The sequence below is a fragment of the Nyctereutes procyonoides genome, unplaced genomic scaffold (assembly GCF_905146905.1).
Source record: "Nyctereutes procyonoides isolate TBG_1078 unplaced genomic scaffold, NYPRO_anot_genome, whole genome shotgun sequence".
Taxonomy (NCBI): Eukaryota; Metazoa; Chordata; class Mammalia; order Carnivora; family Canidae; genus Nyctereutes; species Nyctereutes procyonoides.
In genome coordinates, this window is record NW_026575043.1 from 62,372,089 (window position 1) to 62,640,347 (window position 268,259).

Below are 268,259 nucleotides of genomic sequence, written 5' to 3' on the forward strand. Positions count from 1 at the left end.
ACAGAATGCCTGTGCAGGAGTCTGGCCTGTTGTGGCATCTGCTGTGGCACTTTCAAGCAACAGAAATGGACTGAAATCTGGGCTGCTTCCTTAAAGTGAGAAATTCACATGAATTCTACCCTGGAAAGCTCTTCCTTCCCAGCCCTCGCCTGACCCATCAGTCTCAGGAATCCCTGAGGTAACCCTGTGCTTGGGTGGGGGCTCTGCAGAGAAATGCATACAGGGATGAGGCTACTTGTGGGGGCAGACACAGGCTCTCCCCTCACCCCTCAGGTAGTGTTCAGTTTTGTAGATTCGGTGTGGCATTTCCTGGAGCACATCCTTGCTCCGAGCATGCTCCTGGAATTCTTGCTCACTGTCTCTGTGTCAGATATTCCATTTCCCAGCAGCAAAGGCAGTCTAATGCTGTGGTGGAAATCTTCAGGTTATTTTTGTATAGTTTAAGGTTTGATTCAAGTTCATGTAATTGGTGGTGTCATTAGACACAAGATTTCAAGGGCTAGGTGTAGATCTGGCTGTATATTATTCCAACCCAGTTTCTGAAAAAGGGATCATGTCCATGGAGAGCCCTCATGGCTTTGTGTTGAGAATACCCCTCCTGACCTGCCTTGGTTACCCAGAGGCGCCCCCCGCCCCCCGATCCCTGGACACACCCTGAACCACTGGCACACAGCTGAGTGCTCCCATCATCCTTCTTTTTCAGAATCTGAGAGGACCTCCTGAGATTGCTTTTTCTGACCCCATCCTCTGCTCTTCTGGAACTTCTCATGGAGCCTTTTGGAATTCACCGTCATGTCTTCACAGCCCCCTTGTTTGAGGAGTTCCCATCCCTTCTGAACACCTAACTTTCTTCCAGGACACTTAGCTTTCTTCCAGGACACTTCCTGCCTTCGGGTGGTGCTGTTGTGTCTGCCACACCTCCAGTCTGCTGGGCCTAGAGCAGCCAGGTGCCCCACACTTCATCCACATGCCCTCCTCTTGTTGTTCTGTACCCCCTGGGCTCAGACCCGGTGGTGACTTCAGTCCCTGGCTTGCTTTCACTATGTGGTCGTGTTCGTTCTCACACATGGCAAAACCACCAGTTCAGTACAGCATTTTCCTACTGTTGTGTCCCATGTGCCCCACAGCCCTGCTTCACTGTGGCTACAACAGAGGCCTCGAATGCTGCTCAGCTTGAGGCCTATCCCAATTTTGTGCTCTGCTGTCCTAGAGGTCACCCACACATGCTCCCCTCCTGACACCTGCCGTGCCATAGCCATGCTCCCTGTCCACTCTGGACCCTGCTCTCGGCTGTTTTCAAGCACCGCTGAGAACTTCCACGTAGCAGCCGAAAGACCGCCAGATGGAGTCTTCTGTGGGTTTGTGGTTACAGAGCTCTGCGCTTCTAAATCTACCCTCAGCCACTTGTGCACAAGACACCTGGCTCTTCAGGGAGGTTGCTCCTTATAATCATGTCTCTCCTGTCCCTGCATCAGCGTTTTCTTTTCTTATTCCCGGCAGCCTACAAACCTAGCAATGTTTTTTCCATCCTAAAAAAAAAAAAAAGGTCTTTGGGGCACCCTGTTGTGCCTCAGAGCTGCTTCCTCTCTTTCCCCAGTTTGAAGGTAGAGGAGGATCAGTAAGGTCTCCTCCGGCCTGAGACGTACTTCAGAACCAAAAGAGCAAGCCACGCCAAATGATGACACAGTTACGCAGGGTGACTCGTGGACAAGGGCAATGCGGGGCATTCACACAGCGTTTATCCACCCAGCCTGGACTACCACCCACAGTTGTTACAGAGTGACCAGCGTGGTGGGAGATCCCAGGCCAGAGGGGAGAATGCAGCGGAGGCCCGAAGATGGGAGTGAGAGTTGTCACTCCTGCCCAGCTCCCCGCACCTCCTCGTATCATTCTGGCCCATACCACCTGCACACTGCCAGGCCCCTACAGCTAGGTTCCGGGAACAGACCGGCAGCCCTAAGCCACAGCAGCAGCACAAACAGCAGCTCCGGGTTCCCCAGCAATCTCAGCAAGAGTTCCTTTCCTCTGAGCTGGCAGAGGCCTGTGAGCTTCAGTGGAAGTGGGGGCTCACACTGCAATGGGGGCGGGTCAGGGCGGTGTCAGCCGCTCTAGGCTTCTCCAGCAGCAGAGTAGTAGTTTGGTTCTTAGGAGCCAGCACCACCCCAGCGTTGTTCCATTCCTCATGGTTGAAGGAGTGGGGACAGTGAGGGCTGTAGTTCCTTCCTGCTGGAAAGGCAGGGTTTAGGACCTGGGAAGCAAGAAGCTACCAGCATCTGCTGTAGACATTACCCTATACTGAGCTGAGCCACCATCGTTAGAGCTGTTATTTTGGCACTTGCAGGCACAGGCTGAGCATTGTCCTTCCACATTTCCTAAAGAGGTCAGTCCAGTTGGACAGTGGTCTCTTTTGAGGAGGTGGTCCTACAGGTCAGACCTACAGTGTGCAAGTAGTGAGGTAGAAAATCTGCCAGATATGCAAGGAAGGCAGAATTAAGGATCCAGCCTAGTTTTACTGATACAGGATAACCCACTCAAGGACAGTGAAAATGGGCATCAACACCCATGACAGTGTGTTAGTGAAACAGGTTCGCCACCCCCTGCTCTAAAATCAGTTTTGTTTAGAGCAGAGGCAAAATAAGTCCATTTTTATCAAACCTGCGTAATTCTTTTTTTTTACCTGCATAATTCTTTATGTAAGTGCAGCAAGAATAGTCTCTGGTCATTTAGGTTCTTTTGAGTCTGCTTTGCTAGAACTTCTGAGGACTATCAGAGCTTTTAATAGCCTTTAAAGGCTAAGAGCCCAGCCAAGTATTTGCCGTCACACGCACAATACCTACAGATAGGATTACTTCGTTTCTTGAGGTCCCCCAAATGTCCTGAGGTTCCTGCACCTGCCAGGCAGTGACCTTCCTTACTCACCTGGTCGGCGTCCCTTCCTCCTCCTCCTGGAACCCTGGAAGCCAGGTACCAGGCCAGTTTCTCCCAAGGGGCTTGCTGCATTGGGTCCATAAAGTCAGCCTCTGTTCTTAAAGCTGTCTGGTCCCCTCCGCCTACCCATGGCTCTCTCAGATACGACCTTCCACTCAAAGCCTCAGCAGTATAACCAGCGCTCCCAGAACAGATTCTTACTGAACCAATGCAAGTAACTGGAACGGATTTCTCACTCTGTCATTGCCCCGAGCCCTAGCCAAACCCTCCTGGACATGAGTGCACATGGAGCTCACCACTCAGGTTTGGCACGAGCACTCCAGGGCTTGGACTTGTCTTACCACCATGCTCACCTGTAAGAAAGCCTCTTGTGGATTAGCACCCCGAGCCCATTGACTCCTTTCTCAACCAAATAATATAAAAGCCTTAATATATGTGCTAGAGGGGGAATAAAAGGTCACCAGTCAACCAGCAAAAGCCTGTAACACCACCATTTTAGGGTTTGGGGAGGTTCATACTGTATTCAGTGTCACTTCTGTCTCATCCAGTGAGCTGACACACAGAATGGCCCTTGCTCTAGGCTCTTGCCGGTATTGCCCCCCCCCCCAGCCTCCTGACTTTACGCCTATAATGATGTGGCTGCTTGAGCTGAGGGATAACTCAAGTTATGCCACCCAAATTCACCTGCCCTGGTTCGATCCAGACCCTGTGGAAGATTCACACCCACAACATATTCAGGACTGGGGTTAATATGCACAGGACAAAGCCTGCCCATCTGTTGATAGAGGCTTTTTGTCTAACCTTGGTCATTTGTCCCCTATAGCCATCGGTGGCCTATTTTTCCCCCAGATTCTTAGGGGCCTTCCATAGATGAGTGTGCATTCAGCTCTAGCATCAATCCGAGCCAGTCCAGCCTGTCTGTCGGTGGAAGACCAACAAATGCTTCATTCCACGTGGGGCCTCCGGTCACCCCACCCCACCCCATGCATGCACTGGAGGACCATGTCATCCTCGGGAGCAAGGGTCCCCCCCCTGCGAGTCCCCCATTAGTGGAGGGCACTCAGCGATGCATCTGGCTTTGTTGGAGCTTCCTTCACGGGGATAAACTGCTCTGCTTACGCAAGGGCCCCACGGACTTAGCAAGACTACACTGGGTTGGTCGGATTTTCTCTCGGGGTCCCAGACACTCGGTCTAGTGACAGCTGTGTGCCAGTGACCTCCATCGGCCCCTCCCACCATTTCATGTTTCTCCCTATTTTTCAAGCCATCAATTTCCCTCCTGGCCAAGGCTTTCCGTTTCAGTTAGGCCAGCCTCCACAGGTTCCCACAAGCCCTCGGGGCAAGGACAGCCACTGTGGTCCCACGACACCTCTGGCCCACACGGGTGAAAAGGGTCTCTCCTGCCACAGGGCACCAGTGCTCGTCCAGCCTCTCCAGCACCTGGCAGGAGTGTCGCCCTGCCAATGGCCCGGGGCAATGAGGGCCGTTATTACCATCTCAGACACTTGGCACATGATACGGGCGCGCCCGGTTCCCCGCGTCCGGAGGCCCAAGCTGCCGCATGCCCCGGCCCTCGTGAGAGTGGCTCCGCAGCATTCCCTGTTCCACGGACGGCAGCCACCCGGCTTGGACCTCGGCTCCCCCACGGTAGCTCCGTCACTTCCATGCACCGTGCGGCCGCCCATAGATGCCACCAAAGCACACACGACAGGCTCCCCCAAAACATTGGGCTCCACCAATGCCACAGACGGGGCTCGTCCCCACAGACAGGGGAATCCTCCCCAGACACCGTGGGCTCCTCCCCAATATAGCAGGTTCCACCAGTTCCATGGAGAACAGGCTCCCCCAGGGACAGGGGCTCCCCCACGGACAGCGGGCTCCCCCAAGGACATGGCTCCTCCCACAGACGGGGGCCTCCTCCACAAACAGGGGGCTTCTCCAGAAACAGGGGGCTCCTCCCACAGAGAGGGGGCTCCTGACCAGACAGGGGCTTCTCCCACAGACAGGGGCTCCCGCCACAGACAGGGGGCTCCTCCCACAGAGAGGGGGCTCCCCCAAAGACGTCTCCTCCCACAGAGAGGGGCACCTCCACAGACAGGGAATCCTCCACCGACGGGGCTCCTCCCACAGAGAGGGTGCTCCTCCACAGACGGGGGCTCCCCCACAGACAGGGGCTCCCCCACAGACAGCAGACAGCAGGCCCCTCCAGGTCCCGTGACAGTGGGCCTCTCTACGGTTAGCAGGCTCCTCCCCACAGGCAGTGCCCCCCTGGCAGCAGGCTCTGCCCCCGCCACCCCCTACGCATCCAGTCTTGTATGTCTTCAGCCTCCTGCTGACTATGCCTTAGTGTTCCCCAAGTCACCTCTGTGTACCCCTTCTTCCTCTTGAGCATGTCCTCCAGGGGGGCTGGGCCTCGGTCCTCCTCCCTGCTGTCTCCGGGGCTTAAAGCAGTGCCCGGACGCAGCGCGCTCTCAGCTGTCTACTGAGTGCGTAAATCATTACTCCCCCCCAGTCAAGTGGCACTCCTGTTTCTTACGTGCCGTCAAGTTCGGGCACCCTCTCAACCCCACTACCTGCTTTCCATTCTGCTCACCTGGGTGGGGGCTTTAGAAACTACTGGCAGGGCCCCGGCATCTTCTCCTAGTGAGCATCTCGCTTGAGACCTGGACGTGGGTGCCATGGGGGCGGCCTGAACCACTCATGTGGGCAACAGCCAGTCAGGCCTCCAAGAAGTCAGACCAGCTCTTCTGTTGCCATCGCGTTGCTTCCTTCCTGGGGGACCTGGACAAGTAGGCCCAGCCCAGTCCATCCTTGTCCACGCTCTCCAGTTTCCTGTCCCGTGCCAGGGTGTGATTGGTAGGGCCGGGATCGGGGCAGGAAGGAGCCCCTTGGAGGGGGACTTTATGGTCTCAGCTATTGCGTGGCCAGTGCTGCCTTAGCACAGATGGGCACCGTGCTCCTGGTCCTGGGGCCTATGGAGGCCACCAAGCTTCATTCCTCGGCCCTGAAGCACCTGCCGTAATAGGCACGCCTTTGCCATTCCCTGCCTGGCCCCAGGCTAGTGAGTTTGGACTTGTTGATTTATATGTAAACACACATGCTACGTGATCTTTCTGGACAGCACTTGCATTCCCTCTCACTCAACTTTTACTGATTTTTTATTAGATTCTATTTACTTGAGAGAGTGCGAGCGAGTGAGCAGGATTGGGAGGAGGAGCAGAGGCAGAGGGAGAAGTAGACTCCCAGCTGAGCCCGGAGCCCAATGCAAGGCTCAATCCCAGGACGGTGAGATCATCCCCTGAGCCAAAATCAAGAGTCAGATGCCTAACCAACTGAGTCACCCAGGTGCTCTAACTTTTGTTTTAAATCAATTTCATTGAGTTATAATTTACATATCAGCAAATGCAATTGCATGAGTTTTGACAAATGCATACACTCCTGTATCTGTGCCACAGTCAGATTCAGAAAAATGTCTATTCCCTCCCACAAAAAGTTCCTTCTTGCTCCTTTGCAAACAGTCCTCACCTGTCCCCAAGTAGCCAATGATCTGCTTATACCTACTCTGGAAGTGTATGAAAATGAGATCCTACAGCATGCGCTCCTTTGTGTCTGGTTTCTTTTGCTCAAGACATACTGTGTCCAGGTCACAGATTCATCCAGGTCACTGTGTAAGGGGTATATTTGCTCAGCTATGCTCCTCTGTCTCATTCCATTTTATGTTTAACCAACAATAGATGGATACTTGGAGTGTTTCACATTTGGGGCTATTGTAATAAACTATTAAAAATTCTGTTCAAGCCTTGATGTGCACACATACTTTCATTTCTGTTGGGTACGTACATAGACACAGAGCTGCTAGATCTGTACACTGAGGGTCTCTATGTAATAAGTGCTGCACTCCTGGCTCTGTCCTGCAAGGCGTGCGAATTCCAGGTGCTCTGCATCTTCACCAATGTTTGATGATGTCACTCTTTTCCATTTTAATGGAATTTTAAAATTCTAACTAAAATTAAATAACCCAAATAAGATAAAATTGCATGTAATGGGGATCCCTGGGTGGCGCAGCAGTTTGGCGCCTGCCTTTGGCCCAGGGCGCGATCCTGGAGACCCGGGATCGAATCCCACGTCGGGCTCCCGGTGCGTGGAGCCTGCTTCTCCCTCTGCCTGTGTCTCTGCCTCTCTCTCTCTCTCTCTCTCTCTCTCTCTCTCTCTGTGACTATCATAAATAAAAAAAATTAAAAAAAATTTTTAAAAAATTGCATGTAATGTAACATTATATTATTTGGGTTATTATTTGCATGTCCCTGCTGACGAATACTGAGCTTCTTTCTGTGTGCATTCTGGCCATTTTTACATTTCCTATAAAAGACCTGTTCAAATCTTTTGTACGTTTTTAAAAAAATTGGTCTTATTGAATTGTAAAATGTCTTTATATATTCTAGATAAAAATATTTTGTCAGATATACGCGCACTATGAAAGTCTCCTCCCAGTTTCTAGATTGCTGTTTTGTTCTCTTAAATATCAAAGAGAAGATGTTTTTAAATTTGATGAAGTCCAATTATCAGGGTTTTTTTTCCGTACAGTTTGTGCTTATTGTGTCCTACATAAGACCTTTTTCTGGCCAAATTTCTCCATTTTCTTCTAGAAGCTTTATGGTTTCAACTTTTTCATTTAGGACTGTGATCTGTTTGGGGTTAATTTTTGTACACCATGGAGGATAACAGTTTTCCCCCTCATAAATAACTAGGTCTTTCTGCAACATTTCTAGAAAACACCGTATTTCTTTCCTCTACTGAACTGCCTTGGCACCTTTGCTACAAATGAACGTGCCACCTACATATGCATTTACTCCAAGACTCTCTAGTTTGTGCCCATGACTTCAATGTCCACATTTTACAAAAAACAACACTGTCTTGATTACTATAGCCTTACAAGTCTCAAAATCAGGTGACCAGAGTCTTTCAACTTTGTTCATCTTTTTCAAAACTGTCTTGGTGATCGTAGATCATTTCCATTTCTGCATTATTTTTTTAATGCAGTCAAAGCAAAGGCCTGCTGGGATTTTGACTCCATTCACTGAATCAATAGATCCACTTGAGAGAAATCAGAAATTTAACAATATTACATCTTCTAAACCACGAACATATTCTGTATCGCTTTAAGAGCCCTTTTGTATCTAAACAATGTTTTATAATTTTCAGCACACAGGTTTTGCTCATGTTTTGTTAAACGTGTTCCTAAGTATATCATGGTTTTGGTGAGAACATCACTAATTACATATATTTTTATTATTATACCACTTCTATTTGTACCTTAATTTCTGTTTTAATTGTTCCCTGCTAGTTTGTAGAAATACCAATGATGTGTGTATGTTGACCTCATTGCTCCCCCCGGGGGGACAGAAGTTGTCAAATGCACTTCTTCTTCCCAACACATTCTGTAGCTCTCTTAGCATTTTCTTCATACAGTTTCGTCATCTGCAAACAAAGACTATTTTACTTCTTCCTTTCCGAAGTATATGACTTTTCTTTCCTTATTATGCTGATGTCTTAATTGTGGCATGTGTAATGTTGAACATAAGTGGTCAGATGGATGTCCTTGCATTGGTTTTGATGGAAAAAACACAGCCCGTCTTTTACTATTAAGTATGGTGTTGGCTGCTAATTTTTTCAAGTTGAGATAAATCCCTTCCTTCTCCTAGTTTCCTGAACAGGTGTTAAATTTTGTCCAATGCTTCCCTTGCATCTCCTGAAATGATCAGATAGCTTTTGTCTTCTGCTCTACTAGTACGATAAAGTATGTTGGATTTTTTTTCCAGAAAGTTAAGGCAGCCTTCATTCCTGGGATGAGCTACAACTGGGCATAGAGTATCAATCATCCTTTTAATATATTGCTGGATTTAATCTGCAAGTATTTCATTAAGGAATTTTTAAAAAATTCATGTGCACCTTGGTCTGTGGATTTCTTGTAATGTCTCCGTCAAGTTTTGCTATCAGGAAACTGCTGGCCTCCGGAGTTTGGGCATTTTCCTTCACTCTGGAAGTTATATACAATTTGCATCATGTACTCTGTAAGTTTTCAGTAGTATTCATCAAAGCTAAGTCTGCTCATTATTGCTTCAGTTTTGCCTACATTTGAGTATGCCTCCATACTTGGGGATATTTGTAAATATTTTCAAAAGATTTAGAGGAACATTAGTCCCGGCTACCTTTGCTAATTTTTTTTTCTTTTGAGAAATTGTCACCAATTGTTTTTTACCACGGTAAATAAAGTATACATAGGAAAATTTACCATTTTCACCACCTTTAGACATGTAGCAGCAAAAAAATGCATCCATGCGGTTGTTTAGACCCTAATTTCTTACCTCAGTATTTCTTGAACTGGAATTAATTTTTTTAATTTAAAACATTCCATTTGATCTAGGATTTTTTTATTTTAGTTCTTCCAAGTTTATTCATCTCACATAACTAAAACTCTATGGCCTCTGGCCTTCGGCAGATGCTCGGCAATAAGATTGTGCAGTGTCCTCTACTCACATCGTCTGAATTGTAAAGTTGCCAAAGGGAACTTTTTTAAGATTTTATTTATTTATTCATGAGAGACACAGAGAGAGAGGCAGAGACATGGGCAGAGGGAGAAGCAGGCTCCATGCTGGGAGCCCAGTGTGCGACTCGATCCCAGGACTCTGGGATCATGCCTGAGCCGGAGGCAGATGCTCAACTGCTGAGCCACCCAGGCATCCCAGGAAATATTACAAACAGGGTTTGAATTCAGCCGCAAAGCCTCAGCTGTATGTGAGTGTTCCTCTTGCACAAAGAATATCACCTCAGTGCGAATCACTTCTGTTGGCCCCAGCAGGCTGTTGCCAATGGTGCAAGAGTGACGGCATTTTGTAAATGACTCCCTGAGTGTTGGTCACAACTATTTTAGAAAAAAGGGAGTGCCAGAAAAGGCAAGCCTATCGAGTTTTTCTTGTTTGCACGGGAGAACGGAATCCCATGAGGCTGCTCTGATAAGAAGTGTTTTTTATTTTTTTAATAATAAATTAATTTTTTATTGGTGTTCAATTTGCCAACATACAGAATAACACCCAGTGCTCATCCCGTCAAGTGCCCTCCTCAGTGCCCGTCACCCATTCACCCCCACCCCCCGCCCTCCTCCCCTTCCACCACCCCTAGTTCGTTTCCCAGAGTCAGGAGTCTTTATGTTCTGTCTCCCTTTCTGATATTTCCCACTTATTTTTTCTCCTTTCCCCTTTATTCCCTTTCACTATTTTTTATATTCCCCAAATGAATGAGAACATATAGTGTTTGTCCTTCTCCGACTGACTTATTTCACTGAGCATAAGAAGTGTTTAAAACAAAGATACAGAAGAAACGGCATTGTATAAAATAACAAATTTTATTTCTATAAAATATCTTACACTAGCTGTACACATGCACACACGCTCACAGTACTGAACCACACACAGACTAATTTCCTTTTAATAAATGTACCACATACTAATATATTACAATTTACAATATAATTTTTGAAGACACAATGGGAAAAGCTTAGTCATTCATTTATAAACCTTCCATAAATTACAAAAGAAAGGCAGTCTGAAAAGTATGTATAAAGAGTAAAAACAATTTACAAGTGGACAAGAAATACAAAAGAGTAACCAATCAAATACATCTGCCAGCAACTTTGTAAGTCTCTTGTTCAAGTGCCAATGATGAAGACTGGTGTGGAGCCATTTCAAACAGACTTAAGCTTAGGATGTTGTGGGTGTGGCGTGTGCATCATGGGGACTGCTCTGCTGTGTGCTGTTTGCTGGGGGGGCGGGGGAGGGGGGGTCTGTGTATGGCATGTGACAGATCATGGAAGTGACATCAGTCCATGTGCCACAACATGTAACACTGAAAGCAGTGAGCATATCTCAGCTTTTGGGCAGGTTGAAGGAGTGGTGCTTCTCCAAACAAAGTGACTTTCTCTCTGTCTCTCTCTCTCTTTCTCTCTTTTCTGAATGATCTAAGTAAGTAAACATTTTCTGTGTGTCGCCCGGCTCACTCTGGGAAGGCAAAAAGCTCGGGGTTCAAAATGCGCAGCCTGTACAACTGGATTTCCAAGCACTGTGTCTGTGAGAATGAAGAGCACTGAATGCACGACACATACAAAGTGTACACCGTAGCTTTTATTAGACAGTACAAATCATTGTGCATCAATAAGGCAAAACATCAAGGCGGTTAAACTAGGAATTTCAAGACCAGAGTTAAAGTGAGTTATGCGTCATGAGGCAAGCGTTTTGCAAAGGGAAGAAGGTGGAAACCATTCCTTTAAGGGCGGATGACAAATGCACAGAGACCGGAAGCACAGGTGGGGAGTGAGCCACAAAAAGCTACTGGCCCCTGTGTGTCGGGGAGACCCCGCCTCCCGGCAGGCCGCAGGCAAGAGCGGTCGGAGAGGCTGGGAGGGAGCACCAGCGGCTCTTTGTCCTTGCAGTTGGCTTAAAGTGGATGGTAGTGCAAAGAGCATTTCTCTACTGGTGTCAGGGGAGGAGAGTGTTTTTTTAGGAAGTACTTGAGTCATGAAAGCCCTAGTTTGGAATTAAAGAGAATTACATGGATTGGGGAGTTGTCCAAAAGCACATGGATCATTTCACTGCACCCAGCTTTTTCAGCAGTTTCTTGCCTCTGGAAAGCAGCCCCTTTTTCTTTTTCGAGGACATTTCCCTGCCTCTCCCAGGACTACCAGTACCCATAGATGACGGAGGTGACCCCGAATGGAGATGGGCTGTGGGGGATGGCGCTCTCCTTGCTGTACCTGAACCCTCAGGAGGAACCTAGTAGGTACAGTGTGACAGTTTATTGAGTGCGTGAGCGCCAACAACATCCATCCGCTGGTAACATTGCACTGCCCCGTTCCCCACCAGGAAAGGTAAGGGATGGCTCGTGTCTTCCTTTGGGGTTAAAGGATGCCACGAGCCTCGCGCACCCTCCCCACGGCAGGCCTAAGAGGGAGGGTCTAGCCATCCGCGTTTGGTCTGTGGTTTCTTTGTCTTTGGGGAAGGGGGATGCCATTGCTTTGGCAAAACAGAGCTAGGTAATAATTTACTTTGTGAATTAAGACCAAAAGCGGAGGTGGGGGGGGGGATTAGGTTATAGTGAAATTGGCCTAGTACCCATCAGTAATCTTAAAAGCAAAAGTTCTTAAAGGGAACTTGTTGGATCTGAAAGCAACGGGGTGTGGGGCCAGGGTGGGGGTGGGGGGAAAGGACAGAGAATGCTGATCTTATAGAGTGCATTCCTGGGGGAGTCAGTACACTGTAGCAGATGGCACACCGGTTGAAAGAAAAAAAAAAAAACAACTAAAATGAACCTCAATCATAATCAAAGGAAGCTTAAAGGCCCTTATCGCATGCTTTTGTTATTTCCAAGTGATTGGAGATGAATTTTTGCCAATAGAGAGCGCACAGCAGTGCCTCTGTGTGCTTTGTGGGCTTACTCAGCAGCGGGGGCTCTGGTGCCCGCCTCCCATCTGGGCGCACCCCGGTGCGCACCTGAGAGCACAGAGTCTCCTGTCCTGCACTCCCTCACCTCTCCACACAAAGCTCTGCCTAACATGAGTGTTCAGTAGCCAGCGGGCACGTGATGGGAGCCAAGGGCTTCAAGCTTGCTTGGATTTAAAATCAAGGTCTAGTTCCAATGGAAAACACCTAGTAAAGCATCCCAAAGTACACCTGAAGATACCATCTGTTCCATCTAATGTAATCACTGCAGCTGCATGTCTCGTAAAACCTAGTATTGCATTGGTGCCCAGGCAGATTGGCCTCGCGGCAAACGCCCGTGTGCTCAGAACACGTGTTTGTGCTTTAGGGAGGAGCATATGCTCTCTCGAGAGATAGAGGTATGGCCACCTGACAGCACCTCGTGGGGAGTCAAGCCGGCAGGTGGCGTGTTCAGAGCCAAGTCTGGATCGCTCAGTGCTCACTACTCATCTGCTTGATCTCGAGTTATGTGTTTTTAAAGGAAAATTTTCCTATAGTAAACACCATTGTTTAGGTTGTGCTTTTTTCCAAGAGCGGCCAACAATGCAATATGCAGCTTGAGTTACGAGGAGACGTCGGAACACTCTCTACGTAAACAAACAATTAGCCTCTTAAGAAATATGTTCCCAATGTTGGCCTTTGAAATATTCTTAATGTAAATGGTAGGAAATGAGTAGCAAAGATGATTATTTGACTGCAAATCTAGTTGCTTTACAACTGAGATCGAGTAAGAGCCTACTATTTTAGGTCCAATGTTTTTTTTGAGACATATTTCTTTTTTGTTGTTGTTTGAACCCCACAGTGAAGCCCTGCATCTCCCGCCCTAGTCCGCTAAGGCCGCTGGCACCGCTACCTGCACGGGTATCTTCAGCTGCTCACTTACGTGGAGGCTAGAGTGCCTGATTAAGGTGTGAAATGAACACTCTTCTTCTGTTTCCAAGCAGATGAGCAAAGAAATAAAAATATATATATATAAAAATATAATATATAAAAACTGGCAGTGATGAAATAAAATAAAAATGAGACACTACACATGAATGTTCTCTAATAGTTAATTATGCTGGACAAGGTCTCTGGTGTTTGGTAAGAGAACTAAAACCCTAGCAGGACAAATGGCCAGCCTGGCCACCGAACGGAAGGGCTAGTCATCCCCTTCACTCTCAACCCAACCGGAATATGCATCTACAGTGTAGGATGAGGGCTCCCTTGGTGAGGAAAGGCAGACTGGTTAGAATCAAGAGGGGCAGTTTTTGTGAAATAAGCATAAATTAGAATTTTTAGGCACAACCCCCATGAAAGGGCAGAGAAAAAAGGATTCAGGGCATAGGCTTTTCAGCCTAAGATGCACAAACACCCACGCGAGGACTCTGTTAAACCGTATGTGGCAGAGTGGGACAGGAGTCAAAAGTGTTGGGAGTGTCTGCTTACCCGTTTTGCCTTGGAGCGCACCAGCGTGTCTCGGGGGTAGTGGCACGGCACGTCAGACAGGTAGACTTCCACGTCGTCAGGCACTTCTTCCAGGAAGTTCGAAGGGACAAGGCCTTTTTGCCCATTAAGCTCCCCCTAGAAACACAGAAGAATGAATTACTCTACTTTCCCAAAACCTACCTCTTGCTTTGGTCGCAGGGGCAGAGCTCCAGGTAGAGTTGCCTGGTAGGTTCGTTCTGGCTCAGGAGTCAAAGGGAGTCCGGTGGTTCCAGACCACCCTGATCAGAAGAACAACCCTGGCACATGCTTATGGGGCAGGGTCCTGTCCCCTCCCCGAGGGCCTGTCTGGGGTGGAGCTGAGGAAGCTGTGGTTTGGTCACAGGGCTCAGGCAACTGCCAGGACCAGTCCTCAGGACCTCCCAGTGGAGTGGCCCTTCACCCTGGCTGACCTCAGCACCCATAGGGATCTTTAAAAACACCATTTGCACAGGCGCACCGATCCAGACAGACTGATCCCCTCCCAAAGCAGAGGTGGAGGTGGGCAGCCAACAGGTGGTCCAGTGTGCAGGCCAGACAGAGAGCTACCGATCTGTCCCACGGACGACCACATTCTCACTCTAAAAATGTAAACAATCTGGAGGACATGAAAGTGTCTGTTGATACCTCCTCAAAGGTAATACTCTTCAGGCTCATCTACTCCCTTCCAGAACTTTCTCTCACATATCTATGCAGGTACATAGTTGAGGTCACCATCCACAGGACATCTGTACCAAGTGGGTAATAGCCACTGTGTCACTTCCTCCCCACCATCCCCAATGCCCACCAGTGCCCAAAACCAAGTCCCAGGCTGGCTGGCCCCAGACTACATGGGAGCTTGTTGCTCTGTTTGCAAGTCTAGGAAATGACAGCATGAGATGGGCAGCCCACTCCCTCAGGATTAGAAACTGCATCCAAGGACACAACCAACGGAGCAAAGAGGGAACCCACGGGATGGATGAGAGAATATCTGCAAGCTATTTACGGAGGGCTTCATGTCCAGAGCACACAAAGAACTCAACACGAGAGCCCCATTAAACAGCAGACAACGGACTGACTTTGATATTTCCCCACAAAAGACACACAAATGGCCAACGCACGTGAAAAGATATTCAACATTAATTAACATTAACATCCTAGGGAAGTGCAGGACAAAATGACAAGCTACCACCTCACATCCATGAGGACGGCTACTACAAAACAAAAACGAACAAAACACCAATTAAAAAAAAAAAAATGTCGCCAAATACATGGAGAAATCGGAACCCTTACGCACTGCTGAGGGCAAAATAGTCCAGCGGCTCCTCACAAAGTAAAACACAGATTTAGCATATGACCCAGCAATTCCACTCCTGGGTCGGGACCCAGGGGATGTGGAAGCAGGGCCCGAGGGCCATGTTCGCACACCATGTTCATCGCAGTGGCCAAGTGTCCACTGATAGACAAACAGGGAGCCAAGCCATATACACCCAGTGTGCAGTAGCATCCAGCTTTGAAAAGGAAGGAGATGCGGGCTTGCACGATGTTCCACTCAGTGAGGTGAGGCAGGCGTGAAAAAACTCACTGCGTGTGGCTGCATTTCCGTGAGGCCCTGGGAGCAGGGAGATTCGTGGGGACGGCAAGGAGATGGGGTGCCGGTGCTGGAGGATGGCAGGGATGCAGGGTAACTAGTGTTTCATGAGGATGGAGTTTCAGAATTTCAAGAGGGAAAGAGTCCCGGAGGTGCATGGTGACGATGCCTGCCCGACAGCCTGAGTGTGTGCATCGCCACGCACCGTGCACTTAGAAGCCAGCAAGACGGCAAATTGTATGTGTTTTACCACAATTGAAGATAAAAATTAAGAGAGGTACCCCTGGGTATCTCCCACATCTTCCCAGCAAGAATCCCTCCTGAGCCCAGTACACACGTGCCCGGTCTGGCCACCTGCCCTCGCTGCGACCCCGGAGGCCTCTGTCCCCTTTCTGGCGACCACTCTAATCCGCCTTCGTCAGCCTCCCCTAGGAGCTCATTTTTCTCTCTTGGTGTCCCTTAGGGACTTTCTCTAGGACGTCTTCGTTGCTTACATTACTATACAAGTGCCCCCGAGGATTTCTCCCACATCAAGGGTCACAAATCACATCTACACGCAGACACTCCAATGTCTACACAGCCCAGGCCTCAGCCAGAGTCCCCTCCAGCATCAGCCACGTCTGCTCCTTCAGGCGGGCACCACGTGGAATAGATGGCTTGCATCTGGGGACCATGTTCTGTGAAAACGCACAGCCTCATCCTCAAATTCCCGGTGGCACCACGTTCAGATCATGAGGCCCGTGAGGACCCAGACCTAGGACAGTCCTGCACTTCCAGGCATATCCAGATGGACCCTGGCTCTGGGCTCACTGAGCAGAAGGGGGCATGGACATGCCCACGGTGTTTACTGTGTCCCATCCATCCTTCTGGGCCTCCTACACGCCATCCTATTAACACCCACGGCAGAATCTGGGCATCTTCTTGGACAATACACTCACCCCAACTAACCACCCGAGCTCTGGCACCCATGCCGCCTCCAACTGCTCTCCTGCATCACCTGGACCGGCCCATAGCCTGTGCCTCAGCCTTGGGGGCTCCCACCTCTCTCGCCCACCCACTCTCGAGTCCGTGACAGGACAGAAAGCCTGCCATCTGCCCACTGGCAGACCCTTCACAGTCTCACCTAGAAAGAAATGGGGCACAGAGCATGAGCAGCCGCACTGAACACTGACCTGCAAGAATCAGGAACTTGGATTCCATGCACATCTGAGGCTGTGAACTCACTGGAGTCAAAGGGAAACCTACCTTGCCGGGACTTGACACTTTCCCAGCTGTTGCGATTTTTTAAAATGGCAGGGGGATGGGGAAGATGGGGATCCTGGTGCAGGATGGCAGCCCTGTCTCAAGCCACACCTGCAGTGGGCACCCCATCGGCCCACTAGTCAGCTCCCTCCTGGCCCTGCAGGCTCGGGCCTGGGATGGAGGCACTCAGGGGCCCCAGGTGCAGAAGCACCAAGAGAAGCACATCCACATTCTTTCTCTCTTTTCCTCAGGAAACGTTGGGAAAGGAAGGAGGTCGCTGGACCCTGGGCTCTGAGCCAGGACCCTTGCTCCTCACCTGGCCCGGCTGCCACCAGCTCAGAGGAAGGTCAGCACGGAGTCCTACACTCTGTTGGTGTGGACTAGGTGTTAACTTTGCTTATTTGCACTCCTTCCTTCTTCTGTATGAAAAGGTACACCTTATAAATAACCAGAAAGTTAAATTGTTTGGTACATGTGTGGATGGAAGACAATTCTAAGTAGGAGAATATGAATATGTATCCTTGGTTTAAGCTTATGGACACGGGCAGTGCCCTTGTCAGAGAAGAAGGGACAGAGCTGCTCACAGCCCCACCTTCCTGAATCATAACCTCTGGGACAGGGACCTTTCTGAAAGCCAGAGGAAGCATTTAGGTACTTTTAGGGGCAAGAACACACAAGCAAAAATATACATACAAAATGAAGCAAACGGTGTTTTTTGATGTTTCAAAAACTTACATAATAAAATCCATCTTCATCAATCTCACCAAAAACAGTAATGATGTCCCCCGTGCAAAACGTGAGCTCGGCCTGTGGAGAGAGCAGGTCAAGTTAACAACACCTTCCCATACAGAGTTGTTGGTTTCCTTCAACACGTTCTTCACGAATGCTCTACTGATTTTTTTTTTCTTATTATGGTGGTACCGACCTGCTCTTTCAATCAAACAGGGAGGAAGGGCAGGAAGCCGACGAGCACCTCTGTGCACAGCATCTTGGGGACGAAGATGCACTCAGAGTACAGCCCGCCTCCAGGCAAAGCGCCACCTCCCCATCCTCACCAGAACGTGGCACTGCTGCTGTGTTCCCCTCACCCCTGTGGTTCCCTTCTAAAACTAGTCAAAGGGTTAACATGAAAAACCCAAGATTTCAGGGAAACATCCTCTGCAGTGCAAGGACCTTTCACTGAGTGCAAAAACCTTTACTCAATTATGAATTGTCTACGAAGTGTCTGCGACATGCCAGGCACCAGCATAGAGACAGGCACATGGACTCTAATGCAGGATGCAGACACAGACAAAGGATATGTGGGTTTATCTCTGACCATGTAGACGAGGGAAGGAAGCTGACATCTCAACGCCACCAGGTGTCCCCGAGGAATCAGGTCTGCACAGAAATGCTTGGAGAGTGAGCTCTGAATCTGAACCATGAGTTGGCAGCGTGTCGGGCCTAATGAAAACTGTGGGTCATGGACTCAGACACAGCTTTTCATCTGAGGAAGCAGGTGCACGGGCTAAAAACCTAGCCCCTTAGCCCTGGAGGCCAGTCCCTCCCATCTTGCCAGGGTGTCAAGGGCCACACCAGCCCAGACCATGTGAGCAGAGGAGCCCAGGCCTCCCTCTCAGCTTCCACGTGCGTGTGTGAGGCCCTACTGCTTTCGCTCGGGGCCAGACAAGGTGGGCTGTTAATTCTCCCTTCAAGACAACCCTACAGAGCCATCCCCCGAGGACGAGGATGAGGACGAGGATCACAGACTCCTCCTCCCATAGCATCCTGTACGAGGACCCCGGGCCACAGCGATGAGGTTTGTCCATAGCTGCTGTGCCCCTTATCTATCTCCTCCTACCATTTACTGGTCTGGTCGCCCTCCCTATGGACAACGTTCAGAGAAGTTGGAGGTGGGAGAGCAAATCACATGGCTCCCGGCAGCTCTGCAGGGAAAGGCCCAGGGACCAGCCATGTACCTCCACGTCGATGTTGGGTGAGCTTTCTCTCGGGTCGTAATCGTACAGGGCCACCACCCTTCGTGTCACCCTTGGCTGCCGGCTGCTTCTTCTGCTTCTCTCTGTTTACATCACAAGAAGAAAGCCATCATGTGGTTATTTCAAAAGGAGTGGCATCCCCTGTCCCTTGTCCCCAAGGTAGTAGGGCAGGGCATACTTGGCCCGCAGGACCAGATGACCACCCTCTCAGGTGTCTTGTGCTCAGGGGCACGCGCACCAGCAAAGCCTCCAGCTCTGGGGCCGGTTGCCTTCTGCTGTTTGTCCTCACATATTTTCTCTGGCCCATTGTCCCCCTCTTACAATAGCAAGGACGTTTCCCTTCCCCAATGTGTCCATCCAACAGGGAGACTAAGATGAAGTAGGCGATCCTCCGGAATAACAGATCCAAAGTCTCTGGGCAGCACAGGACAGCAGTCTCCCCCAGAGAAAGCTGCTGCTGGAGCATGTCTTCCAAACACAGCCACTTTGTGCCTGGAACTGGTTTTTGGAATTCATACAAATGAAGACCATTAAAGACAAGTATTCTGAAAGCAACAGGCAAACTTTCAGGGGCTCTTAGCAGGTGCAGTGTCTGGCTGCGTGTGCGTGAAGGTCCAGGGATCCACACCTTGGCTCCTGCTCAAGAACCGCTGTTTTAATTTAGAAACAGGAGGATGCCTCTGTAGGGCCTGTGAACATGTGTTTCCTTGAAATAATTCCAAGTTCTTCTTGGGGTCCCTTACTGTACTTCGGAGTTTTGTTAATTCTCCAGGGAGTGCTGTGAGCATGAACAGTCATTGAAATACATTCTGTCTAGAGTCTGCTTCTGTAAATGACAGGGAGCCCATCTGGTCATCAAGATATAGGACAGTTCCGTCACACCCAGAAATTCCCGTACGATTCTTGTCATCACCTCCAGCCCAGATAACCACTGGCTTATGTTCGTCCCAATACTTTCACCTTTTCTAGAATATCCTGTAGATGGAATCATACAGTTTTTAGAAACTCGCTTCATTTATCAGGCAACGCACCTGAGATCCATTGGTGTGATTTCATGTCAGCAGTCCTACTTTTACTGGTGAGGAGCACCCTGTGTGGATGCACCAGTTACGGATCCACTTATCAGGGGCAAGACGCCTGTTGTCCCCGCATCCATGATCCTCAGTCCAGCCAGTGGAAGGCTCACATAGCTGCTGGAGTGTACGGAAGCCCCCCTCCTCCAGGGCAAGGACGCAGGAGGGGTGGATGGACTGTCTGCATGTGTGTCCGGCTATAGAAGGACATGTCCACCTGTCGGGCAGAGTGGCTGTGCCGCGCAGGTTTCCCTCCAGCGGCTGGAGCTCCAGTTCCGCGTCCCTGTGCACACTGGGTGTGGCTATCCTAGTTGGGGCATCCTGGCTCCTTGTCGTGGCTTTACCTGTGTTTCCCCGATCACGCTTGGCCTCTCTCCACCTGCTTGTTCACCATCCCTGTACCTTCCGTGGCAAAGGGTCTCCTTGATCTCTGGCCCACTTTGCGTGAATGGTTTGCTTTCTTGCTGAGCCGTTGTGGTTCCTCTTGCCTTTCTCTTTGTGCTGTTTCTCAGCCTAGAGTGGCTCAATTTTACTGAAGCCTGACACCAGTCTTTTCTCTTGCGTCATGGTTTGAGTGTCATGTCAGAAATCATTGCTTAATCACCACAAAGTTTTTTCCTAGGCGTTCCATGGTCTTAGTTTTTACACTTAAGACTGTGTTCAATTTTGAGTTCTTTTTTTTTTTTTTTATTTTGGCAGGAGTGTGGCCTGAGCTTCATTTTCTTGGCTCAATTCCAGCACCCGTTATGGAAAAGGCTGTCCTTTCCCCAACCTTGGTCAAAACCGAGTGGACGGTGCACGTACCAGTCTGTGTCCGGACTTGCCCTGTTCCACAGACCTGTGTGCCTCTGGGGTCACTGACACCACCTCACCCGCATTAGCTCACCTACATGCTCAGTCTTCAAAACCACTCACATGAGTTCTTCCACTGTTCTTTTAAAACCTCGTTGGGGGCAACCCCGGTGGCGCAGCGGTTTGGTGCCGCCTGCAGCCCGGGGTGTGATCCTGGAGGCCCGGGATCAAGTCCTGCGTCGGGCTCCCTGCATGGTGCCTGCTTCTCCCTCTGCCTGTGTCTCTGCCTCTCTCTCTCTGTGTGTGTCTATGAATAAATAAATAAAATCTTGGAAAAAAAATAAAACCTCGTTGGGCAACTGTAGTCCCTTTGCTGTTGCACACACGTCTGGTTCAGCATATCAGTTCTTCACAGATCCCGGCACAGACATTGACTGGGGTGGTCACAGCTGCAGGTCCGTGTGGGGATGTTGGATGTCTTCACCCGCCTGAACTCTGGTGACATCGTGTCTATTTACTTAGGGATCCTGATGACCTTCCTCAACCCTCCTGGTCTAGCCCACACAGAGCCTGGTGCATCTGCCCTTCCCTTGGCAACAGTATTACTTGTTAAATGTCAATATCAAACTTTTCATGCTGAACATCTAGAAAAACAATTGCTTTTGTATCTGTTGACCTTGCTAAGGCCACTTGTTAGTTCTAGAAACTTCCGTTCTAGATTCTTGGAGATTTTCTAAGTAGATTTTCATGTCATCTGTGACTAGAAAAAGTTAAATGTCTTCTTTTCCAGTCCATACCCACTTTCTACCTGTCTCACCACACGTGATGTCGGGAAAGGGCCATGAGGCAGACACAGGGTCCTGCTCCAGCAGCCCCAACCACCCGTCCACCCCACCCCACCTGTCCCAGCTGCCGAGGGAGGAGCACATTCAGTCTGCAGTGACAATGATACTTCCTAGTGCTAGAAGGGCCTGTGGAGTCTCCGTCAGGTTCTCTCAAAAGTCACATTCAGAAAAAAAGAATAAAGCAGACATTTAATCTAACTGGTAACACGAATCAAGCTACTGTTTTCTAGTGGAGTGCTTGTCGGCTTTCGGGGTCTGCGGTGTTCAGAGTCCGTTCCTGCTCTGAACCCATCACAGTGGCGTCAGGAAGGGAATCGGGGGGGGACAGGCCTCACAGAGCTTCAGTCTCGTGGACTGGATCTGGGCAGTGTACTCACAGGAAGCCACAACTAGCAGAAGTGGGTTTTACTCACCTTCAGATTGTGAGTTCATTCATACCAAAGAGGTTGAACCGTTTTATTTGATTTTGTGATTATCCTTAAAATGACACATATTCTTTGAGCCATTGAATTTTGTCTCTGAAATCCAATTCAGAACTAAGTTAACCTAACGTTTTGAAGCATAAAACCTAAAACATAAATGACACAAAATGTTTCTTTCTGCCTCCAGCTATTTAGAGAAAGCAAACGCTTTTGTGATGAGTAGATTTTCCCTGCCTGTGGGCAAAATTTAGAGATCACAAATATAATGTTTAAATTCACCAAAACCAGTTTTGCTGTGTACTCACTCGTGCTTGCAAATTGGGTCAAGATAAACGAAGGAGTTTGTCATCTCCCCACGCTAAAGGGTGAAAATATTTTCTGCCTTTTGGACCAGCAACGTCCACCTGAAGAATGGAAAGCACAACGCTCCCTCACCCCCCTCTGAACCCAACTGCGGATGGGCCAACGCTCTCAGCCCGGCCCCGGCATCCAGTCTTCGCGCTGCCAGAACGCGGCGGGCGCTCGCTGCTCATGGCTCCGAGGGCTGGAATCCGAGCCCGAGGCTCCGCGTCCTCGCAGGGTAGAGGAGGAGAGGGACGCCCCTGGGGCCTCTTTTATAAGGACATTAATGCCACTCTGAGGGCTGCACAGTCATGACCTCAGCTTTCCCGGTGGCCTCGCTTCCTGACCATCACCGCGGGGGTCACATTATAAACTCATAAATTTCAGAACATTCAAAAACACCACAAAGTATTTTCTAGATTGGAGAGACTTTCGGTAAGCAAGGCTGCACTCCATCTTCCATTGGAAAGCCATAAATATGTAGTGCCTAGATGTCCATAAAGCATGCAGGACTATTACAAGCTGGTTTGCAGAGTGGGTTAATTTTCAGATTCCCTTGATATGTTTGAAAGGCACAGACTGGACCCTGTCCACACTACCTCCTGCTCCCAGCTGGTGGTGTGGCCTCAGGGTGCTGGGGAGGCAGGAGCAGCCCCACCAGCAAGTGCAGGCGTGAGCAGGGGGCTGTCTCTTACCTATTTTCTCCACAGGCGTGTTCAGAGGAAGGAAGCCTTGTCTCAGAAGCTGGTCCATCATCTCCTCATCGTCGGCTTGGATTTCTGAGACCATGTTACAAGGAATAAGGCCGAGTCGGGCACAGGTCTCCCCACGGTAGAAGCCATCCGCATCTTTGTCACCATAGACCTGGAGCCCATGCGAAAGGCCAAGGCAGCATGAGTGCTGGTCACAAGCACATCAGCTGTGCTGGCGTGGAGCGGAATGTTGTCAGAATATGCTGGAAGAACACCGTCATCACCTACACCTGCCCTGCGGATGTGCACACCTACCCTCCACCCGTGAGACTACACCTCTGAAAGCCAGCTTCTGCCCCAGGCTTTGGACAACCCACTGGTCTCCCATCAGTCAGTGGGGAGCACAAGTCAAGGCCTTGGCTTCACTCTGCCAGATGTGTGTGTTGAACTCACACAGTGAAAGGCGTGAGCGATGAGACCCCACCCCACAGACAGGACTTTGAGACTCTGCCTATCGATGTTTCCATCCATAGTAAATGGCTTTCTCCGTGAGACTGAGCACCAGGCTCTCTCTCCTGTTCCTAATTCAGACTCACAGGGTCCCTCCTCCCTGCTGGTCAGAAGGCTGAATATTTAATGCAACAGAAAAAGCCTGACATTGGGACGAACTAAGGAACTACAGTATGGTGACAGCACCCGCCCCCTCCTTTGGTGGCCCCCAGCCGGGCCCCCACCTTGATGATCTGTCCTTCCTTAAAAGGAAGCTCTTCTTCTGCAGCATCTGGATTTGGGGACATGGTGAGAGGGTCATAGTCAAAAAGCGCCACGAAGATCCGGGCTGGGAGCTCTTCGGCACCAGGGTCTGTTTCTGACTCTTCGTAGAAGTCTGGAGAAAGGTGGTCCCGCTCGCTGTATTCATCTGGGAGCATGTGGAGACAAAGGCAGAGTGTTGGTGATTCCTGCCGGCCATGCCTTCCACTGGACTTAGAGACCTGTGCTGTTGCATGAAATATGGTTTACAAGACGGGGATGGTGGGGGCACTGTAGCTTCTGTCTTTTAAAATAAGTTTGTGGTCAATATGCAGATCATCACAGACGGGCTTGAAAAGCAGGTAGCTGTTGTGGCACTGAGCGCAGGACAGGCTGTCGCTGCTGAGCACAGCAGGTGGGACAGCCCCTCTGGTGACCAAAAGGCATTCGCGCATCAGTCCAAGTCTGGGGCACTTCTCTGAGTTACTCACTGGTCCCTAAATGCATAAGAAGCGACAAATGCATTCTTCCTAAAACTCCACCTTAGATTAGATATCATAATATATGTCACTGCAGCAAGCAGGGGAGGGAATCCGCTGGCAGACAGTGCTGTCCTGTCCCCCTGGGACCGGTTCAGCACAGTCAGGCTTGCGGTGACCAGAACCCAGACGGGAGGACATCACAGGGAAAAAAAATTCGTCAAAAAAATAAAAAGCACTTTAACTATAGGAAAGGTTGATTTTTAAAATGCAGTGGACTGTTGGCATTATTTAAATTCGGGGTCTTTTTCAGGATGCCCAGACAATCTAGAAATTCAGTACTTTGTCTTCTGCCAGGAACAAGCTTCGTTCCTTCACTGGCTCGTGAAGTTCTGATCTTGTTTAGGCTCAATGGAAAGATCTCACACTCTTCCTCTGGTTTTCATTGTTACCACAATTAAATGGTGTGAAAATACGCCAAGCACCTGGTTACCTCCGTACGCCCATGTGCAGCACTGAGGCAGAGAAAAGCATCCACACATGAGAGCGGGGCCATCTCTCCTGAGTTCGCGCCCTTGGCAGCGCGGACCAGCAGTGCCATGGAGACGGGCCAGGAAGGGGAGAGGCTCCCGCCCAGTGGGTTCTTGACCCATCTCCGAGGGCAGACAGCATGAGGGGCCGGGAGCTGGGTCAGCTCCAAAAGGTTGGCCCACAATGACAGCCGTGGTCCTCGAAGCTGTCTGCACGGGAGTGCACACCCTTGGCAGCTGGCCTGAGCTCGGGGACCCTGATACAGAAAAGCCTGTCTTCACCCAAGCAGCATCTGTGCTGCAAGAGGCACGCAGACCAGGGACGGTCTCCGAGGCTGGGTCCCAGCAAAGGCTCCGGCCAGAGTCTCTGTGCAATGGTATCGGGAGTGGTGGTGGGACCCACCCTGCCCCATGAACCCCTTCTGGTTTGGGGGGGGAGTGTGGATGTGTGTAAATTGGTGTGAGTAGGAGGTGGCTCTGCTACCTCTTCTTCCAGAGAGGGTGCACCCGGACCTCCACAGGAAGAGAAGAGTGGCCTCCATGGACTGTGTCTGTGGGGCCCGGCTTCTCCAGGCACTAGGGGGGAGCTGGGAAGCCAGAATGAGGAGGGACTTACCTCCAGCTCTGGTCTGACCTGGCGTGGACACTCATCCCCTCTGCCCTGAGGTGGAAGTGGCCTGGCACTGGGGTCACTACGGCTGGGTCGGGGGGGTCTGTTGGGCAGGAGGGAGGGCCTGCATGCCACAGGCACAATCAGTGCTCCCAAGTCCACTGGTACTGCGAGAATAAGCATCAGGTGTACAGGAGGGACAGGCCCCTCACCACCTGACCCAGACTGACCCCTTCACTTAATGTCCACTGTCATCTCTACGAGAAAAAGGGAATCTGGCATTTCATTTCCTCCTCACAGGGAAACCCATGTGGGTCTGCATTCTAAAGTGCCAAGCTTCATGTATTTATTCCTTTTTAATCTGTGCTCCCTGGGCACCCAGAACGTGCCATGCATCCTCGTTCTGCGAGCTCAGTCACCAGAACAGCAGAGGGAACAGGAGACCCTGGACAGGTCACAGTCCCCTGGTCAGAATGGGGTCCTCTCAAGTGGGGCACCTTGCAGACTGGTGCCCTAAGGGCACACAGATAAATGCAAAGACCAACCATGATGAAGCAAGAAACCACACCCGATTAAATCCTCCTGCGAGTCACAGATCAGGGTCCTGAGATCCTCCTCACACTGATTGTAGGATCAAGAATTTACGACATCGGAGCTATATACTCTCTGTGTGTGTATGAATCAAAGCATTTGATATTAATCATGCTTTTATGTGGTTTATTGTGATGCTACATGATAAGGACATACAATTAAACCAAACCATCATGGATTTCTTGAGTTGCATTAAAAGGCACTTTTTTTTTTTTTTTGGTTAAAACGTTAGCATTTCTCTCTGCTAATTTAACTAGTGATTTATTAAGATGAAAACATGTGTGCAGCCTTTTTGAAATCTCTACTGTAAGACACCCCCAGTCAGAAGGCTGTCAGAGACTCCTGGGGCTGAGGGTCAGGGGGCTGGACCTCTCCTCGCCCACCTGGCTGTCTGCAGCAGTCATTAGTCCCTTCTGCAGAGGGTCCCTCCCTGTCCCCAGAGATTGGGGATGGGAGGCCCTGCAGACCCCCACAGAGGACACCATGCCCCAGTGCCCTCGACATTAATGCTTCAACCATGTGAACAGCAGCCATTCATGCAATGGGCCCTGTTGCATCTTCACACCTGACGGTGACGATGCAGTGAAGACTCTGAAATCCAGTTCAGGGGCCCCAGCCTTGCCTCACCTCGGCTCTACAGATGGCCAGTCCCCGCAGGCTATGCACCCTGGATGCCAGGACACCCTTTGCAGGCTCGGTGACTGTTACAGGGGGTGACACACAGATGACATGCACATGAGAGAGCTGTGGCATGGGTTAGGGCACCGAAGCCAGCTGTCACCCTGCCAGGTGATCTAGAACCAGAGAGACCAGCACTTGCCAGGCTGGACTGCGCATGTTTGGTTGGTTTTCAGTTAACTAAAAAGGCTCTTTTTTTTTTAAGGATCTTTAACATTCAATGACATTTTTACTGATAGATAAAAACATTCTAAAACCATAAAGTTGGAAAAGGAAACTTTTTTGTCCCTGTTGTCTGGACACTACAAGGAAGAAAAATCTGGAAAAAGGACATTTTAGAGGCTCTGTTTTACATCATCACATCTGTCTTTCTTTTTAGCTGGTGTGAAAGGAGGCAGACTGGCCCCTGAACGTCAGCCGTGCGTCTCCAACTAGAGCCCTGTGTGCAGGCTCTGGGAGCCCCTCTGCTGCCCCCGCCCCCAGAGCCCTGGATCACGGGGCCTGGTGCGCCTATTCCCTGCACTGCTCTCCCTGGTTTGTCATCTAGTGTGTGCGCGTTTCCACAAAAGGCCAGTTTGGGCTGATTACCAAGTTCCATCACCTTTTGCAAATACTTTTTGGAATTTTTTTTTTTTTTTTTTTTTGCCACAATTTGTTCTGGTGGATCCAACAGTAGAAGTCTTCCCCTCCAAGCTTCCCCACTGGGTCGGTTATGGTGACTAAAATGACAGCTTTCAGCAAGACTGGCTCAATTCCAAAAAGGAAGGGAAGGAGTGGGCAGGGTGCCAGAGGAGGGCACACGGGCAAGGAGGCAACCACGTGGAGGAGGGCGGCCTGTGCTCCCGAGGACACATCAGGCCTCGTGGTGTCTCCTGTCACTTTGAGCCCTGGCTGCCAAAGCATTTTATGCACGTAGAGAACTCTCCGTTACTCGGGCTTATATAAATGTTTGGAGTTTAGCTGCCGCTCCTGCTTCTTTGACCACGAGCATCTCGTGAGAGGACAAGCTGGGACGTGGAGAGGCAGCACACTGCAATTCTCCTAGGTCTCCTGTCACTTGGCCTCATGTCACTTGAGAAGACTGACATAAAAAGCCAACATGATATTAGAGAACATTTTATTTTGTCTTAAGCTCTTTCTGCTTTCTTTTTGCCATAAATAACGGAGAATTTTCTGTACATGGTGGAAATGCTACTCCTAATGAGTTTCTAAACATGTTCAGATCAAAGACTGAGCAGCCATGTGCTCTGTGGTTGGAAGAAAGAGAAAGGTGTCAGTGAGGAGGCCCACTAACCGATGGATGGGACCGTCATTGGCCGGGACCTCTGAGGACCAGCACTGCCATGGGAGAACCTCCGGCCCACGTGATCCGCCCTGTCGGCCCGTCCTGCGGACACTGGGTTTCCTAAAATCTAAAGACAAAACAACAACAGAGGGGTAAGTCTCACCAGCCTTGGGGAACAAGAGAATTAAGTTAGCCAAATCAATTCAACTTAGAAGCAGAAGCTCTAAAGGCAACTAAACTTAGCTTTTAACTGAAAGGTTAGCTGAATAACCTGGAAGAGAAGAAAGCTGCTCGCCCCAGGCACCCTGTCCTCTACGCCAGAGTCGCTTTTTGACACACGGATAGGAGTGAGGGCAAGAAGGGACTCTTGGGAGGCAGTGTTCTCTGCGGCCCCTGCTGCCAAAGCCAAACACTTGGAACCAAAGCGGGAGCGGGTCAAACTCAGCTGTCACAGCTGCGGCACCTCTGACCACACACGGCCCTTAGCTAGCCTCGGGCCAGCCTGCCCCCTGCCGCGCCCACCGGAGGGGCGACTGCACTTCCAAACACCCCGCTTAGACGAAGCTGGGTGTGAGGTCAGTAAAACCCAAAGGCAGAGGGTTCTGTGGGTTATCGGCGTGGAAACTCACGGCAACATCGTGGCCCTAATCTGAAGACGCCAATCGGTTTTCAGGGCTGACTCGGATGGTTTGCTTCTAACTTGCACTAAAGGTCAGAATCATAGGAGATGATCACAGCGAAACGTCCAGCTCACTGGTAAGTAGTTGGGTCAGAAAGTTCTCAGGGACACAGGGAATGAGAGGTGGTCAGGGAGTCCCAGTAATTAGGTGGTGGGGCGGGCTGTGGGCTGCAGGTGGCAGGTGACTCAGTGGATTCCAGATCGGCGCCCTGGTGTGGACAGACCACGACCGCAGGGCTCAGACCCAAGGCCTGGTGCCTGGTGGCGGCTCACCTGTGTTTTCATGGAAAAGTTCAGCATGACAAGGGCAAATGTTCTGGAAAGGGGACACAGTATAAAGATGAATGAAGCCTTGAATGAACCCCTACTCCTGACAACCTGCTAATAAGCCTGGAACACACAAGGCAGGAGGATGTGTCTAGAGCTGATGATGAAAAATTCATTCTGAAAACTGTCCCCTGGAAGGAGGAAGAGCTTTAAAAAAAAAAAACACTTTGAAAACAATACGTAAAAATGGATCTCTTCAATAATTGCTCCTTTGTTTTTTCCAGTTACAGATGAAGACCAAAACACATCACCAGCCAAAAACTATAACCACAATAAGACAAAGTATCCTCAGTGGTGTCAGTGGTGACAGTGGTGACAAGTCCCCTGGGGTTCGTTTGGAAAACACATGCTGCCAAACTTTCGGATCATCATAGTTCAGCTAACCCTTAATTAAAATTTAGATTCAGTTGTCCTTTAATTGAAGCAGCCATAATTGTCGCTGATTCTGGGGGTGAGGAGGGGGTCAGTATTCTAAAGCAAAGTAAAGGGGTCGTCAGCATGGGCGAAGATTGGGAAGCAATGGGACTTAAATCAAAATGCATGGAAATGACAGACAAGCCCGCAGAGCGGCTCCCCAGGGATGGACACCAACAGAAATAAATCAGGTAAAAGAATGAACATGGATTGGTTTGGCAAGCAGATGTGAGAAGGAAGTTTACTTCACACACCACAGGGCCTTCTGCAACCCAGGGAGGTGCCTCTGGGGCAGTGGCCCTACTGTCGGGCATTTTTATGCTTTTCTTCCAGATATCCCGCGAGCCGTGGTGACCCAGGGGTTCCTCCCAGCCATACTTCCTGGGGGTGGATCTCTCTGGGCTCAGGTGGGTGTCATCGCTCCTGATGACGTCGTTGGGGTCCACTTGCTCCCCAAAGTCCTCCTCGATGCTGCTTTGCCGGGTCAGCGTCCGCCGCCGGGCCAGCAGAGGCCTCAGGCTTCTACAGGGACAGTGCCCAGGGCCTGGGCTGCACTTGGCCGTGCTTCTGAAGCTAAAACGCAGCTCCTCCTCCTCACTGCCACAGTCCAGGCCACTGTCGGGGCTCCTGCTGGCCACGCGGCCCAACCGACAGCCTCTGTCTTCCAGGACGACGTCCTTGGCAGGGGGGCCGCCCCCAGGGCCCCTGGCTTTGGCTGGGAGCCAAGAGGCCTGCGGGGCCTCATCCCCACTGCAGGCCCGGGCCCTGGCCCTGGCCGAGTACCCTAAGCCCTGTCTGTGCAAGAGCTCCAGGTGCTCTCCCTCCTCGGCTACTTCGGGGATACTGAACAGCCTCTTACTGTGGTGGGTCAGCTGGGGGTGCTCGGGCCGCTCCAGGAAGGCTCCTTCAGTGGGGCTACTCTGAAAGCACTCCTTAAGGGGGTGGTGTGTTAACATGGGTGTGACCAAAGTGACACGGGGGTAAGGAAAGAAAATAGACACAATTAGTCTCAGAGGCGATGAGGGGCAGCAAGCATGTGTGTACTCGTGGGGCAAAAGGCATGCTCTGACCCGGCTCTGAAATGAGAACACAAGGTTAAAGAGATGGTGCCTGGGCGGGGGAGGGGGTGGTGTCGGGGGGCACACCGCGGTCATGGTCACCTGGAGCAGGTGGTGCTCTGAGCAGAGGAGAGGCAGGGGCAGGGGGCAGCAGGGGGCACAGCCCTCGGAGGCCTGCACCCTGAGGAGGCCGCACCCACTGGCTGCCTCGAGGGGGTCCTGGTGGCAGAGGTGGGGCCCACGGGGCTGTGCCCATGACTGCCCGGGCCTCCCTCCCTGCCTCCCTCGCTTTGCTGGTGGATGAATGCGGAGCCGCCCCACACCAGGAAGTGCCTGGTCACTCTGTGCCCACCGGCCCTGCAGAGGTCCTCTCCACTGGGGCATCCCCGAGCCCATCCTCCACGCCCACTGAGCAGGGTGCACACCTGGGCTGCCTCACCAGACAAGGTCCTTCCTCCTGGGGTCCCGCTTGGGGCTCTGCAAGCTGGCGACCCTGGTGCATTCACCTGAGCGGGCGGGCGCAGGGGCTGGAGCTCAGTGCTGGTGGTAAGGCCCGGCAGGGCTCCCTGGCTGCTGACCCAAACCCTCCCCTTTGCTAACCTGACACCCACCGTGTGCTTGTTAGCATGAGGAAGGGGTCTAATCTGGGGGCTCCCAGGGTAGGTGGAAGCTGGCTCAGCTGCAGGGAATTGTCATGGGCAGGAAGCTGAGCCCAGCAATGTCAGATCCCCAAACTGTCGGACTTTCTAAAGAACTCAGAAGTCCAGATCAGCCTGTAAAATCTCAGAATTTAGAAAAAAAGAAATAGCGTACAGGCAAGGCCAGGTGAACCTGCAGCCATCAGCAGCCACTCTGCCCGCTGTCAGCTCCCAGGCGGCCTCCCCCAGGAGGCCACCCCAGCTGGCACAGCAGCACTGGGCCAGGGGGTTTTACACAAAACTCATTGCTCTCTGGGCCTCTCCCTGGGACAGAAGGCAAACTTTTGCTTCTTTGCTAAACTATTTGCAGGAAGTGCCCTCCCTGGCGCTTTCTCCATCAAAAGGAGAAGTATCATGGGGAAACAGATATAGGCTTCGCCCAGCCTATCTGTGAACACATGCAGGCAGCTGGGTTCTGGGGCAAAGCATGGGAGAGTCGGGGGAGGCCTGGGCTTGCCTCCCTCAAGGATGAGTTCTGCTGGCCAGGGATGCCTTGGGAGCTGATGGGAAGCCACGGGGGAGCCACCAGGAGTGGCAGGAGCTGCCACCACATGGGATTTGCACAGGACTCCAGCATGTTCTTTGGCGACAGAATAACTCTAAGGCCCTGCCAGGGGCCTTTGCTGGGCGAGCATCTAAGTCTTATCTACGCAAGTAGGCAGTGCGTTGGGAGCCAGAGCTGCTACCTTCTATCCACTATTCAAAACACATGCCCCTTTGTTCTAGAGAAAGTCCACGGTCGGGTGCTTAATCCCTCACTGGGATTTTGCTCTCCATGGCTTTTCTACTTGCAAAGCCCACAAGGGTCCTAGCAGCTGTCTCTCTCCCCCCAGGGTGGGGACAGCTGGAGGACCGCGGCCACACTGCTCGCCCAGTGCCTGGGCATGCACACGAGGGCAAGCCTCCTCCTTGGCTCCTTGGAGGCTTCATGCCCAGGTTCCGTGAAGGTGACCCCCATCACGCCCACTAGTGGCGGCCACACTGGGGGTGGAAGTGGAGGATGGTAGGCCCTGGGGGGCGGTGTCTGGGAAGGGGCCTGTGTGGGTTGGCCCTGGCGCCCTGCAGTCCTCTGGCTTCCGTGCCCCCTGAAGCACCTACCACCACAACTTCTTCCTTGCATGGGATGTGCAAACCCCCTGGCTGGGCAGCTGGTCCCCAGGCCTCCCCCCCCCCCCCCCCCCGTCTGCTCCAAGGCCTACTCTCCAGCTGCTGGCTCTGCAATTAGCACTTGAGGCTGGGGCAGGGCAGGGGCTTCCCTGATTTGTTCCTTCCCCCTAGATTCCTGGTACTGAGCTGGGCACCCTGAGGGTTCAGACAGACTCTCCCAAACCCCTCCTCCCAGACTTTTGGGCCAAGTGCAGGTCAGGAGGTTGGAGAAATTCCTGAACACAAACTCAACCATGAGGAAGAAGCCGATTGCAACCCATGGGCTTCCCCCAGTAGAACAAGGCCTGTTGGAGCCACTGCAGCCCCAGCAAAGAGGCAGGGGACGGCAGCTCCAGGCCGCGCAGAGGAAGCCGGTGACCAAGGGCCACTGACCTTGAGGGCGTTGTGGGATGTGCCACTGGGCCTCCTCCTGCCCCCGTCCTCCAGCTGCATCTCAGAGTAGAGCTCTTCCTCGTCCTCCTCCATGATGTCAGAAAGGTCAGAGCCCCGGCTGCTCTCCGTGTGGTATTCGTCTCCATGGCAGCAGTGAGGCTGGTGGCCAAGATAAGGGGACACTATGGAGCCCCACAGAGTCAGGGCCACCCAGGCTCTCCTTGCAACCTTCCCCTGCTCTGTTTGCTTGCGAGCCCCACACTCATGTGTGCGCGCATGTGTGTATGCATGTGTGTGTGCATCCGCATGTGTGTGAGTGCATGTGTGCATATGTGTGTGTGCATATGTGTGCATGTGTGTGAGTGCATGTGTGCATGCATATGTGTGTGCTTATGTGTGTGGGTGTGCATTTGTGCATATGTATGTGTGTGCATTCATATGCATGTGTGTATGCATGTGCGTGCGTGTGTGCATATGTGTGCGTGCATATGCATGTGCATGCATGTGTGCGTGCGGGTGTATGTGTGTGCGAGTGCATGCATATGCCTGTTCATGTGTGTGTGTGTGCATGTGTGAGTTGCTCCTGTCATGGAGAGGAAGGCCTGGACGTCCCCATCTCTCAGGCTCAGGGAACCAGGAGGGCAGAGATGGCCTGCCCAGGTCTGCTAGCTCCGAGTCAGCAGGAACAGGGAGAGACCCTTGTAGGCTCTGGTGGCAGCAGTACTCGGGCACATGATACGTGTGCAATGGAGAGCAGCGGCTGGTGGGAAAGTGCATGTATGTGCACCATATACAGACATGTAAGATTTTTTAAAGTACCATATAGTCTAACACACATGCACCCTGGGCTGTCTGGAGAACAGCCCCATCCGGGCAGGAGGTGGGCATCCCGCACTGCCCAGGCTCACCCTGGGCCCATCTTGGTCAGGGACGCCTGATGGAGCCTGTGCGTGCAGGAGGCAGTAACAACGTAATGGAAAAGCCTCCTTGAGGATGAAGGGCACACATGGTAATGTGCATGGGAACACAGATACCGACAGCCCTGGCCAGGACCGTGACGTCGGGGTGGCTTGAGGCTTGGCGTCCCGCTCACTCAGAGTGTCCCACATTCAGTATCTCGAGTATTTAAAGCCAAATAAGTAACATTGCAACAACTGCACACCCTGACAAGCTCAGATTTATGAACAGGTTCTATTTCTGCTAGATGGTGTTAACGTTTCTTTACATTCCTGGTGGACAAATGCATTTCATAGCAGCCCATGACACATTTATTAAGAATACTCTGGTTTTTGGGATGCCTGGGTGGCTCAGCCATTGAGATCCGCCTTCGGCTCAGGGCGTGATCCCAGGGTCCTGGGATCGAGTCCCACATTGGGTTCCCTGCAAGGAGCCTGCTTCTCCCTCTGCCTGTGTCTCTGCTTCTGTCTGTGTGTGCGAGTGCGAGTCTCTCAAGAATTAATAAATTTTTTTAAAAAAGAATACACTGGTTTTCATTTACAACCATAGATAAAGACACGTATGCACTTCTGGCCATGTTAAGTTCGTGGCTTGCGAAGGAGGCAGGAGGCTCTGCAAGCCTCGGCGGGGAGAAGTGGCCCAGAAGGTTCTCAGCCTGAGCCTCTGTGGCCTCCGGGTAGAAGCTACTCCAGCTGTAATTCTCTCACTTGGTGCCAAGTAGAAGACATACGACAAATGTCTTTAAATACACAGAGACCAGGCTGGTTTTCACTCAGCCTTCCCCGGGTGTACAGGAAACTCCCCTCCACAAGGATAGAGTCTCATCTGGTTCCAACCCAATGATGTCAGAATAAACTCATGGGATGGAAGGAGGGGTCTGTTGCTGGCCAGATACATCACTCATAAGCTATTGGTAGGAATCCTGTTCCTCTCTTGGTGCTGGGCACATGATCCCAGTCTGCCCAGTGAGAAGTAGCAGAACATCTGATGGAGCTTCTGGAAAAGACTTTTCTTCCAGTTAAGAGCAAAGTACCTGAAAAGAAAGCCTCCTCTTTTTTTTATCTGTCCCTTCCTTCCTTCTTGGGGTGCTGTCACATAAGGAAGTGATTACTGAAGCTTCAGCAGCCACTTTGTAGCAAAGAGGGGACTATCAAAAGTGCGGAAAATTCAGAAGTGAGAACCCAGACACAACTGGCTAGCTGAATCAGCCTGACAACTTCCTACCTGAGGCTTCTTGTATCTCGGGGTGGGGAAATGTCTTCATCACCTTCGTCATTATAGTTGGGCATTCTGTGTCTTTTGTTAAAATTAAGGCAAGTAGAATTATTTAATCTTGCAGACAAAGAACCTGCTGGTTGAGAGCCTGGGTGACCTGCCTGCAGAGCTATAGCTAGCAGCAGCAGGGCCAGGATGTGACCCCTCGTGTGTGAGTCCAACATCCCTGAGGCCATGACACTGCCCTGCCTCATGTGTGCTGCTGGTTTCAGGTGACCTGGTCCCTGCAGTGTCTTCATTCCCTGACACCCCTGAATCTCCAGCCCTTTCCATCTCTTGTCCAATCAAGGATGCTTCTATTAGAGCACATGATCAAAATTTGGAGACAAAACACAAGGCGGGACACATCTGCTTGGAAGAGTCTGGTCTGGAAGGAGAAGCACTGACAGTTCATGCTCTGGGTGTAGGATGTGGACCCTCTCATTTCAGGTTCTCCCATGGTGCCTCACACATGGCAGATGCTCAGCAAACATCTGTCTGATTCATAAAAGTAGATGAACAAATGGTGGGTTCTAAGCTGACCAGATGATTATCTGTAGGTTTACCTGGCCCACAGAACACCCTAATGGCCAGGTGTCAGCACAGGGCAGCCGGGGGGTGAAAGGTTCCCATTTGGACTTCTAGAACTGTCCCAAGTGAGGTGACACATGCACAGGCGTTGTTAAAAGCAAACTTCCCCAAGGGCCTCAGTGGTTCTGGCTCCAGACCCTGCACAGGGCACTGTGGCTGGGGAGGCCCACAGGGACCCCGCTCCCACACTCACCTGCTTGCCAAGTTCTGAGCCTTTCAGAAAGTCGTCCACCGAGGCACCTCTCCTCTTGATGTCCGGGGAGTCATAGCTGTCCTCCTCATCTGAGTTCATGTACTGCCCACTGCCCCTCTCCAGGAAGATGCTCCTTTTCTCTAGCTTGGAAGGAGAAGGAAAGAAGCTGTCAGGAGGGGCTGGGAGGGGGAGGGGGCCTCCAGGTCCCCGTATCCTCTGGGTTCAGCCTCTCCTTCGCCCAGCCCCCCACCCTCCTGGGAGCTACTGCAGGCAGGGACCCGTGTTGGGTAGCCCAGCCCTGGCCTCTGATGCACTGCCCCCTGCCCCTGACCAGAACCACTTCCTGCCTCTGCTGGAGGTGACCTAGGGATACCAGCAGAGAGTTCTCTCTCCATCTGTCTCCTTTGCCCAGCTCTTGACCTGATCGACTAATTTTCTTGAAAAACGAGACTCAGAGGTTCGCTTTCTCTCCATGCTTTTGAAAGGTGACCTGGCAGGGTAGTTGGCAGCCCCAGAGACTGGCTCCAGCCTGTCCTTGGGGACATGCCTGGGGGTCTCAGGGCTGCAGGATATGTGGCTGCCATCCCAAAGACTGGAGGGCCACGGTCCACTGCCAGGCCCCGCCTGCCCACAGAGCTTCCCTACACCCAACATGCAGAGTCAGGCTTCTGCTTTGTGACGATGACACAAAGGTGGTCAGCCCACGATAAGTGTGCATACTTGGAAGCACTTCCCTCATCGGAAGTCACAAATTAGTGTTTAGTTGTTTTTTAAGTGTTTGAAGCCAATACTGAACCAAATGGGAGAATTCACAGAAAAACCTGGATTCCCAGTGTTTCAGGAGGCCCTGAAAGCTATCACTGCACCTCACATCCCTCCTGGCTGTCCTGTATATGGCCTGTATCACCTAGCTCTGACCTTTAGGGTCTGTGCCCTTCCTGAGGTTCCCTGGCCCGGTCCCCACCCCAGAGGCAGGCCAACCCGGCCCATGGGACCTCCAGGAAGTGGGGGTCCTCCAGCATCAGCATGGATGTCAGAGAGGGCGCTGCCAGGGGTCACCAACCTGGAGAGACCAGCAGACATGGTACACCTGAGGAAAAGATGGGAACTCTGTCCCAGGTGGTGGTGGTAGGGCACATGGTCTAGTCCAGTTCCAGATTCTACTCTCCAAGGCCTGGATGGGGGACACACTTCATAGGTGTTTCTTAACTGTCACGTCTCATTGCATATCTTGTCTGGAATAGGGCCCCACCATAATCCAAATGCTCCCCGTCCCCACGGCCTGGACAGTTTCCAGTAACAGACATGTGAGTATATGTATATACATGCATGTCTGCCGGTAGGGATATATGTAGATGCACGTGTATATACACATCTGTCTATATGTGCACATAAGTAGGTCTCTGTGTCTGCAAACATGTCCACGAGCGTGTGTACACACACACATGCATGCGTGCACACACACACACACACACACACACACACAGCTATAGCTCTGAAGCATGCAGAACTAAGATGTGAGCCTCGTTCAGGGAGAGGGTCTCTGAGCTGACTTCCAGAAGGCACCTCTCAGACCCTCAACACAGACCAGAGCCTAGGTAGCAGGCTGCTCACTGCCTGTTTTCTGATCTAAGCCAGACTGGTAGAGAAGCATTTTCTCCAAGTACACGTGTCCAGAGTCACATACTGAAAACATTTTGATTCCATCAGGATCTGGCCAAGAAAGCAATCTGCGGGGAAACGGAGGCTGCATGGCATGGGCATCCCTCCCTCCCAGGCCAGGCAGCCCCTGGGCACCAGCATTGCGCAGCCCCCTCTGCAGCCTCACGGGTGCCGATGGATGAGGGACAGGTTGCCTTCCAGGTGCCATGGAAGCAGCGACAAGCCCAGCCTTACCCTGCTGCTCTCGGCCACTCTCTGCGCAGCTTCCCGGGCCATAGCCTTGGCAACCGAGGTGGAAACCGGGGTGCCCTGCGGCTGCGGGAGGATCCGACTGGGCGAGGGGGAGCGCCTCCCCGGGCCTGAGCCCTGCAGGCTGGGCGGCTCCAGCATGTGCCCGTGGACCGGGGCTGGAGCCCGACCCTGCTCCCAGGCCTCGTCCACTGTGATATGGGGACCCAGGTGTTCATCTTTGGTATCGAGGGCTCCGACACTTGTTAAGGGCTTCGGTGTGGGAGCAGTTCTTGGGTGGGGGGTTGGAGGCACCAGGAGGTCAGGGGGAATGGCAGCGGTGGTGGAGTCCGTGGACTCGCCCTGTGCAGAGAGGGTCCGCACGGTCACGCCCTTGGCTTCCAGGCTTCGCAGCCGCACGAGCTCCACAGCTATGCTGTCTGCCATGGGGGAGATGACCTCGGCCACCTGCACACAGAGAATGCCCGTCACAGGAAGCCCGCGTCCCCGCAGCTTCTCCCCCTGTACTTGACAGCCCGTCGTGCCTGGACACTGGGGCCCTATCCATGCCCAGCCCAACCACACGCCCGGCCTGAAGATGGAAGGAGCCTCGGAGGGAGGAGCAGGCTAGGGGCTTCCGAAGACCCAACATGTGCAGTTGTTGGAGGTTCCCAGGCACCAACAAGGGCCATGCCTTCCCTTCCCAGTCCAGACCAATTCAGATACAGACATGAGGCCTCAGAGGATCAGAAACCAGGTGTAAACTGCCAAAGCTGGGTGGGGAACCAAATGGACTTCCTGCTGCCATAGAGCGAGGACAGCACCTCATCTGTACAGGCATAGCCTGCCTGTGGGCTTCCCCACAGAGGGGGAGCAGTGGGGAGGAGGGGGGGCTGAAGGGAGTCCTGGAAGAGGAGGGGAAACAGAGGGGAGTCCTGGAGAAGAGGGAGCAGAGGGAGGTTCTGGGGGGGAGGGGAGCAGAAGGAGCACACCCCTGCAGGTGGCAGCTCCCAAGGACCAGGTAGGAATAGCTCAGATAGGCACTTGCACCTGACGTGTCACCCCTGGCTCCTTGGTGGGAACAGGAGGGGAATAGAGAATGCACAGAAGCTCACTCCAGCCTCCCCCAGGCAGCCTTGTCTGGGTCCATGTCCCTGTCATGCACTGGGACGAGGTTGGGCTGATATGGGGTCCCTACAGCGGAATTAAGGACACACTGCTTCTGGGAGCGGGGCCAGCTGTGTGTTGATGCGCATGTGTCCCCCTCCACTTTGGCTGGAGGTGCCACCTTTTCAACAACAGTTGGTGGAGTTTATGAGCCCATCATCCATTGAGGGGGCCCTGATTTTGTGGGGTCAAGAGGTGAGTTTTCAGTACCAAGGGGAGAAGAACAGGAACCGCCCAGGGCGTGGGAGGTTGGCAGAGAGAATTCTGGAAAGAAGGAGCCACAGGGGAGAAGGGGGCTGTCAGTGTTCTGGGAGGGAGGAGGGCCTGGGAGAAGCTGCGGGTGCTCTTCAGGAAGGGCTGGTTGATCTTGGGGGCATGCCCCTCCCCTGTGTTCACCGCTCCAGGTTCCGGCGGTCCCCGTGCAACCCCCCAACCAGAACTCACCCTCTGCCCTTTTGCATACACGCCATAGCCAGACACATTGGCCCCGTTGGACAGCCCGGATGTCGTCAGGGCCGGCGGCTTCCAGGAGACCTGGATGGTGGCTGGGGTGGCCCCAGGGTGGACGGTGACATCCTGTGGGGGCGCCGGAGGGCCTGGGGGCACAGAAGGCAGAGCTTTCAGGGCCCAGCCCTCTGGCCAGTGAGCAGTTGGTGGTGCGATGCTCAGGGCTCTCACCTGGAAGGAGCACTCTGAGTCCTGTGGCCAGGGCAGGAGGGGAGAGCACGGGGTGGGTGGGCGGAGTGGCAGCAGGGCAACAGCCCCTGGCATGTCCCAAGGCACTGCTGCTCACCCGGGCCTCCGTCTGCCCTCTGCGACCACCTGTGCCCTGTTTCTGGCATGGACATAGTTAGCCAGGCCACGGGACTGGCTCAGCTGCACCAAGAGAGCCCAGCATTTGGCAGAGGACAGAGATCCCTCCCTCCCTTCTCCCCTCCTTGCTGCCTCCTCTCTTCCTTCCTCTCTCTGTTCGTGGACTTGAGAGAAGGTAGGCGTGGGCCACATATCACCCATCTTCCCACTCTGTGGGAGGGGACAGAGCTGAGGAGCAAGAGATGGGTGTGAGAACAGCATCTGAGCCTGAGAATCCAGCTCCACACAGACTTTCCAGTCACCCCAGCTAATGCTTCCTGCTGTGCAGTGGCCACACCCAATGTGCTGACTAGGTGCTGAGCAGCCTGTTCAAGCAGCAGGGAGCCAGTGGCCAAGGCCCCGGTCATGCTGCCTGTCGCCCTGTGTGGCTTCCTTCCCTCAAAGTCTGGTGCAAACCTCCCACATCTTCCTGTTCAAACGTACATGGCATTTCATTTGGAAGGGAATGGATGCATAACACCCAGGAGGAAAGCTCTGGGTCCTGCGTACTCCAAGACCTTGCTACAGTTCCCCCAAGGTGTGCACTTCTGGGTAGGAGGATGCCAGCTGTGTACTGAAGACTCGCTCCATGCCACACATTCCCCTCTTCCTGTGTCCTTCACACCGCATGATGCTCACCACACCCTGTGATTCCAGTGCACCCCCACTTTGCACGTGAGGAAATTCAGGTTCAAGGGAAGTCACTCAGCTATTCAGTGTTGGAAGCAGGATTCACACCCACGCATCCCTGCAGCCCATTTGCAAAGGCAGATATGACTCTACTCTTAATAACACGCTGTAATAAAGTTCTTCAAAATTCATTCACAACCTGGTTCAGAAGTGAAATTCGACCTGGAGGGTTAATTTAAACGTGACACATTGCCAAAGAAAGGCATGTTTAGAATCTTGACTCAAAGAGCAGATGTCCTTTCATTCACAATTCCCTCATCCACTCACCCACTCAGCACAGACTTGGCTACTACTAGATACAAGGCCTTTGCCTTAGAACCAAGATAGCCAGTTGTGTCATCCAAGAAATGTGAAAAAGTCGGAGGCAGGATGGAACATAGATAGGAAAGTAGACACTGGAGCCTGCCTGCCCAGGTTCAGGTCTCAGATCTGCCAGTTACTGACGTAGGACCTTGGATGACTGTCTTTTACTTAGTTACCTTATCTATGAAATAGATAATATAGCGCCTGGTGGCAACAACTGATATTTACTCACACATCGTCATCGTATTATTATTTTACTCCTGCTCAGACAGCTGTGCTCAGTTTCCAAACTTCCCTTTTGGTAAGACATGGCCCTGTGGCTGACTTCTGAAGGAACGTGGGCAGAAGTGGTGGGTGCCATGTCCAGGCTAGCCCACCAAAGTCTCCCCAGGTGAACTTATATGGTCCTTCCCCCTCTGGTTGTCTGGGAAGGAGATGCCCCTGAGGATAGCCTCATGAGTCACATACTGGAAATGGTGAAAACATGATACGGACATGCCTGGGTCCCCAAATCACCATCAGAAGAGGGCTGCCCATCAGCAATATCTGCATCAGATTGAATCATGAACAAGCTCCTGAGAAATCATGGTCTTGAACATACATCCAATCATCCATACAGCCAATGCCAACAAGCTGTGAGATAAATGAATTGATGTGTAGGTGAAGTGCTTATAGCAGTGCACAGGCTCAGAGTAAGTGGCCTTTCTATGCTAACTATTGTTATTATTTGTTTCAACTTGACTCCAAAGGCACCGGACACCCTCCCATACAAGATCTTGACATCGCCAGCCTCTATACCGGAAGTGGAAGACTTTTCTAAAGGGAACAGTCCTTTTGGGGGGGATCACTTGTTTTGGAGGCTGTTGATAGTTGGATATGTCTGACCAGACTCAGGATTTAGTGATGATGAGTCTGTTTTCTGTCTCTGAGGGTGACTGTTCCTTCCTAAGCACTGCTGATTTCATCAACCTTGAGGGCTGTCTGTCTCCTTCCCTGTGACTGGTCATTGTGATGGATTCAGTCTGCCAAATATGGGATTGATCACGGAGGCACTCATCCACTCAAAGCTGAATTCCTGCCAGGGCTCTTGGAGACACTGTGGGGTACCACTTCCCCTAATTGCCTCACCACCGTCCTCATGACCTGGTAGCATTCAGAAGATGAAAGTGATCAGTGGTTCTTGTCAGAGCCAGGTCTTTCTCCTTGGCTTAGGAAGAATACCCAGCAATGAGAAAAGCAGCCACACCTTGTGGTGGAAAGAAGCACCTAGAACCATTTCAAAAAGCCTCCCATGAACATGTCCAGTGTGATTCATCCTACAGTAGTGGGTAGAGAGGATGTGGACACCATGTGATCAGTGCCTAGAAAGAAGGGAAACACATAGCAAAACCCACACTTAACCAGATTCCTTTTTATTCTCTCTACAACACTGCCCAGCTCACTTCTATGAGAGATAGAGTCCAAGCAGAAAGTGGTGGTCTTGCTGGATTGTGGAATTAAAAGTCAGCATTCAGTGATGGCAGAGATGATAGAAATTGAGAGAAATCCCAAAGAGTGAAGATCCAAGGCAAGTCCCTAACCTCTGTGTGCCCATTCCCCTCAAACTATTCAGTGACTCCTAAATCATTCCTGGGCAGGGCAGGCAAGAATGCCAACAACATAAAGGAAAGAAAATGGCTAGACTATAGAGTTCAGCAATGATTCTGACAGCTGCCCTAGGCTAAGAGGAAGAATTTGGAGTTAAGTCCTGCTAAGTTAGAGAAACTTGAGCTTTCCATTACAGAGAAAGAGGGTCCATATCATAGAAGTTGGGATCATACATCAGGACTACAGGCCACATTCTAAAGGCAAAAATGAAATATATTCACCCAAATAAAGCTAAAACAAGCATCTACACAATCTAGATATGTCAAAGTAATGTAACAGTCTGCAAGAATAAACCTCAACACTGCAGAGGTATGGTTACAGCTGTTACTGAGGAAGATAACAGAATCCAGAGTCTCCCCAGGGCATAATCTATAATGTCTGATACACAGTGAAAGTCAGTAGATATAGAAAGAAATGAGAAAAGGTGATATATAATCAAGAGAGAAAATAGTCAGTAGAAGAAGGCCCATAGATGACCCAGATGTTGGAATTAACGAAGACTTTAAAATAATTGTTACAGGGATCCCTGGGTGGCGCAGCAGTGTAGCGCCTGCCTTTGGCCCAGGGCGCGATCCTGGAGACCCGGGATCGAATCCCACATCGGGCTCCCAGTGCATGGATCCTGCTTCTCCCTCTGCCTATGTCTCTGCCTCTCTCTCTCTCTCTCTCTCTCTCTCTTTCTCTCTCTCTGTGACTATCATAAATAAATTGAAAACATTAAAAAATATTAAAATAATTGTTACAAATCAGTTAAAGAATGTACAGGTAAAGATATATGTGGTAGGTGAAGAAATGGAAATTCCAGGAGTGATAAGAAAATGTTTAAAAGAACCAAAGGAAAATCCTAGAATTGAAAACTACAATGGCTAAAATAAAAATTTTATTTAATAGTCTTTAAAACAGATTGGACATTGCAAAAGAAGACTTAAAGACAGAGTAATAGACTTAAAGACAGAGTAATAGAAATTATCATAACTGAAACACAATGAATAAAATAAAGGGGAGTTCATAAATCTGTATGCCAACAGCAAGCAATCTCACTTATGTATAACTAAGTTCTCAGAACATAAAGGTAGAATAAAGTAGAAAAAAGTCTGTGGAGTTATAAAGTTTGAAACTTGAAGAAAAACTACCTCTACTACCACTCTTAGCTCCAGGAGTATCGGTGAATTAAAAAAAAATTGTAAGTAAAATAAGCATAGGCACATTAGAGTCAAATTACTAACCATCAAAAACAAAGAGAAAAATTTTGAAAGGAGTCAGAGAATGACAATAGGAAAGAGAGCTGACTCCTTATACAAATAGAGAAGGCCAAGAGAAAAGCAACAATATTTGCAAAGTCCTGTAATTAAAAAAAATAGTCTAGAATTCTATATCTAAAAAAAAATTAAGTTTTATCTATTTAAGTAATCCCTACACTCAACATGGGACTCAAATTCATGACCTCAAGATCAAGAGTTGCACACTCCTCCAACTGAGCCAGCCAAGCGCCCCCAGAGAAAAAATACTTTTAAATAAAAGTGAAATAATGAGAGTTTTTTTGTTTTCATTTTTGTTTTTTAGAAAACTAAAAGAATGCTGAAAGAGATGCTAAAGGAATTCTTCAGAGCTAAAAGGAAATCATACCAAGTAGAAATAGGGATACAAACTGGTGGAAATTGTCGGTATATCAGGAAATAGACTGTTTTTGTCAGATTCTTCAAAAGCAATTGATTAATTTTTTTTTAATTTTTATTTATTTATGATAGTCACACATAGAGAGAGAGAGAGAGAGAGAGAGAGAGAGAGAGAGAGGCAGAGACACAGGCAGAAGGAGAAGCAGGCTCCATGCACTGGGAGCCCGACAGGGGATTCGATCCAGGGTCTCCAAGATGGAGCCCTGGGCCAAAGGCAGGCGCTAAACGGCTGCGCCACCCAGGGATCCCAAAAGCAATTGATTAAAGCAAAAATAATAACAATAATGGATTGAGGGGTTTACAATATATATAGAAATAAAATATATAAAAACAAGAGTGAAAATAAAGGAGCATAAGAGGAATTATACCCTGGTACTATTCTTCCCTTATAAATGAGTTATGTTATTAATGTAAGCTCATTTTTAATGAGCTTAATATGCATGTGTCACTCCCTGCAGCAATCTCTAAAACAAGAATACAAAGAGTTATGGTAAAGAAAAAAAAAAGAAAAAAAAAACAGTTCAGAGAGGAAGAAATGGAATAGAAAAATACCATTAGTTGACCCCTCTCTCCCCTTTCCCCTCAAAAAGGCAGGGAAAGATAAACAAACAAAAAAACAGGACAAATGAAAAACAAAGAGCTTCTGGCAGACTTAAACAAAGTCATATCAGTAATTGTACTAAAAGTAAAGGAACTAAAGATTCCAGTTAAAAGGAAGAGTGTCAGATTGTTATAACACCAAGACCCAACTATAGACTATTCACAAGAGACATACTGAAAATAGAGACACAAGGGATTTCAAAGGTTAGAAAAAGATATAACATATAAGCTCTCAGCATGAAAAAGCTGGTGGTCATATGAGTATCAGACAAAACAGACTTCAAGATAAGAAGTAATACCAGAGACTAAGAGGGGCATTTCATTAATGAGAAAGGAGTCAAGTCAATTCTCAAAAAAATGAGAAAACTGAAGAAGAAAATAGACACACAGATAATAATCTCAATAATTAGAGAGACTGAGCAGGCAAAAGCCAGGAAGGATATGCAGATTTGAAGAGTTCTATGAATAGGTCTCCTGTGTCCCATCCGGGAAGCAGCTTGCCCTTCCTGCAGCCACTGGGCACTCTGCACACAGGCTTCTGGGCATGATCTGCCTTGAATCTTGGGGGCTGCAAATACTAAGCCAGCCACAGAAGGCAGGGCGACACCTAAGCTCAGGAGGAATTCCAGCCCCTCTCTCTTCACTCAAGTACCCAGTTCACCTGGCACTGGGAGGCTGAGGGATGCACAGGGCAATGCCTGGCCCAGGCTGGAGGGAGGAAGGCTGGCCACCTCTGGGGGGGCAGGCGTGGCCTCTGCAGGGACCACAGGACCCTGGTGCTGCCAGCTGGGAATGATGTGCCTTGCTTGTCTAGGCCCTTTTGAGAAGTCCTTTTCAGAAGATGCTGTATGTAGTGTTGCAAACCCTAAAAATTATCTTAAATTCTGATCTGAAATCTACTCTGAACCCCAGCCAGAAATTCCACACCTAGAATTTAGGTACCACAATGGCTACCAATGAAAATACTACACTTCCTGCTCCAAACGATTCATACAGCTGGTGTCATCCTAAAGCACACATTGCCCATCCTTGTGCTGATAGCTGTTCCTGGGACATGCAGCTCTGCAAACCTGTGAGCCCACCTGTGATGTCCTGTTTCTAGTATCGGCTTGCTGAAAATATGCCAGATCTGTCTCCTTGGCGGTGAGTGGCTTCTCATAAAGGAGGGGGGACTCTGGAGTTCAGGATGTGCCAGCTTTCTGCTGAGTGGGTCACTCTATCCACACCAGAGTTTTCTGAGGGCTTGCATTGCATCCTGGAGCTAATCTAAGTGTTTGGAAACCTGAATTCTCTCAGGGTCACCAGTGTTCCCTTGATTACCCAGCTCTGGCACTTTTATCAGCTCTGGACCAAATGCAGTGTCCCCAGAATTCATGCTGAAATCCTAACCCCCAGCGAGAAGATGCCACCTGTGAACCAGGATGTGGGTCCTCACCAGACCCCAAATCAGTCTCAGACTCCCAGCCCCCAGAGCTGTGAGGAGTGACTGCTGCTATGCTCTGGCAGTATGCACAGACTGGACATCAGTGATGGGGCGCTAACCTTTAGGACGTGTCCTGAGCTCACTCCTGGATCCCAGGCTCTCCATTTCGCCAGGAGCTTGTCTAGAAGCCCGTCCTGATGGTCCCAACGTGTGTGCTCCTCATCTCTCCCAAGCACCCCCCACCCCGCCCTGTGCCTGCTGTTTCTCATTTCTTGATGGACCCCCAGCATTACCACATGACTTTGTACTAGGCATTGGGGAACAGAGGGGTCCTCGTTATCCCAGTATTTGATCAGGAAACCAAGTCATCAATGGAACACAAATGTGATGGCCTCTTAGAAATCAGTTCCTACTAAGGCATCCCTCCCTCCTTAAGGTAGCATCTGCTCCACCCACCCATGACATTGCTGCTTTGTAGGTCAGACGCTAGTTCATTGTGGGTTTTGCAAATGCTGGGAAAATACAATGAAACAGAAGTGAATCCATCACAAATTGAAAAGTCAATCTTGCATTAGATGGAAGACTTGAGGCAGCTGGTAAAAATGATCCTGGAGAAGAAATGAATTTTTTGTAAAAGCTTCTGATGAATGAGGTTGAGCAGGCCTGGATTAATTAATCACAGAGAGAAGTCCAATAAAGAGACTGCTGAGCTGGGTGTTTCCGAGGAATCTCATGTGTAACACAGGCCTGAGAGAGGCTCTAGGGGAAACAGATTCTGCCCTCAAATATTCTTGCAAAAATGACCTTCTTTCCTCTTTCCTCCAAGAAGGTTGCCCTCCCACCAGGGTCTCAGGCTCCCCGCACTGGGCACAGCTGGCTGGCTTGGAAGGTGCAGCATGGATGGCGAAGACCAGCATAGGAATGCGTGCAGGTGTGCCAGTAGCTCCGGGGCCCAGTGGATCGGAGACGGGCAGCCCCGCAGGCTCATGCACCCAATCCCTCTCTTACGACTTCTCAGGGTGTGTGTGGGGAGGAAGGGGAGCGCGTCACTTCTAGCGCAGCAGAGGCCGCACGGGAGACCTGCTGTCATGACACATCAGATGCGCCCGGGACCCCGAAGAGCGTCTACAACAGAACCTCACGCCTTCTATACAAATTCATCCACACGTGTGATTTAAAATGAGAGGGAAAGAACAGTTTTGAAGGAGCATAGGCACTTTGTTCACCATTCCAGTCAACGAGCGTGCAGATGGGAGGGACGCCATGGGGGAGATGTCCTTTCCTGTCCCCAGATGTGGCCTTACTTCCTCCTCTCTTTTCTGGGGGGCGGGGTGCTTCTTGCAGATGCCAGTATGAGAAGAAATATCTTCAAAATCATGGTGCCTAAACAAAATCCGCACATCCTCCCCCGCCCCTCTGGTGCCAATGCACACACTCTGCACATCCTGCCAAATGTGGTAGCTACGTGTGCTCTTCACGCCCGCCCCCTCCTGCCAGCCCTCCCCCCTCCCTCGGGGGCCCCACGGAAGGACAGGGCTCACCTGCAGGCAACGTGGAGAACTCCACGAAGGCCTCCTTCTTCTCCCGCTGCTCCAGGGGCAGCTGCCACGGCATCTGGTGGGGCTTGGCCAGGACCTTCACCTTGTAGGCCATGTTGGGTCTGAGGTTGAAGAACTGGTACTTGTACCTCGCAGCCTTGACCACATCAAGCTCCTCCTCATTGAGGAAGATGACATGGCTATAGTTGCTGTTGGTGGGCAGCCAGGACAGCTGGGCAGAGATCTGTGTAATGTTGTCCACACGCAGGTGGGAAGGGGCCACCACCACATCCTTGCCCACCAGCAGCGTGCACTGCAGCTCGTCCGAGCTGCCCCTGCTGGTAATGCATTGCACAGAGATGCGGTATGTGCAGGCTGCTGTGTTGAGCTTCTCGATGAGGGCCTTGGTTCTGCTCCCCAGCGTGAGGCTCACACGCGTCTCCTGGTCCACCAGCACATTGTAGCAGCTCACTGTCCCCCAGCCCGGCGGCACAGCCGGGGGATCCCAGGCCACAATGACACTTCTGGCGAGTTGTTTGATGAGGGTGATTTTTCTAGGGTAAGGCACGATGTCTTCTCCGATTTCATCGACGTTCACACCCAGCGTCCCTGCACCATCGTCCGTGAGGCCAGTGTCTATGTGCGTGGAGGCATGGAGGTCCAGAATGTTCTCCCCCTCCAAGCCAATGCTGGAATGATTGATGAGATTCTGGTCCTGTTCACTCCCCAGTGTACTTGCCAGTCGTGACTCATTGTCCTGGACAAAATCCACAAAGTTGGAGGGTACCAAACCCCTCTGCCCATCCAGGAGCTCACCTGTTGGCACAAGGGCAGCAAGATCACCTGACCTGATGGTGGGGCCCCTGAGGTCCCGCCATATCCTCTGTGTGGCTCCCCAGGAGGGCCGTACAGCCGAGCAACAGGACCACAGCAGATTCTACAGGTGTTTACAGGAGTCTGATCAAATGTCCCCTCCACAGGACTCACTCCCACCACTTGCCATCTGCTACCCCCGAATCCAACCTGCAGGGTAGCCTCCTCCCTAATGTGACCTGACATCACCTCATTCAGCCTCCTGCATATGGACAGACATAACCAAGCCTCCCAACTGGGTTAACACCCCAGAGAGCAGGAACCTCTCTCTGTTCATCACACTGAGCTGTCCTCGGATACCTGGCACACAGTAGGTGCCCAGTAAGTGTCTGTTAGACCCACAAATCTGCATGATGTGAGGGGGTCGGAGGTAAAAGAAAAGAGGAAAGAAAGAAAGAAAGAAAGAAAGAAAGAAAGAAAGAAAGAAAGAAAGAAAGAAAGAAAGAAAAAGAAAGAGAAAGAAAGAAAGAAAGAAAGAAAGAAAGAAAAAGAAAGAAAGAAAGAAAAAGAAAGAGAAAGAAAGAAAGAAAGAAAGAAAGAAAAAGAAAGAAAGAAAGAAAAGGAAAGAGAAAGAAAGAAAGAAAGAAAGAAAGAAAGAAAGAAAGAAAAGAAAGAAAGAAAGAAAGAAAGAAAGAAAGAACCATCTTACTATTATCTTTGCTGGAGTGCTCATATGAATAGGAATTAAAAGGCGACCTTTCCCCCCTTACAAAAAGCACTGCGTGTGTCATAATAAGTCCCCATGTACCATTTGCTGTGCCACAGAAACTATCCATGTGGTGCCAGCCCACCTGCAGGCTGAGTGGCAAAATATGTCATCAAACTAGCTCTCATGGCTCCGGACGGCCACAGAGGGGACCCCTTCTCAGACTGCAAAATGTTTCTCAGTTGGGCTCAAAGCCTGTGAGCAGCAGAGGTCTGAAAAGATGAGGAGTGTTTTGAGGAGCCTCAAGGATGCCAGAGTCAGGACAATCTTCCAGCACCAGGGGGACGGGGCCATTCCCACCCCCAGCACCTGGGAGGTGTTGTTGGGGATCCTGCACCCGGGAGGCTGGGGTGCTGATGCTGGGGGCCCCCACCTCAGGGGACTTGTAATGGACCCTGAGAAGGGCATGTGACATTTAATGAGCCCTGGATTCTCCCAGGACAAATGGCGATCTGCCTCTGTTCCTGGTCCTATGTAGGGTATGGGTCTTGAGATAGACCACCCTGGCCTCCAGGGCGCTCTCACAAGAGGAGGGGTGGGGATGATGCTGATGGTGATGACCAAGGCTTACCATGCACTGGGCCTCATTCCAACCAACAACCCCATGCCTCGTGTATCCTAGGCGGCCCAGAGCTGGGGACTCGCTCTCTCCATTCTACTCAAAGGGAAGGTTCCCACCGCCACATGGACAGTGGACCCTGAACTCTGCAGCCAGTCTGAGTCAGGCCTCTGGAAAGCTTATATGGGCATGATGCCTGGTGTAAATATCCTGGAGCTTTCCAACAAGGGCCTTCTGGTGCCTGCCTTCGGCACATGTTCTTACACTGGTGTGAAAACCAGTGACTGTGGTGTGAATCTATGTTAATTAAGTTCAAGTCATGTCATCACCAGTAATGGAGGATTTCTTGAGTGGGCTGCCCACGATTTCACTACCAACTGGCAACTACTGGTGAGTGACCCAGCCCATGGGTGGGGCTGCCGTTCATCAAGGTCAGCAGAAGCAACCCGACCTCATGTCCAGCAAACACCAGCATGAAAGCCGACAGCTCCTGTCAGCCCTGGGAAAGCTCCATGATCCAAGAAAGAGAAGCCTGTTGATTTCACAAGAACTCATCCTTCTGCTCAAGGGTGACAACACAGGAAGAGGCCAAGACCCTTCCATTCATATGGGGCACCTGACAAGATGGGGACTAAGCTTGTGAGGCTGCTAGTGCTGCCCCCTTGCTTGTCCTCAGGCTAACAAGGGGACAGAGGTGAGGCATCCCGGAGGGAGGAGCTCACATTTTCAGACTTCAAACTGGGGAAGGTGACCAGGGAGGGACCCAGTGGGATGTGGACCAGACAACAACAGAGCCCAGAGGTCAGTGGGATCTCCCTGAGCCAGGCAAGGCTGCCTGTTCTGCAGGAGAGGAAGTCAACTGGGGGAACCCGGGGGTGCTGGGGCAGTGAGACGGAAGAGGCAGGAGATGTGCTCAGGGAGCATGAAGGTCCTCAGCCCGATGTGTGTGCAAGAGCTGCCCTGCAGACCCTGCAGACCCTCCATGAGTGTCCGAGGTCCGCTGGGGACAGGAAATGCCTCGGTCCCCCGAGGGGAGGGCCTGACAACTGGAGAACTTGGGGTCAGGGTAGAGGCCTGGGTGGTCAGGAGTATCTGGGAGCCTGCCCAACCATCAGGGTCCTGGGAAAGCTAGTCAGGCAGGCAGACGGGCCCTGTCCGCACACACCCAGACAGACCTTCATAGAAGCCATCCTCATCCATGTCCCCGTAGACGTAGAGGTACTTCCCCGCCGTGAGGGGCAGCTCGGCTTCGGGATTCTCATTTGGCCCATCAAACGGGTTGTAACTGGAAGAAGGAAGGACATTCCTGAGTGGATGCTCTACATGGAGGCAGACACGGTGCCCTCTCCTGCAGCCGGGCACCTGCACACCCGCTTCAGTGCCGGTCAGCTGTGTGCATGCCCACCTCACTCGCCCGCTCATAGGGATGTGAAACAAGAAGATATGGAACGTGTTTGGGGTCTCTGTGTGGGATGACATGTGGAAGCTTCTGGTATTTCTGTTCCCACCTGTCACTTCTCCCATAACTATAGGTTTTCAAGTTAGTAAGCAATGAAGAAGATAATTCACCCTGTAATCTTTCCGTATATATATTATTTAGCAGAGGTAGAATCATATTACATATACCTTTTAGTAATCTGCTTATTTTTTTTACAATTTCCAATAGAGCATGATCCTCCCTCCATCTCATGAAATATTCTATCGCACCCTCATTAATGGATGTGGAATAAATCACTGAATAGATTGACACACTCCACATAACCAATGTCCTAATGTTGAACATTGATGTTGCTTCTAATCTTTGGTTAATATGATGAGCGTTGCATCAAATATCCCTATAAACATAACTTTGCACACTTCCACACTTTCTTCCTAAAGATAAATCCCTAGGAAGTGTATTTGTTTGCTCAAAGGCATGGATATTTTTAACATCCGGGGTCTGTACTGCTAAAATGTCCTATAAATTTTGTCTCCCCCCTGCCCCTCAAGGTATGAAAAGTGCCCACACCCACAAGACCTCAGAATATCAGGATTAATATTTTTTACAGTCATGCTCAATTTTCAAATAAAACATATGGATGAATTCATCAATTTTCAATTCAATCCAATTTTCTAATTTGGATTTTGTAATTAATTTGAAATAATAGAAAAGGCCCCACTGAGAAAATTAAAACAGCATTCCTGGTGGTCAAAGATGACAGCCACACACTGTAAACATACAATAATGACGCTGTGATGGTTCACAGGCCAACAGGACTGGGAAGCTCAGGAACACATTCAGGGATATGTTTTATGTGCTCTCCATCCCACATCAGTGAGGAGAGCAGAGAATGTACCACTTGTCCCAATTTTAATCACAAGATGAGGTAAGAGGCGCCCACCCAAAGTCATAAGCTCACTAAGTAATGGGGATGGAGCCAGAATCAGGGCCTCCTGATCCCCGTCCAATGCAGATTTCATAGCACCATGTTGCTCTGCTGCTCTCTCCAAATCCCAGGGCCTAGGAATGTTACCCAACAGACTGATGGTTTTCTGAAGTCAGTAATGGTCAGCGGCCACCTGCACCAGGAGCAGACACAGACGCATGTTTACTGAGAAAGCCCAGTGAGTGGAGGAAGTGGGGGAACAGTTCTGGCAGAAGGGAAGGTGTGTGTAAAGGCCCAGGGGCAGGGGGCGGGATCCCTCTGGGGAGCTGAGATCCAGCCTAGCTGGAGGTGAATGCAGGATGAGGGATGAGAATTGCCAGGGTCCCTGACCCTCTGGATTTGCTCTCCAGAGCTGAGAGGTTACCAGGAGTTTTAAGGTAGGGAGTGACTTAATCACACCTGCATTTTGTAGAGACCCGTGGGGCACCCTGTGGATGGAGGCTGGCAGAGGCAGTGAAGAAACTGGGCTCTGCCTGGGCATAACGAATGAGGAGCCAAGGGGCTGAACACTTTGTGGGTCAAGAGGAGTGGACTTGGACACGTGTATTGAATTGGGTCCATGGGCTGGCATGGGGTGGGGGGTAAGAGTTAGTTTGAGGTGTCTTATGTTGTCACACATCGAATTCACGGGCCTGGGGGGTGGTTAGTTGGGGTGGTGGCAGTCATGTGCAGATGGAGGGCCCACCCCAGTAGGAGAAGGGACCCAGGTTAGGGGCTCAGGAAGAGGAGCCTCAGCGGTACGAAGGGGAAGGGGGTGCAGAGGCCACACAGATAAACCACACCAAGCACCCTGGTTTGCAGACAGGAGGGAAGGCCCAGGGCTGCCACAGTGTGCACGTGCAGGTGGCATTGTGCTGAGGGCAGGGACCCCCAGGGATGCCCATCCGCAGCAGGAAACCTGTAGACACAGAGAGCACAGCAGCCTTCAGGGCACGGAGGGGGGGGCATGGGGTCAGTGTGAGGCGCCTGTGATGGTGGCAAGTATCTGGAACACGGCACACTTTAAACAGTGACTTGTGTCCCACATGAGCAAGTTACATCTCCACAAAGCTATCTGCACAGAGGGATGGGGGTCCTGGGGGAAGGCTGAGTAGTGGGCGGCCAACCACGGGAGGGGAGCAATGCAACCACCAAGGGAAGAGCAGGGCTGTTCCTGTTTTATGTCTGGGGAAACGTCCCAGCAGCAGGTTGAATAATCCATGTTTGGCCCCTGTGGAAACCCCCAGTCTCCTGGCTTTACCCTCAGAACCATACCATCCGGGGATCCCGAGGACCTCTAGAGGACTCAGATCTGCAACATCCTCTCAGGGTCTGGTATTCTGTGCTATTCCATAATTGATGTGGTTTGGGCTTTCTGGGCAGGGTGGTTATAAAACAGACCTAGAAGCATCACCAGGGTAACGTCAATAGCATCAGCATGAATGGAACAAGGGGGGTGTCATGTGCTCTGGCTATTGTTGGGGCCTAGCCTGGCTCTGCACTCAGAAGGAACTTCTCCTGACGTGGATCAGGCTGGGCACCACCCCCTAGGTCCCCTGACCTGACCTGCGGCCCCGTGGCTCCTCCCAGCACTGGGGCAGCATCCCTCACGGACAGTGTGCTGGATGGTCAGAGCAGGGGCACCCACCCCCGGACTCGGCTAGCCTCCTAATTGAGAAGCCTGAGGCTGGGGGGCAGCTACTCCAAACGCTTCTGTTATCTGAGCTGAGCAGTGGAGGTAGGTTTTCATTGGCAAAATGAATGGATTGCTAATCAGAAAATAATCTGCTCATCGGTATAACAGCTATTACAAATGCCTCTCCCTGGCGGGAACACAGGTGTGGAGGGTAAGCAGCTTGGCTAAGACTCAGGCTGCTCCCTCCTGCAGGAAGTTTGAGGGTCCACCACACGCAGACTCGGAGTATCCAGGACGAGAGGCTGGGTCCTTGCTGAGTATGAACAACAGGTGATGAACTGTTTCGTGGCTGCTGGTGTGGAACACTCTAATTTATATCTGCTCCTACATCAGAAGCTGGTGTCAGGCGTGCGTTCGTTTGAAGCAAGTAGCAATGTGGCAGGGAGGCAGCTACTGTGCACCCATCTGTGAGCCATGCGGACCCAATGGCTTGTTCGTCGTCACCAAGCGTGGACACTGCAGGCCCCAGTGGAGATGAGCAAAGATCCGGAACCAGGGCGCCCTGGAGCCCAGGCACCACGCAGACGTGAGCACCTCAGGGGGGCAGTAACCAGGAGCTCTGCACAACAGCGTCCCCTCCCAGTTTCAGCTTGCCACCGACTCTGGGCTAAACTGTCATCCCAAAAGCTATGTTCAAGTCCCAGCCCCCGGTACCGGGAACATGACCTTATCTGGAAACAACATCTGTACAGATGTGATCATGTTAAGATGGGATTGCACTGGGGCCAGGTGGGCGCCCTCCAGTGACTGGTGTCCTTGTGGAGGCAGAGTCAGCAGGCCACGTGAAGACAGGTAGAGACCGCAGGGATCCACCAGCAAGCATGGCCTCACTTATGCCCTGATTTCCCACTTTCTGCCTCCAGAGCCGGAAGAGGACATGCGTGTGCTGTTTGAAGCCACCCACTTTGTGATAACCCGTCGTGGCCATCCTGGGAAACATCCACTATCCACACTCTCTCCATCAGGATGGACAATAGACCCTCCTCATCCTCCCAACTCTGGCTGAGCTGATTCCCTCTGGGGACGGCCCGTGAGGAAGCACTCCCAGACCCATGACCTCATCGGCCCCCAGGCACCCGCGCCCGCGGACGCTCAGGGGTGCAGAGAGGAGCTTCACGCTTACCTGTAGCGGGCGACGCACAAGTGGACCTTCCCCGAGTATCTCTGCTTGGAGGTACTGGAATTCCGTTCATTATCCATCTATTAAAGACACAGACGATGTTTAGGTTACACTTTCTGCCGGGAGCACATGGGAAACCCCTTCAGTCCCTCCTTTCTGTCCCAGATGGTGGAGCTCCCGTGAGACACTGCTAGATGGAAACCTCTACCTCGGGCACCAGTCCAGAGACCAAGCGGCTCCCTGGGTGTGGGTCCCCTGGTCACACAGAAGCACATTCATAAAGAACCACTCCCCACACCAGGAGTAGATGGACATAGGGCGTGGGACTTGCTGGGAGAACCCATGAGTGTGCCAGGCCCTGCCGTGCATCGGTGAAGGCACAAAGATGGACAGTGACCCGTGTCCTCTGTTCACAGGGGCTCAGCTCCAGGAAGGAGACAGACACGGCCCCCTGCGCTTGCGTATCGGAGGGTGGCTGGGGCTCTCACCTGAGACATTCCGGGAAGGCCGCATGGAGACAGTGACATGGGGGTCAGTGAAGGCTGGATATGGGAATTGGGAATTTGTGGGAGGGAGGGAAGAAGCCAGTAGGGAGGAGGAGGAGGAGGGGTGAGGAAGAAAGGCAGGGAGGACCTTCGTGTTCCCACCAACCGCACGCACGCATGCACGTGGGCCAGCACTCACGTCTGATTCAAATCTGCATCTTGGGCTGGAGGGTCTCAACAGAAATGCAGGCTTGTTGGACAGAGGCTCGGGCTTGTCACTGGGGAGTGGAAGGGGACGGAGGTAGTCCCCGATCACGGTGTGGCTGCCCACGGTGCTCTCCTGACCTGGCAACGACAAGGAGATGGTTTGAACAAGGGCACGAACGAACTAGCAAGCTTGGATTCCTTTGACCCCCCAGCCTTCCTGTCCCCCTCATTGCCATCAGCCTCAGGCTCTCGTTTTGGGGTCTGCCCTCAATCCCCACCAGCCAGCCTGACCTGACCCCCGCTGGACATCCTCAGTGGAGTCTACTCCTGGCTGTAAGGATGGTGTCAAATGCAGGGGGAAGGTCCCATCACAGGGAATTGAAGGAAGTCATGGAGAAAGAACCTCTCCCTTTCCCTGGCTACCACGGGGGAGGGAGGCTGTGAGGCTTGGTGACACTGCAGCCGCATGGCCACCGGGAGGAGGAAAGTTGCTCCCAGTGTGGCGCTCACAGAAAAGGAACCGCCAGGTGGGAAGGAACCACCTCTGGGATATGCGGTTGGAGCGCCCAAGCCCAGCTGCACCTACAGTGGGACCTACTGGCTTGTCATCTGCTCCCCAGTCTAGGTTGACTTTGCTGCCACTTGTGACTGAAAGGGTCATATCAAACACACAAAGTGGCCCAAGGGCCAGGCAGTTTTGGGGTTTCTGCAGGAGACACAGGAGTGGCGATCCCCCCCCCAACCTCTCCATCCAGCCTCTGTAGTGGTCACTCCACTCCACGGCATCACCTCCCTGAAGATGTGACTACTGAGTCGCCGCCGGAAAATCCCATGTGACTCAGCGTAGGGTGGGAAGAGTCCCAACAGGGGCTGCCGCCACTCTCCCCACCAGGGGCCCTGGGGTTTGGCCTGATCACAGGAATGGCGCAAGAGCGCCCCAAAACAGACCCAGTGCCAGAACAGACACGGGCCAGCTGGGGCGTCAGATCCCAGAGAGCAGGGCATTGCTGGGCTGTCCCCATCTGTCCCCACTGCACAGGGCCATGCTAGGCATGCAGCAGGCAACAAAGCAATGTGTGGGAGCCCCGAGGCCTCAGCGCACCAGCTGTGAAGGGCTGGCACTGGCACTCAGTGCCCCTCCTCACCCTGGGGAGTGAGGGGGTGCGATCCCCGAGGCATGCTGGCCTGGCCGGTGCCCTGTGGGTGGAGGTGACCAGTCCCCCTTTCAGGCAGGAGCTTCCTGAGCAGGTGTGTGATTCACTGTTTCTGTTCCCTTTGATGGAACATTCCAGAGACAGAGGCTGTGCCTTCCAGCATTCCTGAGTGAGGATAGCACAGCCAGTCCCCTACGCTGGGGTCATAGCACCCAGGCACCCTGCCTGTCCTCACCCATGCACCGCTGCGGTCAGCAGCATGGCACCCTGCCAGCATGTGCAAAATGAACTCGTGGAGTCTCCTGGTGCTCACATTTGGCCTCCGCCACCCGGTCCTGGAGAGGCGGGTGTCACCTGCCGTCGGGCTCTGAGCGAGGCGGCACCACCGTGCTCTCCACCGCGCTGGCTCCCACGCGTCCCTCGCGCTGTGCGGGTGCTACAGTCTTGCGAAATTCAAATGCCTCAAGATATGTGTCTTCTGGGAAGGATGGCCCCTCCACCGACAGCGGCTCACAGCCGGACGGGGGCTGGCGGCGTGGGGCAGCATGGGTTGGTGGCATGCTGCCTCCCTGCACATCTGGAGACCTTTGTCCACGTGCCATTACTCCCTGGAACTGACTGGAAGGCTGCCCTCCTGTCAGATGTGACCCACTGTGCAGACCGCAGGTCCCTCAGCGGCTCCCGGTCAACCTGTTATGTCTCCCCCACCTCCGGGGCCAGGCCAGCCTCAGGCAGGAGGATGCAGAAGACGATGGGCACACATCTGCCCACGGCCCTTCTCTGCCTCGTTTCGGCGCTCCCAGCTCCTGTCAGACCCGGAGAAGAGATCAGGGCCCAGCAGCTGAGTCCCCCTGGGCATCCCCGTACCCCCCAGCGAGGGCCTCTGCCCTCTGCAGGCAGAGAATGTCCTTGTGAGGATGGCCCCTCAGGGGGTCGCGGGGCTTCAGCTTTCCTCCCACGGCTGGATGAGCGATGCCCACAAGACGAGGGTGAAGCCAATTGCGCGTGGGCCCTCCAACGGGGGCCCCTCGTGGGGCCAGGTCACCGATCGTGACGTGGGCTGTGTTCATCAGGACGGTGGCTCTTCAGATGGCTACTCATCCACCAGGGTCCCAGCAATCAGCTTGATACTGCCGTGCACCTGTTAGCTTTGCTTCCACTGAGTGCCGGCGCCCACCATCACGAACCAGATCCCGTCTTCCGGAGCCGTCTCCGTGCCGAGCCACTCCCCCTGGACTCACATTCACACGATGCACAGAGGAGCTCACACAGCAGCACCAAGATGCCACGGTGAGAAGGGCGTGCTTGCCACGTGTGGTTTGGCCGAGGGCAAGCAGGCGGCGGCACGGGTAGGGCGCTTCACCGTGACCGGACCACAGGTCCATGAGGTCTGTGCCCAGCACCTGCCTTCCCCGGCAGTCTGTGGCTCTGATGTGTGCCAGACAGGGATGCCACATGACCAGCCCCCTTACACCCTGGGCACCACATCTCTCATGGCTTCCCTGGACAGAAACTGTACACCTGGGGCTGCAGTTTTCACTGCATGCAGGCACCCTGCTCTGCCCATAGCCTCTGTCTGTGTCCCCACCCCAGGTCACCACAGCAGCTCTAAGCACGAATGACTCTAAGTCCTGGGAGTCACCAAATATGCTGGGGTCTTGCAGAGCATGCATCAGCCAGCCAACCCAAGAATGTTTGGTAAGACCTGAAGCTGCCCTGCCCTTCTTATCCTGTGGACAACACAACCCAAACCGCACGTCCTGGAGGCGGGCTCCTTCGGCTGCCTGATCTAACCTAGGGTCACTCCTACCTTGTCCCCACGTCCTCGCACATCTGCCTGACTCCCTTGCTTCCTGTGTGTGTCCAGCCACCGAGAGGATGCTCCATATGGGGCCTGGGTGCACCATGCCCCCGGGACGCCATGGGGGGCCGTGCGACCCGCCTCCCCTCCGCCCTGCTGTGGCATGCCAGCTAACAGCTAGCAGGACAGTAGACACACAAGGAGGCGTTCTTTATCGAGACACAGGCAGCTTCACTTTGTTGTAGTATTATAAAGCATCAAAAAAAACCCTCATCGTATATTTTGACAACTGGGAGAAATCTGGAAATTCTCTCTTTTATGGAATTCCAAAAGGGGATTCTGACATTCATCTCCCTAAATTAAAAGCACCTTTTAAACAAGTGGGCATTCTCATAACCGGGGTGCCCCTGTGGGCTGCCCTCCAGCGAGGAATGCTCCCTGATGCACCACGGCAGCCCTGTGCGCCTCGGTGGAGCCCTGCATGAGGCTCTCCTAGAGACCTCTGTGGTCTTTCTGCCGAAATAAAGACACACAAGTTTAAATGGCTCCCCACCCTGTGTCCTGAGTACAAGTGTGACATCACTCCTGTGACCATCGCGGCCTTTGTGGGATCAGGAATTCACACACACCCCCCCACCGCATGTAGGCATGAAGGCCGGGAGGCAGCCACAGCCTCGCCGTGCACCTGTTGGACCTGGTGCCGGAGCGCCCCAGCTCGCTGCCAGTGGCTGTGTGACCCACACAAGGGCCTCGGTCTTCCCCTCTGTAGAGCGGGACAAGGGCAGCACCTGCCACACGCGGCCGTGCCAACAGCATGTGTTGATACCCATCGAGGGCTTAGAACAGGGGCTGGCACCCCATGTGTGCTCAGAGGCTGCTGCTGGCCTGCCGTCACCTGGAGCCCCACGATGCTGGGTGTCCCACACGGGCGGGTCAGGTAGATGCACTGTGTGTGCTCATGTGCGGGGTCGCCGGCCACCACTTCTCCACCACGAGACACAGGGCAGGAGCAGGCACTCACCTTTGCCAATGGAGGGGGCAAGTCCATTCATGAACTGGGAGAAAGGCTTGCCGGACGCCAGCACGTCCAAGGAGGCCCCGGCGCTGCCACCCAACAGATCGATCTTGCCGGCGTGCTGCCGGAGCTTCTCCAGGTCCTGGGACAGCAAGCTGAACTGCTCACTCTGCGTCCGGCATTTCTCTTCCAGCTCCCGTACCTTGCTCTGCATGGCAGAGGCACGGACACGTGGTCAGGGGTGTGCAGTGAGGGGATGAGCCTGCATGTGTGTGCACATGGCTATGTGCTGCACGTGCACATGCATGCATGGTGGGAAGCGGCCTGCTACCGGCACAGGGCAGACGTGGGAAACCACACGTGCCGAGAAACCCTACGGACACTCGAATCCCAGCCAACCATGGATCATCCCGGGCTGTGTGTGCAGCCTGGGCACTTGTGCCTGGCTCACCTCACCACAGCCATTGGAAATGTGGACCGTGAGGCAGTGACACAGCCCAGACTTGGGGGCAGCTTGGTTGCCAATCTGCTGATGCATTTTTCTCATGGGGGTGCATGCCCCTAGACTGCAGAACCCCAAGGAACTCTGCTTTCAGTATCAAAGGAATTTCTTTCTGCTGGTTGTGGTTAGCAACACAGCTGCCATCTGCAGGCCTCCAGAGATGCCCTGGGAGCCCTGGGGAGGGGGGTTCTCCCTCGGACACATGTCAGGGGAGGGGCAGCCCGGGGCAGCTCCTTCCTGCCTCTGTTGGCCCCTGCCCTGCCGGCTCTCAGGTTGGGCGGCTTGACACCCACTCCCACTCCCCGGACGCCTGTGGACCACACTTCCTATCCTGGCGTCTGAGCAACCAGAGTATCCTACACCGTACGCAGCTGGGTGCACAGGCCAACGAGGGATGTGCGGGGGGCACTGTCTGGTGCTACCGCTGCCCATGGTACATGAGCTCCCTGGTCCCGTCTCCTCTGTCTCCACGACTGGGGGTGGGGGGGAGCTCTGAGCCTTTGCTCTTTCTGCTTCTCTCCCCAATACATCCTCCGTGTTTTTCGCAGAATCAGGCCCAGAGCAGGTGCTCAGTAAAAATTTGCTGAATCAGTGAGAAGAGGGAACTGCAGATCTGAGCACTGGCTTGTCCCGCCGGCGTGGGGTCCTGTCTCACTTCCATTCCTTATTCTGTGATAAACGGAAAATCCCATCTACTGTATTATTAATTCCACGTGTTGCCTGGTTCCCCCACTAAAATGTCAGCTCCACAAGGGCAGCAATTTTTGTCTGCTTCTTTCCTGCTACATCCCCAGCACTGGGAATGAGCTTGGCACCAGGTCAGCGTGCAACAGATGTTGGGTTGCGTGCGGGAATGCAGGGATGGCCGGGACCAGCCTCACCCTGCATGCGGAGCGCCAGCAGGAGACACGCTTCTCCTTTCCTTCTCCTTATCCTCCTCCCCTTCTCTTCCTCCTCCTCCCCTCCTTCCTCTCCTCCTCCCTCTCACCTTCCTCCTCCTCCTTCTTCCCTCTTCCCCCTCCTCCCCATCCCCATCCTCCCTGTCCTTCTCCCCATACTCCTCCTCCTCCTCTTTCTCTCCCTCCTCCTCCTCTTCATCCTCCTCTTTCTTCCCATCCTCCTCTCCCTCCTCCTTCCTCCCCTTCTTCATCCTCCTCTTCCTCCTCCCCCCACTCTTCCTCCCCATCCCCCTTCTCTTCCTCTACTTCCTCCTCCTTTTCTTCAGCTTCCTCTCTTCCTTCCCCTCCCCCCCAGCATTAAGTTTTCCAGCTCCTTGGTATAGAATGAAGTGCTATTTATGTCTGAGATCAGGGATTTCTAAAAATAAACCTAACAAATCCCAAGCCTATAGTTAATTTCTTCAATTCATTAAAAAAAAAATCAGCAGGATTCTTCTTTTAAAAAGCTGAATGAGCTTGTCTGTGACAGCTGCCTCCACGAGGCGGAGGAGTGAAGTCTGCACTCCTAGGCATGGGCAGGGACGCGGGACCGCATCAGGACGCCCCACCGGGGAGATGCTGCCCCGGCAGCCGAGTGAAGAGAACATGGGAAGAACTGCAGCTCCTTATGGAACTCCCTGTGAGTCTTAAAGTACTTCAAGATGAAAAGTCTTGGTTTTTTTTTAAGATGAAAAGTCTTAAAAAGTGAACAGATTAACAAAAATATGAGCTTATGCTATAGGTAGCCTGCCTGTGCGGGGAAAGTCTCTGTGGTGTTACAGGCGGAGCGCAGCCAAGGGCCTCACGGACCTCCGCTGGAAGCTGGCATCCTAGGCACAACTGGCACAGGTGGCCAGCCACTGGGGCCTCAGTCGTGGTGCTCTGGGAGAAGCTGGAGGGGACGATGTGCGCTCCTGGCCAGGCCCCACAGGACTCAGGCATGCCTGGGGTGGTGGGGCCCGGTCACATGCAGGCACTTGCCTGCAGCGCCTATCATATGAGCCTACAGACGCAGTGGCCTTGGCACCATGCTGGCCAGCCTGGTGCCCGAGCTCCCTGAGAACTGTCCTCGGCGACCCTCTCCAACCAGGCATGTTTCTTTGTTCAGTGGTCCCCTTCACCAACGGGGACTGGGACATGCCTTTCCCCTGCACCTGGCATAGGACGTGGACCTCTCAGGAGTGGCTGGTGATGTGCTGGTGAGGGAGTCCAGGAAGTAGGTAGATGTGGAGGAGGCTTCAGGCCATCAGTGTCTCTGGACATCCATGGAGGTCGGTGGAGACAGGGAGCACAGACAAGTCAGAGGATGTAGGGGGAATAGAGTGAATGGGACATGTATGCTCGGTCCAGGGGGCATCTTCTCAGCATTTGTCCAGAGCCACTGTGGACAAGACTTCTACTCTTCCAAAAGGAGCTGAGTCTTTATTTTAATGTAAAAATCCCTCAAACTTTAAATGCTGAAGTGTATCAGAGGCCCATACACAACAGCCCGGGCTGTCAAGGTCTGTCTGGAGGCAGTGCAACCACTTGGTGGCTCTCTGCCCAGCTGGCACCGGGTCGGGCTGGTCTGGATGGCTTCCAGCTGTGCCCATTGAGCCCTGGACATATAGGATGATCCCCCACAGGGTCTGGGGCTCAGGGACCTCAGGTGGATCATTTCTAGTCTTTCTGGGTGAAGAGCTCATATCCCTGGAGCTGGACTTACACTCCAGGGCAATCGCTGGCACCGCCAAGAATCCCATCCCAGGGGTGGGCAATGCAGACGTTAGGAACGCAGGTGCCCCCAAGACCTCTGCCGCCTGTGTCTATTTGGTGCCTCAACCTCACTCGTTAGTGGAAAAACCCCACTCTGATGAAATTATCAGCTTTTACCTAAACACAAAGAGTGGGAGAACTGGGCATTTGTTGGTGACATGAAAGGTATTCAGGATGTCAGGTGGCTCAAACATCGTAGTGCCATCCCACCCATGAGTAGACAAGGTGCAGGACAAGAAGAGGTGCAGGACAAGGTGCATCCCCAAGTGCTCCTGTGTCCGGACACCGATCTGGGTGATTTCTGAACAGAGGATTTCTGGTGGCCGAGGCCGCCCGGGCCAGGCTCCGTTGGGCTGACGTGCTTCCCTCCAGTGCGCCTTCCACGGGAACTGGTGACAGGATGTGGCCGAGCTACAGAATAAACACAGATGTCCTGTTTTCTGCTCACCTGTCAGAGCATTTGCTTACTCCGCATCCATACACATGGGGTGGTTTGGTTGAGCCTCGCTCTCACCGTAACCTGGAGCAGAGTTGGAGGCGGGTGGCCAGGCCTCTCCCACTCCAGCTGCTAACCAGAGAGAAGGAGGGGTCGTGCGGCCTACACCTAACTGACCTCTCCTCCCCCACTGCTTGGCTGTGCGGCAGCAGGAGGCCCAGCCTTGGAGTCTGCAGGCTTCAGGGGCCTGGTCTCAGTGGCCTGGGGAGCAAACGGTGGGGGAGCAAGAAGTTGATGAGAGCCAGGGACAAAAGGAAACCTCACAGGCTTTCTGCCTTGTGAAAGAGAGGCAGGCTCTCCTCCAGCAGTATGGCCTCCTGGTCTGGCTGCAGGGGTTGAGGCCGGGGTGGCTGATGTGGGCCCGGTAGCCGGGTGCTGGCCCTGGTGGCCCCCAAGTCACCAGCAGGGGGAATGGTGTCCAGCAACCCGCCGATCTTCCTGGCTGGCTTATTTGAACATCAGCATTTATTTCAGGATCTGGAGCACTGTCACCTCCCAGCTAGGTGGCCCCCCAGGGAGCTAGCCACCTGCAGTCATCGGTAGTGGGGGGCGTGCAGAGCAGCTGTGCTCTGACCGTGGCAGGAACAGATGGCACAGTCATCTGGCAAGTAAACCATCCCTGGAAGAAACACGGAGACTTGCAAATTTGGCCATGGGTGTTTATAGAGACGAAGGAAAACACATCCTAGGAGTGACTGCCAGCAGTTCAGGCTCCGCCACCCAGGATTCCACATCTGACTTTCGGCTTCGTAAAGGAGAGCCGCCGTGGTATGGAGTGCTATGCCCTGTTATCAGTGTCCAGCAGGGCAGGCTGAGGCCGTGGAGCCGCTGTGAGTAATGAGTGCAGCAGGAAAAACCAGGGCCCAGGTAGGCTGGGCCACCCACATAGGAGCACCTGGGAGTAACATTCCATGCTGCGTCCTGATGTACAAGCAAGGACTGGGATTCTGCGTACCCTGGGCTGTCCACCTGCTGTGTGCTGGGCACTGCTGGGGCAGGGGGGGATCTCTATGCACCATCTATGATGCTCAGGGAGCCCACAGGGTAAGGTGAGATGAACTCATGACAGAGTGCAGCCAAGATGCATGGAAGCCAGGCTCACATACCCAGGTAGGGGCCAGACAAACCCAGGCCTCTCTGACTCCAGGCTCTGAGCTGGCTCTAGATCCCGGGTCCCCTACTCACTAACTGGGGACCTGGAGGCAAGTCCTGCTGCCTCAGTGGGCCTCACTGTCTTCACCAAAGCACAAGGTGAAACATGTCTTCTAGAACCCAATGGGGAATTGCAAAGTCAGACCCTGGGGTGAGGTGGGGGACAGCATATGCAAGGGGCTCCACTAGCAGGAGTGACAGTCTTCCACCCTCTGTGGGCAAAGCTGCAGCACAGACACTGCTGGGGAGGGCGAGGGGTGCCATCCTAGTGACTCAGACACCCAAGTTCCTGCATGCCCCCCCTCCGATGACCGGACATCTGTTTTCAGCAAACTGTGAAAGCACCTTTGAGCTCATGCAAGTGCATCAGGACTCCCTACATTTCGTCATTAACAGGGACACTCAGTGTCCTTTTCATGGTGACCCCCAGCTAAGGAATGCCCTCCACTGCCAGCTTAATACTCCTATCGGTGCTGGATCCTACCGGCAACTAGACAGCACCCAAGAAAATCCATGCGAATTCATCCCAACAGGCTGAGCTCCAGGATCTTTATACATAAATGCTCTGAACTCCAGAATCTTTGCAGGACAATGTGGCCTTGAGAATGAAATGGAACAATATTGTAGCCAAGGGGAGAATCTGCAAAGTGTAGACTTCTCTTTAGTTGACATTTTCATTCAATCACATGTATGGATCCAGCACCATTAAAGCATGAGTGTTTTAAATGTTTGCTTTGTTCATACGATTCAATGTTTATCCAACTGCCCAACTTAAACAACCATGAATTCTAAGCTTGTGAGTCTGGGTCGTCAGAGTTTCCCTGCTTCTGGACAGATGTGCCCTTGTCACATCAGGATGACGTGTGCAGATAAGCACCTGCCATGGGTGGGACCTCAGAAATCCTGTATCGCCTTTGGGGCGCCAACAGCCAGGGGGCAGACAGCCTCTGGAACACAGAGCTGGAGTGGGGGTGAGTCCTAGGGCAGCCTAATGTTTGGAAGCCCCAACATCGAGGCATGCATGGCTTCCCTGTCCCCAATCACCTCATCTCCCAGCAAAGCCTCAGGGGGATGGGGAAGCTAGGGCTATTCCCGGGGAGGAGGGGCAGAGACCCCCACGGCCCCCACAATTCCCCAAGGGGGGAAAGAGGCTTCCTAAGACACGTGGGATGTAAAACATTAATTATACATCTTTATGGGTCTACTTCTCAGGCTCTCAACTTGGCTGCTACTCAGCCACACTTTAGTATCAAAATCATGTTGTCCTGTGAGGATTCTAGAATTCAGATGGGTGGGGATGATGCCTTGGGCCAACCACATTGGGTTTCATCCCCTGGGCCCAGGGAGACCACACTTTCCAGCTCTTCCTGCAGTGAAGCGCCCAGCTCTGGCCAGGGCACAGGTGACACAGCAGAGCAGGATGGAGCTGCCCCTGCTGCAGTCACTGGGAAGCCCCGTGCACCAGACACCACGGTCACCAGACGCAGGGAGCCTGGATCCCATGTCATCCTGGAGGGCATTCTCGGAGGATGTCCCAGATCTGCAGCAGACATCACTAACGAGAAACGACCTTTCTATGTTCGGGGTGAGGTTGTGATCTGAGCCTCACCTTACGAACGGACCTGAGAAACAGGTTCATCTTCCTGATGGGACCAAGCACGTGTCCTCCTCCTCCATGCGCTCACTCACACCCATGCACACTTGTTTGCCACGTGGTGTCCTGTACCCTAACTCCAGCCCAGCAGGGCAACTCCCCTCTTAGGCCCAGCAACACGCGGCTGGTACGTCTAGGGACCCGTGCAAATGCTTCCATTTTAGTTTCCTCTAAAATCAGAAACGAAAAAGATATAATAATAAAAAACCCAGCGTGAACTATATTCCTCTTTACATCCAGGCGGGTATATGTAAAATATAATTTTTAGTACTTTTGTGGAGGAAGGGATGGGACTCAGCACAGGTCAGTCACAATGCAGTGTGGACACCAGGCCCACCTCAAGACGACCCTGTACCTGTCTAGGTCAGGGCTATGCCGTCTGCTCTTGCAAGTCTCGCCAAATGAGACCCAGGGATGAAAGGAGCCCGCGAGGGTTCCTTCCTGGCTGTGACGAGCGTCCTGGAGTGGACGGCCAGCAAGCTGGGGGCAATGGGACAAGGTGCTGGGAATGTGCCTGAAGAACAAGCCACAAAGCAGCCAAAACACACGCAAAGCACACGGCACTGACAGTGGGTAGAGCAAGCATGTCGCGGGGCTCTCCCCCGCAACCAACCCCAGAGCCGGCCACCTCCTGACCCCACATGCAGGCATCGCTGCCCTGCATCTTTCCTCAGCGGCCTCAGACAGCACCACCCCGTGGCCCTCCTGCCCTCGGGGCCTGGCTCTACTCTAGCGAGCTGTGTATCCCCGGGCAAGTGACTCAAGCCTCTGTGCTTGACTTCCAATCCATGAAGAGGATGATGATGGTAGCAACCTCCTGGGATGGTTCTATGGATTAAATCCGACACACGTGTCCAGTGCCTGGTGGACAGCGACCACGAGGTGCAAGCCTTCGAGTGGGAGTGCTGCACTTCTGAGTCTTGCCACCATGTGGACTCATTCACAATTCAACTCTTGCTGTGGTTTTGTCAGCAGGAGAGCTGACCCCACCTCCTGGGGGGACAGAATGCTGAAGTCGAGGAAAGCTGGCAAAAAGCAGCAGCTGAAGGTTTGGCCTCTGGCACCAAACTCCTGGGGTTTGAGTACAGACTTTGACTTTTACCAGCTTGCTTTGGGCGAGTCAGTTAACCCGTGCTTCAGTTTCCTCTGGGCCATTGTGAAGATAAATGACATATGCGCACTGTGTCCTAAACATCCCTAGATGCACCCTTAGGACAGCGCCTGGCACAAAGTGGGTGTTCAAGGAACCCTACTGATACTGTCATTGGATCGTCATTACTATTATTAATTTAAAAATGTTCTCTTGCTTCTTGGGCTTGAAACTGCTCCCTTGTAAAGTGCCAGGGAAGTTTACCTGAAAGTACCTGCTCTTCGGTTTACTGACCAGAGAGTGCTCTGTCTTGATTCTGGAAAAGCTCTGTTCATCTCCAGCTCATTCCTGATGCCCCAAAGCTAGCCCAGATTATTCCATGGGTGCTGAGACTCTGCATGTGTCCTGACCTGGAATGGAGACCACTCCCCTCCTCTTATCCCTCAAACATCCTGGCCATTCACTCCCCAGAAATCAGGGCCTAGGGACCCCCACAGAACAGGCTCTGTGTGTAAGGCTATTTGGAGAGGGTTTGGTGTCACATGATTGCTGAGGCATCCCATGCTAGTCTTGATGGGCAGGTGGCGGCTCTTCCACTCAGGACAGCACCTGACTAAGGGGAGTCACCAGTGTGCCACGTGGGACACACAGCACCTTCCAGAACACGAACACATTCCCAAAAGTGCATGGCAGCTGCTGATGCTCCTCGCTGGCACTTCCAATGCAAGTGAGGGTGGAAAGGGGAGGCTCAGCTCACTAGGATGCTGAGCCATGGGTTGGCCATGACTCCAGGGGGCTGGCTTGTCCATATGCCCTCCTTCCCCAGACTAGCCTCACGGATACTGAACAGTGCTTCCCAGACAGCAGCTGCATCACAACTGCCCCCCCAGGTTTGGGTGGCTGGGTCTTCTCTGGCTTCTGGGTCCCTCCCCCAGACCTTCCCACTCCACAGGTTGGGCAGGACCCAAGGACCTGCATGTCTAGCAAGCTCCTGGGTGATACTGACACTACTGGTCTGGGAACTCCACTTTGAGAACCACTCATCCCCAAAGTGGGAAAATCATCCCTTCTGTGAATACTCTATCAAACTCAGAGTTTTGGAAAACACTCAAAACCCTGCTCAGAGGTACAGTGCTGTTCCTCTTGCCCCACGGGTTAGTGAGAAGGGCAGTGGCCTGTCAACAGGGAGGAAGGCCGCCACCCTCACCTGCGGGAGGGGCCCCAGCAGCACACACAGCAGACACAAACACAAAGCTGGAACATTCGGGGCCAGTGTCAAATCCCGATGACCGACAGACTGGCTCTATCCTGGGCTCCAGGCCCGTGGGCACGTGGCTGGCACGAGGACAGAATCAGTCCCACCAATTCTCACATCGCCCCCCGCCCCCAGCGGTCTTCAGGGTTCGGGGCGGTCCACCCACCCAACCCTTAGGGCCATGGCAGGAAACAGGAGACCGGGTTCGCTGGACCTGCTCAACACTTGCGAGAACAGAGCTTGTGTGCTGGCGCCCAGAGAGCAGCACCTCCTGCCAGGGAGCTCCTGCATGCCCCCGGGAGCCCCCACCCCCAGTATGTCAAGGAAGCACCTCGGGCTGCCGGCTTCGGGACAAGAGGTGGGTTGAGCGGGCCCAGGGACCCCGGGTGGTCCCTTGTGGCTGCCCCATGCACAAGGGAAGGCACCGCCCGGCACACTGGTGTGGGGAGGCGTGAGCCCGTAGTACCTGCATGCCGTCCAAGGTGTTCTGGGTGAAGCGCAAAGCAAGACACAACCACAGGAAGATGTAAATAAGAGAAGACACAGGATTCTCAGCACGTCAGCACTGCCTTCTCCACTTGTTCAACCCAAAGCACATCTCGATGCAACCACCTGCCAATGCATGCACCAACACCCCCAGCACTGGGGTCATGGGACCCCGGCGGTGGCTCGGGAGGTGGATTAGAACAAGACACATCACAGCAACAGGCTTCAGGTGATGGAGAAAGGAAATGCGCTTGCAGCCAGCAGATGTCCGAATGGGGGTGAGGGCAGTTCAGGCGGGGCGGGGGGTTATTTTTCAGGGAGAAGCATGGACTTCTGGGACTCTGTTGCCATTCCCTCAGGTGGTAGATGTCCCCCCTGCCATTCATCACACTCACCCCTCCAGATATTCATTAGCTAATGGATGCTCTCAAAAAATCAATTCTAATATATATGATGATAATGGTGGAACCTTTCCCTGCGGGAGGAATAGATGTTAAAAGGCAACATAAGAGAATTAAGAGAGGCACACACTCTGTTTCCATGGCTGCTATGCCCCTAGGGACAAAGGACGGGGCCATGAAGGGGCAACTACGCCCCATATCTGTGGATGGCAGGCCTGAGTGGAGGCCATGCAGGTCCACCCCCACCTGTGTCTGTAAGGAAGGGGTGGTAACTGCCTGGTCTCTGTCTGTGGATGGGGAGAAGCCCTGGGTGCTCATTATGGCCTTTTATTATGCACGAGCCGTGCAGGTGGCCAGGGCCTGGGGGTGAGCCTGTGAGCTCCATGAAGACCTGCTAGTCCGTCCACTCACGAGGAGGCATGAGGCTGCGAGTGCAGGGACAGAGGTGTGGTCACGCCTCCAAGGACCCTAAGCTGGTGAGACTGGTGCCACTTCCCTGAGGAGCCCCTTCCTCAGTCACCAGGGGTAGACTGGGCCCCCCTCACCACCCCGAGTGACTGTGCTCACTGGGAGCGGTGCTGTGGCAGTGCCTAGAGCAGCATTCACCACTCCAGTTCCCTATGTCAGCCCCCCTCTAATTCTGCAAACGACTCCCCAGATGCCACCTGCCAAATGTTTCCCCAACATCAGTGCTGTCTCTGAAAATGCACCCTGCAGGGTTCCTCTGCTGGCGGGGTGCCCACAGGAACACCCCCCCACACACACACACACACACCCCACGCTTTCTCCTCATTCCTGTGCAAGGCAGTGGCCTCATCCTCCTGGCTTGCCATCCAGGAGGAGCCCTCAGTGTAGAGCGGGTCCCATGTGAGGCCCCTGGCCCCAGGGCGGACTGTGTAGCCTGGGGGCATGCCTTGGCCTCTGTGCAGTTGTATGAGCGAGTAGTGTTCGTGGCCAGTGCCCATTGGGCACTCACGAGTGTTGCCCACTCGCATGAGGCACGAAGGCAGCGCTGACCTCACTGCCCCAGCAGCCAGTGGGTGGAGCTCCAGCACTTACCTCTAGCAGCTGGACAGCGCCTTCATGTTCCTTCTTAGCTTCAACCTGAGCCTTTTTTATGATAAAAAGAGAGAAGAGTAAACATTTAAAGCAAGGGATGGAGAAAAGAATCAGATCAAGTCGGGGCATGGGTCTCTGATTTTTACCCCCCTAGGAAGCACCCCATTCTGAGGATCTAGATCAGTTCTCATTTCTCTCCCCTTTGGGCAAACAAGAAATGAATACTGGCCGGCTGGGACACTCTTTGTAAAATGGGAAATCATGCCCTGACTTGGCAGCAATGGGATAGACAGGGGTGGGAATGCGACCAGAGCATGATGCAGAGACCCTGATCCTCGGGAGAGAGGCAGTCACACGCACAAGGAGGCTGGGAGAAGAGCTTGACAAAGCTCCCGGAAACCTGAGGCGGTGGAGGGATCACTGATTGTCTCCCCAGCTACCCTTAGCTGCTTGGGAAACAAGACGCCGCCATGCACCCAACCACCAAGTAGCTGAAGGTCAGCTGCGATCACCCAGGGCCCCAAGGAGAGCCCAAGATGGGAGCCCCAAGCATCTGACAGGTGCTCAGCTGCTCAGCCTGTGGCAGGGGTGGGGGGTGAGAGGGGCAACCCTCTTCAAATTACTTGAAGCAAAGCCACCTGCTCTATAGAATAAGAAATATTCCAAGTTTCACCAAACCAGCCTCTCAGGATGGCTGTTGTTCGAGCGCATGGTGAGTTCACACAAAACGGAAATGCAACATTATCATCCCTTGGTCTCCCCAACCCGAGGGCTGGCACTGTGACCTGGCCCACCTGGCCTCTGTGGCCTCCTCTCCTGGGAAGAGCCCCAAGGGCTCTGGAGACCCAGCCTCATCCTGATGCATGAGACCAGCTCCAAACTCTCAGTGGTTGGTTTACAGGTGGGCTTGAAGCCTGGCTACAGCTTTGCCAGGAGTACTAGGGGAGAGGAGACAGACAATCCCTGCCTTTGGGACCCAAGCCTGAGTGGAGGACAGTCTGGAGTGCCGCAGCCGTCCTGCCACCATGAGGGATGAGGCTGGAGCCGCCTCCACCTGACCGTCAAAAGTGCAGCCAATACACCGGGGAGCAAAGGCAGGAGCGTGCTGGATCTAGCCACACCTGAAGCCCATTTCAGCTGTGTGCACAAAATTCCCTTTTTCTATTTTCTGTCCCTTGAAACCAAGAGTCCTACTGAACACAAGCATCAGCTCTTGGAGAACACACCACTTCCTGTTTTAAAGCTGGAGGCACTGAAGTTCCGTGAGAGCCTGAGGCTGAGTCCCAAGCCGAGAAGGAAAGCTTGCCCTGTGTGGCCCTGTGGACAGACACCCCCTTGCACTGGTTTCAGTGGCTTCACAGATGTTCCCAGAGACACTGAGAAGCAGGTTTTTGGAGAGGTTTATCTCCTGACTGCAGGGCACCTGCCTCTTGGAATTTCAAGCACTCATGAAGAATCCATGTGTTGGGCTGAGATCCACATCTAGAATTCTCAGTTCTGGAGGAGCACGGTCTCTCAGCGCCAAGAGAACAGGTAGGGATGGGCTGCCCAACACTGCAGCCCCTCGGGAGGAGGCGGGAGCTCTGCTCGCCCGGCTTGGCCCACGCATGGGGAGCCTGGGGTCCCTGCAGAGTTCATCCCCACACGTCCTGCGGTCGCATCTCCCCGAGGGGCCCCAGAGCTGGGAAGCAGACAGAATGCCAGATTCATTACGCCAGTCTTGACTTCAGTGCACTCTCTAAGTGCTTAAAATCGTTCCTTTCAAAGCAGAAATGAGACCGACAATAAATAACAGAACCAGGGGAAGAAAAGACAGCCATCCAGAGGACGTACGGGGATTATATAAATAACCCCACCATTGAGCCACTTGAGTCAAAGATAGTTTCCAACTGGCAGGATGAAAAACAACAACGAAAAAAACCCAAAGCGAGCCATGAAAACTCGGCCAAGTTTGTGGTAATGACTCGGTTTCTGGCTTCAGGAGGAAAGCAGGAGCTGGTTTTCACAGGCTACTTGCAAGCTGGGCCATTTGGGCAATCAGAATAGATTGTTAAAATTAACAGAATTGTCAGCGCTGAATTCTTGCAACGTCTAAGCAACAGCTTACGCGGAGCTCATTTGGGGGCCATGGCCAACTCGTGGGGGAAGCTGTGACCTTCATGCAGGCACGATTTCCGACACAGAGCACACGGTGATGCTTGAGAGGGCCCATGGCTGTCAGGGGCACAGAGTCCCACCGTCAGGGGAGGGGGCTGTCATCTGGGAGATGGAGCATCCAGGGCGGTCGGTCACCAGGGCTGCTCACGTGGCAGTTTCCAGCAGGGCACAGGGGTGCAGACATGCTGGCAGACTTGGTGCCAAGGTCCGGAAACCTGGCTGCGACGGGCCCTGCACCTAGTGCTCAGTCTCCTTGGCGACTGGCTGGGGCTTGTGGGTGCTGGTGAGGATGCGGCAGGGCAAAAGCATTGTGGGGGCTGCAAGGGGCCTCATGTCAGAGCTGAGGGAGCCACCGACTGGACACCCGGTACCCCAGGCATGCGTGGTAGAAGCACACGGAACTAGGGCAGATTCTCCACTGAATGAACACGAGGTCAGTCCGCAATCTCCTACTATCTGCACACAACATCCACAAGAAGGATTTGAAATGGAGGCAGAGCAGCGATCATGATGTGCATGGTGGCTCGGGCTCCGTGACAGCCCTAACCCGGAAAGCAGTCACTTCACCCATGGGAGGAACTCTGAGCCACAGTAAAATCAGTCAGGACTGCAGACAAATGTCAAATTTGGAAACACCCTTAGCTTATCATCACAGCTACTGTCACCAGGCAAGGATGTAGCTGGCACATGGAGCTGGAAGTCTGGAGCTGCGGAGCAGCCAGGCTCTGGCCACTGGTCGTTCAGAGAGGAGGCACCAGGGTGTGGGAGCCTGACCCGTGGGGGACTGGCGGCCACAGGCCGTGGGGAGGGCGGAGCTGTGTCTTAGTGACTCCTGCGACAGCCGTTCACGGAGTACTGCCTAGAATTCATCACCGGTTGAGACCACCACCACGTCTATTGATGGCTGCTTGCCACACCCCTTTCCTTGTCCCAGGCTCTCGATGCCGCTTCGTTAGTGTTTGCCAAGCACCTGCTGCGTATGGGGCCGTGTTCTCCGTGTGTAGACACTGTTCTCTGGGGACAGATCACAGGCAAATCGATGAGCAAACAGCACCATCCGCAGGGTGGTGTGCTAGAGGATGCGGAGCAGGGAGTGGAGCCCCTCCCAGGAAGGGTGGCACACCAGGGACCTTAGTGACAAAGTAAGCCAGCCCTGCCATTATTGGGGGACCAGGCATCCTGGGCAAAGATCCAAGAGCGGGAAGATTTGGTGTGGTCCAGGCATGGAGGCCAGGGTGGCAGGAGAGGAGGAGGCAGGGAGGCTGGAGCTGAGAGTCCGTGAGCAAGCATCCCGGGCACCAGGCCCTGGGCTTTCCACACATAGAACAAACGTTCACAGGGTCGCTGCCTGATTGTTACTGTCCAGGGCCTCACTCGGCACCATGCCACCAGCCCCCAGAATGTGACCAACACGAAGGGCTCCATAACCGTTGACTGGTTTGTTGAATGAGTGAAGACAAGGATCCTGGACAGAGCTCTTGGTTCCCTGATTTCCACGAGGCAGGTACCATGGGACCACCGATGGCCCTGGTGGCCCACAGATAGCCCTGCGCCCTGCTTGGCTGTCTTCTGTATCTTTATTTTTTAAAGATTTAACCCATTTATTAATGAGAGGAGAGGGGGGGGGCAGAAACACAGAAGGAGAAGCAGGCTCCATGCAGGAAGCCTGATGCGGGACTCAACCCTGGGACTCCAGGACCACGCCCTGAGCCAAAGGCAGATGCTCAACCACTGAGCCACCCAGGTGTCCCTTCTGTATCTTTAGATGCTGCAACCACCCAGCTACCAGAGCTACCGGCTAGCTGGACAGCCTCATTTTACCTTGATTTCCGTTAGAACAGCCTTGGGAATTTTGATCTTTCTTTCCTTAATTCAACAAATGTTTCCATTTGCTTCTCTCAAACACCATATTGGGCAGAGGAGTGATCTTCTGGGGAGAGAGAGGCACCCCAGGGAAAACTTGGGGCCCAGGACACTGGCAGCGGATGTGTGAGGCCCTCGCTTCCTCAGGGCAGCCCAACAGGAGGCTGAAGCATGGAAGCGCCTGCAAGCACTGCCTGTAATTTAGAGGGAAAGCATAACCCTCCTTCCCTAACACCTGCTGTACATCAAGACAGGGACACTGCAGGCTCCAGGATACAGACAATCCAACGAAGTACAGACAGGTATAAAGGGAGCTCCCAGGAGCTGGGTCCCAAGAACTCCAGGGACAGGGGATGCACGGATGTGGCTGAGGACACCCTTCAACTTAGAGCTGGTGTCGAGATGTCAGGTGGAAGGCTGGATGAAAGAAGTGGGTTCACAATCCAGCATGGAGAGCTAGAGGTGTGGCAGGTATCCAGATGGTATTTAGACCCACAGGACCAGATGAGGTTGCCACGGGAGCCAGTGTCGACGGAGAGATGTGGCTCATGGACCGAGTCCTGGGGAACACCTGTGATGCTTATGTGGAATCTGTGTGGAAGGAAAGGTACTGGGAAGGGTGGCGTCCTGGAGCTCTGCCACCCAAACTGTGTGAGTTAGAGAGGATGAGGACAGGGACCAGCCCTTGGCATGATGTCCACACCTGGGTGGTAATAAGAGCCACTACATGGGCAAGAGGAGGACGGGGGTCCCACTGGAGAGCAAGCAAGGAGCCTGAGAGCTGTAGCCAGAGAGAACATGTAGCTCTCAGAGATAAGCCCTCTGCTGTGCCGTGAGACTCCGCTTTGGACCTCAGAGAGTTCTGGAACTTTTATTGTGGTAGGGGGGCAAGGGCCAGATTCTGGTCAGCCCCGAGCCTTATAGTGGAGCATCCTGGCCTCACAGGTTCAGTGCAAATTCACTTTGTGCTGCTCGCCAGCCGAGTGGCATTTGGCAAGTTACTTAATGACTCTGGGGTTTAGCGTCCTTGATTCGGAAATGGATGATGACAGTACCTACTTCCTAGGCTCATCACAGGCTTGAAGTGAGAAGGTTCCATTAAAAATCGTCCCCAGAGCCCAGTAAGTACCTGGCTTCTTTTAGGATGAAGATGCCATTTGTTTCCTCAGCTCTTCCCGGCACGCTTTACCCAGCGAGCTCCCGGCCCTAATGCCCCCCACCCCACACTGCCCCAGCCCGTCCACGGGTCTGTGCTGCTCTGCAGTGTTTATGTGGAAAGAAAATGTCCCTGTCCACTGTCTTTTCTCCAGAAAGTGAAAACATGGGACAGTAGGTCTCCTGAGAGCCAACTGATGTCCCTCCACTTGTGGCTTGGAGCCTTCCCTCCCTCCCATGCACCTATGTGGAAGTCAGCCAGTCCAGGACCATGCCAGCTGCAGCGATGTTCCCATCCTCCAGGTCCACACCGATGCTCGATGCTCAAGGGCTGGGAGGCCCAGAGTCAGCCTGGACTTCCCCTCCCGGCATGCCCCACCCCTGCTCCTCCCACCACAGCCCCCAAGCAGACAGCTCAGCCTCCTGATCTGTCCTGGGATGCATCTACTTACTTCTCCCCACTGCAGCCGTTGCCCTAGGCCAAGACCCCAGGCCTCCCTGCCCCTCTGCAGATCAATCCCCAGCGTGATGCTCGAAGAATGAGCATCACACCTTGTTAAACCCGTTTCAGCCTCCCAGTGGCTTCCTGTTCCCTGGGAACGAGATCAAGCTCCTTCCCACAGCCTGCAGAGGGCTGGGCGCCATCTCCCTGGGACGCATCTCCTGCCTGCCAGCACAGTCTGCATCCCTCTAAGGGCCTCCTTCCCAGGGTGCCAGGGACCAGAGCAGTTGCATGACCCATGCCGGCCACTCCCTTAAGCTTGCCGGGTCTGGATTCCTGCCCTCATGAACCTATCACTTCATTCTGTCCCACCCCCTCATGGCACCTGCATGATCTGAACTCAGTTCACCCTCCCTCTGTGGGGGTAGGGGGGAGCTTACTCTCCACGTGGGCACAGGCCATCTCCCCGCCACTGGGCCCCCCTTCTGGAACAATCCCGAGTGGCTGACACACAGCACACGGCCAACATTTGTTGAATGAATGAATGATCAAATCAGCAAGTGTAGCATGCTGGCCCTCCATGGTGAAAATCAAATGGAAATATGAGCTCTAAAGAATCGCCAGTCTCATTCCGTCAGAGTTCAATATTCCTCTTCGAGTACTTTGTTAAAAAATCAGAGCTCTAAGCAATCACAACATTGGCACACTGGTTTTGCACTCGTTTCTCTCCCTCTGCTCCTGCCTCTGATTAAGCATCAGTTTGTCCAAAATAGAGACCATGATGAATGCAGGGAAGGGAGAGAGAAATTGGAGGAAGCACAGAAAAGGCTGAATGACAGAATTGGCTCTGGTGCACCTTCCTGGCATCAGATGCTTTGTAAATAAAACTCCAGGCTCCTGGAGATTGCTCTGCTGAGAAACATCGACCTGCCACCCCTTCGGCACGGAATTCGTATTTCGCCAGGCTTCCTCTCTGCCTGGGAGGTGCAGGGCCAGGGAGGCGGGCTCCAGGGCTGCAGGGAGCGGGCGCAGGTGCCCAGCGGCCGTGTCCGGGCACCGGAAGCCCCTTCCACACGGTGGCTGAGAGACGAGCAGTGTCTCTGTCTGGACTCCAGCAAGCAATATCCTTTCTGGACAACATCCAATGAAACATCGCTTCTCGCCGTGCCAGTCAGCGCATCCTGGCAGGTAACAAGGCCGGACAGTCCCCATCAGCACAGGCTTAATGACATCTATCCTTGACGCATGGTCTCAATAAACCAGTAGAGAAGCAGACCAGGAAGTTCTCCACCGGGTGCAAAGCTGTTCCCAAACTCCACAGGGGAAGGGGCCGTGCCAGCGGACGCCCATCCCCAGCCAGGTGTGCACATGGCCCCAGCTCTTTGTTTCAGGATGAGAGGCCTGGAGAAGAGGTGGGCCGGGTGGAGGGCCACCCAGATGCGGGAGGAGCTGCCTGCGCTGCCAGTCAGCCAGCCTATCTCAGGAGTGCCCCCCTCAGGCTGCCATGCACCTGTCACCCAGACCAGGAAGGCTCTGGCTGGAGGCGCCGGCTGCCTTCTGGGGAGGAGGAGTGGCCCCCAGGTAGGACTCAGGAAGGAAATGAGAACCACATCTGAGCCCAAATCCCAGGTGAAGAGAGACAGGAGAGGACCAGGGCTGTTGACAAATTGCAGCTGGGGGCAATGTTCCCAGACCCCAGCACCACCACCACCATGGGCGCCACGGGGATATGTCCCCTGAGCTGCTCAGTCCTTGTTTCTAAATCTCTGCTTCTCTTTCCTCTTTCTTCTCTCTCCCTGGCTTCCCTCGCCCACGACATCATGCTGCAAATATTGCCCTGAGAGGTGCTTTGCTCACTTAACACTACATCATGAAAATCTCCCCAGTACAGCAGACATAAACCAAAATTATTCCTTTTGATGATGCTGTCCTGGTCTCATACAGATGCACCCCAATTTATACCCCCACCTTGGGTGGGCATCCAACTTAACCCCAATCCCCATCCCCCACCCACACACCAGCACTGAATAAACAACCCCCAAAACCCCTAAAGAACAAAGAAAACAAAACCCAAGACATTTTGAACCGGCTCCTGAGGTTCTTGCAGGGCAATTTTTCCAGAATGGAAGGTTGCAAATCAAGATACATGCGCGTTTAAATTTTCATCAATGCTGGCAGGTTGCTTGCCTCCAAGGCTGAAGTGGCTGACACCCCGCCGTGGCCACAGGAGTGTGCTCTCCCTACAAGCCCGCCAGCACCGTGTGCTGGAGCCTCCAAGTGTTTGCCATTGAGCCCAGGGACGTGGGTTATTCAGGGGAGCTGGGTGCGCAGGCCCCCACCACCTCCTCCCTCCACACCCCTGCCCCCCGCGTGCCCACCGCTCACCTTCTGCAGAAGCTCGATCTCCTGCTGTTTGGCGTGGAGGACAGCCAGGGCTTGCTCATGCTCCAGTTCCAGCTGCTGCCGCCGCTCTGCAGCCTCTCGCATATGCTGGGAGGACAGGGCGAGGTCAGGGGAGACCCGGGAGTCCTGTGCGGGGGCCCTGCAGGATGCTCTGGCTCTCACCACCCTCTCTCCCCTGCCTCCCAGAGCCCTGATGCCACCAAGCCTTCCACCTCTGGTATCTCAAACAGCCTGAGCATTTGAGCAGAACCAGAGGCCCTTGCGCAAGGAGAACTCTCTCTCCCGTCAGTTCCCCCAGCCTTGAGCAAGTGACAGTCACAGGTTATGGATCCTTACCTCCGTAGTGGGTATTGTTCCAAGCCTTTTAGGGTGATTTAAGTTCTGCAATCCTCCCATTCACCCGGGAGGCAGGCACTATAATGGGGAAACTGAGGCACAGGAAGGTTCTCCTGGCTCATCACTCAGCTGGCAAGTGGCTGACCCAGATTCGAGTCAGGCTCGATGAAGCCTCTGAATCTCAGGCTTTGGTGCTGTCTGCTGGCACTCTGCTCCAACCACACTGGCCTCTTTCCAGCAGCTGGCCTTTGTAAGGATTCCCGGCAGGTGCTTGTGGGTATGGCACAGATACCACAGTGACAGTGGAGATGTACCTCTGGCATTTTGGGGCAGTACAGGGCAGAGCCGCACCTCCCTGGGTTCAAATCCCAATGCTGACCTTGGACCAGTTGGTGACTTAACCTCTCCATGCTTCACTTTCTCCCCCTGGATGAATTATTTATTGGTATTATTAGCCACGCTCCCAATATGCCAAATAACTGTTGTTGATTGTTAATTATGAATCGGCACTTGCTTCGTGCAGGTGTTCTGAATGTCTCACAAGTTGGAGCGGTGCCCAGGTTCCATGAAGTGCTGTGTCACCTCTCACCCTGAGCATGAGACCCGAGTGGCCACAGAGGCCTGGAGCATGTTGCACAGCACAGCACACTAATCCCACTCCGGCGCGGCTCCGCATGCACAGGGGTAGAGGAGCCTGCAGAGCGAGCCCAGTGGCTTGGACCACAGCACCCGTAAGATGCGAGGAAGAGGCCATGCTCCTGTTTACGGAGCACTCATTGCGTGCCAAGCACCCACCAGTGTGTGCACTGCCTCATCTGACGCCGGCAGCCTGGCGCTGCGGTCACCGCTGGCCGTGGGCAACAGACCCAGAGAAGCCGAATGAGGCCACCTAGCGTGGAAGCCTGTCCCAGAGCGGCAAGCGTCAGAGTCAGGGTCTGCTTGCTTGCTGACCTTTGCTGCCTGAGGCCTCCTGCCAACCGCCTTCTCCACCGTGAAAATCCGCTGCAGGCAGATCTGTGCTTTCAGGCTCTGAGAGGCACCCTGGTTTGCATGAACAATTACGCAGCTGTCTAATTACACTATTGTTCCGGCTAATTTCTGTGCTTCTGTTTATTTTGGAAGTGGGCACTGCTGAATACAGCCTGTGTACTCTTTATTTAGCTTCAGGAAGGAAGCTATTAGGGAAGGAGGAAACTAATTTCCTTACAAGGATTTATTAGAAACACGGACTGGACAGGGAGATGGTCCAAGCGTGCCGCCACAGGCTTCGGGGCTGCAGGGCTGTCGCAGGGCAGCAGACCCTCCATGGGTTCCTCACCTGGACTTACAGCCCAGATGGATGAAAACCACTGGCTCCAGAATTTGGGGGGCTGAGGAAACAGTCCTATGGACGTGTGTGTACAAGTACGTGCCCCTAGTGGGGTACGCTGCTCAAGGCTGTGATGCCGTAGCAGGGAGGACAGATTCTCGGGAGCTCACACCCCACTGTCCCTTCAAACCGCCCCCCGCCCCCAGCCTACTGCTGTCCCTGCACTTGATGCCTTTCCCAGTCACGTGGCCCGGAGGCGTCTCCACTGGCCACATCCACATCCTCACTGCCCACTCTACTATCTGGCTTCTCCCAGCACTCCGCTGACACCCCCTGCCTGACATCCCCCTGGGTGACAGGGAAGCTAGGGGCCATCCAGCCACGGCCACCTCGTGCCCCAGGGACTCATCCTTTGGCACCTCTCCACCTACAGCCATTCCTGCACAGGCACACCCCGTGCCTGCCCAGAAGCCCGGGTCCTGCCCGGCTCCCTACCTGCGTGGTCTCTTGACACGACACAGGGGTCTCTTGCTCTGCTGTAGTCTTTCCCAGGCTGATATCCCACATCACAGCTATAACTGCCATTTATACACTCATGCTTCCAAATTGAATCCTTATCTCTTTGTTCATAGCCACCCGCCCACTCACCCTCTCCACGTATGGTAGGAGGAATCTCAAATTTAGCCTGTCCAAAATTGAGGTCTGGATTTTCTCTCCCAAACCACTTCCTCCCCAGCCTGTCCATCTCAGCATGGGCACCAAACATCTACACAATTCCTCCAGCCCAGGAGCTAGCGGTCTTCCTCAGTCCCCATGTCCTTTCTCGCTCAACATCCAGAGCTTTGCAAAGTGCTTCCAAGTGCAACACAGTCTTCTGTATCTGCCACCACCAGGTGACACAGGTGGTCTCCCTGCCCCCAACAGGACCCCCCCGCCCCCAGAAATGGCCAGGGTCACGCTCCAGGATGGAAGTCACCCACATGCCTTTATATGTCTACCTGATAGAGTAGGGGTCCCCAGGGAGCTAGGGAAGTGGTATTTCTGGGTGCATCTGGGAGGGGTTTACAGAAGACAATGGCATTTGAGTGGGTGGAAGGAGAAAGGAGTAGCTCTCCCCCATGTGGGTGGCCCCCATCCACTCCACTAGGACTTGAAGGACAAAGAGGTGGCAAAAGGCACACCCTCTGGGCCGGAACTGAGACACATCCATCCTCTCCTGCCCTTGGACACCTGTTTCCTTGTTCTCAGGCTTTCAGACTCAGGCCAGGACTTATAATCAGCCCCCAAATCTCAGGCCTCCAGACTCAGACTGAATTGTGGATGGCAGATCAAGACCTGAGCTGAGGTCAAGAGTCGGACACTTAACAAACTGAGCCACCCAGGTGCCCTGAAGAGAGACTATTCTTGATGACATCATCTGAGCTCCTTGATTCAGCCATGCCTGAAGCCCAACCTAGCGCTCATCTATCCCACTTTATCAACCAATGACTTTCTTCTTTTCTTTCTTCAAACTATTTGACATAGGTTTCTATGAACTTTAACCCAACTTGTTCAAACTAATAAAATATTTTTCAACACCATTTATGGCTGCCACAAAATTTATTCCGTGTCTTACATCATGCACTGAAAGTTCACAATTTTTTCATCTTGCTTCTCAAAATAAAGAGACAGCTAGTGGATCACGACAGCTTTGGGGCTGTTTCAATGCCCTGTTTGGGGTAAGAGAGTCAAAGGAGCTTTGCAGAAATGATTGACACCTTCTTAGCAGCAGAAAGAGCATAAACTGATCAGGGAGGCAGGGGTGGATGGGGTCAGGGTGCTTGGTTTACCACAAGAGTCATGTCAGGGGGCCTTGGTAGATACCAGGTGCCATGTCTCTCCACTGCTCAGGCAAACAAGTCCCAAGCTCAAAGTCACCGGCAAGAGATTACCTTCCCCACAGGGTGACCATGATGTGTGGAGCTGGAGACCCAGGAGTCCAAAAGAACCAGCAACCAGCCTGAAACTCCAGGCTGATGGCCAGTCCAGAGGACGTACACGGAGGCCACACTTTAACCTCACTGGGACCTTCCAGCCCAGGAAGGAGCAAGGGGATGAGCTCAGGGTCAAGTGGAAGGAGGGGGGTGACCGGGAAACCACAAACCTGTGTGGGAGCACCTGATGCCGCATGTGGGGCCACAGCACATTGTAGATGTGCTCATTGTAGGTGATAGCCCTATAATCTTGTCCTGTAAGCAGGTTGCTGGCAAGGTCTTCCCAGCCCCAGACACCAGCATCCTCAACCTCACCTAAACACAAGTCGTGGAAGGATCGTTGTGCTAAGCATTTCATACACATGACTCACTGAATCTTCACAACAACAGGCACGTTTTTACTCCCGTCTATAGAGAAGGCAACCAAGGAAGTTACACAAACTGCCCAAGGTTGCCCAGCCAGGAAGTGATGCAGCAAGGACTTGAACCCAGGGAGTCCAGCTCCCTGACCTGTGCTCACAGCCCTTCACTCTGTCATCTCCCTGCCCTGCAGGAGGCTTCTCATACATGTGGGATGCACCTATACGCAGGCTTCCTGCACGACAAGGTCTCTCCATGTGAGACCCTGTCGCGTGGTGTCTCTGAAGCTCACGGGCTGCTAGATACCCTCCATCCTTGGCCACCATGTGGAGTGCGTGCCATGCGGCCAGGGCAATAAAGGGCAGCCTGCATTATCTTGGGAGGCGATTTACATCGTCATTCCTATCATTTCTCAAGTCTTTGTGATTCAGGCTGTCCCTGGGAGCGCCGGGCGGGGCCGGGGACCCACATATTCTCACAGAGAGCTTGGAAACCCTTGGCTTTCACCCAAAGACAAAATCCCACCAAATTCCTAATGTTTGGCTTTACCTCCTTTTACAGATAGCTTCCCAATGCCAAGGGCACAGGCCCCATTCCGCAGGAACATTTCACATCTGAAAAGCACTAAGGATCAGGCACCGCGGCAAGAACTCCTGTCTAAAATGCTCTGCCTGTGGCGGGATTTATTTTTAAACCGGCGATATTTATATCTGGATGTCAGCCACAGCACCAGCTCTTAAGTGGCCTGCAAATGTCAAGATGCCGCTTCCCCGGGAAAGCTCAGATGTTAGAGCGCTCACGCATGGAGCAAATTGCATTATCTCCTCGCAGGTGGATCAAAGGAGGATTTGTCTTCTGCTTTGCATCCGGCCCTGCCTGAGCAAAGAAATGAAGGAAAAAATAATTTCTCTCATTAGGAGTTACCGGCGACGCGGTTAGCGGCACGTTCATGGGCTCCAGTATGCACGGTGGCAATAGCAAAGCGTCTCTGCACACAATTTCCTTACACGCCACCTCTGGTGGCAAGAATCCCAGCGCCGACCAAGCTCACGTCCTCAGACACGGGGAAGAGGAGGCGTTGCGAGGGGTTGGTCTGTCCTCCGCGTCCTGTGACTTCTCGCCCCATCCATGCAAGTCAGATTCATTCATAACGAGAATTAGCATGAAAACAGGGCCATGTGCATTCTGGAAGCAGAGACGTATCTTGGCCAGAGCGTCTGATTTCTCACACTGAAGAGAATTAGGAAGCTGGGAGCCCGTGGGATGACATCTGAGAGCCTCCCTGACTCCCAATCTGTCCTTCCTCCCGTGGGCTCCCCAGCGGAGGCAGAGACACAGGACAGGGTGCTCAGGCTATGCCGTCCTTCAGACCCCTCCTCCTGGAGCCGGGCGGTCCCCGCGGCGGCCGGGGCGGAGGGCACAGACCGTCAGAAGGTGCTCACAGGCCTTCCTGCCCTCCCTGGGCAGTGTGCTCATCTGCCAAACAGAGAGAGGAGCTTGCCTTCCCAAGGTCGTTGCAAGGACCAAGCAGGATATGATTTTCAAAGTGACCTGCCCAGAATTGCTTAATGCAATTATCGGTGAGTTCTAAGGGCGCCGTCTTATTATCTGTTTTCTGTTTTTTGGGGTGTTTTTTTTTTTCTGTCCCTTTCCTGTTCCAATTTCCCTTTCCTGCCTTTTTTGGGATTGTCTGAATGGTTTTTAGCACTACTTTTTTTTTAATTTTTATTTATTTATGATAGTCACACAGAGAGAGAGAGAGAGAGAGGCAGAGACACAGGCAGAGGGAGAAGCAGGCTCCATGCACCGGGAGCCCGACGTGGGATTCGATCCCGGGTCTCCAGGATCGCGCCCTGGGCCAAAAGCAGGCGCCAAACCGCTGCGCCACCCAGGGATCCCTAGCACTACTTTTTTTATATAAGATTTTTTTAATTTATTTGAGAGAGAGAGAGCATGAGCATGGGGGATGGACAGAGGAAGAAGCAGATCCCCACTCCACCCCTGTTGAGCAGGAACCCTGACTCGGGACTCGATCCCAGAACCCCAGGATCATGACCTAAGCTGAAGGCAGATGCTTCACCGACTGAACCCCCCAGGTGCCCAGTTTTTAGCATTTTATTTTAGTGTATCTACTGAGTGTTGGGCTATAAATTTGTACCCAATTTTTAGTGGCTGCCTCAGGGATCTCAATATACATGTTTAAATTTAAATGATCTACTCAGAATTGTAACTTGCCTCTCTACGTGGAACATAGAAACACGACCACAGTGCCGTATCTTTACTTCCCCTATTTATGCAGTGGTTGTCGTGGGTACAATTACATCTATATATGCCATAAAAATCATGGAGAAGCTCTCAGTGATGAGAGTTGTGACTCATGAATAGATGAGTCCTGGGGAGGTGACCAGTGAGTGGAAGTCTGGGGAATGAGCAGGAGTTGGTTAGAAGCAGGATGGGCAGGGCATTCTAGGCAGAGGGGATGGTATGTGCAAAGGTCCTGTGGGAGCAAGGACTGAAGCAAGTGCCAGGATGGAGGAAGGCTTGTGTGAATGGGGCCATGGATGGGATGGCCAGGACAATGGAGGAGTGATCACATGCCTCTGGATGCAGCAGCCGGGTGACAGGGAAATGGGGAAGCAATAAGCCTTGGTTTCTTATCTTAGGAACTACAGGCTTGGGCTGAAATGCAGTTTACATTCTGGACACGTGCTGTCATGTATCCAAACACCACTAGAGAGCACTTATTCTGTGCCGGATGCTTGGATGCTTGCAACAGAATAATGAACAAGTGAAAGATTAATTTCATTCTGGTGAAGCTTACATTCTGCGGAGGGGGGAGGCAGGACATAAACAGGCTCTCTAGCAAACGAATGCAAGCTTCAGGGACCAACACAGGCTGATGGCGAGGCAGGGGGATACACAAGGTGGGGAAGGATGTAGTGGACACTTTACTCAAGCTGGTGAGGGACATGACATTTGGCCGAGACCCACATGATGACAAGGAGCCCGTCAAGTAAAGGTTGGGGGAAGCTCAGGGAGGCAGGGGCCGGCGTGGTGTGTGTGTCTGTGGTGCAGGGGTGCGTGGGAGTGGGTGGGAAGAGGTACGGCAAAGGGGCAGGTCCAATCCCTCTCCATGGTCCGTTGCACCCCCGGGATGACACGCTGAAGCCCTCACTTGGGTACACACTTTGGCCACTAGTGATGATTGCAGGCTGAACCGAAGCACACTCACTCCGCGTCTGGCGAGTGCCGCGCCTGAGTCTGCCAGTGCGGAGGCTGCGGCCCAACACGTGGAGAGTGCGTACTGGGGGCATCGCGTGTCCGGGCAGGCTCCCGGACGGAGGGTGCACACGCGCCACACGGGAATGGGCAGGACCAGGACCCAGAAGGGCCGTCCGGGTGCACCTGCTCCCTGCTGCCCCTCCCAAACGCGTCCCAATCTGACGGAGGGGCCCCACATCCCGCTGCTGTTTTCACTCACATGCTCCTGACGACCACAAAGTGGAACACCCAGCATGTTCAGCAGCTTGGATTTTGGATGAGCTGGCTCAGGACCCAGCAGAGAACGAGGGACTCAACAGCCCTGCCCTGGAGAGAAAACTGTCAACTCCACGGTGGAGGGGGTGAGGGTCCGAGTCTCAGGACGAGACCCGGCGCCGTCCGTCCTTCTGCCGGGTGCAGAGCAGGATGCGTGTGGGTCCCACGGCACCAGCCGGCAACCAGCCTGCACGCAGCCTCATGCAAAGCCTCTCCCTGCAGAGGTGGGGGCAGCCAGGGCAGCTTCCAGAGCAGCAAATTTCCTGCGTCTGGCTCGGATCTGAACATTGAGACGACACTATCGTGGCTTGGATCAGGCCCATCAAGGGTTTGGCTGGAGACGGAGCCCTCAACGTGACTTTCATGGCGCAAAAAGCCCCAGAGGGTGTTACCAGAGCCTGAGTCCAGAACAGAGAAAATGAGCCACAAACATTAGTTGTTACCACCGAGACTGGCAGCAGGCAGATCTGCACTTGACAGCACAGGGAAGTATTTCTGTGCAAAGGTATGAGGAGAGGGCAGGCACAGGGAAGGCCCCGCAGATAAAGGGAGATTAATTGTTACCGTGAGAGTCACTTATTAAACCCAGATAATCAGTTGTTCCCAGATAATCAGTTGTTCATTAACAAAATTAGCCTTAGATTGTCTGCATTTAAATGGACTGATCTATTGAATTATGAGAATAGAACCTGGTCCTGACGGGTTTTTTTTTTCCCCCTTTCCCTTTGAATCACAAAATATAATGCGCCAAGTGTGCTTAATCAAGGCCGTCTCCATCTACCTGAGTGAACTTCCCAGCCTGGCACAGGTACAGGGTGCTGGGAGGCAGGCTGGCACAGGGTCGCTGGCATGGTGCATGCAGAACCAGGGGCACTCAGAGTCTCAATGACAGGACAGTCCCAAAAAGGCCAGGTAACACCCAGCCTCCCTCCGCAGTCTTGCTGGCAAGGCCTGTGGTCAGGTGTTGTGGGTGGGCTGGGCTCCCTCTGGGGCTGAGGGCAGGGTCCCTCTGCCTGCTGGTCCCCAGCACCCCTTGCCAATCTCCGGCTGCATAACTTCCCATCTCTGCCCCCATGGTCTGGCGCCTGAGTCTCCAAGTCTCCAGACCAAGCCATGCCCCCTCTCGTGGGGCCTGGTCTCACTCCATCCTACCTGCAGGCCTTCTTTCCAGGCAAGGTCACACTCAGGCTCTGAGCAGATGTGAATGTGGGGGACATGGTCACCCCACCGCACCCCACTCTCCTCCAGGACTATGGCCTTGTCACCAGGAGCTGTCCTTGGGCCACCAGGGGACGGTGGCTGCACCCATCGGCTCCCGTCTGCTTCATCAGCGATGTCCAGGTGGAGTGTTTTGGGCAGGCCACTGTCCCTGGCCAGGGCTCTCATCCTGTCCTAAACCACAGATAGCCACCTGTGCTGTCTTACAAACAGCACTGCCTTCCTGATCCTGAGCAAGGAAACAGAGCAGAAGGAGGACGCAGTGACTGAGAAGTCCGGAGTGACTTTTCCTCTCCATGGGAGCTGGTATGATGCCCAGGGCCTAGGACGCCTGTGTTCCTGGCAACAGGAGGTCCACATGAAAAACACTCAGGCCATCCCGCAGAATTTTTGAGTCTGAGACGTTGGAGAGAAAGTCTGTTCCGCTTGCTCCATCTTGTCACCAGGTCAGACACACGTGCCTGGACCGCTGAGTTTGGAGGCCTGGAGGTGGCATGGGGTCCCCTAGCCGGGCCATGTACACGCCAGGAACCGTGAACACTCCAGCACTTTGTCCTCGGGGATACACTCTGTGCTAGGAGGAGGCGGCTTCTGATTTGAGCTGGGTGTGTGCAGAGCATGTGCAAACCCCAGTGAGCAACCTCAGCCGCAGACCTTCACCTGAGTGGTCATTCCCCGCAGAGAGCGTGGGCAATGGTGGCCACAGCGGCAGTCCCCGGCCTCTCACTGCTCACCCTGCATGATCTGCTCAGTTCTAATCTGCTCCGTCGGTGGGTATTTACTGAGTGCCCACCGTATGCCACCTTCTGTCCTAGGCACCGAAACAGTCTGTCTCGGGATCTTATATTTTGTAGGGAAAACAAACAATACACAAGTGGAAAAAAAAAACTAATAAAATGGGCATCTTTGAAGAGAATGGAATCAGACACTGTGGTGATGACAGGCACGACAGTGGCTCCTGTGGATGAGAGGGTCGGAAGAGGGGCGCTTGGGTGGCTCAGTGGTAAAGCGCATCTGCCTTTGGCTCAGGTCATGACCCCGGAGTCCCGGGATCAAGTCCCTCATCAGGGTCCCTGCGTGGAGTCTGCTTCTCCCTCTGCCTGTGTCTCTGCCTCTCTCTCTGTGTGTGTGTCTCTCATGAATAAATAAATAAAATCTTTAAAGAGAGAGAGGTAGAGGGTCGGAAGAGGTATTGCCAAGGAAGTGACATGCAACCAAGACAGGGACAAACTGCTGCTGAGGAAAACAGCATTCCAAACCGTAAGTGCAAAGGCCTTGCGGTAGAAACAGGTGCTGCATGTTCCAGAAAGAGAAAGCCACTGTGGCTGGGCACAGGGTGACAGGGCTCAGGGTGGAAGTGGGCATAAGGGTGGGGGACACAGTGTGGGGTCCCGTGCTAAGAGTTCAGATTTTAATCTCTCTGCAATAAGAAGCGATTGCTAGGTGTAAGCAGCAATTTTGCTTTATTTTACCAATGTGGCTGCGGCTGCAGTGTGGAAAATGGGCTCTAGGGCGTAATTCAGGTAGGTCACATCTGAAGGCCTCCGGAAAGCTGAGCAGCTATTGTGAGCAGGTTGCTTGGAAGAGACTGGTTCCACTAGGCAGACTTAAGAATATTCTGTGCCTGTCTGCCACTCAGCCCACATTTATTATGTGGTTTTTCTATGCCTGTGTGGCACATACATCGATAAGCAGAAAAAAATATAGGACCTGTCCACGTGGCACTTACTGTCTCCTGGAGGGTGACTGGGACAAAAGCAATCAGACAACAGGCATGGCACGTGCAAAGGCCCTGGGGTGGATGGAGCATGCCTGCAGGAGGCAGCAGAGGGAGGCCAGTGTGGTTCAGCCTTCAAGACCTGAACTTCCCTGACTCCCCCCGCCCCATCTTCCTGACCTCATCTGCTTCCTAGACCTCTCCCTGTTCCTCAGACATGTCAGGGACTCACCCCTGCCTCAGCCTCTGCTTGCTCTGCACACTCCCTCCCTCCCGCCACCCAGTTACCCCCACCAAGGTCACACCATCAATGAGGTCTTCCCCAAGTGCTGCATACAAAGCCATCTTTGTCTTTTGTACTTGTCGCCACCTGACACTGATTTGCTTATGAACTTGGTATAAGGGACGCCTGGGTGGCTCAGCGGTTGAGCGTCTACCTTTGGCTCAGGGCGTGATCCCAGGATCCAGGATCAAGTCCCACATCGTACTCCCCACAGGGAGCCTGCTTCTCCCTCCGCCTGTGTCTCTGCCTCTCTCTGTGTGTCTTTCATGAATAAATAAAAATCTTTTTTAAAAAAAATAAAAATAAAACAAATAACTTCATGTGAATCAAGGGTGTGAACTTAGGTCACTTTGGTCCAGCACCCGGAGTGTTTGGCACATATCAGGTGCTCACAAAATATTGTCGAATGACCAAGCATGTCCTTAGGTGTGGGTTTCCGTGGGTCTCTCACCAGGCCAGTCACAGCAGCCCTGGGGAGTGTCGGAGGCAAACTCATGTCCTCTTCGAATCAGCATTTGGGTCACACTCTTCTGGCTATTCAAGTGCCGAGTTACCTGGCAGCCCCTGATCCAGCGGAAAGGCCTCCGGAAGCACTGCGTGTTGCTGGACTCCTGATTTACATGACCAAGTATAGGCCATCAGGGACATGCTGCGTGGGATCTTTAGCTAGACTGAATTCCCAGGATGGAGATAAGCAGCACATCAGCAATATTTGGAAACAAAAAACCCAACATCTGAACGTGACCAATGGACTAATTATCCATTCAGACGGACACGGAACACACGCTGGCGTGATGCCAGGGCTGTAGTCATGCACGTTAGCACAAAGCAGGGATGCTTCATGTACCGAGCATTGTGTCCCCTCTGCCCCCCATCCCTCCGAGGGCTTAGAAGACAGCATCAGGTACGAGGTGGGACAATTTCGTCAACTGTGACCACCAGACGATCAAGTGACAAGGTGCTGTGATTGCCATCCGAGCATCACACTAGAACCCAGATGAATCGCTTCCACCTCACACGTCTCCTGGTAACTGAACGGAGCCACCTTCATGATGATTAGCAGGACAAAGGATCCCCTGGTCACAGTGCACCCCATCTCCAGCACAAGGTGATCCTGACACCCGAGTCCCCATCGCCCATGTTCTAAGTCACAGCAAAAACTTACAGCCTGACCCCTGGCGTGGCCCGTGTCACTCCCTGTCTGCCACACCCCACGTCCAGGCCCTCAGCAAATTCTGTTTTTCTACATCGGAATCTCACCCAGAACCCGCCAGCCACCTCATGCTCTTCCCTGGTCCCTGCGTGGGAGCAGCGGTGCCCTCCTGGGGGCATCGTCCTTGACTGCTATGGTTCATTCATTCCTTAGAGCCCAACAGAAGGGCACCTGGGGGCTCAGGCAGGGAAGTGTCTGCCTTCGGCTCAGGTCATGATCTCAGGGCCCTGGGATCAAGCCCCACGTTGGGCTCCCTGCTCAGTGGGGAGTCTGCTTCTCCATCTCTGCCTGTCCCCCTGTTCATGCGCTATCAAATAAATAAAACCTTAAAAAAATGGTGAACGGAGAGGAATTTTGTGCAGTGGGTATTAAGCACCTGGCTGTGCTCTGGACCCAGGGGACGACCAGAGCCATGGGAGCATTGGGCAGAGGGTATGAGCCCAGAGAGGCCTGCCCAGGGGTGAGGCTCCTGGTGTGAGTGACTGGTCATGGGGACAGCTGGGGCAGCATTGGGATCCGATCTCTGTTTAAGTGGTGCCACTCTGGCTGCCAAGTCTCATGTGACGGGCAGGTGACAACAGCAAAGGGGGGCCCAGAGAGACCAGGGGAGGGAAATACCAGAACCCAGGACCTTACGGCTATCATGTGTCCCCACAGGGCCTCACGGCTGTCACAGGTCCCCATGGGGCCTCACGGCTGTCACAAGTCCCCATGGGGCCCCCATGGCTATGACATGTTCCCACAGAGCCTCATGGCTATCACATACCCCCACGGGGCCTCATGGCTGTCACAGATCCCCATGGGGCCTCACAGGCTGTCACATGTCCCCACAGGGCTTCATGGGCACTGACCTCTGCTGACAGAGATAGCAGCGCCCCTGACAGCTGCTTATAGGCTGCCCACCCAGCTACCACCCAGTGCCACCCTTAGACACAGGGCCCCTATTTCCTGGCTTCCCGGGGACAAGCCCTCCCGGATCCCACACTCCATCCCCAGACCATAGCGTAGCCTCTCGACCCTGGAGTTCTCTGTCACAGGTTCCCCAGGTTTCCCCTTGGTCCTGCATAGGTCACCTCTCTAGCCTACCCCCCAAGGACGGATGACACCTCTGGTGTGTCCACCCTTACAAAGGAGGGCAGCCAGAGAGAGAGCTGTTGGCAGACATGGGGTACAGAACCTGAGCCTGGAACCTGGGACGTCTACATGGGTGCAGGACCCTGACATCCACACCCGGGGTCAGATCGGGTCAGGGCAGGGGGCTCCACAAGGCTGGTCATGATACACGTGCTCAGTGCCCTCCAGGTAGGAGGAAAGACTAGCCCCAAGCACCCAGGCAGGCAGGGATACAGAGGTTTGCACAATAAGCTTTCACACCCCTGAACCTATAAATGAGGCCTCCTCTGCCCACAGATAGGATCAGCATTATTGCTGCTGAGGCAGGCTGGATTCCAGCCCCCAGAGATGCCCGCCTCCTGATCCCTGCGGCCTGATCCCTGCGGCCTGATCCCTGCGGCCTGTTCACAACTCACTTCACTCTGCAGGTGTGGTTAGGGAAGGGTGTTGATGGGAGACTGTCCGAGCGGTCTCAGCGTCACCACAGTTTCCTTTATGCAGGAGGCAGAGACAAGGGAAGATGCCACATCACTGGCTTTGCAGGTGGAGGCAGCGGCCGCACATGGCCACGAGAAGGTTGAAAAGACACGCAACGGAGTCTGTGCACAGCCGTCTGATGGCGCACCCTGCCCACGCCTTGATCCTGGATGCTTGGTCCCCCCACTATTGCAGGACACACTCATGCTGTTTCAGGCTGCAGCCATTTGTTGCAGCAGCAACAGGAAGCTAATCCGCATAGTTTCCCAGCCTCAGGGCCACTTGATTCCCTGTCTTGGAGCATGCCCTGGAGGGGTCCCTGCCCTCCAGACACCAATAAGCCCCCTCCCTGGTCATGCCAATCACAAATGCCCTTGGGCTGCTGCCAGACGCCCCCTCTGAGAACCTCTATGCTCTGCACCACCCCTCCCAATGACATGAATCCAGCATCCGTTGGCAGAGCCTGCCCTGGGCACAGCCAGGGATTCCCAGCCCAGCTGCTGCCAGGTTCACCTGACACCCACGCCATCCCGACCACCGAAGGCAGGGCTGAACGGCCGTGCTTCATGCCTTCAGAGAACTCAGGCGGTCATCTGCACGCTGTGGAAATGCATGATTGCATGGTAGGAGCTCATTTCCATAGGTGCTTCTCTGAATGCAGAGCAAATGGTGGCCACAGAGCAGTCACTGCCAGCCTGGGCCCTGCCTTCAGGGAAGTTGAGACAAGCATGTACAGAGCAGGAGCTTTGGTATATCTGTTGATCATCACACAGATTCCAGAACATTCCATCACCTCAAAAGAAAAGCAGCCACTCCCCATCCCCACCTCACCCCAGTCCCTGCCAGCCACGGATCTGCTTCCCTCCAGGAGCCAACAGTTTCCCCAGCAGGGATTATGGTCAGCATCCTAAGAAATGGGAATGCATAACTGATTTCACTGGGACCACTTCCAGAAATATTTGAATTGTGTTATTTAATGCTTTTGATACCACAAAAGGCGTGAAAACAGCCCGAGAGCCCTGACTCTGGATGGTGGTATCAAACAGTCTCCACCACTGGCCACTGTGCAGCCCTGCAGTCCGAGCCCCACATGCTGGCCCCGGGGCAGTAGAGGCATCACTGTCCTACCTTTAGGACCTGTTCTAGGTTCTCCAGCTTGGCTTGGAGCTCAAGATTCTCCTTCACGGCCAAATCGCGTTCTCTGGTCACTATGGCAAGCACGTGGTAGAGCCAAGCATGCTCTGCTTTCACCTACAAGGAGCAAGGAGAGAGAGAAGGGGGCCGGTTACAGCATGTGCAAGAGCTGCGCAGTCGTCTGTCCCCAGCTGGCATCTACCGCTTCCTCCTCCCCCATCCTGGACAGTGGACTTCATGCCAGGCCAGTCCTGCTGGGGTGAATGCATGTGGCCAGGGCTGAGCAGTTAGCACACAACATCCCTCTTCCTCCCGCCTCCCCTGTCACAATGACAGGCACTGGCTCAGGAATGGTACTGTGACCCAGGCCTGCCCAACCAGGGCAATCCCATCCCCTGGATATAGTGCCTGGTCGGGGGGGAACACAAGGCCCAGGTGCATCCATGCAGAATGAGATGTTGGACTGCCAGGGAAGCCTGGGAAGAGACTCCATCTTTTGTCCACTGGACTTGGAAAGTTGAGGACACATGGTTAGAGCTGGGGCCACCATGAGGGGATAATCCATCTGAGAACAGAGCCAACAAGATGGGCACAGAACCAAGAGAAGCAGAAGGAAAAGCAGGATCCTGATGATATAATTTGAGCACCTAGATCAAACTGTGCCTGACACTAGTTATTTTCCTTTCCAGTCATGCAGCTAATAAATTCCCTTTGTTTGCTTACACTAATCTGAATCATTTTTTGTCCCTTTGAATGGAGAACCATAACAGGTGCGAGTATTACCCAGATTGTCCAGGATATTAATTGTTTTGTCTAAAAATGTCATGTTTGTCTTAAAAGCAGATAAAAATGGCCATAAGGCTCCCTGTGCTTTAGGGTGATGGATGTGCTAATGATCTCAGAAACTACGTGCACTCTAAGACCACAGCTCCCAGGGCCAAGTTTTGAACTTATGTGGGAGGCCCCACTGACCCTCCATCTTTCCTATGGCTTCTCTGAAAACAGTCAGGATGTGGCAATGAGGCAGATAGGTACCTTGGTTCATTTCCCATCAGTTTTCGCTGTGCGGCATATTTGAACCAACCAGTCTTTGAATTTCTTCCCCTCCTTCCCATATGTCACAACCTGCACTACGGCTTCAGTAAGAGTCTGCCACGAAGTCCTGTTCGTCAGCTCCCCTTCTGTTTCAAGCACTCTATGCACAGAGTACAAGTTCCACGAAACCATTTCTGTCATTAGAAGAAAGGAAGGCCCCACGTGGCACCCCCGAATGGCACAGGGTTATGGGGAGGCTGTTATTACGAGGTCAGAGAGAGGTCTGATACACGAGAGCATGTGAAAGTCGCTCTGCTCCAGCAGCAAACGTCAGGCAGCGAGCTTGGAAAAACATTCAAGTGCTCCTGGTGAAAATGTCGTGACCTATCTGAACTGAATGGAACTCACACCTGAACCCCAGTGCTAGGGCACGGCTCCCAGAAGCCACCGCTTCGCACGTTCTGACTCTGCCAAGAGCAACGTCCAGCACTTCATGGCCAGCCTGCTGTAGCAGCCAGCATACACACACCCCGATGGAAATCAGGGTTTGCCTCCCTCGGACCGGACCCTCCTGTGGCTGCCACAGAAATTAGAACTGAGTCCAGACTTCCGGCCCCACCTGCATGCTTCTGCAGCCTCTGCTTCGCCAGCTGTCCAATCTGATGCGCTGCCCCAGGACCACCACTCACTCACGTGCTCTGGCTGCCCTGGCCCTCCCTTTATCCTGTAAACAAGCCAAACTCTTCCCGCAGGGCTTTTGCACATGCTGTCTGCACCACAGCAAGTACCTATCCACTACTCCCTCTTCTCTTGATCCCGGCAAGTCTGGCTCCTTCTCATCATTTATGCCACCTCCTCAAAGAGGTCCTCCCGCTGTGCTCTAGGTGATGAAACCCTCCCCACTTGGCTGCCCCCTGCACCCTCGCTGCTTTGCCATGCCTTATTTCCCTCAAGCATTTCTCACTATCTGGAATATCTCACTATCTGTGTAGCTGTTTACATTTTCCCTGTGGTTGCTCCTCATTAGAATCCAAGTCCCAGTTGGACGGGACTTGTCCCCGTGACCTAATTCTCAGGCGTCAGAGCCTGGAGGAGTGCCTGGTGCACTCAGTGCTCCAGGAGTGGAAAGGCACCGGGGAAGACTGTGTTCCTGGACAGAGGGATTTTGCGGGTCCACCCATGCCCATCATGTTCCAGGCATCAGGAGGCCAGCCTCCCAGACTATCTAGCTCCTGATGGGGTTTGGCCAGTGGGAGACCCCAGCAGGACAGCAGGGGCTGGAGGGCAGACAGGCTGGTGTTCACTCCCTTGCCAGCAACCCGCAGGGGGGCCTGTGCACAAAAGAGCTCTCTCAGCAGGTCCGAAGCCACCGTCCCTGGAACCGCCTGCTGGCGGCTAGGAATTGGGATTTTCAGGAGGAACCCCACCATTCCCTAAGTGACGGGAGGACCTCCCTGCATCCAGACCCCATGCAAACCCCGTGGTTTCTGCAGACTACTTGCTCTCCTTCAGGGAGGCGGGGGTTTGGAGTGTGCCCGGGAGAGAACGACACCCCGTAACCACCCCGGGTGCCTGGCTCTAGTGGGCTTCCTGGGACAACCCTTCACGCGTGCTATGACGCCTGGTGCTACTGGGACTGAGTGCATCCTGCGTGACCCCCATGGAGGCTCTGGAGGCTGGAGCCCGGCTGCCCCTGGATCCTGCCCCTGGATCCTGCCCTGAGCCTTCCCCCCGCAGACTGTACTTCCTATCCCTTTGCCGGGATGAATCACAGCCATGAAGGTGCCTGTGTATGAGCCCGACAAGTCTTCCTAGTGAATCACAGTGCCTGGGGGGGTCCTGGGGACCCCAACACGGCGCCCCCCCCCAACAGCCGCAGCTCCACTTGCAAAGTCTCTCCCTGGCACTCTGTCCCTGGCGCCCTGGGGGGCTCTCTGTCCCACCCGCCACTGCCGCCTCCCAGCACTCTGCCTGTTTCCAGGATGTCCACACACCCTCCTGAGTACTTCCTCACTTCCACCACCTGCTTGCAGGAGCCAACTATTTCCTACTGGGACTCTGGTGGATTAAATCTACAAAGAAAACAGTTCTTCAGCAGCAGAGAAGCAAAAGGAACAGTTCAAAGTCCACCTAAGTAAAATGTTTCTGAGAAACAGATTCCAACTCTCACTTTGTCAGGGTGCCCACGGGGCTTAGGTTCCCTGTGCAGCTTGACACAAGCATTCCTGGATTGACCAGTCCCCTATACAAGCACAGGACAGACAGGAATCACGCCCCAAGGGGCATTGCACAAGGATGCCGTCCAGGATGGACAGTTCCCAACCAGCAACTGTGGATCTGGAACCTTCCGGCAGGCACGGGACCCATGGGAACACTGGATAATGACCCTGCAGAGACATCCACACCCATGACCTGGGAACCCGGGGCTGAGCTCCCTTACAAGGCAAAGGGACTTTGCAGAGGCGACTGAGTCACAGGCCTCATCCTAGATGGCCTACGTGGGTCCTTACAGGAGGGAGACAGGAACGTCAAGGCCAGAGAGGCAGATTCTGAAGATCTGGTTCTGCTGGCCGTGGGTGGAGGAAGTGCTCACGAGCCATGGCATGTCAGCGTCTCCAGACACTGGAAAAGGTGAGCAGCTGGCTTATCTCCCAGAGCTTCCAGAAGGGATGCAGCCCACCCAACTTTTGTTTGGGGACTTCTGACCCCAGGGCAGCCTGTGACTCCATGTGACAACAGCAGAAATCTCTGGGAGGCAACAGCCCTTTGTGAACACAACATTTTCCTAGGAAAGATTTGTCTATTCTTCTTGTAGTTACAGTGAGGATGTGATGCTCTGGGGTGGGACAGCCACTCTGTCCTAGAGATCACAGACGTCATGGCCCAGGGCACTGGGGTGGCCCAACCAGTAGAGCATCTGCCTTCGGCGCTGGTCGTGATCCCAGGATACTGGGGTCAAGTTCCGCATTGGGCTCCCTGCTCAGCGGGGAGTCTGCTTCTCCCTCTCCCTCTCATGCTTTCTCTCTTTCAAATAAATAAAATAAAATATTTGAAAAAAACAAAACAAAACAACCCAGAAAAGTCACAGCCCACGAAGGGTGGCACTGAAGGAAGGCAGGAGCCGATGTCCTCCTCCTGGGCTCTGGACATCCTGTTGCATGAGAACAATGATGCCGCCGGCTATTCATGCCACCAGGCTGGGGTCCCTGCTACACGGCAGCTGGAAAGAATCCCAGCAGACAAACCCAGAGAAGGCATTCGTTCTGGTTTGGTAGCAGCTGATTCCACCTGGAAACAGATGCTTCCAAATAAAAAGCACTGCAAATGTCAGCTCAGCAGGGTCGCTTGCCAGGCTGGTGCCTCAGGCCTTGCTCCCTGCTAGGTGGCCTTCGGAAGCCCCAACTGTGCCAGGAGCCTCAGTACAGAGGCCTGCTGGCTTACCTGCTCCCTGGTTCCTGCTGCCTGCCATCAGAGCTCAAAGCTGGGCCCTTTCACGAACAGAGAGCTCTCCCGGGGAGCCAACCCACACCCCTGCCACACCTGCACTTGGACCAGAACATTCTCCTGGGAACCGAGCCAGTTATGGAGCAAGAAGTCTCGGAAGAGCCAAATGGACATAAAGAGGTTTTCATCAAGACGTATAAACCGTGACCCCATGAAGAACAAAGATATGAGATAGGAAAAGTTTCTAGATGTTCAAAGCCAGCAGTCCAGACAATTCTTTCTTTGCTCTGCTCACCTGGAAAGCAAGGCTCACTCACAGGAGATCTTGTTTTGAGGAAAACTACATGACATTCAGGTGTGACCTCTGGGCCAGGGCCCCTCCTCTCAGCCAGGATGCTTAGCCCCACAAACCCCAGGTGTCTGTACAGGTGTTGTCTTTATAAATGCCTGTCATCTTCTTTCATTAGTTGAAGAGGGAGAACAGAGGTGAGTCGGATGATCATGGTTCATAACAGTGATTCATAACTGGACCCAGGGTTCCTGCCACCTGTGGATTTCTGGCCAGCAGATAAGTGGAGTTCACGGGTTATGGGGTCCCAAGTCATGGACTTAACCCCTTACACAGAGCCTGGCTGCAGGATAGGGGACACCACCGGCATGTGGCCTGGGACCCTCTCACCACCCACAGGCACAGCAGCATGTTAATGCCTGGGCTTCCAGCCACTCAACTCATTTCCATTTCCAAACACAGATGTTGGCGGCAGCCACAGCACAGCCTGAGACGTCTGGCAGGGGTTACTCCTGAGAAGATGCCCTGGACCTGCCATTGGCCACAGGGACAGCTGTCCAGATTGGGGGCAGTTATAGGCCCCTTTGGACCTAGGCAAATGGGAAATCTTAATGATTTTTTTGAAATCAGTAAAAAGTTGGATTTTCCAGTCTGAAGGGCATTGAACACATTCACTTGTCCTGGGTCACCCACTCACTTGTTTCCTTGCACAGGGATGCCCGCCCCGGGGAGCTCTACCCGATATTCCAGGGAAGCCTGCCTCAGATTTTGCATCTAAGCAGCTACCATCTTGGGGCAGGCTTCAGGGAGGACACTGACGACTCGTCTTTCTGTTTCCATAATTAGGGGCCTGGGTCATGAATACTGCTTTCTTAATCAGGGCTCCTGAGAAGCAGATTGCAACCCCAAGCCACACTCAGATGGGGGCGTTGGGAACTTCCAGACGCCATCCTGAGAAGCAGGAGGGTTCCTTGTGTTTCTGCAGAGTCGTGGGGACAGCTCCCCCACCCCGTGAATCTGGTGCTATGGTTCAATACTTTTCAGCATCACTAACCAACCTGGCCCCTTCACCTCCCCTAGTTACCCTGGGACACACACGCACCGGCCCAAAGGACAATCTTGTGAGAACTGCTTTTTCCTCATGCCTTCCCTCTCCCTTGGTCCCTCTCTCTCTCCAAATCTAACCCCATCCCCAACCCAATCCCATCTGCATCTTTATCACCTCCATCCTCATTCCCATTCCACCCCATTCCACCCCACCCCCATCCCATCCCTGTGCCCATCTCTGTCTCTCAGACAGCCAGCCCAGGCACACTGAAGAAACACTGAACTTGCAAAGTGAGCAGAGGGCCAGGACAGAGCTGAGGGCCCTGCCAGTCTCCCTGCCTTCTCTCTGAAAGGTCTGCTATTCCCGTCTCTGCTGGTAAGTCACTGGGTGCCCTCACACACCTCTGCAAAGCTGAAAGGAACATGAGCTCATGTCGGTGCCTCACAGCCTTGTTTAAAAGGCCACGGTGGAGAGGCAGCATAAGAAGAAGTTTCAAACCTTAATTGGAAAAACGTTGTATTTTGTGGCGATCCTATGGGAGCAGGGTTGCCTGTTAGCATGGCTACACAGGCAGGGCCAAGAAAGGAGACCTTGCCAGGGCAGTGATGCCCAAGAGCTATGGCTCTAACCCACTGCTGACAGCACTGGCCAGGCTTGATGCCTCCAGGTGGTACCATCGCCCCCGCTTCTGCTCCATCTCTCTGCGCCCTCACAAAGCTGCCATTGGCATTCCTGGCACAGGAGCGAACACAAGTGCGTGGGGAGTGAGTAGGAGAGAGGAGATCTCCCAGGTTCAGCAGCCCCGTGGCCAGCTCCCACCAGCCCTATTGTCAGCCTGCGTCCGGCGCAAGAAACACCACCATTATTTTACATTCCTGTTCTTGTTTAATAAAAATAGTCCTGGGCAGAGGGAGTCATTAAGCCTCATTATGCATCCATGCCTCAGTGAGAGTGAGTTTACCAGAGCCTTCTCTCAGAGCAGATTTGGAAAGAAGGAACACAGAGAGTGGGGGTTGGCAGGATTGGATGGAAGGCGCTCCGTGAACTCCTGGGAGGCAGTGGGCACACATCTCTTCAGAAAATAGCATAAATAAAATATACGTCACATAATATTTAGCCATCTTAGCCATTTTTAAAATGTACAGCTCAGTGGCACGCTACATTGTTGGACAACGATCACCTCCATCCATCTCCAGAACTCTATTCGTCCTCTCAAAACTGAGATTCTGCCCCATTGAACACTAGCCCTTCCTTCCCAGCTCTCAGCTCTCACCTTTGTACCCGACTCTGAGGATTCAGACCCCTGAATATCTAGAGACCTATGTGGAATCCTACAGTAACTGTCTTTTGTGGCTGGCTTATGTCACTGAGCATCATGTCCTCAAGGTTCATCCATGCAGTAGCAGGCGTCAGAACATCCTTTTTAAGGCTGAATACTATTGCATTGGAAATACAGACCACATTTTGTTTCTCCATTTAGCTGCCAACGGACCCTTGGGCTGCTTCCCCACTTTGGCTAGCGTGAATAGTGCTGCTATGAGAACTGGTGTACAAATATCTCTTCAAGACCCTGCTTTTGATTCTTTTGTAGATACACCCAGAAACAGAAGTACAGGATCATATAGTCACTCTATTTTTAATTGTTTAAAGAGCCACTATCCTGTTTTCCATGGCAGCTGCACCATCTTCCATTCTCATCCATGGCGCATGAGGGTTCCAATTTCTCCACATCCTTGCTAATACTTGTTATTTTCTGAAAAGCACATCTTAAAAGAAAAAATTGGCCAACTGGAAGGCAGAAAAATCCGTGTCAAATCAAGAAAGTTCCAATTTTGGGGTGAATTGTTAGAGCTCAGTTATTCTTAGAAATATTCTTAGTGCAGCTGTGAAATTAGCAACTGCAACCAACAGTCAGACATCAACTACTAACTACTCTTTGAGCACCTACCTCACATGCTGTTGTGGGTGCAGGGGTATACCGATGAATACAAAGGTCTCTGCTCCCTTGGAGCTAGCATTCTTATAGCGGGGAGACAGACAAACACATAAATGAAGACACGGGATAGACCAAGTGATAAGAGATACAAGAAAACAGAATCAGTGAGGTCACAAAGACCAAAGGAGGAGTGAGGGTCAGACACAGAATGTGAAGCCATGGAAAGTCTTGCTGACAAGGTAACTCTTCAGAATGATGAAGAATCTGGTAGGTCTTTGAAGATGAGAGGATAGGATTCTAAGCAGAGAAAGTTATTGATAGAGGAGACAAGCTTGATGGACTGAGGAACAAAAAGATCAAAGTGGCCAGAACTTCATGAGTCAAAGGTGAAGTGGCTGGTAAGGCTGAACAAGATGGTGCCAGGGGGGAGAAGTCATTTTCCTCTTGGGGAAGCATTGGAAGATTTCTCAGAGGAGCAACGTCACCTGGTCACATCACTAGAGCTCTCTGGCTGCTACCAGAAAATGACCTAAGGTGACATGAAGGGAAGTGAGCCAATTAGGGGATGTTTTCAGACTCAGAGGCTATGACAAAGATGAAAACTTTGGGGAGGGATGCTCTGACATGGCTTGTTGGTTAGCCGGATATAGGTGTGAGGTCAGGGAATAATCCAGAAGTCTCCTAGCACCTTGCCTTGTGCAGTGGGTGGATGGCAGTGCCATGGACAGGACAGATAAAAGCTGGGGGGAGGACTGGTATGGGAGGGTTTGAGGGACCCAAAAGGGTTTGCTCTGGCCTTGTTGTTAAGGATACGATCCCACAGACTTCCAAGCGGAGATAACCAGTGGACGCTGAATGAGACACCACTGGGTGCTTTGTGTAGGTGTTACAAGAAGGAACAGAAGAGGCGTGACACAGAAACTGGCCACCCATGCATTGGGTGGACTTGTGTGATTGTGTCTCTCCCTGCACCCCCTTCCTCCTTGAATCCCCTCCCTGCCCGGCCCCAGCCCCCCATCTCTGGTTGGTTACCTTGTCAGGCTGCCAGGCTCTTGCAGGAAGGCCTGCATAGTGTGGTCTCAAGCCGTGTTCCCCATGGGTGGCAGCCTTCAGTTGGTTTTCCTAGGACAGAAGGAAAGAGTTTCATGAGATGACTCCTCAACTTCAGGGAAGAGGCAGAGCACGGTCGCTAAGGGATAGGATTTCGGAGTGAGGCCCAGGGTTGGGAGTGATTCTGCAATCCATAAGTCGTGTAATGTGGGACCAGCTTCTTTCTTTCTTCTGATCCATGAGTATCCTACTCTATAAAATGGGAGCAGTAATGCTCCATGATGATATTATAAGAATATAATGAAATATGTATTAAGCACATAGTGAGATTCCCAGCAGGTAAATCATCCCCTACAGGTGGCGTACTTACCTGCATTATATGTTTGTATCCAGAGGCAATGTAGTTAAGTCAAGCTTTGACCTGACCCTTTGCTCACAAACACTGCTCCAAACACATTGCCATATTAAACACTAGAGAACGTTTTAAAGGGTTTGTCCTGCTCAAAAATGAGGTAAAAGTCCTTGAGGACTATGATTGGCTGCAGCACCTGTGGTGCTAGGACCTTCCAGATTCTCTGCCGAGACATAGGCACAAAATTGGGAGTCCAGGTTTGGTTTGGCTTTTCAGTATATTTGGGACTCAAATCTCCTGCATGAGGCAAGAGACCTGAGCAAAGCTCACTGCCTGACCTGAAGCTAGTCCAGCCTCCAGCCCCCAGAAGCTGAAAATAAGTGACGTCTGCCCAGAGTTCTAGCTTACGTGAGGCAACACACCTGGGCGAGCAGAGGGAGCAGGCCCACTGCTCAGTGTGTGCACTGTTACATCACCTAGTACAGGAACAGAGAACTACCTGTAATAAAACCTAATCCAAGACTAGGGGCATTCTAAGGTGCGGTGTAGTAATTACAAAGAGGTCAGACATAGGGGGTGGGTGAGCACAGAAAGAGAGAGAAATTGGGGGTAAGATTCCCCATTAAAGAAAAGTCTGGGGACGCCTGGGTGCCTCAGCGGTTGAGCGTCTGCCTTTGGCTTAGGGCATGTTTCTGGTCCCGCATCGGGCTTCCTGCATGGAGCCTGCTTCTCCCTCTGCCTGTGTCTCTGCCTCTCTCTGTGTGTCTCTTTAATAAATAAAATCTTTTTTTAAAGTCTGAAAATAGACATTCCAAAACAGAGGAAACAACAACTCACATTTCTAAACAGATCCAACAAAATCAATAATCAGCATACATTTACTCCAGAGGAAATAAAAATGATAAAGCAATCTGAAAATGACTTCAACAAGTACATTGAGGGTTCTCATCAAGGGGAAGGAAGGGAGGACATCCATCAGAAAGAACAAGAAAGAGGTTAATAGCGACAATTAGTGGCCCCAGTGGGAGGCGACTGGCAACTCATCAGGCTCCAGCAGTCAGGTCTGCAGTTTCCTTGTTTGCCTGGTCCTTCAGGTTTGACTTCCCCTTGCTCCCCCAGTGAGTTAATATTCAGAAGCCACCCACATCTCTAACTGATCTGCTGAGTCTCCTCTATCATACCTTGCCTGCTCTGGTTTTAGGTTCCATTCACCTTCCCAACAGGAAAGGGGCAGAAATCCCTATGGTTTCAGACACTTCCCACAGGAAGGAGGCTAGCTATCTCCAGGTCCCATATTTTGGTCAATATCCTTTCCTCTCCACCACCATCCTCAGGAGTATCTCCACTCTTTGGCACCCACCTCATTTCCATGGTGATAAAATGCAAGGAAGCAACCTTCTTACCCCCACACCGTACTAGTGGTGTTTTGTTTTGGGAACCGTGATTCCTCAACTTATGGGAATGAGCTTGATTGACAATGTGGCAATCACATTGCCTCCTCAGAGATATCCCCCCATAATGTTGGTGATATAAAGGGGATGAGTATACTCATTAATACACCAGAGTCCTGACCTTGGAGACCTCAGATGCTTGGCAGTAGATGAAAGACAGCCATATCTCAGAGGATTATAGGAGAAATGTAGGGGTTACAGGGGTTGGAGTATGGAATTTGAGGTCAAACTGCCTAACTACAACCTCTAGCTCTTCGTCTTGCAAGCTGCATGGTCTCAAGCAGGCTATCTGGCACCTCCACACTCTCCAAGGTCTAAGGATTTACATCCTTAGATGGATTTAGGTACCTACCCAGTCAGATGGTGTGGAGATTAAGTGCAGTAATTCTCATACAAAACTGAGGACATGACCTGGCTCAATCAGGTGGTCTCTTCCCTACTGCAGGCACCACCACATTTGTCTACATCTTCCCATCTTCCACATTCTAACACCAAGTGATGCTTTCATTAACATCACCTCTCTTTGTACCTCACTTAGAAGAATTGACTGCAGGTAAGGAACATCAGGAAAGGAAACAGGGCTGGCTCTTTCAGCCAATTTTCTGGGGGCTGTAGAAATGTCACATCCACTTGCTTTGTTTTTATTCCTTCTCAGTGATTCAAGGTCAGACGCTTAACGTGATGAAATCAATTTTCCCAAGAAAAAAAGCTCAGGATCTAAATCCTGTCAGGGAAGAACGGTGTCACCAGGCAAACATAAAGAATCATCACCATCTCTTGCAGATGCCATTTCTTCAAATAAGTCCAAGCATGAATTGGCACTCCAGGTACCACTTAGTATACTGGTACCCCCCACATACATCCTCCGCAAGAGGCCAACCACAGAAAGAACTACTGAAAACAAAATCATCCCCAAACAATCCCCCACCCTATACTTAAATCATCACAAATTACCTGAGCAGGGTGCCAAAGCCCATCCATTGACAAAGACATCTAACAAAGGCCCAAAGAAGAGAGAGAAGATACCAGTTTGAGCCTGAAAAGACTGATTTATTCTCCACATCATGGGTATCTCACTTTATCCATATGTGCTGTTTACCCCCTAAGAAAACCTAGAGGTGGCTGGGGGCAGGGAGTTATGGGGCTGGTTGCAGGGATGGGGGGACTTTGTAGTCTTTTCCTGCCTACTACAGTTACTGCAGACTTCACCCCTTGTCATAACAGGGCACAATGCTGCTCTGACATGCATGTATTTGTATTACTTAGGGGAAGATTCAGAAAATGCCTGCTGTTCATGCTTCTGATCCTATTAAGATGCTGAAAAGTGAGAAGACTTACCCTGGAAGCTCTCATCATTGACACTGTGCAGGACCAGAGCTGCCCACCCAGGGATGCTGTCCCCGCTCCAATTAAAGGGCTCCTTTCTGAATTAATCAGCACCACCAAAGAAATGCCGCCAAGCAAAATACAGATCACCTTGTGTATTGGTCGCATGCTTGAGACCAGAAGGCCCCCAAAAGATGTGGGCTTGTGGTCGCAACACGACAAAATGAGAGTCTCCCAACAGGCGCGGGTGGCACAGCTATGACAATTCTCGGGAAAGGGAGGAGGAGGAGGACAGAGTATATTTAATATAATCTGACACTCTTGCCTGAGTAGCAAAGCTTTCCACAGCCTGGGGTAAGCGGCCAGCCACAGTGGTGCCTCAGACGCTAGGTGCACCTGCCTGGTTCTATGCTACGGTGTACACTGTGCCCCCACTGTCATCCCCTGTTCTGCAAGTTTGACACTGTTGACTCTGGACCACATCTGAGAGCCAGGAACTGAGTTTGACGACACACACCCACGGCCTGAAGATGGGGATCTGGTGACTCACGCATCACCAGGACTGAGATAATGAAGAACTTTCCAAACACCACTGCATGAAATCACCCTCTAGCTCAGTGCTCCTGACCTGAAATAGCGGCATGAAGAGAGAATAACCAGCCTCTGTGTATCTGTTCGCTTCTGCAGAAATTTCACAGATTTGCTTTCCATGGGAGGTCTTGAACATTGCAATTGGAACAGTTTGAAACTTAAACTCTTTAAGTGTAAAGCCAAACAGAGTAGAAGGGTTTAAGATTTACTGAACGGTGGATCCATAGAGACAGGGCCTGCCCTGTAGGAGCCAAGATGCCAAATAGCTTGTTGAATTTGACTGTCTGCAAGCATGCAAGGGAAGGTGCACAGGCCTTATGTTCACTTCCTGGATGAACACACAGAAGTAGGACAAGCTCCAGGCAGGCCGACCAGAGTTCTGGGATCTGATTTGAGGACCACTGGGACCATGTATCCCTGGGGACTCCCTTAAAGGGCAACTGTAGAAAGTGCCAGTTCAGGAGGTTTTTTACCCTTTAACATCCAGTAATGCATTAAACTAGAATAGCCTTATTTGATTTTTTTTATCTCCTATTTAGCAAAACTATAGGGGACAAGAATAAATTCTGATAGGGATAAGGGGAAAAGAGAAGGACCCAAGCAAGAGTTACAAATTCAAACACCCCAAGGGGTAAGCAGGTAATATAAAGGAGTAGATTGGGCCAGGGGAAAAAAAAGAATATTCTAGAGTGATAAGGAATGCAGAGATTGGAAATGCTCATGTTCCATCTAAAGAGGTCCGTGGCAACCTAGCTCCAGCCTGTTGGTGGCAAGTAGGAAAGGGAACCCAGCTGTTCCAAGGTTTTTAGGAGCTGGAGGTCTGTCTGGGTTTCGATCTGAAACATCCCTGTTTTAAAATGTTGGCTCTTAAATCAGATAAAAACATACATTGTACTCCTTTCAATAATAGACATGCCTACAGATTGAATTAGCTTAAAAATGGTGCACTTTGTAAAAGAAGTCAGACCTGATTAGAATAAAGGATTGGTGGAGTGAGGCAGGATGGGGGGGGGAGTGTAGGGTGCGGGGAAGGTTGGGGTGGGGGTGCATTCCTTCTGCACAGGGACAGAAAGAAGATATAGGGTCACCAAAGATAAGTCTGTCCACTTGTGCCTACCCCCTATATTCCCTTGGCTACTCACTATGGACTGAACTGTGTCCCCCCAAATCCATATGTTGAAGCCCTAATCTCCTATTATGACTGTATTTAGAGATAGAGCCTTTAGGGAAGTAATTAAAATTCAGAGGGTGGGGCTTTAATCCAGTAGAACTCGTGTCCTTCTGGTAAGAGGAGGCAGCAGAGAGCTCTCTGCACGTGCCCTGAGGAAAGATCACATGAGGACACAGGTGGAAGGGGGCCACCTGCAAACTAGGAGCAGAGCTTTCACCAGCACCAGCCTCCAGAACCATGAGAAAATAAAGCTTCTGCTGTGCAGTCTGTGGTATTTCGCTACTGGCTTCTCAAGCTAAGACACAGACAGCCCCAGCCTAAAACATTGAGATGCAGCCAGAATTCCCCCAAAGTTCCCAGGAGCAGCTCCAGGGCTAGGTCTGGGTCTTCAGAAGCCCCACCTCACCTACACCATGAACTGTAATTGAATACACATTTCTATGGTAAGATGCCCATTTTTCCAGAGGTAAACTGTGATGTGAGAAAACGAAAGCCCTCTCATGACTTGTCAGTTCTACTCATTTCAATAACATCCTTGAATGTGTGTGTGTGTGTGTGTGTGTGTGTGTGTGTGTGGTACGGGGCTCACTGGATACCCTGGAAATCTCAAGTGAGAAATAGCCCCTCCTCACAGGTGTGGCCGATGGGGACCCAGGGGCACCCGTGGTGCAGGATCACGTGTGCTATGATAGCAGAAATGCAGGTTGCCATGGCAGGGAGACAAAACTGCCAACCTGTCCACCCTGAGATAATGAAAAGTCAATGAAGGTCACATAGTTGGAGGCAAATGACTTCATATATGCTTACAAATCAAGGGTCTCCTGTGTGGCTCAGTGGATCAAGCATCTGCTTTCAGCTCAGGTCGTGATCTCAGGGTTGTGGGATTGAACCCCACACTGAGCTCCCCATTCAGCAGGAAGTCTGCTTCTCTCTTTCCCTCTGCCTCTTCCCCTTCACTCTCTCTCTCTCTCTCTCTCTCTCTCTCTCTCTCTCTAATAAATAAGTAAATCTTTGGGGAAAAAAGAATCAAAGACTGTAGGAATTCAAAAGAGTGGGAGGAATGGTGAATCAACATTCAGCCAACTGTCAAATGGTGCTATCTTTACCATAAAGGAAAATTTAAGCAAAATAATATCTGACATATTAAATTATAGCAAGCTAGAGTTTGGACTTTATTGGCCTCACACATTTGTTTCTCTCAAATATGTTCATTCATTTTGGTTTTATGGTTTTAGGAAAGCTGTAAAAATTTTATAATCCAGTTTTATCACTGGGCAAGTGCAATTATGTTATAAATAATAAATATATAATCATATAATGTTCGAGTATAACATAGACTATGTACTTATAATATGCAAGTCTAGTAAAATCAGATTGTAATTATTATCAATTACAGTAATATATAATAAAAATAATTTAAGTCAACACTGGGATGTACTTGATAATGTTTTCTTTCTGAAAAGGCTTCATGAGTGGTTCTCACCTAGAGGCACACCCGGGAGTATGGGGGAAAGAAAGGAGAAGGGAATGTGTGTGTTGCCTGTGTGTAAGGGGGTCCTTGAAGTGACGGCGTTTGAAGCAAAGGAAAAATGGAGTGGCCTTCGCCCTTGTCTGGGTGCTGTCCGTGGTGCTGTCTGGGATGCTGTCCAGGGTCCTGACCCAGCTCCTATCCCTTACCCTCAAGGCCAGGACTATTAGCTAAGTCATCACGTGATATGGAGAAATCTCTGGGACCTGGAGGACCTGGTTTGAGGTCTAAGTCTAACACTTACAAAGTGCCGATTTAAATAAGAGAATGCATAGACATGCACTTTGCAAACTGGGAAGGGACCATTTGAATGTGAGAGATTGTTATGCCAATAAACAGACTGTTACTGAAACAACTATATCTGGTTTCCTGTAATGCTCAGGTCTGGGGAGGGGAGAGACAAGCCTCTAAGTTCCTTTCCATATTCAGGAAAATCTATAAATCTGCACTTGCTTTAACTATGACAGACACACACTCTTCCGGACCTGTTTGACGTTCAGGCATACTACGTACGCCAATAATGCAATTATGGAGCACACTGTGCTATTTAAAAGCTATTTTTCTAACACAGGTTGGAGACAAGACCAAGTAGAAAAATATAACATGCTAATCAGATTCAAATGCAAGCTCATGAACCATAGAAACATTTACATTTTAAATAAAGCTTCTCCCCATAAACGTATTCCATCAACTTACATGTACTTGCAACATATGCTCTGAATTACTAATAGAAAATAAGCACAGTCAAAAATTTGCTTTGTTCCCATTGGTCACTCTCCGCAGAACATAGGCTGACCCCAAGACAGCTTTTCTCTACCAGAGAAATGACCCCATTTTCATGGGGTCAACCCCATGAGAATTCTTCCATGTAGGATTCTTAAGGTTGGGAAGCAAGGGGAGAGGGAGAGCGAACAGCTAACATGCCACCTGTCTGGGGATGCAGAAAAGGTGGAACTCTCATCCACTGCTGGTAGAGATGCAAAATGGTGCACCTGTTGTGGAAAACAGTTTGATCATCCCTCAGAATTACTACAGTCATCCTACTCTTAGTATACACCCCAAAGAACTGAAAATGGTTGTTCAAACCAATACTTGTATATGAATGTTCAGAGCAGCACTATTCCCAATAGCCAAAAGGTGCAAACAACCCAGATATCCATTATCTGATGAACAGATAAACAAAATGTGGTCTATCCATTCAATGAGATGCTACTCAGCCATAGAAAGGAATGAAGTACAGATAACTGGTACAACACAGATGAACCTCGAAGATGCTGAGTGCCCCATATCATATATATTTGATATGAAATGTCAAAAGCAAGTAAATGAGACAGAAAGTACACTGATGGCAGCCAGGGCTGGGAGTGGGGAGAGAATAAACATTGCCTATTAATGGTCATGGGGCCCGCTTTGGGGTAATGAGGGTGTTTTGAAACGAGATCGTAGTTGGCTACACAGCATTGTAAATGTGTTAAACACCACTGAATCGTTCACTGTAAAATGGTGAATTTTATGTTACAAAGGGTGCCACCCATGCCTCCTGGGATAGAGCCTGAAGTGAGGCAAACATGTCACCATCCATGTGTCCACAAACTGCTTCTTCCCTAAGTGCCCCTTGGGACAAACGATCTCCAGATGCAAACCACCACCACATCTAGTCCTCGACCAATAAACAGCAGTCTTGTGCAATGCTGGCGGGAAAGGCTGACTCTTGTTAGGTCTATCTCCAACACGGCTCCTACCAAGGGGACTTCCGGGGTCACTTTTCCTTATATGTGATTTCAGCATAACCTGATGATTTCAGAACTGAATCCCTGCATAGACTGAGTCTCTCCTATATAGTCGTTCAGCATATGCAATGCACATTAATTTATAAACCGCATTCCATCTACTCCCAAAAAAAAGGATTCAATGATGCCTGTAATAAAAATATTTATGCAATAAGGCAGTTAAGAATAATGATTTTTAAAAAGAACAATATATAGAAAAATGTATGCCAAGGAAATCACATAAAGAAGATTTGTACCCATTGGCTGACTATCACATTTAAGTACGAGCTTGCCAGCTGCTAATGTGAGAAAGAAAACGTATCAATTAGAACTTTGTTAATGTAAAGGATGAGCCTCCTAGGATCCTTCTACAAATAACACAGCAACGTAAAATATTTAAGTGCCTTTTAAAAAGAGCATTTGCTTTTTCAAGAGATGATTTATCAGTATTGTTACAACATGGCGCTCCTGCCTTGAGAGCTTCAGGACTCTGTTCTCTCCCTCCACCCAGGGGCCTTCCTCCATCAAAATCTCAAATTCTTGATCACAGCAAACTTGAGTTACATAAACAAATGAAAATGGTGCTTCTATAATTTGGCCCAATGAGGCAGGGTTAGGCTGCAAATTCAGATGAATTAAGGAACTCTCCATATTATCCTGCCATTGACTCAGTAAGACAGACTTTTCTCTCCCCAAGGACAGATTACTTCAATTAATATCTACAGACTCTGCCTTATGACTCAGGGCCCTCCAGGGGGGAGGGAAAATATGTCCTTAGCTTTAGATTCACACCTATTTTCCATTCATAATGTGGTATATCTGAAAACAGACCATATGAAAACACAGGAAACAGATCAAATTCATTTTCCACAGTTTTCAGATATTTTTAAATTAACTTTTTAATATTTTATTTATTTATTTGAGACACAGAGAGAGACAGAGGCAGAGACACAGGCAGAAGTAGAAGCAGGCTCCCTGTGGGGAGCCTGATATAGGACTTGATCCCAGGACCCCGGGATCATGACCCAAGCCAAAGGCAAATGCTCAACAACTGAGCCACCCAGGTGCCCCTCAAGTTAACCTTTTAGATTAAAAAAGAGTACATACACAAAAGTGCACAAATCATAGGCATGCAACTCTGCTCATTTTTATGAAGTGTGCACATCAGCATAATCATAACCCAGATCAAGAAATAGAACATTTCCAGCAACCCTGAATTTCTCTCCTGTCTCCTCCCTGTCAAGACCCTCCCAAAAGTAACCAGTGATGTGACTTCTAGCTCCACAAATTCATTATTCCTCTTCATTAGCTCTATGGGAATGGAATGGAAACATCTTCTTGGTGTCTGGAAATTTTTGTCAATATTTTGTCCAACAGTCATCCATGAGTGTGAAATAGCAGCTTGCACTACTTCATCACTTCATCTGTAACATAAATATTCCAAAATTTGTTTATTCATATCCAACTATTGTTGAATACTGAAGTTGACTCCAATCTGGAGCCTTTGAAAATAATGCTACAAAGAACATTCTTGGAACATGTCTTTTTGTGGATGTGTAAATCTCCTGAACAGTATTTGTCTAGGGATGGAGCCACTGGACCATGGCCTCTGCATGCACTTAGGTTTTGTACAAACTGCCACAGTTTGGGACAGCAAAGATTATTGGGAGTCCTGTATCCCCACACTCTAACATGTGGCACCCACCATTCTCCCTCACACAGGCCATGCCAGTGGGGCATAGTGGCATCTTTCATTTGTATGAAGACAGCAAAGCTCACTAAAGTCATAGCTCCCTTCTTCTAGAAGTCAAGGGGCAATGGCTTCAGAGGTTCTGGCAGACATGACCTTACAGGGAAGACTTCAAACCAGATGCTTCTAGAAGCCTAGGAGCTACATGAGCACATGAAGCAGCCCAAAGCTGAAGACCAGTGGTGTGGGGGTTGGAATTGGGACAGAGAGAAGGGGGTCTGCCCTCTAAAGAAAGGCCCCATTACCCAGCCCCAGCTGACCCTTGCCAACAGTAAACATGGGCAAGCATCACCACATCTTTTTTTGAAGAGAAATTAGAAACCAATAGTTTTTTAAAGATTTATTTATTTATTTATTTATTTATCTATTTATTTATTTACACAGAGAGGGGCAGAGACATAGGCAGAGGGAGAAGCAGGACCCCTGTGGGGAGCCTGATGTAAGACTCAATCCCAGGACCTCAGGATCCCAACCTGAGCCAAAGTCAGATGCTCAACCACTGAGCCACCCAGGCATCCCCAGAAACCAATAGTTTGATGTGAAACTTACCCAGCTTTTAAAAAGTTGGCAACTAAGAGACCTGTTGGAGGGTCATAGGCTGTACTTTGCCAGCTCTGCTCAACAGTTTGTGCACCAATCTATCCTCACCTCTCCATTGACGGGACCTCAGGCAGGCTCCCTCTCACAGGAGACTCTGAGCTTCCCAGTCCCCTCCTCATGAATAGCCAATGCCCAGCTCTTAAATGGGACTGTCTCATCTGCGGGCAGAGTGGTGTCTGAATCAAAGATTAGATGCTACTTGTTTTGATTCTCCAAACTCAAATATCCAAATTCCTTTAACTCAAAGCTTATTTTAAAATGAGTAAGGTGGGGGCATCTGGGTGGCTCAGTCAGTGAAGCATCTCCCTTTGACTCAGGTCATGATCTCAGGGTCCTGGGATTGAGCCCTGCATCCAGCTCCCTGCTTAGCAAGGAATCTGCTTCTTCCTATGCCCCTCCCCCCTGCTTGTGTGCATTCTCTCTCTCTCTCTCAAATAAATTAATTAATTAAAAGCAAAAGAAAGAAAGAAAGAAAGAAAGAAAGAAAGAAAGAAAGAGAGTAAGGTGAAGCCCTGCTTCTCATCTTAAGTGAACCACATCCTGCTCTTGCAAGGATCTGCCTGTATCCTCAGTTGCAAGCAAGTATGCCCACCATGGATATGCAAAGACAGCTATAACTCAACACAATCCAGGGACTTGGGAGCATGGAAGCAAAGCCTGGAGTCCAGACAGCAGCCCTGGTTGTCTTTGCTCCATCTGGGTACAAGCTTGGCAGTGTCTGCAGGGCTGCTGCTTTCCGCAGGCTCTGACTCAGATAAAGGCTGGGAGTGAGTTGGCAAATCCACCCGCAGAGTCACTTAGCAAACCTTTTCCCAAACCAAGCATGTTTCTTTGACAATTTTAGGTGGTGCATGGACCTGGCATTTTAAACAACTGACTCATATCCCTACAAAGTTACTACTGTCCTCCAGCTCTTGAAATCCTCCTGCAGGGAGTCTCAGTAGGTGCTTAGCTCCTGGCTCATCTCATCTACAAATAGAAAGTGGGCCATAGGCTCTGAGCCATGGGCATACACAACTTCAAAGATAGTCTTCTTTTTATTTTATACCTCTCCAGTCAGATTAAATACGTGATAAGCAATATGGGTTTTCATTTCATAATAGTGATAAAAAGATCCTTTCAAAATTACATTTAGTGGAATGAAATGCCTTGAACATATTAATCAATAGTGTGTCTTGGTGAGGCCAATGGCAATGGTCTCATTGGTGGTATAAACGGTGACGCTAGGACCACAGGAATAGTGACTAATGTGGCACCAGGTGCTGATCCAGCTACTATCATATAGACTAACCCACTGATTGCTTGCAGCAAGCCCTGAAGTGGGTGACTATTTTTGTCCCCATTTTGCAGATGGGAAAATTGAGGCACAGGGCAGTTGTAAGACAGAACCAGGGGTAGGTATGAGAATGAGACAGACTAAGACAGACTGGATTGTGGAGATTAGAGGGGGACACTGTCACCCGCTTTCATATTATTTCAGGTGAAAAAAAAAACCATCATCCTGTGGTTACTGCCTTCTGAAATGCATATGAATCCAGAATAGGCTGGCATTTTCAATCCCTATATATTACAACAATTGGCTCAATCTATCCCAAAATAGAAGCTCAGGAAGGAAGACCATACTTTCGTCTGATTTTATGAATCCTCTGGGGATGGTTTCCAGAAGGGCTTAGGGGTCCTAGTTTAGCATCAAACCAAACCAAACCAAACAAACAAAACAAAACCATTCACCATCATACCTCAATTATATGATAGCATCTGGACTTTATTTCTTTGAGGCATTTATGGATTGACTGAGCTGTTCAATCATTACCCTCCAGCAAGCCCCGGTACTGGAGCCCTAGCTCACAAGCTTCTCTAAGTCTGCATAGTACAATATGGTAGATGCCATACTGGCTGTTTCATTTTAAATTTAAGTTAAAATTCCAGTACACCCCATAAAATTCCAGTACATAGACCATAATTCCACTCCTCTTGCATGTGGGCTAGACTCTGTGACCTGCTTTCCAAGACTAGAATATGGGGGGAGAAGAAGAGCATCTGTAGTGGAGAAACCTGGCAGACACCACCTTGACCGAGACAGTAAGACCAACATCACCAATGAGACATGGTACTTTTTTTCCTGTGGCATTTTTTCCCCAGAATCTATAGCCCCTATCTAATCATGAGAAAGCATCAAACAAACCCAAATTGGGGGGAATGCCATCAGAGGTTTGGCCAACACTATTCAGAAGTGTCAAGGATACAAGAAACAAGGAGACTGAGAGAGTCTGGCAAATGCAGGTCAACCAGCAGGCAGGGCGACAGGGCAGTGTGGTGTCCTGGATGGGATCCTGGGACCAGACAACGGTGCCACCAGGCATTCTATTCTCAGCTATAGCTTCACACAATGTGAACTGGGGCTTGATATCTGCAAATTCTGGGATTTGCCCAGTGGAATACTCTCTGAGCAGCTACGAGGCCATGATGTATCTTATGGGCTTTGCCCCCAAAAGCTTTACTTCCTGCCCCTGTAGCTGACATTCCAAGTGGAATTTACATTGCATGAATCCCATTTTGTCACTGGCAGTGCAGGACATGAGGTGCAGTGCTGGGAAGAAGGCGATTGTATCAGGTTAAAGTACAAGGTCAGCAAAGCTCTAGAAAAGACCAGTTGAGACTCAGCTGTGGAAACCCCCAGCTCTCCCATTGGCTAGCTGTGTGCTATCAGCAAATTATATAATCTCACCTGTAGAAATGAGCACTATGACCCATACCCTTGCAGGGTTGTTGGGAAGATTGAAATAACCAGCCCACATGAAAGATCCTGGCACATATTAGAAAGAAAATAAATGGAAGTCTCCGACCTCCCCATGTAGAATTCTCTAACCAGTCTGGACATATGCAGCATCTCAAGCCACAAAAGGAAATCTTTCCCTATCAATAAATTTATCAGCCCCAGGGACCAGAGCAAGCATCTGATTTCTTCTGATGGGAGGAAATGAGATTGCCTCTCTGTCTAGCATGCAGAAGTCATTAAGGGCTACATCAGTGCCTAGAACTAAACCAAGGTCATTTTTAAAAATTGCTCCTTTTGCTTGGAGTGGGCCCCTTGCCAGTTAAAAGCATGCTCGCTCTTGCTCTGTCTCTCCGGGTGGAAAATTTGCCACTTCTGTTTTCATTCATGCAGGATTTCTGCACCCCAAAAGCTGACAAAAGCAAAGTGCATGTCTGCAGAATCCCTCAATGTGAAAAAAAATGAGGCTTTTTTCTATCTTTCATGGGGCTGGATGAGGGAAATTACATGGAATGGCGGCATGTGGCAGGATTTGATCCACAATGTTTTATGTGGCCCCAAGATATCTAAGTTGTTATCAACATTTAAAAATAGGAAATTTTACATTTTTTATTCTTATTTTTTAAAGTAGGCTCCATGCCCAGCATGAAGCCCAATGTGGGGCTTGAACTCACCACTCTGAGATTGACAGTCATATGCTTAACCAACTGAGCCACCTAAATGCCCCTAAAAATAGGAAATTTTACATAAAAACGATGACTTACACTTTCTGGTGAAAAAAAAAAAAAACCTAAAAATTTGGCAGCCCCAGGTCTGTGTTTCCAAATGGTCACAATTAGCCATAAACATGCACGATTTTGTCTTTGATCAGGACTGCCCTTCCTCATTTCTGGAGAAGTAAACATATGGTTGACCCTCTTCCGAACCCAGACCTTCACCCATGCATTCAGTGCTCTCCCTCGTATACCCTGCCACCCTCAGGCCCGGGCTGCCCCTGCCCCTGCATCAGTACAGTGTTGTACACAGCATTCCTCTGAGACACCCTGCTCACCACTGTCTCCACCCTGTAGTTCTTGAATGTCTGAGCTATAATAAGCAAGCATGTTTTCTAAAGTGGCAAAACGGATTTTGCAGGATTTGCATTGATACAGTGAGTCACGAGCATTGCAGATCTGCTGCAGGCCTAAGTAGCTGAGCACCCAGAAAGATCTGTTTCCCACGGCTCCACATACTGTACTGGCTAGGCTCTCAGACTTGACTTCTCCCTCTCATCCTTCTTATGTATATTGACAGGGGATGGGGGTGGTGGTGGCCACTGCTGTGTAGCTGCAGTGGCGGGGGATGTGGAAGGAAGTAGGTGGCAGGGATCTGGGCAGGTAGAGGGTAAACCTAGGACATGCCTGAGGCTCTGCAGACCCTCTGGGGATGGGTGTCAACAATCGGTGGCTTTCTGCAGCAGGCGTCAGCAAAGTATGGCCTGCATGCCACATCCAGCCTGCTTCCTGTTTTTCAGGGATAAAGTTTTATTGGAGCACAGCCATGCTAATTCATTCATAAAAATCCCAATAATTACAGAGCTTCTTGGAGTACTATATATTCTATTATATTCTGGATATATATAGTTTGTATATTATTTGTTTCTTTATTTTTCTACATAGCATTGTATATGTAGAGAAAAAAAGCAGGAAACCGAGATTTCTAGAAAGTATGGTTAGAGAAGGTTTCAGGTGACATCTAAGCAGAGACCTAATGAGAAGAAGGAGCAAACCATGTAGATGTCTCATGGAAGGCATGCTAGGGCCGAAGACGGAGCACACCAGGATAGAAAAAGCAAAGAACACGCACCAGGTGAGGTGGCAGGTGTGGGCTCTGGTGGGAGTTTGGGTTTTATTCAAAGGCTGATGGAAAGCAGTGAGGGGTTAAGATCAGGAGGTAGCAGGGCCTAACAAATGACCCTAAGATGAGGAGGGCAAGGGGGGAATGGGCTATGGGAGACCAGAGAGGGTGTGGGCAGCCCCACAGGATTAGGGGACGGGAGGGAGGAGGAGATGGGGGCCTGGAGCTGGGCAGAGCCCCCATCGTGTGCACATGCTCCCCAGAGCAGGTCTCCCACCTCAGGCACCCCACTTAAACTCCCAACTGACTCCCTCAACTGTGCATTTTTATCAGAGTATCTGCTTAATCCCTTGCTTTTGAAAACGCACATAATCCTGTTGCGGAAAAAAGAAACTGGCAAATTGAATTTGAGAAAAGAGCGTGGAGGGTAAGGAGGAGTCCCTGAACTACACAGTTTCAAAGAATTATGGAAGGAATGATCCCACTCTTATCAAAAAGGACTTCCCCTGCAGGACAATCATATCCCAACACCCATAGCCAGAGGTGAGCATCACAAGTCACAGCCTGCACAAGATGCTCCTCCACTCGCTTCCCCGGGGCTCCAGAACATGAGCTGGTTTGAATGCTCTTTAATGTCAGAGACAATGAATCTCATCCAAGGAGACCCCAGGTTTCCAAGGGGATTGTTTTTTTTTATTCCAAAAGAAGACAGCCTTTCTGCTTTAAGTAGGAGCAAACCTGATTTATAAGGATGCTTCACACATACATGGAAAATCACACTCTGCATTGTCACTATTCTTCATTAATCCACTGACGCAACATTGCTATGAATCCAGCATTTGGTCTTCTAACCTTGACCCATGACAGATGTGCAGAGAGGGCTCTCGGAGGTGCACACTTCCTTCAGATACAGAGTGGAGCCGACACATTCACCTCTCCATCCCTCAGGATTTGGGTGGAGACATGAGAACCTCTGTGCGGGTTGTCCACCTCTGGTCTCTGCACCCCACACTGATTCTCCGATGCTCTGCTCCAGCTTGGGCTGCAGGGCTCGGGCTGGAAGATGGGGAACTACATTTTCCAGACCCCTGGCTGCTGGGGCACTGGCAGGAGGCAGCAGGTGGAGCTCCCACTGCCCAGGTTCCTTCCTGCCACAGCAGCTCCAGCTCAGGTAGCCCTGGGCCTCCCTGGTGGTGCGACACTCCCTGGAAAATCTGTGCACTGGCTCCATACAACTGGCCTGGAGGCCCCCCACTCAGTGCCCCCCCATTTTCTAGGGGGCCAGATGCTGAGATGGCCCATCCTCCAGATTCTAGTGATGCTTCCCTTTGTCCTCTGCTCCCAGAGTGGCAGCTGTGTCCTGCGGTCGCTAATGGATGGGGCACCTCAACTCTCCATTTCAGTTCTTCTAGCTTTGCCACACCATATCGTAGATATCCTTGTTAAGTCTCCTGGGCTCCCCTCCCCCAGAGGCACCTGGCAGTGCCAGCAGAGGGAACCAGGCACTCAGCCCAGCTCAGGAGGCATTGCTTCTCCGTACATTAGCACCACAACTGGAACAGAGTACCACCAACCGGGCGGCCTCCACAGAAGTCTATGCAGTCAGTTCTGGAGGCCAAAGTCCAAGACAAGGTCTGCCAGGGTCCTGCTCCCTACCCTCTGCTTGCCCCTTCCTGCTGGCTGTCTGCAGTCCTTGCAGCTGATTCGCTCGGACCCCTGTCTGCACCCTCACCAGGCATCCTCCCTTGCGTGTCTCTGTATCTCTCCTCATAGGGACCTCAGGGATTTCAGTGTCAGGGGGATTCAGGGCCAACTCCACTTCAGTACAATTCCGTCTTAACTCATTGTACCTGCAAAGACCTCATTTCCAAATAAGTTCCCATTCACAGGTTCTGGTGAACCTGAGTTTTTGGAGGAGACCGTTCAAGCCAGCACACCCAGCCTTGACACGCCAGGCGGCCCTGCCAGAGAAGGGCCTTCCACTCCACAGGGGTGCCAACAGCACTGCCCAGGGGCATCAGACAAACCACTCAGACTACAGCGGCACAGCAAAGGTTCTGATAAACACAGCTGTCCTTGGAATGGGCCCCTAGCAGAAGGCCGGGACTGATGCACTAGACCCACAGAGTGACCGCTCGCCAAGGCCAAGTCCATTCCCTGTGTTCGAAATCCTTCGTGGTCTCGGGCCCTGAATGAGACAAGATATGTGAAGCCATTCTGAAAATTCTAAAATATGATACACACACTAAGGGGTATCACTGTTCGAATTGGAGATGTTCCATATGCTTGAATAACGAAGAAATAACTTGTTTTTCTTTGAAGACCTACCTGTAGATAGTAAGCTAGAACAAGGGCACTAAAGCATATGTAACAAGTTTTCTTTTGAAAATGATAAATTTCAGGGTGCCTGCGTGGCTCTGTGGTTGAGCACCTGCCTTTGGGGCAGGTCATGATCCCAAGGTCCTGAGATCGAGTCCCACATCAGGCTCTTCGCAGGGAGCCTGCTTCTCCCTCTGTACTGCTTCTTCTGTCTCTGCCTCTCTCTGTACCTCTCATGAATAAATAAAATCTTAAAAAAAATAAAATGATAAATTTCATTATACATAAACATGAAATCTAGAAAAATAATAGGAAAAAAAGGTAAGCTGTATTCCCCCCCCACTTGGTGACATCATTCTTAATATTAAATTGCACTTAACACCAGTTGTGTGTCTCCAGATACCTACATATTAGTACGCCTTTTCATAAAAATTAAGGTCATATTGTATCCACTGTTCGAAAACTTAAAACACTGGGAGCATTTCCCTCAGTCATAAACTAGTCTCCTAGAATAAATCTGTGTGATCTGCGGCCTGTGCCAGGCTCGCTCTGCTTGCTGCGTCCTCAGTACACATGGTGGTGGCAGAGAGAGTGATGGCCTGGCACGGGCGGGCCTGACCTCAGGGCTGTGACCACCCTGCCCTCCAGGGCATGTTTTCCGGCTCCTGTGTGTGCATTTGTCTCATGAGCAAGTGGGAGAAGCGGGTTGGGCAGGAAGGGATTCTTGGGACTAAGTTGTATCTATTTAGCATTATTTCCAACTGTTTCATTTGTAATTAAAAACAAATCCCACATGACTACAAAGTCCTTTTCTTTTTAAGGTTTTATTTATTTACTTGAGAGAGTATGCGCATGAGATAGGGGAAGGGCATGGGGAGGGAGTGGGAGAAGGAGACTTTTCACTGAGCAGGGAGCCCAAAGGGGACTTGATCCCCTGACCTGAGCTGAAGGCAGACACTTCACTGACTGAGCCACCCAGGTGCCCTCAACTACAAAGTCCTTAATGGCAAAACATTTGCATACAGACTTCCTAGGACCCAGCACAATGTGGAGCTCCGTCCAGTGCAGCATGAATCCCGCGTGAATCTCTGCTGTCTACCGTGGTGGCTGCCAGGGACCTGTCCCTACCAAACACTAACACTGTGGCCAGTCCTGGGCGAAACGTGTTCTAGGTGTCAGGGACACACCAGATTTTCAAGACTTACTGCAAAACAAAAAAAAATGTGGGGGAGGGGGGCGGGAATAAAGTATTGACTATTTTATATTGACTTCATAGTGAAGTGAAAATACTTAAGTTTGGATCGGTTCAATAAAAATATATTCTTCAAATTAATTTCACCTATTTGTCCTTACATTCTGTAATGTGGCTACTAGAAAATTTAAAGTTATATTTATGGCTCACATTTGAGGCTCTTGCTATTTCTATCAGACAGCACTCATCCAGACCCTGCCTGAGAAGACGTGACAGGAGAACATACCTGATTCAGAACAACCATAAAATATCACATCAATGGGAGGAAAGGAAAGAATCACTTCACAGCCCCTGTGAAAGAGCCTGATTCTAAGATAAGTGCCCCCCTCCATCTCATATCAGTGGTTGATATCACCTTATCACCAGCATAGGTGGGCTAGGACATGATGTCTTACTTTTTTTACCCAGATTTTTTTTTAAAGATTTCTTTATTTATTCATGAGAGACACAGAGAGAGAGGCAGAGACACAGGCAAAGGAAGAAGCAAGCTCCCTGCAGGGAAGGCCAATGTGGGACTCAATCCTGGATCCCATCACACCCTGAGCCAAACGCAGACACTCAACCACTGAGCCACTCAGGCGTCCCTTTACACAGATTTCAAAAATACACTGTGCCATCATCATTCTCCTTTAGTTTATGATATTGTGAAAAAATGAAATGCAGTGGGATTCAGGGTTCACCAAAAAGGATTTAGTTCCATTCTTCAGAACAGCATCTAGTAGGGGAAAAAAATGAACACAACTTGTGCAAAGAAATAAATAAGAAGCACCTAAGCAATAAGGCTTTGATGACACACTTTCCTCCTGGAATAGGCTTGTCCCCTTCCAGGGAAGCGCGAAGCACTCAGACCAATCACTCCTTGTTTCTTCCTGTCAACTCTCTTTCTTCAGCTGAAGATTAAGAAAACATGATCATTTTTTTTGTTCTACCCTGAGGCAACTTCCTTTTTTGGGCAAAACTAATTTGGCTATGTCTACCACATGGATGGAAGACACAACCCACCAACTGAATGTAGCCTGTGGATATATGAGTCCATACTGTGGTTTTTCTTTTTACTGGTTGTTCATTTTTTAATTGGAGTTACCTGCCAATATTCCAAAATCAAAAGAGTTCACATTTTTTGAAAATCTGAGTTTCTGACTTCTCCCAAAACACTGAAAGAGCTGGCAACTGCGGTCAGATCCCCCCATGAATCACACCTGCTGGACCCAGGCTGCAGCATGGGACCCCCCACCTTGGATCTACCACAACTGCCTGTTGTGCTCCCAACACTGACAATGCTGCTACTCATCACACCATGCTGTTGTGTTTCTTATGTGATGAGCACATTCTTCTATAACCATCCTTCCTCAGAGCTTGTGAACAGGAAGTGCAGACCAGGAAATCTGTTCTTGCATCTGCGTACTCTAGATTATACTCTGTCAGATTTCCTCTCATACGGTAAAACTCGGGAAGGTTAGGTTTTTTACACTGAAGATAATAAAAATAATTTTAACCCTGTGTGTATTCATATGTAAAGGATTCTCTAAGCCCTGAGCTTCTTTAATATTACTTAGTAGAATTGGTTTCCTGGCCAAATTATGGGGAAAAAAATCTTTTGACTCCAATTGCGTGGATTGTTTAGAAACACCTGCACATGAGCTATTGGTACAAACTTCAGTTGTAACATAGAGACCAAAGGCAGGCTGCTTCCTCAGCATCCCAGTTTATAACTCTGCTAGCAGACTTAGTATAATATTAATTGAAGGTCTACATTTCATGCTAACGCTGACTACTGAAATTGCTTTCTAGCGATTTCCATTTGGAGGCCTTGGGACTTAATAAAACCCAACAGAAGCAATCCTCAGCTGGCAACAAGGTATGGGAGATTACATTGCTCCCACACAAGGAAATGAAATGCCTGATTTACTCTCTCATGTCAACCTTGAAACAGGGAGGATTCCAGACATGACTGCATCATTAGCTGTTGCCACCTGGCTCTCAGTAACTCTATCCTGATGCCAGGAGGATCTTTGAGAAAAGCATGATCACAGAAAACAGCCCAAGCTGCTTCCCAGTCCCAAGCATTTGTTTTTTTTTTTTTCTTCTTCTCAATGAAGAGGGATGAGAGAAACTCATTATTTTTAAGAAATAACCATTTGGGTTGCTAAGCAGGAGGTGCCTACTGGGATAGACCTAATCTCTCCCTTATATCTTCTTTGTCCTACTGAAGGACTTTATTCTGTTGTTGATGTTGTACAGGTCTTCCTGTAATGAGGCTAAAGATAATTATGCCTTAGGTAGTAGCCACTGTTGACAGAATAACTTGTCCTGGTCAAACTCCATTGATTGGTCACCATCCATCACCATCAGGCTGAAAACCACTCTTATCTGAAGCAAGTAACAGAAAATAAGAAACCTATGACATGTTTCACTGCATCATGACATTAAGAATTTTGACACAAGTCATAGCTTTGACACATGAAGAAAGTAGAAAGTAAATTGAGGCAGAGTGCTGAAGTATCTTCCTGATCTTGGCAATTTCTCGTCTTCCACCTATGCCAACCACTTCAGGGCATATCTCCAAGTCCTGTCTTTTGGGCAAAATATGGTGGCTGGTTTAAAGTTACACATCTTATTTCAATGCCTTTTATTGCAATTCCATAGTCAAGCTAAGAGTTTGGTCTGTCTACAGAATATTTTCAAACGAGGTTTTCTGTCACTTCCATTGAAACTGCCCCTATGATTCCAGTTCTGACCTTTCTTGGGATAGATGCTGCTCTCACCCATCTTACCTCTTGGACTTTGTTCTAATCAGATAAGACCCCTTTTGGGATATCAACTATCAGTTGGCAGCTTTGTGATGGGCTATTTCTCAAAGAACACTAGCAAAATTGTGTGTGTACCAATGGTTCTGGAAAAGTATCTCTAAGATAACTTGCACATCTGTGCCAATAATTTCATTTTTCCCCTCATTAAATAGTCTAGGAAACATGTAAGAAAGCTAGTAGAGTATATTTTATTCAGTATCACCTCCATTTGGAGGAAGACAAGCCAATTCAAACATGTAACCGTAGAGTGCTGGATATTTTGTCATTTTCTATAAAGCTGAACCAATAGTAAACATTCTCAAATCCAATAAATATTCACTCTAATGTGCAGACTAACCTGGCCCCTATGCCCATCCTGGGGGCTGATGTGACTATAGTTTCTAAATTAATGTGAAAACTTGGACTTAATATTGATCTACAGCTACAATAAAGAGATAATACAGATACAATGACAGCAAAGTAATTCAAGTACTTCTTAAGACAAAGTGTACCTATAATTTATGTTTGGACAAAAGTAAGAGAAAGAAGATAAGTAAGCATATTTATCCCAGGTTGGGATGGAACGTTGGTGTCTCAACTGCCACTTTTGCACAACTCCCTTGTATGCTCTGCTTCTCTGACTCCAACTCCTAAGGACCTCCAAATCACTCTTCTGGAAAGTGTCAGTGTGAAAGACATGCAGAGAGCAAAGGTGTTTAGAGGCTTTCCTTCTCAAAACAAAACAAAAGCCCAGGAACATTTGTATATGGATAATGGTAAAAATGACCCCACAGAAAAGATGAAGATAGGCTGAAAATTTAAAAATCAGATTAAAATAATTCTGGGTAACATCTGTGCTCTAGCTGATTGTATTGTACCAATATCAACTTCCTGGTTTTGATAAGTGTACCATAGTTATGAATGGTGTAGTCATTGGGGTAAGCTTGGTAAGGAGAACTCTCTACTATTTTTGTAATGCCTATGTGAGTCGAAACTTATTCCAAAATAAGCCTTTAAAAACTAAACCATAAGAGGCTAGACAGAACATGGGCTGTTTTCTGCCAATTTAGTCCATGATTTAACAAATAAACATGATTCTCTTATTGCTCCAAAGATAAGATATTAAGTTCTATGGGAGATTCTAAAAGACGTGAGAGGTAGCCTGTGTCCTCAAGGAGTTTATGGTCTACTTGGAATAACAGAGTCCACAGACATAGGTAACGTTTAAATGAAACATATGGAACATAAGTGATATCATAAGGCCTCACGTGAGTAATTACTGAGGTGACAACTAGACACAACATGTTCAATGGAAAGAAAGTATGTGTGCACAAACTAAAAAGGATGGCTCACTAAAGTGACCTCCCAGAGGTGCTGTTCATTTCTGATTCTCACCTTGCCTGCTGCCAAAAATCACTGAGTCCACTTTCATTAAGTGAGTGACTGAATATGAATTAATGAAGATGCAACTTCATCTAAGTCTTCAAGGTTTGCATGGAATTGAGTGGAGTGGAAATTATAAAAAGGTGTGACCTGAGTGGCAGCTGCAGGTGTGGAAACTCAAGCCACTCTATCAGGAAATAGAGTCTCTGCTAGTGTGTCTGCCCAGTCACATTGGCAGAGGTGAGGGGCAATAGGCTGGGATCAGAGCAGAGAGGAGCCTGATGCCAGGAAGAAAATTTATATAATTGTGCCTTCTCCTCAGAGCCCCACAAGATGTTTCCCATGGTTTAATTCATATGAAATATTTCTCACTTCTCTCCTGTGTTCATGTGTTCATGCCCATAGGCACTCAAATGTTGCATGAATAAGAAATGTGAATTTTAAAAATAAATCATTTTTGCTGAGCTTGTTATTTAAAAACAATAGTAGAATGCAAATAATGATAATTATTCTTATCTATTTTTGTATTTCTTAATTGCTTTTCTTCTCATATTGCTTTGGCAAGGGTTGCTAGTGAAATAGTGAGTCATAAGGATGATAGGCTAGTGATGAGTCATCACTGCCCAATTCATAGAAGTATGTATTTTTGACAGAAGGAAGTTCATGCATACAATAAGGGGAGATGGGAACCAGAGAAAACAGAGCAGGGACTCAAAAATAAACATTCCAGTGGGTCTCTCCAGTGTTACAAAGATGCAGAGCATGCTTCAACTGAGATCTCCAGTAAAGTCAATTGTTTTCCACAAAGGGATATTCCAGTTAATCTACAGCATTTTATCCAAACATTAATACCAGTCTGGCAGTTTCACTTAATGTTAGAATTAAGTATGAATTACAAGCTTAAAAGAAAATGTTCCAGGGCACCTGGGTGACTCAGTTGGTTAAGTGTCTACCTTTGGCTCGGGACATAATCTCGGGGTTCTGGTATTGAGCCCCACACCAGGCTCCCTGCTTAGAGGGGAGCTTGTCTTTCTCCCTCCTTCTACTGTTCCCTGCACACAGACCCCCTTGACTGGCTTTCTCTCTCTGTCAAATAAATGAATAAAGTCTTTTTAAAAAAGGTTACAACTCATAGAAGGGCATCCAGTCATTTCATATCTCACATTAATACATGAATCATTGGGATCCCTGGGTGGCGCAGTGGTTTGGCGCCTGCCTTTGGCCCAGGGCGCGATCCTGGAGACCCGGGATCGAATCCCACATCGGGCTCCCAGTGCATGGAGCCTGCTTCTCCCTCTGCCTATGTCTCTGCGCCTCTCTCTCTCTCTCTGTGACTATCATAAATAAATAAAAATTTAAAAATGATTTAAAAAAATACATGAATCATTAAGCTGTCATTAAAGTAGGTTCCAAACACAGATTAGACTGGGTAATGGGTTGCTTGTGCTATTAATTGCTTCGACGCCTATAAGATGTGTTCACTGGCATGGCAGTAAAGGAACAATCAATATGAGAGCTTCTAATGAATGAAGGAATAACAACTGATTCATGTGTTTAGTGGCGAACTCATGAAATCCACATTCTCTGGAATAATTTTGGCTAGTTAGGGGTGGGGGATGGGCAGTCTACACAGGCTATTTAAAAAAAAAAAGAAAATAATTTTTTCTTTGATGTAGCAATTACACAAATAGCTACCTTTGACACAATTTCTCTCTTCTTTCCAAAAGTAACTTGATCAGTAATAAACTCATGAATTAAAACTAGCATATTAATATATTTTCCAAGACAACTACACAACTGCAGTAAGTTAGGACAAAATTTGTGTCTAAAATTTAATGGGAGGGGATCCCTGGGTGGCGCAGCGGTTTGGCGCCTGCCTTTGGCCCAGGGCCCGATCCTGGAAACCCGGGATCGAATCCCACATCAGGCTCCTGGTGCATGGAGCCTGCTTCTCCCTCTGCCTGTGTCTCTGCCTCTCTCTCTCTCTCTGTGTGACTATCATAAATAAATAAAAATTAAAAAAAAATTTTTAAAAAAAGCTATCCCTTCCATTTAAAAAACAAATATAAAAAAAATAAAATGTAATGGGAATAATAATGTCAGTGAAGATAATGACTAGAATGATAATGGGTATGTTCTTTTCTAAAATGGTACTCTGCTAAAATATGACATCTTGAAGGCTGTTGGGGAGCTGATATAGAAGTGGGCTTCATTAATCCTGACACTAGAATTAATAGGGGAAGGTCATGTTTTCATAACAGATCAACTTGTGGACTCTACCAGTTTAAGATAAAAATCAGTAGGCAAATCAGTGATTTTTGCCTAACAAAATTAACGTGATGCTTTTTATTTACTGATTTGCCAACTGATTTTTATCTAAAAGTATCACATTAATTTTGTCTGAATGTGAGATTGTGCCCCACATGCAGGATGGAGCCTTGCACACTGTCCAAGGTGCTGATCAGAGGATCACCAAGGCCACTGCATTCCATAGCAAGAGTTATCTCAAGGTAAATAATACAGATCATCTCAGATTCATAGGAAACACAGAGATAAATAGGGGGCAACATATACTTAGCTGGCTCCACACCAAAGAGGCTTTTGATAAAAACCAACTAATGTTAATAGAATAAAAATTAACACTTGCTAAATGCCTCTGTATACCAGCTGCCTTGTCGAACTCTTTACCTACATTTTCTCTTTAACATTTACAACAATCTTATAATACAGTTAATATCATTATCCCAATTTTCATATTCAGAACTTGAGCACTAGGGGTTAAATAACTTGGCTAAGGTCATGGGGCTACCAAGTGGTAGTTCTGGGACCTCAATTAAAATCTCTCTCCCCCCAAACACCATGATGGGAACCTGTGAGAAAACTAGTCTTAAATTCACTTGGTTGGTGGTGGCTCTAAGAATATGAAAAGATACGAGATTTAAGGACCCCAGATTTTTGAGGTCACAGTAAAAGTTTCCAGAAGGAAAGGGATAAATAATTATCCATACATCCAGCACTTACTGTGGGCTAGCTGTGTTCTAAGTGTAAACAGGTGGCAGTTGGTTAATCCATTGATTTAGGGCAGCAGAGAGTTGACCCCAAAAACAGAGAAATATATGTAATAATAAAGAACAGGGACTCTGGGAGCAGATACAGTAATCCCGATCTCACATCCCCATTGTACCACTAACTAGCTGGGCAATCCTGGATCAGCCACATTCCCTAAGATTGAGCTTTAGTTCTCTCAATTCTTATCCGTCTCATGGGCATTTTCTGGAGCCCCAATAACCTAATTTGATCAAATACTTGCTACAATGCCTAGCACATACCAAGTGCTCAGAAAAATACTACAAGTTATTACCATTCTATCCCTTCATTTATGTATCATTAGTGACTCTCCTGAGGTCAAAAGAAAAGAAAAGTAGAGAAAGGATATAAACTAGATGTGAAATCTCATGTTTGTAGATGATATTTGTGGAAAATGGATACAGTATATAGTCCTCCTAACATAACCATATTCAGACGCTTCTCATGGTTCAATAACAGTTACTCAGACTCAAGAATAAGGCATTTGACAAACATTGGTATATTCAAGGATCACATGACTGTGAAGTAGGTAATCATTAGCTCCATTTTATAGAGAGAAAAATGAGACAAGACAGGGTAAGTAGGTTGCCTGAATCCACTTGAACTCGGACTTGAATAGGGGCAGCCTGGCTGCAGAGTGTGGGCTCTTAACCACTACCCTGTGTCATCTGCCTTCTGCCAACACCTGTCTCTGTTGAGATAAATCAGGATCCGGTTCTGTCGAACACAAATTCCACATAAAGGGTTAGCAGGAGAAAAAAATATATATTTCCAAAAGCCCATCCCAGCTTCTGGTTATGGAGCTGTTAGCTGAAATAAGGGACGTCATGGGTTTCACATCATGTACCACTCGCTGTCTTGGACATGAATGACCTTCAGTATTTCTATTTCAGCCTCTGAAGTTTAACTCTGCTTAATGAACTCCAGGATCATAAATGCAGCTCTGAGCAGGCTGCATTTCATTTGAGGGCAGAGGGATGATTATATTACTGAAAAATACATGAAATTAATGAAAGTGTAAATATATCTATTTCCCAGGAAAAAAAAATTTTAATATCTTAAAATTTAAGAAGGGAACTATTGAAGAGAGTGTAGGAGAGAGCTACCCAACCAGTAGGCTCACCACAGATTCACGAGAGGCATTCTTATGATGTTTTTATGACTTTGACCTTGGAAGTATTTCTATATAAAACAGCAAAGACATGAAGCTGCTCGAGCAAAAGAAAGCCAGTCACACAGGGTCCTGTGGGTGGGTCTGGTCATGATCCCAGCATCCTGGGATCAAGTTCTGCATGGGGCTCCCACAGGGAGCCTGCTTCTTTCTCTGCCTCTCTCTGTGTCTCTGCCTCTCTGTGTGTATCTCATGAATAAATAAATAAAATCTTTTTAAAAAAAAGATCACTTTCTAAGCCTGTCACTTTAACCCGAGGACGGATGTTGCTTGAGACTTTGAAAATAATGTTCCATGTCTGGCAAAACTTAATAATCATCTGGTTCCATTTTGAGCAATAATCATAAAAGGCAACTGTGCAGGACGGCTCACAGAAATACATTTCAAGGAGCCAGACTCATTGCCACATACAAAAAGGAAGCAGCACCAACAGGAACATTGGTGGTTGTCATGGCAACCACATGGCACTGCAGGTGAGTTTCTCTGCCCCCTTGTACTTGGGAAAAGATGGGAAAAAATGAACAAAATCAACATCATTGTGCTTGATTCTGAAAAGGGTTCAAGGCCTGGTGTACTTTAGTTCCTGGCCTTGAGAGATTCCATTTTTAAAAAGTAAGGGTTTCTGGTGTGTGTGTTTTTATCACACCATAGCAGGACCACCCTGGTGGCATAGATGCACACTCTGTCCCTGGAGCTTCATGAATAGGCCAAGGAATAAGAAGCAAAGGGGAATGAAAGCCTCGCCTTTACTTTGCTTGTACGGGATGAATTCACTGCTAATCAATTAAGGTGCCTTCTAAGAAGCTATCGGAGACCTGAATCTGTTCCAGCTCTCTGCATTGTTTTCTCTTACCCTTTGTCTAAGACAAATGACTGGAGCTGAGGGAGCAGCATCAATCCGGGTGCTGTCTAGAAGCAGATGGCTCCTCCAGCTTGGAGTCAAAACAGTTAGGAAGGGCAGTGTTTAGAAGAGGGTGAGCTGGGTGCAGCCTGGGCATGTGGGGAGCCCGCCTGGTGAGACAAGGGGACAAGGTGGAGCCACGGGGATGAGGGCAGGGATGTGACTGCCGGGAACACCTGCCTCCGGGAAGGAAAGAGTGGAAGAACCCAGCCTCTCCCAGCAGTAAAGCCTGGTAGGAAGGTGCCAGTGAGGCGATGGGCAAACGGGTTCAGCCCCCCAGGGACATGGGGGGGAACAGAGAAGGGTGCAGAGTGGAGGGCAGGGGTGGGAGGCCAGAGCGCCATGTGCCTGTAGAGGACTTGAGGGACAGGCTTAGAAGGTGTTCCTGCTCTTTGAGTGACTAATATGAAGCACCTGGGGACACAAGCTGCATTTTCGAGCCCTGCAAGCAAAGCCATACCAACTGGAAGAACATCTGATTTAGAGACATGACGTGGAAGGTACTTAGATCTCCTCAAAACACTAAAACGCCTACTTCCATGACATAAAATCCTCCTCCTGCCTCAAATGACACAGAGAATATTCTCAGCAGTCCCCTTCTCTCTAACAGCAGAAGAGATGGCAAGTCCACTTACACCCTCTCCTGTCTGCCTCTGTCCCCCAAGAGGAATGGGATCACAACTGACCAGTACCGAATCTGTAAGTAGGTACTGTTCTCGGCTTTTATTCAAATCTATTTTAATCTACAAAACACAACAAGGAGAGCATTATCATTATCCAAATATCAACAGAGAAACCTCAGAACAGAGAGAAGCCTTACCCAACACCACACTCTAGCAGATTATAGGTGAGACATAACCCCACAGCCTAAGCTTCTTAGGGAACACCAAGAAGCTGCCTCCCCTGCAAAGACTCAAGATTTCTGGAAGCACCCATGGCCAGGTGAGTGACCTAGGGGTGACCTCCTAACCCTCTACAGCAAGTGAGCTAGCTGGGGGTGACCTCCTGACCTGACAACAGCCAGATAACCAAGCTGGGGGTGACCTCCTGACCCTCCACAGCAGGTGAGCGAGCTGGGAAGCAGACGGCCCCCTTTAGGTGCTGCAGTCCCAATGGACACCCAGACTACAAACTCATGGGAGATTCTAAGCCAGAGGACCCAGCTACATTGTGCCTGGATGCCTGACCCTCAGACACTATGAGACGGTAAATGTGTGTTGATTTTAGGGAACAGGTGACTAATACAGCTACCTCGGGAGATTTACAAAAACCAGATTTCAGTCATGTTTTGACCCTGGAGCTAGGAGTTAACACCCGTCTTCATTTGGGAACAAAAGGTCATGGACATTGGAGTCAAACTGTTCCTCCCCATTCCACCTCTGCCCACTCAAGCAAGCTTTTTGCCCCATGACTCAGTTTTCTCCTCTGTAAAGTGAGGGTGATGACAGCATCTATCTCATTGGGTTGCTGTGATAAATGGCCTGGAGTAAAAGACCTGCTGTGGGTGGGTCAGGAGATCACCAGCACATTCAGCTGGCCATAGAGGGTCAGGAGGCCACCCCCAGCTCACTCACCTGGCTCGATCACCCCTGTTACCACTGCCACAGATATGAGTATTCGATTCTGTCGACCAGCCAGGACGAAAGAAACGAAACGTCACAAGGACAGCCCAAGGTGCCTAGATGCTCCCAGGGGCTCACAGCTGGCCACGCCCATCCAAACGCACTCTCAAAGTCTCAGGAAACAGCTCCCTAATGACACGGGAGCCATGAGCACCACAGATAAATCTGAAAATAAATGTTTCTGCAGTTTTGATCAGTTTGGACATATGAGATCATAATATTTTGTGATCACCAAGAAACACACCTCTCCTTGAAAACAAACACAGCTGCCAGGGTGGAGCCGTGCTTTCCCACTTCCTGAGATAAGATGCACGGTTCTCCTCCCAGAGTCAGCAGCAGAGACATCGGCCACTGGCCCCTTCCACCAAGGCGGGCCTCACTCATGAGGACATGTGCGACGACCTGGCTCAGAGCCAGGACTAAACGCAGGTGCCACGACAGCAAGGAGAGTGTGAGGGGGCCACAGAGGGGGCTAGGGAGGTCAGAGTGGTTCACCCACTGCACAGGGTTCCCCATCAAAGGGCAGGTGGCCTCTTTCAGAAGGGCTTGACTGGAGCCTTCCAGGATTCAACAGGTCCTTGAATCTCTTTGTGAAAAGAAATGTTCTCCTCAACCAGGTCTTACAAGGAGCCTGTGATTCTGCACCTCCAGCAAGCTTCCGGGTGAATGTTTTTCCTTGCCAAAATGATGTGAAATTGCATTTTACTGTGAAAACAGTGTGTTTTTTCAAATAATGTATTTACCTGGTCATGAAACCAAAAATTGTCTAGGAAACCAGAACCAGGGATTCCCTTAACTGCACCTCCCATTCGTGGAGGGCAGATCGGGACCTCACAGCTGCCAGACTGCATGTCACGGAGACCTAGGATTCTGGCTTGGAAGCCACAGTGCCCTGGACTCAGCAAGAATTTAAATGCTTTCTTTCCCAGAAGCTTTCTTGAGATATAGTTAACAGGAGACACTGTGTCAGTTTGAGGTGTGCAGCGTGAGAATTCAATTCATGTAAATATTGCAATATGGTTACCAGGATGAAGTTAGCAACTCCTTCGTCATGTCACATAGTTGCCATTTTTTGGTGATGAGAACATTTACAATCCACTCTTTCAGCAACTTGCACACTATTGTTACCTATGGTCACCAGGCTGAGCATTAGATCCTAGAACTCACTCATCTTATAGCTAATACTTGTGCCCTTGGACCAACAACTCCCTTTCCAGCCCCTGCCCTCCCCCCCCCCCATTTTTTCTCTCTGTTTCTAGGAGTCCTGCTTTTTCAGATCCCACACCTGTATAAGTGAGATCCTGGGTATGTGTCTTTCTCTCCCTCTGACTCCCTCACTGAGGGCAATGTCCTCAAGTCTTGTCTATGTTGTTGCAAATGTCAGGATGTCCTTCCTTCTCATGGCTGGACCGTATGTCATCACATACATCCCCTGCATCTCTATCCATTCATCTCTGGATGGCTGCTCACCAGCTCTGCTGCTTTCTAACTAGATAACTTTAATAACTGCTCCACACCTCAGGTTCTCTAACTGTAAAGTGAAGGATAATAATACCTAGCTGAAGGGGTTGTTTACAGACCATCTATGTATAGCTTGTCCATGCACTTAGGGCACTCAGAACACTGTGAGTATGCATGAAATGCTTGCTCCTGACAGCATCGCACCCACTGTATGGAGAGGGAGTTGACACGGGGAGGGAGATAATTCGCAGAAGAGCAAACAGCTGGTACACAGCAGGGGTGGGGTTCAAATACGACATAATGCCAAAGCCTGGGGTCTTGTTTAGTACGAGCTGTGGGAATTACACCTCTCGTAGTTGGAGCTAGAAGGGTGCAAAGTGCTGTTGCAGGCAGAATTTCTACTTTCCTTACTCTGTTCAGCTCACAAATAAAAACTCATACGGTCCAGATTCCAGGCTGTACCATCCTTAGCAAACCACCCCCTCTTCACCCCACCCACTTAAACGTCATCCCGCTCTCTAATTTCATTGCAGATTTCATGTTTTTAAGGCGAGCATCTAATCCTGGCCTTCTTGGCCTCGGATTATTGATATTTGGGCTGAATGAGTCTTTGCTGTAAGCAGCTATGGGGTACACAGCAGGACCTTTCACACTTTCCGTGGCCTTCATCCACTCAGTGCATAGCACCCCCCTCCCCATCTGGCAGTGACAACTAAACTGTCTCTAGACATCACCAATTGTCCCCTGAATCAGAATCAGCCCCTGCCCCCACTAATCTACAGCCACAGTCACTCCTTCCATAACCAGACTTCTCTTTACTGTGATCCTTTCTAATGGGTTATAAGAGTAACCCATAAATCACGTTCATCTAAACCAAGTGTAAGCCTATGTCCACAAGAAGCATGTCTTTTAGGCAGTCCAGAAATGCCTCATCACTTCCCACCCTGTGCTTAAGAGGAAACTTGCTTGGAACCAATGGCGTCCCCCCAAAATGCCCAGCATTGAAATGCCCAGCATTGAAATGCCCAGATGCTTTCTTTTCACAAAGAGATTCAAGGGCCTGTTGAATCCTGGAAGGCTCCAGTCAAGCCCTTCTGAAAGAGGCCACCTGCCCTTTGATGGGGACTACTAGCCGGCCAGAGCCTCAGAATGGGACCTTATTTGGAAATAAGGGCGATGGCAGAGGTAATGGTTATAATGAGGTCCCACTGGCATAGGGTGAGCCCTAATCCAGTGTGACTGGTGTCTCATAAAAGGGGAAATGTGGACGCAGACAGATGTGGGGAGAGCGCTGGGTGGAGACGAGGCCGGCTTCGGGATGCTGCTCCTACAGGACATGGAACGTAAGGGCAGCCGGCAGGCCCGCAGACACTGGTCAGGAAGCGAGGGATGGATTCTCTTTTTTCACAGCCTCAGAAGGAACCCAATCTAACCCTCTGGCCTCCAGAACGGTGAGAGAAGACCTGCTGTTACCGAACCATGCGGCTTACAGAACATTGTGCTCTGGCAGCTCTGGGAAACGGAGGCACTAAGGCACTTCTTTCCCGGGAGCCTGACATATTGTAGGGCTTTGATTCCTTTCCTGCCTCCAACCAGAGCTCCCCTGGGCATATTTAGGGAGACAAGCCAGGCCTACACCAGGGTGGTCAGAGAGCAGTGTGAAATGAACGAATTCTTTGGGAACTCGTACAACAGGCTGAGGTGCCCCAAACCTAATCATCACAATTTTCTGAAGTGCAGGCATGTTAAGCCTTTGCCCTTGATTCACAGAATTCAGGGCTGGTCCTTCTCAGCTGTAATTTCTCTAGCAAACTGAATGCAGAAAACAGATTTTTTTTTTTTTTTACAATTCCCACCTGACCATTAAAAATATGTGGAAAGTGGATAGCTCTGAAACACATCTCAGATCTCATTTTGCAGTTCAGGGGTGAACATACACCAAATGAATAAAAATTAGCAGTTTCACAAAGCCGCTGAAGCCATCCATACTAGGAAGGTTTTGATCGCACTTTAATTTCATACCTAAAATGTACCCACACCATCCCTTCACCTACTTGTCTGTTAAACAGACTATGAAACACAACCTTCCATTCTTCCCAGTTTAGGAAGCATCTTAAACACATCTGAATTTATCTATTACTAATATTTCCGGACTGATATTGTAATATATATTCGATGTAGAAAAGTTTTTACACAAAGAAAAGAGCAAAAGATAACTGAAAACCACCTGGTTCTGTGGTTTTTGGTTTCTTTTTCCTTTCATGCTGCAAAATGAAGCATGAAAGAACACACGGCACATGAGTCATCAGTGCTAAGCCTCATTCAATGTCACGTGCCTGCCCTTTGAGCACAGACTCTGACACTCAATAAATGGAGCATTCATGTCTGACCTAAGATCACATTTTATCAAATTGCTTTAAAGCCACCTCCAGGAAACATGGAGGTCTTTATGCACAAGGAATAATAATTCTCCAAATTCTTGAGAGAGCGAGGTCATGTCCACGAGAAACAGAAAACCCATTTAAGCCAACTTAATCAGGGCAGTCTGGGTGCCTCAATGGTTTAGCGCCACCTTCAGCCCAGGGCATGATCCTGGAGACCGGGGATCGAGTCCCACTTCGGGCTCCCTGCAGGGAGCCTGCTTCTCCCTCTGCCTGTGTCTCTACCTCTCTCTCTCTCTCTGTTTCTCATGAATAAATAAAATCTTTTAAAAATAAATAAATAAATAAATAAATAAATAAATAAATAAATAAATAAATAAATAAATAAATAGAAATAAACCAGCTTCATCAGGGCGCCTGGATAGCTCAGTGGTTGAGCATCTGCCTTTGGCTCAGGGCATGATCCCAGTGTCCTGGGATTAAGTCAGTCCCACATCGGGCTCCCCACAAGGAGCCTGCTTCTCCATCTGCCTCTGTCTCTGCCTCTATCTGTGTGTCTCTCATGAATAAATAAATAAAGTCTTTTTAAAAAATAAAAAATAAATAAAGTACCTTCATGAAAAGAAAATCATGAGCTCACCTAACAGGCAGGTCGAGGTGGATCAGCCTTCAGGGCAGGCTTGATCCAGGGCCAGACCCCATAAAGGCCTTGCTTTGTCTCTGTTCTCCTGCATCCCAAACCCACCCTGAGCTGGAATCTAGATAGGCGCAGTCTAGTCCACTTTGCCTGACTGGATCCAAGTGAAGCCAGAGAGGCAGTAACTCTGGAAGCTCACTCCAGAGAAAGGAGTCTAGATGCCACCTGCAGGTCTTTCCTCATCTCTTACCAGCCTCAGTGACATCCCATCCACTGTCCAGGACCAACCACTCCAAGGGAGGCGGGCATCTCTGAGACTGATGGAGCTGCACCCTGGCTCCTGACCTGGATGCACATGGGCCGCCGGGGAAAGTGGTGGATACTTGAAGAAACACTGGGCTTGTGTTTGGCAGGAGTAGGGAAAGATGGATGTTAATAGGCAACCAAGTATCCTCTCAATTCTGTAGGACTTGTCTGTGTCTGACAGCCTGTCAGGATTCCACTGGGCACCTTTGAGAGTGAAAGGGCTATGAAAGCCAGAGGAATATCACTGAGCAGGAGTAACTCACTGTGCATTTAATAAAATCTCATCAGAAATCTCTGACAGGTGACTGATGGCCACTGGAGACAGCTCTTAACTTGACGGATCTAATCTTTCTCTCTGGCTGAGGGCCGGACCAGACGCTGGAAACCCACACATGCTGCAAAGAATGGGTGTATCTGTTGAGAAATTGTCATTCTGTATCTGGTTCCAAATCAAAAAGGGCTTTTCAGAAACCACTTAAAAGTCTTCAGCGCAAGTGAAGCTAAAGGACCCATCCCATCAAATTCCTACTCTCCTCATACTTTAAACTGGTCTACATGTTTCTCCTGCAAATAAATGAATCACCAGACACTTGAAACACTTTCCCGTGTCCTGCAGAGCCTTTCTTCCTCTGCAGGAGGCTCAGGTGGCATCTCCGGCTCAGAGTCCAGTAATTAGCTTGAACGCGACGAAGCTAAATTGGTTCAAATACAAAATGGAAGACAAGATCAAATGTGTGTCTGAATGTCAGTGAGGTTGAATTTCCAGATCAAACATTAGTAGGAGAAGTTTGGGCTTTGTCTCCAATTGTCAATGAAGTTGTTCAAAAGAGTGAGCAGTCCAACGACAGGGAATAAGACTCAACTGAGAGCAGGAGCTTGCATGTTTAATGTTAGCATCCTTTGGGAGGAGAAACAAATATACATTACTGCAGCAAGGGCCTTGTTGATGTGCAATGATTTTTCTTGGTGATGTTTTCCTAAACCAGCTCAGCTGTCTCAAACCCACGGCTAAGTCATCCATACATGAGTTGACCAGTTGCCCAGCCGATGCACCACCAGCTCTCCCTCCACAGTTCACTCACCAGAGGGACCTTGTAAGATGGAAATCAGCTTACATCCTTCTTCCATTTATAACCCTCCAATGACTTTTCATCACAATTCTACAAAAAAGCCAAGGTCCTCCCTAGGCCTCCACAGCACTCTGTGATCTGACTCCTCATTCCCTGCTACTTGCTCTTGCTCACTGGCCTCAGCCACACTGGCCTTCCACTGCTCTCCAAGTGAGCCAGTAGTCCCTACCTCAGGGCCTTTGCACTGGTTGTCTGATCCACCTAGTAAGCTTTTTTCCCAGATGCCTACTTGGTGACCTCTCTCACCCTTCAAGACTTTGCTCCCATTTCATCTCTTCACTGAAGCCATCCAGACCTCCTTTTACAAAATTTTGACCTTCCTCCCAGCCACGCTCTCCCCATCTCATATACCTGGTCTCTTTAACACTATATTTTCCCCAAAAAAAACATTTCCCATTAAAATATGCCACATCTACTTTTTAAACATTTTTTAATAATTGAGAGGAGGTGGGTGCCTGGCTGGTTCAGTTGGTACAGCAGGTGACTCTTTATCTCAGAGTTGTGAGTTTGAACTCCATGTTGGGTGTGGAGCCTCCTTTAAAAAGAATAAACAAATAAATATTTTAAAAATAAAATAAAATAATAAAAATTGAGATGAGAGTCACATAAAATAAAAGTAATCACTCCAAAGTGCTTGTTTCAGCAGCATGCAGTAAACAAGTGGCCAACAAAAATATGAGAAGATGTTCGACATTCCTGAGTCATTAGTCAAATGCAACTCAAAGCCTCAACGAGACAGCACATTGCATGCACGGGAACAGTTATAACAACAAGAAAGGACAAGTGTGTCGAGGACATGAAGAAACTGTAACCCTCGCCCAGAAATAGTGTGGGGGCTCAGGTTGAGAAATGCAGAACCATCCTAAGACCCAGAGACTGCATGGGCTTGCTTCTTGATTACATGTGATTATGTGTCTCTGCCCACTGGAACATGCATTCTGAGGGGTGTGCGTGGGTCTGTCTGGCTTTCTGCAGGATCCCAGCCCCTCCAGCAGCGCCCAGAAGAGAGCTCCATGCTCACTTGTGAATTATGAAGGGAACCGTGTGGATGGTGTGTCACTCTTAGAAAAGTGTCACAGCGTCCCCCTTTGTCCTGAAACCTGTATGATAGTCAGAATTTCCTTTAATGCAGTGATTTCTGCTACTGTCCCAGCCACTGGACACACTCATTTTCTTCTCTCCCTGAATATTTTTGGCTCCGAAACACGTACAGAGCCTAACTTTGGAGATCTTTCGATGCATGGGAGCCACACTCGTTTGCACAGCTGCACAAAAGCTACTGCACAAATTACAGTCCATAAATCCAAACCATTTCAAGGGCCACACAACTTCCCAATTTCGCTGGAAAAGTGGGGATATTCGATTACCTTTTACATGATATTGCTTTTACTGTGAACAAGGAGGGATAAAAATCTGAAAATCCATGTTGGAGATCATGCACTTTCTGCCCAGCGGTCTTGTGAAGTATCTGCATGCACTGAGAGCTACATGATGGAATTTGTCACCAATAAAAAGGTTAAATGTGTGGATGGCTCGATCTGCAGCCACATCTACGAGGCAGGTAGTTGGAGCAGGTTAAGAGTACAGGATAGGAGAGAATAGAAAGTCTCTTTAGAGGCAGACAGTGTGCGCAGCCCAGGTGGCTCAGTGGTGTAGCGCCGCCTTCAGCCCAGGGCCTGATCCTGGAGACGGGGGATCGAGTCCCATGTTGGGCTCCCTACATGGAGCCTGTGTCTCTCTCTGCCTGTGTCTCTGCCTCTCTCTCTGTGTGTGTGTCTCTCGTGAATAAATAAATAAAAATCTTAAAAAAAATAAATAGAGGCAGAGAGTGGGGGTTATGTAGAGACACCAGAAGAGGTGAGAAAGCCAGTGTAGACAGTGGATGCCAGATTAAGTTGCTTATGCGAACAGCGATTCTCTCTGGGGAAGTCTGAAACACAACACAGAGTCTAGGAACACTAAAATTCTCTATAACAAAGGGAACGTTTGAAATATCTAAACTGTGGAAAATTTCATAATGAATATATTTGAATAGGGGCCTGGGTGGCTCAGTTGGTTAAGCATCTGGCTCTTGATTTCAGCTCAGGTCATGATCTTGGGGTCATGGGATTGAGCCCTCCCATCCAGCTCTGCACTCAGCAGGGATTCTGCTTGGGATTCTCTCCCTCTCCCTCTGCCCCTCCCCAAACTCACACTCTCTCTCAAATAAGTAAGTTAATCTAAAAAAAATGTATTTGTATAATTATTCTCTGAAGATTGATTTTTAAAAAGTAGTGATTTAAAAACACAGGGACAGGTTTCAGATGTGCGGTCTTCAGCAGGGGGCTCTCAAACACAAGGGCAATGTGACAAGAAGGGTCACCGTCCCCACAACAATTCTGTAACCACTGATTACATGGGCTGACATTTATTAACTTATTTCTTATGAATTGGGTTCTAAATGTCACTGTATCATGACCGCCCCTCATTTGTCTTCTGATGTCCTCTGTGGGGAAAACATCACCCGTCTGTCCCAGCCCCCGTCCGATGCTGCCAGTGGGGCACTAGGAGCAAAGGAAGGATGGAGGGAGGGGCTGCACCTGAGATTTCCTCTCACCTGCTCCCTACAGGCCAGACAGTCCAATACCAACAGCTGGCTCTTACCTGCGCTCCCCCTCATTATGCCAGTGGCAGCCAGCCACACCCCACTCAGGGCCCCATCCCCCATGTCTCTGGGCATTCTTACCCCAGCCTTCGGGGTGTGAGCCACTCAGCAACCCCTCTGCTGTGTGATTAGCATGTCTGCACCTGAGTGAAATTTTCTGCCGAAAGGATTGGTGTGGTCTCTGTCTCCTGATTCGACCCCAGGGATGCATCCGTGTCTCTCAAACAAGCCTCAGACTCCTACTTGTGCCTCGGAGCCATCTTGTCAAGCTCATCTACTACATGTCAGGGAGAAAACACAGGGACAGCTGTCACAGAGCCATCATGTGTCATGTTCCCCGCAGATTTTCCAGTGATCTGAAATCGAGCATCACGCTCTTCCTCCCTGGTGCGTTAGGCAAGGTTCTCCGGTTGTAAGCAACAGAAATAGCCCCGGGCTATGTTTTGCTGGAAGACAACTTTACTGGCAGCCTGCTGGGGGCTCCCCGGCCACAACCAGGCAAGAAGGGAAAAACCAGGACGTCTCAGGAGACTCGGCAAAGGCATTTGAGAGCCTTCCAGAGGGCTGCCATTCTTGCGCTCCCCAGGTGCTTACGGTGAAACGTTTTGCCTTGAAACATCTGTTGGAAACACTTCCTGTCCACCAACCCCATAGTCAAATCTCAGATAAATGATTTGATACAAACCATTTTTGCAAGCTCTTTCTTCCAGACTCTATGATGTGGACAGAATGTCCTGGATATCAAACAGGCATTTACAGAGGTATAAAAACTACTTCTGGACAAGAGGGTGTTAACCAATGAGAAAAAAACATAGAAACTCCTAGGGTAGGTTTCTGAAGTGCACATATGCTGCTTGCATTGCCAGCCCGAACATCTGATCCATTTATTAATGATGAGAACACCTGTCTGTCATCTGCTACTTGGCAGCCCCCACCAAGAAGCTCAGGCAAGGTATCTCACGGCTGTCCTTGGTTCCAGGTATAAAATCCTAATCCATTGGTGAAAACGGAGACACTCTGGGAACAGCGACAGGCAGGCAACATGCCAAGCCTCTGGACACCTGGCCCAGCCCCATCTGGCTCTTCCTCTGCCTCCAGAGAGGCAGAAGGACTGTGATCACCACCTACAGGGCAGGGGTCTGACACCACCGAGGCCACCAGAAGGAGCCCCCCAGAGGGGAGTAGACACCTGTTATCTTACAGAGAAGGCACTTGCTCTGTCCCTCACAGGACTCTGGTGCTCTTCAGTGCTTGTTCTCTGCATAGCTCACTGTGCTCTGTTCACTCTCTTGCACAAGCCTGGGTCTCAGCCCCAGAACCTACAGGGCCTGCTCCCCTTTTGCACAAAGATCTCGGCATTCAAAAGACATCAACGGAAGCATGGCCATAATGACCTCATCAGACACCAGTTTTGCCAGGAAGAGAACAGCACGATATCTCTCGGATGCAGTGAGAAGGGAGGCCTGGGTTTGCCCCCACAGAGGGGCACCCTCTTGTCCATCCCACGGCGTGACCCACCAAGCCTGAAGCTTTAACCCTCCCACTGACATGAACGTGAAGGAGCGCAGGCTTGGTGCATCCACTGCTGAAGGAGAGCACCCAGGCCAGGAAGCCACGTCCCAGGGTGAGTAAGAGGCAGGACCCCAGAGGGTGTGAAGTGCCAGCTCCCAGGGTTGTCCTGAGAGTGGCCTCAGACTGCCGCCCACCTTTCTGCCCCAATGGTGCCCACCACTAGAATCGTGAGACCCCACGAGGTGACGGATGGCACATGGTGGGACAGCTGGCCCCTGGGGACACCGGGTACACTCTCATGGGGACGGTGCCCGCCACGGACCAGCAACAACAGCCATGTGAGAACAGCCACAGCAGTTATGCGGGCACCGTCATGGTTAATAGCAGCTGGGGTTTAAGGCAGTGGAACAACGGATCGTTGATTCAGCAAACACGTGTTGAGCGCCTACTGTACGTTAGACACTGTCCTTCACACCAGGACCCCAAATAGGGGGGAATCAGGCAAAGCCTGGCCTTCATGGAGCCTACAGTTGAAGACATAGCAGAGATTGAAATAAAAACGCCATTTGGAGTAAAAATTAACAGTGCTCCTTTCCACAGGCCACGGACCCAGAATAACCAGGAGGGAGACAGGAGCCAGACGCTTCCAGACTCCACTACACAGCATGGCCCGTCCACAGGGGCTCCTACAGCCCAGTCCATGCCTCCTAGACAGCCCTCGTGGACGCACCCAGTGCGCCAGCCATGGCTTTGTCAGGAAGATAAATTTTAAAAAACTATATAGATATATATGTAACTATATTTTTTCTTTTAGATTTATGATCTATAAATGTATATATACATTTAAATATACATATACATATAAAATGAAAAAAACAGCCATCAGAGAAAATGACAAAGCAGGATTGGTTGTTGATTGGGGTCAAAGGCAGTTACTCCCCTTTAAATTTTTTTTTAATTTTTATTTATTTATGATAGTCACACAGAGAGAGAGAGAGAGGCAGAGACATAGGCAGAGGGAGAAGCAGGCTCCATGCCCCGGGAGCCCGACGTGGGATTCGATCCCGGGTCTCCAGGATCGTGCCCTGGGCCAAAGGCAGGCGCTAAACCGCTGCGCCACCCAGGGATCCCAGTTACTCCCCTTTATTTAGAAATATTCTTTTTGGGTGCCTGGGTGGCTCAGTCGGTGAAGCACCTGCCTTCAGCTCAGGTCCTGATCCCAGGACTGCCACGTCGGGGCAGGGCGGGTCTGCTTCTCCCTCTCCCTCTGCCCCTCCCTACTTGGCTTGCTTGCTCACTTGCTCTGTCTCTCTCTCAAATAAATAAATAAAATCTTTAAAAATGTTCTCTTTTCTTTCTTTTTTTTTTTTTTTTAAGTAGTCTCCACACTCCAGCATGGAACCTGATGCAGAGCTTGGACTCACCACTCTGAGATCAAGAGCCATGCTGAGATCAGGAGTCGGATGCTAAATGACTGAGCCACCCAGGCAGCCCTACAAATGTCTTGACCGTCGGCACAATCATTCCAGAGGTGGGTGAGTACACATGTGATGTCTACAGGAGCCCTACGTGGGCACAGAGCACGAGTTGCAGACCAGGGCATGACCCCCAGTACCCAGACCTCACACAGACACCCCCTCGGCTCCTGGGGGCCCTGGCTGCGGCACACGCGGTGGGGGGGGGGGGGCAGCGTGTGCCGCAGCCAGGGCCACCTAGTGATGGGGAGGAGTGAAAGCAGGAAGATGAGCAGTGCTGTCCAGGCGGCCCTGGGCAGCTGCCAAGCGCTGACACGTGGGTAGATCTGAGAGCTCCCGGGGCCAATCCAGGACTCTGAGCCAACTGCTCCCCCTCCTCAAGCCGCCCCCATACACACCTCCCTCTCAACTCTCTTTCCAGCCATGCCCACGCCTCTGCAGGCACGGGACGGAATTCAGGAGTTACAGAGGAAAAAAAGGTTTGCTGTTTCTGAAGGGAATTAAAATGGCAAGCCAAGATCTAAGCGGCCGGGGCTGCTGCCTCCCTATGAATTTTATTTTACATGGATTATCCTTGCCCTGAGGTGATGCCGTGTAATACAGTCAAGCTTTCATTTGTCTCCCTTCAAAGGATTTCTAGTTAAACATAAGTAGCAAACAAGGAAATCACCAAAATGAAGTTAAAGAAAAAAATCTATCAAAAGACTGGACATAAAATCCCATCAAAACACCATATTGTTTCAGGTCAGATGTAAGTAAGTGCAAAGTCCAGCACTTCAAGGAACAAGAATAGCTCCCCTGGGGTGCGGCCGTCACACGTTTCTCTGACCCTTATCACCCAAGGGAACATGCCAAGTGGATGAGCCACCAACTCCCACAAACACAGACAGGGAGGGAAGACATCCTTGTCCCCAGCCAACATCAGAAAATCCTCACACAAGCGAGTCTAGTGCTTATCCTGCTTTGTTCCCAAAGAGATATGGGAATTCTGGAACAAATTATTTCCTTTTAAAGAATTTCTGCTGTTGCTATCATTGTATTTGGCTTATGTAGATATGATTCCGAGGGTGTGTGCATGAGGCACGCCCCTGCAGCTCCACTTGGAACATGCCTGGCAGGTGCATCCCACAGAGGCCAGACTGAAGGTCTCTGAGCTGCCTCCACAGGCCTCTCTGCATGTCTGGAGTTCAGTGAGGAGGTTTGTGCGCTGCACCATCCAAGGCATATGGGGACTGCAACGCCTGGGCACAAGGAAGGTGTGGACCAGCAGTCTGCGTCTTTCCTGCTGGACGCTAAAGCGGACAGCCGTAGCCTCTCCACCCAACACCCCTGGCCTCCTGCACTACTCTGATGGCACCTCCTGGGCACAAACACACTCTCCTCTCTCAGCCATGTCTCGCACAGGGGCTGGCTCTCTGCTCCCTCCACTCACAGGGAAGACTGAACTCCCCAGGCCCCTGCATCGGGTGGGATCGTGCGCTCAGCTCTAACCAATATGCCGTGAGCAGAGCCAGCAGGGGCCACCTTCTGGGCCTGAGGACTCAATGGCTGGTGCCAAACGCTCCAAACGCACATTCCCCTGGCAGGGCAGCCAGCGATGTTTCAGATGGTGGCTGCCACACCTGCCTGGGTCCCTGACATAAAACAGTGAGCAGAGGCACACAGCTTGAATAAGAAATAAGTGGCTGAGACTGGGGAATGTTTGTTCCTGTGGCACGATCTAAACTTTCCAGACTGATACAGGAATAGACTGCAGCTCTCCAAGACTCAAAACAACATGTGTGTGAAATTTCAATCAAGGTACAGCCAAATCCTCTAGCAATAAAAATGCAAGATATTTCTAGGTTTGACTGTTTCTTTCTTACTGTTACAAACAATGCTACAGTATACGTATTTATATTTATTTACCTTCCCCTGAATGCCTTCAGTCAGATGCCTGCAACAGTCAGGAGGCAAACAATGAGAAGAAAAGAAAGGCAAGGTGAGAAAATGGGAGAAAATGCATAGTTGCATGTCCAGGGACCTGGGTGTTCTCCCTGGCTCCATACTATTTGAGAGGCGGGGAAGTGCTGCTCCCGTCCCCATGCATTGGAGGGTTCAGCAGGCTGGTTCCCCAGAGCTTCTAGCAGCCTGCCCCTGAGTGTGGCTCAGCTGGAGGCGTCTCAGTCCTGAGCAGCAAGCTGGGGAGAGGAATCCTCCAGGGAGAAGCAGATGGGTCCCTGTGTGTGCACGTGCCTGCGCTTGCTCATACCCAGGACCAAAGCAATCACCCAAAAAAGAGAATCAGACCAAACTGTTCTTTCTTCCTTGCCAAGTGGTGGGCAAACCTTCATCTCACTGGGCCTGGAAAGCAGAGCATACTGGGGATTAAGACAGAGCTGGCAGGGCAGGAACCACACATCCTGAACAGCCCGGAGGAGCCCTGCCCAGGAGCCAAGAGGCATATGCACGCTCCACATGCCGTAACTGGAAGTCCCAAGTCCTAAATGAGTCACACCAGGAAAGAGATTGCAAAATGGTGTGTTTCCATTGCATTCAGAGAAGGTGCAATGCCTGGAAGCAAAGAGCTTCGTATCCAAAAAAAAAAAAAAAAGCCTGAAAACTTGGCTGGGGCTGGCTGGGCAAAATAGGACCATTTGGATAAAGATGAACACAGAAGGAAGTGAAGGCTGACCCAGCATCTTATTATATGATTGCATGAAAAGCTGAAGGGCACTTGCTGGCTGATTTTCTTTGGCCTCTCTGGGTCCACCCAGTCTGGACTTAGGAGACCCAGGAGACCCACCCATCCTGTCTCTGTTGCCCTGAGCCTGGGCCGCAGGCTTGGGTTCAGAGAGATACAATAACACCAAGCCCAGCAAGTCCCACAGGGAAGGGGCTGTGGCAGCCAGGGTCCCTACTGCTCCCCATGGGCCCCCTAAGCACTGCTCTCTGATGGATGCCTTGCCTGGTTCACTCATTAGGACCTGGCCCCCGCCGGCCTGTGAGCTTGCGCTCTCTGAGCCAAGGGGAAAAAAAATGTCAATAAAAAAGACCTAGAGCAAATGGACCAAAGGAAAAAGTGTTAGTGCAGCTAATTGTTTTTCTATTACTGATTTCTTCATTCTTTCTGAAATCCATTTTAGTAGCTGAAAAGTATTTTGAAAGTAGTTATTAAAATGACCACAAGCACTTTGAGGGATCAACCAGGGTATATGCAATTAGACTTTCTCTTACAAAATCATTATACTTCATAGCTTTGTCTGGCCCTGGGGGGAATTTGTAAATTAAGATGAGCAAGAGTGGGGAAAGGGGCTGGGGGAGTGATACCCTGGGCTGTGTCTCACACACAGCTGGGAGGCAGCGGCCCAGGGTGTCCTCTCAGCCCCTGGGGGCACACGTGATCTCGCACAGCCCACCAGGGCCTCCTAGTCAGCAGTGCCGCCTCCTCAGCCCTCCGAGCAAGCCGGCCAGCCCCACTCCTCAGCCTTTGCACCTGCTCCGCCCCCATCCCCTGTCTGATGTGCGTCTTCTCCATTCTTGCCCACCATTCCAATTCCTCTCCAATCTTCAAAACCCAGCACAAGCCCCACCTCCTCCAGGAAGCCTTCCTTTCCTGGCTCCAGCCTCTAGCCCCTTCTCTGAGCTCTGCAACCATCTGCCCAGCCCACAGCAAGTGGGTTCTTCACTACCTGTGCCTTAGCTACATACTATCATTCTGTTCAGAGTAGAAAGGGTTTTATTCAAATCAATTCACTTTTCTTTAATGCTTTCACAAAGAAGCCCACCTCTAAGGACACTTGCTTTCACTTCTCTGAAATGGAGAACTAGCATCAGTTGCCCTAAACTGAAACACAAGGAAAACCGCTACTGCTAAGTCTCAACTAAACCCACCGCCTCCCTGGTCCCTGCACCCAAGACCCGGCCTTTGCACTAGAGCAGGAGAGAGATGGGACCCTGTTGCTGAGGAGGCACAGATGCAGCAGCACCCACCCAAGAGGTTCCCATTGCCAGAATCAGAAAGATTGCAGGATACCAGGAAGACAACCATCCAAACACCATGTGACCAAGTGCCACCTAGAGCATCCGGGGACCACCTCTGCACAGCATGCTCATTTCTTCACCTGGTATACACCGTTTCCTATGGCCTCCCCTCGGTGTCCGCCAAGGCCACCACACAGATGCACTCTCAGATGGTACTCACCACGGTGTCCCAAAAATGACTAAAATTCTGCCCTGGTACCTACAAGTCCCCAGGGAGGAATTTGCAACGATAGAATCAGGGATTCCTTCTGAAACGAATCCCATCCAACTTTTGTGCAGAGCATCCTGAGTTAAACAATTTGGAGACTAGTCTTAGTCCTAAGCCCTCCCTCCCTGAGAAAGTCGGTGACTGTACAGAGCTCAGACGTGCTGACCAGTAATGCGAAAGGCCATGCTCTCCCCTCCTGCACCTGGACCTTCCCAGCCAGCTATGGTCAGTTGCAGAAGCCATGAAACACAGGGTGCTCATTGGGAAGAGCCTGGCCAACGCTGCCCATCCCATCAGGGCCAATGTACAGCATGATGTCCTGCACCGGAGGATTCACACATGCGTCCACAAGCATATATACCCTTCATTGTTCCATTCTGTGTTGCTTTCTGCTGCAATGAGTACAAAGACTCAGGCTTTAAAAAGCTCTCAGGGAACAGCACTCATTATGCACCCAAGGAATCCCTTTTCTTTCTGCAAAGAAGTTCCTCACTTCCCCAGCTAGGGTCCTCTGACCTCTTAGCTGGAAGACACCATCGGCCTCAAGGCCAGGGGAGCCTGTGTCTTTCTGCTCCTGGAACACAGGCCAGTAAATCCCATGACCAAGGACCTGACTGAGCGTGCATTAACCGCTCAGCTCCCCAACGACCAGCATGCATTCCAGCCAGCTCCTGCCCAGGAACTAGGGTGACCACCTGCCCTGGTATGCCTGGGACTGAGACGGGCCTTCCCCAATGGGAAGCTTGCAGAACTAAAGCCAGCCAAGTCCCAGGCAACCTGGGGCAAGCTGGGCACCCATGGGTACAGTCTTGGTGTTCCTGCCTCTGCAGGAGCTGCTTCCCCCTGAATACCCTGTGTACTCCTCTGCATCCACTGGAACCTCACCAACACCCCTGAAAGCCCCCAGGCCACAACCTGGCCCTCCTATGGGTCCTCGGCAGGCATGCCCTGTCCTGCCAGGGCCTGCAGCCTATGCTTCCATGGTTCTGCAGCCCCACTCCCAGGGGCTTTGTGTGTTCTCAGTCCTGTCTGCACGCAGTAGAGGGTTCATGAGGGGCGCTGAGCCCCCCAGCAACCTTCCTCCTGGTACAAAACATGCCAGCAACACCCACTTTCCTCTCTAAAAAAAAGTCCCTGCAAACTCTTGCAGCATTTTTATAGGTTTAGGAGTTTATTTTGTACCATCAGACCTTAGCCCATCTGGAACTGGTTGCAGCATGAGGTCTGGAGAAGGAATCTGACAGCATGTGTTATTCAGATCACTTAGGTGCTCAAGCTTCTCTGCTTATGGAACCATCCTGCCTGTCCACCGATTTGAACTGAAAATACTTTCAGAAACCTGGATGGAACTGGAGGGTATTATGCTGAGTGAAGTAAGTCAATCGGAGAAGGACAAACATTATATGTTCTCATTCATTTGGGGAATATAAATAATAGTGAAAGGGAATAGAAGGGAAGGGAGAAGAAATGTGTGGGAAATATCAGAAATGGAGACAGAACATAAAGACTCCTAACTCTGGGAAACGAACTGGGGGTGGTGGAAGGGGAGGAGGGTGGGGGGTGGGGGTGAGTGGGTGAGGGGCACTGAGGGGGACACTTGACGGGATGAGCACTGGGTGTTATTCTGTATGTTGGTAAATTGAACACCAATAAAAAACAAATTTATTATAAAAAAAAAGAAACCAAATTCTTCTGTGCGGTAATGATAATAATAACAAACCTTTACTAAACACATACAATCTGCCAAGCACCGTGCTGGGCACTTTGGACAAGGCTGATATCCTTCACCCCATCTTTCACCCCATCTTATCAGCAGACACTAAAGCATACACAGTATACAGCAGCAGTTCTCAAACTGGTAGCCCCCGGAACCAAGGCAGTAGCATCACTGGGAACTTGTCAGAAATGCAAATTCTCGGCCCCACCCCAGACCTGTGGAGGCAGAGCCTGTGGGGCCCAGCGGCCTGGGGCGGAATGACCTCCAGGTGATCGTGAACCCCCACCCCAAGCCTGAGAGCCACTGGGGTGGGAATTTGCCAAGTGCCACACAGTGGGTAGGTAGAGGAGCAGACCCTGACCCAAGCAGTCCTAATCCAGGATCCACATGGGTAACTGCCACTTGCAGCGTGCCTCAGGAAGGCATGCTCATCTCCAGGTTTTCTGAGCAGAGCACTCAAGGGCTGTGTTTTCTTTCACTGGGATGCCCCACCTTTGTGTTCACTGATGCTTTAAAATCTCCGAATATCTAGTAGCCCAGCCCTCCACCTCACAAGGATTTCCGAATGCCATTATTTCCTGCACCTGATGACAAGCAAAGCTGAGAGGCTGGTAATCATAATAATAATAACTAATAATTATAAAATAATAGCAATAAAAACAGCTCACGCTGGCTAAGAGCCCACCATGTGTGTGGAGCAGCTTCCGTGGGCTGCCTCACCTACTCCTTGAGATGGCCTCCCAGGCAAGCCCAGTCCTTGTTCTTCTTTTCAGAGGAGAAAACTGGACAAACGGGGAGTTCAGGCAAGCAGCCCACCTGGCCCATGCACTCCCGCTACCAGACCCTCTGGGAGGGGTGGGGGTCAGGGAAAGTTCTCAGAGAGAAGAAGCTAGGACAGGGGCCGATTGGTGCTCCAAACAGAGGGTGAGTCTGATCTGAGCCCCACGAGGCTTCATGGGTCCCCATGAAGAAATGTACCCCCTATGAAAATCTCAGACTTATCTGCACATTGGAATCACAGGGGACGCAGGCCTCACCCAGGCTTCAGCGGAGGGGCAGACATGCTCAGGAACACTCTTCCCAAATCAGTTTCTGGGAAGGTTCCAGGCTCTGACACCGTGACACGGCCCACTGAGCATCCCTTACATCTTTACCAGACACTCACAAAAAGATCTTCCATGCAGAAGCATCTATGCCAGAATGGCAATCCCCACCCAAAAAAAAAAAGAAGAAGAAGAAGTTTACCATCGAGGAGCCCAATGAAAACCTGTCTCTGTAATGAGCCCTCTCAGTGTGACACTGAGCACCCAGGAGACAGGAACCCGCTCTCGAGCAGCATCTCGACAACCCCCCGCTGGAGCGAAGTCTGTCACTGATGGACAACACACCTAATTACTCCTAATCAGCAGCCACCATCTTCCCTAGAGACCAGAGGATAGACTCCCTGGTGCAGAAGCACAGAAACCAGACAGCCCCAGAGCAACAAGTGTGCACTCACAGCCTCACTCTCTCCTTCACCGTCAGAGCCCCTGCCGGAAAAATCACCCCCACGGAGCACCATTAAGACCTCCAGTCTACTTCAGGGCCTCCCGCAGCCCTTGCTCATCAAGGGAAAGCACGCATCTTTTGGTTAGAGCCAGAGCTGAAAATCTTGCCACTAAAGGATTACAGGTGATTGTTAGAAAAATAAAAAGTTCTCATCTGCACAAAATTTACACATGGAGGTGCTCACGTTTCTCCCGAACACAAAACTGGTCTGTGATCCTGGTGGAGACAGCCTCTTGCTGGGAACAGCCACGAAATTTCACTTTCCAGTTTATCTCTGATACTTTGTAAGCAATGCAGTTCCAGGACATCATCCAGAAAAGGTTGCACTTGCAAAGGCTCCACCTTCCATTTTACAAGCAACATATTCCCCACCCCAAAGAGGTGTAGCATGGGGCACGTGGTGCATGAGATGCCCACGCAGGGAGCAGATTCTCACCCAGAGCGATGCTGGACTGGCGGCGGGATGCTGACCCTGGCACTGGGAATTAACAGGCCACCGCAACAAGACCATCAAAATCCTAGAGGAGAACACAGGCAACACCCTTTTTGAACTTGGCCACAGCAACTTCTTGCAAGATACATCCACGAAGGCAAAGGAAACAAAAGCAAAAAATGAACTATTGGGACTTCATCAAGATAAGAAGCTTCTGCACAGCAAAAGAGACAGTCAACAAAACTCAAAGACAACCTACAGAATGGGAGGGGATATTTGCAAATGACGTATCAGATAAAGGGCGAGTTTCCAAGATCTATAAAGAACTTATTGAACTTAACACCAAAGAAACAAACAATCCAATCATGAAATGGGCAAAAGACATGAACAGAAATTTCACCAAAGAAGACATGGACATGGCCAACACGCACATGAGAAAATGCTCCGCATCACTTGCCATCAGGGAAATACAAATCAAAACCACAATGAGATCCCACCTCACACCAGTGAGAATGGGGAAAATTAACAAGGCAGGAAACCACAAATGTTGGAGAGGATGCGGAGAAAAGGGAACCCTCTTACACTGTTGGTGGGAATGTGACCTGGTGCAGCCACTCTGGAAAACTGTGTGGAGGTTCCTCAAAGAGTTAAGAATAGACCTGCCCTACGACCCAGCAATTGCACTGTTGGGGATTTACCCCAAAGATTCAGATGCAATGAAACGCCGGGACACCTGCACCCCGATGTTCATAGCAGCCATGTCCACAATAGCCAAACTGTGGAAGGAGCCTCGGTGTCCATCGAAAGATGAATGGATAAGGAAGCTGTGGTCTATGTATACAATGGAATATTCCTCAGCCATCAGAAAGGACAAATACCCACCATTTGCTTCAACGTGGATGGAACTGGAGGGTATTATGCTAAGTGAAGTAAGTCAATCGGAGAAGGACAAACATATGGTTTCACTCATACGGGGAATATAAGAAATAGTGAAAGGGATTATAAGGGAAAGGAGAGGAAGTGAGTGGGAAAAATTATGGAGGGAGACAAACCATAAGAGACTCCTAACTCTGGGAAAGGAACAATGGGTAGTGGAAGGGGAGACGGGCAGGGGGATCTGATAACTGGGTGACGGGCATTGAGGGGGCACTTAACGGGATGAGCACTGGGTGTCATGCTATATGTTGGCAGATCGAACTTCAATAAAAACAAATGGAAAAAAAAAAAACAGGCCACACCAACATGTCTCCATCTCATCAAGGAAAGGGCTTGTTTTCTCCTTGGGGTATGGACCCTCAGGTCCCATTCACCTAGTCAGCTCGCTCTTGCTGCTAAAGAGATGGATTAAGTCTGATTCTCCAAGGTCTTGAGTAAAGTACCAGACACTCACTTTAAAAATGAGGAGGGTAATAGAAAAAAACACTGTAATGCTCTGATAGACTCTTACTAGCTTTCACATGGACAGAGCACGCATTAGCTGGAATCAGAGACCATGCATTCCCCACATGGAGCAGGGTCGGCAAACTTCCCTGTAAAGGGCTAGGAAGTACACATATCTTCAGATCTTGCAAGTTATACTATCTATGTCGCCACGCCACACTGCCACTGCAGAGCAAATGCTGCTGTGTGTGTGGCTGTTTCGAGAAAACGTTATTCACCCAGGTAGCAGGCTGGATTCGGGCCACAGTTTGCCCACTCTTCTGAAGCATTGAAAAGTGAAGAGAACATCAGAGCTCCCACAACTAAAGTATTTTTGAAGACATCTGAGAATAAAAATCCTGTACTAACCCGACTCTCTGTGAAGGTGTAGGGCTGCCATAACCAACTGCCACTAACATGGTAGCAAAAAAAACCTTCAGGGATCTATTTCACGGTTCGGGAGGCCAGAAGTCTGAGAGCCAGGTGGGGCAGGGCTGTGCTCCTTCCAGAGGCTCAGGGGAGAATCCCCCCTGCCTCTTCCTACTGCTGCTGGCCACGGGTGCTCCAATCCTGACATCACACAGCCTTCCCTTCATCTCCTATAAGGACACCTATGATTGGATCCAGGGCCCGTCCTGATGTTCAGGGGTGATCTTATCTAGAGATCCACAACTTAATTATTTATCTGCAAAGACCCTTTTACCAAATAAGGTCAGTTCACTCATTCTGGGGATTTGGGCATGGACCTATATTTTGGGAAGCCACCGTTCAATCCCCTGCAGATATCTTAAAAAGTATTTGTTGTTCTGAAATGCAAATTTAGCCTGGCATCCTGTGGTTTATCTGGCAGCCCCACGGAGGTGCTGAGTCTCAGCATTTCTTAGCAGTGCATCTGCTGAGCGGGCTCCCAGGGGCCTATAGGCAGAGAAGCAAGGAAGAGGCTGTGCTTTTGGGGTGGCTGGCAACATGTACAGGAACTCACCTCTGGATCAAGGCTGTGGGGCAGTGGTCAACCGCGTCTCCTGCAGCTGGATGTGAGACATGTAGTGTTCACATGACTGCTTCATGGAGGAGGGAGCAGCACCAGGTATGCTAGTGACCTACAGGCTAGCAGGGTCCCCCTGCACCTGTACAGCTGGGCCACAGCAGGCTTCCTCCTGCGCACCTGCCCCCATGTCCACAGTGTGTGCAAGCTCTGGCCACCACAGAGAGCACTCAGAGAACGGTGTCGTGGCCAACATGCAGGCTCAAGGGGAATCCCCTAAGGAGGGCTGGTTTGTGTATTGGGATATAGCTGACAAATAAATGTACACATTTAAAGGTGTACGGCATCATGTTTTGTCACATATACACTATGGACTGGTCACCAGGACCAGGCTAACAAGCATAGGCACCACCCCACAGAGCTACCTCTCTCATGTGTGTAGTGAAACCACTTAAGATCTATGCTCCCCAAGGAGGAGGGGTTTCCCCAGTGAAAGAGACCTCTTTTCTCTCAGTCCCCCAGGGCAGCCTGCCTCACTCCTGCATCACAGAGCCAACCACATCTAATATAACAGGGCTGTCCGTTGGAGACACTCAGCTATGCATGGTCTGCTTCTCTTTCCTCACCAAGACAGACTGAGCATCAGTCTCAGGCTGTGACTGAGTGGCCTGACCCTCAATCCTAATTTCTCACCATGTGACCGATATCACGGGCAGGCACTTCCTCGAGAAGTGTCCTGCAAAATGTGGCTCGTGGCTTACCAGGTCTCTACATCAGTTGAAGGGGTTGTGCCCAGTATTTTGCAAAAAAAAAAAATGAGAAAAGAATAAAAACAGGACAGAATGGAATAGAAGGCCCCGGACCGGACTGCATCTAGAGAGTCAGATATGGAATCTGTCTTCCATGGCATGAGCATGAACCTGCGAATACCGTATCTCCTTGTACATTTCTTCCACAGTTCAAGGTAAAAAAAAATGTCCAAAACATGCCTGTTCTAAAGTTACAAGTCCCCAGAAAGAGTTTGGATTCACTTTTAACTAGAAATCAGCTTCCCTCCCATTTGGGCGGGAACATAATATCCCAAGGAAGCTATGATTCCCCAGGAGCAACAGGACTCTAGTGCACAGCACCGGTGACCATAACAATGACAGCAGCCCACAGCTACTAACTGCCACATGCTGCAGGCGCTACTGCAATGCTTCACCTGAGTTACTGGGGCTTCACACCTGTAACTGGCCCATAAGGTATCACCTCTGAACCACTGCAAACACAAACCAGCTCAATAAGGCACCCAACGCCTTGTGGGGTCAGAGCCTGGACTTGACCCCAGGAAGCCCAACTGCAGAGCTCGACTTCACAAGCACCACACATGGCTTCTCATGTGCATCCTTCAGCTCAGCTGAGCCCATTTGAATTCCATCTTTTAACCAATTTTTCCAATTGCCTTAAATAGTTAACGGCTGCACTAGCTCCAGGATTACCCAAGAGCCTTGTGTTAGAGACAGGTGTGCATGTTCACACGCCAAAGGAAGAAAATGAAAATGCCACCCTCAAGATTCTGGCCCCAGTGCACAGTGCCTGGTATGGAGGAGGACGGACACCCTCGCAGCCAGCTGAGCACCGAGAGGCTCGAAGGCTGGAAATAATGTGCATTAGAGGATCCAACGGAAGGACTGACATGCAGGTATAGAAACAGATGGCATTTTCCCATCCAGACAGAAGCCTGACATTTATGCCATCACACCACCTCTTTCTGAAAACCTGCCTCAGAGGTACCTTTCCCATCCCGCACACAGCAGTCTGGCCAAGGAGTAGGCTGCAAAGGCCTCTGAGTCACCAAAGCAGACGTTGCAAAACCATGTCCCCACTTCAAGCGGTTGGCTTTCCTGAAAACCATTTCAGAGCCTCACTCAGGACCCACTGACTCCTCATTTACACACAGGTGAAACTAGTCTGCTGATTGTGCCTCCAATTCATAGCTGACTCAGGCAGGCAAGCAGGAAGCCCCAGACAGGTACATGGGAATCTGTTCATAAAGAAGCCAAGGACATTGATGCCAACAAGCACATTTATTGAGCACTTACTGTGAACTGGTCATCATGCCTGGGGTACCACATGCATTGCCTCAACTAATACTCACCAAACCCAGGAGAGGCCTATTCAGTCCCTACTTCAGAGGCAAGGGAACCCTGCCCAACATCACACAGATGCAAGACAGGGATGCAAACCCAGGCTTCAGGCTCTAAGACTCATGTTCACAGCCATGGTTCTATAGCAGCCACCTACACGTAGGAGGCCTTCCTCACCTCCAACTGGATCCAGCCTCAGTCTCCAGCAGATCAGAAGGAGAACAGAGACAGGGTACGGCACCACTCCCTGAGCCCCCCTCACCATAGCACAGTCCTGATGAGGGCTTCTGGCTTCTGCAGCCAAGCTGCCATGTCACCCCTGCCTCCCCTTCCACTTTAGGGATGGTGACAGCCTCCAGCTGCCAGACCCTGGTGGCACCACCACCCACTACTGGTTCTCCCACACATCTGTACACAGTCCCTTTGTCTTCTTGGGCATCCCAGCTGAGAGTGCCCATGGTCTCTTGCCAGGACCCTGACCCAAACATTCTCTGCAATTGCCAAACTCAACTTGTGGGAGGAGCTCGAGGCACTGGCTGGTGGGGCAAGCAAGTCTAGGGCTTCGGTTTGGTTAGCCCTCCTTGTCAAGGCTAATTCACCACGGATTCAACTAACTGGAAGAGCCACCAGCAACATTAGAGTCACTAGCTAAACAGAGTCAGTCCAAGTTGCCAGAATGCTTGACCTCCAGTCAAGACCAGACAAACCCTATCAGCTGCTGGGGGGCAGGCAAGGGAAAGGAAGCAAACTAACTGGCACATGCGATTCTTTTATTTCTTGTTGGATTGGCAGCCACTGGGTTGTGGTGCATCCATCAGGCTGAAAAGCAAGCTATGTCTATGGGTCGAAAATTAATTTACGGTCCAACCTGGCTTCCAGCTTTATGCCTTAATCGAATTTTGTTATGACAGCGGAGCTGAGCTCCGAGGCAAAGCTTTAGTCCAGTCTAGAGGGCCTGGCATTTGGGGAAAGGTTTATGAGCTCCGTAATGTGATTATCCTCCGGCACGCACAGAATGCTTATCTCCAAAGTCACTCTGAATTCACCCTGAGTTCTCATGAATATGTAACTAGAATACAGTTATTGATCTACTTCTTCAAAGACATGCTCAATTGACATGAGCCTCCAAAGAGAGAGACAGAGAACTTGGTCCTATTGTGGGAAAGCCAGTCTTTGGAAATATACTGTAATTAAATTAAACATTTCACTGAGCAGCTACTGTATGTTTATTGGGTAAATGAGTATGACATCATCCCTGCAGAACTAGCAACGATCCTTCAAGCTAAGTAGTACATTGATGGACGGGTTAGAGAGGCTGCTCCTTATACTCCCCAGTAGCCTCTGGCAAAGAGAGGTCTCCAGAGATTTCTTTCTTTATTTATGGCATGTTTTGTATAGTGCTGACAGCCACATCCCAAATATTAACCCCTGTTACCCTCACAGCAATCCGAAAATTGGTGTCATATTGTTTCCATTTTGCACGTGACGAAATAGGGATCATCTTGCCCATCTCTCTCCACAGCTTAATCTACCTTAATCATTTCAGCCCCAATGTTGCAAAGGTGCACTCTGCATTGTGATTTGGGCTGGTTGTGACTCAGACACACCTTTGGGGTCATGAGGAGTGTCCCGTAATGCCTCCCTTGCATTCTGAGAAGTCTCCTTGCATTTCCTGGGGCTGGTGTGGATGGTGTGCATGTGGCCAGAGGCCAGGTCGCCCCTGTGCATGTCCTGGTGGAGCGTGTGCTTCCCCAGGGCCCGCTCTCGGGGTGCTGTGCCCCTTCTCATGGACCACTGGCAAGATGACCACTGACTTCTCCTTCCTTTTTGGGTGGATCTGGTTCTTTTAGAACAAATGAGTAAGTATTACTTTGGCAGCTCAAAAATTGAAATACTGTAATTATATTTCTTATCTATGAGAATATGAGAATCCATCCTCAAAGTGGTTTGTCAGCAGCAATTTACTTCCCTAAAAAGGAGAAAGACATAGTTCTCATTTACACCATTGAGGCTTTCAATTGAGTCATTATTCAGCAAAGTGATCAATATCAAATTATCTATCTTGTCTTTATTTTATATTTTTTGAGACTATTCTTTCTTTTAAAGTTTTTTCTTTTTCAGTAATCTCTATATTCAACGTGGGGTTTGAACTGATAACCTCAAGATCAAAAGTCATATGCTCTTCCAAATGAGCCAGCCAGGCACCCCATCTTGTCATTATTTTAAAGCCAAAATTGACACCATATTTCATATTCAGAATGCATTTTAAAGTATTACATATAGAAAAGGAAATAAACGGGCACGAGTCAAATTCAAATTGCTAATAAATGCATGAGAATGTTCAACCTCATTCCTAATCAAGGATATGCAAATTCACTTTCCATCAGATGTGCAAAAATATACCAATCTGACTCTATAGAGTACTGACAAGGTGGGGAGCTTGTCCGCTTACACAGTACCTGCTAGAGGGCTGATGGGCAAGATCTGCTAAAGAAAACGTGTGCATGCCCTATGACTATCCCCAGTAGTTTCAGCTGGATTGACACAGATGTGTGCTCTGGGAGGCAGGTGTAAGCAGTGTCCATCACGGAGAAATAGAAAACCCCCCAGTATGGCAGTGGATATGGACCCTTCATCAGCCCCAATACATCTCCAAGACCTAGTGAGAGGGAGGAGAGCAAGCTATGGAATCCCGTGCCCAGTATGTGATATTTATGAAAAATCTACATTAAAAAACTATATAATTTCTAAGAGGATAGAAAAGATGGACATAGGCTTACAAGTTTATAGATAATATGTAAATGTGTATTTAAAAACTTGGAAGGATACACAATATCCTAACAATACAATGGATATTTCTGGGGCTTGAGGTGAGTATTGGGATAGATTCTATAAACTAAGGAGGAATTTAGCTTCTTTTATAATGCCTGATTTATTTTAAAGAGTAATATGAAAAAAAAAAGAGTAATGTGTACAATTGATCTGGCCTTCAATAAATCAGTGAAGAAAAAGGTGTTTTCAAGTAACTGACTAAAAGGACATTGTGGCAGCCGATATAACACATGAAGCTTGATTGGATCCTGGTCCAATAAAAATAAAGGACACAAAATGTCCTGGGGACAACTGGGAAGTGTTGACTATGGGTTGAATATTAGATGATATTGGGGAATTAACAAGGATTTTTAGGTATGATAATGATACTGTGCTTTCTGTAGGAAATAACCTCATTTTTAAATGATTCATGATGAAACCATGAAGTAGCACAATGTGTTTCCAAGCAAACATTCAGAAAAAAAAATAGGTGATAAATAAACTAGCAAATAAAATAAAATTTTAAATGAGTCTGAGAGGTGTGTATGTGAAGTTTGTTGTAGTATAGTTTCCATTTCTCTATGTGTTTGGCATTTTTCATAAGAAAATTAAAAGGTAAAGGGCAATGTGTAACTTTTTGAAAGTATAAACAATCAAAATAACTGGAAGCAAATATAGTAAAATATTGGCCCGATGATTCTGTGTGATGGGAAATGCATGTGTATTATTTCCTTCCCTATAATTTTCTTTAAAAAAGAAAATCTCCCAAATTTAAATTAGTACTGAGAACATCCTATTCCTGGGATGACCACCACCTCACTATTTTTCCACCACTAAAGGCCCAAAATAGGTTGTAGACGTGAAGCCCAGATTTCCAGAGATGTAGAAGCATGGTGCATAAGAAGGAATTCATTCACCTGCTTGGCTTCCCTACTGCATCAAGGAGTGGCTGCAGTGACCCTGGGACTGGGGGCTGTGTGGATGGACAGGCTGAAGCTGGGCCTCAAGGACAGACAGGCAGAAGCTGAGCACACTCCCATCCAAACCTCATCTGAAAGTCTGCACTTGGTGAAATGCACATTTCCAAGGCATGCTATGGACTCTGAACTTACCGTATCCTAGAACTTTCTTCTCATTTTCAAATTACAACCTGTGCAGATCTTGGTCTTGCTGCTGGAGGATGGCTTTTGTGTAAGTGAAGTCAAACACAAAGTGAAGTGTTGAAAGTCTACAAGCAATAGTCTAACTAACCATGACAAAGAACAGACATTCCCGGGCATAAACACTGCTTGTCCTGACTCAGAAGTCTAAGACATTGAATGCTTAATTTTTGTTTGTAGATTCGGGGTAAATTCTCTGATAAGCATGTACATGGCATTCACCCATGAACCTGAGCATCCAAAAAACTCTCATGGAGTGTCTGATACTGCCCCCCCTGGTGGGAGTAGGGGCCCTCCAGATGACTGCTCAAGCTCAGATCACAACAGAACCAGCTGACTAGGGTCAACATACTGGACTGTGCTGGGAGCAAGCAGCAGGAGAGAACCATAGCCAAGCCCATCAACATGGCAGCATGCAGCAGGTAAGGGGTGATGCAGAGAAGCTAGCCCAGCAATGGGAGGGAAGAAGCTACCAGAAAGTTCCTGTCCCCTAACACAGGGACTTGCTGCTAGGATGGTATGCTCCAACTCTTGACTTTTCTCCTTGCTTCACTCCACAAAGACACAGGATTCTAGAGCACTCCCAGCTTGCCAAGCTCACATACCCAACCTTCCCTTGCCTCAGGGTAGGAAGAGGAAAAGCTATGGCAGAAAGAGCCTATGGAAAATGCTTTGGTTTCACCAGTGAGTGGACAAGGTACCTGGACTAATAATTGAACAAAACTACACACAACATGGAATACTACTCAGCCATCAAAAAAATAAAAAATGAAATCTTGCCATTTGCAACGCTATGGATGGAACTAGTGTAATAAGTCAGAGAAAGACAATTATCATGATGTCACTCATCTGAGGAATTTAAGAAACAAAACAGAATTATAAGGGAAGAGAGGGAAAAATAAAACAAGGTGAAATCAGAGAGGGAGACAAACCATGAGAGACTCTTAACTTGGGAAGCAAACAGGGTTCCTGGAGGGGAGGAAGGTAGGGGACACCGTAACTGGATGATAGGCATGAAGGAGGGTAAGTGACGTGATGAGTTATATGCAACTGACCAATCACTGACCTCTACCTCTGAAACTTATAATACACTGTATTTAATTAATTGAATGTGAATAAAATTTTCAAAAAGTACTAAAAAAAAAAACTACAGGCAACAGGGATAGACAGGAAGCTACAATGGAACCAAGGCACACATGGGAGGAGAGGCTTGGACGCGAGCAGGGCTGTCAGCTATAGACCTGTTTACATCATCCTACACAAGCCAGCTCTACTTGGACCTGTGCAATCGGCGCCCACCCAGCCATTGCAAATAGCCTCCTGGCAACACTGGCATTTCCGGGCATTTGGGGGAAGTTTCAAGAACCCTGCAGGGTCAGAGGGACTTTCCAGGTCAGGCCACCTGGTGAGGTTGGGTCTGTCTGGGGTGGAAGGGGGCAGTCCCAGCTCCACAGGGTTGAAGAGGTTCCTCCGCACCCAGGTAACTGTTGGATCGGTCAAGACCCTGGCCAGGGGAGATAAGGGGAATCAGGCTCTGCAGGATGGAGAGCTGGCCCCCCTACACCCACTGCTGCAGGACTACTGGTCTAGGCCCTGGCTTGTGGTGCAGGGCTTCCCTGGTCCCATTGGAAGGACCCCCATCCCATCCAGAGGAAGCGTAGCTGCCTTCTGCTGCCCTGGCTGCCCTTATCTAGCAATAGATGCTAGATAAGAGTTCAGGAAACACCAGGTCTGGGTCCCCTCCTTCCTTTGGGTGGGGAACATAAAATGTCCTGCTGATATTTTGTTTCCCCAGTCCTGGGGCCCTAACCAGCCCCCCTTTCTCCTCCTCTCAGATCTGCTCTGCTTGCCTCTGGCTTCATCTCTGAGGTTCATACTTGTTTGTAGCAGGGAGGGTCTACACTGTCTTGCGTGAGCCACAGTTGGATAATTTCTAAAAAAAAAAAAAAAAACCTGACTATGTGTGTCGATACTTAATAGATATTTTAAATCAGTGAACCTCTGCCTCTTTGATAAGGAAAGACAAAAGGGTAAAAACAAAATCTTATTTTTTGGCAATCTACATGAGATTAATGATGAACACTTTGTGACCCATGAACCCATAAGTGATAAATGATGTCATTATTAACTATAGTTAGTAATACTGTACTGTGTGTTTGAAAGTAGCTGAAAGAGTCCTCAACGCAAGGAAACAAAATTCTGTAACTATGTGGCGACAGATGTCCACCAGGCTTACTGCAGGGGATCATTTCTCAATATATACAAATATCGAATTATGACATTGCACACCTGAAACTAATAGAATGTTATATGTCAATTACACCTCAATAGAAGATCAATCTTCTTTCTATTTTTAAGAAACCAAGCAAAATGCTCTTATAAATTGCATCAACCACCTGCCCTCCCAGGATGCCTGTGATGCTGTAGGAACACATCCTTGTTAGAAATCTCTGGCAAGACTGGCTCATAGAAGATTCAAGCAAAGGGTGGTGGGGATCATCTGATCCAAGCGCTCAGTAAGTAAGGGCCAGTGCGGGAGTGATGGGCCCCAGGCCCAGGGAGACACAGAAGTGCGAGACTTCCCAGAACTCACTCCCCTCCCCTCATCCACCTTCTCCTCCTGGTCTCTCTGGCTGCAGCCTGTGACATGCATAAAGCCCAGGCTGGTTCCCTGGTCCCTGCATCCTCCACTCCACCAGGAGACTGAGCATCCAGTGCTTTATTTATCCTCAATGCTGCCTTCTGGTCCTCAGCTGAAAGATGTGGCTGCCAGATCCAGGCCCTCACTGTAGTTATAAATTATAGATATTAACAGTGCTGGCAGCAAAGCCACCCCCTAACAGGCAGGATTTACTGCTGGGGTGGGGGAGGGTGCTGTGGGAAGTTCAGGAGGTTTACACAGTCATGATTTAGAAGGCCCTTGGTCTGGGACTGCATCTGACCACCTTTCCTAAGACACCTCTATTCTAGCCCTGGCACACACGATAGAAAGTCTTGGATTCCTGCTCAAAATGCCATGAATTGCACACTTTATGAAGAGCTCGTGCCTAGGAAACCAGACATAGGATGCGTGTCTGCCCACTGCCTACCCATGAGCTCCTTACATGTTCTGGATGAGAAGTTCTTCAACCTATAGGGCTCTTCTGAGGGATGACTCCAAACCAGAGGAAGAAGGAAGTCGGGGAAGGTTGTCCTTGGATGCCATCTGGTACCCAAAGCCGGTCTGGTGTGTCCTCTGAGAAGTCCTCTCCTGGACAGTTCTGGGAGATCCCTCCCAAAAAGGCTATGGGACCCTCAGTAATCAGGTGTACACCAGAGTCTTCCAGAGACAGCTCGACAGGGCGGGGGCTAGGACAGGTCACACTGCACCCCTGGCCATTGAACACGGTCACATCGCTGGACCAGAGAAGACAGGTGAGTAGAGCACCTGCCTTGGATGACTGGTAAGTCTGTCCCAATTGGAGAGCAAGTGCCATTGGCCTCACCTTCAGGTCATCAGAGGCTCGAGTGTGGCCCAAGGAGTATTTCAGTTGGCCAGGGGAGGATTTTTTTTCATCTACATTTAAGTAACTTTTTAAAAAGATTTTATTTATTTACTTGAGAGAGAGAGAGAGACCAGATGAGTGGGGGTATGGGGACAGAGGGAGAGGGAGAAGCAGGCTCCCATTGAGCAGGGAGCCTCATGCAAGACTCCATCCCAGGACTCTGGGATCATGACCTGAGCTGAAGGCAGACGCTTCACCAAATGAGCCACCCAGGTGCCCTACACTTATGTAACTTTAAAAAAATCATTTTGGATTTTTTATAAGGTGCCGCTTTTTCTCCCACTCCCTTGTCTGCTTGGTTTGGGCTAACCATCAGGTCCAGAAGGCACGGGTCACTGTAGGCCAGATTCTCTGCCATGTACAAATCCCCACCAGAAATGATTTGAGCCAGCTCCTCCACAAATGAAAAGAAGCCCTGTGTCAGGGTCGTGGAGACCACCCTGGGGTACAGAGAACCCCAGCAAGACTCACCGAACTCGGCATACAGTTGGGCTCATGGCTGTGACTTCTAACAGCTAAGGGACGCAGAGCAAAATCAGCAACAGGCAAAGGTGCATGGGGCCAAGTGTGAGGGAAGTCAGAGAAAGCTTCCAGAATCTTCTCCCAATGGAGTCATGTTCAACTGTGACAATACGTGAGGAGCTGCACCAGGGAAGATGCAGGGAAGATGCACCTCGAGAGATGCAGCCCCAGGGCCTTTGTGGGGGATGGTCACATAGGAACCCCTTGCCTGGCACATCTGAAATTCCAGACTGCCCAAGGGAAAGCAGGTGGTCAGGACAGACCATATGCTACGTACAGTCTGGACACAATGAGTCCCTCTTTTCATTTAGGGGATGGTGAAGACCTTCCCAAAATCCAAGTTCCCATCACCAGCCAGGAGCCGGTTTCGCCAGTGAGCCTGCAGGAATGGCAGCTGTGGGTCTAGAGGAGAGAGCTCTTTTGTGCACAGCCCCCCTCCCCACCCCAGCCAGGGTTCCCAGAGGAGAGACACGTACTTCCTGCCCCGCTTCGCCTACACACCAAGCCTGCCTGCAAGCTGCATGAGGAAGCAGAGCCTCCCGGGCTGTGTCCTGCTGCCTGAGAGCATCATGGGCTTGGCCGCCTTGGCAACCAGCCCTGGCCATTTCTAATAAACAGCACATGATTATTTTAGACTCTGATTGTCACCTTGTTTTCTGCAACGAGACACCAAATGCCTCTGAGGAGAATACAAGCTCATCAGTTTGCTTTGGGTCCCACATCTCCCAGTCCATCTCCTGAGCCTTCTTCCCTGATTACACCTGCAGTAGCAGCACCTCTGACCGCCCCCCACCCCGCCCCACTGCAACGGCACAGGTGATCTGCACGCACACAGGTGTCCCCTCTCCCTGCCCAAGACCTGTGCATTCCACCACAGAACCTAACCCAGACAGTTTGGAAAGACCTGGAGGAAGCTGTGTAAGATGAAGGGCAGGAGGGCTGTCCGGCGGGGCCAGGCTCATGGTGGGACGGCCTCCTTCTCGCTCACCACGGCACCAAGTCCTCCCTTTTCCCCTCCACCATTCCAGAACCTAGCACTGACCCCGATGACCATAAGGGCCTCCTGCTCCAGCCCTCTCCGATCTCTGCCTCGGCGAACCCCGAGGGGCTCACAGAAGGCCCCCACCCACCTCTGGCATGAACGTACCAGCTCCCCACGGGCAGACAGGGCTTCCATGTTTCCAGCCGCCAGGGGCAAGGCCATATCTGTGGGCACCTGGGTGGAAACAGGCTGCATCTCGGGGCTGACCTGGAGGAATCCGTCGGGAGAGTGTTGGGGCAGCGTGGGGACAGGGCCAGCGGGGCCTCCGAAAACACCGTGCCTCCCCCACCGTGTGTCCAGGAGACAACGCAGCAAGCTCTTAGCTGCAATCCACAAGGCAACACGCTCCAGGGGAGCATGAACAGGAGGTACAGGGACTTGTGTGTCATTACAGGAGGGGGAGAAAGGGGTGCAGGGAGGCACGTGTGTTGCCTGAGCATACGGAACACGACACAGGAGTCTAGGTGGGGAACTGCACACAGAAGCCTAATAAATCCTGGGAGCACCATTTTTCATGCCCAGCAATAGGCATCTCCCCGAGGGGAGGAGCATGGGTTTCAAACCTCTGCCCACGTGGCTGCAAGACCCTGTGGACGCATCCAGAACAGCGAGGCCGGGAGGCCCCACAGATGAGCATCCCGTCCCTGTAGCTGTCCCCGACCCTCGGCTCTGGACAAAGGCATCTGATGTCTCCCCTTTGGCAGGCGTGAATCTTACTACCTGTCGGGAGAGGGAAGCACTCAGATGCACACACGCAGAAATACGTTGAATTTTTAAAGGGGCCTACAGACTGTGCTCTATGTCCAAGAGCAGAGGATGTCTACGGTTACAGACCAGATACCCTACACGTGTCCCATAGGACAGGTTGGCAGCCGTCCAGGGTGTCCTGTTCCATACCAGATGTCTGAAGAGGACCAGACACATGCACACATATGCATGCACACACACGCATACACGTGTGCATGTGCACATCGGTCCCTTTCACCAGCTGCCGCATCTCCATCCCTTCACTGCCATCTCTGGCTCTCACCATCATCAGTAGGGCTTGTGGCTGGTGCTATTGCAGAATTACCAGAATAATAGCTACAACGGCATCTACTGAGCATCACCCTTTTGTTCTCAAGTCTTGTATGATGAGCATGATTGTTGTTGTTGTTTTTTAGTGTCTCTTGTTTTTTGCAAGTCTTTTTATTGGAGTTCGATTTGCCAACATATAGTATAACACCCAGTGCTCATCTCATCAAGTGCCCCCCTCAGTGCCCATCAAGACTGTTAAATCCATTAAACCTCAGGTGTTAACAGCTAAGGAAACGGGCACAGTAAATCCATCCACCAGTCGGTCAAGGCCTGGGACATGTCTTGTATGAGCCAGGCGCTATTCCAGGCAGCAGTGAATGAGATAGGCAGAGGCCTAGGAACTGCCCTGCCTGGTTCATGCAGGGCAGAGCCCGCTCAGGTGGGAAGACAAGGTCACACTCTTTCTATATCTCCAGGAAGCAGCAGGCAAAGAGCTGGACAGGAAACAGGACCAGAAGAAGCAGAAGCAAAGAAGGGGCAGCTCTTCTCCAGCATGGAAGCCACAGAGAACTTGACAAAGCCCTGCCCAGTAGGGAAGGACTGTAGCTCTTATGGACTCTGGTCCCCCAGAATTGGTGTCAGCTGCCAGCCCAAGGCTGGGGTGCTAGGATCCCATTGCTACTCGCGGAGTTGGGAGGGAGGCCTGGCCTCGAGGCCTTTCCAGGCTCTGCTGCACTGAACTCCTCCAAAGGAAGTGCAAAACCCCATCTGTGAACATGAAGGGACATGAGACTCAGGGACACTGAAGCCTAAGCCCTCATCCCGTAGCTGGTAAGAGATGCAACCAGGATTTGAATCCAGGTCTGTCCACGTGCAGATAGCATGTCTCCCTTCACCAGACTACACTGTTTTTTCCTAGCAAACACTGCCCTGGGGTATGAGCTAGGAGTTCAATACAAGCTCGGTCACACTGGCTCTAAGGATGTACCAGTTCCATCTGTGGGCAGAAGTGACAGGTGTCATCCTGTGTCAGCTTGACTTAATGCTACAGACTGCCTAGAGCACAGCACTGAGGATTCAGAGGCTGAGACCAGGCTTGGCAGGAAAGAGCACGTGGAGAATCAGAGATGTGTGCCATAGGCAAGAGGTCTCGTGTGTGTTGGTTACGACATCTTAAGTTGCTAAGAGCAACGCAAAGGGCTTCTGGTAGGGCTAGATCAAGTGGCTCGGATAACAATGCTCAGTTTCTTCCCATGGGTCGAGGCTGCCTTCCTCAGAGCTGGCTTCCATACCTCACTCCCCACATGATTCCAGGCTAGCTGCTGATAGATCCAGGCATTTTCAGCTTTCTCATCCACTTCCAGTAGGAGATGGAGTATACCTTTATGGCAGCGTGGCAACAATCCCCAAAGCTGCTCTGACTGGACTGACCCAGGCCATACATATGGCTCTGACAGCATCTAGAGGGGCAGAAGGCACCTGGCAGCTGGCCCAGGTCACATATTCTGTCTGTAGCATCAGGGTAGAGTCTGCTTCCCTTGAGTCTCATGAATCAAGAAACTCAGAGAGTTGTGGGCCGGCCCTCGCAAACTTCCAGCACCCCCTGCATATGACACCACTGCCCTGGAGGCTCATCCGTCCCAGAAGAACTGCGGGTGCAAGCCATCCGTGCGTCTCTCCCCCATTGCCTTGGGGGGCGCGGGGGGCGAATCCAGGAGATGCCCTCTCTGGTCTGTCCTCTGTTATCCCAGGTCTGCACCTCTGCCGGCCGAGGGGGCCAATGCCAGGAAGGACCTCCTAATGTCCCTACAATAGTAGGTCTCCATATTACCGACCCAAGCAGGGCCCAGCCCTGGGTGAAAGATGTTCCCAATGACATACCCATTCTTTTTTAAAGGGTAATTAACAGGGATCCCTGGGTGGCGCAGCGGTTTGGCGCCTGCCTTTGGCCCAGGGCGCGATCCTGGAGACCCGGGATCGAGTCCCACGTCGGGCTCCCGGTGCATGGAGCCTGCTTCTCCCTCTGCCTGTGTCTCTGCCTCTCTCTCTGTCTCTCTCTCTCTCTCTCTCTCTCTGTGACTATCATAAACAAATAAATAAATTTAAAAAAAATAAAAATAAAGGGTAATTAACAGTCTAACATTTAACCTGATTTTCTCGGACTTTTTGGGTTGACCTGGCTAAAGAAGCAGTGGATGTAATTAAGAGGAAACACTGAGTGCTGATTACAAGAGGCATGAATGATTATTTGGACAATAGATTAAGCCCCATCGCTGATACTGTGATGGGCAAACAAACTGCTAACTAAGGGCCCCGCGAACATCATTAATTCTTCATTTGCAAAATTGCTTTAGGTATCTGTGAGCTTCTTAAAGTTCCAAAAAGACTCAGAGGTCTACAGATCGGTTAATAAGTCCACATTTTTCTAACCCCTGGACAATATCTCTGAGCTGTCCAGACAACATAAGCTGTGTGTGCTCTGGAGAAATAATTGGATTTGTGCACTTCCTATTAATTCAGGACTTGGGTCTATCTGTAGACCTTTGAGGACGGAAGGCACCTGCTGTGAATGTCAGAACCTACATATTCACCTAAATGCTTGACATGGCCAAGAGCCCTCTTTGCCCACTTTCCCGAACCTTCAGCTGAAATGAGAGCCATACCCCTCTTCACCAAAGGAAAGGCATATGGCGGGGATGGGATGGCTCCTTCTCTGTACCCAACGTGTTTTCAGGTACACATTTCATTAATCATTGATTTACAGATAAACAGCATGTGCTGCTTATTTTTATAGTCTCTCTACTATTTATTTTTTTCAGTGAGGAGGACTCTGTTGGTGCTGAAACGTATTTGACTCTGTAACATCTGGGTTGAAGCCGTGCACTGGATCTGAGTAACCAGAATCCAGCTGGATCTGAGTAACCATGTTGGCTTCCTTGTGTTGATTTTAACTATTTTTTTTTACCTTGTATTTCTAGCAGGATGTCCCACTCAGTCTGGTGATACACAGTTTCTTTCTCAAATAGACTTAACACGTTAATGGTAAATAACATAGAATCGTATTGTAAGTGGTAGGAAAGATGCTGAACAGATAGGGGAAAGGTCATGGAGGTGCTGATCCTCATAGATAGGCGTTTGTGAAACAAATGAACTCATTATCATCTATCTTCCAAACCCATAGGTTTCCAACTCCCTGCTCTAACCATCCCTAACGATCATGCTGGCTACCCACCTTCTTCCTGTGCCAGTGGCATGAGTGGTTACCACTTTTCTGAACCCATATGGCCTTCTTACCATATCAGATTCATTCAGCAGGTAGTTGTGCCTTACTCCTTCCTAAATCTTCCACAGTATACAGAGCAGGAGCTGTGTAATGTCTGATAACTGAACTGTTCCCTCTTCTCCTGGGCCTCTAGTCCTCCTCCGGGAAGCCCTTCTTGGTCACCCAACCCGGTGTATTTATTTCTATGAAGAATCTGTCTTGGTTTGCTCTGCATGCATTCCCAATCCTTCTGGTTCTAATATCCCAATTTCCCTCTGGGAATTTTCTGTTCTTCTATTCAATCCACAGTGGGGACATGACCCCAGCCTAGCCAAAGTGCCACCTTCCTCAGCCAAATAATTGTTCAAGGAACAGACTATGTCTCAGATCGATTGCCAAGCATGTCCCATCGGGGACGATCTTGGGACTTCTGTTGAAGCATCAGTAAGAAGCAGCTTCTTCTTCCCACTTAAGTTTGCAAGGATAAGAGGTCAGCCTAGAGCTGCTAGTGGCCACCACATGGGAACAGTGTGCTGAGAGGCAACTGGTACAGAAGGAAGGTGGGGCAGGAAACGGAAAGAGACTATAAATCCTGATGACGCGACTTCAGTCTCTGAATCCAACCTTTCCTAAAATCATTCCTTCAATAAATACCGTTTTTGCTTAAGTCAGACTGAGTTGACTGTTCCTTACCTGAAAACAAAAGTTGTGGCTAGCCATCCTTTGAAACCCAAAACTCCATCTCATCTCTACTTATCCACTTGAACAGAGATAAATACCCTGTCTCTGTGTCTTTGCATGCCCTTAAGAACATATGGGTCCTTGGATTTGGTGCCTGCCCCAATCTTAAGTTACAGCTTCATTATGTTGGCAAGGACTCTATTTCGGAATAAGGTATATTCACTGGGCTGGGGCTTAGGATTTGAACATACCTTTATCTGGGGGGTGGATGTGCAGAGGGCAGCCCATCACAGCTACCGCATTGCAGTTCCTGGGAGCATAGATGTCAGGATAGAGCCAGCCCTGTGGAAGGCAGGAAGGAGAGCAACAGGGGGAACCAATAGGTGATGTAATGGACCTCATTGGAGGCCTGTGCTGAACCTGGACTTCCTTCCCCTGTGTCTCCCAAAGTATTCTTCCCTGTTTGAGCCACGCTGAATGAAGTTTCTATTATTCCTAGCAAGAAGCACTCTAAGTAAAATGGGCATAGAGTTTCCCAAGTCACAGATCTCATGAGGGTAGGATGGTCTCTGCAGAGCAGGGCAGCTTCTGGGTAGTGGCTGGGACTCCCCGCCCGCCTGCCCTCTCCTCTCCTCTTAGCTTTTCCATCCTACACTTCCCCGGTGTGGGGTGTGTTCAGCGGGTGATCCTCATCCCAGAGAGCGTGAGCTGCAGCTCTCTGCCTACCCCGGGGTGGACACGTTTGAAAAAACATCCTGAAGGTGATGGGATTTCACAAAGGACTGAAAGTATAAAGCTTTCTCCGAAAGCATGGAGATAGAAATATTTTTTTTTATACTTCATAATGTAAATAACCTTAAAGTGAGAATCCCAGCAACAGGAGCTGTGTGGAAGGCTGTGCATGAACAGGGTGTAGGAGACCCGCAAGTCACACCCAGTGTCAGGGTGACACACAGCCCATCTGCAGAGGTGCGGAGGCAGGGACTCTGAGCCTCCACCTCAGACATTCACCAGAGAGGAGTTTCTATCTAAAAGCCACAAGTTCAGGATCCCTGGGTGGCGCAGCGGTTTGGCGCCTGCCTTTGGCCCAGGGCGCGATCCTGGAGACCCAGGATCGAATCCCACATCGGGCTCCTGGTGCATGGAGCCTGCTTCTCCCTCTGCCTGTGTCTCTGCCTCTCTCTCTCTCTCTGTGACTATCATAAATAAATAAAAATAAATAAATAAATAAATAAATATAAAAATAAATAAAAGCCACAAGTTCACAGGCTTGTTGCTGAGACAGTTACAATGTTCGAAAACATAATTACCTAGCAGGAAGCTACTTGCAGATCATGGCATCAAAATGACAAAACTGGAAAAAGAAGTACGTCTTCCGGTATGTTCGTGCATGTTCGATCTGTCACCCAATTACTCAACAAGCTTCTGTGCTCGCTGTGTGTCAGAGCAACATTCCCATTCCTGGAAATACTGAGGAACAAGACAGTACCCCTGCCCTCATGGAGTGTATGTCCCAGCAGGTCACACAAACCGCAGGCAGACAGATGGACAGACACACTTTCTGGTAGCATAGAGTGCCATGAAATGGGCTACTCACTGCACAAAACCAATTGCTGTGGCTCATGATGGGCAGCCTGTGTGCATCTGTCTCTCCCAGAACCAAGCTGATGGGGCCCTCTACCTACCATGGGATCCTCCACATCATCCTAAGAACCCTAAACCTCTCATTTGCAGAGTGGAGCTCATGCACAGGAGTCAACCCATGCTGACCCGATATGGAACGAGATGAAGGGAAGGTTTTAGAAAGCTGTCGTCCTGGATCAAGGCACCTGGGATGCTTTAATGTGAGGTGGGAGATGCATGGCCACTTGTTTCTGGAGTGGATAGTTAGTCCAACTAACAACGCCGCGTGGTCATGGGAACCAGACGCAGGCCACGGCCACAGGTTAAACATTAAGCTCCACCAGTGGTCATGTTCCCTTATGAGTCTCCTCTCAGAACCCAAGGCCCCTCTGTTGGTACTTGGCAGCTGGTTGGGCCCTGCTGACGGCATCTGCGGTGGCAAATGCGCTGTTGCCTGGTTACTAATTGGTGACAGGGAAAAGCCCTGGACGGACTGCAGATCCAAAACTACTGAGGGCTAGACATGGTGACCAGACAGCATCACTAAGGAGGCGGCCTGTGGGTAGCACACCGTGGGCTGGAACACTCTTCACCCCGGCTCTTGGAGGCATCATAGGCCCCACTCACGGCCACACACAACATGATGGCATTTCTCTGCAATCTGCCCCCTGACCCTGGTGATTCAATGCAGGAAAACAGAAAAAGGCTCCCGGGTCCTCATGACAACAGGGTGTACAGGACTGTGGGGCTCCACTCACCTTCCTTCTAACCCCGCACCATGGCTGTGCTTCAAAGGCTCTGCTGAGAATGGCAGTGGAGGTGCCTCACCCTTGCTTCTCCAGCCACATCCTGCTGACTGAACCCCAGCCCCTTGAACTTAGGTCTCGAGCCAAGGGACCCAAAGACCAACACAAGTGATTTGAGCAGATTCCAGATTCCTCCGGGCAGGACCACACAGAGGGACCATCCCTTTACACCTGCCCCCTCAATTCCTAGGGCCTCACATTCCCATTGCTTCTGCTAGAAATTTCCTCTTCTCGAGATGGAATTAGATCATGCTGCTGGCACCAGAGCCTCATTCATGTGCATGGGCTGCCGTAACACAGCTCCACAAACAGAAATGTGTTATGTCCCAGTTCTGGAGGCCTGAGGACCAGAGTCTGGTCCAGGCCCGTCTCCCGGCATTCCAGTCATGGCCAGCAGTCCTTGGCGTTCCTTGGCTCATGGCAACATCAGTATGGTCTCTGCTTTCATGTCCCTATGGTGTTCTCATGCACATGTCTGTCTGTGTAGCCAAACTTCCCCTTTCATAAGGATACCAGTCCTTGAGATTGGATTAGGTTCTATACAAATGACCTCTTTTTAACTTGATTACCTCTAAAAAGATCCTCTCTCCTAAATATAGTCACACTCTGTGCTCGCTTGGAAGTCTTGGGCATTAGGACTCCAACATCTTTGTGAGAATTCAGTTCAGCCCATAGCAGACCTCCATGGGATCCAGAATGGACCACCCAAGGCAGCCCAGTGAGCACATGGGAACCTACAAACCCAGATCCCTGGGACCTACAAGTGCAGGCTGGCTGGCTGGAGAGGTGTGCCGCAGCAAAAATGGCTATGCAGGAGGAAGAGGTAGCCTGACAATAAAGAGGGAGCATGATCCCTCTTCCACAGAGAACCTTAGAGGAACTTGGAAACTCTTGAGCTTGACCACAAGGATTCAGGAAATGGCACTTCTTAAAGATGAGTGTTAAGGTGATAGACTTTGGGGGGATCTCCTTCATGACCACAAAGTAGAGAGCCCACACTGTGATGGTACAAAGTTCTGCCTACCTTTCTGAGCCTAACTGTAGATGTGTCAAGATGGTGGGGAAACAGCACCAGGCCTGTGAACTCTAAGTCCTTGACTGAGGAGCTCTTATGAAAACTGAAGCCAACACAGAGGAAACAGACATTCCCAAAACATTGTTTGAGCTCCTGGATCAAGCCATTCCTGAAGTTAACACTACTCTCTCTTCAACTCTACCAGTCATTAAGTCTCTCTGATAAATACAATAGCACAGGGCAGAGTGCCCCCCAAAGACCTTTTAGCTACATCCACAGCCTCCTTTCTCTACTCTGTAGGAAAAAAGGAGCCAAGTCATCTTCATTGCAGGGTCTGCATTTGCCAAGAGACCAGAGTGAAACAGACGCTATCAAGACCCATATGCCAGAGCTGAAATTGTGAGCTTCATAGAAGTTCCTGAAGCCCCTGCCAAACATATCTGCACGCCCTTTTGTTCTTCACTGCCCTTGCAGGCCAGCCGAGGGCCATTACTGCACAGGCCAAGCACACAGAAGGCACGCCAGTATCACATACACGCCCTGACAGGCCCAGAGCAGCACCAGCGATTGTTTGACTGTAATTGGCACTAAGATTTTGGTACCAACAGAGCCCATTCCATCTTGAGCTGTCTATTAAAAAAAGAAAGAAAGAAAGAAATGGAATTTAAGATACGTAATTGTGTTAGTCATGAAGAATAATGACATTAAGAGCCGTTTTGCCTAGACATTTCCACACAAACAACATTATGCCAAGACAGTCTGTCCTGAAGCCCTGACCATAAGCGAGGCCTGGAACCTTGTGGACGGCGACGTCTGAGGGATGTGTCTGGCGTGGTCCTGGGGCATGGCAGCCGTGCGGCTCACAAGGCATTTCCATTTCTGTGTACCAACTATTAACTTATTCTTTTTCCTTAAACAAGAATATATGTTTTATGGACATAAAGATACTGAAAAAGGAAACTTTATATTGCCACCATGAAACTATTGGTTAAGTGATAGTTACATTTTTTTTCTAAAAAATAATTATATTTTTCCCAGGAAATACAGGACTGTACCTGGGTCCCGTTGCCTGTTTTTGTCTATTCTGTAACCTGTAGAACATTCTGGAAATACTGGGTTGGCTGCTGGATTGAGGCACTGCCATCACCAGCCCGACAGCCATGGCCTGTCAGCTCGTCCAGGACCCATCCAGAGAAAATGCTCCCCAGAGGCAGAGAAGACAAAATTGCTCCGTCTCCAACCCCACTGGCTGTTGCAAGAGCTCCCAGCTCTGAGCAACCCCAGGAGGAAGGAGCAATACCACTTATCTAAGACGCAGTTAAAGAACAGATGGTGTAGGCCAATCTTCCAAGATACAAATAGGTCATTTCCTTCCCACATCAATGACTCCTGGCTTCAACAAATATTGACTGAACACCTATGATGTATGTACACAGTCGGGAGGTTAGTCCACACGCACGCATGAATATGGAGCAGTCCCTGCAACTGAGTGGATTTGTAATGCATGACTGAATTTAAAAAGCAGATTATTGGGCACCTGGTGGCTCAGTCAGTTAAGCATCCGACTCTTGATTTTTGGCTCAGGTTGTGATCTCAAGGTCTTGGGATTGAGCCCCAGGTGGGGCTCTGCACTCAGCACAGAGTCTGCTTGAGGATTCGCTCCCTCTCCATCTGCTCTCCACCCTCTCTCTCTCTCAAATAAATAAATAAATCCTTAAAAAATTAAATAAAAAGTAAAAAGCAGATTACGATGAAAATACACACATTTTCCTCGCTTTTTAAATTTCAACTTTTCTATGTATTTCAATGCATGTACAAACATATGCACCTTTGCACATGTCCTAGAATAACATGTACACAGGTGAGTGTGGATGTTGCTGCAGCACTGCTGGTAATAGTTACACGTGATTAGGGTTGTGGCTAGTTAACTGATCACAGTTAGTTGACTATATGCATGTTAATAAAGGCTAGCATGTCAGGCACTCAGCAGCAGGGGCAGACCACACAGTGCCCCTTACTGTTAACTCCATGCATAGTAACACCACCAACACCTGCAGGCAAACAAGAACTGAACATTTATGCACCTGGAAGTCCACCTCACCAATAGCAGCAGGGTGTTGGCAGTGGATAAACACCCCAGACCCTCATCCTTCAACTAGGGTGAGTCCAGGGTGTGCCTGGCTATCTCCAGGGGCCCCTCCACAGGACGGGAGAGCCACACTATCCACAGTGAACACCAGCTGGATGGCATGCCCTACGCTGACTTCCTCCCATCGTTGCTTGGCTTCTCCCCCGCAACGCTGCTGCCCTCCCAAAGTTTCCAGACATCACCTTGCAACTAAGCTACATTGGTTTTTGGTTTGGGTTTTTTTCTATTTAACAATAATTTTTATTGACATGCATGTCTCTGAATCTGGCCTGAACCAGCACATGGTACTGAGGCTTAGAATAATCTGAAGAGGTCCTGTATGGGAACCTCATAGGTCTTGATATTACTTAAGCCCTCCTGTCTGACTTTTATGTGAACTCTTTTATTTTTTAAAATTCAATTAGCCAACATATAGTACATCATTAGTTTCAGGATGTATTGTTTAATAATTCATCAGTTGTGTATAACACCCAGTGCTCATCTCATCACGTGCCTTCCTTTGTGCCCGTCACCCAGATATCCCACTTCCCCAGCCTCCCTCCCCTCCAGCAACCTATTTGTTTAGGGCCTCTTATGGTTTTTCTCCCTCTCTCATGACTTGCCATTCAGTTTTCCCTCTCTTGTCCCAAGATCCTTTGTGCTATTTCTTCTTTTCTACATATGAGTGAAACCATATGATAACTGTCTTTCTCTGATGGACTTACTTCACTCACCATAATACCCTCCAATTGCATTCATGTTGATGTAAATGTTAACTATTCATCCTTTCTGATGCAACTAAGCCACTTTGACTTGAATCCCCATCTAAGGTTTGCTCTGGAAGGACTAAGCCAAGACACTATGGCATAGGGATACCACTAGATAATATGCAGAAACTTTAAAAGAATGATGTAGCATGCTAATATACTAATATGGAAAGATCTCTGTGAAATATTCTAAAAACAGAAAAATGCTAATCCGCAGAAAATCCATATGGTTTTCTTTAAAGCACATACAAAATTATGACAGACTTTCTGTGGCTGCACACACACACATACACATGTAAATATGTAGAAAAGTGTCCAGAGGACCCAATTGTTGACAGTGGTTAACTCAGTAAAATGGAGAGAGTAAAAAGACACTTGAGTTTTTACAAATCAAAAATATCAATTTACTGCTTGAGTCATGAAAAGTTGATTGTAAAAATCTCAGGGCAGAGTATGTATGTAGTTGGACACACATATGCATAAATGCGTGTACACACATCCATACAGACCCCACTCTGTGTGTACATATTTGTCCATATACCAAGACACTGCATCTATGTGTGTATTTGTGTTCACATTGGAGCAAGTCTGCAAATCCAGAAAGGGAGACACCCGATTGTTTATAGCGATTGCTGATGGGGTAGGAATGGGAACATCCTACACAGTATCAGCTTTTCACTTTCCACACCCTGTGACATGAGACTCCAACAAGCACCTCCTGCCCTTAACATCTGACAAAGGAATATGATTTTTAAGATGCTGACACAAATTCAACCTCTGTGTAAGCATCGTTGGTGACATAACTTCCCCCCAGCTCAGGGAATAAATATTTTAATGATTTATTCACACAGAGGAGCCCCAACTCCTGTTTGAAGGATGGAATTGCCAGTATTGAGAGCAAAGACCACTACAGATTTATATGTAAAATGCTGCCCTCAGAGAGCCCAAACCCTGGCAATGGTTCAGGTATGTTTAAGGCCATTTTAACCTCCTGCAGACTGAAGAAACTCTCAGCGAATCTCCTCCTCTGAGTCAGAAGCACAGCCCTCACTTAGGCTCACTGACCAGACCTCCTGTTTCAAAAAGTCATGAGGATCTATGTTCTAATTGCTCTCCCTTCGTGGTGAAATAATTCAAACATTCCATTCCCTTCCAGAGTGAAAACAAGAGCTAAATTTAAATGCAATAACTTAATGATGCATCTGCAATCCCAAGCAGCCAACAATCTATCAGAAAAAAATTAAAAAGATCAGCCCATTCCAAATATAGGAAAGATTCACACACAGGCATATCACTCCTCTCTGTAGCTTTCAACCCCAGAACAACCAAAATTTAAAAAAAAATTCAAAAAAGTATTAAGCTCTTGAAATAATCTGCCTGTTACCCCTAAGAGAACAGAGTGACTTCTGGGCCTCATAGGCCATGTAAAATAAATGAATTTGCAAGAATTTTACACCAGCAATAACCTACATCACTCAGTTCAGAACATCCTCTTTGAAAGTATTCTTAATGAGACAATTTGTCTGTTGAAGGTATGCAGATAAACATCTCTCATTATAAATGATATCCACTGAAGAAACAGACACTGTTATATAGATAATGATGAAAGAGAAAGGGTTTTTGAAATATTTTCTAGGCATATTCCCACCTCCAAGGGCCCTACATTTACTAAGTGAATGATGAAATGTTTTTGGCTCCGTAGTAATGAGAACAAATGGTTACCAAGAACATATCCTATATCTGAAACAGCTGAGTTTCACACACAGACTCTTTCTGCCTCCTGCCAGAAAAATGAACACATAAAATAGAAATCAGGGGATTGGGTGTGAACTTAAATCTACTGAACACATACTGGCTGAGTCCATTCCTACCACCATCATCACCAGCCCTACCACAATCACTATGATTTCTACCACCATCACCATCACTACCATAACCATCATCATCACCACCATCCTGTTTATGAGACTCAGATCCATTGTTTTATCAGGACCAACCCCAATACCACACGTAGGCAGGGGCATCAAAAGTTCACATGGTTCACCTTCTGCTAAATGCACAAAATGCTTGACTAACAACCATAGCAACCACTGCCTAGGCAGCCACTTGCCACACAAAAGCCTTTTGCAGAAAGAAGCAACTGTTATTCTTACCCCGTAAAGTCATCTCATGATCATATTGTGTAAATCACAGCCCTGTGTTTAAATCATGCCTCAACACAAGAACTCTCAAACCAAATAGTGAGTAAAAGAATGAGTAAGCCAGCCCTGAGTTCTCTCCTGAACTCTGCCTCGTGTTTAGGTGTAGCTCAAACTCAAAACTGAGCTTTGGTCCAAAACTGAATCTGAATCTTACCCATAAACCTGATTTTTTTTTCGATCTTTCTCATCTGAGGAAGTGGGGCTTTCCCCTCCATTATGTCATCTCTGCCAGCAATCTGAAAGCCATGTTTATCACCCCTTCTCACCCCACTGCCCATCCAGCCCATCACAGCAACTCGCAAATCCTACTGCCCCAATGCATCTACAAGCTCTCCAGTGTCTTTCACTTCCACTGCTAATGCCCTGGTCTGAGGCACCACGGCTATGCATCCATACTACATGGTGGCCTCCGAATGCTCCTTGCTACTACACTCCCTTCATCCCCACACAAAATTTAATATAATCATTTTAGAAGGCAAATTTGATCATGTCACTCTCTTACCTAAAATATGCCACTGCTATCTGGCCACTGCTCATAAGATTTAAAACCCGTATCCATAGCCTATAAGGTTGTGAATGTCTGCCCTGGCCTCCTCTCCCCAATTTGCATCTAAACAACCACTTTTCATGCATTCAGCCCTTTACTGCCCCTGGGCCTTTGCACTGCCATTCACTCATGACACTGCTATCTCCACAAGAGTACAGACAGTTGTTTTATTCACCATTCAGCTCTTCTCAGCTAACTGGCATACAGCTGGTACTGATAAACATGTCTTGAATAGACCATTAAACAAGGAAGTGATGGATACAACCCCCAACTGGCACAGGGAGATAGAACCTCAGAAGGAAGAAAGGACAACTCACCACAAAGTTCTACCGCTGAGTTCCTAGTCTCAGGACACAAAGTGGGAGATTTCAGAATGGGTCTTCCAAAGACTGGATCTGATCAAATGTGTCTTCTGGACAAACAGGCTTCAGGTATGATGAGTCATATTAAACTGTAAAAAAAAAAAGTGTATGATCTTCCATCACAAAAGAATGGCTTATAAGTTGGCTTTTCTGCCTCTTTCAGCTTCCTCTATGGCTCAGATGCTGGGAAAGTCAGGGAAGACACTATCACTTTCCAGTTCATAGCACTGAGAGGACTAAGTGACAGAGCTGAGACTTCACATGTGGCCTTCCCAGCCTGACACCTTTCTTTCCCTTCCACCAAATTTCCTGGTGTGGAATAGGGCAAAAATACATACACACCCTGACACAAAGCTTTCATCCTGCTTGGAGTAAAATTCCATGCTCCTGAATGTGCCAAGAGAAATTGTGGGTCAGGCTAATTATCCCTCCTTGTCTAAGGGTGACATGCCACTGCTGATGGCAACAAGGGATAGAATGGAGACCACAAACTGTGTGGACTTGCTCTATACATATCCTTAATTATATAAATATGACTGATGTCCCATGGATTACAAGAAGTGTTACCATAAGTCAAATTAATGAATAAAAATCAAGATAAAAAACAATGAGCTGATTGCAGCAAACTCTCAAGGAATTCCCATCTTGCCACCAAACATTTAAAAATTAGAAATTCCTACATTTCAGTAGACCTTCAACTAACATAAATAATCAAAATATCAAAAGTTCTTGTACTTTTTTTAAAAAAGATTTTATTTATTTATTCATGAGACACAGAGAGAGAGAGAGGGGGGGGGGAACAGACACAGGCAGAGGGAGATGCAGGCTCCATGCAGGGAGCCCGATGTGGGACTCGATCCCAGGACTCCAGGATCAGGCCCTGGGCTGAAGGCGGCACTAAACCGCTGAGCCACCCGGGGTGCCCCTAGTTCTTGTACTTTTATTTTGTTAATGTTTTTAAACTTTGTAGAATCACAGAATAAAATAAGTTGACTTATCTTAGGCTTTATCCCAAAATTTTTAAGAGTCCAGTGTCCACAGTAACTATGTGGGTAGGGGAAGAACACTTTGAAGCAATTTGGGCTTCAGCCTGAAATTCGGAACTGAAAAACAGTCTGTATGAGCAAAATCCAATTTATTTCAATATAGCAAGCATTTTCTGAGTACCTACCAAGTTCCTGGCAGTTGTTAGACCCAAACATAAATAAGATTGAGTCTTTCCAGGACCCACAGTCTGACAGGGGCGGCCAGAACATGCATGTATGACTTTATTCAAGCTAGACTTTAATAAGATTTAGAATGATGTGCAGACGAGATACAAGGGGGAGATGTCTAGACAGGAGATTGGAGTCTTATTTCCTGAGGCATTTAATGAGAGAGTCAGGACACAGAGCAGCAGGTACAGCTCAGAGCAGTGAGGCACCATAATGAGCATCTGCCTGTGTCAACTCCTCCCCAGACCACATGCATAATGTAGATAGTTGGGCATTTGCCCACATGACCCTCAAATTAGGCAGAAGCCTGGAAATTTCATTTTGGTAGAAAATAATAATCATAAGCAATATATTCATATATTGACATTAGGAAACTCCACCCCAAAATGTTTAGTTCCCTGTAATTACCCTGGAATGAGCCCCCGACAAACAAGCTACACTGGCATCCACCAAGCCACCTAGACCTTCGTCCAAAACCAAATACCAACCAAAGATTACTCACTACATTAAAAAACCTCCAATATGGAAGATTATAATCTAAGTACATAAAAATAAAAGCCAGAAGAAGGAGATAGTGCAGGCAACCAAGCAAAACTTTACAAACAGAAAGAGAACAAGATGCTATGAAAGGAGCAATGAGAGACAAAAAGGATTCTTGTATATGAAAAAGATAGTTGCTTAAATGGATTTTGACTTAAATGGCATATGTAGAAGATGAGGTTAAGGAAATCTCCCAACATGATATAAAACATAAAAGAAAAAAGATTTTAAAGGTCAATCCAGGACGTTCAACTTTTACTAATAAGATTTCCAGAAAGAGAAAATGTACAGAAATTTAGGAAATAAGAAAATTTCTATATTAAAGGATTTCATGAGTGGGCTACAAAATGGATGAAAAGAAACCCACACCAAAGAGCATCATGAGATTTGAGAAGATAAATGATAAAGAGAAAATCTTGAACACTTTTAGTAAAAAAAGAAAAAGAAAAAGTGAAATTTTTAAAAGGAATTAAAGGTTAGGGCATCAAACTTCTCAGCAGCAATCTTGGAAGCCAGCAGAATGCCTTTAACAATCAGATTGAACATTATTTCCAATTTAAGATTCTATACTCAAAAAGCAGTTGATCAAATGGGAAGACCAGGGAAAGATATTGCCATACATGTAAAGGATCATAAAATTTGCTTCCAATGTATTCTTCCTTAGGAAATTACTGGAGGATATGTTGCAGTAAAATAAGCAGGAAAACCCTAAAAGAAAAAGCCATAGAATCTGAGAAACAGTAGATCCTACTACACAATGACAAAGAGAAACTCCAGGGTGATAGTTGAGCCCCAAATCTTGACTAACCAGTTTGGAGCAAGAAGACAGAGAGTTTTACAAGTGAAGTATCATATGAGAAGGAGACTCAAGAAAAGTTTTTGATATGTCAAAATGGGAAAGAATTTTCAGTATATGGATTGCAAATGACACTATAAAAAATAAGGTAATTAATAACTTCAGGAAAAGCAAAAAGCCATGCAAGGAAAGAAATGTAATCACAGGGAAGCCTTGGTGGCTCAGTGGTTGAGCATCTGCCTTTAGCTCAGGGCGTGATCCCGGGGTGGCGGGATCAAGTCCCTCATCAGGCTCCCATCGAGGAGCCTGCTTCTCCCTCTGCCTGTGTCTCTGCCATTCTCTGTCTCTCGTGAATAAATAAATAAAATCTTTAAAAAAAAATAAATGTAATCACAATCACCAATTGCTTCTAGTTAATCATATATACATAATAACAATGTAAACACTCACTATTATCTTTACTAAAGTAGCAACTTAGCTGTATGTGTAGGTTGGGGTGGGGTCTAAAAGAATTAAATCTTCATCTACCACAGGACTTTTGAACCTCAGCACTACAGATATCTGGGGCTAGATAATTCTTTAGTGAAAAGTTGACAGGGTAGGAAATGGCTGGTATTATACACCTTTAGCCATTATTAACTTTTTAAATTGTGTGCATGTGCTTTATATTTTAGCATGCAGTTGGAGGTCAAAAAAAAAAGGCATGCTTACATCCACTTTGGGAACTCACTGAAATCTTCATGTATGAATCTTGTTTCAAAAGAAATCTTACATTATTACATTAACTCAGTTGATATGCTCCATCTTTTCTCTAAGTTACATGAAACAAATAGTTATCAAGTAATGTCTTTTTATAAAATATCTATATGTCTCCTAAAATCATCTAATTTAACATTTTTGGTCCACCTACTACCTTGTGGTAATGACTGCAATAAGCAATGAAAAGCATGAGGAGGTCTTGGCACACAATCAAATGGGCCAAATGGAAAGTGGAGCAAAGCACAGAGACCTCTAGTGAGAGCCCTGCCCAGCAGAAGAACATGTGTGACTACTTCATTTTGAAACAAATCACCTGAGGCCTTACAGCCACCAACCTACACTCTGTCTTGTCCCTCTAATAAATTGTATTCTCTCAGAGAATAGTTAAGGTTAACATAAAAAAAAATAATATGGAGAAGTGTGATAACTTGCAAGTTATGAAAATATTTCCTAATTATATAAAAAAGAAAAAAAATCAGGTAGGACAATTATACCTAGCCTCTCAGCATTTAGCAAATGTTGGTGCTCTCAGCATAGAAGTACTAAATCCACCTCTTTTTCTCCATTTGTCTTTCTGGGCTCTGGGACTCCACTTCTTCAAATACCCTTTACCCTTTGCTCTCTGGTCCTCTCCCGCCCCCTCATCAAAGTGGCTCCACTGTCTCTCCATCCCACTAGGCTGACTGGAGAATGTTAATGATGATAAAGCACGAAGAACTACCCTATCTGGTTACATATGCAGTATGATTATTATTAATTCAAAACTGGTCCAGCAAGATAATGCCTTTGAGAGTTTGTGTATAACCAACTTTAACGACTCTGAAGCAAAATTGAATAGAGAGCTCAACTATCGCTTTGTTTAAAGTTTTGATTAACAGAGCTGTTTGGGCAGATAGGAAAATAAAAGCAATGATTTATTGATGCCCATTTTACTGCTGCTTCCTCAAATGCCAAACAACATAAAGCACTGCCCACCTGCTCTGCCCATAAACATGTTCATCATGGAGTGCAAAATAAATCCTTCCGCCATGAGAGAAGGTCCAGCTCTTGCCGTTTAATATTAGGAATAAATTCAGAAAAACTCTCAACAAGATACTAGCCAATAGGATCCAACAGTACATTAAGAAAATTATTCACCATGACTAAGTAGGATTTATCCCTGGGACACAAGGCTGGTTCAACACTCGTAAAACAATGTGATTCATCATATCAGCAAGAGAAAAACCAAGAACCACATGATCCTCTCATTAGATGCAGAGAAAGCATTTGACAAAATACAGCCTCCATTCCTGATCAAAACTCTTCAGGGTGTAGGGATAGAGGGACCTTTCCTCGACATCTTAAAAGCCATCTACGAAAAGCCCACAGCAAATATCATTCTCAATGGGGAAGCACTGGGAGCCTTTCCCCTAAGATCAGGAACCAGACAGGGATGTCCACTCTCACCACTGCTATTCAACATAGTACTGGAAGTCCTAGCCTCAGCAATCAGACAACAAAAGACATTAAAGGCATTCAAATTGGCAAAGAAGAAGTCAAACTCTCCCTCTTCGCCGATGACATGATACTCTACATAGAAAACCCAAAAGCCTCCACCCCAAGATTGCTAGAACTCATACAGCAATTTGGTAGCGTGGCAGGATACAAAATCAATGCCCAGAAATCAGTGGCATTTCTATACACTAACAATGAGACTGAAGAAAGAGAAATTAAGGAGTCAATCCCATTTACAATTGCACCCAAAAGCGTAAGATACCTAGGAATAAACCTAACCAAAGAGGTAAAGGATCTATACCCTAAAAACTATAGAACGCTTCTGAAAGAAATTGAGGAAGACACAAAGAGATGGAAAAATATTCCATGCTCATGGGTTGGCAGAATTAATATTGTGAGAATGTCAACGTTACCCAGGGCAACTTACACGTTCAATGCAATCCCTATCAAAATACCACGGACTTTCTTCAGAGAGTTAGAACAAGTTATTTTAAGATTTGTGAGGAATCAGAAAAGACCCCGAATAGCCAGGGGAATTTTAAAAAAGAAAACCATAGCTGGGGGCATCACAATGCCAGATTTCAGGTTGTACTACAAAGCTGTGGTCATCAAGACAGTGTGGTACTGGCACAAAAACAGACACATAGATCAATGGAACAGAATAGAGAATCCAGAAATGGACCCTGAACTTTATGGTCAACTAATATTCGACAAAGGAGGAAAGACGATCCACTGGAAGAAAGACAGTCTCTTCAATAAATGGTGCTGGGAAAATTGGTCATCCACATGCAGAAGAATGAAACTAGACCACTCTCTTGCACCATACACAAAGATAAACTCAAAATGGATGAAAGATTTAAATGTGAGACAAGACTCCATCAAAATCCTAGAGGAGAACACAGGCAACACCCTTTTTGAACTCGGCCACAGTAACTTCTTGCAAGATACATCCACGAAAACAAAAGAAACAAAAGCAAAAATGAACTATTGGGACTTCATCAAGATAAGAAGCTTTTGCACAGCAAAGGATACAGTCAACAAAACTCAAAGACAACCTACAGAATGGGAGAAGATATTTGCAAATAACATATCAGATAAAGGGCTAGTTTCCAAAATCTATAAAGAACTTATTAAACTCAACACCAAAGAAACAAACAATCCAATCATGAAATGGGCAAAAGACATGAAGAGAAATCTCACAGAGGAAGACATAGACATGGCCAACATGCACATGAGAAAATGCTCCGCATCACTTGCCATCAGGGAAATACAAATCAAAACCACAATGAGACACCACCTCACACCAGTGAGAATGGGGAAAATTAACAAGGCAGGAAACCACAAATGTTGGAGAGGATGCGGAGGAAAGGGAACCCTCTTACACTGTTGGTGGGAATGTGAACTGGTGCAGCCACTCTGGAAAACTGTGTGGAGGTTCCTTAAAGAGTTAAGAATAGACCTGCCCTACGACCTAGCAATTGCACTGTTAGGGATTTACCCCAAAGATTCAGGTGCAATGAAACGCCGGGACACCTGCACCCCGATGTTCATAGCAGCAAAGTCCACAATAGCCAAACTGTGGAAGGAGCCTCGGTGTCCATCGAAAGATGAATGGATAAAGAAGATGTGGTCTATGTATACAATGGAATATTCCTCAGCCATTAGAAACGACAAATACCCACCATTTGCGTCAACGTGGATGGACCTGGGGGGTATTATGCTGAGTGAAGTAAGTCAATCGGAGAAGGACAAACAGTGTATGTTCTCATTCATTTGGGGAATATGAATAATAGTGAAAGGGAATATAAGGGAAGGGAGAAGAAATGTGTGGGAAATATCAGAAAGGGAGACAGAACATAAAGACTTCTAACTCTGGGAAACGAACTAGGGGTGGTGGAAGGGGGAGGGGGGCGGGGGGTGGGGGTGACTGGGTGACGGGCCCTGAGGGGGGCACTTGACGGAATGAGCACTGGGTGTTATTCTGTATGTTGGCAAATTGAACACCAATAAAAAATAAATTTATTATTTAAAAAAAGGAATGAATTCAGTTCACTTCAACCATTTACTACAAGGTTCTCTACATAGAAAAGATGAAAAGGAATCCACTAGTCCTTCAACCAGCATGAACTTATTGACATTTTAACATGTTTTATTTCAACTACTATTTGATGTCTACAAACTGAAAATGCCACAGTTACGCTCATTATCTAATTACCTTCATTATCTAAAGGCTTCAGGATGCTCCACCTGGTCTCATTAGCCAGGTTTAAAGAATTGGAAAACACTTCCCAAAAACTGAATACAAAGCAAGAGTGAAAATTTCCCCTGGAAGCAACATAACTTTGACAAGGTGCTGTTTTTGGCGTCACTTATGGGACGGCTAACCAAGCAAACGTCGACTCCGACTCCGTTTCAAGGGGAACAGACTTCCGACTTCCTGAGGGGGTGAGGAGAGTGGACCAGCAGGGCCCCAACCCTGCAACAAGTGAGACTGCTCTGCCTTCCGTGCTCAGAGCAATGGCCAGTTGTGAGTTCACGGTTTACTGACCGTCGGGGCAGTCTCCTTCCCAACGTGAAATTAGCCTGGGGGCAGGTTCCGAACGAAACACCACAGGCACCGGAGCCACAGTTAAGACCCAGCAGCTTTAGGACCAGGGCTTATGACAAGCTGTGAGGTTGCCAAATGCCGCCCCCTCCATCCCTCAACCCACGAGGGCAGATCTCCGCTCTCCAGCCAGGTGCCTCCAGGAGGCTGGCTTTCTGCCCCAGTGTCCCAGTCACAGCTCGTGAACCCATCGGACGCTTCCCCACACCCAGTGGTGGTACTTACAAAATGCCAGGGATCGACGCACTAGCGGGTCAGACGCAGTAGCCAAGGCCACCGAGACAGCACGAGCTTCCTACCTTCTGGATGCCAGCCTCTCCGCGACTCCGACTCCGAGGCTTGGGCTGGGCATCAAACTGGGAGACTATTTACTTATTCATGGGCTGCCCGAGCCGGCCGGAACTGCTTTGTGTCAGCTGAACAGAATGGTAATTCAATCTCCAAACGGGAACTGCTCAGCACAGGGCATATCTGTCATAATGAGTCACGCAGATAAAAAGAACACGGCTTTCAGAGCCACTGGCAGAAGTTGTGTTTTGACAATGGGTGATGTTACAGGACACAACCTTCTTTGCCTCGACATCTGAATCTCCCCCCACTAAACATTCCCCGTGAGATGCACAACAGGGAGGGAATTACCTGTGGGGTTGTACCCTGGGGAGAAAAAGCACGGCTGCAGAGTGAGCTGCCCGCTCCCTTGGCAGGAGTGTGTACATTTGGAGAGACAAGAGGTAGAAATGTTCAGAAATCAGCAGGAATTATCAAGAAACGATGAAGCCAGAGGAAAGCGTCCAGCCATTCCAAGGGTTTACTATTATAGTTTGGGGCTTTATGTACATTATCACGGTAACTCTGGGGGCTCTGGCACCCAGTAATCATGACATCAAGAAGTTGTGAAGTCCAGGGCACCCGGGTGGCTCAGTGGTTGAGTCCCTGCCTTTGGCTCAGGTTGTGATCCCGGGGTCCTGGGATTAAGTCCTACATGGGGCTTCCCACAGGGAGCCTGCTTCGTCCTCTGCCTGTGTCTCTGCCTCTGTGTGTGTGTGTGTGTGTGTCTTTCATGAATAAATAAATAAAATATTTTTTTAAAAGAAGTCATAGAGTCCGAAGAATGGCCCCACAGTGACAGCTAAGAAGAATCAAGTCGGGAGGGGGTTCTAACCACCCTGGTTCCCAGAGCACCTTGACTAGGGGAACCCCTCTCTTCATTCCCCTTACTGCTACTGCTCCTGCCTCCTGGCAACATTTTCTCAAGATTATAAAATCTGCATTTCATCTGATGTCCTGGTTTCGGCCACAGAGGTCTGGCTACCAACCATCCACCCTACTGCAAGCCCCTTCCTCTCTTCACTCCCCCACTCTTGCAGCTTGGACCCTGCCCTGGGAACTCCTCCTCCCCCAGGGGATAGATGCACTCATTCTCTGGCTCTGGCAGCCCCAACAAACCGCATCTATAAGTTGGCCAGGAGTCCACTTTCCCTGCAGCACCTTCACAGCTGCTCAGGAACCACAATCCAAGCAGGCCAGGGCTTGGACTTGCTGCTGCCCCCCTGCAGACCACCTGCTCCAACAGGGTGGGGGCCATGCCTCCTAGTTCTGTGCTATATTCTAAGCACCTACACCATGTCAAGCCAAAGTAGCTGCTCAGGCATGTGCAGAAAAATAGCAAATGAATGAGGCCTTTGACGTCAATATGCATGTCTTGGACTATGCATGAGTCAGGACGGGCTAGACCATGCTGTGGTAACAAACAACCTCAAATGTCCATGGCCTGAAATGGTGGAGGTGGATTTCCCACTCACACTCTGTGTCTGTGGGGCATCCACTGGTGCTCTGCTCACATCATCCTCATACTGGGACTCAGATTGCTGAGCTAGGAATAGAAAGGAGGACAGTGTTTATAGTGGTATAAATAAAACCTCTATACTACATGGCCATCGGAATTCTGCACTGGCACATTCTGTGGAGCAAATCTTCACATTTTGCCCACCCCGCCCACCTTCTTGTCCTCAGGTTCAGGCACAGACATCACCCCCTGGGGAAGCAGCTGGATAAAGGCCACCCCTACACACATACTTTAAAATGCTTAGTGTTAGGGATCCCTGCGTCGCTCAGTGGTTTAGCGCCTGCCTTTGGCCTGGGGCGTGATCCCAGGGCCCTGGGATCGAGTCCCACATCAGGCTTCCCGCATGGAGCCTGCTTCTCCCTCAGCCTATGTCTCTGCCTCTCTCTCTCTCTCTCTCTCTGTCTAAATAAATAAATAAATAAATAAATAAATAAATAAATAAATAAATAAAAAAGGATGAATGAATAAAATAGCATATTACACTGGAGAAACCACAATATTTTGGTGTAAATAATTGTAAAATTAATGAATTCAAGAAGCAGTTCCGCTCAAGTGAAGTAGCTCTGGAATCATGTAATAAGTGTAACATAGTAACAACAGAAGCTTTGGGGCATGTATAAAGAATCCTGAAATTAGTGAAGGTGGAGGAATTGTCCTAGTGTTCTCAGCACAATTTGCTGGGATTAAGTATTTATAACATTTGATCAGAACCAATCCTGAGGAATAACAGAATGAGCCAGGGCTTTGGTAGCTCAGTGTAAACACCCACTCATGAGAATGGGGAGAAAGAATGTGTACATCACCCCTGCCCTGTATCATGTGAGCCCTACTGACTTCGCCTATTAATATTTTTTAAGGTGTTTTGATTATTTGGTGAATTTGGTGAATGTGTTAGCATTAGATAGATAGGTTGAGAAAATCAGGTTTTGCAGTAAACAAAATGACTACAGGTTATAACAACCCCTGAAACTTAACCCCAACCCTTGCCTTCCCTGGTAAAAGAGATCTCAATGTTTCACCCTTCTGATTTCTCCAGGGTCTCCCTGGACCAATACATATTAAAGTGGGATATTTTGAAATGTCCCACTGGTTGGGATCTGCTGGCTAGCACCTTCCTAGGCCACCAAGGTGTCCCCCAGCAGGTGGATGGATAAACAGCCTGTGGTCCAGGAGACAATGGATTGTTATTTCAGCACCAAGATGAAATGAGCTGTCAAGACATGAAACCTTAAATGCACATCACTAAGTGAGAGAAGATGGTCTGAAAAGGGTAAATACTGTATGATCGCAACTACAGAATGTCCTGGAAAAGGCACAGCTATGGAGACAGTAAAAGAGAATTACCTGTCTGGGGTCGGGGGGAGCAGTGGGAAGTGAGGGATGAACACTGAGGATTTGGAGGCAATATGTTCAACCATAAAGGATGAAACAAGTCGTCATACATTCGTCCAAACCCACAGAAAGGACAACACAGAGTGAGTCCTAAGAGAAGCCATGGCCTCTGTTTAGTAACAACATATCAACATTGGCTCATCCATTGTAGCAAACGCACTGCATTTATACCAGATGTGAGCCCTGGGGAAATTCGGGGCTAGAAGGACAGGGGGTGTAGGAGGACCTCACTTTCCGATCAACCTTTCTATAAACCCAAAACTCATCATTTTAAAAATGTTTATTAATTTTTGTCAAAACTGACCCAAAAAGCACATCACCACCTTAACTGACGAGCATCTATACCAGCCAGAGTCTTGTGGATTTCCTCCTCTTTACCACGCTGGGCTCGTGTGGACATGCTGGGTGGGACTCCAGGTGCCTGAGTGCAAGGGTTTAGGACAGTTGTGCTGACTGCCGTGTCCTTGGCCCTCAGACTGGCGCCTGGCTCACAGACAGGGCTTTGTAAATAGTTGTGCAATAAAATATTTCATTTTCTATGTTTCCGCTTGGCCATGAATGACAGGGAGAATATTAACAAGTGAAAATTGAAAACAAGATCAGAAACCTCCCCCAGGAAGAGTAGTCACACTGCTACATTCTCCAGAGACACAAGTCAATAAAATAATTTTGGAGAGCAGAAGAATCACGGATGGCTCTATAAATCAGTGGTATGCAAGGAAGCCTCTGTGGCCCGCATGTCCGCTCCACGTATGTGGCCCTGTGTGTACCCTGTGCGTGCCCCAGTCACCGAGGTCTCAATCCTCTTTGGTCTGAACAATGAACCCTACCTTGAAGCCACACGCTGTTTGTACGGACAGCACCAGGCAGGCGCCCCTGTGCTGTCCACCCTCCTGAGGGGTTTCTCTGGCCTCTCCCCAATTCTAGTGAGGGAAGAGGGGGAAGGAACCTGCCGTCAAGAACACCCACCCTCACCCAGAAGAAAGGCCCTGAGAGAGTGAGAAAGCAGGGCCACCCCCAGAGACACTGTGTACTGTGCTCAGGGCCAGGAGCGATGCCTTGCACTTAATTAAATGCGTTTACTGCTCACGAGCAATTTCATTGGCTTAATCATCTTCCCTGAAAATTGATTTTGCTCTCACCAAAGGCCCTAGGACAGAACGCGTGGAAGCCTCCACCATGGATGGAGCTTTTCTTCAGCCTAACATCATCTTTACTACCAAACTGAAGCTTAGAGTATGGTGTTACTTTCTAAAATAAAATTATTTCAGGAAATCGATATTCTGTTTTAATGTTAACTATTACTAGTATTAAGGGCAGCAGCTCACATTCGAGTGCCCATTCTACACCAAGCCCTCTTGTCAGCATCTTACACAGAGCGTCTGCTTGAACCCTCAGAAGCCCCCACATGGCAGGTGCCTATGCACATGACACGTCGGACGCACAGCCTGGAGAAGTCACTTACCCGGGAGGCGAGGGGTCGGGGTTCAGGGCTCACCACTGCCCAGGAATGAGCAGCCCTGGACACCAGACAGTCAGGAGAGATGGACAGAAAGGGTGTCAGTCTCCACTGCCAGGGGAAAAAATTATTTTATGATACACAAGAAATACCTAACACCGGCCTTCAGAAACATTACCTTGAAATCTGTAATATTAGCAAACTGCTGCAAAGTTGGGGAGACGCTCAGGTGAAGACCAAGAACGTTACCACAGCCGCACCCCCTGCGCCTCAGACCCGTTATTGTAAATGTGGAAAGACCCGCTGTTTTATCCAACAGCAGCTCTGTCCCTGATGGTTTGTTCTGAGCCACTTAAAGATGCCACATCATCGTTACAAGATCACAGGAGTGTCAAACAGTCCTAATTCCCGTGCTGCTGTTTGCCGTATCCAAGAGAGAAAGCTAAATAATTAGCCAGATCATGCCACCCGGCCTCTGCCTTGGGGACCGGCCTCCCGGCAGCTGTAGAAGGATGCCTCCTGACAGATGACTTACTTGACATTAAGCCCACCTCATGCCACCTTGTGTTTGGACCTGTACTCTGGCCGCCTCTCCTTTCTCTGCATTGTAATTTTTGCACCCGGTTCTTTTCCCTAATCAGCCTCATGGGCTGGGAGGTGCTCATGGGCCTGGGAATTAATTGGAACAGAAAACAGAAAAACAGCCTGGGTTTATGTCAGTGCTGGAGTCACGGGGAAGAGAGAGGGTGATCCTGCTGGAGGAGCACTGGAAAGTGAGTCTCACATGAGGACACTCAGTCCCTGATAGCTACCTGGTCCCCATGGTGAGGGGTGCTCAGTAGGGCTGCACCTTACTCGGGCCAACCTCCATGCTGGCAGCCAGCAATCCCCCTGGTGCATCCCATCAGGCCAGGCCCTGGCGCCACCCGCATTGCTCTTCTGTTCCTATGCCCACCACACAGATGGCAAAGTAGAAGTAACTGGGCTCTTGAACCAAGCAGAACCTAGAGTCAATGCCGTGTCTAACCACTGCACTCCACAGCTGCTGCTCCGGTGCACAGACAGTCCGGCTTAGGGCATAAGAAAACAGTGAAGTAAAGGCTGACAGGGGTCACTGCCACGCTCAATGTCACGGACCTTTCCTTATCTTCTCCCAGGACTTCTTCAGCTCCCGGCCTTGCACTAAAGTCTTTCACCGATTGTGAGCTGGTCTTGATGCCTGCCGTAAGGTAAGGCTCCAGCTGCATTCCTCTTCGCATGGGATCTGGTTTCCCAGCCCCACTGTGGAAGGGCTGCCCTTCCCCTATCCCATGGCCATGGCCCCTGGGTCGGCAACCAGTCAGACATGTGTACGTGGCTCTAATTATGGATTCTGTTTTGTTTCAGTCATGCAGGATGAGTGAGTTCCAGGGGTCTGCACACCTTACCCTCCCCTGGTGAGAAGTATTGGATTATGCACTTGAATTTGTCAAGACAGTAGATCCCGTGTTCATTGTTCTCATCACGCACACACACACACACACACACACACACAAAAGAAACTTTAGATAAATTTAAAATGCAGACTGATTGTAAGGGAGGAGGTGATCCTCTATCTAGGATGCCCCAGGGGTGCTCCAAACATCAGGGAGGCCCTTGCTCTTCCTGGAGCTCTGAGGTGAGTCCTCAAGGTCAGACTTCTGACTTCCGTTCCCAGAACGCATCACAGCATTTTTACTTTCACAACCGACATGAGCTGGCATCAGTGGACCTCTTCTACACACCAGGCACTGTTTGGACTGTTTGCCTAAATTAGCACAGTTAATTCCGGCAGCGACAACCTTACGAATAAAGGCCTATGACCAAAGCCACTCTGAGGACAAGAGGCCGCATGCCTAGAAGTGGAATGGTGCTATGACTACTGGGACCTCAGTCCCCCTCGGGGAGTGAGAGACTGGCAGGAACCCAACCCTCAAGCCCACTCCATGGCACAAACCCACACCCCTCACCCGACCCTTGTTTGTGAGTGCAAGTCTTGGACTAGACCCACCCTAGAATTCCCAATTCTCCACACCTCTGTGACTCTCCATTTCCGATGCTGCCCTCCATGAGGGCCTGACTGGTGGACCAGCCAGTAGTCCCTAAGATGACACTGCCCCCCACCAGTGACTGCCTGCCGTTAGTGTCATCCCACTGCTCTGAGAGGAGGGCAGAGCTCCTGCCTGAGTCCTCAACCACACTAGGCATGAGGACGCATGCTGGCAGAGGACATCAAGGTGCTCATGCTCACCCTGGCCACAGCCAACCAGGCCATTGCGGCACCTCCCTCATGTCCGTGGGATCCACACAGTCAGCCTCAGGAGGAGGAAAGTTGCCCAGGCCGCTGGCAGGCTGAAGATGGAGCCTCTTGGGAATGGTCACAGAATCTGCAGCAAGTGAAGAGTGAGGAAGCTTGCAGGCCAACTGTCAAGCCAAGAGGAAGACCGAAAGTTTCTACCGAAATCATCTCACAGACGAAAAAAACAAATCCCTTAAATGTGGAAGGAAGGAGGGCCTGCCTAGGTCGCCTGTCGTAGTCAGCGACTTATTCCCAAACTGATGGAACACACATCAGGAACAGGAGAGAGATAGAGACACCGTCCCACACCAAGGAGCACACACTCCGGTGGGGGTGATGGAGACAACAATCATTCAACAAACAAGACCGTGTCAGCTCACACATGTGCAGGTAGGAAAACAGAATAAGGAGGTGTGAAAGGAAGGGATGGGGTGAGCAGACAGGCCTCTTGGAGGAAGCGTCCCATAAGGAAAGATTGGAGTGATGAGGAGCAGTTGGCATGCTGAGACAGGGAGAGAGAGTGTGTCTCAGGCAGAGGGCACAGCATATACAAAGGCCCTGAGGCAGGATCTCTCACTAAAGAGTCCATCTCTCACTGCCAGAGAAGCGAGACTGTTGCTTCCTGCCTTGAGACAAAGGGAAGGAAGTGGAGAGGCAGAGAGGTCTCTAATTTGTTCAGGTAAATCCTTGGAAAGCCCAAGAAGGTGGTAAGAAGATCTCCATCCCTCCACTGCAGTATTAGATAAATCAGCTTTCAGTTCTCAGCCTTTAATCCATCAGAGCAGACATGTGTGTAACCTTGGTTAAAAGGACAGTAAAACCCGGCCCTGAGATGCAGGCTGCATTTAAAATACAACTGTGCATAGACCCAGCCTCTACCAGTGGCCTTACCCATTATCCTGCCCAGGAAGATGAGCCAGTAAAAAGAATCTGTGTACACAGAGTGGGAAGATGAAGAGCAACATTAATCCGTGCAAGGCACCACACCCGCATCCACACCCTGTAACGGCGGATGGGACACAGGAATCTCGGGAGGGACTTTAGGGCCAGTGTGGTCAGCACAGGGATGGGCCCTGGACACCCGAGCATGTGTGACCACAATCACTGCACTGCTTCAGCTCATCCTGAAATAACCCTTTCACAAGGAAGACGTCCACCAAGGTGCTGGGGGACGCTCCCTTCAAGTCTGGCTTGATTCAAATCCTTGACGGACGGCTGTAGCCCATTGGGATGGCAAGTTAGCAAGTCAGAGCCAGCTGACTCTATGAAGATCCTCCCAGGAGCAAGCTGCTGGAGCCAGCCTGCAACCTTAGCTGCAAAACACGCAGGAACTCGTGAGCCGCCTGTGGACCAGAGGGGGCCTGACATCTGCCCTGGTGGGAGTATTCGCCCCAGGGAATTAGGCAAGGACTACAAATCAGTGCTCCCCCCACTCTAAGCCAACTAGTTCACCAGAAAGCACATCAACCCCCTAAAGCCACTTCTCTTACATGGACAAGAAAATACACAAGAATTAGCAATCGTACAGCACACGTTACAGAGTCACTACCTCTGCACAGCCGGAGCTCACTGCTCCCTCCCTCCAGCACCACTCAGTGCAGCCACGGCACTGTAGGCCCAATGTCCACGTCCCTACAAATCTAAGTGTTGACATCCTAACCCCCAAAGTGGTCGCATCAGGAGGTGAGGCCTTTGGGAGGTGATGGACATGAGGGTGGGTCCTTCATCAACGGGATTTATGTTTTTATGAAAGATATCCCAGAGAGCTCCCTCCTCACGCCAAGTGAAGACACAGTGGGAAATGATCCATCTGCAACCCAGGAAGGGGTCTCACCAGAACTAGCCCTCACCAGCGTTCCATCTCAGCTTCCATACCCGGGACTGTGATATACTAATGTCCCTTGTCCTGTAAGTCTCCCATCTGTGGGATTCTCCATCCCAGACAGGCTTATAAACATGTCAACACACTCCATCTCCATGGCCAGAGCAATGATGTGGGTGAGCCAGAGACCTACCCCAGTCCAGAGCGATCTTCAAGACTAGGGGGAGTCATGGGCTTCCCTATGGGAATTCAGGGAGCATGTACATGGCCTGGTGATGTGAGAAGCCACTTGGTGACTCAGCTGTAACTCCAAAGCAGCACAGATAAGGATGAAAAAAAAAAAAAAAAAAAAACAAGTCCCAGTTCGTGACATTGAGCCTCTACGTCAAACTGTGCCTAACGGTTTCCTTATCCAGGCTATCAAGTTATGAATCCACCCACTCCCTTTTAATGCTTAAACCACTGTGCTATGCAAATTTTTTAAAATGAGAACCCAAAGGAAACCAAGATTCAAAATAAAGTATTAATGTATGACCAGCTGAGCTGGACTCCAACCCTTCCATGTATCAAGACATTAGTATAGGGATCCCTGGGTGGCGCAGTGGTTTGGCGCCTGCCTTTGGCCCAGGGCGCGATCCTGGAGACCCGGGATCAAATCCCACGTCGGGCTCCCGGTGCATGGAGCCTGCTTCTCCCTCTGCCTGTGTCTCTGCCTCTCTCTCTCTCACTGTGTGCCTATCATAAATAAATAAAAATTTAAAAAAATATTTAAAAAAAAAGACATTAGTATAGGTATTAATGTCTCTGATGCTCATGTCTATAGAAAAAAACTCCAACCAAGGAAATCATCCTATTGTCTTTTTTCAATCTTAATTGGTTACAGTATCCTTGATAATAGGCTTACTTAATGGAAATAGATACTGTTTCTCATCTGTATCACTTCATAAAAAAATGTATTAAAATTTTAAAAATAATAATAAAAGAAAGGAAAGTTTTCCAACCAATAGAAATCTAAAACCAAGCCTTTACATTTGGGCCCTCCCTTGTAGAAGGAAGGGATTCATTAAAGCCCTTTCTAATAACTAAATCACTTAATAACTTGTGCTGTTCTCCCAAGTTTTACAGGGAAAAAAAAACAAACAGTACCCCCAGTGAACAGCACTTACACCCCACCTGAGCACTGGGATCTGTGGACACCCAAGCACATCCACTCGGCAGAGGTGATTAATTTGTACTTGTGCTGCTCTTAATAATTGTCTGTTCCCATCCCATCCTCGGGACATCCTTCCAAAAGATGCCTTAAATGAGCTTTAAACAAGGGGTAGGGTCATGAAAAAATTATGTTCAAAACAAAGCTACAGCTGGGAAGAGCCTTGTTCTACTCAAGAACAAGAGGGGGGGGGAAAAAAAAACAAGCTCCAGGTCTGGATGATTCATTGACAGTCACCTAGCTAAAGCTCACAGAGCCAGGTCTGGGGTCTCCTGACTCTGGCTCACAACAGCACCAGGCACCCCAGCCGGGGCACTCCAATACCCCAAGGAAGGAAACCAGGGTTTGCTGGCAGCACCCACTCCCACCTCCGGGTCTGGGGGCCAACTTGGCCCACGGGACTCTCACGGGACTCACACCTATGCACACTGCGTGCCATGTACTCCCGGATAGAAGGGCACCAGCTACGTTCCAGCACAGCTGAGCATGGAGTGCATGCATCACTGCTCAATATCTCCTAATCTTGATGCATCTTCATTTACTCACTTTTCTATAGTAAATAACAAATGAAACAAGTGTCCTCCAGGCTCTCAAGAGAAGATGGTAAGCACATTCTGTGCCTTCTGTGAACTGGACAGAGAATGATGCAGCTCTGTGCCACTCTATGCCAGGTGACCGGACCCTGACTGCCACCAACACCTCAACAACAGGTTTCTGATGCAGAGATTCCACTTCTGTGAGTTTATCCTGAAGGATGATGATGGATGTGATGGAATCAGCATATCTTTTAGGATGGTAAACATACCATTGTTCATAGGAAAACAGACACTCCATAGAACCCCCTCAATACACACTCAATCTTTAGACGACATTTCCCAAATATCTCAGCAAAATAAGATTCAAGCTGTAAACTTCGAATGTTACCCATGATGATTTTGGTGAGATGTCTCTACGGGTGATTTAAATTTTTTCTGAATGATTTTCTACACTTTAAAAAAAATTCTACAATAAATGTATGTTACTCTACTAATAAGTAAAAACAACCTGAAATCACTGTAATCATAAAAAGACACAGAACATGCATAGTAATTCTTGCTCCAAAAACAGCCAAGCAGTGAGGATCCTACACGCCAGCTTTCATCCCGATGGCTCAGCAATGTGGGTCCTGTGGTTCTCAGTGGACGTGTGCATGGAGGCCCCATTCTCAGGCCTCCTGGCTTCCCGCCTACACAACAGCAGCACGTTGGAGGGTTGGGTGTAGGAGGCTGATGGACAAGGGAGTGAGAAAAAACAGAATCATGCTATGTGTATCAGCATCATGCCGGCTTCTGAGCCATGTTAGGCCCTGACTGTGGGGTTTGAGGCAATGCACATTTATTTCTTACAAAATCTATCGATGCAGGTGGTCTCAGGTGGTAGCATATTCCCCCCAACTCAGAGGCCCAGGCCCCTGCCATCTATGACTGCCCCATCCCACAGGACCCTGCAGGCCTCAGTGGCCCCATCACCTGGGCCTAGAGGTCTACACATCCCCTCCATCCTTCCACAACTCACCCGGACCCAGGCATCCAGGAAATGTGCTCCTAGCTGAAAAGTAGCTTCCCACCTCCATTTCTTGCTGCTGGGGAAAACATCTGGGGTGAACAGCTAGCTCTTCATCCACAGGGAGATAGTGTGGGTGGCAAAGGAGACCCCCGTTAGTGGACACCCCTCCAGCCTTGTGCTGGGCTTGCCCAGTGTAGCCCGGGGAGTCCCTCCCATCCAGGGAACATGGAGAGAGTAGACAGTCCTCCCCTCCTGATCAGTATGACCCAGACAACAACCTCGACAGGGAGAGGGTGAGACCCAGCTCCCCTCCACAGAAGGGGAGTAGGGGCCGTGGGAGCAGGTGCACAAGCCAGCTCCCACCGCTTCTGCCCACAGGCTCAGGAGAACCCAAAGTCGAGTGAGACGCAGCAATCCGAAGCAGAGACAGGGATGCACAGAGTCTGGAATCAGAGCAGAAGAGGTGTGAAGACACACAGGCAAGTGTGGGCAAACCCTCGATGGTGTGATCACCGGCTCAGGGAGATCCGGTGGGGGCTGGGAGGAGAGACAGGCAGAAAACCGCATCTGCTCTTTTGGCACCAAAGGCGAGGGGCGTTTCCTGGCAAGCTGTCCCTGGGGTGTGCGTCTGCCCAGCACGTGCAGTGTGCTCTATGGGGGCCGTCTCGCGCCCCCTGCCCCCAGCGGTTGAGCTTCCATTCCTAAGCCCCCTCCTGCCCTGGGGGATGGGGGAGCATCCTGCAGCCATCTATGGCCAATTCCCTGTCTGGGTTCCACGTGGAGCTGCCTGTCTTGCCGCATTTGTGCTCTGTCTCCTGGACGCCACCGCCTGGTAAGCATGAGCCTCCAAAGCACCTCATCTCCTTTATCCGTGGGCTCACCCTCCCACAATGACTCCCCTGGAGGGGACTCGCACCTGCACACCCAGGCCCGTGCACCCACCAAGCAGTCCCCATCTTGGTATAGAAAGTCCACAGGGAAGCATCACTCCTTCAAACACGCATGCTGGCGGCAACCTTTGCCCAGGAGAGCCCCAGTTTCACCCAGTTATGTGAAGACACCTCCTCTCCAGCCCAGGGGCCAAGGAAGGGCTCGTTTTCCTGACTGGCCATTGCTTTCTGGAGGGGCAGAGGGGTCACAGGGAGAGATATTCCCCTTCCAAACAAGCAAGTGCTCCTATAATTCACCATTTAGGTCTGTGCCCTGAAAGGGAAATGCCATGAATAAACGCGAGCCTCCTGACCTTGCAGGAAAATATCAAAGAGATTTCAAGCAGTGTTTTCTGGAACAAAAATTTATACAACCGTGTTTGGAAAAAAAAAATCTGCTTTGTAAATGTCATAGGAAGGATGCGAAGCACAGGTTGGGAAGGCTCGGGCGGAGCTGGGCTTTGTCTGAGAGCAGAGCGGGGTCCCCACCCAGGCCAGAACTGCAGCTCCTGCTCGAGATTCTCACAAGAGGGTCTCAGCTTCCACAGAGAGGCAGTTCAGTGGTGCTTTTTGGAGGGGCTCGTGGCCATCGCGTGCGCCACAAAGATCGACGCTTTTCCACGTAACTCCGAGTGGATGCCGGGCAGCGATGCCTGGCCAGGAGTGGGAAGGGATGTGCCTCACCAGCTGCCCGAGGGGATCTCAGGCACTCAGAGAGGCAGGCCTAAAGGAAGACATTGCTGGAGCAAAGTGCAGGACATGGGTGTGTCAGTGGCCACGGGGATGCAGGGACACAGAGTTCTCTGGGAACAGAACAGCCCTGAGCTGAGTCTTTCCCTGTAGAGACCCAAGGGCGGTGGGCATGACAAGCAGGTGCCCTACCCAAGTTAGGCCCTAGGTTGGAGGGAGCACCTCAGGAAAATCCACGGCATCGGCCTGCGACTGCCCTCCCCACCCCTGGGGAGAGAGAGAAGGAGCCCACAGAAGAGGGTGTGGCAGCAGCAAGGAGAGCAGAGACTGTGGTGTCCCTGCCCTCGTGGGTGCCTCTTTCATGGTCTTTCACAAAGTATGTGGTTTCCAATCTCTGATGTTCCCTTGAAGGAGCTACCAATGTGTTTCTTTTTAAATTTCCTTTTCGGTGTATATTTTATCTTGCTTTAAATATGCCCATGCTGAGAATATTCAAAATCAGAAAATGAATAGCGGGACGTGAGCCAGACCACATTTCAAATGTGGGTATATTTAGGAGCAGAGAGCTTTACCATGTGAGGCTGAAGCACAAGACGCTTGATTCATTTCCCCGTCCACCACCCCACAACACAAACCCCATGGAGCACTTGAAAAGACCACACTACGAACACAGAGTCAGGAGATGGGCTTTGGGACAGGACGGGGCCACAGCACCCAGGAGCCGGGGTGGGCTGGTGAGCACGGGCTTGTGTTGTGACTTCAAGGCCCCACCCACGCACCAAGCCCACTTCTACAAAATCCACAAGCACGTTCTGTGGCTGCACCAGCTGCTAGCCAGATGCCTCCGGTTCTGAAGCACCTGTCACCCGTCCCCAGGCCACTGCCAGAGCCTGGCTTCTGCAAGCACTAATGAGAACTGTCTTGTTTGCTTTTATATATTTATGAGAGACCCCAGCACACTTGCATCTTCTCTGTTCTGCATTTGGAGAAAATGCAGCCATTTCAAAGATGAGAAAAGGAGACCACAACATTTTAGAAAAAACAGACCAGGAGGATCATATTTCACTGAGTAAATTGACAAAAGGTCAAAAAACTTGATCTTTACCACTGATGTGCTTTGTCTGAAAGCTGAACTACCATTTAAATATTTATAGGCGAGCGCTGTAACTGCAGCCTAGGGTCTTGAGTCCAGTGGAAGCCAGGCTGGGACGGCTGCACGAGAAAGAAATAAGCCAGTTCCTTCCCAGGGAGGCTCTGCACAGGGACAGGCCAGTGGTCCTACTTGGGATGGTTCCGCACCTGCCACCCACCAGTGGCCACTGAGCTTGGAAGCATCACTGCGAACGCATGAGCACGTGGCTTCAGGCAGGAGGGAAGGGACGGAGGCAGACAGGAGCACTGAGCGGGAGCATCAGGCAGGAGCATCACGGCCTGGATGCACATGCTCAGCCCAGCTCTGTCTGGGGAACGCCCCAGCTGCAGTGCCCACACTCAGTGCCCAGATCGTGGTTGCTAACTATTGTTCTCCACCAAAAGAAACCAGGATCCTTGGAAAAGGACCTCCAAGGGGCTAATTCTGGGACTGGAGCAGGGAGATGCCTGCTGAGCCGGGAGCATTGTATTATGGAGGAAATGATGGCCACACAGAGCGCGGGAATCAGGAGGGAGCTCCCTGGGCTCATTACCCTGCACATTAAGATACACGATGATAATAGGTCTAACCACTGAACAAAGCAATGACCCATTAACCCGCACTGACATGAATAAATAAAAAAAATATAGACGGGGGAGGAGGGGAGAGGAAAGCTTTTCCCTATGGAGGAAAGTCAATAAATAACCATCAAAGGAGTCACACAAAACCACCACATTGGTTACTGTCAGTAACAGTCATCCATCTGGGTGACAGTCGGCCACGGGTGCTAACATGGGCCCATCTGATGAAAACCAGCTATTTCCCGTTACTGGGTTCACTGTAGGTCCCCACAAACGACTTGTCGTGGAATCTGTTCTTGCAGCTTTTCTGCAAGTTTCCCCCAAATGCTCCCTTCCCTCTAAATCCATACAAAAGGCTTTAAAATAAACATAAAAGCAAGGACAGCACAGGAACATGAGGCCAGGACCTCCTGGACGAAAGGTCGTGACATGGGGCTCCCGCTTTGGCCTCTCTGCCACCGCCACACAGTGCTCAAGGGCACCGAGCACTCGAGCACTGCACGCCCTCTGTCCTAATGTTCCAGAAGTTACTTTTCAAGGCAAGATTACTTGATCTCAGAGTCGTGAGTTCAAGCCCCACGTTGGGCTCCACCCTGGGTGTGAAGTGTACTAAGAAACAAACAAATGCAGGATGACTTTAGTAAGAAGAGTTTTAGTCTAAGATCCCAGAATATGGATCGCACCCAGTCAACCCATCAACCCATCCCTGCTTCACTGCTGCCCATTTGGGTTCAGCCCGAGCTCTGCAGGGAAGAGACAAGAAGGTCCTGGAACCTGGTGCAGTGACTGGCACACATAATGTTTATCGAATGAAGGGAGGGAGGGGAGCGGAGGGGAGGGAAGAAGGGAGGGAGGAAGTAGGAAGAGGAAAGGATGGACAAAGGGAGGAGGTAGGAAGGAATGGGGAGGGAGGAGAGGTCCCTGTCTTTTGGGAACAAAAGGGATTTGACAGAGTCCGCCCGGCCCTGGCTGGAAACAGATGGCTCACTTAAATTGGGTAATTGGAAGAGAGTTGAAGAGACAATTTGTTTAGAGTCGTGGGCAGGGCACAGAAATCAATAGGTGGGAGGTCTCCCCGGGCAGCAACGTCTGGAAGCCACCCCAACACAGAAGAGGGAAGGGAAGGAGAGACCACCGTGACCCCAGGAAGGCAGGGCAGCAGTGGGAGAGGCAGACCAACGTGGGGGAGTAGGGAGGGGCAGAGGGGAGGAATGGGGGAGAAAAGGAGAGATGAGAAGGGGAAGGGTAGGATGGAGGGAGGGAAAAGGGATGGGGAGGGCGGGGTGGAGAGAAGGAGGAGGGAGAAGAAAGGAAGGCTGCCCCCCAGCCCTGGCACTGCACCTGAGTGGCAGACCCGGCGGTCAGCCTGCTGGGGCCATAGTGTTGGGTCCAGGGGGCAGAGACGAAGGAGGAAGCAGACACTATGATGGCTGAGGCCCCGGTCCTGGGAGGGAGCCCTGAACCCCCAAGACTGCCCAAGTGGCAGGACTGTCCTGGCTGTTCAGAGCAGCTAACAAGCGTCTCACAGGGGTCCTGGTCCTGCTGGAAGAACCATGTGCACAGCGGGCTGGGGCCTCGTCCACGTGACATCGGCTGACCCCCCGCCCAGAGCCGAGGGCCCTGGAGGCTGTGACCTGTGACCTCACTCCCGTCCTCGGCTGCAGGTGCCTCATGGCTATCCAGCCAAGTTCTGGGCAGGAGGGTATCACTAGCGACCGTGTGAGGCTCCCGGCACACCAGGCGGCCTTCGTACGCATTCCCGCGCAGACAGCTCAGGAAGCCACGTCTTGGACAAGGGATACGTGGCACGCGCACAGCACAGCCCCAGAGCACGCACGGTCGCGGTCGGCTCCATGGCTCCTCTACACAGTGGCTGGTCTCCAAGCGTGGGTGGCACGGCAGCTGACCACGACAACAGGGAAGGCATCCTACGTGGGGAATGACCCAAACCAAGGCTCGGAGCTGAGAAGCAGTGAATCGAGTGGGAAGCACAGGGATTCAGGCTGATGCGGTGTGTTCACTATAGAATGTGTGCACGGCAAGTGCTCCATAGACATGTTATACGTTAGTTTTAGAACCAGAACATGTGGCTGGACGTGAAAAGATGCACTCCAAGGGAAGACACACTGGTAATACCAGCAGTGTGTCCTCGATGCCCTACGGTCAGTGCATCCCCAGTGCCCTATGGTCAGCATGTCCCCGGTGCCCTACGGTCAGAGGGTCCCCGATGCCCTACGGTCGGAGGGTCCCCGATGCCCTACGGTCAAAGGGTCCCCGATGCCCTACAGTCGGAGGGTCCCTGATGCCCTACGGTCAGCGCGTCCCCGATGCCCTACGGTCAGAGTAACCTCCTACAGGTTTTCAGGATCCAGCACTCGGAACAGAGCACACACTGACAGTAATAGCCATCCCAGAAGCAGCAAGCATCTCTAAAGCACCTGCTCTTGGGATCTGTTAGGGTGGAAACCTGGCCCTCAAGAGGATGAATCCTCGACCTAATCTATGGAATAACCGTGAACGTTACGATGTTTGTGAGAAGGGTCTTGGCATATACTCAGCTGAGGTTCTTGAGATAAGATGGCTGCAGTTACCCTGGTGGGCCCTAAATCTCATGATTCTGTCCCTGTAAGAGACACAGGAGGAGCGGACGGACACACAGATGGAAAAGGAGGAGGTGGTGGCTGCAGAGATGCAGCCAAAAGCCCAGGAGTGGAGGAGGCACAGAACAGCCTCCCGAGAGCCTCTGCAGGGAGGGCTCAGTCTCTGGCTGCAGATGGCTGAGCACTCGGGCTCTGGACACTGAGGACAGTAGCCTAGCAAGTGAGGACGCTTCCTGGGATGCTTGCAGAAGCAGACATTCCTGGCCGTGTGAGCACTGTCTGTCAGGATCCCATGCTCCTCCCTCTTCTGGACAAGTCACCAGGCCCCTGTAGCGTGGTCTCCTCCAGCTGGCACACTGTCCACAGGTTTCCAGAGGGCCAGCTCCTCTTCATCATTACAGGCTTCACTCAAGGTCACAGACACCCAGCACCCAAAAGCCGACTGGCCTGACCCCCTCGAGGGCCTTTCTGCAACACTCGCCTCTGCCAGAGAGGCTAAAAAGTATAACTACTAGCCTATCCAACCTCCCTTGCCGCCGTGGAGGTCAGGAGACATGGATCTGCCCACGGCTCCTAAGACGTCTATTGAGGGAGTTTGTATGACAGCTTCTATTTTCCTGAAAGGAGAGCTAGGTGGGGCTGGTGTCATGAACACAGATGTGATGGTTGGCACTACAACACCCATTTTGTGACCTTTGTGGGGGGGGAGGACAAAAAAACAAGAGAATTACAGGGGATGCTGGCCCTGAATCACTATCAGTAGTTCCCTACTTTCAGGCCGCTTGGTGAAAAATGAAGCCCCTCATTTGCTTAAGCCATGGTAAGTCACATTGTCTTACTTTTTGATAATGTAATTCCCAGAGGAAATAGTCCCCCCACCAAAGAGGACTTCCAAAGCTACTCCAACTAACACTGTGCCCTCCAGACATCTGTACCACATTGTTTACCTGACTCATTCCCATTGGTGCACAAACTAAAGTTACCTTGTTAACTCAGTGACCGTCTGTCCTCCTCTCCCCCGCCACTAGAATATAGGTTCTGTGAGAACAAGGACACTGTCCTATTCACCACCTGGTCCCCGACACCTAAACAGTGCCCATGAGAGAGAATACACACTCGGGAGGATTTGGTTAGCATTCAATCTCAGCGCTGTTGAAATGTGAGGCCGGATCATTATCTGTTGCTCAGGGCTGCCCTGTGCATCACTTGCAGGATGCCCGTCAGCCTCCCTGGCCTCCGCCAACCAGATGCCAGCAACACACCCTCCCCTGTGACAACTGGTGTCTCCCCTGATGAACCACCTACTTGAGACACACTGGCTTGCTGAATGACTGAGAAAATGAATGAATGAATGAATGAATGAATAGCCCTGTCGAAGTGCTCACAGAGGTGACACCACTTGGAGAGGTGCCAACAGAGGACCTGGAGAGGAAATGCCACTTAGGAGACACAGCCTTTATGGTCAGGTGAGTCCAGTGATAGATGGCCATAAGGCCAACATCTTTGCTCACTTGCTCTTGGACATAATTTGAGATGCTGACATGATGTGAAAAGCGTCTCATTTTCAGGTCCCTCATCTTCAACAGGATGCCACGGTGGCTCGGTTCCACATGTGTTGCCGTCTCTCCGTCAATGCTCCAAGGGCAGAGGCGACTCCAGTTACAGTCCCACACCCTGCACGAATGCCGCGATGCTCAAGAAAGCGTCCACAGATGGAGATGGAAATAAACACGCACCCTTGGCCAGGCCTGATTCCCACAGTGAGACTCATTAAGTCAGTTAAATCACTTGCTTGGCAGAGTTATTTATGGAAACAGGAGATCGTGTTCCATCAGCTAAACGCCATCTCCAAACTGGTTGGTGAGTTGAGCTCACACTCCCTAATTCGGGTGGACCAAACCCTAAATTCCGCAAACATATTGCAAAGCGTATCGCCATACCACCACCAGCATGCTCAGATCTGCCCAGCGTCGCACATCCCCTCATGGCGTCACCATTCCTCCTTCTTCAGGCCCAGAGGGGAAGCATAGAGGGGCTCCGTGGCTTGGCTACATTGCCAACCGGGCAAGAACGAAAACTTTAGAGATGAACAGCAAATCCTATGCCAGGTCAAACCAGAGTGGCTGGCCAGGAATGAGGATGAACAAAGCAGGCAGAGGAGCCTGTGGAAAACTGACAAGGGCACGGCCATCGTCCCTGCAAGGCGATTATGGCCACACAGAAGCAGAGACAGTGGTGCCAGAGCTTCTCATTGCTTTCAAGAAAGCTGTCAGAAATCTGGAATATTATGGGAAATTTGTATACTTTGGGCTTTAAACATTGGCCACAAACTCGAAACTAAGAATGTAACATGTTTACAGACCTTATCAGGGCATTTGAGACCAACACTTTGTGACCTTCATCCTGTTTCTCTTCACATTCTTTATTCCTCAGGAGCACCTTTGCAATGATTGCCTGTTTCTCATTTAGGGATTTGTTCTGCCCTCAAGAAAATAAGGAAGTCCCCAAGGAAAGGACAGTCTGTATCCGAAAAGGAATATGAGCATCCTCAGAGGGACAGCCTCCACCTGAGATTCTAAGAGCCGGAGTGCCTGCTCCTGATCTTTACAGGGGAACACAGTTGGGGCTACATTGTTGGAACATCCACAGGACTACTCCCTCTCCTGCTTCGCGGCCAATGCAGGGACTGTTCTCATGGAGTCATGGGTACCAACCCAGCAGACCCATCTGGGCACCATCTGCCTCCCCAGCCCTGTGTCTGGGGCTGGCTGTCCAAGTCTCCAGAAGGTGCCCCCCGCCTCGACCCGGGGCAGGCACCCCCTCCTTCTGTCTCAGGCACAAACAAACCAAAAGCCCACTTGGGGAACCCCTAATCAAGTGATCAGCACCCCAAAACCAAACATGGAGCTGGAATCGAGAGCGTGGAGGCCATGAGGACGTGCACCATTGCTCTCGTGGTGCTGCATTCCCGGATGGTTCACCCGTCCACCGGCCTGCAGACGCAGAGAAAGTGCCACAGCTCAGGGCCTGCCAAGTTTTGGAGGGAAAAGCAGGCAGGCTTGCTTCCCAGAGCCCAGCACCCTGGCCCCTCCAGACCTGAGACCAGGCAGGAGCCCAGCTCAGCCGGGAGGGCGGGTGCTCTGAGAACCACAGAGGTCTCCGTGCAGGGCGGGGACGCCACCATGCAAAGCATGGCACCCGTGCAGGACAGAGCAAGAGGGCAGGACAACACCCCTGCAGGCCCAGGCACCCTGGTCTCACCTGCACAGCTAGGTTAGCGGGACAAGGGTGGCATGTCTCTCACAGGCCTCTGGTGTTACTCCCAGCGCTATTTTTAAATGAGGATAAAACACACACAGCATCAAAATGACCATTCTAAGCATCTTACCATGTGTGATGTGGTGATACTAGGTGTGCACATCACTGTTCAGCAGACACCACCATGGTCTAGTCCTGTTGTCATCAGCCCGACAGACCCCGCAGCCGGCACCCGGTCCCCGCCAGGCCACCCTCAACCATGATCGCACCTCCTGCCTCATGGATCTGCCTCTCGGGACAGTTCCCGTCTGTTGCCTCACACGATGTGGCCTCGGTGTCTGGCTTCCCTCCCTGAGCCTCGTGTCTTCAAGGGAGGTGTGTCCATGTGGCGGCCAGCATCAGTGCTTTGTTCCCTGCTATGGCTGAATACAGTCCGGCGGGACCACATTTTGTTTACCTGTTCATCCCCTGACGGGCACGGAGTAGGCTTTTTCCACATTTCCCACTCAATCATCCTTACACGCACTTTCTAGATGTCACAGATACGGAGCAAAATTCCAACAGAATAGAACATTGGTCTGAAGACACAAACCGGGAGGGGCAGAGCCATTGTCGGGGCCCAAGCCCCAGAAACCCCACCCAGGAGGCCGTGAGCAGTGGTGGGAGGAAGATCGCCACCACCACCCCCCACCCCCCGCCCTGTTCTCAGCCCATGGCTGCCTGTGTGCAAGCAGGAGCCTCCGTCAGGCAGGCAGGCCTCCGGGGGCAGAGGCTGGGCTGACCTCACTCTCGGCTGGCCTGTCCCCGTCTCTGCCATGTCAGAGGCTCCCTGCCCCCAGCGCCCTGCTGTCCACTCTGCCCCTGACGCCCTGCCCTGATAAGGACGTCCCCATGCTCACTGGGCATAGCTTCTGCACCCACAGGCCGCCCATCCCTGCTCTTCCATCCCTCATTCAGGACCCCCTATGTGGGACCCTCACAATCCTGCCCCTGAAACTCCCATTTGGGAGAGGTACCAGCAAACCACAGACAACCTGGGCCTCACCAACACTAATGGAGCTGCCAGGCCTGCTGATGAATCAGCGAAATGCCACCGAGCTGCACGGTGGGCCTGCTTGCTCCCCCTGGCCAGCCAGCAGACAGTCCCTCCTGGAGACAGGCTGGACTCTCGATAAAACATTCTCTGGTTTGCTATCTGACCCTTGATCCCACGTCTCCACATGAGGCTCCTTCCAGCCTCCTGTCCCCATCCTTAGAAAAGAAAAAGCCACTCGGCCTAACCTCTGGGACACCTGTATACCAGCTCAGCGCTCTCCCCACCACCAAGACCCCGGCTGTGACACCTGGCCGGGGTCCTGTCCCATGGATGCCCTCCTCCAAAGCCCAGATTTGCTTCCTATTTGACACTCACACAAATTCGTTGTGTCACCCAGGATCAAGACAGTTGTTAGGAAATGTCTCTGCCTCTCATGGTCCTCATCTGCTGAGTGGATGGCACACACCCTAACCCCCTCCCAAGGTCACCCAGCACGCAGAACTTCGCCTGCAGAACCCTAGCGGCCACCATCATCTTCATCCCACGAGGGAAGGAAAGGCAGACAAAGAAGTGGGATGTGGGAGCCACGCTGCTCTGCCGGACACGACGGGTGGCAAGCGGGGCTGCCGACAATTATACATTTAAATCACTGCTGAGATTATGTGATGACCGTGCCAAGAGAGGGGCTCAGTCTGCCAAGATGAGGATTTGATGATGAAGCAGATCCTTGGCACAGGCACGCTGGGCACAGGCCCACAGGCACCCGCGGCCAGGCATTTAGCCGGCAGGCTAGCACAGCAGTGGGGGCAACGTGGCACTGTGGGAGCTGGGCCGCGGCTTCCAACACCACCCACAAGCCGGAGCAGCACCTGCCAGCTGGCTGGACGCCACTCAAGGGGCTGGGGACCAGATGGCAGCACGGACTCCAGAAGTAAGGGGCGGGGTGGAGACATGCAGAGGAGGGGTTGCCATGGGGGATGGTGGGACCCTGCCCCAGAGAGGGGCTCGAGGGACCAGCACTGGTAAATAATGTGCAGGCCTGCTACAAAGTATTTGTAACCGGGGAAAAGTAAGGGGGTGGAATATGTGGGGAAAGCTGATTGTCATGTCTTTGTTTCACATAGGTCTACGGTATTCATTTTACTTGATGTCTGTTTCTCTTACTAAAGCTCCCAGGCAAGTGGACAGTGGGACTAACGAGTCCCCAGTAAGGAAGGGATGCTCAGGAAACATGATTCGGCTCAGGTGGTGCAGAGGGAAACATCTGAAATCTGAGTCCCGTCACACAGAGCTTAGGACTTCTGGCCGATCTCTGCCCACATTCACCTATGAACATGGCAGTGCATCTTCGCTAGGAGGGTGTATAAACTGTCCAGCTGTGATTCATGGATTCGAGACTCCCATGGACACCCAGTAATCACCACATCTGAGGCGCTCAGGGACTGATGTCCAGCAACTGGGCCCCCAACATGCACCTGTAGATGAATTAAAATAGAACCCAGGGATCCCTGGGTGGTGCAGCGGTTTGGCGCCTGCCTTTGGCCCAGGGCGCGATCCTGGAGACCCGGGATCGAATCCCATGTCGGGCTCCCGGTGCATGGAGCCTGCTTCTCCCTCTGCCTGTGTCTCTGCCTCTCTCTCTCTCTCTGTGACTATCATAAATAAATAAAAATTAAAAAAAAAATAGAACCCAAAGGAAAGTGTGAAGCTCAAAACTCAGAGTGAGACCCAACAGAATGAGCCCAAAGATCCCCAAAACCACAGCCGCTGGCTCCATCTGCTGTCTGACATTCATGCAGAGGGAAGGATGGACACGTGGCAGGAGTTAGACATTGGAACAAACTCATCTCATTTCCACCAGGTTTTGCTGCTGTTCCAGACACTGTTCCAGCTTCCAATCTGGACCGTGACATTCCTCCCACCAGGTCTCCCCCAGCAGGCCCCTACCCCCCACCTGGCAAGTCCTCCCCACAACAGGTCCTTCCAGATCACATTGCAGCCTTCTCCCTGTACCATGGCAATGGAAAAGGTTGTCCTCCACCTGCCCTCATTCTACATGCCTCTCTCCACTACAGCTTCCAGCCTCCCTTCCAGCCTCCTGGCCCTCTTTCCAACACACTACCCACTCCACATAGCAGGGGCAGACGGAACATTCTAGAACACTCAGGGACTCTCACAGCCACTCCCTCCCAGTATTCAGATGCCATTCCCCAGACCTCCTGTGTAAGGGGCCCCACCGCCCACCGCGCCCCTGTGGTCCCTCCACCAATGCCCCACCCTGCCATCCCTGTGTTCACAGCACCTGTCACTGTCTGGAATGATCCACTCTGTGTTTCCTGTCCATGTGCTCCTTGCACTGAGAGCTCATTTGTCTGGTTCACTGTGGATCCTGTACAGGGTCTGGCGGTAGGCAGTGCTTAGAACCGACCCCATGAATGCACAAATGCACATTGCCCTGATAGTGGCCATGGGCTCCCCTCTCTATAGACCATCCCTTGGGGACTCTGAGTTGGACATTGAACAGGAGGCTGTGAAGGCCTTTCCTGCTGCCCAGGAAACAGGACCAGAGGCAGGTGACCCACAAAGGCAGGGGCACTGAGCACCTCATATTCTGAAGGAGACCCCCTAGTGGGGGCAAAGGCCTCCCTCAGGGCCCTTAGACAAGCAGAACCGCTCTGCTGCCTGCACACAGCAGCCTTTACCCAAACTCCAACTCCAGCTGCTCAGAGGGACATTCTCAACTGCTTGAGCTGAGTTGCATCTCAGCCCACTCAGTTTGCAGGCCTGCAGAACCCAGACGACAGTGTTGTGAACTAGAGCGCATGCAGGGCTCGCTGACACACCCCCTCATTCACTTGATGGAGCCTGCTGGTTATGACCGTGAAGTCGAGTTCATGACTCAGCAGTGGACTGTGACCTAGAGTCCAATTAGCCCTCGGATCCTCTGCTCTTGATTCGGCAACCGAATCCCTCCAGCCGCATCCCTGCATCCCAGAGGCCATGCGGGAGAATCCGCTTCCTGTCCTGTCCAGGCCGTTGGCAGAATTCAGCTCTTGAGAATGGCACGATCAGGGCCTTTTTTCCTGGCTGGCTGTGGGCAGGGGTCACTGAGCAGCCCAAGGTAGCCTTCCCATCTTCACACGCAGCCCCTCGCCTCCACCATCAGCGACCACGTGTGCAATCCTCTGGGGCCTGACTCTCCCTGACCAGCCTCCTATCCCAGAGTAGATCCCATTAGACCAGACCAGACTTCCCTGGTGGCCACTCTGCCCCAAGGCCCTCAGTGAGGGTGTGCAACGCCACTACGAGTGCCATGTCATACAAATCCAGTTCCAGGGAGAGGGTGTGGGGTCTTGTTGGGACTTGGACTATGCCAACCAGGATCCTGAGACCATGGCTCCAGGGCCTGTGGCCATTCTGCCCCCAGGGGTGGGGGGTCCATTTCAGAATGCAGGAAGGAGACCAAAGATGGGCAGACTCTTTGTCTGGGTAATGCCTAGGTGACCCCTGAGGAGCCAAGCCTGATGTCCTCTCCACCCCAATCTCTCTCCAGCACCCTTTCCCCTTACTGCATACTCTGGTCTGGGAAGTGTTCTCCGTCCTTAATGGCCAGGCTGCCACCCTGAGTGAGATAACTGGACCAGTACGGTACCCCACACTGGCACTGGTGGTTCCACCACCATCTGGACTCAAAAGCCAAGAAAACCTTGAGGGCTGAGTGCAGGATGCGGCTCACACGTCAGGCACACAAGCCAGACACCCCGGCTGGGACTCCCAGTGCTTGTCTGCGGTGCGGGGAGAACCCCTGGCCACAGGGAGGTCTCTCTCCCCACGTAGGATGCTCTGAGTCACATGTGGCTCTGGTGAAAGGGAAGAGACCTGTAGGGCATGTGCCTGTTAGAGGGAAGGGCACAGGTGCAACGGATGTCTCCCTTCTCAGAGGTCAGCTTTGTACCCGGGCTGCTGGCCCCTCTCGATAGGCTGGACTTGGTGTTGGGAGAGAGACCCACCGGGCCTCCAGGGCCAAGGCTGAGGATTCCTCCAAAGCCTTGGTTTCCTGTGGTAATTCCACAAGGGACCAAAAGGAACCTGTGACCTCTCCCATCCACAAACATGGGGCCCAGAGCGGGCTTCCCAGGGAGACTGCCGAGGGGGTCCAAGGGGTCCGGGGAATGGGGCTGAAGCCATCACAGTAGGGGCGGCATTGGAACCCTTCCACCCATCCCTCCTCCCACCCACCCACTCTTCCTGTGGGGCCAGGAGAAGGGATCTGCCAGTTGGTCCTGCTCCCATCTGGGCCCCCCAGCTCTCAAGGGAGAAAAGTAAGTCAGCAACCCTGCAGTGTGCCCACACACCCAGATCAGACGTAGCAGGGAATTATTTTTAGGTAAACAGTAGCTGGAAAATAAAGGCTCCCCAATGGGGTGATTGGTGCCTTATTCTCTGTACCTGCAGGTGGTCACAGCCATGTCTGGAACATCATGGGAAGCCTGTGAAGGTTTCCTGGAGCCCTGGAAGCTCATAACTCTCTGGAAGATGTGATCAGTGGGGCTCGCAGGGGCCTTAGCAGTCAGAACTGGATGCCACCACGTAAAAATGGGAATGCACCATTGGTAAAGGTGTGGAAAGAAGGAACCCTGCTGTGTCTCTACTCAGACCCACCAGTGAGAAGACAGCTGTGGAGGCCACGAGGCTGGGCTTCTCCCTGCCCCTGGAGTTCCACCCTACACGCTTGGAGAGAGGAGACCCATAGCATCTGCAGCTGGAAGCCTCAAATTGACCGCCTCCGTGGGGCAGGTGAGAAGGTGGACACTATTGGAAGGGCCCCCGGCCCCCTCCTCACAGCGCCCTGCATCTCAGCCCCTACCGCCTGCTTTCCTCGCCCACTGCCTGTTTGTAACCAAGCCTCTCAACTGCCTGGTGCTGAACAACAAAAAAATGGAGAATGATTTGATGAGTCCTTTGATCTCGTTTTTATTTATTAAACTCTAATTAAAAATTGGTAAAGGCACCCGGCCCCAATGCCCCAATACATCTCACCAATACAATGCCCCAATACATCTCACCAAGACCCTGGCGGTCTCCTTCCAGGTGAGCGTTCTCTGGCATCCCCCCAGTCCCCAATTGTGCGGCTGCCCCTCCTGTTGCGTGAGGCCCACCCAGCCATTTCCCATCTCACCCCCAGTGCAGCCACATGTGGGATTCCAGCAGAGCTGTCCAAACATCACAGCATGGTTAATGGGATTCATTTAGGTCTCCAAGCCCATGTTCAAATAAAACAAAAAGAATGGACGAGGATAGAAGGGAATGGGGGTCATGGGGTAACAGGGAATAAATGATGGGCCATTCTCACCCCAATTTTACAGACAAGGATGCTGAGAGGGAAAGTCACTCCGTGGACAGGTGCCTGAGGCATAAATGAACCCAGAACCCATCTCCCGTGACCGTCAAGGTCACTCTAATATTTTTTTTAAGATTGATTTATTTATTTGAGAGAGAGAGAGAGCGAGAGAAAGAGCAGGGGAAGGAGCAGGGTGAGAGAGAGAGAGAGAATCCCAAACAGAATTCCCCACTGAGCCCAGAGCCCTGATCCAAAGTCGATCCCAGGACCCTGAGATCATGATCTGAGCCAAAACCAAGAGTCAGATGCTGAACTGCCCACATTACCCAGGTGCCCATCTCACCCCGACATTTTTATCATGGCACTTCCCAGAACACACTTCCCTGCCTCCCCTTCCTACCCAGAAGCTCCATGTGATAGGACTTCATACTGTGGTATGTGGTGGTCACTTCACCATTTGATTGAATGAGTGATAGAAGGAATGAATGAATAAAATGTGAAGAAAACTGCTAAGTTATCTCAAAATTCAATTTCTGCCTTTTCTTGCAGCTTTAATCTTGAAACAATCAGCAATCACAGGAGCTCAGGTCCTGAGGGACTCACATAATAATGCCTTTTTATCCCCCGTCAAGAGGGCAGCTTACAGATGAAGTCACACAAGAATCACAGTTCTTTTTTCATGCATTTCCCAGAACTTTCTCTTTAAGATATACAATTGGGAAAAGTCTGAGTGTGCATGTGCACATATAAGAATATGCACATGCATGCACAGACATACATGCATATGCATGCAGTGTGTGTGTACACATATGCACACACTTACACGTGTGCACATGCCCACATAGCACAGGTATGCACACATGTGCACACATATGCATACACCGAAATAGCACTAGCACCATAAATCCATGCACACAGATATGCACATGTATGTGCACATATGCATGCACATAGCACAGGCACATGCGTGCACCACACACATATGTGCACAAAGCACAGGCACATGTATTCACATGTGCACACGTAGTGCAGGCAGGCATGTGCACACATGGGCACACATGGGCACACGTGCGCATGTGCACACATAGCCTAGGCATGCATGTGCACACATACATGCAGACATGCACATAGCACATGCACACATATGTGCACGCACACACACTAATCCTGGTAGAATGACAAGCTAGAAGAAGGAGGGTCACCTAGGAAAACCAACCACAAAACCTGATGGCTGCTTATCATATAGGTACTGCTCTTTGAAAGCAAGGACCCTCAGCGCCACAGCACCAAGGGGAGAGAAGGCAGTGAGGTTCTGCATTACAGCATTTGGCAGCCAAGTCCAGTCCCTTAAACCAACAGGACCCACAGCAGCTCTACCTGGGCAGCTGCAGAATCCATTTGTTTTTTCAAGATCTTTGGTCCAAATAATAGCACATCTTTCAATAATGGATCCGAGCTCAGTGGGCAAGACAGGTTACAACTAACTGGCCTTAGAATAAAAGACAGAGGACAGAGCTGTCACATGTCCCCTGTCTTGCCATATCTCCTTCCCCAGCCAGGGGCCTTGCACATCCCTCGACCCCACCAGATGCACCTTCAACCCTCACACTTGAGGGAGGTTAGAAGCTCTAAGATGTGGTATTGAAGGCAAAAGTCCACCACAAAAAAATAATGCATCCTACATGAGGCTCAGAGACAACACTGCTCAGTTCCAGCTGATTCCAGACAATAACCCAGTACAAGGAAGGTTCATGATCCCAACCCCAAAACCACTACTCTTCATAAGCAGAGGATAGGATGGTCAAGTATCTACATGATAGTGCACAGCAAGACAGAATCTATAGTGTGTGGAGCTCCTTGCAATGCTCTTGGGTAAATTCCAAAATTGCCACCAGCACAACCAATAATGAAATAAACAGGTCTAGGATCAAGGAGTCAGAGCAAAAAATGAGTAGGAATGGGGTGGGAGTGCGGGTCACAGAGACAGAGATAGACAATGGGTGTATTTCTCTCTTTCTACTGGAACACACAGGATTTCTCTTCAGCTAATCTCCTCCAGAAAGGACCACTGGCTAACAGGAAAGGCTCTGGAATCAGATGGTCTGGTCTAGAACTTGGGACCCCACCCCTACCCAGTTATAAACTTGCACAAGTTACTTAATTTCTTGGCACCTCAAATTCCTCCATTCATGCAATTCTTTGTGAAAATTCAATAAAATGAAGAATTCGAAAAGCTTAGGGCAGAACTGGGCTCCTTCTGGGTGGAGAGCATCACAGTCACCTGCCTCCGCTTTGCCCTGGGCCAGGACCATGAGACTGGGTTTCCCACAATGCACTTGTGTCAGTAAAAAGCTACTGCATTTCTGATGCCTGGAAAAGTCTACTCTAATAGGATCTTCTGTAATGCTTGCAGGTCACTGGGTCACCACGGTGGGCACAGGCTGCATCGTCTGCCTGGGAGCCTAAGAGAGTATCTGACTTGGTGCCACCAGCCAGGGGCACAACGCTCACCTGTCACACCTGCCCCCTTCCTCTGCCTTCTGCAATGACCAGAGTAACCCCACAGGTGCTTCCCACTGCCCCATATGTGTTCGGGTCACCTGTCACTTATTTACTCAGGCCACTCAAGAATCCTTAATTCACTAACGAGAAGATTACACTAATACTGGAGCTCGAAGACTGCCTTTAGCATTCAGGCAGGAAAGGCATTTTTAAATGACGGGAGGAGATGTTCCCTTTGCAACGTGGTATCTTTTCCCGGAGCCACTCCCCACCCCTTAGTCCCTCTGACCCTGCGTGGGGCTGGGTCAGATCCCCGAGTAATCAGGATCTGAGGAGCATTAGCCTCCACGTGACCTGCTCCCCTCCCACCCCGGCGTCCACAAACAAGCTGCCGTCTGCTGCCTGCTCAAGGCTTGCTGTGCTCGCTTGCATCCTGAAAAAGGCTCAGCCACTTCAATGTGTGTTTTTAAGTGGATTCCCAGGGGAGGAGAAAGAAAAATAAACCACCACCCCATGACTGGCAGCCTAGGGCCTGCATGGGCAGGGTAGGGAGAGAGATCTGGATGCAGGAGGGAAATCAGCTCAAATCCCACAGTGACTCCTCACACTGTGCAGAGGCCTGGGCCCTTCTCTGCCTCCCACCCTCTGGATGAGGAAGATGTCCCTCTGCCACACTCTGGGGAGGTCACCAGCCCCATGTTCCAGGCAATATCTCCCCTTCAGCACCCAAAATGTCCCAGCTGGAGCTCCTGCATTCTGCACTGAGCTGCACATGAGGGGACACAGCATGTGGCCACCTGAACAACCCCCCCCAACAGCAGGAGTACCAGAGGGGACCCAAAGGTCCCGGGAGGTAAGGAGGATCGGCTCCTCCAGGCTCCTGATCACACCAGCCCCCTTCCCATGGGCTTTCAGGAAGGCTGAGTCCCAGGCTCTTGCTTGGAAAAAAAAACAAATGCACCCACAAATAGCAGTTTTTAAACCCAGAAGAAATCTTCCATGTGGTGCTTTCCATTTTCTGACGTTCCTTCAGAAAGAATTCCCTGAGTAAGGCTCAGGAAACCCCCTACCTGTCTCCACCCTTGGCTCCCTGGCTCAGTTTCCTGGGGTGGAGGGGCAGGGAGGTGCCCACCGACGGGCCTGGGGGTGCAGCCCAGGGATAGGCGAAGATTCCCAAGCTTAGGCTCAACCACCTGCTTCAAACCCCAGCATGGCCCCCTCCTGGCTGCGGGCCCTGGGCTGAGAACTCTGCTGCTCCCTGCCCCCAATCTCCATCTTCCGTCTGCCCAGTAGAGATCAGGGAAACACCAACTATGTGAGCTTCCCAGGGCTGCGACTCACAACAGCACCTCAGGCTGAAAACCACCAAAATGTTTTCTCTCCTAGGTCTACAGGCCAGCAGTCTGCAACCAAAGCTTCCCATCCTTCCGCTGAGGCCTCATTACTGTGATGTGGTTTCACATCTGTGTCTCAAAGCTCCATGTGCCTCTGTCTCACACACATGTGGCAGTAGTCCCCAGACTGTTCAGGATAATGCACCCCCCATTCTCAAGACATGTAACTCAACCACACCCACTGCTGCACAGGGGACACCCACTGTCTTGTCATATAAAGGAATAGTCCCAGGGATCCCTGGGTGGCACAGCGGTTTAGCGCCTGCCTTTGGCCCAGGGCGCGATCCTGGAGACCCAGGATCGAATCCCACATCGGGCTCCTAGTGCATGGAGCCTGCTTCTCCCTCAGCCTGTGTCTCTGCCTCTCTCTCTCTCTCTCTCTCTGTGTGACTATCATAAATAAATAAAAATTAAAAAATAAATAAATAAAAAATAAAGGAATAGTCCCAGTGCCAGGGATTAGGATGGGGAGGCTCTTTGGGGCCTCATCCCCCTGCCCCCACCTACAGGGCTGCTTTGAAGATGCAGTGGGCTTGGGCTCATCCCTGCGAAGTGAGATGAGAGCGAGGGCCACTGTCTGCCGGCACAGTGCCGCTGTCCTCATGACGGCTGGCTGTTATCAATATTCAGGGCTGGGTGGAACAGCATTAATTCAGAGACTGAGAAGATGATTTTCATTTCCATTCTCCGCTGAGAGTTCCTCCAGGAGGAAGTTCAGGCAAGCAGTGGTCCTCACACCTTCCCAGCGCTCACTCGCCAGCCTCCCTTCTCATCAGAAGAGGCGGGGGCCCCAGGACAGACCAGATCCAGAGCCAGCAGGTGCAAGCGGGAGGGAGGGAGGCTGGAAACCATTAGATGCTCTGGCCTTCACTCTGTTCATTTTTAGGCTCCCTTCACCTAAGATGATAAAAAGATCCCATTTATGGTCATCTTATAAACTTTATTTATTTTTAGCCTACAGAAATATCTTTTAAAAGGAAAATGAGGGAGCCAGGGTGGCTTGGTTGGTGAAGCATCTGCCTTCAGCTCAGGTCATGGTCTCAGCGTCCTGGGATCGAGGCTCCATGTCGGGCTCCCTGCTCAGCAGAGAGTTTGCTTCTCCCTCTGCCCCTCCCATGCCCATGCTCATTTTCTCTCACTCTCTCTGTCAAATAAATAAAATCTTAAAAAAGAATAAAAATGAAAATAAAAGGAAAATGAGCCCATTGAGGAAAAACATTGTCTGTAATCACCTTGGCCAGACAACAAGGGCAGAAAGGTACCTTGACACTGCCATTACCCAAGCAAAGGGAGGGTGTGCATCCACCCAGCTCAGGATCTGAGCGAGGATCAGAACAAGGTGGCGCCACACATGGCTTGCACCCCCCACACTAGGAACGGTCCAAGTGGGAGAGGCCGCCTCCTCCAAGTCTGGGAAACGCTATGTGACCTCAATGTCCCCACTTCAGAAGTGTGAAGCGACCCACCCAGAGCCCACGCTGTTAATTCCAAACAAAGACCAGATCCTGGGCACCTAGGACAGCTGAACCCCCCTTTCCACAGTGTCCGTATTTCTGGGGACAAAGGGGATATGTGCTCCCACTGGCATTCCCATGACTGAGAGCCACAGAGATATCCTGGGAGTGGGGGGGCCCGTAGGGCAGGCACCCCGCGGACCCCGACCCCATCTGCTGGGCCCACACGTCAACTGGTTGGCTCCCCCATAAATCACTGTTCCAACTGCTCCTCACTGATGAAAATCAACACAGACATTTGCGGCACGTCCCCCCATGCTTGTGCCCTTAGCACCTGCCCACCGCCCCTCCCCTCACTGTTCTTCTGGAACGCCTAGAGCTCTCTAGCCAGCTGTGTAGGGCGGAAGGAAGAGCTGCAGAGCCTCAGGCCCCCACAGCCTGCAGAAAGGTCCTGTCTTCCCAGTGGGTCTGCTGGGGACCTGTGGCGTGTGGCTGACACAAAGGGAGGCCTAAGCCAGTCTCCCGGGAGCTTATCAACCAGCACAGGTCACCCCCACACCCCGCCCACAGTGGCTGGTGCTCTCCCCACACATTGTAGGCAGTGCTGCCGCTAACATAGGAAAAATAAATAAACGCAGAAGCATCTATGAAAAATCTGGGCTGCCCTGCCCAGGAGACAAAGAGAAAAGAAACCTCAAATGGTCTGTGCAACTGGCAGCTGCACTCAGGGCTGCTGAGATAGGTCAAAACGGGTGACTCCAGAATCTAAAGCCTGATTTTGACCCAAGCTAAGGCAGGGAGCCCGGGACCTTTAAAGGAGCCGCTGCTCAGGTCAACGTAAAGGTGGGCATGTAATACGGAAGCCACGTGTGAGCCAGCCACAGCGCCACCAGGCTCCTCTACAGATTACCTGTCACACGGATGCAACGCGGCTGTTCAAACATGCAGGGACCTTCTCATATGGTCTGGATTAGGGCCCTGGGAGTCTGCAAGCAGGAGGAGAGTGTATAGAAGATTACCCCCCACACACACACACCCCGGGCACAGGGCAAACAGAGCGAAGCACGTGTGAGAATGGGATCCTGTCATATTTTGGACTGTTGATAGTACCTCCTAATTCCATCATCATCTCACCGGCTAGTCCGTTCGGAGTCTAAAGACAACAGCAGGGACGCCTGGGTGGCTCAGCAGTTGAGCGTCTGCCTTGTGCTCAGGGCATGATCCCGGGTCTGGGGATCGAGTCCTACATCGGGCTACCTGCGAGGAGCCCGCTTCTTCTCCCTCTGCCTGTGTCTCTGTTTCTCTCTGTGTGTCTCTCATGAATAAATAAAATCTTTTAAAAAAAAAAAAGGAAAACAACAGTAATGATAGCTACCATGTATTGAATCCCCACTATAGGCCAGGCCCTGTTCTGAATGTTGCACATCATTTCATCATTTCATTCTCCTCACTGTCATGATGCCCATCTGCTGCCTCCCCATCAGACTGAGCATAGTGGGAAGACCACTCTGCCGAGCGCTCTTCCTGAGTCAGCTCATTGATAACAACAGTCCCCTGAGAAGGAGACCCATTTTATAGACGAGAAAGCAGAGGCACAAAGAGGTTAAGAAACACACCCCTCGTCACACAGCCAAGATCAGAATCACCAGTCTGGCTCTAGACTCTGCCCCCCAACCTGGCCAATGCCACCTTCTGAAAGCCATTTAGAGATGCTCGCTCATGAAGCTGATTCCTCTTGCAGATGCTGCTGGGAGAGAAGGGAGTACGTGGACATCCTTGGCAGTGGGCGGCCCAGCGGTTGGTTAGGGGAGTGGGCTCTGCCCAAAACACCACAGCTCATCTTGGCTGTGCCACTGTCAGGTGCATGAGCTTGGGCACAGGCTTCAATTCCCTGGGTCTCAATCTCTCTGCAAGACACGGAGAAGGACAGCACCTGCCTTGTAGCATCATCCTGAAATCAGAGGAGTTGACCACCTTGACACATTAAGAATGACGGAGAGGGGCTTCTGTAAACGTTAGCGTCATCATTAGTACCACTGTTCTTAATAGACTCCAAACAGACTACTCATTGATCAATGACAGATTATTAATAATCCACGATGGAATTATTCAAAAAATCCCCAGGGTGGCAAGACCGTATTCTGATGTGTTAACAGAAGCCTCCTGCTCCCAGGAAGCCAGAGGGAACACTCTGGATCAGCTTCCTTATGCTCCACTTTGCTCCTGAAGGCCAGGCTGACCCCCAACACCTGTGCCCCACTGCACACTCCACCCTCCTCCTCCCCACACGGAATAGAAATTAACTGTGTGAAATCCTGAAATGAAAAATACCAAGTAACTGAATGTGTACTCATGTGACAAGATGAGCTTTTCCACTTGAGAAAAAGCAGGGAGCTGGAACAGCTGATTTGTAGGCAACAGAGCAGCCAAAGACCCGGCGCCTGTCACCGGCGGCCCCCGCCAGTGCCCTGGCTTTGCTCACTTCTCCCAACCCTGCCCTGCCTTCCACACACCTGTCAGGTGCTTGCCCTCCAGGGGATCCCAGCGTGGGCAGGAGGTGTCTATGCCTGAAGGATTCACACACACACCCCCAAATAGGGACCACCTGGAGGAAGTGACAGAGACCACGGATGTCCACCCCTACCATGTGGGAGGGAAGAAGCAACAAGCCTTCTGCAGGTGGAACTGCCCACATCACAATCCCTGGGAACTGAATAAAAGTTCCTGAGCTCAGGGCCCACTCGAGCATCTTAGAGCAGATGCTTGGGGATGGCTGTGGGATCCATGTTCTTTAAATGAATTTATCGAGATGGAATTCACATACCAGTGAATTCACCCATTGGAAGTGTACAGTTCGACAGTTTTTAGCATATTCCAGGTACACACCGCCATCACCACAGTCACCCTCAGAAGGTTTCCATCGCCTCAGAGGAAAACCTGTACCCTTTAGCTACATGCCCGCGTCCCCCCAACTCCCCCAGCTCAGACCACCACTAATCCACTTTCTGTCGCTGGACATTTCACAAAAACAAAATCACGCACAGGCACCTGGGTGGCTCAGTTGGTGAAGTATCTGCCTTCAGCTCAGGTCGTGACCTCAGGGTCCTGGGATCAAGTTCCGAATCAGGCTCCTCGCTCAGTGGGAAGTCTGTCTCTCCCTCTGCCCCTCACCCCTGCTCTTGCATGCTTTCTCTCTCTCTCTCTCTCAAATAAAATAAAATAAATAAAATTAAAAAAAAAAAAAACCTCATTGGCCTCAATTGCTTCTTCCTCTCTGTATCCGAACACTATTTCAACAGACGGAGAGACCACACCTTGTCCTTAGGCATCAGTATTTTGTAAAAGATCCTAGAACAGCTGCTGCAAATAGAGCCCTATATAATTGCACCTATCTTCCCTGCCTCCCCCTACTCCCCCTCCCCTCAGCTGAGTACTTCTTCCCAGACTCAGTCTAGCTGTACCCGAGCCTCGTTCCCACTGACGTGTGCCTTCTCCTTCTCTTCCCGCCCTGAATCTCAACTCTCCTCATGATGGCCACTGCCTCCCCCTCAGTCTGAGCTGAGACCCCACCGTCTCACATCTGGGCCCCCCTGCCCTCTGGGGTCCACTCTGCATACAGCCCATCCTCTACCCAACGAAAGCCAGAAGGACCCTGCTTAGCCCAGGCAGGCCACACCGCTCCCCTGGTAACTTCTGATGGCTCTTATTCACCCTTAGACTTGGTCCTGCTTTGCCTCCACCTCATTGCTACCCCATCCTCATCACTGCCCTCTGGACATGTTGGCCTGCATGCTCTTCCTCATCAGCCACATGTCTGCTCCCCGTGGGTACGTGTGGACCTCCAAGCTAGGCCCACCGGGTTGGAAACCCGCCCATCCAACCCCAGCTCTGTGACCTAGGAGGAGCCATATCTCTTTTACACCATCATCTCCTCGGTTAGACCAGTCTGAACAAACAGCAATGCCCACGTCTCCAAGCCTCGGTGTTGTGTGTGTGTAAAACGCAGGTGCATACAGCAATGCCCAGCCAACTGTACTGCTGCACTTGTTGCTTGAAGATCAGTTTACGAAAGTTCTCTGAGGTTAATTTTTGCCTGAGAAATGACCCAGAATGTGAGAGGAGAGAGGGACCGTACCCCAGGGTTGGGGGCTTGGGGATTACCCAGAGTCTGGGGGTGACAAGTGCACCCAGCCCCTCCGGGGGTGTGTGGGGATCACTGCTGAGCACCTACTGTGTGCTGTTTGCCCGACAGTGAACACATTCAAGCAGGCTTGGTTTGCGTGGCTGGCGGTGGGCAAGCAGAAATCCAAACGGACTCCCAATTCTCAAGTTGGGGTGTCTGGGGGAGAGGGTGCACTCTGCACTCAATGTCCAGAGAATTCAGGAGGAAGGGGAGGGGTTCGAGGGGAAATTAAGCTGGCTGTCACCACGTCGTAATTTTGCCCAGCCACCAGCTCCAGATTCTCTGCTGAGGCCACTCTGCATTGTTTGAAACAATGGGGCAAAAGTGAAACAGCCTATCTAAATGGTCATGAAGGACAAGTCAACTGAGGGACAGCCTCCATCAGAGCAGCGCCCCCTTCACAGCAAGTGTTTGCAGCTTCCCAAGCCACGGAAACAGCAAAGTGATCATGTTCAAAGTAAAACTTGTAACACAATTCAAACAAGGTGAGGACATAAAAATCCTCCCGGAGAAGAATCTGGAATAAAATGCCAACAACGACAGCGGTGCTCCTGGGTGACAGGACTATAAGCATATTGTTTGGTTATTCGTGCTTGTTTTGGACTTCCTAGCTGGCCCACAGTGAACACAGGCTACCTCCCAGGGCAACTTCCAGAGGCAGCGCTGACATTCGGGAACAGAACAAAACAGAGCCGGCTGGGGTCGCAGAACTGTGTTGGGAGCAGGGGCCACGGACGGACGCAGGGCTGGGGGCCTGGGTCCCCCCCGCCGTGGGTACCCGCCAGCTAGGCAGGCATCCCGAGCTGACCCTGGGCCCCAGAAAGGGGCCCCAACACAGCTTTCCAGGTGACCGTCCTGGGGGGAGACGTCAGACGCCAGCAAACCAATCTGTTGCCTCTTCCTCTATGGAGGCAACAATGTAGCCACGTGATGGGGGGTGTTTCTCCCTCTTGGAGGCGGGAAGTCAACAGGCCCCATGAATAGCAGCACCACGCAAACCAGCTCTGCTGAACCAACTGCAGCCATCAGTTCTAAACATTGTCATCACAGAGAACATGCTGGGTTTGGGCACCAGCAGCATCTAATCGGAGGGAATCTCACCGAAGTCCTACCACCAGATCCTCTAGATTAGGCAACATCTACAAGATCCACTTAAAAGGCCTTAAGTTCAAAAGGAAGAGAATCAGGTTTTCCTTGTGGAGGCACTGGGCAGGAGGCAGGGTAGGGCGGGGCAGGGGTGGGTAGTGGGGGGAAGGGGACCTTCGCATCTCAGACAAAGGAACCCCAAGGTCAATGCCCTGAAGATGAAGCTAACAATGTGCACCTCCTCACTGCTTTCCAGACGCTGAAGATCCTCGGGTGAAGGTTGGGTGCCAGTCCTTTGTCATCCCACCTGCCCCCAGGCAGGCCATCAGCACCGTCAGTACGCAGTTCAATGAGAACAGAAGCCTTGAAGCCAACCTCCTTTCAAACATTCAGGACTTTCGCCCTGGTGTCTGTCTGGCTGAATCCTTCTCATTCATGGCTCAGCCTAAATGTCACCTCCTCCTTGAAGCCTTCCAGGATCACCCAGTCACAATATCTCAACACACTCCATAAGAGAATAGTCTGCCTGGCTCTACTACTTCAGTTTGGTCATCTCTTCATTATGTTATTTATTCACCTACTTGTGGTCCCCTCACCTCCCCCCTTCCCCCATACACAATTCTCATCTCCCTGACAGCAGGGACCTCATCTACCTCGTTCCCTGCCCTGTGCCTTGCACCTAAGATGCTGCTTAGTATTTAATAGTTACTCAAATGTTTGTTGACTGAATAAGTGAACGCACTGCCTTGGTCACTGGGCACACAGAGATAAATAAGTTACAACCACTGCCTTCTGGGAGCTTGATTCTAACGGGAGGACTGCCATGGTGACCGATGACCACACATGTTTGCTGCAGGCGAGGAGGAGACAGCACAGGCTGCAGTCAGAACCAGTGGGCAGGGAGCCAGCCTGGACAGTATACTGACCACTGGGTTTCCTCCTTTTGTTCTTTCAAAACAGTATTTACTGACCACCTACTACATGCAAAATGCTCATCTGCTTGTTAAGACAACACTGTCAGCAAACGAGCCAATGTCAGATGAACTTTTGGACTTCCCTGTTCTGCCCATTTCTCCATAGGCCACACCACTCCAGACTGCCCAGACTGCACAGACTGTAAGGCCTTGGGGTCCTGATGCAACCCTTGCCCTTGTGGGTGAGTAAGAAGAATAGATGATCTGGCCCTTAAAAGTCCAGGGGAGCCCCTACTTCTTCCATTTTTATGAGGATCCTGGTCCAGTGAAATATTAAGAAATGTCGAAAGGCAGGGAGCCCAGGTGGCTCAATGGGTTAAGCGTCTGCCTTCAGCTCAGGTCATGATCTCAGGGTCCTGGGATCGAGTCCTGCATCAGGCTCCCTGTTCAGCAGGGAGTCTGCTTCTCCCTCTCCTTCTGCTCTCTCTCATTCTCTCTCACAAGTAAATAAATAAATTTTTTTTAAAGGAAATTTTGAAAGGTAGCGTAGAAATGAAGGGTCACTTTTCAGGTACCCATTCCATGCATGAATACTTCTAACCCAGCACACCCTAGTATGCCTATTCAAAGATAAATATAGATTTTCTTTTTAAAGGAAAGATGGCCCCACATAGGCAAGGGGTCTGGTTACAGGGCACAGGTGTAAAGTTGCAGAGAAATGGCTTATTCTTCACTCTTCTCAGAGGTTCTGGGTGCCTGAAAATGTGTCCTCCAAAGGCAAGGCTTAATTTGAGTCTTTGTCACTCTGAGGCTGGCCAGGCAGCCCTTGGACCATGAGGCGAAGGCCTTGTAACCCCTGAGAAATGCATCTGAGGAGATGCCAGCCCTTCCCCTGGACACTCACCCATCCCCACACTGTCTCCCACACAGCCGTGAGCTTGGAGTGGTTCTCAACCATCTTCAGGGACACCAGAGGAGGACGGCCGTCCAGGGGCTGGATAACATTGCACCCACAGCAGAACGTTGGACAACAGAGTGTTGACAAGGATGTGGGGAAGAGGACCCCTTTGCACAGCCAGCACGACGGGAAGAAGACACCCCGATGAAGCAGATGCATCCTTTCCACCCTGCCGTCCACTCCTGAGGCGCATCCCAGGATGGTTCTCACACAGGGCCAAGGGGGATACGTACACAGGCACCTGATGGCAGCGTGGTGCCCTTACTGGGGCCCGTGAACGCTATGGGACACGTGCAGCACCTGGAAGTCACCAGCCAGAAATACACACAGCAACATAGATGGAGCTGGGGCCAGGGCACCTGGAAGTCACGTTCATCAGAGCATTTCCAAATACAGTAGCACAATGTAGTCCACAGACATGTGGGAGGGTCTGTGATGGAGAAGGCAAGGAGGTGGGATGGGTGGTAGACAAGAGGAGAAAGAGCCAGGCAACAAGAGAGCGGGAAGGAGTGGGGGGAGGAGGGTGGGTGGGCCAGAGGAAGGACAGATGGACTGAGGAAAGGACAAGTAAGGACAGCATGTTGGGGACCAAGGAGCGTGGTCAAGCCCACCATGGGCACCCCCGGGGTCCCCTGTACCTGCAGGACTGACGGTTCTCCCCAACACCTGCAGCAAGTGCCAGAACAAGACCAGACAGCTTTCCAGATGGGTGGAAGCACAGATGGAAGATGGGGAAACAGGGGTCAAGGCATCTGATTCCAAGGAAAGCAGAGAAATGAAGAAGAGAATTTTCTAGAAGCCGGCCTCAGCCAGGACAGACCAGTGCAGCCCTTCATGGGGCCCCCAGAGCCACACAGACCTGGGAAAGGCCCAGGGAAACTCAGGGGTAAGATCCTTGCTCACTGTGGCTCTGAAAAGAAGCCACCGCGGCCCAGGGGATGTTTGAACGCTTGGGCATCTAGACCCACATGGGTGGCAGGCGCCGTGTTAGGGTCACACCTCACTCGTAACCCTCACCCCTCATCCCGCCCGAGAGGCTTAGGGTGCTTACGGCCATGCTCAAACCCCAGCTCGCAAGGCGGGTCCCTGGACGGCAGCCTCGACGCCCGGACATTCCCCAGGCCCGCTCAGCAAGAGACTCCAGGTTTTCCCCCGGCGACACGGATGCTCACCAAGTCCAGAACCACAGCTCTAATTAAACTTCACCCTTCTTGGGATCCCTGGGTGGCGCAGCGGTTTGGCGCCTGCCTTTGGCCCAGGGCGCGATCCTGGAGACCCAGGATCGAATCCCACATCGGGCTTCCGGTGCATGGAGCCTGCTTCTCCCTCTGCCTGTGTCTCTGCCTCTCTCTCTCTCTGTGTGACTATCATAAATAAATAAAAATTAAAAAAAAAAAAAAAAACTTCACCCTTCTTTCCAAAAACGCAGGGGCGGGGCTGGGGCAGGAAAGCCCAGGGAGCTCGGGGAGAGCCTCCCGTTCGTCCCTCCCGCCCCTCCCGGGTCCTGCAAGCACATGCCGTCCTCTGCCCCATGCCAGCCACTTGCAGAGCAAGTGAAGGAAACAAAGTCACGGTGTAGACGGTCGGCTGAGTGGCCTCTTCCCTTAATGCTGGGACTTCACAGCACAGGCTGCATGTTGTCTCATCGGGGGAAGCTTTTGAAACTGTCCGCGCGCACAGGCATCATTGGGATGTGGCTGGGTCCCTGTCTCTGCAGCCATGCTCAGGGAACTGGACACTGGTGCCTGGCGGGGAGGCCGCGCCCGTAGTCTGAACACCTGCCCCGCCTGCCCCAGGCATGCTGCTGATGCCGACCTTCCCCTGACCCGCCTCGTCACCTTCTCAGAAGGAGCTGTGGTAAACAGCGGCTGCCAGCCACTTCCCTGAAGTCACCTCGAAATGTTCGGCTCCCTGCTGGGCACAGTGCCGCGGGTCGGCTGGCGTGGCTGGGGCGCAGGCCCATCACCCCACCCTGCAGACGGGGCTGGCCTCCTGCCTGCCTCCCACACCATAGCCCACACCGGGTCACATGCAACAGTCCTGCCTGGAAGCCCTGAACTCAGCGGCGCCCACACAACACTGGGATATGAAGCCCCACGTATCGGTTACCAGCAGCCGGCCAGCCGGAAGCCAGTTCCAGGCAAGTGCAGCAGGGCTGGGAGAAAGCAGGGGGCCAGGCATCTGGGAGGGTGATTTCCTGAAGACCCTAGACTGTTCACCTTGCCAGTGGGAGAGTCTGATGTGCTTCCCTGCCCTGGGCACCTCATCCAAACTGCATGGGTGCTCCCCCACCCCGCCCTGCAGACCTCCCCGAGGCTGGCTGGCCCTGCTGCCTCCTTCCTGCCTAACCTCCCATTCTCAGAGCCATGGCCCTTCTCACTTGGCCTCTCCCATCTGTACCATCCACCCCTGAATGAGACAGGGTCTCTCCCAGGAAGGAACAGGTGCAGGAATGGGAGGTCTGCCCAAGGCCCTCCCTCCTCACTCACCCTATTGCCCTAAGAACCTGCATGGGTAAGGGGATCCAGGGAGCTCCCATTGCCAGTCCCTGGAGGAATCCCCAGCAGCCCCGCCTCCCCAAGGGCCCCACCAACCTAGCTCTCAGCCCCACACAGTGGGGACAGCCAGCAGCCAGCATGGGGCCCCTGAGGACAGGAGCAAAGCTGCTTCTACAAAGGCCTGAGCCTCAGGAGAGCAAGCCGCACCCCTGCCCCCAACCTCCCCAGCTCACACAAACCCAACTTCCTTGCTGGCAGGTCTTCCTACCGTGTAAACACGGCATTTCCAGGTGAAGATAAGGCTTTCCGGGGAGAGCCTACCCCAGCCAGCAGCCTGCTGCGTGCACACAGCACACTGGCGCACAGACACACGCGCGCACACACGCCATGCACATTCTGCTGGGAACATCTGTTTTGACAAATAGATCATTCAAGTCAGTCTACGGGACATGAATTGACAAATCCTTTTCCTGCACGGTCCTCATTCGGCGCATATCACGTCTGAGCCCAGCTGTGAGCGACACAACCAAGTCTCATTCTCTGGGCCCACACCCCCTTCCCCACGCCAGCCCCAGCCCCCGAAGACGCTTCCAAAGCCCCCGGAGGCTCGGCTCCGAAACCACTGCTCACACACGCACCCCCTCCCCTGGAGCTGCAAAGGCAAGGCCCAGTGATGCCAACTTCGCCCAGAGGGGCTTTTCAGGAAAAGCCACTGGGGGCGGGAGGAGCGAGGAGGCCGGAGGGCGAGGGGTGGGAGGCCCGAGGGAACCTCCTGCTGAGAGCCAAGGCGGCCAGCCTGGCCCCTCGGAGACAGGTCCAGGCGGATGGAGCAGCCAAACCCGGAATGGTCTGGAAACATCCCCCCTTTCCCCGGCTCCCGGCACCAGGTGTCTTGCGGCCGGCGCCGGTGGCCGGTGGCCGGCGGGGCTACCTGGAAGCGCAGCTGAAGGGCGTCCTCTGAGCACTGGAAAATAAACTTTGTCAGGGCAAAGAGTTTCTGGCTACCGCCTGCCGTCAGCGCGCTGCGGCCCGGTGCGGGAAGGCGGAAGGAAGCGGGAAGCTATTTTTAGGAGAAAAGATAAATCTCAGCCTACCTTAGGAGCGGGCTGTGCCAAGCCTCCGGAGGTTCACGCGCAGACCACTGCAGTCTACAGTGTCAGGTTACAAACGGGGGTGAGCAGGGAGGAGGGGGGAGGCGGGGAGGGAGGCAGGGGGGGAGGCAGAGGGGGAGCGGGCAGAGGGAGGCCGCGGCGTCCCCTGCTTGGATCCGGCCGGAGATGGTTCAGGCAGGCGGCCGGGCCAGTCGTGGGGCGACGGGGAGGGAAGCCGCCGCCATGCAGCAGTTGCAGAGCCTATGAGACGCCCGTGCTCCAGCGCACACACGCGCACACACGCGCACACACAGCCCCAAGATGGCTCTCCCTCCCCGCCGCTTCCTTTCCACCGAGCTGCCGCGCTCAGTGCCAGGAGGGAAGAGCCAGGCAGGGCCGGCAGCTGCTGGCGTTCCCTGGATGGAGCCGTGGCACAGCGTCTCCGGTGCCGGTGACCCAGGGACTCCGCAGCAGGGCCCAGGGCGGCAGCCCAGGCAGGGTGACAGCCCCCGTTCCGCGTGGCCCCGTGAAGCTCAGAAACCCAAATGCCGCCCGAAATTAAGCGACTGTGTGGAACCACCCAAGCCATGGGGTGTTTACCCCCGAGCTGCCAGCATAAAACGGGAATAAAAGGCCGCGTCCCGCCCCCACCCCACCCCCCACCCCCCGTCCCCGTCCTCCCAGAACTTGGGGCTGCTGCACAGATGAACCAGCTCTGCCCTGGCAACGCGGGCACACAGAGAGGGTGAAAGGCAGGGGACGCGCCGGAGCCCCCTACACGCACTCTCCCTTCCCAGCAGAACAAGTCCACCATGTGCTACCTAGAGCCGCTAAGTCACTGATCACAGCAACAGGAAAGCCGGGGGTCGGGCCGCATACCCAGCTTGTGGCTCTGAGGGCTGCTGCTGACAACCGCCCACCCGGGAACCCACAGCACCACCGCCCCTACACGCTGCCCGCAGCCCCTGTGCACAAACACAAAAGGCTTCTTTGGACCTACTTCCTGAGGCTCCTCAGATCAACAGACTCCATTCACAGGTTTCAAAATAACAAAACAGGCTCATCCATAAAATCCAACACGTCCCCCCCCCCCAAGTGGTTCTGTTTGTTTTAAATGAACACAGTGATCCAAAAGCTGTGTGGCCACACAGAAACCTCATCCCAGACGACTTCCCTGTTACACAGCAGGTGAGCTGAGCAAAGTGTTCATCACCAGGACTCCCCTCTGCTTCCCAAATACTGGGGCATCCAAATTGGCCTGCAAGCTGGAGGCTTCTCTCAGAAATGTGCTTATAAGCTCTGAGCATCTCCACTGAGCCAGGAGCTCTGTGCTGACATCAGGAGTGGCTATGGGACCTCCCGTACTTCTGTCTCCCTCCTGCCAACAAGCTGTCAGACCCCCACTACTGTGATGGGGAGAGGGAGGCACGGCATGAGCTGCCGAAGAGCAGTGCTCAGACTACCCCATGCACCTCTGTCCACAGCCTAAGTCACGATGGCCCAATGACCACCAATGGATGGACAGATCTGCAGAATGTGATCCATACAGTGGAATGCTATTCAGCCATCAAAAGGAATGAAGCCCTGACACCTGCTGCCACATGGATGACCCTTGAAAACATGATGCCAAGGGAAAGAAGGCAGATGCAAAGGGCCACATATCATATGGTTCCATCAATAGGAAATGTCCAGATGGAAAACAAATGGGTAGTGTAGTTGGCAAGGCATAGGAGGAGGCAGGAGTAAGGATGACACCTGATGGGTACAGGGTACCTATTCTCTGGGGGACAAATCACATAGGACCTAGAGAGAGGCGGTGTTTGCACAACTCCGTAATCGTACTAAATGCCACGGAATTATTCTTTAAAATGGTTGTTTGTTATGCAAACCTCATCTCAATAAAAACAGAAGAAAAAGAAGATTATGGAAAAAGCACATGACCTGGGGCTCACACCAGCTAAGGCCCCAATCCTGCCTCTGGCCACAAGGACGTGCATCTGCGGCGTCCCACTCCCCCAACCTCCCCGCCACCCCTGCTTGGCAGCATCATACCTGCTTCCAATGGAGCAGCCACTTGGCTGGGCTGTTTCAGGGAAGCAAATAAAGTAGTTGACAGGAGAAAATAAAGCTATCCTCCTTAGAAAGGACCATTCTGTGAAATGACACGATTACACAGAAATGGCTTTCTACCCCAATTTCTCAGCAGGGGAACTAATGTTTAAAGCAATCCCAGGGATCCCTGGGTGGCGCAGTGGTTTGGCGCCTGCCTTTGGCCCAGGGCGCGATCCTGGAGACCCGGGATCGAATCCCACGTTGGGCTCCTGGTGCACGGAGCCTGCTTCTCTCTCTCTCTCTCTCTCTCTCTCTCTCTCTCTCTCTTTCTGTGACTATCATAAATAAATAAAAATTAAAAAAAAAAAAAAAAAAAAAGCAATCCCATAGATCACGAGTGCTTCCTTTTCAGGATACTGCATCCTCCCCATGCCAGGCCATCACTGTCAATGCCTGCTCTGTTAACACCCCAGATTGTTCTCCTAGGACTTCCCGTCCATGCATGCTGCTTACATAGCAGTGTCCGTGTAAGCCTCTTTAGTGGGCTGGACAAGCCGAGGCCAGAGGAGGAAACCCATCCCTGCTGGGAGTCACACTGCCAAATCACAAAGGAAAGGCCGGGATTCCATCTCTGGCACCACGTTCCAATTTCACAAATATCAGGCAAATTTTGTGCATGAGATGCTGGAAAATGTAATAAACCAGGGAGTTTTGCAGGGGTGCTCTCAGGGGGCTACGGGTACAGAGGTAGCCTCACTCCCCCGCCCCCCAACCACCCTGCCTCTGTGAAGACCGAGGACACGTCCAACATGGAGGCAAGGAAACATCCAGTTCTTAGAGGTGGGCCCCTGGCCTTGACCAACTCCCTGGATGACACCAGAGAAGCTAGCGCCTTCTCTGACTGTCACAGGCAGGCAGTCCACTGGCCCCAGATGGAAAACACACCACACAAAGGCTTGACTACTGATGAGCCTATAAGGCTATTGGAGGCTGCTATAAATAATGCACATTTACTTATGTGATCGTGATTGCAACGGGTGTTGCCAGATGTCAGAGACACCCCAGATGTGAAGCTGCATCACTGCCACTGAGGCCTCTCCAGCTGTGCGTTCAGAGAAAGCACAAACAGGCAGTTTCCACTTGGAACAGCTAGTGAAGCAAATGTCAATCATTTGGTTGCTGCCTGGTTCTGAGGGCTCAGCATTAAAGCAGTAGAGTCCACTCCCATCCTCCAGCTAATAATAGGTCCAGTGGACGCTAGGCACCGTGCTTCAGCACCTCTGTGGGCCCTGAGCTTAGATAAAGCACAGCAAGTTTTCCATGAGGCCAATTCCAAGGTCAGGACCCAGTGTGTCCATCGAGGTCTTTGCCAGCTATATTTGGAAGGCTGGAGTGCAGTGTGAGCTCAGCATGTGCTAGAAGCATGCATCACCCTGTCCATGAGGAGAAGGAACATCAAAAGCAGTAGAGGCAGGCAGTACTTGGAGACGATACTATGGTCCACAGGGAAAGCCACGTGACCCAGGAAACATTGCAAATGAGTAGGACAGCACAGCACCGCATAGCATAGAATGGAATAGACTAGAACAGAATTCCATGTATATTCCCTTTAAAAAAAAAAAGATTGTATTTAGAAAGAGCATGTGCAGAGGAGGGGGTGGGCAGTTGGAGGGAGAATCTTTTTATTTTATTTTTTATTTTTTTTTTTTTTTGGCGGGGAGAGAGAATCTTAAGCAGATGCTGGGCTAAGCCTGGAGCCTGACAAGGGGCTGGATCCCAGGACACTGAGATCATGACCCAAGCCAAAATCAAGAGTCAAACACTCAACCGACTGAGTCACCCAGGCACCCCCTGTGTACATTCTGTAGAATAGAAAAGTATATTATTCTTGTTACCAGCAAAAATAATTTATATAGTATTGCATATATTAACATGTAAAAATCAACAGCTTTCCTATATAAGAACAGACAGTTGGGAAGTGCAATGGAAAGGTGGGAAATCCCATTAAAATAGCAAACAAAAAGAAAAACATCTCTACAAATGATTTGAGTCAGGAATGTATAATACATATTTAAATAAAGAAAGAAAGAAAAGAAGAAAATTGCATAAGGAGAAAAGCATACATTAGACTTGGATGGGATACTTACATTTCATCAATGCTCCCTAAATCAGCCTTAATTTTTTTTAAAGATTTTATTTATTTATTAATGAGAGACACAGAGAGAGAGGCAGAGACACAGGCAGAGGGAGGAGCAGGCTCCATGCAAGGAAACCTGATGTGGGACTCAATCCCAGGACCCCGGGATCATGACCTGAGCCGAAGGTACATGCTCAACCCCACTGAGCTACCCAGGTGCCCTAATCAGCGTTAAAATTTAACGTAATTACAATAAACATAAGAGCAGAGGGGATCCCTGAGGAGCTCTGCAGTTAAGCGCCTGCCTTTGGCCCAGGGCATGATTCTGGAGTCCCAGGATCGAATCCCACGTCAGGCTCCCTGCGTGGAGCCTGCTTCTCCCTCTGCCTGTGTCTCTGCCTCTCTCTCTCTCTCTGTGTCTCTCATGAATAAATAAAATCTTTAAAAAAAAATATGAGCAGGATTTTTTTTTTTTAATCTTTGGGAGCTGATTCTAAACTTCATAATGAAAAAACAAGCACAGAAGTACAGCCTGGGCATTTTTTAGGATAAAAAAGAGTAATAAAGGAGGACTAGCCTTCTCAGACCTTAAAATATATTATCAGTAAAGGGGCCCCTGGGGGGTTTGTTGCTTAAGCAACTCTTGGTTTCGGCTCAGGTCATGATCTTAGGGGCACGAGATCCAGATCCATGTCAGGCTTCTTGTTCAGCACGGAGTCTGTTTCTCCCTCTCCTTCTGCCCCTCTTTTCTCTCCCTGTCTCTCTCTCTCTCTCTCTCTCTCTCTCTCTCTCTCTCTCAATCTTTAAAATAAATAAATAAATTATATATATAATTTTATATATATAAAATCTGTGTATAAATAAATGTTTTTGGTCCTGCTGCATGAACAGATACATCAGTAGAACACACTTGGATAAATACATCCAATTATGTAGGAGAACTTAATATTTGATAAAGTGGAACTTCTAATCAATAAGAAAATATTGATTATCCCACAAGTGATATTCAGAAAACTGGATAATTTTTAAAAATACTTTTACAGGGGTGCTTGGGTAGCTCAGTCAGATATGAGTCAGACTCTTGGTTTTGGCTCAGGTCATGATCCCAGGGGCCTGGGGGAGTCCACTTCCCCCTCTCCCTCTGCACCTCCCCACCCCTGCTTGTGTGCTCAATCTCTCTCTCTCTCTCTCTCTCTCTCTCTCTCTCTAAATGAGACCTTCTAGAAGAAATCATGAAGAAGAAGGACTTTCTAAGCAAAGAAGAAAACCAGAGATGATGGAAGGGAATGTCCATTGCATCTGACTACATGGAAATTAAAACTTCTGAACAATGAAAAAAATCCCATAAACAAGTCAAAAGATAAGTCACAAACCAGGACAAAATATTCATAACACAAGTTGTAGACTCGGGTGTAGGTCCAGATTTTGTGAGGCTTGTAGTTCGCTCCATATGGGGAGTCCTGTTTAAGAAAAATAAAAACAAAAACAAAACAAAACAAAACACCAGTAAAACTGATACAAATATGGTGACTTATAAAGAATGAAAAAGTAAATCGCAACAAAGCTCATACTTTAAAAAGCTGATAGGGATCCCTGGGTGGTGCAGCGGTTTGGCGCCTGCCTTTGGCCCAGGGCGCGATCCTGGAGACCCGGGATCGAATCCCACATCGGGCTCCCGGTGCATGGAGCCTGCTTCTCCCTCTGCCTGTGTCTCTGCCTCTCTCTCTCCTCTCTCTCTGTGTGACTATCATAAATAAATAAAAATTAAAAAAAAAAAACATTGTTTAAAAAAAAAAAAAGCTGTTAGGGATCCCTGGGTGGTGCAGCGGTTTGGCACCTGCCTTTGGCTCAGGGCACGATCCTGGAGACCCGGGATCGAATCCCACATCGGGCTCCCGGTGCATGGAGCCTGCTTCTCCCTCTGCCTGTGTTTCTGCCTCTCTCTCTCTCTCTCTCTCTCTCTCTGTGACTATCATAAATAAATAAAAAAATAAAAAATAAAAAAAAATAAAAAGCTGATAAATCCCACAGACTAGCAAAATCCACAAAAGGGGCATTATGTTTTTTAATTCAGCATCGGACACACTTCCATAATACTTTTTTTTTAAGATTTTATTTATTTATTTATGAGAGACACAGAGAGAGAGAGAGGCAGAGACACAGGCAGAGGGAGAACCAGACGCCATGCAAGAAGCCCAATGAGGGACTCGATCCCAAGAATCCAGGGTCAGGCCTCAAGCCAAAGGCAGACACTCAACCACTGAGGCACCCAGGCGTCCCTCCATAATACTTTCTAAAAAATGTTAGCTGCATAATCTTTGATTACCTCTGCACAATGACATCGTAATGTATTTTTTCTCTCTTGAGAGATTAGACAGAAAAATTCTTTCCCCAGCCTCATTGATCAAACTTTTTTCTTTTAAAGTTCTATTGGTAGTTTAATTTTTTTCTTTAATAAATTTCCTTCACCTAAAATTATAATAAATGTACTTGGGTGTTTGAACAGGAATTTCAGGGAGTACATCTGAATTCTGAGAAATTCTATTTGATTTGATTACCATCTAGAAAAGTCAATTAGAGGGACGCCTGGGTGGCTCAGTGGTTGATTGTCTGCCTTTGGCTCAGGTCATGATCCTGGGGTCCTGGGATCCAGTCCCACATCGAGCCCCCTACATGGAGCCTGCTTCTCCCTCTTCTTTTGTCTCTGCCTCTCTATGTCTCTCATGAGTAAATAAATAAATCTTTTTTAAAAGAAAAGTCAATTCGATCTCTGAAGGATGACGTTTGTCTTTGCTGGATTTCAGGGATAGTTCAGGCACGAGCACTTTCCTGGCCACATATTGGTGAGAATGGCATCATCCAAAAATCTTATTTTTGAGGGCTGGAAGGTATTTTCCGAGGACTGGCTGACTCCATCCACTGCAGACCTGTCGCCTCACCCACTACCATGCACCTCTAGCGCCAAATTCCACAAGATGTGTCTGTATCATGACATGATCTTTGGCCATGCAGTACCATGAGGATAATTCGTTATAAAGAGCGAAGTGTCCCCTTTCATGAAGAAGGAATCCCCCACCCCTCCCAAAGCCAAAGCCAAACCAAACCCAGTGAAGGCCAAGAAAGTGGTGCTGAAAGGCATCCACAGTCACAAAAAACAGAAGATCCTCACATCACCTACACTCTGATGGCCCAAGACATTGCATCTCCGAAGGGAGCCCAAATATCCTCGAAAGAGTACCCCCAGAAGAAACAAGCATGACCATGATGCCATCGTCAAGTTCTCCTTGACCACCAAGTCAGCCATGAAGAACATAGAAGACAACAACACATTTGTGTTCATCGTGGACGCCAAGGCCAACAAGCACCAGATCGAACAGGCTGGGGAGACACAGCCAATGTCACCACGCTGACCTGCCTGATGGAGAGAAGATTGCGTATGTCTGACTGGTTCCTGACTATCATGCTTTGGATGTTGTCAGCAAAATTGGGATCATCTAAACTGGGTCCATCTGGCTAAATCTAAATTTTTTCACCATAAAAAAAAAAAACAGGAAGTCTTACAGGAAGTCATCCCATACCATGATGGCTAGTGATGTTTTATACCCCTAAGTGACGGAGAACTCCCTAAATGTATCCCACGAAATCCCAATTAAATGTAACCCAAGAAAAACTGCCTCTTAGATCTCAAAAATGCCCACAGCCTGCCTGAGAACACCAGCATGAGGAAAACTCTCAACTGAAAGATACAATCCTCTTAAATTATTGCAGTGAAAATAACTTACTTGAGTGGATTTTATAAACACATTGCTAGATCCTTTCCAGGGTCTTGTGAGGGTTCATACAAGTGAGAGTCTCAGAAAATTAAACTTCATTAGCTTCACAATAAATCTGCCTCTTGGGATGCCTGGGTGGCGCAGCGGTTTGGCGCCTGCCTTTGGCCCAGGGCGCGATCCTGGAGACCCGGGATCGAATCCCACGTCGGGCTCCCGGTGCATGGAGCCTGCTTCTCCCTCCGCCTGTGTCTCTGCCTCTCTCTCTCTCTCTCTCTCTCTCTCTCTCTCTCTCTTTCTCTGTGTGTGTGTGTGTGTGTGACTGTCATAAATAAATAAAAAAATCTTAAAAATTAAAAATAAATAAATAAATCTGCCTCTTGACAAGCTAAGGACTAAATTGCTCCATATACAAAGATCTCTTGTAAATCAATAAGACCAACAATCCAGTAGAAAAATTGGCAAAGGATGTAGATCCACAGTTCAGTACCCTCCAATAAAAAAAAAAAAGAGGTGTGGCTGCAACACAATGTCCAATACATATTAAGTGGAAAAAAAGAAAAATAATAATAAATACTGTGTGTATGTATTCCCTTGTTTGCATATAAAAGAGGAACACTTGATGTTTCAGGAAGCTTATACACAACAGTAAGAGTGGTTGCCTCTTGAGAGAGAGAGGGACAAGAAACTAAGAATTGAGTATTCAAGATCCCACTTCCTTTGGCACAGTGTGAATATTTTCCATGTGCAGGTATTACTATACATTATGGTAACACATATACATATATATGTATTTTTTTACTCAAAGCGCTATTATATAATAGAACCCATTGAACCATAAACCTAAAAGAGGTAAATTTTACTGTAATTAAAATTTAAAAATCATAGATATTTTAAGCAGTTATTGCGTGTTATTACATAGCATGTCATGGATATTATATATACACATATTAAATACATAATACATGTTAAATTAATACCATTGTGTGTGCACACACAGAAGACATACTGAAACATGCCCATTATTTAACATTTGTTTTACTCTGGCTGCTGGACTGGGTGGGGATGGGTGATCAGAGTAGTAGAAAAGTCTGAAAATTCATGCCAGATCTAATGTGTGTCACTGTTACTTTTTGCATCAGGTCCACCTCGTAATCCTGTGTAAAATTGGTCTGAACACATCCAATTATACACACGGAAAAGCAGCCTAAGACAAAAATGACGCTTGAAAATCCACCAAGATAATGCGCCACATTTTAAAACAGCAGGTTAATACCTATGTTCAGTTTGAAGCCAGACCCCACGGGTCTGGGACCACACAGGGCCCCCTCACCCTGCAGGGATGTAGGGAGGGTGGACACTCACGCAGCAGGTGCCTGGCCCACCCTCCCTGCAACCAGCAGCTCCCTCTACACCCACCTCAATAGCCGCTCTGTGTTAAGGAAACCACGGTCCCCCAGGGGACAGTGGTGGGTCAGTGACTCAGAATGGCTGCAGGGTGAACCTCAGGCCACTGAAACTCTGCCTTAGGTCCCTAGTCCACTCGGACACCTGCTCGGAGTCATGGACTGAATGGCCAGCCAGAGAGGATGAGTATCGCCAAGCCCTCATCATCTGCCTAAGGACCATGCTGGTCTCTCCACTTAGATGTGTTGGCCGGAGGAATTGGGCAAACAAGAAGCCTTTACCAGCACTCACTGTGCCAGCAGCCCTGGGTGCTCAGGGCACAGTGGCAAACAGCTCCCCACTTTCCTGGTGCTGTGCTGGGGACAGGGAGGTGGCCAGGGGTGCGGAGGGTGAGCCCCCGCTGTTCTGGAGGCCCACCCTCAGAAGGTGACCAGGATCAGGACTTGGGCTGTGGGAGGAACTGCAGAGGCCCTGTGGGGCCACAGTCCAGGCCGTCAGAGCTCACTCTGAGAAACAAGAACCAGCAGAGGCTCCACACAGAAGGGTGTGACCTCGTGCCTTCTGCTGTCACTGGGTCATAGCAATAGTCTGGGGGCAGGAGGCCAGTCAACAAGAAAGTTGCTGGCTGCAGAGAGAACACAGGTGGAAGAGAGGCTGCGATGTTGCTCTGGGCCAGGGCAGGGGCGAGGAATCCTAGGGGCAGTGGCACGGACGCAGTGGCTGGCACTTTCCGGGCATCACCATCAGAATGGCCCGAGGAGCAGAGACACTCCGACCCCAGCTGCCTGGCGCTTCTGTGGGAGCAGCCCGCAGTCCACACGCACCAAGGCATAACATTCAAGCCCAAAGTTTCCAGAGACGTGGTTTCTCTTGTTTTATCTTTCTTCTGCTTAGCGCCTGTGTTTTTCTCAAGTCCCTTTAAGAACAAGCTGAGAGCTGTTTACAGCATTTGGAATTTCTCCAAAAGTTTATAGAAAGAATGGCTTGACGCCCAACAAAACAAAGCACTGGTGACCTCTTGGCGGGATTGTATTGGGGACATTTCAGGCCGTCTTGGGCAGCAATGAATCATTTCAGCTGCTTCTTGTTTGCTCACTTTAAAAAAAAAAAAAATTGAAACTATTTACCCCCAACAGCTCATGGGCAGGAAGAGAGTCTTTGTGACAGGTGTTTTCAGTTGGTTGGGAAACTCCTATCAGGAATTTCAAAACCGTGTGCACCTTGGCAAGTGCAGAGATCATCCCAGCAGTGAAATCAGCATCAGCTTCCCTGCCTGCAGCCCAGGAAACCCAGCAATCTGAGGCAACAGGGGCTCATTCCCCCCAGACACCGCTTTGGCAGAACAGCTTAAAATTTAAATCAGGGTTTGCAATGTCAGATGCCTAAGGGGACCCAGTGAGTTGATAAATGAACGGAAAAACGGACTGAGGGTGAAAACCCTATGTCCCTCCAGGGATCTCTTACCTTCTGGCTTTTTTAAAAAAATGTTATTTATTTATTTATTCATGAGAGACACAGAGAGAGAGGCAAAGACACAGGCAGAGGGAGAAGCGGGCTCATGCAGGGAGCCCGATGCAGGACTCAATCCCAAGACACTGGGATCACGACCTTCTGGCTTTTAATAGAGATGTGGGTGCTAAAAGCATTTCATTTCTACTTAATTCTACTATAATGAAAATGAGAAGAGAACACAAGGTCTGTGTTGCTAGACCCCAAACACGGTGTGTGCCAAGGTTTTCAGCGTGCTGGGGCCGCCAGAACAAAGTAGCCCAGACTGGCGGCTTCCACCATCGAGATCCACTTGCTCACAGTCCCAGAGGCAGGCAGCCTGGGAGCAGGGTGTCGGCAGGGTCAACCGACCTGAGACCCCTCTCCCTGGCATGCAGACACCCAGCCCCCACTTCTTTATCTGGTCTCCCCCCACCCCGCCCACCCCCCGTGCGTGTCCATGCCCAGATCTCTTCTTAGCAGCACACCTGTCACATTGGATCAGGGTTCTGTGGGGCTGGGCGTTAGGATGTCAACATACGCCTTTGTGGGGCACACAATTCAGCCCATTGCAGTGAAGGCACACCCACGACCAGCCGGAGCAGAAGGGCACTGCCAGGTGGAGGGGGCTTACCCTGCCAGGGACAGAGCTGCTGCCCAGAGGCAGGGCCACACCACAGGACAGGTTCTAACGGAGCTGACCCCGGGGACACTGCGGAGAGAGAGAAATACCCTATCTTCTCCTTCTCTTGCTCCCTGGCCTCCAGCCAATGCCTCCCCGGCTGAGCCTCCCTAGAACCACTTTGCAAGGACACTGGGCATGTAATTTCAGGGGCCAGTCCTACTGCTGAAGCAGAACAGGAAAGGAAGGGCCTGGGCCTGAGGGCAGGCCAGCAAAAGACCTGCTCAGAGGGCCCCCTCATGGGGGCTCCAGCCCAGGGTCACCTGCAGGAATGGGATCTTCTGGTTCTTCCAAACAAACTGGGATCTGTGTTTTAGTCTGACATCTTCCAATTATTTTAACTCCGTGCAGGTTGCCAGGATGCAACATGTGGTTTAAAATGACAGAGATGTTTGGGGGTGCCTGGGGGGCTGTTGGTTGAGCTCCCCACTTGTGGTTTCGGCTCAGGTCATGATCTCAGGGCCATGAAATCAAGCCCCGTGTCAGGTTCCACACTGAGTGCAGTCTGCTTGGGACTCTCCCTCTCTTTCTGCCCCTCCCCCCACTCACACACGATCTCTCTCTCTCTCTCTCTCCAAATAAATAAATATTCAAAGTGACAAAGATGCTTGATAGAAGTTTGTTCAGACAAATGCATGAAATGCCCAGGACCTCAGTCATGGTGCTACACTCCCGACCTAGTGGCACCTCAGGAGGACAAAGCCTGTGACACGGGGCAAGCCACCATGCCCCCAGCCCACCTGGGGTTCTGGATAAAGCAGGAAGCAGGAGGATTTGAGGGTGAACTAACTCTCCCCCACAACACCAGGGGTCAGTCCCTGTCCCACCCAGAGGGAATTCCAAAAGCCCCTAAACCAGAGGATCCAGCAGACAGTCACAAGGATTCAGATCTCACAGAGCTGCCTCCCAGACCCACGACCCAAGAAGATGGCTTGTGACAAACAGCAGTGGAACCTAAGACAAGGACAGATGAGAAAGGGTTTGCTGTCCAGCCTGAGAGGAGGGCACTGGCCAATCTCTCATGGGAGAAATGACAGCAGAATCCCACCCCACCCCCAAGATAATCTGTAGTTGGGCACAGGTCTAAGTTATTTGTGTTTGATCCACATAATTTTTAAACTGAACTTGAGGACAAGATTTCCAAACCTCATGACTGCATGTGCACATCTAGACTTCTTTTTTTTTTTATAAATTAATTTTTATTGGTGTTCAATTTACCAACATACAGAATAACACCCAGTGCTCATCCCGTCAAGTGTCCCCCTCCGTGCCTGTCACCCATTCACCCCCACCCCCCGCCCTCCTCCCCTTCCACCACCCCTAGTTCATTTCCCAGAGTTAGGAGTCTTTATGTTCTGTGTCCCTTTCTGATATCTCCCACACATTTCTTCTCCCTTCCCTTATATTCCCCTTCACTATTATTCATATTCCCCAAATGAATGAGAACATACACTGTTTGTCCTTCTCCGATTGACTTACTTCACTCAGCATAATACCCTCCAGTTCCATCCACGTTGAAGCAAATGGTGGGTATTTGTCGTTTCTAATGGCTGAGGAATATTCCATTGTATACATAAACCACATCTTCTCTATCCATTCATCTTTCGATGGACACCGAGGCTCCTTCCACAGTTTGGCTATTGTGGACTTTGCTGCTATGAAACATCGGGGTGCAGGTGTCCCGGCGTTTCATTGCATCTGCATCTTCGGGGTAAATCCCTAACAGTGCAATTGCTGGGTCGTAGGGCAGGTCTATTCTTAACTCTTTGAGGAACCTCCACACAGTTTTCCAGAGTGGCTGCACCAGTTCACATTCCCACCAACAGTGTAAGAGGGTTCCCTTTTCTCCGCATCCTCTCCAACATTTGTGGGTTCCTGCCTTGTTAATTTTCCCCATTCTCACTGGTGTGAGGTGGGATCTCATTGTGGTTTTGATTTGTATTTCCCTGATGGCAAGTGACGCGGAGCATTTTCTCATGTGCGTGTTGGCCATGTCTATGTCTTCCTCTGTGAGATTTCTCTTCATGTCTTTTGCCCATTTCATGATTGGATTGTTTGTTTCTTTGCTGTTGAGTTTAAGAAGTTCTTCTGACTTAAGTAGAAAAGTCAGGGCTGCCGACACTAGGCCCTTGCAGCCTCAGGTTGATAGTGGATGCCACGCCTCCTCCCCTCCTGCTCACCTGATCCCACTTGGTAGGCTTAACTCAGAGTCCCTGGAACCACGTGGGTTTGTGAACTCTGAGTCACATGACAACATCTGCCAAATGTGCGCGCAGACCGCAGTGTACAGCGTATCATACAACAGAGAAAGACGGAAAAGAGGCGTGTCCACGTGGGAGCAGAGACAAGCCATGTGGCCCCACTGCCCAGAGAAGACCCCTGGCAGGAGGCCCAGAAAAGGGCTCTCGGCAAAACTTGACCTCCACCTGACACCTGCCCTCCCCCTGGATGGCAATGGGACCTTCTTTCTGCAAAGGTGCTCTTCATTTTCTGGACATGCTCAGCTCTCTTGTGAAAGGCATGTTCCCTCGAGAGGAGAGTCTGTGATTGGGTTTTTTTTTTTTTTTAATTTTTTTTTTTTATTTATTTATGATAGTCACACAGAATGAGAGAGGGAGGCAGAGACACAGGCAGAGGGAGAAGCAGGCTCCATGCACCGGGAGCCCGACATGGGATTCGATCCGGGGTCTCCAGAATCGCGCCCTGGGCCAAAGGCAGGCGCCAAACCGCTGCGCCACCCAGGGATCCCTGTGATTGGGTTTTTTAATGGAATCAGCTTGACCTTTCCTGCATTATTCTGATAACCCAAAAATCAAAGCCACAGAATGTGAAGGTAAAGCATCTGTTTCAACTATTAAAAACGAGTTTCAACAAAAGGTGGTTACAGATGTAGGTCTCCACTTTCCCTCCACATAAACTCCCCATTAGGCAGGTCCAAGGGAGTCCTAAGGAGGGACTATCACGTCCTGGGAGTCCTCTCAGTACGTGAGAGTGAACCCCTTCACTTACTGTGCTTACATGGGGTGGCACCCCGCTTCCTCCACTGGAGACTCGGGATGAGAACACCACTCTGACAGACATCAGACACACTGATGGATGGTAACCTCAGACCAGCCCCATGCTACGAAAGATCCTTAAACCTCCTTCCCTGGGAAATAAACCAACAGAATCCTGCTCACGTGCATTCCCCTCAGCTGCCTCCTTTCTGGTGCCCACCCCCAAATGGGTTGGAATTGGAAGCCTGGGCTCCTGAACCACCCAGAACCCGCTACCAGCACAGCACTGTAAACCAGAGCTGGCCTGCACTGCAGGTCATACCACGCACTCTGCAAAACCAAACAGAGCTAAACAAATTAAGTTCATAACTACATCCTTTCCAAGCCAGCAGAGTCCCCAGAGTGTAACAAAGGTTCTTTTCTTGGAATGCAGCTAATTGGAGCACCAAATATAAACATCCTGGTTTGGTTAATTTTCCATCTGGGATTTAGCATTCTACGGCTACAAGAGATAGGAGGAATTCTAGAAAGTGACTCCCTATTTGCCAAGATCTCACAAAAGGGTAGAAAATAAACATGCTTTCAGAGACGAGCAGAACTCATCAACGTGGTAGGGAGGGCAGTGTAAGGGGGAAGAGGCAGCCTGTAGTAACTGAGAGAGTTCAAGCCACCAAAAATAATTCAGATTCATTCTAAACTGTGCAGACCAAACAAAATCCATGTTTGGTCCCTTGCTGGGGTCCTTCTTCTTGACAGTTTCTAGGTGAGAACCTCTTGACAGAGCTAAAGGGGACTGGGCCATTCTGACCTCAGCTGATGTCACAGCACCTTTGAAATTATACATCAGGCTGCTGCATAATTTGATTCATCCTTTGAAAAACCTAAGACCCTAAAACTTCTAGGTCAGACCTTAGAAGAGTAGGAAAACCACCCATGAGGGGAAATCCATGGCTTTTAGAGGTAGACCAGTCGACAGTGGTACAAGATGCAGGCCAACAACCATTCTGGGTCACCACTTGTTTTTGTAAATAACGTTTAATTGGAATATTACCTCACCCAGTTGCTTACATATGTCTATGGTTGCTTCCGCACTGTAATGGCAAAACTGAAGAGTTTTGACAGAGACTATATGGCCAACACGGACTAAGATATTTGCTATTTGACCCCTTACAGAAAAAGTCTGGGGTGCCTGGCTGGCTCAATAGGTGGAATATATGACTCTTGATCTCAAGGTGGGGAATTCAAGCTCTCTGTCGGGTGTGGAGCCCACTTCAAAAAAGAAAGTTTGCCATTCCCTGGTCAAAGATTTCCAAATGTTTTGATTAGACACCCCTACCCATGTACTTCTGATAGGTAGATGAGACACAAGATATTTACACAGCTTCAAAATATCTCCCCACAAATTACTTCTTACTAAAAAAAAAAAAAAAAAAATTACTTCCTACTTACAAAGGGTAAAACAGTGATCTCAGAGTGGAAAATCTCTGGCAGACACTATCTTAACCAGGAAGCCAAACATCCCCAGAAGAAGGACAGACCAAAACCACGTGCCTTTTGGCCCGATGCCCTGAGAAGAATTCACATATTTACTGCAGTGACCACGTCAAAAAATGCATAACCAAATGCACTCTGAGGAGACATCAGGCAAAACCCAAACTGAGGAACAGTCTAGAAAATGACTGACCTGTACTCCTCGCAAACATCAAGGTCACACGAGGCGAGGAGGGGTTGGGGTCCATTCAGGATTGAAGAGTGAAAAGACATGAGAATCTGCAGCGTTAGATCCTGGATCAGTGCTGGACCAGGAAAAAAGAAGCAATGCAGGACATTATCAGACAGTTGATAAAATTGGGATAAGAACTACAGATTAGGTAACGTTTTTCATCAGTTTTAGATTTTCAGATTTTGATCATTATACTGTGATTCTGTAAGAAAATATCTTTGTTCTTAGAAAAATAAATATTTAGGGGTGTCTGGGTGGCTTAGTGGGTGAAGCATCTGCCTTCGGCTCAGGTCATGATCTCAGGGTCCTGGGATTGAATCTCGCCTCAGGCTCCCTGCTCGGTGGGGTGTCTTCTTCTCCCTCTGCCCACCTCTGCCTCTCTCTCTCTCTCTCTCTCAAATAAATAAAACCTTTTAAAAAAAGAAAGAAAATAAAAGAAAAATAAATATTTAGGGATAAAAGGGAACCTACCTGCAATTTACTTTCAAATAGATGGTTCTAGGGACAAATGTCTCCCTCCTCCTCTCTCCCTGTGCATGGATATACAATAGACTAGGTAGGTCAGTAAAGTGATAAAGAAATTGGGGGCAAATCGTAAACAATAGATGAATCTGGTTAAACCCTAAAGGAGTTCTTTATGCTGTTCTTCTTGTATGTGTTAAGTTATATGAAAATGAAAGTTTTTTAAAGAATTTTTTTAATTTAGAGAGAGAAAGAGAGCATAAGTGGGGGTGGAAGGGGCAGAGGGAGAGACAGAATCTCAAGCAGACTCTGCACTCAGCACAGAGCCTGACCCAGGGCTCGATCTCACAACCCCAAGTTCATGACCTGAGCCAAAATCAAGAGTCGGATGCTCAACTGACTAAGTCACCCTGGTGCCCCCAAAATAAAAGTTTTTAAATGACAAAATAGAATAGTAGATTTAAAAAAAAAAAAAAAAGTAGAAAAATCCCCAAATCACCCCCAAGGACAAAGTTCTCATCTTGGAATCACTCTTGGTGACTCATGCTCTCTCTCCAGGTCCATTTTTCCACAGGCCAATATGCAAAGAGGACTCCCGCTGAGACACACAAGTGCTGATTCCTGGGTGCCTGTCCAGCCTGGCATCCCTGGGCACCTGCTGCAGGGCTGGGCTTCTCTGTGGAACTCAGGCCCTGGGTTTGGCGGGAAGTAGACCTGAGGACTGTGGTGTGGTAAGGAGCACAGGACGAACAGCTCTCCTAAAACAAACAAAGGGGGATGCTGAGTGGTGTGCAAAATTTGGCTAATGTGGCCTATACTACTAATTTTTTCTGATGTACTAATTTTTTCTGATCCCTTTTTCTACATAAACAGGATATTTAATTAATTTAGGGTGGCAATGTACCAAGACTCTGTTGGAGCTATAGGAAGCTGAGTTATACTGTTCTGGCCAATGAGCAGACATCTGATGGGTGTCGGGTGGAAGGAGTCCCGGGAAGTGTTTTGCTTTCCTCATGAAGTTAGTGTTATCCCTCTTTCTCCTATTTCCTTTCCTGAATACAGATTTGATGGCTGGAGCTGTGGCAGCTGTCTTGCAATTATGCAAGATGAAGAAAGGCCAAGAGAAGTATAACGACAGCCCTGATATCCTTGACCCATTAAGTCACGGCCAGCAGCTGCCTGGTGCCATGTGAGAAACTTCTTCTCACGCGAGAAAAGTGAAGCCTTATTTGTTGAAGACACTGTTAGCTGTGCATTGTTTTTGTCAAACCCATTTTTGATGGCTATGACAATATTTTCTTTCCTTTTTCATCTTGGGCTCCAGAGAAGGGTTGTGATAAAGTATACTGCATCATATTCTCTTAGGGTTCCTTCCTGTTCTCTCTCCCATGAGAAGGTAATTTTCACTTAAACTATGGGCTAATTCGCAAGTCCTCAAACAGGCAGCACTCCCGTGGGGAGTGTTCTCTGCATAAAGCTGATGATTCCTCCTTTCCTTCCCCAAACCCAGTATTTCCCACTTCCACTTAATTATTAATATGCTGCAGATATATTTAAGATGCGACCCTAGCATAAAGTATATTTAAAATCCCAGCGAGGATTCCCATTACGCTGATGAATAAGGGATGAACTGCTCCCGCCGGCCTTCCCCTGGCTCTCAGCTGCCCTCCCACCCTCTCCTCAGTCGGCGGCCCGCCGCCTGGTCTGTTTGTGCAGCCAGCTGATAGGTTGTAGTAAGGATCACACTCAGAACAGTTAGGAGCTCAGGGCTCCATGGGGAATAGCCAATGCTAACGTCAACCAAGAAGCGGTGCACGAGGTTCGTTTGTCGACACAGGTGCAAAAAAGGAAGAAGACATCTGGAAACAGATTCTGTCCAGCCCATCTCGAGATGGGGCACAGGAAAGAGTCAACGTGGTGCTTGCTGCTTCCTCCAGAGCCTAGTGCATGACCCAGAAACAAGAGTAACCGCAACACCCAGGACTGGATCAGAAACGACAAAGTGGAGCAGAGCGCCGGGCAAGCCCCACAAAGAAACAGCAGCGCAGATGGGTCTCGTTCCGCTGATGGCTCACGGGCCGAAAATTCTGCCACTGACCAGTATTCATCTGGGTTTAGGTGTTATGATCCCCAAAGGCCCAAATAATTGGAACTTTCTCTAGATAGATTACAGAAGAAAGGTCTCAGGAACTCTGCAGTGCTTTTATCAAATAAGGCAGAGAGCTAACCATGGAGGGATGGAGTACAGAATGGGCAAATTCTGGTAAAAGTAGAAAAATAACTAGTTTATCGGGTGGAGAAGCGATCATTGCACAGAGACTCCTGTGGCACCAGGGGGACAGGCATAGCTGGCAGAGGTCTAGGGGCTGGGAGGTGTTATGGGAACAGACTCCACCAGAGATCCCGGGGACGCCAGGGCAGCAGGCGCCACTCCCCCGGATCCTGGGGACACCAGGGCAGCGGGCCTCCCTGATGACGATCCTTGCGGCATCAGAGGCTGACCAGATCAGATGTGTGAAAGATGTTTACACAACTGGGCTTCCTCTTTTGCACCCCCTGTGTTGTCACACAAGGACCATGCCCTTGATAGCAGCTATGCTGTCAGCCCGTACCCCAGAGTGACCCTCACTGACCACGGAGCATGAGGCAGAGCCATCCCTGGGTGGCCAGCCTGTGCCACTGACCTTCAGCTGACCTCCACACCCCTGATCTGAGAGTTGATCTGGTCTTGGAGTGTTTGCCCTGGGGCAGCCCCAACCTGGCCCCTTCCTCCCTGGAGATGGGCTGCCCGAGCCACGGAAGGGCACAAAGACGGTTGTGATCTGTGCTGGGCAACGGCAGCCCTACTTGAGGTTTCCTGCTTCCATCTGCCTGTGGGAGGCAGAAAAATCATTATATGGTAGCGTTAGAGATTTTAGGCTCCACATGGGGATTTCCCCAAGGCATGCTGTTACGCGTTCACAAACCAAGTATTTGTGTGTGTCACATGTGTCTGTGAATGGGAGCTAAGGCCACCACGTGCTGTCTGCCGGGTTACAGCGCACGCACGGCATGGAGCCCGCGGGTGGCCCCGCAGCCTGGCTCGGCCATTACCCGGAGCCCTAAGCGCCTAAGCGCCTCATCCTCATGGCGGGGGCGGGGGGGGGACTGCTGCTGGTCGTTCCCTAAACTCCAGTGGACCACCTCCAGGACACGCAGCCCTGGTCTCTCATCCTTTATTTGGAGCCGGGAACTCAGGAATTTGTGAAAATTTTACAGCTGGATCATTTGGTCCACTCCTTTGCATGGGGGGGGGGGTCCTCCATGTCAGAAGCTCTGTGCAAAATTCCACCCCCCCCCAGGATTTCTTTCCTTTTATTTTACCTTGGAAGAGATAATATGTGCTACACACCAACCCAGACACCCTAGCCACGTTCCCACAACATAACTAAGAAACAACAGAAGTCCCACATACACAGACAGACTGTCACATCAGCAGCTAAAAAATCACAAAACATCACTCCTGACTATCAGACGATTCACGTCATTGTTGTTGTGACTGTGGGTTTGAAAGCAGTACCTCTGGTTTGAAAACAGTATCTGAGGTGTTTGGCCCTTCTGCTGACACCAGGCAGACTTTCCAAAATACCTACACACAACTTTAAGTTCCTGCCAATTGCATTTTAAGTGCATTTTGAGACCATGGATGCTTATTTTGCTTAAAATATTATTCGGGGGATCCAGAATTTATTTTCTGGTTAAATACATATCTGAGAACTGATTATGTTTCCAGCGTACTCATGTCTATGAAGGAAAGGTGGGAAGTACACTGCAGCGGGTGCGCTTCTGGGAGCGTCCTCACCAGTGAGGTGCTCTGGACCGAGCTCCACAGCTAGATTCTGGACTCTACCAGCGCTGAGTGTGAACCATGTGACTTCTACTCACAGGCTGCAGGACCCAAGGCAAGCTGTGCACACGGCTTCCTCTTGCTGAGAACAGAAGTAATCCCAGCGCCTACCCCATGGCACCTCGAGAGCTCAGAGAGGTACTACATCTGTCCCATGGCAGGTGCTTCCCTTCCCGAGAGCATGGCACATCTGGAACATCCCTCTATTGACCCGACCAGAGCCATGTGCTGTGCTTGGGCCAGTGCTCTGGGGGGAGCTCTTCTTGGAGGGGGGCGCACCAGGTAAATGCTTTCAGAGCCCACAATGCTTTTCCATGATCTACTTTCCTGGTGTCTATGACCACAGAAACATGACTGAGATGGAGTTCCTTCAGCCCGGGTCCCTCAGAGCTGCACTGAGCAGAGCGCAGGGGCTTGAGACGGGCACACAGTGAGCAAGCAGTCGTCCTATTTCTAAGCCCCTGAGACTTTCAGTATTATTACAGCAGCACAAGCTAACCTACCCCGACTGATTCCGCATAACTCGTGTTATGTGTACAATAAATTCCAGCTTTGGGTGCCCCCTGCAAAGGTCTTTCCAGTTTTACAGGATTCCATTCATCCCCCATGTTGTGGAGGTGACAACAGCGCACCTGCCTCCTGGGAACCAGATGCAGCAGCGCGGGAAGCATGCAGCTGGGCCTGCATTCTGGGAAATGACGGTGGTAATCAGAGCTGCTATTACCATCATCATCATCATTTCAAAGGTATTCAATGAACATTTCCAGAATTTAGATGACCAAGATTTATCTATTCTTCTTTTTTTTAAATTAACCTTTTTAACTATTTATTTTTATTTTTATTTATTTATGATAGTCACACACACACAGAGAGAGAGAGAGAGAGAGGCAGAGACACAGGCAGAGGGAGAAGCAGGCTCCATGCACCGGGAGCCCGACGTGGGATTCGATCCCGGGTCTCCAGGATCGCGCCCTGGGCCAAAGGCAGGCCCTAAACCACTGCGCCGCCCAGGGATCCCTTATCTATTCTTCTTAATGGGGAAAGATTCTATCCCATTTCTTCCAAGAGGCCCAACCCATGCATATCATGTCCCCGCATCCAGCTCCAGGTGCCTGGCTGGCCACACCCTGTAGACTGCACCTGTCCCATCGTCATCATCATTACCATTACCGTTCCTCACAGGTAAGGGTCTAGACCATGAGGTCCACTCTTGGTTTTCCCCGGTTACACTTCTTTTCCCTCAGAAAATAAAGCTGCACAAAATCCTCAGCAACACTGCCCACTGTTCATCTCCATCAATCATCTTGATTTCTCTCATCCACTGTGTCATGTGTGCCGGAGATTATCTGATTTTTAAGGGCAGGGGTCTATAAAACCTTAGGTGCACCCAGGTGCGCTTGATGATAGCTATTTGTCCTTATCTAGCTTGGCATTTCCCTGCGGCAGCCTCACTGCCAGCTTTGCCTGCATCACCTGGACCGGGGACTGCGCCCCGCTGGGGCTCTCGCACGCTCGCTCGCCCACTGGCACACCCATACTGCATGGGCCGCAGCTTGACAAGACCACTACCCTCTGGCGCCACCTGCTGATTCCCCCGCCCCTCCTCCCCAAGCCACCTTGCACTCAGAAATAAGAAAAAAAGGTTTATTATTATTTTTTTTTAATGAAAAAAGGTTTAGACTGAGTTGCCTGCATTCCCTTTTACCTCAGTTATGGGAGCGGAGGGAAGGCACCCCATTCCTAACCTAGTCCATTAATGCACGCCCACTGCAGAAAACACAAACAATCCCAAGATAAACAGCAACTACAACCACCCCCGCCCCCAGAAAGCCTCACTTGGGAATAATTACGGTTCACATTTTTTGGTATCTATCTTTCCAGCTTATTCTGTTATGTGTATTGTTATTTTGTGTAGTTTATGCATTTTAGATTTGTTAAGCATGTTTTCCATACACCTACAACATGAGAGGAAGATTATTGTTACTTCATTTCTCCTGGATTTTGTTTTGTAATCAGATATGTGCTATTTAACACTTCCCTGTAATACAAGCCTTTTTTTAAAACCATGGTGTTTGAACGTTGTTGTTATAGAAACATTCCAGAACATCACTGAGTCTACAGTGAATATCCTTGGGTGCAAAGTTGGCTGCACATCTTTCATGGCAACGCTTTCCTAGGAGCCAATTGACACAAGGCATTTCTGTGGCTCCTGACTCACTTTGCCAAACTGCCTTCCAGGGTGTGTCAATGCGCATCCCATGAGCAGAGCTTCTTCCCTACATCTACACTGACAACTTGGCATTCATCACATTTTAGAAATCATAGCCACCTGGTATGTCAGAAATGGTGCCCCTTTGCTTCCATCTGTGCGGGTGCCATGTGCAAATGAGCACTGGCCAGGTGTGCAGCCCTGGGCAAGCCACCAGAACACTCTGTGCCTTGGTCTCCTCATCTGTAAAATGGGAGAACAGGTGCCTCACAGGTTTGCACGAGCCTGAGATGGGTCTGTGTGTGGCCTGAGATGGGTCTGTTGAGGGTGCTCTCTCAACAGCCGGCTCGGGGGTCTGCATTTTTCACCCTGACTCATGGCAGCAATCCTAAAACCACATCATTTATTTGTGAGCAACATTGGGTCCGATGACCCATTAGGGAGATGCAATCTAAACTTGATCCAGTGGAGTGGAAAGGATGCTGACATGAGCCAGTAGCTTTCAATTGTGGGGCATGTTAGAATCTGAAAAGCTGTTTCCGATTAAAAATGATAATAATAAGATGATGAATTCACAGACAGACAGTGGGATGGCCAGGTGGGTAAATGTATGCAAAAGCAAATATAGCCAAGTACTCATTGTAGAATCTAGATGGTGGGCGTATCTGCGTTCCTGAACAATTCATTCCTGTATTCTTTATGTTTGGAAATTGCCATAAAAGTGGTTGATGAGGGAGCCACGTTGATGCCCTAATTCATTTCTTTGCTCTCCGATTCTGAAAGTCAGGGGGCCTCACCTTTTATCGATCTGCTTCCTCCAGCAAGACCACTCCTCGGGGGCTGTAGCCACACGGCTCCGCTGACAACTGCGTCCTGTCTCCCAGCGAGGGCCACACAGCCAGCCAAGGTCCGCAATCCCACTGGATCACGACAGTCTTCAGGACCCTGGGGTTGTGGCCACGCAGGCCCACCCAGCGTGTCCCGTGGCTGAGAACTGACTCTGTGCCGTTCGCGCTGCAGCAGCCCTCAACCACCTTCTCCTCAGGGCCGCCAGGAAGCAACTCGGGCAGGCACCCAACCCCACCCCACCAACACCCTGAAGGGGCAAGTTCATGCTCTTCATGTCGCGGCAGAGGGAAGATGATCAGCAAGACGGCCGTCGGGGCGTTGAGTACATTTATGTGGCGCAGGTGATTTGTTTTTGTGTTTTTAATCTTGGGAATTCTAGAGGGGCTCAGATTCCCACAGGGCTTCTGGCCAAGCCAACGGCTAAATCATCAGCTCCTGCTGTGGTCACCTACAGGCCTCTCCTCCGGCCGCGCCCCATCTCCGGTGGGGTTACTGGACGCCACTAAGCATTGTGGGAAACTCCCCAAAGCCACCTTCTCAGGAGGCCTGGCTTATTAAAGCCCGGGCCCAGCCTCTTCTTTCACCTATTGACCGGAGTCCCCCTGTCTGGGGACCCTTGGCAGGGCCTGAATGGTCTCCGACTGACAAAGGCGGTCCCGGCAGGGATCGTTCGCGGGGCGTCCTCCAGGTAACCGGTGTGAATGGCTCCCGTGCTGCTGGCTTAGCCCCGAAGCCTGTAGGGCCGCCGTAGAAGCGGTGATAAACAGCTCGTAACGGGTCGCGCAGGTCAGCGAGAAAATGGGGTTTGATGGACACAGATTCTATTAACCCCGCGGCTTCTAAGAAAACAGTTGCCACGGACAAAAAGAAGCTCGGCGCCGAGCCGGGCCCGGGGCTGTGACAGAGCGCCCTCAGCTGCCCACCTGGTGCTCCGCAGGCCACCAGCCAACGCGGACAAAAAGTCCAGACGGTGTCCGCGGGCGACGCAGACTCCCAAGAGCTGAGGAGGGGCGACCACGGCTTCCTGAACACGCTTCTCCAGAGAAATTGTCTACACACCATGCAACTCACCTGCTGTAAGGCAGAACCCAGCTCTCCACCCACCTGCCTCGCCCCAGAAAGCGCCCCCCCCCCACCTGCAGCCCTACCCGCAGCCTCGGACAACCACTGTTCTGCGTGGGGCCTCCGTGGCCTCTTGCGTCTGCCTCCCTTCGCTTGGCTGACTCGGGCTGGGTGGGTTCATTCCCCGAAGTGCTGGTGGTGTCCCGTTGCGTGGACAGACCAGGTCTAGTGTACCCTCTCCCTGTCCGTGGGCACCTGAGGCGTCTCCAGTCTGGGGCTCTTATGAAAAGTGCTGTCGCGAAGTTTCACGTGCAGGCCTTTACGAGTGTGTACGTTTTCTCTCCCTGCGGGCAAATATCTGGGAGTAAATTCTGAGCCAGAGGAGACCACGTTCACTCTTTTAAGAAATGGGCCAAATTTTTCTCCGAAGTAGCCACCCCATGAAACATTCCCACCAGCGGTCCTGCCTCCTGCCTCCTGCCTCCCACGGACAGATCCCTTTGTCTGCTTTCTCCCCATCCTGGGAGCTAGGGCACCACTTCAGGGGTTAAGCCCGGGCTGCCCCACCTCTGACTCATATAAGGGAGTGGTTCTTGAAAATTAAATCAGTTGCAACAAGATCCAGATGTCCAGCTTCTGAAAACTCACAGGTGGATGGTTGGTGGAACAAGCTGGAGCTGGGACCAGGGAGCAGCTGCTTCTTCAGGTGGAGCTTGCATTTGCCCTGCTCCCTGCTGCCTCCCCATCACTGAGGCTGGGCACTAGCCACTTGCCCAGCTGTTTTACTTACCACCAGGTTATAATAAAATGAGACCTTTCCCATACTCCCATGTCTATCAATATTGGGAGGCAGGACAGCCCAGAGCTCCATCTATTTAAAGAAAAGATGGGAGAAAACATAATCCCCTTGTGGAAGTGAAGGCCATATCTCTGTTCCATGCACCTGTTCCAGACACTTATTTAAGGGGACGTTTGGGTTGGCAGCTCCTAGCTCTGAGCCTTGACTGTTCTGTTCTTCTAACAAATATGCACTGAGTTTTAGAAAGTCCAAAATATGGCACAAAAAAATACACCAGCAATGGGTCATTAAGTGCAGCCAGATTGCCTCATCTGAATGCTACTATCCACTTGGATGTGAGCCCTGCCCTGCTTCCTTCCAGCACCTGCTCTGAGCTACATCCCCTCACTTTACTTGTCTTCCTCTTTTACCAAGAGACTGGTTTGAAAAGTTTGCTTCAGGGGATCCCTGGGTGGCGCAGCGGTTTGGCGCCTGCCTTTGGCCCAGGGCGCGATCCTGGAGACCCGGGATCGAATCCCACGTCGGGCTCCCGGTGCATGGAGCCTGCTTCTCCCTCTGCCTGTGTCTCTGCCTCTCTCTCTCTCTCTCTCTGTGTGTGTGACTATAATAAATAAAATAAATAAAAAAAATAAAAAATCTCAATTCTGAAAGAACTCCATTTAAAAAAAAAAGTTTGCTTCAGCCACAGGCTATTTAAATATCATGCAGTAACTTCAAAAGCTTTGTTTTCAATTATTCATGCTTTACTCTCCAGTTACGACACTCACTTCCGTGGACAGAAGCAGGTCCCACGCTACAGACGTAGAAGGTAACAGCCCCAAGTCAGGTAACAGGAGCATGATCTCCACCCCTTTGGCCAGGTCCACAGGGAAGTATTCAAGCCGTCCCGTCCATGGGGTGTGGCCGCACTAGGACATGCGGAGGACAGCAGGGCACTGAAGGCTCAGCGTGGGCCCCTCTGAGGCGGGGCCTCCCTCGGGAAGCTGCCCCACCCCTGCCCTGAGCTCCTGGTACTGGACACCTCTGACGTCCCCTCTTGAGCCTGCATCCCCCCCACTCTGCAACAGCCCCCCAATTGTCTCCTGAGGAGCTTCCCCCAACTTACACGGTGCATTCTTTGGCTCTGCAGTCGTCCCATCTCATTTCTCTGGCACAGGGATGGGAAGGTGACCCCACCCGGGCGTGCTTGGCGGGCAGCGGCGTGGGATAGAAGGAGGCAGGTGGGATGGACCAGCTGGGCCTCGGACACCCCACGAGGAATTCCAGTTTGAGAAAATCATACATACTGTCTTGTTCACTGGCTACCATAAGGAAGCACACAAACCGGGCAGCTGGAGGGGAACGTATCCTCCTCCAGTTCAGAAGCTAAAAGTTCAAAACCTGGGTGTGGGAGGTGCCAGGTCCCCCCGAAGCCTGCAGGGGACCCCCTCCACGTCCTCCCGCCCCTGGGAGTCCCCTCTCTGCCTGCACCCTCATGGGGCCTCTGTCCCCTTGGTGACTTTCTCCATGAACTTCTTCCCACGAGGCCGCCAGCCACTGGGCTAGGACCTCATCTTGATGCGATCACATCTACAAAGACACTAGTCCCACATGAGGTCATGCTCATGTGTCCCACGGCTTAGTACGGGGACATACCCTTTCATGGGTGGAGGGCGCCATCTACCCCCACGGGCGTACTCCGGCCTGGGTCATGGAGGTTCTGCTGGAGGAAGCCGGCTGCGCGGGGTTCCTGCATACCAGGCCAGCAGCCAGCACACCAGACAGACCCTGGTTTCCAAGAAGTCCGCACTGGCCCTGTCCCCTGGGGTCTCCTTACAAGGATGTCACCGCGGCTGCTGTGCAGAGGTGGTGTCTGTGCTCCTACCACTCGGACGCGAGCTGGCCAATGATTATGCCGAAGTGACACTGTGTGACTTCCAAGCCTGGGTCATAGGGGAGAGCTGCTGCCTGGTCCTTCGGAGATGCTCACTTTGGGATCCACCGCCACGCTGTGTGGAAGCCCAGGCCACACAGGGAGGCCACGCACAGGAGTTCCAGCTGCTCCCAGCTTTGGCCACCGGGACCTGCCAAACAGGAGAGACGAGGTCTCTGTGCAGACTCTACTCCAGCCGTCCCCCAGAGAGCGGGGTGGGAGGCGGTCAGCCCCTGTCACAGGGGGTGTAGGGACAGGGCCGCCATGGTCGCGCGCTCGCTGTGTCCTGGCATGGCGCTGGGGTCTGTTTTATAAGGGGGTTAATCCTGGCATGGGGGCCCCACCCTCAGGACTTCAGCCCCTTGCCCAGCCCCCACCTCCCAACACCACCGCACTCGGGGTTAGGTTTCAACACATGGATTTGGGATGCACAAACTTGCACCCAGTACCCATTCCACCATCTTCAGGACACAAGGTCGCTCCTTCCTTTGAGAACCAGTTTCTGCCATGCTCCGTCCATGAACACAGGGGCCGCTGACCCCACGCCCCAGCTCCAGGCAGAGCACAGGACTGTGTCCCCCTGGCCGTGGTGGGACAACCATCCCGTGAAGTCTTCCCTTGAGAGTCGACCACAGAATCGGCTGGTGCCATTTGGGAACGGAGTGGTCTCTCCAAGCATTACGGGGACAGGGACACTACCCTGAGCAGCCGGGGCTCAGAGAAACTGCTGAGCATGAGACCCAGGAGGACACGAGGGTCTGGGGGCTGAGGGGGAGGTGGTCACCAGAGTCTGGACCCTGCGACAGAGCCAGGCCTTGGTGTCCAGCCGGCCGAAGCCAGGGCTACCCTTTGGACCTGTCAGTCACGGGAGCCAAAAAACTCCCTCCTTTGGCTCATGCCCTTTGACCTCACCATTTAGGCTGCAGAACCCCAAGCCCTGAACAACATGGAACAAATGAAGGGAGGCCCTGGGGAACAGGCCCTGGCGCTCCCAGCTCTGCCAAGGGGCTCGCCCATCATCCATCAGGCTGGTCAGGAAGCTTCCAAACCTCACTTGTGCTCCAGTTCCTGCTACATCAGGCACGACCCCAGCTTCAGACCACTTCCCTGTGTGCCTCCTATCCATGGAGACCCAGTGCAAACTGGAGCGTGGTTAGGGAGTCTCATGCACTGGGGCCAAACACAGCGGAGAAGTGTGCCCACGGTTCTGCAGGCCAGAGGTCCGAAGTCAGGTGTGCGCAGCTTCCTGCCGGGACTCCGATGTAGGGCCCACTCCTGGTTCCTCACAAGCTTCTGGCGGCTGTTGGCTCCTCTGCACCCGGGCATGTGGACACATCACCCCCATCCCTGCATCCGGCCTCAGGGGCCACTCCCTGCGTCTCCTCTATGTGGACAGGTCTGAGTCTTTTCTCGTGTGAAGACACCAGGCATTGGATCAAGACCCACTCACCGCCGTGTGACCTGGTCTTAACTTCCATCTGCATAGACGCTATCCCCAAACTAGGTCCCGGGGGCTAGGGCTCCTCAGGACAGCTGATTCCATGCACTGGCTGGCTGCAAAACACTCATTTGCTTCTCCTACCCCCCTACTTTCAGAAATGAAATGTCCCGACCACTCCCCTCTTGTCCCCTCAGGGAGGAAGGATCACTTTGGATGTGCCTATTGTATGAGTGGGAATTGAAACTAGTGGGCTCACAGCTCTCTCCCTCGTGAAACGGGCCCTGTGCTCAGCGCCGGCATGGGGATGCCCCAAGGCCATAGAACCCAGTCTCTTGGCCCCACTGTCCCTAGCACGTGGCCACATTTCCATGACTCCAAGAAAGCTGCCTCACTTCCTGCAAGAGAAACCAGGAGCTGAGCCCACGTGGCACCTCCCGCTCGCCCCTCACCAGCTGGGTATGTCACCTGCCTGACCCTCGCAGGAAGGAAGGCAGGACACCACCTGACCCCGCCAATCATGCCACTGTCCTCACTGGTCCTGCCTCCAGCAGCTGCTCCCCGCTCCCATAGAGCTGGTCCCACCCCAGAAAGCACACTGGGCAGATGGCTCCCTCCTGCTTGTCATGCTCCCCCACTTGACCCTGCCTGTGAGCCCAGAATTCCCTGGGCTCTGACCCCAGCTCTACCCCACACCACCCAGCAGAACAGGGTGCTTCCAGGGTCTATGCAGAGAGCAACCTGTCAAGGGGCAGCGGGACCAGGGGGACATCTCCATGTGAGTTCAATAGTTACCTGGTGAATGAACAGGTGAGTGTATGGTCTGTTGAGCTCTGGAGAGATCAGCACATGTCCCTACACCCATCCCCAGTAAAACAGAGACACCCCTGGACAAGCAAGCTCCCCAAGGCTGTGTTCTGCACAACACCCAACTTATGAGCACCCAAAGTCCATCTCTCTGCCAGAGCACAAGTTGTGAGCAACAGCGTCCTGCCCTGTCCATCCCCGGGATCCTCCTGCCCTGTCTGTCCACGGCCCCTAGGAGGTGGCAGGTGAAGGCCATCACCTGCTGGGGGGCCGGACAAAACAGGTGGTCCCATCTGGCTGCAGACAGCAGCAGGGTCCACCAGGTGGTGCTGTCTCTAAGGAGTGCAGTGGAGCCGGGGTACCTGCAGGTGGTGAGGACCTCACTTGGGGAGAAGGAAGCTGGGGGGGGGGGGGAGACACAGGGTGTGACCCAACACACGCACAGCAGGCAAATCCACGCAGACAGTAGGTGAGAGGCTGTGGGGCGCAGGGCTCCTCCAGTGGACAACACGAGGGCCTAGCGAGCACAGTTGCCTGCACAACAGTGTCAACGCACCAAGTCCAACGATTTCCTCACTTTGACACAGTAAATAAATGCCTAAGTTATGTGTTCCCCCTCAACAAAAACAAGTATAAATAATATTAAGTCTGTGTAAATCAGATAGAATCACGAAGTAGAATGGAAAACAGACCGTGTTGCCTGCTTACTGTTTGCAGCGACTACAGCCTACCTCTTCCAAATAACAACCACAAGTGCATTCAACCGTCTCCACAAGGCCGGTGCCATCATCTCCATCAGATCCAACTCACAGACCAGGAAACTGAGGCCCAGGGAGTTGAGGCAACCCGGCCAAGGATGCACGTGGACGGTGAGGATGCAAACGGTAGACCTGGCACAGACAGGCAGATGTGGTGCAGGAATGGGGACGTCATGGGAGGGGACGTCACAGGCCATAAAACCTGCTAGAAAGTTCCAATGATTTCCTCACTGCTTCCTATGCCCCGCCATTGACACCACGCTGAACCGTCTTCTTTATTGTGTCACAATACCTTTCAGTGTTATTTATGGGAGATCCTTCCTTATTAGCTTTTATCATCAGAAATCTCATTTTCACTCTTCCTAGATGAATTGGAGAATCACTGGGTGGGGCGCCTGGGGGGCTCAGAGCTTGAGTGTCTGCCTTCAGCTCAGGTTGTTATCCCAGGGTCCCGGGATCGAGTCCCACATCGGGCTCTCCATAGGGAGCCTGCTTCTCCCTCTGCCTATGTCTCTGCCTCTCTCTGTGTCTCTCATGAATAAATAGATAAAATCTTTAAAAAGAGAGAGAATCACTGGGTGGCATTTTCAAAAATATGGGAGGAAAAAAATTGCTCCTAAAATATTTGTCTTTCTACCCAGAATGCTGAAGCTTGTCTCCATCCACTTAAAAGTCCCCTTATAACCCTGTTGCCTCTTGGTTTCCTTCGAACAAGCAAACCATCCTCTGTCCTGCATACTCAGAAGTTCTCTCACTGACACCCATGTTAGCGAGACAGTCAAAATTGAAAAGACTGTTTAGAAATGAACAAGGGTGGGCATCCGGGTCAGAGGACAATCATAGCTACACATTTAAGACCGCAAAAATGTAGATTCTTAGCTTAAAAGAATAAAGGTATGAATCATTGCTATAGATTTTCAATATTCTGCAAAGGGAACGAAACCTCCTTCTTTCTCGGGCCTTCCTGCCTCCCCAGACCTAACGTCCCACATGTCCCCCTGATACCCATTGCCAGGGCCCACCTCACCCTTCACCTCCCCAACTCGGTCACCACCCATCCCATGAGCCCTGCCACCTTCCTTCACCCCGAATGCGAATGCGCCCCTTGGGGCCAACGCCCAAGAGTCTTTCTCTCCCCCTGATGCCAACAAGAGGCAACACTTCCTTGCTAATTTTTCTGCTTTTGGCTTTTTGAAAATGTGGAGCAGATGATATTCTGGATACTTTTTTTAAAAAAGGACACAGACTTTTTATTAATGTGATACCAGGGCCTTATCACATCCAACAAAATTAACGCTGATTCCTTCCTATCAGCCCATAGTACCCAGTCCAAATTCAAATTTGTCTGGTTATCTCAGAAATACTCCAGTGGATTTTGTTCAAATCGGGATCCCAGCATCATCTACATACACATTGTATCTGGCTCTGATTTCTCTCAGGTCTGTGTCTCCTTTGCCTACAGATGCATTTACCTCAATTAATCAGAAAAATGTGAGAAGGGCTAGTGAGCAGGATTTTAAACAAAGGAGCCTATTTGCCAGGGCAGGGGCCTAAGGGCACCACATGGCCCCTTGTGCAGGCATGCACCCTGTCCCCGGAAGGTCACAAGACATGGCCAAGAGGTCCAGACAGCCTTCAGGGGCCTCCTGGCATCACAGGATGTAAAGAGACAATACATGCCCCCTGGTTAGAGGACCAAGGCCCGTGATCCTGGCTGTGTCACCTGGGTTGGGGTGGAGCTGTGAAAACTCCCTCTGGAAGGCAAATACAGAGTACAAGTGGGAAGTCGTTGACTAGAAACCCATTAATCGGTCCCTCAGGGCCAGCCTCGCTGGGATGCTCTTGGCTACCACCTCCAGGCTGGCTTCTTGCAAAAGCTCTGGGACACCTGACTCCTAATCCAAAGAAGTGCTTTCTTTCACTCTTTTTTATTTCAGAGCAACTGTAGATTTGCAGAGAGGTTGTGGCAATCTCTGGGGGTCTTTCTTAACACCCCAGCTCCTGGCACTAGGAAACCTCGCTAAGTGCCCCACCACCACCAAGGCTGTGGCCCTAACAAGGCACCTCCTGACCGCCTTCCCTGGTTCTCCACCTCCCTGAGCCCCACCTCTCTTATTTCCCTCCGCAGGCAGGGGTCCTCCCCCCTCCCTCCCTCCATCTCCTTCATAGGTGCAGCGTGGGAACCAGGCTCTCGCTAACTCAGGGGCAGGGGGCGTGCATGGCCGAGGGTCAGCCTGTCCACAGAGAGGGCTCATCCACTAACCTGGGAAACCAGGGGCCAGCCAGTTCTGTGCTGTCGCATTAGTTCCCACGAGCCAGATCGTGGAGGTCCGAGGCATAGTCAGTCCCACAGGACATTGTCCCCAGCAGGAGGGGATGGCCATAGGGCTGCTGTCACCTCTGCCAAGACGCTCCTCAAATATCCCCCTCAGATTCCGCTTCCCAGTGAGATGGGCAGCAGGTGGGAGGGTGTGGGGCCTACGTCCTGCTTCCAGCCGTCAGCTGTGGCCACGATGAGTTGCCCAGCATGGGCCCCGGCCTCAGCAAGTGTCCTGAACCAGAGCCCCCAGACCCGGGCCCCAGGGCCAGCACTTTCGCGCATCTGAGGATCTCCTTACATGGCCTAGGGATCTGGCTGACCTTCTACTGTGGTCTGTGAAAGGTGCTGCCATAACCTCCTAACTGGCCCTTTTGAAAGGTCTCAGTACTAGAGTCAGGGCGATGCCTTCAGTACATGAAAGCCAGACCAACCATCTACACATGACTTCCCAACCTTCCATTATTGTCAGAGCGAGGACCAAAGTCCCTGGGAAGGCCTACAAGGCACTGAATGACGGGCTCCCCGCCTCCACCCCCAGCACACACACTACTGTCTGATTCACATCCTGCCACCCCAGGCAGCCACCTGCCGCAGGGCCTTTGTGCCTACTTACTCCTCAGCCTGGAAACTCCTCCCCCAGAATCCAAATGGATCACAGGCTCCCCTGTTTCGTGCCACCACTCAGCTATCACCTCTAGTCCGATCTCCTGGACCTCCCTACATGCGTGTGTCTAAGGTCCACACCCTCCTCACCCCCTGGGAGACTTCCACCCTACCGAGTGCACTGCATACTCTACCTCACCACTTTGGTTATTGCCCGTCCCCCTCCTCGAGATGATAACCCTGTGGGCTCAGGGACTCTCCCCGGACGGCGCTCACCACTCTGTCCCTGTTACACGGAATACCACCTGGCACTCAGGTGTACTATATGTTGTCAAGCCAAAGAGCTGCATGTTTCAGGGGAACAAGGAGGGAGGAGCATGCCCACCTCTTTGTTGGGGGGAAGGAGGCAGAGCTTCCCACATCAGAACAACACGAACTAAGAAGCAGGTGGAGCAAACCACAGAAGCCATAAGGATGTCTATACTTCCTGCCTCAGATGCTCAGAAAGGCCCAGAACTCCAACTGCATGGCACCAGGAGTCAGCTGGGGAGCAGGGCTTTCCTACCTTCCTTTTCGGCTGTGAACAGCAGGGGCCCTGCCCACTCCTGCCCCACAGCCTGCCTGTAGCCCGCCCACCCTCCCTCTCTCCCTCCCTACAGATCACTGTCTGGACGCCCACTGCACAGCTCAGAAGCACAGATGTCACAGCATTTTCTCTAGAAAAGTGTCTCCAAAGAACCCATGGAAGCCAGGGCAGGGGGAGGAGGATGCTCAAATCTGTCCAGGGTGCTGCCCACCCTGAGCCCCCAGCCCTGCACCCTCCGAGATGTCCCAGCATCCAGATGCATGCTCCTGGGCATCTCCGTACAGTGGGCACCTGCACCCACAGTCCCGTGACAACTCCTCTTGGTGGACACACGGGAAGAATCTGCTTCCACATCCTCCCACTGAACTGCTACGGTGCCACAGATTGGGGGGGGTTGGGAATAAGCGAACCCTCCCTCTTATCTACAGTTGGAAACAAACCCCCAAAACCTCCTCCAGCAGCAACGACACCAGAAACTCTGCACAGCCACCAGAAGCAGCCAGCAGTGTCGCCCGACCCACCAGGACAGGCCGCAGCCAGGAGCCGGGGGCAGAGACCAAGTGGCAGCTCCTCCACCCGCAGCTGCACTCCTGTTGGCACCTGTGGGCTCACTGTCCTGGGACAGAGGCTGGGACCTCCTGGCCATACGGCACCGAGTGCCTGGCACCTTCCCTCTGCCTTCGGGACATTCCTCAGGTCCTGGACGTGGCTCTGGGACAACAGGGCATGACAGACTTGGTGCTGGCAAAGCAGAGCTCTCGGCTGTTAGCCCCCGACACCCCCTCCGCACTCCCCCTCAGCAGACAGCCCCACCACCACCCCGTCCCCTGAGCCAAGCACCTGGCAGCCACCTTGCTGCTCTCTGCCCCAGACAGGGCCCTGTGAGAAACAGAATTTATAGCAGAGAGCTTGCACCAGGAGACATTTCAGAGAGGGCTCCTCTCAGACGTCAGGGCAGGATGCACACGGATGCAGCAGGCTGGGGATCTTAATGTTCCCAGAGCTGGGGTCCCCATGTGGTGGGAACTGGAGCAGGACCCTGCTGCCGTGGTTTGAACATGTGTGTGTCCCTCAGACTCTCATCTTGAAATCCTAATGCCTGGTGTGACGGTGTTAGGTGAGACCTTGGGGGGTGATGGTGTCACGAGGGAACAGCCCCCACGAACGGGATTAGTGCCCTCACGTGTGACCCACAGAGCTCCCAGCCCTTCTGCCACTTGAGGCACAGGGAGACGTCTGTCCCCAGGACCAGGGCCCTCATCCTCCCATGCTGGCACCCTGATCTCGGCCATCCAATCTCCAGAGCTGGGAACAGCACGTGTCTATCATGTCTGCAGTATTTTCTAACAAACTCCCCAGCTGCTAACACAGATGTGGTCCTGAAGAAAGGTGGGGACAGCGAACAAACACCCCACCTGTCTCCTCCTCCTTGCGCTTCCCATTGGCCAAACCACGCCAGAGGCCAGAGAGCAAGAGGTCAGGTGAGATGGCATGAGGGGTCAGCCTCCAGGGCATGGGGCAAGAGGAGGGCAAGGAAGGGGAAGGGCGGCATAGAGACTGCAAGCATGCACACACACCCGGCCTACTGCGGCCCCTCACCCATCACGAAACATACTTTGGGGGGTCCCAGAGATAGTAAAAGCCATGGTGACCTGAAAACAGCCTACACTTTGAAAACACTGCCCACTGAGCTCAGATTCATCAGCAGAGAAGGGAAGCCCTCCTGGCTTGAGGTGGTTGAACCACTTCCATCAGATCATTGGCTGACCACTAACACATGCAGACAAAGGGAAGCCTTTGGAAGGCAGACTTGAAGGAAAAGCAAGAAGTAAAGAAGCAGAACTGACTAGGGAACCAGGACAGACACAGCACGGAGGGGCCAGAACACAGCCACATTCTGCAGCTTTCACTGTGACAACACGCAGACATAATAGGTTATCTAAAGTGTCCAGTTTTCAACAAGAGGCTGTAAGATGTGTGCAACAACATTAAGGTGTGTTATGATAAAATAAAGGAAATTTCCCTTTTATTATTTTACTTATTTATTCATGAGAGACACAGAGAGAGAGAGAGGCAGAGACTCAGGCAGGGGTAGAAGCAGGCTTCATGCAGGGAGCCCGACGTGGGACCCAATCCCGGGACTCCAGGATCATGCCCTTGGCTGAGGCAGGCACTAAACCACTGAGCCACCCAGGGACCCCCTAAAGATTTTATTTTTAAGTCATTTCTACACCCAACACGGAGCTCAAACTCACAACCCCGAAATGAAGAATCGCATGTTCCACTAACTGAGCCAGCCAGGCAACCCAGATAGGAAACTTTCAAGGAAATCTTCGACTTTAGGTTTGCAGGCCCTCCTCCCGGGCCCCCAGGGAAGCTATAACATCTATCGAGGTCAGAAGGACTTTGCCACCCCTCAAAGTAGGGACTCTGGTTCTGCCCTGAGCACACACTGAACATCTGCTTTGTTAGCAAGTTACCTTAAGCAAAGAATCTCAAACATAAAATAAGAGTAAAATCTCCCTAAGTTTCCAAAAGATGGAGCCATGCAGCCTCACATACTAAACACACAGGATAGTCTATGACTCTCCAGAATGTCTTTCACCATGATGATTTGTAACTTTATGTTAAAAAAAAAAAAAAATTCTAACCCTGCCCCAAATGTTCCTTCCCCAGAGGACTTTTCTTCATGAAGACTGTATATCCTGGGCAGCTGTCCTAACTGGGGCTTGAATAAAATTCTTTTCCTTTTTCCTCAAAAAAAATTTTTTAAAGGTTTATTCATTTTATGCCAACAGGTCCCTATTCAGGGAAAAAGCAGTAGATAGAGACTCTGTCCTCAGGTGCTCACTGTGCAAAGATTCAAAGCAGCTGTTGTTGTTTTTTTTTTTTTTTTAAGATTTTAGGGATCCCTGGGTGGCGCAGTGGTTTGGCGCCTGCCTTTGGCCCAGGGCGCGATCCTGGAGACCCGGGATCGAGTCCCACGTCGGGCCCCCGGTGCATGGAGCCTGCTTCTCCCTCTGCCTGTGTCTCTGCCTCTCTCTCTCTCTCTCTGTGACTATCATAAATAAATAAAAATTAAAAAAAAAAGATTTTATTTATTTATTCATGAGAGATAGAGAGAAGGCAGAGACACAGGCAGAGGGAGAAGCAGGCTCCATGCAGGGAGCCCGACGTGGGACTTAATCCTGGAATTCTGGGATCACGACCTGAGCCAAAGGCAGACACTCAACCACTGAGCCACCCAGGCATCCCTCAAAGCAGCTGTTGTGTATATGACTAAAGAAACAAAGGAAATCATGCTTAGGGAATTAAAAGTATGACAGCAATGAATCAATGACTCTCAAGTAGACGGAAATTATTTTTTTAAAGAAACAAAGATCCAAATGAAAACTCCAGAGTTTGAAAAGTGTAGCATCAGCAACAGATTTGCTTTGTGGTGGATTCCAGGTAGTAAGGAATCAGAGCACCTGAAGTTACATCAGTAGACGTTACCCAATATGAAAAACAGAAAGAAAAAAAATGTGGAAAAGAATGAAGGGAACCTCAGAGCCAGGGGGGACAACAATAAGAATATCAAGATATGTATTAAAGGAATCCCAGAAGGCAAGAAGAGGAGGGGTCAGAAAAAATATCTGAAGAAATAATGACCAAAAACTTCCCAAATCTGATGGAAAAAATATATATACAGGAATTCCTCAAAGGCACTGCACGTGTATCTTTCTCATTTCTTCTCTTAAGGCTTTGAAAGACACAAGTCATGTACAAACAATAATTCTATCCTGATCATACAAAGAACTCTTATAATTCAAAAAGACCAACGGCCCAATTTTTAAAAGGTGCAAAAGGTTTGAGCAGATATTTCACTAGGAGAGATCAATGAATGACAAATAAGCACATGAAAAGGTGCTCCACTTCACGAGCTGGGGGGAAATGCAGATTAAAGCCACAGTGGACAGCACAGTGCGGTGTCACACGAAGTACCTTGGGCTGGTGAGGACACGGAGTCTGGGGTCCCTGCACATTGCCTGCAGGACTGGGAAAGGGTATTGCAGATGCGTAACAGCTTGGCAGTTTCTTAGCAAGTTACACCTTCGTGTGGCCCAAGAATGTCCCCAAGAGAGAGGACACCGTATGTCCACAGACACACATGCATGCAATGCTCAGGCAGCACCACTCACCATGGCTAGACGTGCGGTCGGCTCCAATGTCCATGATGTGCTAAGTGGATACACAAAGTGTGGTTTACACTAAAAAAAATAAAAAGGAATAAACTAGGGATTCGTGGGACAGAATGGATGGACCCCACTAGCGGGATGTTGAAAAGCAGCTGGACTGAGTCTGTGTGCACAAAATGTCCAGAAAAGACAGAGTCAGTAAGAGGAAGCATTCTGCAAAGTTCCTAGTGCTGTGTGTGCATGTGCATGTGTGTAAAATATCCTAAAGCCGGAGGGTGCGTGGCTACACAAGCCTATAAGTTTACCAAAAATCATAGAAGTATACAGGCATCATAGATGAACTCATGGCACTCTGCTGCTCTGCCCCAGCCTACAGCACAAGCAGCCGTGGCCTGGGGCATCCTGGGTCCAGGTCCGGACCCTAAGTGCCAAAGGAAGCCCAGGGGACTCGGGTGGGCGCTGGAGCTGCCTGAGCTGGGGGTGCTTGGTCCCAGCAGACTGAACCACCCCCTCTTGCAGGGAGGTTCTGCCCAAGGTCTGAGCCCTGAGACAGCAAGCCCCAGCACATGGAGGCAGATGCCACAGAGGCCATCCCTGCCACCTCCCACATCTGTCTGCCCTTAGTTAGGCCTTGCAGCCCCGGGCACCCAGTGGGAAACAAGCAACATGCAGAGGCCTGGCCCGCTTGTGCGGGGAGAGGCGGTGTGGAACTCCTTGTCCGC

The 268,259-nt window shown here is 50.4% G+C and overlaps 1 protein-coding gene across 2 annotated transcripts; it reads right to left on the minus strand.

Annotated features, from left to right (window-relative positions):
• Positions 1 to 11,085: 11,085 nt before the first annotated feature.
• Positions 11,086 to 229,482, minus strand: RIMBP2 (RIMS binding protein 2). 2 transcript variants are annotated; one of them, XM_055323132.1, is made up of 23 exons: positions 186,401 to 186,494; positions 178,723 to 178,856; positions 101,579 to 101,668; positions 92,789 to 92,911; positions 78,107 to 78,211; positions 70,105 to 70,155; positions 59,323 to 59,524; positions 55,339 to 55,484; positions 54,658 to 54,734; positions 50,609 to 50,718; positions 47,299 to 48,111; positions 39,011 to 39,162; positions 37,406 to 37,867; positions 35,510 to 35,653; positions 32,515 to 32,673; positions 29,474 to 30,151; positions 27,809 to 27,926; positions 23,611 to 23,795; positions 22,880 to 23,048; positions 18,693 to 18,793; positions 17,470 to 17,541; positions 13,887 to 14,021; positions 11,086 to 11,753 (listed from the first exon to the last, which is right to left on the minus strand). In XM_055323132.1, exons 5-23 carry the CDS (start codon positions 78,206 to 78,208, stop codon positions 11,565 to 11,567), a joined length of 4,065 nt encoding a protein of 1,354 aa, XP_055179107.1. In that variant the 5' UTR covers positions 78,209 to 78,211; positions 92,789 to 92,911; positions 101,579 to 101,668; positions 178,723 to 178,856; positions 186,401 to 186,494; the 3' UTR covers positions 11,086 to 11,564. The 2 variants fall into 2 exon arrangements, with proteins under 2 accessions (XP_055179107.1, XP_055179105.1); XM_055323130.1 differs by lacking the exons at positions 29,474 to 30,151; positions 186,401 to 186,494 and adding an exon at positions 229,417 to 229,482.
• Positions 229,483 to 268,259: the final 38,777 nt, after the last annotated feature.

Excerpts from the sequence above, each read along its gene's own strand:
- RIMBP2 (XM_055323132.1), bottom strand. The coding sequence starts at position 78,208 with ATGCGAGAGGCTGCAGAGCGGCGGCAGCAGCTGGAACTGGAGCATGAG. Across the intron at positions 54,735-55,338 it reads GATGCAGATTTGAATCAGAC|ATGGATAATGAACGGAATTC; the intron begins GTGAGTGCTGGC and ends TGTCTTTAATAG. Across the intron at positions 11,754-13,886 it reads TGCGCTCCAAGGCAAAACGG|GTTCCTCCTGAGGGTTCAGG; the intron begins GTAAGCAGACAC and ends TGTACCTACTAG.